The sequence below is a fragment of the Pleurodeles waltl genome, chromosome 5 (assembly GCF_031143425.1).
Source record: "Pleurodeles waltl isolate 20211129_DDA chromosome 5, aPleWal1.hap1.20221129, whole genome shotgun sequence".
In the NCBI taxonomy this organism is placed as follows: Eukaryota; Metazoa; Chordata; class Amphibia; order Caudata; family Salamandridae; genus Pleurodeles; species Pleurodeles waltl.
The window spans coordinates 432,153,184-432,441,541 of NC_090444.1; the positions used below are offsets into that span (position 1 = coordinate 432,153,184).

At 44.7% G+C, this 288,358-nt stretch overlaps 1 protein-coding gene across 3 annotated transcripts; it reads left to right on the forward strand.

The window, feature by feature from the left end:
• Positions 1 to 74,184: 74,184 nt before the first annotated feature.
• B3GNT2 (UDP-GlcNAc:betaGal beta-1,3-N-acetylglucosaminyltransferase 2) lies at positions 74,185 to 198,524 on the forward strand. Of its 3 annotated transcripts, none has more exons than XM_069234206.1 (4): positions 74,185 to 74,530; positions 157,354 to 157,459; positions 194,139 to 194,382; positions 195,392 to 198,524. In XM_069234206.1, the coding sequence occupies exon 4, from the start codon at positions 195,401 to 195,403 to the stop codon at positions 196,592 to 196,594; it is 1,194 nt and encodes a 397-aa protein (XP_069090307.1). In that variant the 5' UTR covers positions 74,185 to 74,530; positions 157,354 to 157,459; positions 194,139 to 194,382; positions 195,392 to 195,400; the 3' UTR covers positions 196,595 to 198,524. The 3 variants fall into 3 exon arrangements, with proteins under 3 accessions (XP_069090307.1, XP_069090309.1, XP_069090308.1); XM_069234207.1 differs by lacking the exon at positions 74,185 to 74,530 and adding an exon at positions 74,724 to 74,826; XM_069234208.1 differs by lacking the exon at positions 157,354 to 157,459 and having other exon boundaries at positions 74,343 to 74,530.
• The last annotated feature ends 89,834 nt before the right edge of the window (positions 198,525 to 288,358 follow it).

Genomic DNA, 288,358 nt, shown 5'->3' on the forward strand with positions numbered 1-288,358 from the left:
TTGCACCTGAAATGTGTTCCTCTGGGCCCTGTGTACCTATATCAGGTATTGTAGATCACAGTTTGCCACACTCATTATCTTAGAATTGCCAAGTTGGATGATCTGTGGTTATACAACCAAACTGACACTGTCCGCTAATTAAAACATGGTTTAGCAAATGTCCTACTTCTGCAATCTTGATGAGTTATGTCTCTATTTGTAAGCACCTTGGGAATGGCGGCACTCACAGGAATGCTGGCCTGCTGATCTTAGCATACCACCATGTCTGTGATAGCCTTCATACTGAGAAGTTAACAATTGTACATATGCTGCACTAGATCAGCAGGGGTGTACCAAATGTAAACTAGCAAACTATTTTGTCACTTTAAATGTATGATGGAAGCAGTCAGTGGTCCCTTGCACAACATCATGCAAATAAATAATTTGTGACCTGGCATTCACAAAGTTCAGGGATCCCATGATGACCCATTAACTTTAGAAAATTGTTTGGCTATAAAGTGACACAGATGGCAAATGCACCAGCTCTATACCAGCAATTGTGCCCAAGGCAAAAATATTGTTGGGCCATGCTACTCAATGATAGGATTTCTACGCCTACTCTGAAAAGCCACGAGATTAACCTGTTTAGTGCTACTGCAATCTGGTAGAATCCGGGCACAATTACATTTGGCCATGTGAAAGATTATCTGTCCAGACGTAAATACACATAAACAATTAACTTAGGGCCAGATGTTCTTTTTTTATGTATAGCATTTGCTTCATTTGTTTACGCCACAGCTATGGAAAGTAGCACAAAATATTTAGATATTATCAAGTGTGCATTACTTTGGCATCCATAATTAATTTAAATGCTGCACAAACCAAGTTGAAATATTGTACGTATGGCCATGAATACTGTTCAGACATGGTATAAAAAATTTGAGGGCTACATTGGTTCCTTGCATTAGCTTGTGAAATACATCTCATTCCTGGTACACTCACAGGCCCTGAATAATACTTTTGTTTGTGCCGAATTACCATCATCTATTGACTTCAGAGATGCACTAATTTACAAGATAAAGTTGTCTTTTGTAAGTTTGTGCAGCATTTGCGTAAAGAAATGACGGTAATGCATAGCAAAAATTGTATAAATCAGGGCCAATGTTTGTTCAACTTGCATTCCACATGTCTACAAACATTGCATGCAGCATGTCACAAAATCTGCTACTGTCACTACAGAGCATTTTACTGTACACATTAGTCTAATTTTTACTCACCAACAGGGCCACCAATCACCACACCCAGGTGGTCCAGCAGGTCCTGTTCTCGGGCCACCAGGTCAGCCCAGCGATGTTTCAGTTGGTGGTCGTTGCGCTGGCTGTTGAACAGTCTTCTTAGGTGGAACCCCACCTTTGCCCACCTGAGCCTCCAAGCCTCGGTGTAATACCCCTGTATCACCCTGCCACCAGCCTCCACTAGCAGGGGGAGGAAGTGGCACACCAGCCATATAAAAGACCCCAGATTCTCCTCACCCATTCTCCACAGACATGGCCTTCCCAACATCTAAAAAAAAATAAGGATAGGAAAGGATACAGTGGGAAATACAGGGAAAGGAGGTATGGAAAGGAAACTTAAAGAACCCACAAACAGCCCAACAACACCCCAACTAACAATACCCATTAACACAATCCCAACAGTACAAAGACAAACATAATTAAAAAAAATGACAAAAACACACTTACACTGATTTACACAGACACTTACAAAAACACCAGATGACAATGGAAATAGCACACAGGAGACAAACGCACAATATTCACAGACACAACTCTATACACAGCTACACAGTCTAGAAGAATCACAGACTACAAAGTGAAAGTGAAAGTACACCCATTGTACCATTTCTATAAACAGGATATCCTATTACATCACTTCCTGTCTCAAATGCCGTGCGTTTTTATTATAATGCATGAAATTTTATGACGCTTACGGGCTTTGCGTCAATATTTTTTTACGCATATGCTTACAAATTCCCCCGCATTCAAGGATCAATACATTTTTAAGGGATAATCGATTTCATGGGGTGCCGTGTTGGAATTAACGCTAGGGACCAATCGATGTATTATGGGTGTGAGCGTCATTTTTTAACGCACATGCATCATATTTTGACGCATATGCATCTTTTTTTACGCTTTTGCGTAAAATAATCTGTTTATAACTGTGTTTGTGTCATTTTTCTTTTTTTAACATACATGAAGGCTATAACTATACAAAGATAGGATGTTATGACCTGCTGTGTGTGTTCTTGTGTTTGGGCACATGTGGCAGACCACACTACTGCGGACCATAATACTCATGTTGTTGTGCCGGATTAGCTCTCTTAACTGATGCAAAAGCAACACAAACTTTTGGAATAAAATTGAAATTTCCTAGTTTGAGCAGGTATTGCATCAATAGAGGATAGCAAGGCTATGCAACTAAACAAATAGACTCATGGCCTGTGTGTTTTTGTCTGTGAATTGGCTATTTCAATTATTGTTGTGCCTCTGTGTGAACGTCACAAGAAGTGTTTTGCATAATGTGCATGTATGAATGTGTTGTAATTGTGGATAACCATCAGATGCCATTCATTGAGGTACATCAGTCATGATATGTGTTTGTTATATCAGTTGCGTCTTATGCTGTGTGAACTTCCCTGACTTTGGGGACAAAACATCTCCCATGACAAACTATACACAGGATATATAGAGGACGGTTGATAATGTCAATGTCAGAAATGTAACCCATCACATGTAATGAAATGTTGGATACCACTTCATGGTCACTTGTGTGTATACTACCCATGAGTCAGGCATTTGAACATGCTAGGTAGGTACAGTGTTTGTGACACAGAGTCTCAAATCCAATCCAAAAATGTTTTGGTACACCACAGTTTGAGTCAGGTACATGACCTATGTTTCTCCTGTGGCTGTGGAGGACCAGCAGACCATGTTGCATGTGTTCACATATTTCCAGTGGTTCATTGCACAAAGGTGTCCAGTTCAAGTGTGTGGCCATGTGTACCCTGTGTCAGTACTGATCTCCATGTTGTCATAGTTACGTGCAGGTCTAGTCATGAGTCTATGGAGCCATACCCTCAATTAACAGAGTATCCTTCAAAGCAGATTTGACCTAAGGCCAAAGATCAACTAATGGCACACATGGTGATAGTCCAGCTATGGCACTGCAGAACTATAATAAGGCTGACGACAGGGCATTCTTGGTGTGCACAAAAACTTTGTGGATGAGTAATAGGTAACAGGCAGCTTTCATCACAACATGTGTACACAGGGTGGTCTTGAAATTTCCCACTGCAACAGGGAACATCAGTGCCTCTGTGCTAATTCATCTCACAGTGAGTCACCATGCAAGCACCATCAAGAGGTGGCGGCAGAAGTGATTCTGTGGGTGGACTGTCAGGGCACAAACATGTTTTGTCCTCACATACACATTGGTAAGCCTTGTTTGTTGTGCGGGAGGCACCGTACCGAATCCATGCATACAGCCATAGCACACTATCACTGTTTGGCAAAAATGAATACATGCAAAACCAGACAAGGGATGGGGGCTGGATTAGGCCATTTGAATACATGTCCCAGAACTGATTACAATGAGTAACATGATTAAAATATACTTTCTATTTGAGGATTCATTGTAGACCAACCACACACAATACCCCATGAGGCAGACAGGGCATGGAAAGCAACTATGAGACAAATGTAGCCACAGGGAACCTCTATGTTTAACGCAAAGACTGGAACCAGTCTGGCTAACAGGATGCAGGCTCTGTCAGGAACAAACATGAACAAGGCAAATACACAGTGAGCAGACTCTGAATGGGACAGCCAGGAACAACACTGTGGGAACTAAAAACAGTTTGTGCTGTGGTCTGCAACGTTACACAATCCCACTAGGGCTCTGGTACACAAGTGATTTGTACGCCAATGCACAACATGGAAATTCTGAAAATGGCAGCTTCTAAGCAGTTCCAGGCAGCAGCAAGGGCAGGGCAGGTTCAAATGGCTGGTCTGCATGGTAGTGCTCACAGGTGTGTGCAGCCTCAGTCTCTCACAAGTCCTGGAGCTGAAAATCAAGTTCACAGGGCCAAGTGAACCTTTCACATGGGAAGCAATGTACAGCTGATTACAGGTCTTACCGACTACCAGGCAGTGCATTATTTGACCTGAAGTCCATGCAGACTGATGAACTATGACTATGGCATGCCATCCTGAAGTGGGAAGCACACAGGAGTCAGAATGGGAGTCTGGGTGTGTGTAGCTGAAGAATCTCAGGGTACAGATGGTACATTTACAGGGGCCCCTAGAGAAGGGTGAGGAGAGACTTAAAACATGGCAGTAGCAGGACTTATTACCTGGGATGGACTGCGCAGGACATGTTTTGTGAGCAATGCTTGTCATACCTGGGGCACTCATGCTATCAATTTTCATCTGAGATGGACTCGTCACACATGCTCCTTGCAGAGAATGCTGATGTCACACTTACTGCTGTCAAGGGTCTGGTCATACATTCCTGTTACCAATGCAATAGCACATCCACTGCCTCATGTATGAGACACTTTCTTTCCTTACGATTGATGGTGTCTTAGTTGTGTGTCATTTGCTGCAATGGTCCATGTTGGTAACATGGATGTGTCTCATAGCTGTGATCCTCTGATATTGCCCTTCACATGTGAAATAGACAGGATATATGCCATTGACACTGTGTGTGATGTTGGCTTTACATTCATACCCATAAAATGTGATGTGGCTTTTTCAGTATCCGAATCTGTATTTCTGCAATGCTCCATGAGGCTAAACTCTGATTATGATTCCTAGGTATCATGTGATGAATAAAAAATTACCCATAGCATGATTGAGTGATGAAGTTAGGTGTTTAATGACATATGATAACAAAGTGGTGATGGTGACAATAGTTAGAAGAAGTTTAGTATGATGTGCTGTCTGCGACGCAATCCTGCAGCAGTGTTTGGATGTTCTGCCTCATTTTTATGAACAGCATCCTCCTCTTCCTCCTCTTCAGGCATTTGTGGGTCTGGTTCACAGAGGGGAATGTCCCTCCTTACACAAATGTTATGCAGGATGGCACAAGTCTAAATGATCTTGCAGACCATTTCAGGTGAATATAGGAGGCTGCCTCTGGTGATGTCCAGGCACCTGAATCTGGACTTCAGGATGCCAAAAGTCCTCTCAACTATCGTGTGTGTCCTACGATGTGCCTCATCATAGGCACTCTCAGCTGCTGTGCTTGGGTTGGCAAATGGGGTCATGATCCATGGCTGGATCCCATAACCCTGATCAGCTGAAAGAGAAAATGAGGGTAAATATTTGGTTGTTGGTTGCAACTTGATTATCACTTTGCATGGCAGTTGTTATCTTGTGTCGTCTGTGACTCATCTGTGTTTGTGGTATTGTGTGGGATCCTAGGCTTCTAAGATGTTCTTTCTGCATTGGGTTGTTTAACTATCAAAACTGGTGTTTGGCTGATTGGCCTGATATCAGTGGTATATTTTGAAACTTGTAGTTCAGTGTGCATCTCCCATGCATTATGTAATGTGAAAGAAGTGTCTGTGTGCCTTCACTGGATGTGACAAGATACTTCCACACACAATCAATTCCACTGTGGTGGTAACATGGTTGCACTATATGGGCTGAACATCCCATCAAATTTGACATATGTAATTGCATGTGAAATGCAACAGTGAGGCCCTATGATTTGGCTGGTGACAATGTACAACACATCTCCATAAGTTGGCAGCACTGAAGTGTTCACAATTGACAATGCACAATTATCTCATGTGTGACAAGTTCTATGCAAACCTATTTTTGTGCCCTCACTGAGTTGCCTCATGTGCGAACATGTACCTACACTACTGAATTTGTTCCAGGTAAGCTGGCTAACTTGGTTGTGGGGGTGAAGGTTTTAATGTCAGAAGGTCCATGTTCCTGTACATCTGTTATGTATATGGGGAATCGTCTCAATCCGTATGTGTAGCAGTGTGCACTTTGCATTAGTGTCACATCCACATGTTTTCATAGCACAGTCTGCTTCCTTATTGCTAGTGGGCAATGTCACCCCAGGAGTGATGTGAGATGTTGGTACTGCCTCAATGATTCCATGTCACCTTCATTAGAGGCGGCATCATCATGCTATGTGTCTCATGGTGTTTAACCTGCAGCAAAACACATTACACACCCCTTACACAGTACGTATTGCTTGGAAGGGTGTGTGATTCAGTGTTACTGATGTGATATTGGAAGATTCATCTTCAAAGTTGTACTGCCAGTTAAGGCCATTGTCACTGTGTGGTTTTAAATTGGTCCCTTGTGGCTCTGGAGTGGCATCTCTTGTTATTTGCATCGGTCATTTGTCCATAGGTGTGTATCCCATTGGGTCAGGATATCAAACATGACCACCAGTGTCACAACCTCAGTGTCTTCCTGGCCACGAGCCAATGTAGTGGTATATGTGTTGTGTGTCCCACAGGGTTGCTGTGCTGTGTGTATATAACTAGGTTTCTGTACTTACCAACAAGTAGACCATTGCCATATCGTCCATTCTGGAAGTGCTGATTGATGGTGCAGTGGCGGAAGATGAATGAATCATGTACACTCCTAGGATACTTTACAACGATGTTGGTGATCAATCCACGGTGATCCACAATGGACTGCACATTGATGGAGTGTGTTTGCTTCCTGTTGCGGTATAGATGCTCAGTTGTATCAGGTGGCATAATCCGTACATGTGTGCAGTCAATGGCACCAAGCATGTGTGGGAAGCCATTGATTTGATAGAACCCCTGTTTGGTCTCCTGCTGCTTCTGCTGTGTGTTAGGGAAGCTGATGTGGCGGGGTGTGAGGGAGATGATGGCATCAAGTACCTTGGGAAGGAAGGCAGAGAATGAGGGCTGTGAGATCCTGGAAACCAGGGCACCAGTGGTTTGAAAAGAGCCACTTGCTAACATGTGCAGGACAGCTAGCAGCTTGGTCTCTGGTGGAATGATGTGGGGTGTCTGCAAGCTGGGTGCCAACTGTGGCTCAGTGTGGCGCAGCAGCTGCTCTATGGCTTGCCACTTTAGTCTGTACCTCTGGATGATGTCATGTTCTTGAGGCCCTGAAGAGTTGTCCGGGTCCTGAATGTCCTCTCCTGCCTTCTGCGTTGCCTTTGGGGTCCCTGTTGGTGTGGTGGGAGCTGCTGCTGTCGCTCTTGTGCTCTGCGTCTTCGTGCATGCTGGATAAATAGCCCCTCCATGTCTTCCTTTTTGAGCTCTGATGTTGCTTGTGTGAGTTTTCCTTAAGAACTGGTGTGTTTGCCCCATTTTAACGCCTGCCCTGACCTAGGCATTAAATTTTGGTGCAAATCAGGATTTGCACCATTTTCCGGCTCCGCCTCCCAGTCGTACGCCATTTTGCACGGCTGGATAAATATGGCGCACGGGTGTTTAAGTCATTTTTTGGACGGGAACGCCACCTTGCATCTCATTGACGCAAGGCGGTTTCACACATCCAGAAAATGATGCACACTGGGATATTTTGACGTTAGACAGGTCTAGCGTCAAAGTATAAATATGGTGTTAGCTTTGAGCTGAATTTGACGCTAATACGGCGCAAAGGGAGTATAAATATGGGCCCAGGTCCTAACTATAACTACCTAGTGGCGACTGCCACCAGGTACTATACCCCAGCTTGCACTCTGACTCATATATATATATATATATATATATATATATATATATATATATATATATGTGTGTGTGCATGTGTGGGTGTGTATATATATATATATATACATATATATATATATATATATATATATATATATATATATATATATATATATATATATATATATATATGTATATTATAAGGTTCAAGAAAGAAAAAGAAAAATGTTAATACAAATGTTTTAAATATGTCCCTTTCTTAGGGAGAGTACTAAAAAGTACAGGTGTAAGCCAGCAGCTACTAATTAGATGGCTGGCTGGCAACAAATGTGTCACAATTTAATTGTAAAATGAAGTTAAACTTGTGCCACCCCACTTCATAACTGTGAAACCCCCAAAATAAACAACTCATAAAAGTGAAAGTACCATCAAGTATCCAATTCTCCAATCTGGACTTAAATGTTCTGTGTATACTGTAGACTAAATAATTCAGTCAGAGCTCGTTCTGCCACCGTGAAGCCGCCTACTCCATGCTTGACGTTGGAGTGTGAAGGGTGAACTATGTGAGCACACTGACGCAAGCACATTAACGGTGCCCAGAGAAGGTTTCATGTGTTGAGAAATAAGCCTGACAGTCACATCATATATTGTGCACTGACAGTCTCATCATATATTGTGCACTCCACACGAAAAAGGCCCACAGCAGTTGTGCAGATCAGTGACATAGCATGGCGCACCTTGAGTTTTGGATTTACCTTTGAGGTTTGCTGGGCAGTCTGCCACCCAGTAGCAGTGTATCCCAGGTATTAGTCCTGGGGCAAAGGGATGAGCCCCCAGCTGTTCAGCGCAGAAGTGTCCAGACTAGGTCTAGTGCGGCTTGCACTTCAGATAGAGCTCTGCTGTTGCTCTCTGCATGGGACACAGGATTCGATGTGCAAAATGGGCTAAAACTGCCCTGCAGTCTCCTGTTATCCCCGTTGGTGTTGCTGCAGCATTTCAACAGTCTCCTTTTTGGGATGGGAGTGGACAGAAGAAGCAGCTTCTCTGCCCATTCAGATTTAGACGCTGACGGAAGCACACTCGCCCCAGCTCGCACCCGGACTCATGCAGCAAGTCGCATGAGAACCACAGAGGTGTGGCAGAGGTCCTGCACAGGAGGAGTGAGAGGCTTATATGGCTTGTTAGTGCTGAGCCTGATTTGGGTTGTTAGAAGAGGCATCCCACATATGGTAGGTGCTGTGTCGCATGATAGTGTTGCATGATAGAGACCCAGTGGGCTTGGAAGCAGTCAGTTTAGAGACTGGCGTGGCTCGTGCTGCGGAATTTCACCACCTTCTCTATCCTGCCCCTTGTTAAGCCTTGCCTTCTCAAAGACACGCCCTTTGTGATTGTAGCAAGCAAAAATATTGAGATCTGGGAAAGTAATCTCAGCTAGATTATGTTATAAAACAAAATCAGACCCCTTAAAGAACAAATCGAATAATATAGAGGCGTTAAAGGGTTATCTAAAAAAAAAAGTTTTTCTTTAAACTTTCTGAAATTGTTAACATTCCATCAGTGGAAAGCATCAATTTAATAGTCACCAATGGTTCATTGAATGAAGCTACTCAAAGCTTGTTTTTTTTTAACCCTCAGAGATGAGTCTCCTGGAAGCAGTATTTTCCAAATATCTGGTGATCGATTATAGGTCCCCAGATATATCTCATTCCTCCCCTACTAACCTTTAAAGATCGCCTGATTTGAAACTGAATGCCTCCTTTCACTGACTTGGGAATTACGTTCAATATCCTGAATCACTGCATTGTTTAGAAAGGATCTTGTCTTCCTTTTGAATTTTCTAGAGAAACTGTCAGTTCACATCACACTTGACATACTATCCATAAGCCTTAAAGAATTTTCATTAAAAGTCCCAATGGGTGGGAATAAAGATGGAGTACGCATAAAAGAGTCTGTGGGAGTTGGTATCCAGTTTGGCTGTCCCTGGTCAAAGCTGTGCATTCTGGATTGTAATAAAGACTTTAGAGACACTGAACTGGATTCTTTCTGCTTAGAGGAAGTTTTCATGCACCCGGACTCACAACAGCCTGGGATTAGTAAATTCACTTATGATAGTCATCCAGTTTTCAATAAAAATTGAAAGGGTAAACAATCCAATTCTCATAGCTTTCCAGTGACTTTAAAAAGTGAAGAAAAATGAAAATCAAAGCGGAAAAATGTAGATTAAAGAAAAAGGGAGTAAAAAAGATAAGTTTGCATCTGACATAACAATTCCTGATCATTCTTTAGAACCTTCCACTGGTTGCTGACCAACTCCATCAGTGATTCTTTCAATTCATATGGAGTCTTTCAGTCCTCATCAGACTATGTCAGAGTCTGGAGGAATTGTGGGTCACAAGTGCAATCGCTACAACCAGCTAAAGTTAGTGCTGATACAAACCCCCCTGAGTCCTCCTTGAATCTGAAGGCACAAGTTTATTACCCAAATTCGGACTACCGGTCTTTGAGTAATCAATCTGTCCTACGTTTACCCCACTCAAAAGTGGAAATGAATGTAGTAACTCTTGATTGTATTGTATTATATGATACTGATATTGGTTGTTTAAATCGTTCTCTGCTGCTGAGGTTTTTTAACAGACTTAGAACGACTGGGAATGGTGAGAAGTGAGGATATGGCACTAGTGCAGCAACTGTTGTCTGCTTTCAAGAAAAGAGCTAGAGTCATTTTTAATTCAAATGTAATTGTTAATTTGATTCTATTAAATGGGTATTTCTTTTTAGTAGGGGTATAGATATGTTTCCTTACATTCCTGCATGATCCTTGTTACACCCTTCCATTTAGAAAGATAATTGTGACTGTATGCCCCTTGAGGTCTCTAAAGTAAATGGAGAGGATTTGGAGAGTAATGCAAAATTAAGTGTTATCAAGGTCTGAACGGGAAGAAGATCCATTACCTATTTAGGGCAAGATAAATCTGCCTTAAGGATTACCTAAGAAGATGATATTTCTAGATCAGGTTGGTTAGCAGGGCCACTTAATTCCAAAGAAAAACTAACTCACTTACATTTTTGCTGAGGTTTTAATGAGGGTATGACAATCCTTTCCTAGAGCTTAGCTAGCTGTTCTTCCAAGTCCCAAATTTTTTGCGTTTTGAATTCCTTGAAAGCAGACATAATATGTATTCAGGAGACCTGGTGTACTGTGATTTTGGAATCTGATAATTACTATGTGCTTAGTTGGCAAGCGAAAAAAAGTCTAGCAAGGGTCACACGACTGGAGGGATTGCTGTTCTATTGAATATGGATGGCATTTGGACATATAAATCTTTTTGCCATTCTTCGAACAGTATGTAGTTTTAATTGGCCTGGAAAGCTGAGTCATGTTAAGATATCTCTCCTTCTCGCTAATATTTATATCCCACTAGGCCTGGAAAAGGACCCTCTTACTAAATCTTTGTTTGATTTTATGGGTCAGGTAGCTTAAATAGAACAATAAAATAATATAATCATAGTGGAGGAATGCAACGCTATGGTTTCCAACCATGCTGTAGACCTCTGTTCAGATACGGCTAGTGAATGGGATCTAAGTATCCCTAGTTCCATTTTTCCTGAGCTTTTTAAAATGAACAAAAGAGGGAAACTTTTGTTAGCACTATGTAGGCATATTAGGGCCATTAACATAAATGGGAGACTGGAAAAGAACATCCCCGCTCATTTCACCTATCCTTGACCAAAACGCAGCTCAATAATTTACTACATTTTTACTTCATTAACTACTTTTGGAATATTGCTTTATTATCTATGTTTAGATTGCTGTCTGATTTGGAAATCTTAGACATTTTGTTAAATGACCATAAGATGCTTCCATTCGCCATCTATATGAGCCCGGAAGTTGTTATGCTGTGGAGGATGAAGGCAGAGAAGGTTCATTTTGGCATTTCCCAATGGTAAAGTACATTGGAACCACGTAACAAATGGAAATTAAATGCAGCTTTGATTAATGCCTTAACTGATCGGATGGTTCATGGAGGGATTTTGTTTCATCAATTAGAAGATGATATGGCCAGGTTTAGTAAAGAGCGAATTGCCAGCTGCCACCCTCCCCCATTTGGAAATAACTCGACTGATGATAGTAGAGAGTGCCATTAAAATAAATTGATTAACATACTTCAAAGGGTTACATTTTTGCACTTCTCGTATGAAAGAAGGAATTTACTTTTTTTTAAAGGAGGCAGGCTTGCTGGAAAATCAGTAGAAGAAAACAATAGGCCGATGAGATCAGGATTGACTTCCATGAGGCAGCAATATATAAGGATTTTAGACTCTTCTGGAGAATTATTGCAATTGCTAGCAGGAGTGGCATAAAACCAAGTATTTGTACGATCACTCGTAATGAGTGGACTACATATTTTTCTAATTTTTATGCTGCTAACTCCTCAGATGTAATGTCCTTTTCTCCTGTTAATTCCTCTTTTACTGATGGAATAGATTTATACTGCCCAACTGAAATTCACATTAGTGACATTATACATAGCGCCAGAGCTTCGGGTGCTAGAGTGTCTGACCAAAAACCTATTACAATCATAAAGTTGGAAGAACATCTATGGTCAAGATATTAAGCCCCTTTGTTTAAACTTTGTTTGTTAAGTGGCACCCTTCCATCTTCTTGGAGGGGCAGTATTTCCACAACGTAAGAAGGGCCCTGTTAAACAGCCCTGTAATTATAGGCATATAACTCCTCAATTCTGTCATGAAAAAATAGTTGCCAAGAGTGCTCTCCACCGTTTACAAAGTTGGGCAGAAAATAATATTATTATTCTGTTGGAACAAGCTGGCTTCAGATCATGTAGTTCAATACTCAATAATATCACTGCCCTTCGGGTGATTTTAGAGAAATATGCCTAGTTTCAGGGTATGGCTGTCTAAGCAGCCTTTATTAATTTTTCAAAAGCTTTTGACTGTGTATACCGACCTACCTTGTGAAGTAAGCTTTGCGCCCCAAGTATCCCACACCCTATGCTTAGTTATAATAGCATTAGATTCCTCTTAATGTAATCAAGTCCTGCTTTGGGGGGTTGTGGGCTTTTCTGAAACATTTTGACATAAAGTGGCTTTAAGCAGGGTTGTTAGTTAGCCCCCTGATTTTTCTTCACATATTTATGATTTGCTCAATTTTTTAAAGAAAACAGGAGAAGTTGCTCCAAAGCTGGGCCCTTGACACATAGCTTCACTTTTATATGCGGATGATATTGTGATTTTAGGTCTCACTCTAAAGGACCTGCAAAATCATCTAGACATTTTAAGAAAATTCACATCCATTACTTGAAAATCAATACACAAGAAAGCCTGATTTAGAGTTTGGTGGACAGGTTACTCCATCAAAAAAGTGGGGGATATCCCATCTGCTGTATTACAAATCAATTATAACCTATGGCGATCATAATACGGAAGATGGGATATCCGTCACATTTGCAAACTATAATCTGCCAAACTATAAATCGGGTCCTATGTGCTTTATGTAAGCAGTTTGTGCAGAATTTGTAACGTTTTACTTACCTGCCCTACTCTATACTTCAAACCAATGTTTTTTAAACCTTGTTTTTGAAACATGGGTTACATACAACTTAAAAGACAACTTGTTTCTTATTTGACCTTGTTACTAAAATGATGTGTTTTAAAATGTTTAACTATTTTGAAAGTTTTTTAATATGTACTTATTTTATCTAATTGTATATTTTTAAGTGGATCTCATTGTAAATCTGAATCTTAATAAATAAATTTGAATCTTGATGAAGTGACTTACCCGCAAAACTCCACCATGCCCGAGTGGACTATAATGAACATCTGTTACACTGCCAATATTGAAGCATTTTGACTTAACCTCAAATGAAGAAGGAAACAAACATTTCCTCAATGACAGTAGTGACACACTCCTTAATGAAGAGCCATCATTAAAAAGAAACATGGATCTTCCAGCACATTGCGAAATATTAAGTTCAAATCAAGGAAACGGATGAAAGGAGTTTCTTGATCAAGTTTATTGCATAGAAGAAAAGACACCAACTGAGAGGGAAACTTCCACTTCTCAAGCCACCACACAACTTAACTTACTGTTCATATCCCCTCTGGCATTCTATGCCTAGCATTCATTAAGTACCGAGGTGAATACACTGTGTATGGATATTCACGAGTATATTAATTTGAGGGTCTTGAATACATTATAAATTAAAGGTATAAACATATGTGTAGAAATTACATTTTTGTGTACTCCAACTTTTGTTTGTAGCTAAAGAATAAATACAGTTATACTAATTTACTGTCATCGAGTGGAGTGTCGTTAGGTGGAGAGTGGTACAGTAGTGTGTTGTAAAGTGTACTGTTGCAGAGTATAGTGTTGTGGAGTAGAGTGGAATGTAGTAGAGTGAAATTTAGTACAGTGGAGTGGCATAGAAACGAGTACTGTACAGTGGAGTGCGGCATAGTGGAGTGGCGTATAGTGGAGTGGTATATAGTGGAATAGCGTATAATGGAGTGTTGCAGAGTGGAATGGCCTACAGTGAAGTGGCATACAGTAGAATAGCGTACAGTTGAGTGGCAAAGAGTGGAGTGAAATAGAGTGTAGTGTGGTAGAGTGTAATAGGGTACAGTGGAGCAGCATAGAGTGCAGTGGCGTAGAGTGGAGTGGTGTACATTGAAGTGACTCAGTACAGTACAGTTCAGTGTAGTGCCTTACAGTACAATAGCATAGAGTGGAGTAGCACAGAGTGGAGTGGCATATACTGGAGTGGCATAGAGTAGAATAGAATAGAGTGTAGTGGCAAGAGTGGAGTTGTGCACAGTGGAATAGTGTAGAGTGGAGAAGCATAGATTAGACCAGCGTAGAGTGCAGTGGTGTGGACTGTAGTGGCAGAGAGTGGAGTGACATAAAGGAAAGTGGCACAGAGTGGAGTGGCGAAATTGGAGCTGTATACAGTGGAATAGTCTAGAGTGGATTTGCATACAGTACAGTGGTGTAGAGAGCTGTGGCGTACAGTGGAATGTGTTAGAGTGGAGTGGGGTACATTGGAATAGCATAGAGTGGATGGGCATAAACTGAAGTGTCGTACACTGGAGTGGCATACAGTGTAATTGTGTGCACTGGAGTGGGGTAGAATGGAGTGGCATAAAGTAAACTGGAGTAGAGTGTTATGTTATGTTATGAAAATTTATAGAGTGCATAGCTACTTGAAGGCCTCCCAGCACTATACAGAAAAACCTTTGAATATACGGCTTTGGGACACAAACTAAAATAACCAAGTTTTTAATAGCCGCCGGAATGACAGTTCATGGCTAATTTGACGTAGATTCAGTGGTAAAGAATTCCACAGTCTAGCTCCAAGAGACGATATTGATCTTCCTCCCCAGTTGGCCTTTTTTACTGGGGCAATGACAGCTAGGGCCGTGGAGGATGATCTAAGATGTCTGGTAGGTTTGTAAAAAGAAGCCGGGGTTTGCAATATTGGTGGACCTTTGTCATATAGCGCTCTATGAATGTAACATAAAGATTTCAAATTATACCCGTTGCTCCAAAGGAAGCCAGTGCAACATTGATAAAGCTGATCTGGCTGATTCATGCCTGGGTAGATTGAAGAGAAGGTGGGCAGCAGTGTTCAGCACCACCCGCAATTTCTTCATAAAATATTTTGGTGCACCAAGAAACAGGGCGTTACCATAATCCAGCCGAAAGATTATTAAGGCCTGTATGATGAGCCTCTTTGCAATGAAAATAACTATTTTGAAAATCTTTCTAAGAAGTCTGAGTATGCCAAAACAGGAGGAGGATATTTTTTTTGCTTGATGATCCAGGGTCACACATGGATCAAACCATACTCCCAGACTCTTAATGCTTTCTTTGGGCAATGGAAGATCTTCTAATGGTTATAAGACTGGGGAGATTAAGGCCCTAATTCTAACCTTGGCGGACGGCCTCGCCCTAATTCTAACCTTGGCGGACGGCGGAGGCCGTCCGCCAAGGTACCGCCGTCAGAACACCGCACCGCGGTCGAAAGACCGCTGCGGTGATTCTGACATTTGCCCTGGGCTGGCGGGCGGCCGCCAAAAGGCCGCCCGCCAGCCCAGGGCAAATCAACCTTCCCACTAGGATGCCGGCTCAGAATTGAGCCGGCGGAGTGGGAAGGTGCGACGGGTGCAGTTGCACCCGTCGCGTATTTCAGTGTCTGCTAGGCAGACACTGAAATACTTTGTGGGGCCCTCTTACGGGGGCCCCTGCCATGCCCATGCCATTGGCATGGGCACGGCAGGGGCCCCCAGGGGCCCCGCGGCACCCCCTACCGCCATCCTGTTCCTGCCGGGCGAACCGCCAGGAACAGGATGGCGGTAGGGGGTGTCAGAATCCCCCATGGCGGCGCAGCAAGCTGCGCCGCCATGGGGGATTCTAAGGGCAGCGGTAAACCGGCGGGAGACCGCCAGTTTACCCTTTCTGGCCACGGCTGAACCGCCGCGGTCAGAATGCCCTGCGGGGCACCGCCGGCCTGTTGGCGGTGCTCCCGCCGACCCTGGCCCCGGCAGTCTTAGACCGCCGGGGTCAGAATGACCCCCTAAGTTTGGTTTTTCATGGTGACCCAGAAACATAACCTCTGTCTTGTCTCCGTTCAACTTAAGTCTACAGCTGGACCTCCGAGCCGAGAATTGGTTGAGTTCTGATCAGTAGAAAAAGATACCTGTAGTGTCATCTGCATATGACACAATAGAGAGTCCATAGGGCTCCACTACTTTTGCCATGGGGACCATACAGATATTAAATAACGTTGGGCTCAAAGAAAAGCCCTGAGGCACCCCTCACTTACTCTTAAAACAGCTTGAATAAAAGGAACGGTCCAAAACTTGAAATGATCTTGCTTCCAAGAATGAGGCAAACCAACTCAGGGCATTGCTTGAGACTCCACTTTCTCTCATTCTCTGGAGCAAAATATTGTGCTCCATCGTGTCAAAGGCGGCACTAAGATCGAGAAGCACGATTGCCGAAACCAAGCCCTGATCTACACATTTCCCAACTTCTTCAGTGACTGCGATTAATGCAGATTCCGTACTATGTAATAGTCTAAAGCCCATCTGAGATGGATGGAAAATTGTATTTTCCTCCAAAAACCTCGAAAGATGAGTCTTTAACCTGTTTTTCAAGTACTTTGGCAATGGCTGGCAGCATAGAGATTGGTCTATAGTTGCCAGGGATGAGTGGATCCAGGCTGGGCTTCTTAAGCAACGGCTTCATAATTGCATGTTTCCATTGTGGAGGAACGGTGCCGACTGATTTCCTAAGATTGAAGGCGGGCCGGATCCTGAGGAGACCCTGATTTAAGGGTGGTCAATAGTATAGAGACCGCTTCAGGAGAGAGGGGAGGAATATATGTAAACCTTTCTGCACCCTTGAAACACTCCTCATTTACCGCTTGGGGACTACGGGTATCTATTGGAAAAGTTGAATAGATCTCTGCAATTTTTTCCTGTAAAAAATCCAACTAAGTCATTACTATGTTTATGCAAGGCTTCTACAGTCTCTGTGTGTGCCTGAGGAGAGGTAAATTCTTTTAACAGGAGAAAGATTTCCTTCAGGGAGTTAGATCTCTGTTCGATTTTATCTGCATAATATGCACTCTGGGCTGCTTTAATTTCAGAATGAAACCTTCTGATAACCTTCCTATACTCATCTTTAGAGGAAGTCTCATAGGAGTTTCTCAATTTTCGCTCCAGCCGCCTACATTCCCTCCTTATTAGGCTAAGATGTTTGGAGAACCAGGAGGCACTTTTTTTCTTATGTCCACTCGTTCTTAACATGTATGGAAGGATTGTGTCTAAGCTTTTGCTAATCCAATTATTAAATGAGTCTAAAGATGTAGCCATATTCCCATTCAATGTCGGTTTTAAACTCTCTAAGATGTCAATCCATTCTTTAGTCTTAAGCATTTGCCAGCGCCTATAAGGTTGGATAATGCTTTGGGAGTGTGTTTCCAATACTGGAAGGGGAAGGGAGAGAGAGATTAGGTAATGATCAGACCAGGCTAAGGAGTTGGGGGGCAGGGGAGTTAAGTTGGCTGTATTGCTGAAAACTAAGTCAATGGTCTGACCCTTGATGTGTGTAGGCCCCTGATCAATTGTGTGAAATCTAAGGCCTCCATATCTAACAGAAGTCTTTTAGCAGCTGCATTCTCTAAATTCTCTGCATGAATATTAAAATCTCCAAGAATTGTGAAATTTGGCTTGTTACAAATTGAGTCTGCCACTTGCTCTGTAAAAGCTTGAAGAAAATGCAATGAAGAGCCACGAAGGCGATACACTAAGGCCCCGGAGAAACTATATTGAGAATTTAAAGAGAAGGAAAAATACATACTCTCACAATTTAATAACTTAAGTGGATGGGTGGTGACCTTAACTGAATCCTTGACAATAATGGCAATACCCTCTCCTTTTCTGTCATGCCTTATGATTGAGTACTTATTAGGTAAAGCCAGGGAAATATCAGGAGCTGAGTCCTCGTGGAGCCATGTTTCCATTAGGAACAGGGCTGTAAGTGTCAATTCATTAAGTAGAAGATTGATATCCAGTTTGTGGGCAGCTAAAGATCTACAATTTACCAGGAGAAACAAGCTATGCAGCGCTTTATGTGATACAGGTATGTTCTGTATTAGAGGTTGGGGGGGTCTATCACCTCTATTATAGGGCCAGGTAACTTCCCTGGCAAACGTTTGTTCATTACCTTTGGCTCCTATATTAAATCTAAGAGAATAGAGAAATCCAGCATCATATGTAAGCCTACCTATGCTAAGATGACCATAGTTGCTGGCCCCTGGGCCCGATCTGGCACGGACGGGCACAGACCTGCTTGCCTTTGGTGCGCCTGTTGCACACATCCGCTGCGCGGCCGCAGCATTGAAGGTCTTTAAGTCCTCAGATAACAGGAGGATGAGACGGCTAGGCAGCTGACCTCCTCAAGATGGCGTCCGTAAGTGTGCTTCTGAAGAGGTCGGAAAATGGCTGCCATCTCAGTACACCGAGACCGGCAGGCACAATCCTTCCACAGAGTGTAAAAGGGCCTCATTTAAAACACTGATCAGTCTAGTTATGAAAGTTGTAATCCCAACAGAGTAAAAACAAATAAAAACACTGTTCCTTAAATTTAAAACACCATCGGCCTCTGAACACGGACCATGGTTTGTAAAATCAATAACCCTCCCCCAAATAGTAAACAGAGTGCCAAAAAACTAATATAGACTGTTGAAAACTAAATAAATGAAAAGGCTGTCACCTGCAGCTGCAAATTCAAAGATGGAAGTGGAAGTGGAATAGTGTAAAGTAGAGTGGCATGCAGTGCAATAGTGTATAGTTGAGTGGCATAGACTGGAGTGAGGGACAGAGTAGTGGTAAACAGCGTAGACTGGAGTGGTGTAGAGTGGAGTGAAGTACAGTGTGGTGGCATAGAAGTGAGTATTGTAGAGTGGAATACTGTAGAGTGGAGTGTTGTAGAGTGGAGTGTGGTAGAGTGTAGTGGCATACAGTGTAATAACGTACTGTAGAGTGGTAGAGAGAGTGGAGTGGCTTATATTGGAATAGCATAAAGTGGAGTGCATAGAGTGGAGTGACATACAGTGGAGTAGCATACAGTGGAGTGGTGCAAGATGGAATATCATTGAATGTTACTGCCGTACAGTGTAGTGACATAGAGTGGAGTGGCATATAGTGGAATACAGTGCAGTAGAGTGGCTTAGAGTGGAGTGCGTAAAGTGGAATAGAGTAGAATGTAGTAGGGTAGAGTGGATTGGCATAGAGTGGAGTGGCGTAGAGTGGAGTGATGTACAGTGTAATTGTATACAGTTGATTGTCGTAAAGTGCAGTGGCGGATAGTGGAGTGGTCAGGGGTGTAGCTTGGTTAGTGAGATTGGAGATGTGTGAGCTTCAGATTTCCTGGCATTCACACTGGCATATAATGTTAAAATACATTATAGGACAATCAGGGAGCATGAGAGGGGCTGAAGAGACAATGGAAAGAGAAAGAAACATAGATTGGTAAGAGTACTAAATGAAACAAACACAATGGGGGTCATTCTGACTTTGGCGGGCGGAGGACGCCGCCTGCCAAAGTAACCCCGTCGAAAGACCGCTCCGTGGTCTTCATTTCGACTTTCCCGCTGGGCCGGCGGGCGACCTCCAAAAGGGCGCCCGCCGGCCCAGCGGGAAAGACCCTGCAACAATGAAGCCGGCTCCGAATGGAGCCGGCGGAGTTGCAGGGCTGCGACGGGTGCAGTTGCACCCGTCGCGATTTTCACTGTCTGCAAAGCAGACAGTGAAAATCTTTATGGGGCCCTGTTAGAGGGCCCCTGCACTGCCCATGCCAGTGGCATGGGCAGTGCAGGGGCCCCCAGGGGCCCCACGACACCCGTTCCCGCCATCCTGTTTCTGGTGGTGTAAACCGCCAGAAACAGGCTGGCGGGAAGGGGGTCGGAATCCCCATGGCGGCGCTGGAAGCAGCGCCGCCATGGAGGATTCTCCGGGCCAGGGGAAATCCGGCGGGAAACCGCCGGATCCCCTTTTCTGACCGCGGCTTTACCGCCGCGGTCAGAATGGCCCTGGAAGCACCGCCAGCCTGTTGGCGGTGCTTCCGTGTCCCTCCACCATGGCGGTCCATGACTGCCAGGGTTGGAATGAGGGCCAATGTTTTGTAAAATAATCAACGTTTTTAGGGTTTTTAAAACGGGGATGAGAGTGTGTGTGTGTGTTTTTGTCAGTGTGTTCATGCAAAAATCCCAGGTGATATCCAACAGACACCTCACCACACTGACTGAAAGCACCTGTACCCAACTATTCATCAGAAAATACATTAATGAGGGGGGTGTAATACCCCAAACACCCCTCGCCCCAAAGCTATGCCCCCGGTGATGGTGTACAGTGCAGTGGTGTACACTGGAGTGGCAGAGAGTGGAGTGGTATAGATTGCAGTGTCATTGAGTTGAGTGGCATAAAGGGGAGTAGGGTAGAGTAGAGTGGCATAAAGTGGAATGGCATACAGTGGAGTGGTGTACAGTGGAATAGTGTATATTAGAGTGATGTACAGTGAAGTGCCGTGCAGTAGATTGGCACAGTGTGGAATAGCACTGAGAGGAGTGTTGTACAGTGGAATTGCACACAGTGAAATAGTCTAGAGTGTATTGGCAGATAGTGTAGTAGTGTACAGTGGCGTTGTGTAGACTGGAGTGTCGCACAGTTCAGCAGCATACAGTGGAATAGTGTACAATGAAGTGGTCTACAGTGCAGTGGCTTTCACTGGAGTGTGTTAGAGTGGAGTAGCGTACAGTGGAATAGCATATAGTAGAATGGAGTTGAGTGCCATAGAATGGAATGGCGTAGAGTGGAGTGGAGTGGTGTAAAGTGCAGTGGCAGACAGCAGAGTGTGTTAGAGTTGAGCAGCGTAGAGTGGATTGGCATATACTGAAGTGGCATACAGTTGAATAGCATACACTGGAGTGGGGAAGAGTGGAGTGGCATAGAGTGGAAAGGCATAGAGTGTAATAGTGCAGAGTAGCTGTGGCATACACTGGAGTAGCGTAGACTGGAATGGCATTTAGTGGCGTGGCGTAGAGTGGAGTGATGTAGAGTGGAGTGTTGTAGAGTGGAATACTGTAGACAGGAGTGTTGTAGAGTAGAGCACAGTAGAGTGTAGTGGACTGGAGTGGCACCTAGTGAAGTAGCATACAGTGGATTGATGAGTAGAGTAACGATGAGTATTACTGGCGTACAGTGTAGGGGGGCCTCAAGTGATTCCAGGGAGGGCACCAAGCTCTGGCAAAAATAAGCATTATACAGATAATAGTGCTTTGTTTTAAACAGAAATATATTATTGCATTTTTAAAAAGCTAACAGTACTTAGCTCCAATGTTTAAATAAGTCTAGACATATTTAAACATTGACATCTTGATAAAAAAAAAATGAAAAATTCTGAGGGGGGTTCCAATGATTTTTATTTTTCAACTGGGGGGGCGCCACATTAAAAAGTTTGAAAAACACTGGTGTAGAGTGCAGTACAGAATAGTGGAAGGGCGTAGAGTAGAGTGGTGCAGATTCTAGTGCGTAGAGTGCAGTGATGTATACTGTAATAGGGTACAATGGATTGTCGTAGAGTGGAATGGAGTGGAGTATAGTACAGTGGCCTACAATGGAGTGGTTTACAGAGGAATAACGTACAAAGCAGTGATGTACACTGAAGTGGTGTACAGTGGAGTGGCAAAGTGTGGAACAGCACAGATAGCAGTGTTCTAGAGTGGAGTTGCATACAGAAGAATAGAATAGAGTAGAGTAGCGTAGAGTGGAAGAGCATACTGTGTTTTGGAGTACACTGGAGTGTCAGAAAATTGAGTGTTTTGTATCTTCACTAAAAGTCATAATAAGTCTAGTCTCATCATTGTCATCCAACTTTTGTTTAGGAGTATTGTCAAATAAGATTTCAGTTCTGAGCGTGCTATTTTTCATTTTAGTTTCTTTTTTTTGGCAAATTCATAATTACCGGCTTGCTCGTACCGGTTTAGCACCACCCCTCTCGGGCCACATGAGTTCATTTCGAGCATTTGGAGTTCTGTCTATTATAATGAACTCCGTGGCCGGCCGCCAGAAAACATATGCTGCAACTATATCGAGTCTTCATTTGAAGCGTTAGCACTGTTTCTGACTCGCCGTTAACTTGGATTCCACTGTGTTTTCTTATTTTTTTTTATTCCTTGCTGTTGTTTATATAACAACATCCTCGACGCCGAGCTTCAGTATACTTTACGGCCGCATCCGACTTCTGCTTTGTTACACTTGGATTTCCCTGGGGCTAATTTTCTTCGGAGTCGCATTCCAGCCACGGCTGTACGTGGAGGAGTGCAAAACGGGACATGAGTATAAAGACCCGTTTTCTTCATCGTTTTGGAGTAGTCCCCTTTCTGTCTGATTGTTGATTTACACATCGAGGAATGCAGACCGTGAATTTATACTAGTGTACATTTCACTGATGTCGGATGGACTCAGATGGACTTACATATAATTTTGAGGTATGTGATCTTCCTCGCTCCTTTTTTTCTATATAATTTTGGAATCAACAAACGGTGGCTTTTCCTTCCTTTTTCTCTTTTTTGCATTACATATTAAGAGCTCTGCCACAATCTATATCTGATCCTTAATGCAGCGACACTAACATTAATAGTTTTCTGGCTTACTTAGGCAAGGGGAACTAGGAACTTTCCTAGGGGATTTATGGTATTTGTGTTCTCCATTTTTTGATCTTACTCATTGCAGTGATTTTGTGCAATGGATGACGATATAGAAAACGAGAGGCGGTTGGCAGCACAAACATTATTTTCTAAAGACACTATCAGGAAGAGTTCCTATGCACATTGTCAGGAAAGCAACAAATGATTTAAATGCTATGCTAAAGAAATTGGAGAAATTGAGCAAAGCTGAAATATCAAAATGGTGGGATGCCACTTCTTTGCAAAATTACGTTGATCAACAGATGGTCCCAAGGGGCCTACGTATTTTTATTACACCATCGTATGAGACACCCAATCCAGAGATGCTAAAGGAATGGGCAGAAAATTCAGCTTCAAGTTCCAGGCACATGCTTCAGATACTTATAAAATATGCGTGGCAGGACCGGAAAATTCTACTAGGGGATATCAAGAGACTAAAAGATGATTTGGTCTTACGCTCTGAAAAAGAAATGATATCAAAATTTATGGAGTCAATGAATATTAGACTGAAGAAATATGAGGAAGAAATCAAAATTAAAAAACAACAAAAATTACATAGAGACATAGGGGACTATGAAAGCGGAAGAATTTTGACTTTTAATAGGAAATATGATCATCTATACAAATCATCCCTTGCTTGTTCCCCTATGGAGGAGAAACAATCTTCCTCGGAAACCGATGTGGAAAGTATAAAGGATTCTGATACCCCCAGTTCCACTGAGAGTGAGAAATCTATCGAAGAAGTCACTAACAAACCAGTAACTTTTTTAGACGAGTATCGCCTGCTGCGACGCGGCAGGCAAGTATCCAAGAACCAGCACGGACCAAGTCCCAACTACAAAGGCAGGACATCAGGCCGAAGAGGAAGACGGGGCGGAATCAGAAGAGGAGAGAGAGAGTCAGAAATCGTAACAAGACCAAATTTCGATATGGGGCAAGTGGGAAAAACAACAAGAAGCTTCAACTTACAAACATAATGGATGAAGTTATGGTAAATAAAACTATTGTAAACTTATCTAACTTTGTGTTATCTGACAGCGATAAATCCACTCTATGTTTAGGTCTCTCTTTCTGCCCTACAGAACGTTTCAATTATGCTCAGACAAGGATTGACTTTTTTTAATTTATTAGAAAATTGAAACTGAGAAAATGGTTCAAACAAAAGAACTCGCCTGATGTGGGGGGTGGTGGCCCCCGTACGGATGCCTCTTATGATGTATTGAATATTAGTGATGTGGACTCTTTGATTGCATTGTATGAATTGGAAAATAATGTTGTAGAATCTAGTATAACTAGGAATGTCTATCAAATCCTTGATGATTTAAATATTACATATGATCTATCTGTCCCTACTGGGTTCAAGCCAAAATCTACATTTTTCCCTATCATGAACGATGATAATATGTATTTGTGTGTATGTTGTTGTGGGTTAGGGTGGGGGTGTTGCGTGTGTGTGTAACTCTCTTTTCCCTCCCCCCGCCCCTGTGTCGTAGGTGCAGTACTCACCGTGGTGGTCGCCGCCGTCAGTCGTGCTCCTGGTAGAGGAGCAGGAAGACAATGGCAGGTAGAATTTGGAGTTCCAGCTCCATGGCGTCCTGGTTCCTCGTGGGGTGTGTGGAGGTGAGCGTTTTCCCTTCCAAGTCCTGTTTCCACAGTGTTTTTGTTTGCGTTGAATCCACCCCGGAAAAGGTGGTGGATTGGCCTCTCATAATGGTGTGGGCGGTACATTGTCTTCCGCCTGTCTGTTGGCGGTGACCGCCATGCTGTTTGTTTGTACCGCCATGGCGGTCGGAGTGTTAAAGTGGCTGTCTATGTTGGCGGTTTCCGCCATGGTCGTGATTCCATTTTTTTTCCGCCGGCCTGTTGGTGGTCTTACACCCGCTTTACCACCAACCGCCAGGGTTGTAATGAGGGCCATACTGTGCACAGAGTCCAGGTTTTCCCCAGAGGCTTGACAGAGGCTAAGGTAGATAATACTAATGCTCTCTTTTGTGGTAGTGTGGTCGAGCAGTTAGGCTTATCAGAGGGTAGTGAAAAGCATTTGTTGTACACACACACAGACAATAAAAGAAGCACATACCCAATGACTTAACTCCAGACCAACGGTTTTTATATAGCAAAACTATATTTTCTTTATTTATTTCTGAAACCACAAGATTCAAGTTGCAGGTAAGTACATTAATAAATATGTATTTCACATATGAATCATTATTACTTTGTTTGGAATTGGTAAGTTATTCAGTTTAAGAATAAACGGCAATTATCTGTTTTAAAAGTTGACACTGCAATTTTCAGAAACAGTTCCTGGGGGGGAAGAAAAGTTAGTACGATTTACAGGTGAGTACTTGGCTTACAGTTCCAGTCTCCGGCAGTTAGGATGTCCACCAGCAACACGGGGTCGGCCAGGTGCAGAGTGCAAAGTTGAGGCAAATTTAACATGGGCTCCTATGGAGACTGGGGGCACTGCTTTCAGATCTGCTGGCAGGTAAGTACTCGCATTTTCAGAGGACAAACCTGGGGGTTTAGAGGAGTACCGGGGGCACAAGTAGATACCAAACACACACCCTCAGCGGCACAGGGGAGGCCGGGTGCAGGGTGCAAACAGAGCATTGGGCTCCCAATGCTTTTCCATGAGAGGATCCGGGGGTCACTTAGATGCTGCAGGCTGGGTCCAGGGGGTCGGTTCAGGAAAACCACAGGCTGGACATGTAGGAGGTCTGACTGCTGAACATTGCTGCACTGGTGGTCGGGTTCTCCAAGGCCTGGGGGCTGCAGGTGCAGTGTACCTTTAGCCGTCGGATATCTTCGTCCAGAGCTTTTGCGGTCAGAGGAGTCCTCTGGATTCATACTGCAGGCATTGTTGTGGGTGGTAGGAGAGGGCAACCCAGGGTGGGCACTTGCTTGGAATCGCTTGGGGACACTCTCTAGCCGGATGGGCCACCTGGACATAGGCTGTGGGCGTCGGGCGTAGAGTGGTCAGGACTCACGGATCTGGGGAGGCTCTGGAGTCCTTTGGTGTAGTTTCTTTTTGGACAGGGCAGCTGTCCTCTGGAGTTCTTGGTCCTTTGTGATGCAAGGCAGATCTCTGGAGTTTGGCTGCGGTCGCTGGTCCTGCAGGATGCGTCACTGTTCTTGTGCATGTTCTTTGAAGCAGAAGACAGGCCAGTAGGCTGGGGCCAAGTCAGTTTTCGTCTCCCTTCTTCTCTGCTGGGGTTTCAGCTTAGCAGTCCTTCTTTCTTGTCAGGTCACCAGGAATCTGATGAGTTGGGTTCAGGGGAACCATTAAATACTGGATTTAGGGGTGTTACAGGGGTCAAAGGATAGTAGCCAATGGCTACTGTCCCTGAGGGTGGCCACATCGTTTTTGTATCCACTCCCTTGGGGGGGGGCACAAACCTAACCCTTTTGGTCCCTGTCCTCCAAACTAAGATGGAGGATTCTGCAGGGAGGGGGTCACCTCAGCTCTGGACAGCTTGGGGGTAGTCCTAGCTGGGGTGGTCACTCCTCCCTGTTTTCCAAACTTTTCCCACCGGACTTGCCGCCAAAAGTGGGGCTTTGTCCGGGGGGAAGGCAACTCTGCTAGCTGGAGTGCCGTGGGGCACTGTAACAAGAGGCTGGAGCCTCTGAGGCTCACCACCAGGTGTTACAGTTCCTACAGGGGGGAGGTGTGAAGCACCTCCTACCAGGACAGTCTTGGTTTCTAGCCACAGAGAGCACAAAGGCTCTCACCCCATGTGGTCAGAAACTCGCCTGGAAGTGGCAGGCTGGCACAGACCAGTCAGTCCTGCACTAGCAGTTTGGCTAACATACAGGGGGCATCTCTAAGATGCCCCCTGGGTACATTTTTCAATAAATCTCACACTGTCATCAGTGTGGGTTTGTTGTGCTGAGAAGTTTGATATCAAACTTCCCAGTATTTAGTGAAGCCATTATGGAGCTGTGGAGTTTGTAATGACAACCTCCCAGACCATATACTCAATATGGTTACACAGGACTTACAATGTCTAAGAATGGACTAAGACACTCTATGGGCATATTGCTCATGCAGCTAAGCCCTCACCTGTGGTACAGTGCACCCTGCCTTAGGGCTGTAAGGCCTGCTAGAGGGGTGACTTTCCTATGTCATAGGCATTGGTTTGTGGGCATGGTACCCTGAGTGGGATGCCATGTCGACTTTGCTTTTTTGCGCCACACCAGCACACACAAGCTGCAAAGGCAGTGTACATGTGCTTGGTGAGGGGTCACCCAGGGTGGCATAATACATGCTGCAGCCCTTGGGGACTTTCCTTGGCCACAGGGTCCTTGTTACCATGGGTACCTTTTAAACGGGGCTTAACTGTGGGTCATGGGTGTGCCAATTGTGGAAAAAAAGTACAGATTTTGGGAAAGAACACTGGTGCTGGGGCCTGGTTAGCAGGATGCCAGCACACTCTCAATCAAAGTTGGCATCAATATTATGAAAAAAGTGGGGGGGCAACCATGCCAACAAGGGTACTTTCCCACACAACACCCCTCAACAAAAGAGGATGAGATAAACATTTCCCAAGAGAGTCTTCATTATCTAAGTGGAAGAACCTGGAAAGTCCATCTGCATTGGCATGGGCAGTCCCAGGTCTGTGTTTCACTGAAAAGTCCATTCCCTGTAGGGATATGGACCACCTCAAAAGTTTAGGGTTCACACCTTTCATTTGCATCAGCCATCTGAGAGGTCTGTGGTCAGTCTGAACAATAAAGTGAGTACCAAACAATTTTGGTCCCATTTTTTTCAGGGACCAAACCACAGCAAAGGCCTCCCCTTCAATGGCACTCCAATGCTGCTCCCTGGGGAGTAACCTCCTGCTAATGAAAGCAACAGGCTGGTCAAGGCCTTCATCATTGGTTTGGGACAGGACTGCCCCTATCCCATGTTCAGAGGCATCTGTCTGCACAATGAACTGCCTAGAATAATCTGGAGCTTTGAGAACTGGTGCTGAGCACATAGCTCCTTCAGGGTGTCAAGGGCCTTTTGACAGTCAAGAGTCCAGTTTAACTTTTGGGGCAATTTCTTTGAGGTCAGTTCTGGGAGGGGGGGTCACAATGGAACCATACCCCTTCACAAATCTCCTGTAGTAACTGGTCAAGCCCAGAAATGCCCTGACTTGAATCTAGGTCTTTGGAGCTCTTCCCAGTCCAAAATTGTCTGGGTCTTGGGTTGTAACGGTTGCACTTGCCCTCCACCTACAAGGTGGCCCAAGGATACAACTGTGCCCTGCCCTATTTGGCACTTTGATGATTTAATAGTGAGGCCTGCTGTTTTCAAGGCCTACAAAACCTTCCCCAGATGGATCAGGCGATCCTGCCATGTGGAGCTAAATCCAGCAATATCAACTAGATGTGCTGCACTAAAGGACTCCAAGCTAGCAGGGACTTGATTCTACAACCTTCGGAAGATGGCAGGGGCATTCTTTAGGCCAAAGGGCATAACCTAAAACTGATAATGCACATCAGCTGTAGAGAACGCTGTCTTTTCTGTTGCTCCGGGCGCCATCCTAATTTGCCAGTACCCTGCAGTTAAGTCAAAGGTACTTAAGAATTTGCCCACACCCAATTTGTCAATCAGTTCATCTGCTCTGGGTATAGGGTGTGCATCGGTCTGAGTGACAGAGTTGAGACCTCTATAGTCCACAAAGAACCTCATCTCTTTCTTGCCATTCTTTGTATGAGGTTTGGGGACTAAGATCACTTGGCTAGCCGGGGACTGTCAGAGTGCTCAATTACCCCTAACTCCAGCATCTTGTGGACTTCCACTTTGATGCTTTCTTGGACTTTGCCAGACTGTCTGTATATTTTTGTTTTGACAGATAAACTGTCTCCTGTGGTCACATCATGGGTACACAGGTGTGTCTGTCCTGGGGTCAAAGAGAAGAGCCCAGCATATGCTGTAGGACTTGCCTGCAGTCAGCTTGCTGTTGGGCAGAGAGGGTGTCTGAATAGACAACTCCATCCATCCACTGGCCCACCCTTAGGGTCAGTTGAGAGGAGGTCAGGAGAGGTTCACTCTCTGCTTCCTGATCCTCATCAGTAACCATCAGCATGGCGATATCTGCCCTATCATTATAGTTTCAGGTGGTTAACATGGACCACTCTCTTGGGTGTCCTGCTAGTGCCCAGTTCCACCAAGTAGGTGGCCTCACTCTTTTTCTCCAGGATTGGGTAAGGGGCACTCCATCTGTCGTGACCTGCCCTGGGATCCACAGGCTCCAGAACCAATACTTTCTGCCCTGGCTGGAATTTTACCAGTGCAGCCTTTTGGTCATACCACAACTTCTGGAGCTGTTGGCTGGCCACAAGGTTTTTGGATGCCTTTTCCATGTACTCAGTCATCCTTGAGTGGAGGCAAAGCACATAGTCCATCACACCTTGTTTAGGCTCATGGCAGGGCCTCTCCCAGCCTTCTTTTACAAGTGCTAGTGGTCCCCTTACAGGGTGGCCAAACAGAAGTTCAAAGGGGGAAACCCTACTCCCTTCTGAGGCGCCTCTCTGTAAGCGATGAGCAGGCATGACAGGAGGACATCCCATCTCCTTTTGAGTTTTTCAGGTAGCCCTATTTATGCCCTTCAATGTCTTGTTAAATCTCTCAACAAGTCCATTGGTTTGTGAATGGTATGGTGTGGTGAATTTGTAAGTCACCCCACACTCATTACACATGTGTTTCAGATAACCTGACATGAAGTTTGTACCTCTGTCAGAAACCACCTCCTTAGGAAACCCCACTCTGGTAAACATACCAATCAGGGCCTTGGCTACTGCAGGAGCTGTAGTAGACCTAAGGGGAATTGCTTCAGGTTGTCTGGTAGCATGATCCACTACTACCAGTATGTATTGATTCCCGGAGGCTGTGGGTGTCTCAAGTGGACCTACTATGTCCACACCAACCATTTCAAAGGGAACCTCCGCCACATGGAGTGGAATGAGGGGGTCTTTGGGTAGCCAACTGCCTTACCACTGGCTTGGCAGGTGTCACAGGAGCTACAAAACCCCTTCACCTTCTGCGATATATTGGGCAAAGAGAAGTGGTTGGCAAGCCTACTCCATGTTTTTGTTTGTCCCATATGCCCAGCTACGGGGATGTCATGGGCCAAAGTTAGAATAAACTCCCTAAACAGCTGAGGCACTACCACTTTCCTGGTTGCACAGGGTTTAGGGTCTCTGGCCTCAGTTTAAAGGAGTCCATCTTCCCAATAGACCCTGGGGGAGTCACTGACATCTCCCGTCTCCTGTGAAGCAGCTTGCTGCCTCAGGCCTCTGAGAGTGGGACAAGTCTTTTGTCCCTGGCACAGCTGTTCCCTTGAGGGTCCCCCTGGGCCCAAGAGTGCTACCTGGTAAGGTTCCAGCTCCATGGGTTCAGTTCCCTCAGGGGGTAAGATATCTTCCTGGGAAGAGAGGTCTTGTTTCTTGTGATGTTCAAAGGCTGGTCCCCCATTCCTCTTGCTTTTTCTCTTGGAAGGTTGGGCCATTATTCCAGGCTCAAATACTTCTTTTTCACCCTGTGCTCTTGTTTTCACACACACCAGTTCAGGGATTCCCAGCATGGCTGCATGGGTTTTGAGCTCTACCTCAGCACAAGCTGAAGACTCCAAATGATTCCCTTGCAAGCATTGCACTGGGATTGCAGAAGAGACCACTACCTGTTTCAGGCCAGTAACCCCTCCCCATTCTCAAGTCACCATGGCCATGGGATGGACCTTAGTTACATTGTCAGCATTGGTGACTGGATAAGTTTGTCCAGCCAAATACTGTCCTGGTGAAACCAGTTTCTCTATCACCATAGTGACCCTGGCACCGCTATTCCACAGATCTTCTACTTTGTCCCATTAATTAAGAGCTGCTGCCTGTATATTTGCATGTTAGGCGGCCAGGTAGCAAGTGTGGCTATATCCACCCCACCCTCAAAGACTAAAGTAGCTTCAGTGTGCAACCTGATTTTCTCTGGGCACTCTGTTGATCCCACCTGGAGACTGGCTATACTAATACCAACTGGAGCAGTGCTAGGGGATTCTGTTTGGGACAGGCCAAGTCTCATGTTTGGTGTCCATGCTGTTTACAGGTATGACACCAGGCCTTCTTGGGATCAAAGTTTTTACCCTTGTACCCACTTGTGGACTGTGAAGAGGCTCGGGGCCCACCGTCCTGTGCAGGTTTTTGGGGCCCTTGTAAAGACTCTTTGTTTTTGTCCTTAGGTATCTCACCACCCTACCCCTGGGGAGGCTTTGTGACCCCTTCCTTTTGGTCACCCCTTGTAGAAGTCTTGATCATCCTAGTCTTGACCCAATGGTCTGCCTTCTTTCCCAATTCTTGGAGAGAAATTGGACCTAGGTGTACCAGATGCTGATGCAGCTTTTCATTGAAGCAGTTACTTAAAAGATGTTCTTTCATAAACAAATTATAAAGCCCATCATAGTCATGCACTACACTGCCAGTTATCCAACCATCTAGTTTTTTCACTGAGTAGTCTACAAAATCAACCTAGGACTGGCTCGAGGTTTTGTGAGCCCCCCAAACCTAATTCTATACTCCTCAGTGGTGAATCAAAAGCCCTCAGTGAGGGTAGCCTTCATTGGGTCACAGGATTCAGCATCTGCACCAATGAGTGTGAGGAGTCTATCCCACACTTCCCAAAACAGTTTGGGAAACAGTTCCCAAAGGAGAGCTCCCCAGTGAGATCTGTTTAGCTTTCTGGTTGCACAAGCTTTCTCAAATGCTGTGAACCATTTGGTGATATCATCACCTTCTTCAATTTTTGAGACAACCCCTTTAAGGATTTGTATGATATCAGTATTCTCTCTGACCTTATTTATGTTGTTTACACCATCAATGGGTGCTAAGCCCATTTCTGCTCTCTCCCTTTCTATAGCTAAGAGTTGTTGCTTCAAAGCTAATCTTTTGGCCATCCTTGTTAAAAAAGAGGCCCTCTTCATTGAGGCTGCCCTCTATGTTCCCAGAGGAGCTGTACTCCCCTGTGGAAGATCCAGATCCTGAGAGTACTACCTCTAGGGAGATCAGGGTCCCAAGGTCCCCATCTCCAGTTAGGTGAGGAGGGGGAAGGGCATCCTCCTCCTCTTCAACATCTTCCCTGTCGGAGGGGAGGTCTTCCTCCTCAGCAGGGTGGTCCCTGGTGTGATCTGCCAAGAGCTCTTGGAGCTTGACCTTGGTAGAGTTGGAACCTGTTCTAATCTTTTTCAGCTTGCAGAGGGATCTCAACTCTCCCATCCCTAGATGGAGGTTGACTTCCACAACCATTTTCTCTGAGCTGCTCATTATGTTAATAAAGTTGGGGATTTCTTTCAGAAACTAAAACCTACTTCTAGTAACTAACCCATAACTTAAAATAACTTAAATCTAAAAATAAATGCTAAAGGGACTTAACCAAGGCCCTAGCAGGACTTTTAAAAAATTAGAAAAAATTGACAAATTCAAAAAACAGTTTCTAAAGACTAGCTGGGGTGCACTGGGGCACTGTAACAAGAGGCTGGAGCCTTTAAGGCGTTTCAGGTGTTACAGTTACTGCAGGGGGCTGAGAAGCACCTCCACCCAGGACAGACTTTGTTTCTGACCACAGAGAGCACAAAGGCTCTCATCCCATGTGGTCAGAAACTTATCTGGAAGTGGCAGGCTGGCACAGACCGGTCAGACCTGCACAAGCAGTTAGGCTAACATACAGGGGGTATCTCTAAGATGCCCTCTGGTTTGCATTTTTCAATACATCCCACACTGGCATCAGTGTGGGTTTATTGTGCTGAGAAGTTTGATACCAAACTTTCCAGTATTCAGTGAACCCATTATGGAGCTGTGGAGTTCGTAATGACAACCTCCCAGACCACATTCTCAATATGGCTGCACTGCACCTACAATGTCTAAGAATGGACTTAGACACTGTAGGGGGATATTGCTCATGCAGCTATGCCCTCACCTCCCTGCCTTAGGGCTGTAAGGCCTGCTAGATGGGCGACTTACATATGTCATAGGCAGTGGTTTGTGGGCATGGCACCCTCAGAGGGGTGCCATGTCGACTTTGCTTTTTTCTTCCCTCCAGCACACACAAAGCTGCAAAGGCAGTTTGCATGTGCTTGGTGAAGGGTCCCCCAGGGTGGCATACCTTGGTATCTCATCCGCATAGCAGTTTCCATCAGTTAAAAAATCCCATCCATTCTTGTGTGCTGCACATTTTACCACAGCTACCTCGGCAGCCACCTGCAAATCATTGAGTAGGTTCATTACACAATTTTAATTCCTGACAGCTGTCCAAAATGATAGCCCATACTAAACCCATACCGACTGTCAGTATAAATGGTAATTCTCAAATGCTTTGGGACACAGTGTGCTCTAGTAAAAGCGATCAATTCAGTCACCTGAGCGGAGGTTACATTGCACAAATAGGAAGTTTCCACAACACATTCTAAGATACAAATAGCATAAGCTGTTCTCAGAATTCCTCGACCATCTCTTAAACAAGAACTGTCCATAAACAAGGTTAGAATTTGGCCCTTCCAGAGGGACGTCTTGAATATTGGGCCTTCGCTTGTTTCTGTCATATCAAGACAGTCATAGCCAACCTCATCATCACATTCATCAGACAAAGGCAAACATGTGACAATATTGAGGGTATGATACCTCTTTAGTGTCATGGTTTCTGCCACTGACATGACCTGCTCATACCTGGTGAGTATGCTAGTTGTCATGTGCTGTGTTCGAGTACATGTTAACAAAATCTCAGCTGAGTGAGGGACCAACAGTGAGTATATCATCACTCTGCCCTCACACTGCTGAATGCAGCCACCACCTTAAGGCATCAAGGCAACGCTGTAGCTACCATATTAAGCACAGCAGAAAGGCAAGCGACAGGTCATCTTGCTACCCTCTGTCTCAAAAGACAGTTTCACCCTTCATGCTCATAACAATAAAGAAACTCTTTTCCACAATCAGGCATTTCGAAAGCCAGAGTGAGACAGAGACTTTCTCTCAGCTCGAGGAAGTCACTCATGCATTTGTTGTCCCCGGGTAGCAGATCAGACACATCTTTTTGTGTAAGCCTCTGTAGGGACTTTGCCACTAGGGATAAGTTGCGGATCCACTGACAACAGTAACCCACCATGCTCAGAAACATTCTGACTTCTCTCTGTTTGGGGGTTCTTTTTCAAGATTGTAGAGATTCTCCACTGGGACACTTTCTTAGCTCTCTACTCAATGGCATGTCCCAGATACAGCACCTCCCTCTGAAAGTACTGCAATTTGGTAGGGGACACCTTGTGACTGTTATTTGCTAAGTGGTTCAACAATGCAAATGTGTCTTGCCTGCATGCCTCTTGGGTTGTTAACTCCACAAGCAGGTCATCGATGTAGTGGACCAAGGTCGAGTTGCACGGCGGCTGCAGTCTTTTGATTTTTTGATAGGGTCTGATTAAAGCTTGAGGAGCTTTCTGTATAACCCTGGTGAATAGAAAAGAATGTTTGACACAGGTCAATGACAGAGAATCATACAGCGTTACAAAGGGTATTTTGAAGAGTATCACAGCAGAATTTGGTACCACAGGACAAAATGGGAGTACAATCTGATTGACGTTTATCAAATCGTGAATAATCCTTCACTTTGTATTCAGTTTCTGCAAACCCATCACAGGTGAGTTGCAGGAACTTCCTGTAGGGGATTCTCTGAATTCCGTTTGATTGTTATCCTCACAGGTTCAATGTCTTTGATTAGACCAATGTTTTTGCCAGTAAAATTCCGGACTTCCTCTTTCCGAGTCTCTTAAATTGAGGGGTAAGTCTTCTCTTGTCAAGACAGGGAACAACTCAATGGTTGTCTCTTGGGTCCTCACTTTAAAATCTGCATCTTCATTGTGCGTCTGTAGCTTGACACCATCCAGTGTGCAATGATTATACAGCTGAAGTTGCAGAGTAGAAGCCTGCCCAATAGATTGGCTGGACTTGAATCACATATTACAAACTGATGGCCGTCTTAAAACTGTCATATTTTCACAGGGGCTTTAGCTGAAACTGGAATTGTTTTTGTTTTTTGTTTTTTTAGAAATACCTTCTAATTGAACTTGTTTGCCCGAGTGGGGTAGGTTTGTGACTTCAACTCTTCTGACAATAGAGTGAGTAGGTCCAGTAGCAATCAGGAATGTTACGGAGTTGCCATTCACATTTCCATCTACATATGACCCACTCTGGTCTACCTATAGAACTGCACCAAGCATGCAATCCTCAGCTCCTCACAGGCACCGAAACCTGGCCTTCAGGAGGCCAAAGATCCTCTCTATAATTCTTCTTGTTCGCCCATGTGCCTGATTGTAATGTTCCTCTGCCCTTGTACTGGGATTCCTCACAGGGGTCAGTAGCCATGAGAGGTTAGGGTAACCAGAGTCACCTGCAAATTTCGAGGGACAACTGTTAGCCACACTAACACTTAGGGCCCACACCATACCCATACAACAACACATACTGGGTGGGAACCAGGGCTCACCTCTTAGCCACACCCTGTGCCTCTGGAGTCGAGCCATCACATTTGGGATGCTGCTAATCCTCAGGATAAAGGCATCATGCACAGACCCAGGATATTTTGCATTGACATGGGAGATGTACTGGTCCGCCAGGCACACCATCTGCACATTTATGGAGTGAAAGCTCTTTCGATTTCTGAACACCTGTTGATTTCGCCGGGGGGGGACAAATTCAATATGTGTTCCATCAATTGCCCCAATAATGTTGGGGATATGTCCCATTACATAGAAATCAGCTTTCACTGTGGCCAAATCGTCCACCTGGGGGAAAACGATGTAGCTGCACATGTGTTTAATCAGGGCTGACAGCACTCTGGTCAGCACTATTGGGAACATTAGCTGTGACATTCCTGCTGCCAAGCCCACTGTCACTTGAAAAGAACCAGTTGCCAAGCAATGGAGCACAGATAGGACTTGCACAAGAGGGGGGATCTCGGTGGGGTGACAGATAGCAGAGATTAAGTCAGTCTCTAATTGGGCACACAGCTCTGTGATTGTGGCCCTGTCCAATCTACAGGTGAGGATATTGTGCCTGTCCTCCATTGTTACCAAGTCCACCAGGGGCCTGTACACAGGCGTATGTCTCCATCTCCTATTCATCTGCAGCGGTTGCAATCTTTGGGGCAAAATGGTGAGCAGCTGATCATTATCTCTTAATTCCAAACACTACAGTTCAATGCATGTTGTGATTGTAACGTTATTTTGTTGGAGATGTCCAAATGGTGCATTTGTGTACTGTGAAGCAGTTAGGATGCATGGCCTGCCCCCTCATGAAATGGCTCCATCTGTCCTACACGGAGGGACAGGTGGAAGTGAGGTAATTCCGCTGACGTTGTGCGCCGTTGGGTGAGGCGGTTGAAAACCATTGTGCTACTCCTCATTGAATAACATTGAGCCCTATCGGGTACAGTGGCCAATGGTGATGTACTCCTGCGGTGACGGTATGCCATTCAAAAGAAGGGTATACGGCGTGCCATCGCCAAGGAAGTGCGGACCCTGGGGTTCTACGGCAGGCGGAGCACCCACTGTCGGAAACGGTGGGAGGACCTGAGATGCTGGGCACAGAAGACCGTGGAGGCCCAGCTGGGGATGGCCTCTCAACAAGGAAGGGGTGCCCGTTGAACCCTGACCCCCCCGATGGTCTGCATAATGGTGGTGGCCTATCCAGAGCTGGATGGGTGCTTGGGGGCATCACAGCAGCCACAAGGGGGTGAGTGCAGTGCCCCAATATACAACTTGCGCATGGTGGGGTGGGATCCGGGTGGGGGTTGTGGCCCTGTGGGTGCCCCTACGCCAGGCCTGGTATTGCAGGGTTGGTCCCATGGTGGGCAGGGATCTGATGTGAAAGTACTCCAACCAAGCTAGTAGGCATCCACTACTGGGCAGGAGTCTGTGGGTCTCAGGTATGCTGCAATTGGCGTTAGGTGTCCCTATCCATGGGCTGGTGACTAGCATTGTGACTGGTAGTGCATTGCCTAGTGCGTAGGGCTGTTCCCTGTGTGTGAGTGTGTCGTGTACGCCAACGGTGGTGTTGTTGGTGCCACTGACCAAGTATATCCTTTGTGTCTCCCCCCCCCCCTTTTTGTTTTGTCACCCTGTCCTTAAGTGCATTAGCATCATCTGGCGGAGGAGCAGAGGCACCGGTGACGGAGGGAGCTGTATCCCACAAGACCCAGGATGCCGAATCCACCGAAGGTGAGGGCACCAGTGGGATGGAGGGTGAGGGGAGCACCACGGTGGAGACTGGAGGGGACAGATCGGACACGGATTCCTCCTCCAATGGAAGCTCCCTGGTGGTGGCGGACACCTCTATTCCCACCCCAGCTACAGGTACAGCCACCACCCCCGTACCAGTACCGCCCTCCCAGCAGCCCCTCAGCGAGTTTCCCATGATCACTCACCCAGGAGGCTGGGCATCTCCTTCGCCCCAGGCACCTCAGGCCCTGCCCCAGTTAGCCCTGCTGCCCTGAGTGAGGAGGCTATTGACCTCCTGCGATCCATCTCTGTTGGCCAGTCAACCATTGTAAATACCATCCAGGGGCTGGCAGCCCAAATGCAACAGACAAATGCATTCCTGGAGGGCATTCACACTGGCATGGCGACCCAACATAGATCAATCCAGGCTCTGGCCTCCTCTCTGACGGCAGCCATTGTCCCTGTTTCTAGCTTCCCCCTCCAACTTCCTCTACCCAATCCCATTCCCCTCAACTCCAACCTATCCCAAGCACACAGTCAGACCAGCATGCACCCAGGACAACACACAAGAGTGGACATGGCAAACACAAGCACCACACTTCAACACACAGGAACTCACACAGACACCATCCAGAAGCAGACATACCAACATCCACTGCCTCCACTGTGGCCCCCTCCTCCTCCTCGTCCACCTCCCTCCTAGTTGTGTCTCCACTCACACCTGCATACACTACATTCTCATCCACTACCACCATCACCAGCATACCTAACAGTACACGCCCCTCACTGGAAGTCACCACCCCCACATCCATGCACACATCCCCTGTGTCCTCTCCCACTGTGTATGTGCCCCCTCCTCCCAAAGTACACAAATGCAAGCACTTAGACACCCAACAGCATCCACCTCACAACAGCATCCAGCCCATGCACCTGCACCCAAACACTGCAGACTGACACCTCCTACAACCACTCCCTCTTCCTCCACTCCCAAACCTTCTCCCTCTTCCCACCCCAATGTCCCTAAGAAGCTTTTCCTCTCCACCGTTGACCTCTTCCCTACCCCTCCCCCCGTCCCTCACATCAGGCCAGGGCCGTCAAAACCCAGGCAAGCACCTCAGCCACCAAGTCCAAGGACACAGTAATGTCCACAGCTACTCCAGGTGGGAGAGGATCCTGGGCACCAGGCAGCCACAGTGAAAGGGTGCCTGCACCATGTGCTGCAAGGAAGGGCAAGGAGGCACCCCAGCTGCTAAAAGGAAGGGTAAGGAGGCACCCCCAGCTGCTGAAAGGGCAAGGAGGCCCCCCAGCTGCTGCAAGGAAGGGCAAGGTGGCACCCCCAGCTGCTGAAAGGAAGGGCAAGAAGGCACACCCAGCTGCTAAAAGGAAGGGCAAGGAGCAATCCCCGGCTGCTGAAAGGAAGGGCAAGGGGCCTGCACAAGCAGGCAGAAAGGACAAGAGGCCTGGTGCTGGGACTCAGTCGGAGCCCACACCACCAACCATGGTGGTTCAGCTGTCTGAGGCTGCAGAGGAAGAGCTGGAGCCTCCCCCCACCACTGCCAGCACTGCCACCAGCACCGCCTCCTGCACCGCCACCAGCACAACTTCCAGCAGCAGCAGCCCCAGTGGGCAGCCGTCCGAGGCTGCAGGGGAAGGGCTGGAGCCTCCCCCACCACTGCCAGCACCTCCAACAGCACCGCAACCTGCACCGCCACCAGCACCACTGCCAGCAGCCCCAGTGGGCAGCCGTCCGAGGCTGAAGGGGAAGGGCTGGAGCCTCCTCCCACCACTGCCAGCACCGCCACCAGAACCACTGCCAGCAGCAGCAGCAGCCCCAGTGGGCAGCCGTCCGAGGCTGCAGGGGAAGGGCTGGTGCCTCCCCCCACCACTGCCAGCACCGCCACCAGCACCACTGCCAGCAGCAGCAGCAGCCCCAGTGGGCAGCCGTCCGAGGCTGCAGGGGAAGGGCTGGAGCCTCCCCCCACCACTGCCAGCACCGCCACCAGCACCACTGCCAGCAGCAGCCCCAGTGGGCAGCTGTCTGAGGCTGCAGGGGAAGGGCTGGAGCCTCCCCCCACCACTGCCAGCACTGCCACCAGCGCTGCAAAATGCACCGCCACCAGCACTGTCACCAGCACCACTTCCAGCAGCAGCAGCCCCAGTGGGCAGCCGTCTGAGGCTGCAGGGGAAGGGCTGGAGCCTCCCCCCACCACTGCCAGGACCACCACCAGCACCGCCACCAGCACCACTTCCAGCAGCAGCAGTAGCAGCCACAGTGGGCAGCCGCCCGAGGCTGCAGGAGAAGGGCTGGAGCCTCCACCCACCACTGCCACCACCGCCACCAGCACCGCAACATGCACCGCCACCAGCACCGCCACCAGCACCGCCACCAGCACCACTGCCAGCAGCAGCAGCCCCAGTGGGCAGCCGTCCGAGGCTGCAGGGGAAGGGCTGGAGCCTCCCCCACCACTGCCAACACTGCCACCAGCAACACCACTACCACCACTCAGCAGCCGTAACCGCCTGCGGACAGTGTGCAGCCCTGCCTCCATGGGCTGTTGTGTGGCCTGGCTCCAGCAAATCCTTTGGGTCTGACACCCAGGTGAGAGACTGTGACCTTGCACTCCCCAAGATCTGCATCACTGGGCACAATACCCCCTCCGGAACCAGTGGAGAAGCCATCCACTCACCCCATCCTCCACAGGATGAAGCTCACTGGGCACATTGCCCACTCCAGAACCAGTGGAGAAGTCATCCACTCAACCCATCCTCCACAGGATGAAGCTCACTGGGCACAATGCCCCCTTCAGAACCAGTGAAAGAAGCCATCCACTTGAGAGACTGTGGCCTTGCACTCCCCAGGACCAAGCAGTGGGCAAATCACCCACTTGAGAGACTGTGACCTTGCACTCCCCAGGACCAAGCAGTGGGCAAATCACTCACTTGAGAGACTGTGGCCTTGCACTCCCCAGGACCAAGCAGTGGGCAAACCACCCACTTGAAATACTGTGGCCTTGCACTCACCAGGACCAAGCACAGGGCATGTTGCCCCCTCCAGGACCAGTGGTGTTGTACCATCTTCTGGCTGAGGTGCCCCCCCCCCATTCCCTGTCCCCCTGCGCTGCCTGTCTATTTTCGACCTGATGCCCCTGCAGTGTTCTCTCCGTGTTGATGCAGGAGTAAGGTGGGGCCTTGGACTATGTGATGTGGCCCTGTGGCCCACGGACATTGAGGACTGGGCAGTGTCCCAACATTTGTAAACATGTATATACTTTTTGATTTGGATGCACATATTTATACTATTTTATCTCATTACACTCACATTAATCAATTCCTCTTGTCCTTGCATTATTCCTGAGGGGTACGGGGTGTATATGTAATGTTATTGCATCTGGTTATGTGTATGGTGTTGGGGGTGGGGGTGTTGCGTGTGTGTGACACTCTTTTTTTCCTCCCCCCTCCCCTGTGTGCTAGGTGTCAGTACTCACCGTGGTCGTCTTCGCCGGCGTTGGTGTTCATAATGGAGCAGAAGGTAGAGGATCATGGGGAACACATGCAACTCAGGCTCCATGGCGGCGTGGTTGTTCCCTGAGTCTCCACAGGTGAGTCCTTTGATTTCTGAAATGTGTTTCCGCCAGGCTTTTGATGTCGTTGGTACCGCCCTGGAAAAGGTGGCGGATTGGTGTGTCATAATACAGTGGGCTAAACATTGTCTTCCACCTTGCTGTAGGCGGTTACCGCCGTGGTGCCTGTTGGTTTCACCCTGGCGGTCCGTGTGTTAAAGTGGCTGTCTGTCTGAGCGGTTTCCGCTGTGATCATAATTTCATATTTATTACCGCCAGCCTGTTGGCGGTATTACCGCTGCTTTATCACCAACCGCCAGGGTCGTAATGAGGGCCTTAATTATGAATATATTATTTCCATCCTTTCCTCTGGGAGTCATCACACAACACCCATAATTCCCTTCAAAGCCTCACTTTTACATAACAGCTTTTGACTTTTGCAGCTTACATCTCAACTCCTTCAAATCACCTAATTCGCCACAAATCTGACTTTGGAAATCTTCAAGCTCTCTCTTCTGTTTCTTTTCCTCTGAGCTGCTTTCCTCCATTGCAATTTGACCCACCTTCTGCAATTTAATTCCCTTTTTGAAAAGGAATAAGCATATAACAGAAATTACAATGTTTAGTTAAAGAGTCAGTATGGTTCCTAACAATCCACTGCCAATAATGCTAAGCCATTTATTAGCTGCCTATCATCCTTTCCCTATTGGTCCCCATGCACCTGTCTCTTCCAGATCCTTCAAATCTTTAGAACCCTTGAAATATTAGCAGCAAACATTAATTTCACTGTTCTTGTTAGGCCCATACCTGCAGCACTGCTGAATGCATAACGTGCAGCAGACTTTGCCCCTTTTTTCAAGTAGATGGGAAGGTAGTTGCCCAAGAGTCTAACCCCTTCAGGTGAGAGAAAAAGGCATTATCTCTAAAAGAAGCGTGAAAGGCATCTGAGTGTATGTCTGTACTGCATTAGCAGAAGGTGCCAGCATGAAAAGCCTCTGAAAGGCAATGTCAAAGAAAGATTTGTCAAGTGAGTGGAGAAAGTAAACGGAGTGTTAAAGGCCTCTGAGTGCATGTCTACATTGCATTCGTTTAAAAGCATAATTTAATCCATTGCTGCACCTACACATGATTCCCACAAAGGGAACCAATCAGGTTAATGTGCCTTCTGATAAAGTAGTCTTGTTAATTCCGCAAGCTGGAATCCACTGAAATCTCTACTAAGCGTATTCCAGCTCCAGTACTGGCACGCAAAAAGATACTTTCCTTCCAAACCATCCTCTTCCCAGCAGCTTGTTAGTGGATATTTCAAGGATTGCGCAAAGAAACATTCACATAAGAAAATTTCAAGAAAACTACATTTTCCAAGACTGCTGGTACAGCTTCTCTCCTGAAATGAAAAAACAAGATACATAGCATGGAACACAGATTTAACGATGGCCATCTTAATGTGAGGTTTATGTTAAGCATAGCCAGGTAAAACATGAGAGTGCACATTAAATACATTTGTATTTTGCAAGTTAATATAGAAATATGCAAAAGTGTTGAAAACATTTAATTACAAATACATTTCTTAGAGTTGTAAAGTAGTCCCTCACGTAAGTCAATGTCAGCAGTCAAGCAAAAGCAGACACCCAAACAGCCAATAGAATTTTGTGAGACAGTTTTACTCCACTGGGCTATGCCAAAATGTGAAAGACAACGCCTCAAGCCAACAAACCTGTCTAAGAAAGGGAATTGCTGAAAGGGGTGGGTCCTACCCTCATTCTATGTACATGTCACTGATAGGTTGTAGAGGAACAATTTCAGGAGATCATCGATTTAACCCATTTTGGTTGCCAGACAATGGGGGAAAGTCGTTGTGAGACGCACTCGCAACCTGGGCAGTACCCGTACCTGATATACTTTGCTGGTGTAGCAGGAACACATTTGTGCATTTTTTAAACAAGTGGCGGCAGCCAGGGCACGAGATTCTGTTCACGTCATTTGGAGGAGAGGACGGTTGACAGCGGTTCGAGGCATTTCACCAAAAAGCTTCTTGGGACTGGTGTGATGTCTTCACACCTAGCATCAACAATGTGGTTGCCATTTTGGATTGCTTCCGGATAGGAGGAAGAAGCGGATGCGACACTTCCAATTTGACTAGCGCATTGACAGTGATGCGCACACCCAAGTCATTACAGTTTACTTCTATTTGTGCATTCACAGTGATGCACACACCTAGGTAGAAGTGACGGGTGCATTCACTGTGATGCATACACCTAAGTAGGAATGAAACAGTGAAGTGTATTTTTATTATATTCTAAGTTGTTCATTTACCTAGTAACTGCATATATTCTGTTATGTGGAAAGTTTTGCTATTTTATATAAATAATTAAGCATTATTATGTTGAGCGTCCTACCACCCCCCATGTTTCTGTCAGCATCTGGGGAGCCTCCTATGGACTGGGAAGCTTGGGAAGTAGTGTTTTTGCTCATGTAGACGTTTTGGAAGGTGATAATTGTGGGCCTGGAAGACAATTGTCTCTGTCTACCGGTCTTACTCAGTACTGGTGACTGGAATGTTTATCAGTGTGCTTCAAAACAAATGTACTTAAGATATGGAAAAACATCAAATGTGATTAGTGTGAGAGAAGGCCTCTTTTTGCATGGTTAGTCCCCCATTTTTTGCCTGATGTTGATGTGTCCTAGAAGTTGTAGTGCCCAGGGCCCCTGCTAGCCAGGTTCCCTGGGCCAGACCTCTTTCCCTAAATCTGATATGATGCTTTGCACAATTGGATTCACTCTTAAATATCACTGTAAGCCCCTAGCAAATGGGTACACCTGTACCCAGGGCATGGGATATGAGGGGTAGGCCCCTAAGGGCAGCAGCCCTAGCCCTGAACTCAGATGCACCCAGCACTGCCATTGCAGGCTCAGTGTTCTGGGCCAAACCTAAAAATACAAATTTGACATGGCACACTCCCTGTGTACCCTGTCCACCCTACACTGCATATGTTATGGGTAAGTCACCCCTCTAGCAGGCCTTCCAGCCCTGAGGCAGGGTGCACCAGAATATATGTGAGGGCATAGCTGCATGAGCAATATGCCCCCACTATGTCCTTGCCAAACGTGGGACATAGTGAGTAAAAAGAGCAGCCATTTTAAGTACATGTGCTGGACACTGGTCAAACACGAGTTCCCCAGCTACATGATGGCCACTCTGCATCCTGGGTTGTTTGGTATCAGACAACTCAGGATGATAAATCCAAACTGGTACCAGTATTGGATTTATCCCTAAATGTAACCAGGGGTCACCTTAGAGGTGCCCCTGCAAAAGCTAACCTAACTGGCATGGTTGCTTATTGGTTCCATCCAGCATGCCACCTCCAGACAGCCAATATACAAACCTTGGGGGAGAGCCCTGTCTCTCTCGTTTGTAAGACAATGCCCTTTCTGGGTGGAGGAGCTAACACCCCCTCCCTCAGGAATGCGCATTCCCCTGGAAGTGAGCTTCAAAAGGCTACTGCCCTTGAAACTTGAGCCCCAGGCCTGCTGCTAGCAGCAGATGGGCTCCCCCTTTTCAACCCCCACTTTTGGCTAGAGCAAAGGCGGGAAACCACGCAAAGGGTAGGAGGAGGGGTCTCACTGAGCATGCACCACCCCTAGGGGCTTGCAGGTGAAGTGGACCATCCATTTCATTTTCCTCCATGTTAGATGGCAAGAGAATAGCAATGAAGTTTAAGGTAGTGACCCTTCCTGAAGGAAGTGGTCACTGTAGTGCCTGCAGCCACCCAAGGATAAGTGTCCCACTGGACACTACCAGGTTCTCCCTAAAATGCTCACTAAATTCAGTATTTAGTGGGCTTCCCTAGACCAAGAAATCAGATTCATCAGGAAGAAAAGAAGACAGTACCAAAGAACCCAATAGCACGAGAATAGAGGACCTGCTGCACCAGAAAAGGCTCCAAGACCCCGGCTTGCTGCACCAGAGTCCCGACAATCGCCGCTGCGGAGGAGCTGACCACTGGACCACCCTCAAAAGACTCAGAGGACCTTCTGGCTTCACAAATAGCCCAAAATCCCCCTCTTGAGTGGAGTCACCACTCAAGAAGCACAAAAAACAGCAAGAACCAGCAAGCCGATGAGGGCCACTTCACCGACCGGCCAATAGCTCTGCAAGTGAAAGTTGCAGCTGGACCCTACAACACACCAACAGCAGCCCAGATGAGATCTACAAGTGTGCCACCTTTGGTGACACTGCAACCTCCCGTGGCTGAGTTGTGTCAATACCCCAGGTATTGGTCAGTGCACATCGGACTACAGCAAAAGCAGCTCTCCGAGAGCCGCTACTGAACCAGGAGGAAGCCCCAGTCAAGGGACTTCAGGAACACCCTGGATCTCCCACCAGAGCACCCTTGTTGTCCTGCAAGGCTCCAGGAAGAAGACTTATCTCCATCTCCAAAGGGTTCCATTGCGCTCAGCCTCCAAGACCTCCAATTCACCCTGCATCTGGCTGCCCTGAGCCTTGCATCACAGAACCAGCTGTATGCCATGGGTCCCTAACCCCTTGTGACCTCAACAGCTCAAGGGGACCCTGAAACATCACTATTAATTCTGCAAACCAGCCTCTTTTCCAGGTGGCCCCTCCGAGTGGCCCTGTGCCTGTGCCAAGAGACTTTCCAGCTCTGCTCCCACTGGAACCGGGAGCCGCCTAAAGCTCTCCAGCTGGCATCCTGTGCCCACCAACCTCATTGATCATCCTGCAAAAGAAGAGACTGGTAACTCAACTGTGTGATTTTAGATGCATTTTTCCAGGTAGCCTTCCATTGATTCCTATGGTGCGTAATCACGCACAGAAAGACTAACTTTATTAAAACTTTGAAAAAGTCATAACTCAAAAATTACTCAATGTAGCTTAACCATTTTGGTCTTAAAAAGTATATAAAAATCTGAAGTATTTTTATAAATTCTGGTCTTGAGTTATTCATTGAGTGTGTGTGGTGCGTGATTGATATTGTGAGTACAACAAATGCTTAGCACATCTCCTTGATTAGCATAACTGCTCGACCATATACCTCAAACATTGGAGCATTAGGTGATCTAATTTTTACCTCTGGAAACCAATGTGTCGTTGCCTGGACCCCATGCACAGTGTGCCTAGCTTTGCACACTAAAAAGAGGGCCAGTCTCCTACATTTGGTGTAGCGGTGGGATAAAGACTGTGCATTTGCTGATACCACATTGTCAATTGTGTGAACACATAAATAACTCTCTAAATTGTCTTTAGATAATTATTTTTGATTTTTTAATTGACTAAGGGCCTCATTACAGCTCTGGCGGTTGGTGAAAAAGTGGTGGTAATACCGCCAACAGGCTGGTGGTAGCTACCGCCAAATTATGACCATGACGGTGAGAACTCAGATAGACAGCCACTTCACCACACCGACCGCCAGGGTGGAAACAACAGCCACCACGGCGGTAGCCGCCTACAGCCAGGCTGAAGTCAATGTTCTGCCCACCGTATTAAGACACCGGAAACTGCTGTCTTTTCCGGGGCGGTAGCAACGACATCTAAACCCTGGCGGAAACACTGCACAGAAGGTAAAGGACTCACCTTTGGAGACACAGGGAAGAACCACGCCGCCATGGAGCCCGAGATGCATGTCTTCCCAATTATTTTTTTACGTCCTGCTCCATCACAAACACCAATGACGGCGAAGACGACGACAACGGTGAGTACAGCCGCCTAGCACACAGGGGAGGGGGGAGGAAAAAGAGAGTGACACACCCACGCCCAACACCATACACACAATCAGCTGCAATAATAAAACATACTTACCCTCTATGCCCCTGATGAATAATGCAAGGACAACAGGAATGTACAAAAGTGAATGTAATAAGATCAACACAGTATAAATAAGAAATATGCAATGTAACGGATATATACAATTGTACAATTCTAGGGACACTGCCCAGTCCTCATTGTGTGTGGGCCACAGGGCTACAGGCCAAAGTCCAAGGCCCCACTTGTCACCTGCATTAACACGGAGAGAACACTGCAGGGGCATCAGTTGGAAAATAAGCAGGCACCTCAGGGGGATGGGGAACGGGGGGGCACCTCAGCCAGCAGATGAAAGAAGGCCACTGGTTCTGGAGGGGGCAACATGCCCTGTGCTTGGTCCTAGGGAGTGCAAGGCCACAGTCTCTCAAGTGGGTGACTTGCCCACATGCTCTGGAGTGGGTAACATGCCCTGTGCTTGGTCCTGGGGTGTTCAAGGCCACAGTCTCTCAAGTGGGTGACTTCCCCACTGGTTCTGTAGGGGGCACTGTGCCCTGTGCTCTTGATCCTGGGGAGGATGAGCTTGGTGGGTGTCTTACCCACTGGTTCTGGAGGGGGCATCCTGCCCTGTGCTCTTGATCCTGGGGAGGCTGGGGTTGGTGGGTGTCTTACCCACTGGTTCTGGATGGGGCATCGTGCCCTGTGCTCTTGATCCTCGGGAGGCAGGGGTTGGTGGGTGTCTTACCCACTGTTTCTGCAGGGGACATCGTGCCCTGTGCTCTTGAGCCTGGGGAGTGCAAGGTCACAGTCTCTCAGGTGGGTGTCATACCCACTTGATTTGCAGGGGACAGGCGGCACAGCAGCCCATGGCGCAGGACTATATACCGTCCACCGGTGGTGACGGCTGCTCAGTGGTGGTAGTGGTGGTGCTGCAGCCGCTGATGGGGGGAGGCTCCAGCCCATCCCCTGCAGCCTCGGATGGCTGCCCACTGGTGGTTGTGGTGGTGGTGCTGCTACTGCTGGTGGAGGGAGGCTCCAACCCATCCCCTGCAGCCTCGGGTGGCTGCCCACTAGTAGTGGTGGTGCTTCTGCTGCTGGTAGGGGGGGCTCCAGCCCATCCCCTGCAGCCTTGGACGGCTGCACAACCATCATTGGTGGTGAGGTCTGAGTCCCTGCACCAGGCCCCTTGGCCTTCCTGCCTGCTGGTGCTGGCTCCTTACCCTTCCTGGCAGCAGCTGGGGCTGGCTCCTTGCCCTTCCTGGCTGCATCTGAGACTGGCTCCTTGCCCTTCCTGGCGGCAGCTGGGGCTGGCTCCTTGCCCTTCCTGGCAGCAGCTGGGGCTGGCTCCTTGCCCTTTCTGGCAGCATCTGGGGATGGCTTCGTGGTCCTCCGGGCCGCAGCTGGGGCAGGCACCCTTTCCTTGATGCTGGCAGGTGCAGGCTCCTTCAACCTCTGGACATGTGCCCTAGATCCTTTCCCACCATGAGTGGGTGTGGAGACTACTGCGCCCGTGGACTGGTTGGCTGAGGTGCTTGCCTGGCTTTTTGCCACCCTGGCCAGACATGAAGGACGGGGGGGGGAGGAGTAGGGAAAAGGTCAATGGTGGAGAGGGGAAAGGAAAAACTTATTAGAGACATTGTGGTGGGAAGAGGGAGAAGGGTTGGGAGTGGAGGAAGAGGGAGTGGTTGTAGGAGGTGTCTGTCTGCTGAGTTTGGGTGCATGGGCTGGATGCTGTTGTGAGGTGGATGGCTGTTGGGTGTCTGAGTGCTTGCGTTTGTGTACCTTGGGGGGTGACAGACACAGTGGGAGAGGACACAAGGGACGTGTGCATGGCTGTTGTGGAGGTGTCTGCCAGTGAGGTGTGTGTTCTACTATGTGTGGTGGTCATGCTGGTAGTGGATGAGGATGTAGTACATGCAGGTGTGAGTATAGACAGAACTGGGAGGGAGGGAGGTGGAGGAGGAGGGGGAGACAGCAGAAATTGTGGATGTTGGTGTGTCTGCATCTGGATGTTGTTTGTGTGAGTGCCTGTGGGATGATGTGTGGTGCTTGTGTTTGCCTGAACCACTCTTGTGTTTTGTCTTATGTGCATGCTTGTCTGCCTGTGTGCTTGGGATAGGTTGAGATTGAGGAGATTGGGATTGGGAAGAGGAATGTTGGAGGGGGGAGGTGGACACAGCGACAATGGCTGCCATCAGAGAGGAGGCCAGAGCCTGGATTGATCTCTGTTGGACCGCCAATCCAGTGTGAATGCCCTCCAGGAATGCATTAGTCTGTTGCAGCTGGGCTGCCAGCCCCTGGATGCATTCACAATGGTTGACTGCCCTCCAGAGATGGATCTCAGGAGGTCAATAGCCTCTTCACTCAGGGCAGCAGGGCTGACTGGGGCACAGCCTGAGGTGCCTGGGGCGAAGGAGATGCCCACCCTCCTGGGTAAGCGGGCACGTGCAACTCGATGAGGGGCTGCTGGGAGGGTGGTGCTGGTACGGGGGTGGCGGATGTACCTGTAGCTGGGGTGGTCACAGAGGTGTCCGCCATCACCAGGGAGCTTCCATAGGAGGAGGTATCTGTGTTGGAACTGTCCCCTCCAGTCTCTGCTGTGGTGCTCCCCTTGCCCTCCGTCCCACTGGTGCCCCCACGGTCAGTGGACTCTCCCTCCTGTGTCCTGTGGGATTAAGCTCCCTCTGTCGCCGGTGCCTCTGCTCCTCTGCCAGATGATGCTAATGTACATAAGAACAGGGTGACAAAACAAAAAGTGGGGGAGACAAAGGATACACTGGATCAATAGCTGCACCAACACCACCGTTGGTGTACACACCTCTCCCACACACAGGGAACAGGCCTACGCACTATGCATTGCACTACCAGTTATATTGCTAGCCACCAAGGCATGGTAAGGGGCACACACAGCTAAATCCAGCACACCTAGGACCCACGCAGGCCTGACCAGTAGTGGATGCCTATGAGCTAGGTAGTAGGATTATCACTTCAGAACCCTGGCCACCATGGGACCTACTCTGCAATGTCAGGCCTGGACTAGGAGCATGCACTGACACACATCCCCCACCCGGATACCACCCTACCATGCGTATGTTGTAATGATGGGAACTGTACTTACGCCCTTGTGGCTGCTGTGATGCCCTCAAGCGCCCATCGAGCTCAGGATAGGCCACTGCCAGTATGCGGGCCATCAGTGGGGTCAGGGTTCGACGGGCACCCCTTCCTCGTGGGGAGGTCATCCCGAGCCAGTCCTCCGCCGTTTTAGCCGTGCCCAGCATCTCAGGTCCTCCCACCGTTTCCGACAGTGGGTGCTCCGCCTGCCGTAGACCCCCAGGGTCCGCACCTCCTTGGCGATGGCACGCCAAATACCCTTTTGATGGGCGCTGACCTGCAGAGGAAATACACACAGGAAAATGGTATCAGTCAGACAGTCCTGCCTATTACGCTTTTGGCCCACCATAACCCTACACATCACCATTTACACACACATGGCCCAGCACACAACCTGTACGCCACCTAGGGGACTTCCACCAACCCCTCCCCTACACGAGGCCTTCACACACCACTCCATGCATTCATGCCACATGCATCGTGCCCACAGTGTATTCACCTGTTGGTCTGGAGGCCCATACAGCAGTCCGTACTGGGGTAGGACTCCATCCACTAGTCGCTCCAACTCCGCTGAGGTGAAGGCAGGGGCCCTTTCCCCAGTCACACGGGCCATAGTAGATTCCAGGCACAGGTCACAACAGCACATGCAATGTATTTCCTCTCCTGTTGAAGGTCAGGTAGCAGGTGAGTAATCAGATAGAAAATGGCGGTCACGTCCGCGGTGGTGCATACCGTCACCGCCGGCGTACACCACCATTGGCCACTGTAACCCATAGGACCTAATGTTAACCAATGAGGATTTGCATGGTGGTTCCCAACCGCCTCCCGCAACAGCGCACAACGTCAGCAGAATTACCTCACTTCCACCTGTCCCTCCGCACAGGACAGGTGGATGCCATTTCAGGGGGGAGAGCAGGCCCTCGATAATAACTGCATCACAGTTAAAATTTGGACATACAGGACAAATTCCACTTGCCCATTACAAACTAACATCATGCATTGTACTGTTGTGGCTCCAATGTTCAGTTTGTGACCAGCTCCTCACTCTTTTGTCCCTTAGACTGCTACCGCTATGGATGAATAGGAGATGGAGACAGACCCCTGGTGGACTCGGCAACAACGATGGACCGGCACATTATCCTCACCTATAGACTTGACAGGGCCACAATCACAGAGCTGTGTGCAAATTGGAGCCTGACCTGATATCTGCTATCCATCACCCCACTGGGATCCCCCCTCTTGTGCAAGTCCTATCTGTGCTCCATTTCCTGGCAACTGGTTCTTTCCAAGTGACAGTGGGCTTGGCAGCAGGAATGTCACAGCCAATGTTCTCAATAGTGCTGACCAGAGTTTTGTCTGCCCTGATTAAACACATGTGCAGCTACATTGTTTTCCCCCAAATGGAGGATTTGGCCACAGTGAAGGCTGACTTCTATGCAATGGGACATATCCCCAACATAATTGGGGCGATTGATGGAACTCATATTGCATTTGTCCCCCGCTCGCCAGAATGAACAGGTGTTCAGAAATTAAAAGAGTTTCCACTCCATGAATGTCCAGATGGTGTGTTTGGTGGACTAGTACATCTCCCATGTCAATTCTACGTATCCAGGGTCTGTGCATGATGTCTTTAACCTGAGGAATAGCAGCATCCCAAATGTGATGGCCAACTACAGAGGCACAGGGTGTGGCTAATAGGTGAGCCTTGGTTCCCACCCAGTATATGTTGGTGTATGGGTATGGTGTGGACCATCTGGATAGTGTGTGGCTAACAGTTGTCCCTCGATATTTGCAGGTGACTCAGGTTACCCCAACCTATCATGGCTACTGACCCCTGTGAGGAATGCCAGGACAAGGGCAGAAGAACGTTACAATGAGGCACATGGGCCAACCAAAAGTATAATCAAAATAACCTTTGGCTTCCTGAAGGCCAGGTTCAGGTGCCTCCATGTAACAGATGGATCCCTGTGCTACTCCCCCAGAAGGTCTGCCAGATAATCGTGGCATGCTGCATGTTGCACAACCTTGCCTTGAGACACCATGTGCCTTTTCTGCAGGTGGAGGAGGCTGGAGATGCCCGTATGGCAGCAGTGGACCCTGTGGACAGTGAGGATGAGGAGGCAGAGGATGAGGACAACAGAACAGCAGTGATACGACAATGCTTCCAATGACACACAGGTAAGACAGTGTTACTTCACATTTCATTGTCATTCTTTAGATTATCTCTGGCACTGGCATGCTGTTATTTTCCACTTCTATGCCTATTTACTGTACCTTTTGGCAATTAATTTTGCATATGTTGGTGCCCCACTATCACTCCTGGTGATCACTGCAGGAAACTACAGGTCTTTCCTATGTGAACAATTACTGTACAGTTGAATTGCAATGTTTGAACCTGGTTAAACAAATACATACTTTACAAATGTAACATACTCCATACTTGTAGTTTTTTCAAAGGGTGTTTATTGAAGTGCTAGGTAAAAGAGCGCCAAGTGCATTGTGATGGGGTAATGATGGTGGAAAGTCCAGGGTATTGTTCCAGTCTATTTGTAGCACAGGTGCATTGTCCAAGGGGACATAGGAAGGGGAGCAATGGCAGTTCAAGGTGGACAGGGTGAATGAGTGGGACACAAGGGTGACAATCAGGGCAGTCTCATTTCCTGGCGGGGGTCTTGGCAATGGTCTCTAGCTTCTGCTTGGATCGCAGGGAACGTTTGCGGGTTGTTCACCTTCTGCAGGGTGAGGGCTGCTGGTGGCCTGTGGGTCCTGTGGCGGGGCCTCCTGTCCACTAGCAGCAGCGGAAGGCAGTTCAGATGTCTGGCTAGTGCCAGGGACTCACTGTTGTGAGACTGCCTCCCTCATAATGTTGGCCATGTCTGCCAGCACCCCTGCAATGGAGACCAGGGTGGTGTTGATGGCCTGCAAGTCCTCCCTGATCCCCTGGTACTGTCCCCCCTGCAGCCGCCTGTTCTCCTGCACATTGTCCAGGATCTGGCCTATCGTGTTCTGGGAATGTTGGTAGGCTCCCAGGATCTCGGTGAGTGCCTCCTGAAGAGTCGGTTCCCTGGGCCTGTCCTCCCCCGGCGCACAGCAGTCCTCCCAGTTTCCCTTTTGTCCTGTGCCTCTGTCCCCTGAACCATGTGCCCACTGCCACTGACTCCAGGTCCCTGATTGTCACTGGGTATGAGGTGTGGCCTGGGGTCCCTGTAGAGGTGGACACACTGCTGATTGACGTGTCCTGGGGACAGAGGTATGGGTATGCTGGGTAGGTGCTGTAGTGGTTTTCCCAGATGGGGGAGGCTCTGTGGTTGTCTGGGACTGGGCCTGGGTAACCGACTGTCCAGAGGTCCCTGATGGGCCAGTTTGGTCATCCAGATCGAGGCGACCAGAGTTGCTGTCACCACTGTGGGCCTTTTCAGTTGGGATGTAAATTATGTGTTATTGTTTCTGTCTGTGACATATTGTGCATGTTGGTTGCCCTCTTTGGTTGTATTTGCCATGGCAGCTTTAACTTGTGTAAGTTGGTATGTGGTGGGCTAGCTGATTCTCTCTAGTGTGCATGCTTTGGTGATAGGTGTCCATGCATGGCTGTGAGCGATGTACATGCATTGGTGGTGCATGCAGGGCTTGCCATTGGGATGGGTGGGATGTGATGGTGGGGTGTGTGGGAGGTGGTGGAGTGATGGGAGTGAGGGTGAGGGTGGGGGTATGTGATGTCATGCAGGTAGGGGAGTGATAGTAGTATTGAGTTGACTTACCAGAGTCCAGTCCTCCTCCTTCTCCTGCCAGGCACTCAGGATGCATGACTGCCAAGACTTGCTCCTCCCATGTTGTTAGTTGTGTGGGAGGAGGCGGGGGTTCACCGCCAGTCCTCTGTACTGCAAGCAGGTGTCTTGCAGCTATGGAACGCACCTTCCCCGTATGTCGTTCCACCTCTTCCTGATGTCGGCCCTTGTTCTGGGGTGCTGCCCCACGGCATTGACCCTGTCCACGATCCTCCGCCACAACTCCATCTTCCTAGCAATGGATATCTGCTGTACCTGTGCTCCAAATAGCTGTGGCTCCACCCTGATGATTACCTCCACCATGAACCTTAGCTCCTCCTCTGAGAATTTGGGGTGTCTTTGTGGTGCCATGGGTGTTGTGTGAGTTGTGTAGGTGAGGGTGTATAGGGTGATGTGTTGGGGTGTGTGATGTGGGGTGCGTGGGTGGTGTATAGATGTTGGTAGTGTGTGGCTCTAGTTTTGTCTGTGGTCGTTGTGTCTGCCTCCTGCCAATGGTTTGTAGTCGTAAGGGGTTGTGAGTACTGTGGGTGTGTGTTTTTATATTAGTGTGAGTGTGTGGGTGTGGTGTGTGTATGTGTGTCAGGTGTGTGTAGTTTAAATTGTCCAATGTGGTGTTGTTTTGTTTGAGTGTGTGTATTTTGAGCGCAGCGGTATGTACCTCCAATGGTTTACCGCCATTGAATGGCCACCGTGGTGATTCATGGGTCATAATGTGATGGGCGTAGGTCTGTTGGCGTAATGGTGTGGGTTTTGATACCACCAGTTTATCACTGACCTTCGGACTGGCGGACTTGTGTCTGTGGCTGAATAGTGACGGATTGGTGTGTGTGTGCCATAATATGGGGAACAGATATGTGCCACGGCGGTGGTATGTTGCCGGCAGTCAGCTTGGCGTTAAGTGGGATTTACCGCCAATGTCATAATGAGGGCCTAAATGTTTACAAATCTTTTTAAATAATTGTTAGGGCGCTGGTTAGGTCCCTATAACTCTATAGAAAGTTTAAACGTCCTTGCTTTAGTTGGTTATCCAAAAAGGGGAATTCTAAAAAGATAAAAAAAAATCAGAACTAGAGTCCAGATCCCAAGAACTCAACCTAGGCCCTTGTGAGGCATATAGCTTTGACCATTTAAGGAAACTCTGCAAGCTGTACAAGATTCATACTGGTAAAAGTCCCCAAAACAGAGAGAATGTAGGTTTCTGGTGGGTCAGCATGAAAGAGATAATCCCCCAGGTGAGAGATACATCTGTGGTGGATGAAGATTCTGTAGAGAATGGGGATGAGGGTAGCTCCTGTTCTCTCAGAAGCTCTAGAGCAACTACAGACACACACCTGGATCTTGCCAGGCTGACCAAAAGACTGGCTTTAGAGAGTCAGCTTTTGTAGATAGAGAAACAAAGAAAAGAGTTGGGGTTGGCACCCATCATCTGGTGGCAGCATTCAAGTGTTGAAGAAGAAATCCTTTAACATTAAACTCCCAAAAGGAGTTGTCCCTCCCTTCACTGAAGGGGATGATATAGTGAAATGGTTTTCTGCCTTTGAAAGAGCCTGTATTAACTGGGAAATTGAGAAGAAACACTGGGGCACACTTATGTGGGAGTTATTCTCAGGAAAGTGCAGGGGTAGGCTCCTGGCTCTGAATGAGGCACACTCTAAATCATATCACCTCAAGCAGAGTACCCTTATTGACTCCTTTGGATTTACAACGGAAGAGTACAGGATAAAGTTCAGGGAGGCTCGGAAATCCCGTAGCCAGACCTGGGTTGACTTTGTGGACTATTCAGTAAAAATGCTGGGTGGCTGGTTAGCTGGGAACAAGGTACAAGATTATGATGGGCTGTATAATGTATTTATGAAAAAGCATCTGTTGAGTAATTGTTCCAATGATAGGCTACGTCAACATCTGGTAGAACTGTGCCCACTTCCCCCTCAAGAGTTGGGGAGGAAGGCAGACCATTGGGTCAAGACAAGGATGACTAAATCTACCACTGGTGGGGGAGACCAAAAGAAAGAGGCCAAAAAGCCCCCCCCGAGGGAAAGATGGGAGCCAGGGTAAAAACCATAAAGAGTCTTCTCAAGGCCCCCAAAAATCTACACAGGAGGGTGGGCCCAGAGACTACTCACAGTCCTGGTGTGGGTACAAAGGGAAACACTTTGACCCCAGCAAGGCTTGGTGCTGAGATTGCAGAACCAAAGGGCCCTAAACTGAAAACTCTAGCTGTAAGAACAAAAAGAATGCCTCTAGTCAACCTGGGGTCAGAGCTGTGGCCTGACCATGTCAATGTCCCCACAGAGGCAACACTAGTCACAGAGGGTAGGGTAGATTTATCCTGTGCCGCCTGGCCAAGTAACATGAAAAAAATAAAGGTAGCGCCTGGTGATTAATGGGGAGAACACAGAAGCCTTGAGGGATACAGGGGCTAATGTCACTATGGTATCTTAGCACCTGGTCCCCTCAACTCAGTTCCTGGTAGAGAGGTCTTATCCTTTCACCAGTGCTGACAATGAGACCAAGTTCCACCCCATGGCTATGGTAAAATTGGAATGGGGAGGAGTAGCAGGGCAGAAAGAAGTGGTTGTGTCCTCATCTATCCCTGTAGATTGCCTGCTTGGAAATGACCTGGAGCATTCCCCCTGGGCTGAGGTAGAGCTAAAGACACATGCAGAAATGCTATGGATCCCTGAGTGGGCATGTGTCAAGACTAGGGCACAGAGCAAACTTCAGAGGGAAAAGGGAGAGCTGGATCCTGAAATAGTGGATGGACCAGCTTCCCAAGAGAAATGGCAGCAAGACTGAGGGATCTGCTTCCAAACATAACCCAAGATAGGACCCCTCTTCTCAGGAGGAGGAGTCACCCACCTTGGGGGAACTGAGCCAGAAGAGCTTGGGCCTTACCGCCCAGAGCTCCTGGGCCCAGGGGGGCCCTCCAGGGAAGCTCTGTGCCAGGGACAAAGAGAATGTCCCACTCTTGAAGGCCTGAGACAGCAAACTGCTCAGGAGGAGCTAGGAAATGTCAGTGGTACCCACAGGGCCTGCTGGGAGGAAGGGCTCCTGTACACTGAGACCAGAGACCTCAAGCCTGGTGCAACCAGGAGGGTGGTAGTGCCACAGAAGTTCAAAGACTTCCTTCTCACTTTAGCCCATGACATCCCCCTAGCAGGGCATCTGGGCCAGAATAAGACTTGGAGTAGGTTGGTTAACCACTTTTACTGGCCAGATATATATCAAAAAGTGAAGGACTTTTATCATTCATGTCCCTCCTGCCAAGCCAGTGGGAAGGCAGATGGGCACTTAAAGGCCCCCTTAATGTTACTATCTGTGGTTGGGATACCCTTTGAAAGGGTAGAGGTTGACATTGTTGGTCCCCTTGACCCTCCAACAGCATCAGGACATATATATATATATTTCTTAGTGGTAGTGGATCATGCCACTAGGTATCCTGAGGCTATTCCCCTCAGGACAATAACTGCACCTGCAGTTGCAAAGACCCTCTTGGGTATCTATGCCAGGGTTGGGCTCCCTAAGGAGGTAGTATCAGACAGAGTGTCAAACTTCATGTCTGCTACCCCATACTCTCCACAAACCAATGGGCTGGTGGAAAGGTTCAACCAGACCCTAAAAGGCATGATTGGAGGACTCCCTGAAAACTCAGAAGGAGATGGGATGTCCTACTTCCTTGCCTGCTATTTGCCTATAGGGAAGAGCCACAAAAGGGAGTAGGTTTTTCTCCATTTGAACTTTTGTTTGGGCACCCTCTAAGGGGACCACTACGTTTTGTAAGAGAAGGTTGGGTGAGACCTCTCAAAGAGCCCAAACAGGGCATTGTGAACTATGTACTAGGCCTACATTCTAGGATGGCTGAGTACATGGAGAAAGCCAACAAAAATCTTTAGGCCAGCCAAGAGCTTCAAAAGCTTTGGTATGACCACAAAGCTGCTATGGTGGAGTTCCAACCAGGGCAGAAAGCTTGGGTGTTAGAGCCTGTGAGGGACCTCCAAGACAAATGGTCTGGTCCCTATCCCATTCTTGAAAAGAAAGGGGAGGTCACTTATCTAGTGGACCTAGGCAGTTGCAAGAACCCCAAAAGAATCATACATGTCAACCTCCTAAAACCCTTTTATGATAGAGCTGATGTGACCATGCTTGTGGTTACAGATGAGGGACAGGAGGATGAGAGTGAGCCTCTCTCTGATCTCCTCTCCAGCAACCCCCAAGATGGTTCTGTAGATGGAGTGGTCTTGTCAGATACCTTCTCATAACAACAGCAGACTGATTACAGGCAAGTCCTCAACCAGTATGCTGAGTTCTTTTCTCTGACTCTCAAGAAGACAAACTGGTGTACCCATGATGTGGACACTGGTGTCAGCCTGCCTGTCAAGAACAAAATGTATAGACAGGCTGACCATGTCAGAGGAAGCATAGAAGCTGAAGTGGAGAAAATTTTGGATTTCGGTGTCATTGAATCCTAAGAGAGCCCCTGGGCTAGCCTAGTAGCCTTAGTCCCTAAACCTCACTCCAAGGGTGACAAGAAAGAAATTAGGTTTTGTGTGGACTACAGGGGCCTCAACTCAGTAACCAAAACGGATGCACACCCAATCCTAAAAGCTGATTAGCAGATTAGGGGCAGCCAAGTATATGATTTAACATCAGGGTACTGGCAGATTGGTTTTACCCCAGGAGCAAAAGAGAGGTCAGCATTTTCTACTTCCGGTGGGCATTATCAGTTCACTGTTATGCCCTTTGGACTAAAGAATGCACCTGCCACCTTCCAGAGATTGGTGAACCAAGTCCTTACTGGACTGGAACCTTTTAGTGCAGCTTACTTAGATGACATATCTGTATATAATTCCACCTGGCAGGATCACCTTATCCACCATGGAAAGGTACTTGAGGCTCTGCAAAAGGCAGGCCTCACTATCAAGGCAAGTAAGTGTCAGATAGGGCAAGGAAAAGTTGTGTACTTGGGCCACCTGCTGGGTGGAGGCCAAGTGCAACCTTTCCAACTAAAAGATTCAGACTTTTCTGGCTTGGGGATCTCCCACAACCCAGACACAAGTCAGGGCCTTCCTTGGTTTAACTGGATATTGTAGGAGGTTTGTGAAGGATTATGGCACCACAGATGCCCCCACACAGAGCTTACCTCCAAGAAGGTGCCCAGAAAAATCAACTTGACAGTGAGTTGTGAAAAGGCCTTTGACACTCTGAAGGAAGCTATGTGCTCTGCTCCAGTTCTACAAGCACCAGACTACTCCAGGGAATTCATAGTACAAACAGATGCTTCAGAAATGGGAATAGGGGCGGTCCTTTCCCAAAGGAATGATGATGGACATGACCAGCCTGTTGCTTTTATTAGCAAAAGGCTACTCTCTAAGGAACACAAATTGAGTGCCATAGAGAGGGAAGCCTTTCTGTGGTTTGGTCCCTGAAGAAGTTGAGGCCGATACTTGTTTGGCTCTCATTTCACTGTTCAAACTGACCACAGGCCTCTCAGATGGCTACAACAAATGAAAGGTGAGAACCCCAAACTGCTTAGGTGGTCCATTTCCCTACAGGGGATGGTCATTAAAGTAGGACACAGACCTGGGACTGCCCAGGTCAATGCAAATGGCCTCTCCAGGTTCTTCCACTTAGAAGATGAAGACTCACTAGGGAAAGGGTAGTCTCATCCTCTTTCATTTGCAGGGGTAGTGTGAAAGGAGGCCTCTTTTTGCATGGTTAGACCCCACTTTTTGCCTGATGTTGATGTGTCCTAGAGGTTGTAGTGCCCAGGACCCCTGCTAACCAGGTTCCTTGTACCAGAGCTCTTTCCCTAAATCTGTTATGATGCTTGGCACAATTGGATTCACTCTTAAATATCACTGTAAGTCCCTAGTAAATGGGTACACCTGTACCCAGGGCATGGAATATTAGGGGTAGGCCCCTGAGGGCAGCAGCACTGATTGTACCACCCTGTAGGGCCCTGCACCCAGATGCGCCCAGCACTGCCATTGCAGGCTGAGTGTCCTGGGGCAAACCTAAAAAGACAATTTGGACATGACACACTCCCTGTGTGCCCTGTCCACCCTATACTGTATATGTTATGGGTACGTTACCCCTCTAGCAGGCCTTCCAGCCCATACTATATGTGAGGGTATAGCTGCATGAGCAATATACCCCCACTGTGTCCTTGCCAAACCTGGGACATAGTGAGTGAACAGAGCAGCCATTTTAAGTGCATGTGGTGGACACTTGCAAAAACACAAATTCCCCAGCCATATGATGGCCACACTGCACCCTGGGTTATTTGGTATCAAACAACTCAGGATGATAAATCCAAACTGGTACCAGTATTGGATGTATCCCTAAATGTACCCAGGGGTCACCTTAGAGGTGCCCCCTGCAAAAGCTAACCTAACTGGTATGGTTGCTGACTGGTTCCATCCAGCATGCCACCTCCAGACAGCCGATATACAAACCTTGAGGGAGAGCCCTATCTCTCTGGTTTGTAAGACAATGCTCTTCCTGTGCATTCCCCTAGCGGTGAGCTTCAAAGGGCTACTGCCCTTGAAACTCAAGACCCCACGACTGCTGCTAGAATCGGATGGCTTCCACCTTTGTCAACCCCCACTTTTAGCAGTAGCAAAGGCAGGAAACCACACAAAGGGTAGGAGGAGGGGTCTCACTGAGCATGCACCACACATAGGGGCTTGCAGGTAAAGTGGACCCTCCATTTCATTTACCTCCATTCTGAATGGCAGAAAAATAGGCAATGATGTTTAGGGTAGTGACCCTTCTGACAGGAAGTGGTCACTGTAGTGGGTGTAGCCACCCAAGGGTAAGTGTCCCATTGGACACTACCAGGTTCCGCCTAAAGCCCCCACTAAATTCAATATTTAGTGGGATCCCCCTAGACCAAGAAATCACATTCATCAGGAAGAAAAGAAGACAGCACCAAAGGACCTGACAGCACGAGAACAGAGGACCTGCTGCAGCAGAAGAGGCTCCAAGACCCCTGCTTGCTGCACCAGAGTCCCGACAATCACCGCTGCAGAGGAGCTGACCACTGGACCAACCTCAAAAGACTCAGAGGACCTCCAGGCTTCACAAATAGCCCCAAATCTCCCTCCTGGGTGGAGGCACCACTCAAGAAGCAAGACAAACTAGCAAGAACCAGCAAACCGGTGAGGGTCACTTCACTGACTGGCCAATAGCTCCACAATCAGAAGTCGCAGCCAGACCCGATGACACACCAACAACAACCCAGATGAGAGCTACAATGCACCCTCTAATGGTGAGTTGTGCCAATACCCCAGTTACTGGTCAGTGTACATCGGACTACAGCAAAAACAGCTCTCCCAGAGCCACAACTGAACCAGGAGGAAGCCCCAGTCGAGAGAGATCAGGAACAATCTGGACCCCCAACCAGAGCACCCTTGTTGTCCTGCAGGGCCCCTGGAAGAAGACTTACCTTCAGCTCCAAAGGGTTTCATTGTGCACAGCCTCCAAGACCTCCACCTCACCATGCAGCCGGCCGCCCTGAGCCCTGCATCGTGGAACCAGCTGTGTGCCATGGGTCCCTAACCCCTTGGGACCTCAACTTGCGACATCACTTTTAATTCTGCAAACCAGCCCCTTTTCCAGGTGGCCCCTTCAAGTGGCCATATGCCTGTGCCAAGAGACTTTCCAGCTCTGCTCCCGCCGGAACATGGAGCCACCTGAAGCTCTCCAACTGGCACCGTGTGTCCACCAACCTCATCGACCATCCTGCAAAAGAAAAGACTGGCAACTCAACTGTGTGATTTTATATGCCTTTTTACAGGTGGCCTTCCATTGATTCCTATGGTGCTTAATTATGCACAGAAAGACTAACTTTATTAAAACTTTGAAAGATCATAACTCAAAAATAACTTAACGTATCTTTACCATTTGGTCTTAAGAAGTATATAAAAATTGTTTTTTTTTAATAAATTCTGGTCTCGAGTTATTCAGTGAGTGTGTGTGGTGCATGACTGATATTGTGTGTACAACAAATTCTTAGCACATCTCCTGGATTAGCCTAACTGCTCGACCAGCTACCTCAAAAATTGGAGCATTAGGTGATCTGATTTTAGCTCTGGAAACCAAAGTGTGGTTGCCTGGACTCCCTGCACAGTGTGCCTAGCTTTGCACACTACATAGAGGGCCAGCCTCCTGCAATTAAGAAGAGATTTAAATTTTGCTCCAGGAAACAAAATGTCAATAAACCTATTGAAGAATAGTTTCAAAGATACAGTCACTTCCTTCAACTTGTGATTCTGAGCACACTGATTATGAGCAAGTATTAAAAGATCAGATTATGATGAAAACCAATAGTAAGAATGTTCAGGAGAGGTTGTGGGCTAGTGCTGATATGTCACTTAATGAGGCCATTGAGATTGTCAAAGCAATAGAACATTCAAGAAAATGTGTCCAAGAGATAAAGGGTTTACCCAGGGGTGAGATTCATGTTGTTACGTAGCATAATGAAAAATTAATTACAACTATATTAAAAAAGCAAGAGGTCAGGAAACCCTCACTAGCATGCTATAGATGTGGGAATCCCTCACTTTTAAGTAATTTTAAAGGTTGCCCTGACATGGATAAAGTATGCTCTAAATGCAATAAAAAAGGGCATTACAGTAGAGTGTGGAGATCCAATGTAGTAAGCACTATATAAATATAAATACAATTACAATTACAATTACAATTTATGGAAAACAACTATGTAAATGTATGTGAGGACCAGTTAGCAGAAATTGAGAAAGTGACACAAGATCCAAATACTGTGTTGAACGTAGGGGATGGATCAGTCAAAAGAAAGTTTCGGTCCTGCTATATTTCTGTTCTAGTTGATTCCTGTTCTTGGTACACTATTATTGAGCAGGGGATTATGGATGAATTATGGCCTAATATATGTTTACTGCCACTAGATGATGCTCCTATGGGATATACAGGACATAAAATTGAATTGGCAGAACACATTTGGGGGAAAGTTTGATTTTTGGGGATGCAGTACTAGAGGAAAAGTATATGTAGCATGAAAAGGATGCTCATTATTGGGATGGCCTTGTCAAGTTGAAATGGGCATTAGACTGGATACTGAGTTAAAATCAGTTGTCTGTGTAGTGGATGAATAGAAGGGCAGTGCTTGTGGGAATTCAACATGAGTGAATGAGTTTATATCACAATTGGAAAAAGTATAATGGGGTTTTCAATTAAAAATTAGGTGAATATAAAGGTTTTAAACATTGTATAGTATTGAAGAGTGGTGTGATACATGTAGGGCATAAGGTCAGAAATTTACTGTTTGCTTATAGGGAAAAACTTAAAATGATACTAAAGGATTTATGAGAAAAGGGTATAATTGTGCCTGTAGAATCATCACCTTGGGTGTCCCCTATTGTTATTTCAGTAAAATCATCTGGGGAATTGGGGGTCTGCATTGACGTATGCAGTATCAATAATGCCATTTGGGGGGATTACCATCCCCTGCTAAATCTACATGAAATGGTTTCAACCCTAGTGGGTGCCAAGGCCTTTTCTACCCTGGACTTATCTAGTGCATACCAAAAGGTCAAGCTTGAGGATGAAGCAAAAATGCTAACATCATTCATTGCACCACAAGGAGTATTCCATTATTGTAGGATGCCTTTTGGTCTAGCCAGCATTGCCTTCGTTTTCCAGCATTTAATGAAAGAAACACTGGAGGGAGAACCTGGGACAATTGCCTTCAAGGATGATATTTTGGTATGAGTGCAACATTGAAGAACATGAAAAAAACCTGGATGGAGTCCTGCAGGTACTGCCAGATAAAGGATTAACCTCAAAATGAACAAATGTGAAGCTCGAGAAGATGAAGTAGAGTATTTGGGACATCTCATAAGTAGGTCAGGTAAAACATAGTCATGTTAAAAGTATTTTGAAAGTGCCTATACCTGACAGCAAAGAGCAATTGATTGCCTTTTTAGGATGAATTGAGTTTTAAGCAAAGTTCTTTCAAACCTATGCTGAGAAGGTCAAGCCTTTTAGGGAGTTGTTGAAGAAGAATGCAAAATTTGAGTGGAATGGAGCAAGGAAAGGTGCCTTCAATGAGATGAAAGAATTAATTTGCAATGCACTTTGTCTTAAACTGTATGTTGAGGGATAGGAATGTACATTAGCTATGGATGCAAGTAATTGTGGTTTAGGGCAGTCCTCATGCAGAGAGAAAATGGAAGAGAATGGATAGTTTTCTATGCTTCAAGAATGCACTGTGGAGCTGAGCGTGATTACTCTGTAATAGAGAGGGAACTTCTTGCCTGTGTGTGGGGTTTGGAACACTACAAAATGTTTTTGTGGAGACTAATTTTGTTATGAGAACAGATCATTAACTATTGAGGCACATGTTGTTTCCTGGTGGAGGACGTGTAATGACTGCTAGACTGGACAGACTGGCATCCAGATTACAACAGTTTCAATACAGAATTGAATATGTTGCAGGGAAAACAATATTCATGCAGATTGAATGTCAAGATTACCAATGTCAGCTGAAAATCTGGTTGATGAATTGGATGAAGAACATGAGTATTTGCAGTTGCTGATGTGAATTGGACAGTTATAGACAACACTACTGTTATATCTTAATTCAATGTTATACTTACCAAATTATATGTATTTAGTTTCATGAAGGCATAGTCTGTAGATAAGTATGGTTATCTGGTTATTAATATCATTGACATCAAACTGTATTAGGTACTGATAAGATTCAGTTCATAATGGTATGATCCGCCTTCCCCTACTGGGAGATTAAAGATGGAATGGTCTGTAGGTGGTTGGGATCGGGAGTGCATGATAGAATGTTGGAGTGGTGAGAGAAGGTGATGAAGGAGGAGAAGGAAGGCACAGAGTGGAGAAAAAGCAATAAAGTCTGAATTTGAAGTAAAGAAGTTTGGAGAGGACTTTATAATACTGGCGACGAGGAGTGCGTAAGGGGGCACATTCTTCTTCACCCCTTTTCAGGTTGGTGACACTCCACCTATCCTGTGTCCTTCTATTTGACTCTGGAATAAGTATTCTACATAACAAACAACTCGAAGATTTAAATACTCTTTCAAGTATTCGAGTTAAATATACTTTCATTATTGACTGTAAACATGCGTACAGAAGGTCCTGTCATCTGACTGAAAAACAAAGTGTAATCCGCACTGCAATGTTTTGAAGCGGCAAATGCTTACAAAGGAAAAATATGGAGTAATAAGCTAAGCGCGTTCAGGGTGTGTTTATTGTCAGGAATTGAAGCTGTGGTTCTGGTAATTGATGTCAGCGTATGCAGAACCAAGGTTGTGAAAAGAAGCAGCACCGCGGCAATTAGCGAAGGAATTCTGTCAGCCAAAATTGTTCGTCAGCCAAAGTGAACGGCATTCAGATTCCAAGCGTGTTCAGAAGGTGTTTGTTTTCTCTATTTGTTTTCTAGTGTTTCATATCGGCTTACACAGAGCCAAAGTAAACGGCATTCGCGGGTGACATTGTGAAACAAAATTGTTCGTCAGCCAAAGCGAACGGCATCCAGATTCCGAGCGTGTTATTGTCAGGATTTGAAGCCGTGATTCATATCAGCGAACGTAGAACCGCAGTAAACGGAATTGTGAGTGAAATATAGAACCGAAGTATCACCGCGTCAATTAGCAAGGAAACGCTGTCACTCAAAGCAAAATTTTTTGGCAGCCAAAGCGAACGGCATTCAGATGTTATATTCGTGTGTCTTCAGAATTCTCTTCAAGCGACGGAGCTTCTGTTTATGTGAAGCCTGACTGGAATTCCATTAGAACTTGGAATCAAGTTCTGTCAACGGCAAAGGTCAAACTTAGTTCAACAACACAGTGACTAAACAACAGGCTAACATTCTGTTCTGTTAAGGAAAATATTAAATTGAATTCTTCGAATTACATTCAATTACAGGCGTGTACTTCAAAACGCTAATTGAACACCGCTGACAGGCACAGCATTTAAAGAAGCACACATTTGCCTGTTAAGCAATTACGCTGACAGGCACAGCTTATTAACAAATTGGACATATTTTGAATAGTTTTCTCTTCTCTATAAGCATGGATACCGATAATAATAATCTTAGATAGGTTATTCAGTACACTTTTTTCCTCAGACATTTCTGTTCGAATTAAAGGAGAATGTTTGCACATACAAAACATATGTATTGATCTACTGTAATCCGCTTATTGGTATTCTTAGGTATAAGTCTAATTTAGTTCTTGTCAAGGGGTAGTTATTAGAATATTATCTGTAAATTTGTAATAACCAGAACAATGGCAGCAGCGGGGATGTCACAACCAGTCCCATTCTTGAATGAGATGGGGGAACCAAATGTACCTTGGAAAGATTGGTTAAAAAATTTTGAGTCTTACTTAATTGCAATTGGAGGGGATAAATTCAATCCTATTAGGAATCAACATATTTTGCTTCATAATCTAGGAACTCATGGGAGGAAAATATATGAATCCCTCCCTGATCCAATCTTTCCTGAGGGACAAGCCCAGGATGAATATGTAACTACATACTCTAAATTAGAAAAGCAATTTGGAGATAGAATCAATGTAGTTTTAGAAAGACATAACTTTTTTTCCCGATGCCAAGGCAAGCAGGAGAGTGTAATAAACTATATTGCGGCTTTAAGAGGGTTGAGTACGTTATGCGAGTTCGGAGAATTGAATGATTCTCTAATTAGGGATCAGTTAGTCCGTTGTACTAATAACATTAAAATACAAGAAAAGCTTCTGCAGAAGCAACCAGGGTTGGTAGAAGCAGTTGAATTAGCCAAATCAATTGAACATACAGCTATTTGTCTACAGGAAATTAATTCCACTTCCTCTGAAACACAGGTAAATGAAATAGTGGAGGAAGTAAAAGAGGAGAAAATTCTAAAAATTAAGGGTAACGAGAAACAAAACAAAAGGTATAATGGTAACAAAACAAATTTCACTTGTTATCGCTGTGGCAGCAGCAATCACCTTGCCAATTCCACAGCCTGCCAAGCTAGATCAGCAATTTGCAGGAAATGCAATCGTAGGGGTCACTTTGCAAGGGTATGTAAAGATAGTTCCAAGAATGGGGATAACAAAAAATCTGAAGAACCACCGCAATTAATTAAAAAAATTATTCTACAGGTTTACAGTGAGGATAAAATCAACACCCAATACCCTGTGTGTACAATCGCAATTGATAAAGAGAACATCAGAATGTACGCTGACTCATGTTCCCCATTCACCATAATAGATGCAAGGAACTTTCACAAAATTCAAAAGAATGGTATAATTGAACTACAGAATCCAGATATAAGTCCAAAAGGTTACAACAGAGATCCAATAATCTTGAAAGGCATGTTTAAAGGCATCATTTCCTTTAAGGAGAGATCCACGGTTGGGAAAGTATATGTGGTAGAGGAAGGGTCCAATCTATTAGCTTGGCAACATCAAAAAGAACTGGGGATAACACTAGATCCTAACAATTCTGAACAAGTTCTGTGTATTGATAATTCTAATTTGGGAGAAGCTTTCGTTCAAGAATTCCCAGATATTTTTTGTGAGCGGTTAGGATTACTGAAAAACTTCCAGCATAAAATCAAACTCAAACCAAAAAATAAGCCCACTGTGCATAAAACCAGACCTATTCCACACCTGCTGAAGCAATTAGTCAAAGAAGAATTAGAAAAACTAGAGTCACAAGGAATTATTCAACCCATCGAATGCTCCGAATGGTTGGCCCCCATTGTGGTGGCCAAGAAAAATAACAAAAATGAAATTAGAATTTGCGTGGATTTAAGAGACCTAAACAAGAATATCTGGGTTGAGAGGCATCCTCTTCCAAGAATACACGAAATTCTGAGCACTATGGGGGAAGCTTCATACTTTTCGGTGTTAGATCTCTCGAGTGCATACCATCAAGTGGAACTGCACCCGGAGTCTAAATGGCTTACAGCATTCACCACTCCATTTGGATCCTACATGTTCAATAGAATGCCTTTCGGGCTGGCATCAGCTGCAGCGGTTTTCCAAAAAATTATGCAGAACATTCTGGGCAAGGTGTCCAACACTCTGTACTTCCAAGATGATGTACTTATATACGGAGCAACTGAAATAGAGCATGACAAAATACTTAGGATTGTCCTAGGAAAATTAAAAGCAGCAGGACTCACACTAAAGAAAGAAAAGTGTAGGCTGAAGGTAAATTCGGTAGAATACTTGGGGCATGTTATATCAAAAGATGGCTTTAAACCCAAAGTTTCTCTTGTTGATGCAGTAGTGAATGCCAGTGCACCAAAAACAAAGATGAGCTAAAATCCTTCCTGGGCCTTGCCGAATTTATGGCAAAATATGTAAAAAATTTCTCAGCGGTCTCTGCGAGTCTTAGAGAGCTGTTGAAAAACAAAGCTCCTTATGATTGGAAGGAAGTCCAGGACGAAGCGTTTAAGAATATCAAGTCAGCCATTGTGAATGCCCCATATTTGTGCAATTTTGACCACCGTAGGAAAACCTTCCTTACAACCGATGCCAGCAAGTTAGGTTTGGGTGCCACCTTATCGCAAATTATTGATGGAGAGGAAAGAATAGTAGCGTTTGCGTCGAGGACTTTGAGCAAGGCTGAGGCTAATTATTCGGTTATCGAAAGGGAGACTCGCGCATGCTTCTGGGCAGTGAAACATTTTAAATTTTTACTGTGGGGCACTCAATTCATATTACGCACTGACCATAAGCCATTGGTATATGTATTTTCTACTAAGGGGTTTAATAGTAGCACACCCCGGATAGCTAGGTGGATTCTAGCCTTAAGAAACTTCTGTTTTACAGTGGAATATTTTCCAGGGTATAAGAACTGTGCAGCTGATTTTCTCTCGAGAAGCCCAATTGACTGTATCGAAAACTTTGACACCATAGAACACCCTATTTTAGCAGTTGACGTACCATCCATTAGTGATGAGGAGTGGAAATCTGCATATCAACAAAATGATTCATTAGCTCTTTTGAGGGTGAAGGCAAGAGAGGGGTGGCCTAAGATGAAAAAAGACTTAGAAGACATCATCAAAGACTATTGGGAGGTAAGATTGGAAATTAATGAAAAAGACAACTATATTCTCAGGAATTACAAAATAATACCGCCTCAGAATCTCAGACAAAAAATAATAAAACTTGCTCACGAGGGTCATTTAGGGAGAAGTCTTACGAAGGCCCGAGTAAGAGAAAGATTTTGGTTTCCCAATATGGATTCCTCAATTGAGAATGAAGTTAAAGAATGCACCTTTTGTGCGCTAAGTGACAAGTCCAAGATCACACGCAAGACACCAATTTCCCCAGTACAGGTTCCTGACAAGCCATGGACTAAGTTAGCGTTAGACATCATTGGGCCCCTTAATTATACTGGTCTGCCTACGAAATTTGTGATTGTACTTATAGACTATCAATCGCACTGGATCACAACCAAATTAGTTAACATAATTACTACCGAATCAGTCATCAACTTCCTGAAAAATGTGTTTAGCATAGAAGGAATTCCAGAATTTCTTATAACGGATAATGGGGTCCAATTAACTTCGAGCCCAATTAAACAGTTTTTGGATTCTATTGGGGTAAAACATTACACCACAGCCTTATATTGTCCTAGAGCCAATGGCTTAGCAGAACGAGCTAATAGAATGATAAAGGAGTGTATCCAGTTAGCAAGTATTAACAGGTTGAACATTGAGAATGCCATTAGAGAAATTCTATGGGCCTATCACACCACTCCTAACTCTATAACGAATATATCACCTTTCTCAGCATTACGAGGCAGGGTACCATGTACCAAATTCTTTCCCGCATGGTTTGGGGGGGGAAGACAATGCAAAAATACATCTCCAGGGGCTAAAACAAAAGTAGCAATGTACCAGGAAAAGTATAGAGAAAGGTATAATGCCAAATTCGGTGTTAAAAAACAATGCTGGAGGGTGGGAGATGATGTGATGATCAGGAAACCAGCAGGTTACTCGAGAAAGGGGTTGAGAGAGTTGAAATTCATGGGACCATATTGCATTTCAAAAGTAAAAAAGAATGTTGTTATTTTAGAAAATGGACAGTGCTGGAGCATGGACAGAGTTGCAAAATATGTACCAATCACTGCTAAGGCTGCAGACAAAGTTCCAACTTGGAAGGAACCATCGCGGTTAAAGATCCGGGACAACGTACAGAGATCTCCCAGTAGTCGAGTGACCAAACCGCCTGCATGGAGTAAGGATTATGTAAGATAGTCCAGCAATCACATGAAACACATCTGAATTCCTGGAACTATCACAATTTTGATTTAATTGACTCCTTTTTAGTGTAAATTCTTCCCCTTCTAGTTTTGGTTATTTTATTGTGAGGGGAAGATGTGTTATATCTTAATTCAATGTTATACTTACCAAATTATGGCCCTCATTCTGACCCTGGCGGTCTTTTCGCAAGACCGCCGAGTTACCGCCGCGGTGAAGACCGCCGACCGCGGCGGTATGCCTCTGTGCGCATTCTGACCGCTGGGAGCGTTCCGCCGGAAAACCGCCAGCAGCCACACTGGCGGTCGGCGGGAAAGTGGAGACTGGTCAACCTCCACCGCCACGCCAGCAGAACACCGCCCACAGAATTACGACCCACATTTCTGTGTGGCGGTCTTCTGTTGGTGGTCTTCTGTTGGCGGTCACCTCCCCATGGCTCCCGTCGCCTCCCGGAGGACCAACGCACAAGGTAAGTTGATTGTCCGTGAGGGGAGGGGGTGGGGGGGTGTTGTGTGATGTGGGCGTGCATGGGGGTGTGCGTGTGAGTGTGTAGAGGGGGTGTGTGAGTGCGTGTATGCGGGCGGGGGGTGCTGCTGTGTCTATGGGTAATGTGTGCTGTTCGGCAGGTGCGCATGTCTGCATGTATGTGTGCGGGTATGTGTCCCCGTTGTGTATGTGTGTGTAGGAGGTGTGTGCATGTCGGGGTGCATGTATGTGCATGTCGGGCTGGGGGTGGGGAGGGGGTTCGTACCACCTCTGGGGGGTGGCAGGGGGGTGGAGGGTGTGGGGGGAGGACTCGGGTGGGTAGTGGGGGGTGGGGGAGACCCCTATCAGTGCCAGGGAAGGAATTCCCTGGCCCCGATAGTGCTTACCGCCATGGTTCGCACGGCGGTTCCCGCCCGCAAGAAACCGCGGCGGTAGGCAGGGTCATAATACCCTTGGCGGTCTTGGGACGACCGCCGGGCCGGAGTGCGCAAACTCCAGCCCGGCGGTCATGACCGCCGTGGCGGTCGGAGTGGAGAAGTGGCGGTCGGTCGCGGCGGGGACCGCCGCGGTCAGAATGCCATTTTTAATACCGCCGGTCTGTTCGCGGTCCGACCGCCGTCTCTCCGCCGACCGCCAGGGTCAGAATGAGGGCCTATATGTATTTAGTTTCATGAAGGCATAGTCTGTAGATAAGTATGGTTATCTGGTTATTAATATCATTGACATCAAACTGTATTAGGTACTGATAAGATTCAGTTCATAATGGTATGATCCGCCTTCCCCTACTGGGAGATTAAAGATGGAATGGTCTGTAGGTGGTTGGGATCGGGAGTGCATGATAGAATGTTGGAGTGGTGAGAGAAGGTGATGAAGGAGGAGAAGGAAGGCACAGAGTGGAGAAGAAGCAATAAAGTCTGAATTTGAAGTAAAGAAGTTTGGAGTGGACTTTATAATAACTACCATTCTTGAATCTGAATGGGGTGATGAAATGAGGAAAGACTCAAAGATGAAGTTACTCACTGAATTTCTGGTAAGTGGCTGGCCTGAGGAATGTGAGTTTCCAGGAGAGTTAAAAGGATTCTTCTAGGTACATGTGGAGTTAGGTGTGGAAAATTGAATAATTATGAGCGGTGACAAGTCCATTCCTCTTTTTGGTCTCATGAAGAAATGTATTGATTGTGCATATGAAGGTCATTTGGGAATACCTAGTACTAGGAGATGTATCAGAGATCATTTTTGGTAGCCTGGAATTGATGTCATGATTGATCAACAGGTAAGATCATGCAGTGACTGTGCATTTAGTGATAAGTCAGCCAAACCACTCATTCCTGATTTGTTTCCAAGTGAATTTCCCGCAAGACCATGGATGAAATTGGGCACAGACATCATTGGTCCTTTTGCCGTCTTACCTAAGCATGAGGCGTATGGGATGGTTCTCACAGATTACTTCTCAAAGTGGCCAGAAGTCAATGGTTAAGGAGGTTACATCAGAGAGTGTTGTAGAATTATTCAATGAGTTGTTTTGCTGAGCGGGAATGCCACAAGAAATAGTTTCAGACAATGGTCTACAAAGTACCAGCAATTATGCTCAAAATTATTTGTCTAAATGTGATGTCATTCATAGGAGGATCTCTGAATCACATTCAGAATCCTATGACCGAATGGAGATATTTAACAGAGTAGTAAATGAGGCTATTTAATTATCTGTTAAGGGAGGGTTAAGTCAGAGAAAGGTGTAGCAAGCAGTGCTCTTAGCATACAGAACCACCCCCAATTCTGAGACTGACACCCATTTTGAATTTTTGAGAGGGTGCAAACCAAGTACTTGTCTTGTACCATGGTGGTTGAAAAACAAGAAGACTCATGATACCGAAGTAGATTTCAAAATAATAAGCAGGGTGGTGGAGGACTATAAGCACAAAATGAAAGTTGGGATGGATATGAGAAAGGTAATTTGCAGCAAAGTGAATGTGAATGTGGGTGACTTCGTTTCTCTTAAAAAAAAACACAACAATAAGCAAGGGATAAGTCTGCTGGTCAGATCTGGTGAATGTTGAAGAAATGTTTAGAAATGCAGTGTGGTGGATCAGTGCGGATTCTTAATCGTTTTTCCCTATTTAAAGGGACAATAGAGGAAGGGGGAAGGCAAGGGGAGGATGAAGTGGAACAGTGGAGAAAGTAAAAATAATGCTTTTTCCGATGTACCAAACATGGCACATAGATTTGGAAACAGTGATGGAGTAACACCATCCATGGGTGCACCAATTAATCCATTTCTCTCTGGAAGATCTGATTTTAATAGTGTATGTACAAGTAGCAGAGAATGTAGGGTTCAAGGAATATGTTCAGTAATTTCTCATAATTCCTTGTCTGCATTTGGCGAATAGCCGCTAGAACTATTTTTCATTGTGAATTTATTGTTTTAATTTTTGGGGGGGAGGTGTGTTACATATGTTGTTATTTGAACTGTTGGGAGTTGTATATGTAACACATTACATGTTGCTGTTTGAACAGATGTGGGGCTGGTTATTGTCATATGAATTATGTGTGTGCGAGCAAGAGAATGTCCTGAGGGCATAAACAGCGGGAATAGAACTTTGAACAGATTCATGAACTGGGAACGGCACTTGTAGCATTTTAACTGAGGAATAAACAATTGGACCATCTACCTTGTGGACTCGTTCTTGCTGTGTGGCCAGCGGCGGCTTCTCCACTATGGCAGAACAGCATCACCCCTCACGCCCCACTAGCAGCAGTAGCTGCACATTGAAAAATAAAACAATAGTAAACAATGTTTATTAGTGTTTTATTTTTCAAGGGACCGGGCCATGGGGGATGACAGTGCACATGTGTGTTTGGCTGGCCGTCTCAGGACGGCCAAACACACATGCGCACTGAGCTCTCTCCAACCTGAGCTGTGTTGCCGGGTTAGAGACAGCAGGCACAGGTTCCCAATCTGCCTGGGAGTGCAAAGCCAGGGCACTCAGGCCAATTCTAATTCTGCTACCAGCATAAGAGCAGCATTAGGATTGGCCGCAGAGCAGGCTAGGAGCTTGTGCCTTCAGTGGAGCCTGAAGATTGGCGCTGCAGCGATGTGGCTGGTAAGTTTCTTTTTTTTGTTTTTGTGTTGTTTTCCTCGTCCCGCCATCTTGCCCCGACACCAGCCGCAACTGTGTGTGGCCCTTTATCCTCTTAACAGAAAAAGTCTTCTTCTTCAGCATGGCAGAATCTAATCCTTTTATAAGACTTTAATTAAAGAATTTCATACATTCACTAAATAAGTACATAGTTAACTGGCTTTTCACCAACAAGAAGCAAGCAAAAAGAAGTATTTATTACAGAATACATTTGGCGAGTCTCTCACTGATCTGTTGGCTTGAACTTGGGCGTTCACAGAGCCTGCACATGCAACACGACTGGTTACATAGTATGTTGTCCCGTCTGAGAGAGTTAGATTGTCCTTTGAAAACTACATTTCGTTCACAGCAGCTGGGAAAGCCTTGGGCTTTTTGTAGCAAAGCCTAAAATCCCTTATTACAGCCAAACGATAGCAGCAGTAACGGTCACGCAGTATGCAAAGGCTTCGCATTCAAGACAGACGACAGAACAAAGTTGTTCTAAGTCAGTGAAAGTATGATTTCCTTACATTATGCACCACAATTTGGAAAACAAATCCCACACACTTTGCGGCTATATAATAATATGTTTGAAAGTGTGGCTATATTTTAATAGGTTACAAAACTGTTAGCTTCTGCGCCTCGTTATTACCAGAGTGTGATTATTCTATCATTATTCTTTGTTTCATTTCTTAACATAAATCCCATCGTGATCGCTGCGACTAATAGAATTTTATTTCACTAAGCCCAGGGCCGGTACCCTAGTGCAGTTTTCAACTTTTTTGTTTAATTCACTGCACAGTGATAAGGAACTGAACATCCAGGGCTGCCCTGGGAAACTATGACATCATGTCTGCTCGGCAGACTGTCAGCTCATCCCCAGCTCTGTTTTTAACTCCAGGGTAAGTCACAATGTGAGCCTTACGCACTCCGGCAGAAAAGTGTTTACTCGAGACGCTTCCGGGCAGGCGCACGTGACACAGTCTCTTTGGGTGTGTTTTGAAATAGAAAAAAAATGCGCCGGGTAGGCTTGGCTGAACCTCGGAGCTGCAGAAGCCGGAGCGGCGGCCAGGGAGTGACAGCGGAGCCGGGAGAGGTGGAAGACGCCGCGACATGGACAGCACATAACTCCCAGGAGGAGCCGCTGCACCGTCACCCTGTGGCATGGCGAGGGGACTCGGTTTTTGGGGGAAAGGAGGCGCCCGGAGATTTGTTTCCCCACTGAAGACACGAGGACAGGTAATTGTGAAATACGGCGGCTGCCTCGGCCCCGCTCGGGCTGGTGAGATAAGGGAGCCCGGCCCCGTGATCAAGACCCGGCGGTCTCCGCTCAGGCTCCCGGTGGGCGCGCACCCTCCCGCCTCCACGCAGCCCCCTTCCCTCCCCATCAGTAACAGAAGTGGAAGTGAGAGTGGGCTCTGCGGAAATGTGACAAGCGGGGACGGGAAGTGCCGGCAGATGGCTGGGGCGCGGGTGAGGCTGCCCGGGTGTGGGAACGCCAAGTATGGAGGTGCGGGCTGGCTGCCTTCCCGGAGGTGAGTCTAAAGAAGAGGGTCTCGCACGGCGGGGGTCGCGTCCCGAGCAACAAAGTTAACCGGTGCGTAGGTCTGCTTTGGTCCGGGGCGGGCTGCCGAATTAAAGGAGCCGGGTGTGCGCGAGGTGGCTGAGGCGCCAGTAGTGTTCACTCCCTTTTTTGGTCTGTAGGGTGGTGTTATCTAATACTCTTTGCCGCAAGTTTCCGGATGATTCCATGTCATTTGGGGGCACCGCCTTCACATCATGCGCTCCTTCCATTTACAAAAACACTTTCTCCAGGTGTGTTAACCTTATTGTTTAATTGATATAAATTCATACTACAACTCCGGGAATGCCCCCGTTTGTTGGAAGCAAGACCATGGGTGAAAATGGTGCTTGGTGGCATGGCATCCTTAACTCGCGGTGACTTTGCCTGATTTGTGAGTATTTAATTTGGTCCTCTTAAGCCCCACTTTTGCATTCTGGACATTTTTCACATATAAACTCGGTACAACAAGTACCAGAGGCAAAGGAAAAAAAAGGGGGCTGAGTCAGCTACCTGGGACAACGTGATATGTTTCCACGTACATTACACACGCTCTCGCTCCGGATGTCTGTATGTAGCGCTTAAAAACAGCATGTGGTGAACTGTATTGCGTGCTATTATCTAGTGCAGTGATACTCATAGTACCCGGGGGCGCATGCGGCCCTCCTGACCTTTACATTCGGCCCAGCAGCACTGGGCTGCTCTTAGCTAGACTCGTCACCAACATTAAAAACATGTAAATAAACAGACAAGCATTTATTTAAGGTGATTTGAAGGTTAAGAGGAGATAAGAGAGGGGTTCTGTACAATGAAACATCAGAAACACCTTCATTTTTACAGACGCATTTGAAGCAAAAATGTAAAAGCATGATGTCTGCTCAAAATTCAAAAAGTGTATTTCATTCACACGCAGAAACTTCACCTTAGTTCACCAGATTATATCAGTGCATTGAAGAAATATATTTTTTCAAAGTGCTAATTTTCTAACCAGAATTTAGAAACATTCACTCCCCCATCTCCCACCCCGACAACAATGCCTTTGGTGAGCTAAGAGGCAAGTCAGCTATGTGCACTCTTTTGGTGGCCTAGGTTTCAATTATACAAAAACATTATGGTTTATAAAATCAAACACAAAAAGGTTTTGTGCAACACATATCCTAAAGTCATGCGAGGTCCTCATATGTGATAATGAACAAAAAGGAGAGAAAGTGAAATAAAACATTTGCTTAGGATCACACAGTTTGGTTAAGTGAAGAAGCCGTAATTATTCCCAAGTTTATGGTTTCACGTTGCGCTATTCAGACACTAGAAGTATAGATTTGCGTCCCTTACACCCACTTTACTACCAACCCCCGACTGCCACCCTGCTGCCATCAGTGCGGCCCTCGGTCACATCAAAGACCAAACTATGCGCCCCCCTGAAAATGTTTGCGAGTACCCATGATCTAGTGGTTCTGAGGCACAGTGATCTGGGGGCAGCGTTTGCTTGGGATCAGGAGGATCGAAGCCCTTGGTTTCACAGTTGGCTGTTGTGATGCTTGTCGGAGCGCCCTGCTGGCAAGTGTAGGGTGACGTCCTTCGTGTACTACAGGCGCAACTCTGGGTGAATGGGTTTTAGGAACTGGTAAGCTCTATTGGGGTAACAATATTGGAGTAACAATAGTCTCTTACGAACACATTGATCTAGTTTTATTCCCAAAAAGGGTGTTTATCGTTTTGACCTGTTACGAAATTTCGTCGTGCCCCACCTCGTCTTAAGGATGCTCGCACGCTCGTCAGCAGCGGTCGAGATGCCCCTCCGAGGGCTGCACTGAAACGGCGGTCGCACGCTAGCAAGAATTTGGGTCATGTTTTACTTGTGCAAACGTTCAGTCCTATTCAGCGAGTTCTGATTCTGGTTTCCTTACTGGTAGCCCCCCCCCCCCCCCCCAAGGTTCAGTGCCATTTCTCTCTTTCAGCATCACGTTTGTGTCTTAAATGCATTGGATCTTGTCACGCTAACCCTAAAAAGAAAGAACGAGGCTTATACTGATGCTTGTTACACAGCAGCAACATTTCTCAGTAAAAAAAAAGAGAGCAAGGTTTTGTGAAAAGTTAGACCTTCATGTTACTATGGTTGATGCCCTCCCACCATTTCATCCTTCCGAGGTTGAATAACGTTGCCGTGTGTTCATTTTGATAATTTGTAAAAACGAAGAGATAAACATTTTTATGTAAAACCACCGAATGGTTTTTCTTATTAAGTGGAAACAGTTAAGGTATTTTGTACACGCACTTTCACTGTACAATCACAAAGTAGATAAAAAGGTTGCACCCGCCTGCAGCAGACACGTTAACCTATTGAGTCACCAGTCTAGCCGGCGAGCAGCCAGGAAGACGGGGACAGTGCTGCTGTTCCCCGATTGCCGTAGCGAGTCTGAGCGCTTGGAAGGGAGGTGTGTTAAGAGGAGGACGCCGGCCCCCTACCTGTGGACAGTCATTTTTTGAATCTGAAGTAAAATCTATTTTGAAGGAGCTGAGGACCTAATGTTCTACGTCGGAGGTATTAACAGCTTTTCGGTAACATTGGAACTAAACGTTTGCATATGTTAGCTGTAAAGCGCCCTCTGCTGGTGGCGCGTCTGAGCTGCGGCTGCTTCCCCCGCCTGTACCTTTCCACGAGAGGTCATGCAGGTGCAGTCACACGGCACATTTCTGCTGCTGTGCTGGTGGGGTGAGGGCGTCGCACGGGGTGGCATGTTCTCCTCAGCCGTGGGGCGGCTTCTAAGGGCTTCTCTCCTCCCCTTTATGTCGGAGTTAGCTTTAGTGTTGGGTTCTGTCTGGGGCGGGCTCGGCCAGCGCCAGCATGTGCTTTCTTGGTAATGTTTTATGTGGCCTGACATCTGTCAGACCACGTGAAACCCGAGATAGAGGGCTGGGCGCTAACCCTCCGTGTCATGACTGTGGGGGGCGGGGTGGGACTCAGCTGGTCTAGGCCTCTGTCCTGGGAGAAGCAGGCCCTGACGGAAGCCGCTTTAAGAACATGCCAGTTAGCTGAATGTTTGCATAAATACAGTGTTCATATAACGCACCCAAAATAGCCCGAGTCTGTTTCGGCTCCCTGGTAGCCCCTTTCTTTGCCGGCCGGTCCCTGCTTCCCTCCCTATCATCCTGTGCCTGGTAGTTCGGCAGAGGGGTGCGTGTGCTCGGTAGGAGGGTGTAGTGTGCCGACATGTCTTGCTTTTGTACCTTGCACAGAACTCCTGCAGCGCGAGGGCTCGCGCTCCCCTGCAGGCCCAGTGTTGCCATGGCAAGGATTCTTGTAAAAAAACATTGCATTCAGTCACCGTTCCGGAGTTTTACTGATTTCAGACTGGCTCATTTCAGTGCTTCTACTGCGAGGCGACGCTTGTGGGGTTATACATTGTAGACTGTTTATAATCTTTCTGTTTGGATATCTAGATTCTGTTCATAACCGTAATTAATCCGTTAGGTACTTGTAGTTGACTTTGTGGGCGCTTCATAAAAACCTATGTTTAGAATTATTTTACGATTGCACCTGCATGCTCTGAAGCAGTTTTCAGCAACAGCTAGCGCCACATGAGAAACTTTTATTTTGACAGTTCCGTACCAGTGTTGTCAGTTAAACGGTGAGGCAACTTAGAAAAAAACAAGAGGCTGTGCCTTACAGTTCAGGAGGCGATTGTGGAACATTGTGAACTGTTCAGATTGTTTGATCCTTGGCAGAACATGTACTCTCCCCTCACCCTTTCACGTGATGACATTAGAAACACGTGAAACTGGCTAATGAGCAGTACTAAGGACCGAATACGTATGTGCCTGGGTGTCTTTTTATTACATCTGAAGTTTGTTCCTGTTTATAATTTATATAATATTATGTTGTATCTCCAGACGTGTTTGAGATCGGAAAGTCTCTATGGCTGGGGTGGGAGTTAAGTAGGACTGATACCAGTGGGGGTTGGTTCGAAGTTTAAAGTCTTATTGTAACTTGAGAATTTCAGGTCTTTTTAGGTTTTGTTCTGCAGTTACTGTTGCATTCTCGTCTAGCATCACGGAAGGTTCCAAAGTGTGAACAAAGGGAGGGAGGGTAGGAGAAGGAAGGAATCATGGGACATTGCTTACAGCAATTATATATAAATAAAACCAGGGAGATACCGTTCTGTTTAGTGTGAGAGTACCCATGGGCAGTTGTTTAATGGTACACTCCGCAGGCCTCTTCCTCTCCTACCACTTAGCCACAGTGCTTTTTTTTATTTTTAGATCTTTCCATCATGTGCACCACAACCAGTGCTTAATTTGTAAACAAATTGCTGCAATTAAATGTGGGAACATGGAATACTGACGCCGCGTAATCCTAAAGCCGCGTAATCCTAAAGCCATCTCGTGCCTCTTCAATCCATTTACAGCCACTCCCTGCCCTTTGAGCTCACCCTTGAAGCTTTCTCCCTTTGTGACGCTGTTTCGTTTTTTCTCTTCCTCCGTCCGCAGTAAATACTTGAGGCAGAAATACCGGCACCGGCAACAACAATAATAAATTAAGTACTGACCACACCACTAGGTGCGCTGTCATAACATGCAGTTTACACTGTATACAGACTCCTCTTTAGTGTGGCTGCTCCTGGTGTGCTCTGAGCCAGTTTTTAGAAAGTATTAGGGCATGCAAATTAATCCAAAAAATTAATACTCTAGCAGGTGAAAATACAGCCAGACTTCTGGCAACCAAGTCTGTGTAGTGAGAATACCTAAGCAATGCAATCCAAATTAGGAACACTGGTTCAGAAGAGACCCTTGTAGAGAAGAGTTATGTATTCAGTTAGCTAATTATTCATAAATATATAAATATTCAACCAATGAAGCATCTATCGTTTTCTATATTTCCATCCTTTCAAGGCAGATTTGGGGATACTTTACATTTTCAATGGGGCTGTACAAGGAATTTTGCAACTATAGTCGAAGGACCTATCGCAACACTTCCCAAACCTATCCACCTAGCAACTTCTGCTGCTGGGAGGGCTGATCCGGTATGCTGGTGCTCCCTGCTGGAGCTCCCCTGGCACCACCTTGTCTTACCTTGCCCTCAGTCTGAGTTGGCATGTCATTAGTTGGCTTAAGGGATGTTAAAAATGCACATTGGATATAGCTGTATCTACTTGACGGAAATTTAGGGTCAATGGTGTCACCATCACATGACAAGACATTATATTCCCAGGATCTAGAACATGCCTTGCTGCATATTCGGCTTGTGGTGTTGAGCCTAAGGAAAGATGTGAAAGCTATTCCTAGATCACCCATCCGCCATCTGTAAAGACTAATGCTCCTTATTGCTGACCAGAGTCCCTGTTCTTAACTCTAACCCACCCCTCTTGTTTACTAAGGCAGCTATTCATGATTCCTTTCTGCCGCAGCTATCTCTGTGATATTTGACTATCATTACATAGATACAGGAAGATTATAATTAGGGCTCCATGTTTTATGGTATTTATTTTTTCGACATTACTGCCTGTGTTTATCCATATTCTGTTTGCTCTTTTTTTCTGTATTTGTACATGTTTATTCTGTATTTACTGTATAAATGAAGCTGAAATTGATATTTTCCCACATTTATTTAACTAATAAATGTATACTGGCACTTGAATGTCTAAAAAGGTTTCACCAGTGTACAGTGTAATATCATTATCTGAAAACACTTGCATTGTAGAATAGCATAAATAACTGCTGAGCTGCACTTATTACGCTTACTTAGGAAATCTATTGTCTTTATTTCTCTCCCCACCTCTCAAACTGTGCCACTACTGACCTGGCATTCATGACTGACAGTAGAGAAAATCATCCAAAGAGGCCTATTTTCCTGTATTTAAAAACAAATACAGACAGGAAGATATCTAGGTTTTCTGTCTGTATTTATCGGTAAAAATCAGTAAAAACTGGGAGCCCTAATTATAATTAATTCCTGAACTTCAGACAAGGCCTGAAGACCTGCGTGTTTCGATCTGCAAGTGGCCTGGTTTCTGCAGGCTTACTGCCTGCCTTCCGCTAGGCTTTTCTTGCCAGTCATAAGTATGAATTGGGTACTGAGGTAACTGCATAATCGTTTTTCAAAAACATAATATAAACATCATCAGTCAGTAAGGCTGCAGAGCCTGTTAACTTTAATTGTGACTGCATGAATATTAATACAGTACGGTGGGCAAAAAATCTTAATTTCCTTTTCTTATTAATTCTTGGGGGGGGCGGCAATCATTAAACTTATTTAAAAAGGGAGTGGGAGTACCCCAACAAATTATAGGCCAGTTAGCCTTTAGCTGTCTCTGAGAAGATCTTCTCCAAAATATTGCTCTCTGACCTCGAGGAGTGGGTGTCTGGTTATAATTGTTAATCCAGAGAACAAAGGGGCTTTCCAGCAGGCTTTCCAACCGGTCATTCCACAACTGATCATTGCTTTGCTTTAAGGTTAATTGTGATGTTGCTTTAAGGTTTGCTTTAAGGTTAATTGTGATATTGTTGATAGAGGTTATGGAGAAAATTCCAGTCTTGAGACATAATGTTGTCTAGGTTGCGATATGTTAGATTGCGGCATTTCATATATATCTATAAGAAATTTGGATAATGCTGATGTGCTATGACGGGTAATTTTATAGACTGTATATTGAGGTTTATGGCTTTATGGACAATGGTGTCAATAAACATATTTTACTTCTACTTACCAGTCCCACTGTAGACATTTCCCACACTTCTAATCCTCTGTTTTTATTGAATTACCAATACAATTCTGGTTTCATCTTCGTTCTCAGCTCCTCGCTTTTGCTGCAGCATCCGTTGTCGTGTCGATGCTGTGTTTACATTCTCCCACAGTATGGTGGCGCTAGTGGTCTGAGCACTCTACAGAATCTTCAGTCAAATGAACTGAACAATAAGACCCCCTTTCCCTCAAAGAAATGTCAGGAAAGGCCCTTTACTTTTTTGTGTCTCTTTCCCTGTGTTCTTTCATTTTGTTTGGAGATCAGAAGTAACTCGGGTAGCTTATCGGAGGCAACAGTGCAAACCCCTGGATGCCAGCTCCCTTTATTGACTTCTGTTGAATCATTAACATGGCCAGCAGTGCACGTGTCGTGGCGCCTCTTCCGTCAGGGCCTTTGCTTATCAAGGAGCTGCCGTGCGCACCTCTGGAAGTGACCGAGGAATGGAGACCGGAGCAACACAGCATCGATCTTCTAGGAGCTCAAACCTCTCTTCTTATCAGCTACACCGCTGCTTAATTTGAGCCAGGGGTTGCGTCCCACTGGCACTCATTTTTGGAGGGGGCAGCGCTTATTTTTCCTAAACAGACTTTGTCCCAGAACAAGAGACAAAAACACACAAGTGGGAAAGGAGGAGGACTAGAAAGAGGGGAAAACAAGCCAAAAGGAGAGAGCAGCGGTGAAAAAGAACCTTTAAGTGTGAGATAAAGGGGCAGGTATTGAGTGAGTGAAAAAGGCACGCAGCTGAATCAAGACTACACAGCCCCTGATATTCTAGCATCGACCACAGGCTTCTGACCTAAACTTTGGGCTCCGGCACTTATTTTACAAATTAAGCACTGCCCTGCACCTGGAGGGACGGAACGATGAGTTTGGGAGATGATATGTACAAAAATTACAAACACTGCCAGGTGAAAACTGCGACAGGACAGAAAAGGCTGCTCCGTACCTAGAAGCATGTAACACCATAGGGCACCCACAAGTCCAAGGACATGTAAAAAAAAAATCATCCGTCGACCACAACCTCTGTGGAGAATATACAGGCAAAACAAGATACTAATGCCCTCTCCAGGGTACGTTTTATTTGTTTCCCCTGTAGATAAGTGCCAAAGAAAGTTGCTATCTGCTGAACTTTGACATTGCTCGATTTTTTTGAGAGGCCAGCAGAGAAATAATATATTTACCCTACCAGCTGTAGAGACTGTTTAACTTCCAATAAACCGCCGTAAGCAAAAGATAGTCGACTATATTTGTATTTTTACCTCTTGTTATTCCAGTTGTTTGCACTTGGTTTCTCCCACGAGGGCTCCTACTTGCCTCGTTGCTCCGACGGCATTTTACAACTCCCTACTTCTCAGCTTGAAAATATTTTTTTCATCGCAACCCCCAGGGTGCCATCATGTCTGGGTAAAAAAATGAGCGAGTTGTCAGTCGGTGAATTCCAAGTGCGCACTATCCATTTTTTGAGAGCTAAAATCTCACTGTGCTTCTCAATGCACTACAATGCTCCAAATATTTTATGACATTTTCGTTTTTTTTAGTAATCTGAAAAATGAAGCTCTGGTCTTCCAGGAGCTGTTTGCAGCAATGAGTGCTGCACCGTAGCGCATTGAAGCCCAATCACTGTTTCCCATTCAGTTGTCAGAAAGCTGCTGTTGCCACCGGGCTATCTTCTTTCCTCAAGGCCCCGGTTTTGAATGCTACTTTGATGCTGGAAAGACAGAACATGTGACTAAGCAGTCCTGTGCCCCTCTTATATAGTAGGGACTTAAAGCGCAGACTCCCAAACAGAAAGCACTTTGACTTACGTATGCTTGCAGACAAGACGTGTTTGCTGAGAAACAGAGTTGGATGAAATGGCCCAGTGCCCGGAGCAGATGTGCCCAGGTTCAGAGTTGTGGGCTAGCCTTCCAGAGGAGTGGCACTTGACCTAAGATAACCGCTTCAAATCACAGTAATGCCACAGACGGCACAAGAGCGTCTCTACAAGGAAAACCACGACCGCGGGGATGCGCTTAACAAGTAGAGAACAAAGTGTGATGTGTCCATATGTAGCTGCCTAGAGGGCACCGAAGGTGAGGCTCGCGCTGGTGGTAAACGACGTATCAATTGTACTACTTTGAATCCAAGATATGGAGGGGTGTTTATAATTGTGCAGTGAGACTGTTACCTGGGGGGCGGAGGGGACGTGAGAGCGTTTCAAGATGCCTGGAGGACGTAGAGGGAGGGGGGACTTTCTGCAAGGTTAAGGAGGAGTAGTTTGAGACTAGTGAGGATGTCGTAAATCAGTTTGAGGACTGTAGTGTTTGAGTGTATTTGCTAAGCGCAAGGTGTATTAAGGATGGATCTTCTGCCTGTAACTGAGGAAGGTGGAGATATGCAGGTGACCGTTAAAGTGGACGCCGAAGATCCTGACTGTTGGCTTTCCTCTGGCGCGAATGAGGTGGCAAAGTTAATGTTTGACCTCTCTGGTTAATGAAATGCAGATCATTCATGTCTTTTTGTTGTGTTTCGACTAAAGCAGCGAGGAGTAATCCATTTACTGCTAGGGTTGGGGACATGGGTGATGTACTGGTAGAAACGGGCTAAAGAGGAGGAGCAAGAACATATGAGCGTCTTTAGACAATGAGCGGTGAAATGAAGCAGATGTCCCCGGGGTCTCTGCTGGAAGCAGCAGATGGGAGTGGGTGCGGAGCAGAGCTTTGGGGCCCCCTGCAGGTAGAACTGCAGGAGTGCAGCAGGAGGAGCGTTAGCATAGCCACTGGTAGGACTGGTCCGATGGGGAGGAGGCAACCCAGGAGACTGCACGGATTTCTAGAGTTGAGATTGTTGCTAGGACTTATTAATAACATTAACTTCAAGCAGCATGCTGTATCTGTGCCTTATGGAAGCCCCCGAACAAGGCCAGACCTGTCTATCGAGGAGCTTAGCAGAAGCACCAGCTTTTCAGACCATCCTTGTAGCCAGCTAAGGAATGACTTCCTGCCGCTTAAGCAGGAGACAATTCCCGCATTAAAGGCATAGCTCACAAAATCTGCAGCCGCCCAACTCCCCGGCATTTGCAATCGTTTATCTGAACCATCTACAGTGAGAGATCCCATAGTGCTCTGGGTTATCCTGAAGGTACCATGAAATCTTTCCAGCCAGATATTTCAATGCAGAGCTATGTTGGCATTTCTGAATGAAAGTGAACACCTTGAAAGTCACCGTGGCCTTCTGTGTAAGACACTATGGGCCATATGTACCAAAGCATTTTCCCATTGGCACATAATGGGCAAAACCCTTTGGTACATCTGGCCCTATAAGAAAGTTTAATGGACACTAGAAAAGGCCATGAACATGGCAGAAAACTGTTGTGGTGCAGGATGGTGAGGTTCGGCACATGAGCAATTCCTATTTCTGTGGTGCACACTTGACAAAAAGAATGACTGCAGGAGATTGTATAGATTGCTATTAAAGACTAGATCTTAAGATAAGAGAAGAATTCTTAAATCCTGACCAAGAAGCCTAATTAAAGTTACTGTTAAAGCCCAGCTTCCAATTATTTTAATTTTTTATTAGATTTCAATCCATGGGAAACAATCTAAAAAATGTGTGTCAAGTATGTTGGAAGCCTATGCACAAATGAGGATTAAGCTGGCAAGATTCAGACCTGGGCAGTCAGTTACGGATGTGTGTCTTTTCATTAAATATGTGGCCCTGTGCTCTGAAGATTAGGACATAGCATTCTGATATTTCATGGTCATCTCTGATGCTTTTATGGTACAACCTAAAAGGCTGGAGTTCAACAAGAATCTTTTGATGGTTTGATGGAATGCCATACAGATACTTGACCCAGGCAAAACAATACAGTGAATGCTATGGTGATCAGGAGTGGTACTAGACCAAAAGCTTCAAAGCAGGGGAGTGTATTTGTATCCTTGATAAATTAGTTTGCTACCACTGGCTTTTTTGTGTGGAATTAAAAACTAGCTGATGGAACAGTTAATTTTTCGGAACTCCCAAGTGATCCTAACTTTGTTTTGCATAAATTATGTGGGACTGTAAGCTTGTGAGTGTTTGGTGTTGATATACATGTCTATACATATATCTACACAGGAATGTATTGTGATATACTGTTTATTACTATGGGGCAGGGGCCATGATGATAAAATCACACGCATTGGTAACATGCAGTTTTTTTACCATTGCTGAGGGAGTGGAGGGACAACATGGCTTACTCTGCGCTCCGCCACTCATTGTGCTGCCACACTCAACAGTATTAATAAATAGCATATTGCACTGTGCATTTGCATATATATGTTATACAGCACAGAGTGCAGTATGCTGTTTATTATTATATGGTATATGCTATACTATATAAGGAGATACTTAGAGCTGCGCTTGAGTCAAAGTTGATAACACCGAGCACTTCGAGAAAGATGGTGGAGGGGAAGGCTTTGAAGACTGTGTCAAGGGATGCTTTGCTTCACAGGAGTGTGGTGATATTAGGACTAGAAGCCTATTTGCTCACTTAATGAGTGGGTAATTTTGCCAAAGGGACCAGGCAGATGAAGGCTGTCTTTCGGAGTGGCGTTCGGAATGAGTATGTCGGTTGCAAACGTTGTCAGTTGGAGGGGCATAAGAGCCCAGAGTTTGGTTAAAGTACCTGCAATCTCTTTTATTTGTTGCGGATAAGCGTGAGTAAAGCGCATCAGTGTTTGAGCCAGAGGGGCATGGTGTGCGACTGAAGTGGTTGCAGTCCTGGGGAAGGGCTTGGGGCATGAGTAAAGTGGTTTAGTCATTAAGAAGGACGGTAGGTGTTGTGGAATCCCAGCACTGGACACAGGTCTCAGTTGGGATTATATTGTACTGGGTAGTGGGTGAAAGCAGAAGTCCTGGATAGATGCTGGTGCTGAGGGATCAGGAATTCAAAGGCTTGTAGAAGACAGCTGTGTGATGTGACTGAATGAGACATGAGTAAGGGATGGTATAGTGCGGTGGGAATGAGAGACTGCAAGGGGGGTAGCAGGATCCACAGGAGGTTGGTGAGTGGGGAGATGGTGAGGAAGCATAGCCGTCTGTGTAAACTTCAACTATCTTTGGAGCTTGGTCACAGTGGTTGGCAAGAAGCAGGGCAGGAGGGGGCATGTAAATTGTGGCAAATGGGAGAATGTGTTGGTTGAGAGCAACTTTTTATAAATGGCAGGACAGTGGGGAAAATATTAATTGGTGGGGCTGAAGGGCCTGTGGTGCACAGTATAGGATTTATGGCTGATGATTTGGGACGGGTGTGGAGAAGATAGACGTGTTGGGAGCACAAGGGTGCCCAGGCGTGCTTTAGTCTTGCTGCATCCCAGCTGCACAGCAGCAGACGCCCACAGTAACTCCTGGACTTGTAGATTGGAGGCCTCCGGTGGTGGCCACTGCAGTCTTGAACGTGGAGCTGTTCTATGTGTGACTAGCATTACTTGGAATGGGAGCGGTAGTATGATTTCATGGTCTTAGCAGTGATGTAGTGCTTATATTGTTGCCAAATATGTGCTAGTCCTTTGATGGGTGTGCAGAGGCAGCAGGCGCTTAACAAGCTGATGTCTTGCTGTGACTTCCTTTCTTCCTGGGTTCACCCCATCCTAAGAGGAATACAAGGTTCCTCTTGGCAGAAGGGATGTTTCAAGCTGTCTAGACCGACCTAAGATAATTCTGTTTCTTTCTGTTGAGGAAAGGAAATTCCTTGGCAAAAAAATATAGTTTGCCCTCTATTCAAACGATGCAAGTTGCAGTCACATTGTAAATCGACTGAAGAATGTTGTGTCTCAGGCTGCTCCCTGTGAGTGGCTGTGGTTCTGCAAACCATGAAAGTTTGCATTGAGGCCATCTGAAAGAATACTGCTTATACAACATTACCTGCAGACCGATACCTCATGTCTCGCCTAGTGTATGGTGCATATGATGACGCATGGAGAGATGTTATTTCATTACTATAACTTGAAGCATGAGTTTTGTTGAAGCGCTGTGCGTACCTAGCAAGTCAGTCTCACCACTGTTCTGATTCGAGATGTGATGGTTACATTTTCAGTATTACTATTTTTTTGGTGCAGTTCCACAAACCCCCACCCCCTCGTCCTTTTGTTATTAATTGCCAGTTTGCTGTATCCATATAACCTTTTCCTTCAGGCCTTAATTTTACATTCCCATCCCTACTTGCGGGTTCACGGTACACGACACAGTGCAAAAATAAATAATGAAAAAAATGGAAAGCTATCGAGGAGCAATACATCTTCAAATTAAGTGATGGTCAGGCTCAAGGAAGGAGTCTGGTATCCAGCAGTGGGGAGAGACATAAGCCACAAGTGGGAGTAAACCGTGCCTGCCATTAACCAAGCCCATGTGATGCCCATCACTTTCACTCGTTCGTGGGCTTGCCTTTCAAAATCACTTGATGTGATTGGTAATTGCTTTACCTTTGTTCTGCCTTGAGACTGTTTTTGTCACACCTTGCAGACTGCTCCTGTTACATGGATTATTGCACTATTGCCGATATACTTCAGCATTGGCAAACTCATTTTGTTTTTGTCTCTCCCCTTCGCGCTGCATGGCGGCCATGGCCCCCACAGTGCGAACAGGCACAACAGCATAAACTCAATCAGCGGTATTGAAGCGCTGGTCATATTGTTCAATTACCTAATCAGTCATGTCTTGTGGCTTTCCCCTTAAAAGTCTTTAAATTGGTAAATGCTTTGCATTAAACAGAAATCCTCAAAGCGAAGGAGGCTCTCCTGGCACAGCAGGAGAGACAATACTACAATATTCACTGCACTCTGGGAAACTCAACCCATAATACTTTGCAAGCATTCTTTTTCACAACATTGTTGCCCATTACTCACCCTGTGGTGGTCCTAGGACAATGGGACCACCACCAAAACGTTCAGCATAACACGCTTTTTCTGTCAAGGTCATCATTGGGTCCCCACACTAGGTTAGTGGAGACCCCAAAATAATAACCCCTCCCACCATTCAGTATCTTTTTTTAAGCATTCTCATGGCTGGAACTTTTGTTTTCCAGCTGGGAATAGTTTTGTTTGAAAGACCTTGTTTGTAGTAATATTGCTATAGGCCTGCTACCCCTTGATAATATGTAATGCACTATGCTGTCTAGTGGCTACATATATGGTTACTCTGCCATTTTCTTTTTGTATTATTGCCATTTTCGTTTTGTGTGGTCATGACATCTCATGGCTAACTAAATAGTTACATGACCATGTTTCGTACAAATGCTATTTTTATTGTGGTGTCCTCTAGGAGCTGTTCTAAGCATTACAATCATATCAACATATTAAAATATTTGTGGCATGGAAACTTGCCCCATAATGCTTTGCAGGGCATTAATTTTACAAAACATTTTTGCTCATAACTCAGCCTGTGATGGTCCTAGGACAATGGAACCACCTTTAAAACATTGACCACAATGTGCTCTTTCTGTCAACATCATCTCTGGGTCCCCACACTGTTAGTTGGTGCTCCAAAATAACTCCTCCCACCATTCAATGTCTTAAGTTTTCTCATGGCAGGAACTTTTGCTTTAGAGCTAGGAGACGTTTTGTTTTCAAGACCTTGTTTGTAATATCATTGCAGTAGGCCTGCTAGCCCTAAAAACACCCTCTGGGGGCTAAGTATATGTTTACACTACATTACCTTCTCTTGTTGTTTTCATGGGGTTATGCCCTCCTGGGGCCAACAATATGGTTACATGACCATGTTTTTTACAAATTATATTTTTGTTATGGTGCCCTTTAGGGGCCATTTTGAGCATTACAGTCTAATGCCAAGAGTTTATTTTGGATAAAGGTTTAAATGATAATTGTATTTTTTTTAAAGAATCTCTCCTTATTACAATTATGACCGTAACTCTGACCAATTTAACATCCTTATTACACTATGGCTGTTTGAATACTGTTGAAATGTTTGGGTGATCCTTCTAGTTTATTTCTCCTCTGTGGCTGTCTTGTCTTTTTTTGGGGGGGAATTGTGTTAGCCAGTCAGCAACTCTGGTGGGTTGGTGAAAGTGGTATTCTATTGGAATTAGCATGGCAGATTTAAATTAGGATGTTAAATAGTAACATTTAATTTTTTTGCTGCAGATGAAGAAGGTATTTGGAAGTGCTTCATGTGCAGGGCCACTGGAATTATATGGCAGGAAAAGATGAAATTATGAGGCAGGGTTGACCAAATTATGTGTCAAGAAAAGTCCAATTATGAATTTAGAATGCCAATAGCTCTAACTCAAGCAAATGAGAGACCTATTTCATTGTAAATGCTTGTTTTTCTAAGCTTTTTACTGTGGTGTCCTATGTTCTCAAGCTGGGCACTATGCTGGAAAAGCAATACCGAAGATTTTAGATTAGATCAAGCTGCTGCTCCCTGCTTATTTTTTTGCTGAGAGTTTATGGCTACAAAGAGGCAGTATGACTTTTTTTCTGCAAGGGTTTTGTGGGTTTTTTCCATTCAGTTGGTACAGCCACCTAAGTGTTGCATTGGTCATTACCACTGTATTCTGTCAATATTTTGATTTTCGGACTCACCCTTGAAATAAACAAAATACATGTTTACAAAATAGTGGTTCTGATGTTTTAACAAATAACATACTCTATAACTGAAAATTTTGCATAATAACAAGGACAACCACCAGGATAGCTGCTGGAGGTGTTTGGTCGCTTATTTGATGCACCGGAAGGATGACTGTGTCAATCAAATTTAATTTTCTGTACCCTGCCTTCATGCAGAGAGAGCGTCCAGTGTTCATTAGAGGTGGGCGAGCCAGAGCCAGCAAATGAACCGAGAGAGGCATAGGGCCCAGCTCGGATGTAAGAACGCATGCATGAGCCGAGCCCGGGAGATGTCTGCCATGTAAATCATGATTTTCACATGTAGTTCCGATATTTTAAATACAGCCTGGCAGGAGCCATTGTGCAGTAGAAATCTCTGCCCCATATGCTGTGGCCTTCCAGGCCAGGAGAAGGCTTCCCTTGTTTTTGTAGGCCGGACCATGGCGTTATGTATGCATACACAGCAAGTGTAGGAGATCCCCGATTAGTGTTTTGTTTTGAACCATATGGTGGTATCTCATATTCTATAATTTGTGTAAGATATTTACTGCTCACCATTAGTCTGTCAACATTAACCTTTACATGCTTTTAGGTCTGGTCTATGGACTTCTTTAGCCAAGTCGCCATCCTCTTGTCATCATATAAAACAAAAAAGGACTTTGCTGTGTACATCCATATTTATAGTCTCTTCTTTCATAGATCTGTTGAGGTCTGTCACCTTTTGCTTCCGTCCACCACAGCATACAGCACTGGCCAATGGGTCAGCCCTCTTCAGCCTTTGGCTATCCTACACTGGGACTAACTGTTTTTTTTTTCTTTCACATTCACAACCACCTAAAAAGGTGTTTACCTTGAAGCGAGGCTTGCGGGCCAATGCTTTATTTTTCTGATCCTTACTTTTTCTTTGTTTTTTTTAAGCTCTCGTGAGTTTAAACTGTCTTCAGGTTTCATTGCTTCAAAGCCAGTAGTACATTTTTTTTGTGCCAGTAGGAATAATAATTTCCAGTTAAATGCATAAAAAAACAAAAAAGGTCCAAGGACACGTGCTTGCCTTGAAGCGCTTGCAGTATTGTATTAAAATGAAACGTGAGGTTAGTATGTTTATTAAATGACACTTTAGTTGCACGCATAAGGTTTCCTTGTTTAGGAATGCATGGTGTTTCTTTTCCTTTTGCAGCATGTGAATGCTGTAGGGGAAAAAAAATCACACCAGCTCGCCGAGGCCATACTTATTGGCTTTGCCAGTTGCTGTTTCTTCCTTTTTCAAACTGTTTTTGTTTAGTATTGGGCGCCCATCTACAAAAAGAGTTATACATAACAAGGTGGCTCCTCCTAGACTTATTCATGAGTGGTAACCTAGAGGGGGTTGGTGTAGAGTGTTTGTTGGGTAAAAAGCATCCAAATTCTTGAGCCTGCATGTGTCTTGAGCCTGCATGTGTCTTGGGCCTGCTTGTGTGGTCCCTCAAACTTAGGGTCTGTTGACCTCGTGTCTGTTTAGGAATGTTGATATTTGAGGCTAAAGGAGTCAAATTGTGTAGCTTGGCTCCGTAGAGAAGGAGTATACGTTTAGGGTACTTACTGTCTTGCTTATGTATGAATTTAAAAAACTTAGTCGTACGGTAACTAAGGAATTCTGGCTCCGTCTTGTTAGTTTGAAATGAGGTTCTATATGAGTAACTTTAATTTATGCGAGGTAATATGTTCTTTAAGTAAAAAACAGGACAACAAAGGGGCAAACTGTATCTCTAGGAGCTAGGTTAATGACATGTATATACAAGTATAGTGTTCCTTTCAGGTTAATAGAGGGAGCCTCAAGAAGTGCCGTTCAAAATCCACAGTAGCAATCAGTGCAACACAAATCACTGATTTTTGCTAAATTATATTGTAAGTCGCAACCATAGATTATTAGACAGTTCAGAAATAAAGTGATCCTGGTGCGGATGCAGTGCAAGTGACAAGAGTAAGCAAGAGATAGCAGACTGGGGCGTGCAAAGAGTCAGAGTCACAACCAAATCAAAATCCAGGCATACGGCAGTTCAAGGTGAGTTCATGGCCAACAACAAATAAATGACCGAAACTAGAAAGTGTTGACGTTTCGATCCCAATATCCGATGTAATTGGGTGGGGAGGGAGGGTGTTCCTCAGGACAAAGACGCGGGTCGCTAACGGTGTGGGTGTAAAGGCGCCATTAATCACACGGACTACGTAGTCTGTCCCCAGCAGTGCTCGGATGAGTTCCTGGTGTGTACTTGTACACATTCGAGGTTCGGACTCAAACAGGACCTTTTTATTGGTGCATAATTAATGGTGCCAGTTGGGTTGTTACCTTCTTATTTGTCCGGAGGAAGTTCCCAGTCTAATCATATACTGAGGTCGAAACATCAGCACTTTCTAGTTTGTCGTTCGTTATCGTTGGACGTTCACTGATCCCGGACTGCAACACCTCTGGATTTTGATGTGATTGTATTCCCGTGACTATTTGTATAGAATTGGCTGTGCACTTTATCCTTTGTTCACCATTGTCACTAAGACTGCATCTGCACGAGAAGCCCCTTATTTCAGAACTGTCTACCAGTTTATGGTTGTTACCTACAAAACAATTTACCAAAAATCAGTGGCTTGTGTTCCATTAGTTGCTATCTGGCATTTTGTCATGCACTTCTCGAGGTTCCCTCTCCTCATGAAGTTACCTCAGTGAATCCAAACAGAATATTGTCAGAATATTGTACTTGTATAAACAGACAAGAGTGAACCAGGGGTGGGTCTTGGATGTTGATATGGTGACCATTGTCTTTTTATTTTTCCCGTTTCCGGCGTATAACCTGCTGCTTAAACAAAACTTAACCTAGTAAAGGCTAGAACAAACTTGTAATCATTGACTACTGCCTTAGTAGAAGTCATGTCATCATAAAAAGTAGACCGGTTAGGCCTGTGCAATATGTTTGCTTGACACGAGGTTCACTCAGGATTTGAGGCAAACAGATGTCTGGCCTTTCCGCTGTTTATGCACCCCCACAGTGTGAACAAGGCCACCAAAGGGAAGGTTTACTTCAGGGTGTCCCATTCGGTTTGGCTTCTGTTTGTTGTTGTTCTTGATCAGTGAGCATGCATCAAGACACTTAAATCTTCTTTCCGATTGAGATGCAGAAGCAGTTGCATGGTTCAGTCTGCAGTTAAAATTGTCAACTGAGATCTGATGTAGAGTGTACAAGGCAATACTTTGCAGTTGCTCCCAGAGGATGAAACCTTCTACCTCTCTCAGTGTTTATCTTGTATTTGTTGTCTTTTGTTCACTCTTTTAACCCTCTTGGATGCAAGCTCTATTGACTACACCGAACTTACGTCACATCTTGTCTTGTAAAATCAGAAAAGTTAAATAAACATGCCGGTTATGGCGTGCAAATGCATATTCTGATGGTACTACGAGGTGTTACAAATGTATCCTCGATCCTAATGTATCCCAGAGGTGACACTTTCCAGGTGGGTTTGGGACTCTGCTACATGTGCCTAAATTGCTTCATGATGTAGTTTCTTCAAGGGACTGTAAAACGCCACACGTTGGACCACCACTCTAGCAAGCAACTGCAATAACATGTTTCAAAGAACTTGCACTTTGCGTAGAGCCACATGGGCACCGGAGTAATTTACATATACCAGTTGTATTCCTAAAACAAAATTAAAGTAATAATAGAACCTGTGCATATGGAAATGGGTACACCTGTCTTTTCAGGTGTGTTTTCAGACCTTTCTTGAAGGTAGCATTGTTCACATTAAATGTGACTTCTCCAGGAAGTGAGTCGAGATTCACGGCTGGGGCATGTGAAGATGTTTGTTAATTTTTGAAACTTTGGTCTTAAGTCTCGTCTGACGACAGGGCATGTGCTGTCGCTGCGAGGGGTATTGTTTACTATAAAGTGGCTTGGAACCTGTCCATTGCTTACTACTTATTGGTTTCATTGTCACTCTCCTTTGCTGCCTCCCAGTTGGCCAGCGCATGCTGGCTTCACTTCCTCTTCTTTTGTGGCGCATGGGCCAGCTACTGATTGATGTATCTTGAGTAGTGTTCTTGTGCTGTCCATCCACTGCTAGTGGTGTGATTCAGGCACGGTTTTCTTTATTTGCTTAGCTTCCCACCCATTATCAGTGTTTTCTTCCCCTCCGTTTTCAGTGTTGCTTCTCTCCCCCTCTCCCATGCTCTCTGTTGCTTCCTCTCCTCCCACCTTGTGCTTCTGTTGCTTCTCCCTCCTCCCATCCTGCGCTCATGTTGCTTCTTCCCTTCCCACCCCCCTGTTCTAATGTTGCATCTTCCCCCTTAAACAATGAGCTCCTGTTGCTTCTTCTATCCCCTGTGCTTCTGTTGCTTCTTCCTCCTCCCATCTCCATGGTCCTGTTAATTCTTCCCTTTTACATCCCTATGCACCTGGCATAACCAGACAAAGGCACTATGTGGTCAGTGCTGGTTGTGTCATAACATATTTTTTTTAATTCTTTTATTTATTTATTTTTATTACTGTCCTGTTTCTCCTTGTTTGTCTTGAGCACTCACACCCACCAGAAGAAAAGGACGTGCTATGATGAGGCCTGCACTGCCTGGGTCATTTTGCTTTTTTTTAACGTTGCTTTTAGCCATGCAGCTGAGCCATGCTGCTGTACAACATGTCTAAAAGACATTGGTGATGCCAGTAGCTCTTCCATGGGGAGACCTATTGGCTTTGCCAATGCTTGTTTAGATTTCCCAGAGGAGGCTTTGTTTGCCTCCAGGCCTCTGTCCTCCCCATTCTGTGGAGTATTTCTCTGATAGGTGGAAGTCCCAGGTGTGTGTGTGATGGAGGTTATTTTCAAACATATCCTCGTGGGAGAAGCCAGTGGTGGTCTCTCTGAATAGGACTGATGTGCTCTGATTGTTTTGTATTTTTGGCAAGGCTCCTGGCCGCTTGGATAAGGGCTGTGAGAGGTGTTAGGGTGAGTTAGGGGAGGCATGCTAACATCATTGCTGTTGTCGAGTATAATAGCGTGTAAAAGCAACTCTTATCTCTCACTCACTCCTTTCTTTTACAATGGTAAGCACAGTAGGAGCACCGGCCTTCACACATGACACCAAAACTCTTTCTGAGTAGGCCACACTATATAAACACTTCCAAATGACTGCAGTGGGGTAGTGTGCTACCCATTAGTAGTGCATCAGGACCTCATCGGGCATAGAAAGTACTGTGATCTAATTAAAATAATAGTGGGTGAAAAACCCACTTGGGCGTTGTCAGACAGTGGAACATTCGAGAACCGTGTTCCCCAAACGGTTTGTAGCGAAAGTCCGAGCAATAAATTAAGCTTCCTTTAAATTCTTTGTTTCTCTTTCATGTTTGGTCCTTCAAGGACAGAGGTCAGTTGACAGACTACAAGTCTCCTGACAAACCGCTGTTTATGGGAGTGGTGCTTGCTTTTCTTTGTCCAGCTGCACAGCGAGAGGAGTTCTTAAAGTGAATCACGTGACATTCTTGCTGAGGTACAGGAAAGTGTTTTTTCCCCTTTTTTGCGGCACACAACAAAATGTAGATATCTGTAAATTAATTGTGTTCATTCAGCAGTTAGGAAAAACAAAAGTGAAACACTTTTATTTAATTCTGGAGAGTGCCAGAAACAGTGATTTTCAAAAGGAACAAAACAAATCAAGACAATTGACTCGGTGATGTACAAATGATAAATATTCACAGAAACTCTATTTCCATATATTATGATTTGTGCACTGCACAGTTTTATCAGTAAAATAGTATGTTTGTGCAAAAACAGTTGTCACTTCATTAGAACATGTGCAGTCTGTAAATGACCGTGCGCTACTACGCAATGTTTTAGTTACATTGAAAATTCGCCCCTCCCCATGTCCATTAAAGTTACGTTTGTCCGAGTCATAGTTTTAAAAAATCACTGTTCTAGAACTAGTTTATTGCAAACGAGGCAGGATTCAATAAAAAGAACCGGTTATCCCCCCCCCCAGACCCCCCTTTAACATTACCCTAAGGAGAACACCTCTTTAACTTTTTGTGTGTGCAATCATTTTTATTCAGGTTAAAATGTACGAGTTTCTGTGGAGTAGGTCTCTGTACACATCTTCATTTTATTATTAGCTGGGTGTTGCTTCCTTTCCATTGAACACGAAGGCATGTCAAGTTCTTAACTGCCCAGGTTCCACCCCACTGAAACTCCAACATGTTTTGGAAGCAGAAGCAGAAGGGGTGGGGGTTGGTTAGTTGGGGGGGGAGGTTTGAGGGGAGGGAATTAAATTAAAAATAATAAATAAAAAAAAACACACTTAACTTGCCGCCGCACGCCGTTCCTCCAGCTCCTCGTATGCAGGCACAGGCTCCTAGCCTGCCATGCGCCAATCCTGACTACTTAGAGCAGCGTTAGGATTGGCTGGGAGCACCCAGGCAGACTGGGAGCCTGTGCAGGCTCTCTCAGGCTGGAGAGAGCCCTGTGTGCACGTGTGTTTGGCTGGCCTGAGACGGCCAGCCAAACACACATTCGCTCTGAGTGGGGGGCTGTGCATGCCCCCTCATTGCTTGTCACCACTGTGGCCCCACCCCTTCCCAAAAAACAATAATAAACACAGTTTATCATAATTTTTTGGGAAAAGGTTTGCTGATGCTGGTGAGGGAAACAAGGCTCCTCTGCCCTTATGGAGGAGCCACCCGTGTGCGGAAAGCATTAGTTATGTTCCTCCCATTGCACAGATTTTAACCGGACTCAGCGTTAGCAATGAAAAGATTGTCTCAATCTAACTGTCTCTGAACCAGCTAGAAGATTAGTTCATATTGGAGTGTTTAAGACCTACATCAGCAAGTATGAATCAGCAATTAAAAACAGAGATAATGCACGATTGTTGGTGGTGTAATACAGGAGCACATTGGTAGATCTTGATTTTTTATTTTTATTTTAATAAGTATGTTAAATTTGTAGCAGAGTGCTGCTGTATGCTGTAGTATTGTAGTTCAGATCCTGGTAGTGGTAGCCTAGTTTACTTGGACTCTAACTTATTAAATAATATAATCAGGGCCAATGGCGGCATGCAGGAGTGGGGGGCAAAATAATGCAGCACGGTTGACTGAAGTCTGTGGCAAGAAAAGGCAAATCATGCGGCATAATGTTGAACATTTTGTTAGCACACTACTTCACTATGTTATCATTACTACTGCACATGATAACACTTTCTGGGCAAATATTTCAATTCATTAGTACCAGTATAACAACCAAACACAGAAATAAGCAATTGAAAGATGACCTTTGCCAAGGGTCTTCAACTGCGCATCAACAGGTATTGCCACCTTTTTGGTAACTTTTGATCCATGTGAGCTAGAAACAGAAGTTGTTTTTGTTAAAACCTACAGATTATGTGGTAGATGGTGGATTATGTAGAAAATGTGGCGGATCAATAATTTTGCTTAAAAAGCAGCAGCCGCAAAAACACATAGTTTCAATGGCACTGAATATAATAAAAGTTCTGTTTGGGTGCCTGTTACGTCAGTGCAGTCTGGTTTCTCCTATACATGTCAATGCAGGATGTCAGTCCTGCTAGAAAACAGAGTGGACGGATGTCAAGAGATTGCGGTTGTCAACTTGGTACAGGGAAGAGCAGTATCTGAGCTTTCGGATAGGACGGTGGATATCCAGCACGAGGCATAATGGAGATATGGTGTCCTTTGTTTATCGCTATTCGCAGCTGCGAGGCAATGATGGCAATGTATGCTATGCGAAGGAAGTAAGCAGTGGTCGCAAATGAGACCCCTTCTCTGCCTTCATGGGGTTTTCAATGCATTCATGTTTTATTTATTGTAGGATTTCTTTTGTCGCCGTGTTTCGTGGTTTCACCTGGTCCAACTGCGTGAGGTAATTTCTTGCGAAGTTTTTCAGCGAGGGGTTCAAAGATTATATGACATCAGTTAGTGTAATGCCCCTCTTGGTTATGGTGAAATGAGGCTGCTGCAGAACACTGGAATAAATTAGTTCTCAGCTTTAAAAATAAATTGCCTTCCAGTTCTTTTTTTTATTTATTTTTTAATATAACTTAGTTTGCTTTGTATTTCTGTAGTGGATGGTACCACCAGTACAGCAAAAAAAAAAATCAACTCTTATTTTATATTTAATATTTGCAAACTGTTTCATCAGTGTAATGTTACTAAGGGCTTATTGAGTGCATACCTAGCACAGCCGGTGATAACACTCAAAGTGATTCCTTTCCTGTTCTCACAGCTCATGATATGAGAGGCCCTCCGCCACTCTCTGAATGATAGTAGTACAAAAACTTTGCAACTTGCTGTCTTGCCTAATAAAGTACTACCCACTCACTGCTGCTCCTGCAAGACTACCCAAGCCACAGCGTGAAGGTAGACCAGCCACTGGGAGGGGGTTAGTAGGCTTTGGAACAAGGAATGGAAACGTATTAAGATTACCAGTATTGAATCAGGACGGGACCTCCTAATGAATTTCTTCCTCTGAAATTTATTTTTCCCCGTACGTGCGCTAGCAGTAGGTGCCCAAGCTGTAGGTAAAACAAAACAATGCCAACAGGGAAGATATTCATAGGATTTGGGCGCTCACAGTAAGTCCAATCAAGTAATAGTCCAATAAGTTTATGGTATGGTGCTCATGACAAGAGGATCTCCCTTAGTCCTCCCATGTTTCAAGGCAAACACACAGAAAAAGGACAGGTGTCAGAGCACACATGATATTCCTAATTAGGAGTTATTGATGTATCCAGTCTTCTTAGTCAATCAATCACCGACTCATGTTCATCTCAGAGTCCAGATTTTATTCTCAATGTGTGGAACTCTCCATAAGTATAGTACAGTACAGCCAACACGTGTTTCATCCCATGAGAAGTTAATCTCTTAAGGACTTCATCAGGGCTTAATTAGAATTAGTCAGTTTAGTAGCGAAATATCCAACAAGGCCATTGAGTAACCTTAAGTTCTATGTTGCATCCAAAATAAAGTTGCACCGAGGTAAATTCCAAATCAATCTTCTGTGATAGATTAACAACTTATATGTGGGGAACCGAAACGGAGATGCGGCTCATTGTGACTGGGACGTAGCGGGATGTATTTTGACTCCGTTTCGGTTCCCCACATATAAGTTGTTAATCTATCACAGAAGATTGATTTGGAATTTACCTCGGTGCAACTTTATTTTGGATGCAACATAGAACTTAAGGTTACTCAATGGCCTTGTTGGATATTCCGCTACTAAACTGACTAATTCTCATTAAGCCCTGATGAAGTCCTTAAGAGATTAACTTCTCATGGGATGAAACACGTGTTGGCTGTACTGTACTGTACTATACTTATGGAGAGTTCCACACATTGAGAATAAAATCTGGACTCTGAGATGAACATGAGTCGGTGATTGATTGACTAAGAAGACTGGATACATCAATAACTCCTAATTAGGAATATCATGTGTGCTCTGACACCTGTTCTTTTTGTGCCCAAGCTGTAGGTGCCCAAGCTGTATGAGCCAGCTTTGATAGGTGCGTGACATGTGCAAACTTGGAATTGCAAATCGCACAACAGTGCATTCACCAAACCATCAGGCAAGTAAAAAGCCCTATTCAAGACCCTATCCTCTAAACTCAGCCCACAGCTCTTCCCCCACCTTGTGACTGAAAGTAGCAGATTTGGAAACTGGTTACCAAGTAGTAGCCCTGAAATAGCACCCGGGAAGCAGCCAGGATCTCCCGCGAAAAGCTACTTTAAATCACACTAGCGAGCCCTGCCAGATTGAGAATATACCTTGTAGACCTTGGATCTAATTCACCTCCACCGATATTAGGATTCCTGGTATTCTGGCCTACCACCATGAGAAATGCCTAGTCATCTCGGCGGATAGAGCTCTGTATCATTGGAGTCTGAGAACACTACAAATTCATGCATCAGAGGGCTAATCGTCTGCAGGGAGTCCTTCTTGAAGTGATTTGTGTGCAGGAACACATTGTCACACCCTCAAGTCGATGATGAACCCAAATCACCCTAAAGTCCTCTGTATCGTTTAAGTTCTGGAGTAAGACTCTGAGCCATGTTGTTCCAGCAGAGTCACTAAATGTTGGTATTATCAGCAGCAGGTCATGAGTGCCCCCTGAGTCAGAGCTTCTCCTAAATGTGAGCAGTGCTGCAGGTGGTCCTCAGCGTAATCTTTCCATCTGGTCTCTTGATAGGACCATCAACAACTGAGCTATCAACAGCTGCTAGTGAGCCAGATGCCTTCAGGCTGCAATCCTGGCTTAGAGTGATGCACAGTGACCTTGTGAAACCTTCCACTCAATACTGAGTCAACGATTACAGGGCCTCTAACTCCATGCAACTCGGGCACAGAGCTCACCAAAAATGTTGTGCTGCTTTCTTTGCAGTGAAGGTTTGGAGGTGGTCACTGCATGAATCCCACAGAATCTTCTCAGGTAAACTTTGAAAAATGAGAAACCCGCACTCCTCGTTGAAACCCAGCCATGTTGCTTGACTGCATGCATTGCATGGAAACCTGTGGACGTTGTCATTGGCTTTCACCGCCTGCGGCCGGTCGGGACACGTGCCAGGTGGCATTAAGCTTGTGCTTATCACCTGCTATCTCTACAGAAGCTGCTACTGCATCACGCGCAGCCTCTGACTTCACACAGCAGGTGAGTCATTACGGGAGGCCGGTCCCTGCAGCCCAGTGGTAAGTAGAATGCTCACCCTTTAAAGAACAAATCTGAGCAAGTGGACGCTTCAGAGAGGATGCATGGGCTTACATTTCCAATCACTGAACAAGCATAAAGCAGCGGGGGGAGGGGTTGGGTGGGGGGTGCGCGTGCGCAGTTGTTCCTACCCTACCTGCCTTTATGACTAGAATATTTCCTAATAATTTTATTTTGTGATCTACGTGAAGAGTTGGTTGGACATTGTTGAGAATCATAATTTATTGTAGCATTTATATGGTGCTTCAGACTCCTACGTGTGGCACAAAGTACATTTTCATACTTTTACCATGCTGCACTGTGGCAGAGTGCCTGGTTGGCAGTGGTGTATTTGTTGTGATTCTTTATGTGACTTATTTTATTTTCCTGCATGAGTGTCCAGAGAGGTGGTCTTGCCCCGGGGTGTAGCGCCTAGTAGTGTCACGGAGGACGAGAGCAAAGGCAGATAGATGCACAAGTTAAAACTGTAATTAGGACTAAAACATTCAGGCAGCTGCACAGCACCGGCCTAGCCAGAAGGAGGCAATGGGTTTAAGGAAAAACAAATGAAATGTTTCTCGGATGTCTGATGCAACATGCTGCTGTAGTTCTTGTTTCACTTCAGTTGCTGTTACCCCCTGAATATCTGATAGACTATGGATACTTTTAGTCTCGCTCACCAAAGCCACTTTCCTTTCCCTGCTATAGTTCTAAATGGCACCCAGTAGTGGCCTGCCCTTTTAGGTTGCTTTGTGGGCTGTGTGGTGGCGCTGCAGTACTAAGCATTAATTTGGGGACCACTGATAAAACACTGTTTCACCAGCAAAAAACAAAAAACAAAGCAGCACCAGGAGGGAAACTAGCCGAGGCAAAGCCAATGGGCCTGGGTTTAATGCAGACACTATTGACCCACTCGATCAAGACACAGGGAAAAGAACCACCAAGGGTGGATAGAGAGGGCTAAGGTTGTAAAGTAGTCCATGCGAGCACGGAGGGGATGCAGAAGAATACATCCTGACAGCCAAAAGCATTAGGTGGGATATGGGTAGAGACAAGTTGGGATTGACAGTCACGAGCCAGTGGCTGAAATAGACTGACTAAGAAAGCCAGTAGTTGAAAGGGCAGGCCCAAGGTCCACTCCGTATATTGTTAGCCATAAGTCTGTTTGATAGCTGCACTGCCAGTGCCCAAACGTAACAAGCATTTGCAAATGCAATCTGTCTTGCGTTTGCTCGAGTTAGACCTGTTGGGGATTTAATTCTTAACTGGACTTTTCTTGCCACATAAATTGACAATGAAAAGAAAAACAGTTGACGTAAGCGAGCCGATTTAAAGCGCCATGGTCACCATGAGAGTGATAGCGAAGGAGAGACACAAAAGGAAAAAGAAGTTTGCTCGCAGTCCAACGTATCGGCATACATGCAATTATCCATGTAGCAGGGTTGGTGTCCAAGGCAGTAACAAAACCGCCCCAAGGAGGGACAAAAATAAAGCATTTACGAATGATAACAAAGGATATTTGAAAGGCAAGCTCATGAACGAGTGATAGTAAAGGGTGTGCGGTGGGCGTGGTTAAAAGCCCACAGATAGATTACAGCGGGTCAAACCGCTTGCGCTTTCGGCCTAAAAGTGACACTTGATGAAACGCATACAGAGTATGATTGCGATTAAACTATGATAACCGAAATGTAATGTTGAGAATCGATTGAGTTTGTAAAGTGTGCTTAATAATTTCAACCTCTTGAACCCCACTGGTATGTTGAGAAACACAAAATTGAGGGGAAATGAAATTTGAGTCTGACAACAAGAGATCCGATAATAGCTTTGAAGAAAACAAAAACTCAGAAAGACTTCAAGCTTGGTCAGAGTGATGCCGCTCAGTAGTCAAAAATTTAATCCACATTCTGGCCATTTTGTTGTGCCTTGGCTACCTTCCTTCTGTAATCAGACCTATTAGTGTGGCTGCATTAAGAGCTTGTGCCTTAAAATGTGCCCCAAAAATGCTGTAGTTATAGAACGTCTGATGCCATTACTCGTATGCCATAAAATGTATCTTTCACGTTCTCAAAATGCAGAATAGAGTGCCCTCTTCCCCGTCCACCCCTCTGTTAAACAGGAGTGAGTACTCACGCCTACGTGGAAATGCACTCCTGGCAACTCCAAGGCAGCCATAACCCCGCCCTTTCCTGCAGCACAGCATGTCACTCAGTGGCAGTAGGTATGATTCGCTTGTACTGCTCTGATGAGCCTGGCACACTAGAGATCTAAATCCAAAACATTTTTTACAAAAAAATCAAATCGATTACTTAAGTTCTCTCCATGCGCCTAGCAGCAGCTGTCTTCACAGCACTCCAAGCACGAGTAAACCCAGTTTCTCCTTTGTCCAGAAGCTTACAGTCCTCCTCGGTACTCCATAGAGCTGCAGTCAGCCTGCAATTTAGGCAGATTGACAGAGAACACTTTATGATTGCAGTCTGCTCCAAGTATAGTGCTAAAAAGAATGTAATCTTAAATCCAATATTACTATAGGTTTCCTTGTTGAGGCTGTATGGAACCCTGCTTTAATCCACCTCACCCAACCAGGAGTCGGTGGTCACCTACAGACTGTCATAATCAGGAGCTGTTTGTGAGGCTTAGTTGGGGCGGGACGGCACGTGCAGGGATGTGGAATTGACATCTTGTTTGGGGTCAAGGGCAACAAGTTTTTATGTTTACTTTGTCCTTGGGACAAGTAGGCCCAACCCCCTGCAGCACAAACCCTTTGGCTGCCTGTTTACAGAGAGTGGAACTCTCTGCAGTTGAGGTAATGTGTTTCCAAAAGATAATGCTGTTCGAACTTGTATTTATGGTTCATTATTTGAAAGCCTTCATTATTAGGGTGAGTGCTGTAAATAAATGTTTTAAGGTCACACTTCACTAATGACGTTGATTCCAGTACAAAAAAAAAATAACTGTATACACATGTTTGAAAAGTTTAGGCTATGAGGCTAAATATAATGCTCCCAGAATGCTCTCTGATTAGATGCAAATGAAGTGTCATTTAGTAAAATGTGTTGATGCATGCTAGTATTTCCCAAAAATATTTCTAATGGAAAATCAGTGTAACCATTTTCAACACGATTATGGGAAGCATGAAAATAAACAAACACTGACAAAGCCAACTAATCTGACATATTTTTATAAGTCTTTTAGTTTCATCAGTGCGTGTCTTGTTTTGACATGGCTTTTGTAACACTTTATTGCTGTGGGAGCTACCAGGCCCTCAACATTGTAACAAACACTGGCAAAACCCCCCCAAAAAGTTTTTGAACTCTAAAAGCACACGTTGCCACCAGCAGCATAACAAAGGCCCCGCAGCCGCCCTCCAGGGGGCCCCTTCAGCACAGCACCTGCCCAGAGTGAGTCTGGAGAGGGGGCTCCTCCATGTTCTTTGCAAAGGGGCACCCTCCAGTTTCGTTACGTCACTGATTGCCACTGTAGTTCCTGACACTGAACAAAACTACTTTGTGTGGCAATATGCTCCTTGTGGAAGAGCCAAATGCGATCATTCACAGTAAAGCCAGCCGAAAGAGAGAGAAATAGAAGTTTAATAAAAACAAAATGTCTTTGTTAACTCCAGACCTAATTAGGGACCAAGACCCACATGTAGGTAGCTTTTTGCATGTCGCAAACAGCGACTTTCGCTGTTTGCGACGTGCAAAAAGCACATTGCGATGCACAAACCCAGTTTTGCTATTCGGTAACCTGGTTACCGAATCGCAAAACGGGTTTGCGACTCGCAATTAATAAGGGGTGTTCCCTTCCTAATTGCGACTCGCATTGCAATGTAGGATTGTTTTGTGACCGCGAACGCGGGCGCAAGCCAATCGCAGTTTGCACCCATTTCAAATGGGTGCTAACACTTTCGCAAAAGGGAAGGGATCCCCATGGGACCCCTTCCCCATTGTGAATGTCACTGTAAACATTTTTTCAGAGCAGGCAGTGGTCCTGCGGACCACTGCCTGCTCTGAAAAATAGAAACGAAAACATTTCATTTTTCGTTTTTGTTATGCATCTCGTTTTCCTTTAAGGAAAACGTGCTGCATTTAAAAAAATAAAAAAAAATCTGCTTTATTGAAAAGCAGTCACAGACATGGTGGTCTGCTGTGTCCAGCAGGAAACCATCCCTGTGAGGGCCGCCATTCGCGAGGGGGTTGCAAATTGCGACCCTCCTCATGATTATTCATGAGGTGGGCATTTGTGAAGCCCCTGCGAAGCCCTTGCGAATCACAGATGGTGTCAGGGACACCATCCTACATTCGGATTTGCGACTCGCAATTTGCAGGTCGCAAATCTGAACCTACCTACATGTGGCCCCAAATTCTTAAAGAAAGTCACAAAAGTGCACCCATGGTATATGTCCTACCCCTATAAAATATTTGTGAACTGTATTTTAGCATGGGTAAATACGATGTGTAGATTTGCTCATGTAAAAATCTATTGAGCATTTGCAAGTTCATTTTCCCTCCAGCCACTTTCTTCCCAACCCTGGAAGAAGTTCTAATTCTGCCATTGTCAGGAGTAAATGTCCAACCTTTCTTATTATGGGAAAATATTAGAGAGAAGCTGGTAAAAATCTTTAAAACATGCAGGTTAGTAGGTTTGCAGACTCAAAGGCATTCCAGCCCTGGAACTATTGCTTACTGCTTCCTCCAGCCCCACTATGCAGATCTGCAGAAAGGTGGCAAAATAAGGAAATTGCTACAGTAGGGATTGAAACTGCAAGTATTCAAGCCATACTATCGTAGTAGCCCTGGCATAATCAGAGAGGCTATTATCAGAGCACTTACATAATGAGATTGCTGCCATAATTTGTCGCCACACTACATGGCACCAAAGGGACAAGTAGATCTTTTTACAGGACAAGTAGATTTGAGAAGCAACCTGTCCCCTGGACAAGTAGATATTTTAATAAATTCCACACCCCTGACGTGGTTGGGGGGGCTACAGGGTGGTGCCGGGGGTGAATTAACAAAAATGAAAAACAAAAATCACTTACCTGCTTCGCCGCTGCTGCCGCTCTTTTCCTGCACTACAGGCATAGGCTCTGAGCCTGTCCTGCAACCAATCCAAGCGCTGCTGACAGCAGCATTCGGATTGGCTGGGAGTGAAAAGCCAGGGCTCTCCCAGGCAGACTGGGAGCCCAGGCTTGCTCTCTTCAGCCCTGCAACTGTGTTGCTGGGCTGGAGAGAGCCCAGTGCGCATGTGTGTTTGGCCGGCCCCAGACGCCCTAGGCCAAACATACATGCGCACTAAGGGTAATTGCTGAGCACTCCCCCCTCGTTCCCATCATAAGTTGTGGCCCTGCCCTTTTACTACAAAACGATTATAAACTTAGTTTATTATTTTTTTGTAGTAAAAGTTTTGCTGATGCTGGCGGGGGTGGGTGGGGTGTGGGGGGCGATGCTCCTCCGCCATAGCGGAGGAGCCACGCCTGGTCATATTTGTGAAACGACCCTTGTTCTACAACCCCCTTTTGTGCCTTTGAATCGGAAGGAACTCGGCAGAAGCAGCCATCTGCACCCAAGGCCTCGTTAGGCGCCTTTCTGTGTTGTTGCTGTTCCATGTCGACTTCATGGTCTGCCTTATGCAACCTGTTTATCATCCCCAGAGAGACTGTGCTGTCACCCGGTGCGCTGAGAAGACACAGGCCAAGCTGCCCGGCTTTCTGCCAGACACAGGGCACATCAGTGTTTGAGTAATGCGGTTATAATAGAGAAGCCCTGATTTCATAACGCAGAACTCTTTCCAGGCACATTGTGTTAGCCATGTGCTGTTTTTGTTGTTTTTTTCCCCCCCAATTATTGAACCCGAAAAGCACACTACGACAACGTGCCCAGTACTTTTCTACTTAGTGGTTATTTAATGTTTAATTTCATACTGTGCTTTTCATTGACGCTCACTGTAAGTTCCATTTCAGACTGAATTAGTGTTTTACGTTTATATTCTGGGGCACGTCTGTTGCAGGCCGCTCTGTGTTCCTTATTTCCAAAGGTGTGGTGTTTTCACGCGGTAGACCCCGCTCTCTGTCGCTGTGGACGCCAAAGGGCTCTTGAAAGGTGTCCTTGAGTGCTCAGAGGACATTGACTAACAGTACTTTGGCAACAGCTTCTTGCTTGAAAAGTGGACACGGCCCATCGTGCTCTGTCCTGCCGGCAGCACCGTACCCTTCCAGCATTTTGGGGGGAGGATGAGATGCAGGTTTTGCAACAACCACGCCGGCATATAGTGTTAAAATACATTATAGAATAAGCAGGGCGCGTGAGAGGGGCTAAAGGTGCAGTGGAAAGGGAGGTCTGAGCGGATTGGTAGGGGTGCTAAGTGAGAGAAAACACTATTTTGTGAAATAACGCTTTTGGAGAGGTTTAAAACTGAGGTGCACGGGGAAGGTGCATGCGTGTTTGTCTGTGTTTAGGTCAAAATTATTGGTGAAATCAGACAGAAACCTCACACCAGCCTGAAAGACTCTGCACCCATCTTTTTATAAGAACGTACATTTATTAGGGGGGTTTAACACCACAGCCCCCCAACGGAAGCTACGCCCCTGAACAGGAGTTTTTTTTTTTTGATGGACTACACGTTTTCTCGAGGCTCCTTAGTTTATCGAAATGCCAATATATCAGAAGCTCATTGATTTTATGATCTTTAAATACTTGATCAAACAGCAGACCTACGTTGGGTAAAATATAAAAGATGTATTTAGATGGGCGTAGATGATGGAAGTGGAAACCTTCCTCAGCTGCTAGTGCCCCTGGGCTGCTGTTGGGATAGTTCTTCTGAAAGCAGAGGTCAAAAGTTAAAATTCTCTTATCCTTTTGCTGTCACAACCAGAGTGCCGTTTCCATCACACGTTCTGTGGCTATTTTAGAATTTCGCCTACTATATTGATCTGTTTCTCAGCCACAAATTAGAACAGTTGCTCTAAGAAGTCGATTTTGCTCTGAACATTTTATGACTACCCTTCAATAAAGAGGTTGGATGGCGCGCAGTTAATAAAACAAGTGGAAAAAACATAATTGTGCAACAATGTAACTGCAGCAATACACCCACGCCCCCTAGCGTATGCAGTGCCCTTTTGATGCACATGGTCTGGATCTCTTACCCTCCGTCCGTGATCGCATGATTCTGTTGCCATGTGGCACCCGAAAGAACGTGTCCTAAGAGCTGTCACATACTCATGCTGCCCTAAATAGCGTGCCACGCTCCTACCAATCTGGTAGTAACCCGTGAAAGAGTGGGTTAGGCCTGCCCCATGCCACAGTTCCCCTGCATGCAGTTATAGTGGGGAGGATTAACTGAAAGCCACAGACCACTTTTCCACCCAGCTGAAAGAGAGCGTTGCGTGAACAGGAATCTATTGCTTGTTTGGAAACGGCACAAGGCCTCCCTCTTAGGAATGTCCCCTTCCTCCATATACTCATGCATGCGTGTAGCACCTTAACCTTCTGGTATGCACGTCTTTACAGTGCCAACATTCTCAGACCTTGCACCAGTTACTAAACAGGCCAGATTTTAACTCCTTAAATCTACTCAGCAAAATGGGTTTGGGGACACTACTTATTTGCCAAGGTGCCACTCCCCAACTATGCCCTTACTGCCAAATAGGCTCAGGTTTCAAAGGTGCTTCCCAGAAGGTGGGAACTTCACTTATTTCTGCAAAGCTTACAGAAGTATTCACCTGGACAACGTTGCCCCAGTGAAGGGGATTTGGGCTGTGTGATATTTTGTACTTGCCTGCTAGGGTTTTGAACTCTTTTAAGCAGCTACCCAGTCATTGCAGACTCAGTCAGTCTTTGTTTCAGCTGTAAGCCTTAAAACATAAAACAGAATTCACGTTATACAGAAATGATAAAAATAGGATTAAAGTACACCTCAAAGGACAATCTACACCATAATTAATAATAATAAATGAAGCTTGGATCTATATAGGGTTGGCAAACACTATTTCTACTCAAACGAATAAGAGTTCAACAAACTGCATCTATGTACGTAGGCAAATTACACGTATTTAATTCTACTAAAACTGGCATCAGCTATTACTCAGCACAGTTTTCTCCAGCCAGCTTTATATTACACAGTTCCACAGATGACTCGGAGGATACGTATTCAACTTTTATAAAAGCGACAGCATGCAGGTGGATATAAAGTACAGATCACATCCTATCGAAGCTCGTGTAAAAATACTGGCATCCACAGTATGACCACACAGTGTCTGCGCTATAAATCTGTAGCAGAATAAAAAATTATTTCTTTGACTGTCCTAAGCTAGAAGGCTAGGACAGCCCACTAGGCATATATTACCTGCAATAACACATTTTGTGCAAAAAAAGCAAAAGGTGCAAAATATTGGTCCTCCCTCCCCACCCCCAGTCATGTGTTCACTTCCTCTCTGGAGCCTTGCTCGCCTAGCGAGATATTCTGTAGTAGGGAAGATCACAAATCTAAACCTAATATGTATTGTGTGTAGTTCAGTTCAGATTGCATCTGGTCCAGGTATGTCTTCCCAGTGGCAGCTGCCAGCTGTGGAGAGGGGTGGGGTGACCAAATGGGTGTGGGGTGTATGCGCTACATAAAGTTAACTACATTCATGGAGACGTGCATTACATTATCGTTTTAAAGGTAAATGTTTCACTTTAAAACGGTAACGTAATTAAGGCATGTCGGTGATTAGGGCATATATACAGGTACAGACAAAATATATTTTAATAAAAGGAAAGACACTTGCCTTGCCTTCCTGTACATCCTCGCTCCGGTCCTGGAGTACTTCTCTCCTATAATCAAATCCCCTAATCAATGTTGGAGCTGCTCTCATAGAATGGGAGCAGCTTCAGGATTGGATGAAGTGGGGTCCCTCAATGCTCCAAAGGGCACTGGAGGCCTGTGCTTGCTTTCAACCCAGCTGTCTAAGACAGCTGGGTTGGGAGATTTAAAATGTGCATGTCTGGCTGGCCATCCCAAGACAGCTGGGTTGGGAGATTTCAAGTGTGCATGTCTGGCTGGCCATCCCAAGACTGCTGGGTTGGGAGATTTCAAGTGTGCATGTCTGGCTGGCCATTGCAAGACTGCTGGGTTGGGAGATTTAAAATGTGCATGTCTGGCTGGCCATTGCAAGACTGCTGGGTTGGGAGATTTAAAATGTGCATGTCTGGCTGGCCATCGCAAGACTGCTGGGCTGGGAGATTTAAAATGTGCATGTCTGGCTGGCCATCGCAAGACTGCTGGGCTGGGAGATTTAAAGTGTGCATGTCCAGCTGGCCATCACAAGACTGCTGGGTTGGGAGATTTAAAATGTGCATGTCTGGCTGGCCATCGCAAGACAGCTGGGTTGGGAGATTTCAAGTGTGCATGTCTGGCTGGCCATCGCAAGACAGCTGGGTTGGGAGATTTCAAGTGTGCATGTCCGGCTGGCTGTAACAAGACAACTGGCTAAAAAGACATGCTCTTTAAACTAAGTGCCCAGCCCACCACTCCTCTCTACTGCTGCCACTCAGCAACAGCCCACCCCGTCCTGACACGCAACTTGGGACGGAGTTACTGAAAAATAAAATGGTAATAGTGTTTGCTACCATTTTATTTTTCATCTGTTGCATTTTAGTTAGTGGGTCGACTCTCCTCTGCTCTAACGCAGGAGCCACCCCTCGTCTTCGGCACTGGGCCTGCTCTACTGTCAGGGTAGTTCCCCTAAATACTACCTCGTCTTATTGTGGCACACTTGGGTTCCCACATAAACTTGGAAATAATATTCTTTCAGAAGTTCTAAGGAGCCGCACCCAACTTTACTTTGATCGACCCATAAAGCCTCACCCCCCCCGAGTTACAGCTCATTTAATAGGCTCTGCACGTGTGCAAGCCAGTTACCGCGTCCCAAACCGCCACATCTATAGGCATCATCCAGTAAATACAAATATACTGCAGCTTTTGGATTCGTTGCCAGCCTGATTCAATTCAGCCATTGCACTTTCTACGCTTTTGGGTCACTGTGTCAAGGAAAGACTCAAATCTTCTTTAGTGAACGTAAAGAAAATATGGTGCAGAGGACTGTATTGTGTGTGTAGTTTAAAACGCATTTGTATTTTTAAGTGAAGTAAATGAGTTTCTCCTCATATGCTCTTTGAATTGCTGTGGAAATCTCAGTTTAGGCTGCAGCATGAAAAAAAAAAATATTAATTGCAGCGCTCGGTGGTTAGGCCATCTTGCGGTGTATCTTAATGGTGGTTGAGAGTGGTCATCCAGAGAGATGGATCACGGTTACCTCTTTGTGTTTTCCTGCGATAGCCTTGACACTGGGGATGAGTGACTTATTTTTCTTGAAAAAAAAAAAATAGCTAATCAAAATAAGAACCATGGCAGATGCATTTAAAAGGCAATGCGTTTTTCTGCTTCAAACCGGTGCAGTGAGAGATTCGCCAGCATCAGTTGTATGTAACACAAGCGAGGATTGGTTCACTTTCGTAGTCTCGTCATAACCTACAAATCCCTCTGCTCCTGGACATTGCCTGCTTCACAGTGTGCAGATTAACCTGAGATTATTCTCCTTTTTACAATTCCTTGGAAATAGATGTAAAAAAAATTGTCAATCGGCTTGTTTGAACTCGCAACTTTCCTTTTAGGATAGCTGTCCAATGCCTTTCCGTTTTTTTAACTCCCAATGAATATCTGCTTCTGTTTCTTCATAAATGTGTGACAGGATTTTGCTCTGGAAGTTGTGTATTTCTTAGGAACTTTCCAGTCCATTGAAATGAATCACATTTTGAAGAGACCCCAGTAGCTGTGGGACTGCATCCTCATTGTTGCGGCCTCTGTTTACAAAAAAAAAAAAAGAGCACGTGTTGGCGTGTCAAGAGAAGTTTTACATAAAAAACAAGCATTGAGATATAGCAAATAGGTCTCACATTTGTGAGAGCTATTGTCTTCGCCAATGACTTTTATCCATGTTGCTAAAAGTTGGGGGGGGGTGCTATGACTCGGTCCGTGCTGGCCGCATCATAGCACTTTTTTTCTTGTGGTGAGGGGGCAACATGAACGGGAGGGAGGGTGGTATCTAACAGTAAACACAGACAACTTGTGGGAGGAAACCATCAACACAGACAATGGGAGGGTGAAAAAAAGCACTTGTCACAGCCAGCGCTGGCTGCATCGCAGTGCTTTTTTTTTTTTTTTTTTTTCTTCCTTCTGGCGGGTAGGGGATTGCAGCCCTAATCAGGACCCGGAGGCCTCCATGTGACCCCCACTCCCCCCCAGAAATATACAATGCGACAACTATTAAACGTTGGAAGAGTTTTATTCAAACATCAAGCATCTCATAACTTTTCAAGCATATACATTTTTCACATCTTCATCTATACGTCATGAGCATCTTTGTGACCATAAATCAAATTCTGACAGGATCCCTTCCTGTCCTGAACCACCATTGGACCACACAGGTGACCCATCTATCACCTGTATCCCTAGGAGGGGCGGTTACCCTGCCTACAACACTGTACCTTGTCCTCATGCTTCGGGTTCCGCCCCCTCCTCCAAACACCAATCAGACTCGGGGTGTAATGGGGCTGCCAAGGGCTGGAGCCCCATGTTCCCCCCAGCGATCTGAGCTCCCTTACCCCTTGATCTGGTGTGTACATCCGTTGGTTGGCTCAGAACTTCAGGATCCTATCCCAGGTGTCCTCCCGGGAGCCCCACCTTGGGGACCCCCCCTGTTGCTTCTAGTCACATATCAATTTCCGCCACGAGGGCGACCAGGGCCCAAAAGGTCCTTCGCCCTCACCACCATAGAACAAACCACGCGCAAAAGCCCACATGTCGTAAATGAATTGATCGGTCCCTGTATCAGATAGGTGCACCTGGTCCTGGTGGAACATGTGTGAGCCCTTTAATAGTTTGTGGGGGATGTTCCATAGCCGTCCTGGGCCCGGGCAAAGTTTTGCCATCTCGGCGTTCAGCCGTCGTACCGAAACGGTGATAGTCCTTGACTTGATCCCAGCACCCCATTTACAACGTGGCACCATGTGGGACCATGCAATCGCAGCATTTGGAAATTGCTTTGCCAATTTAGTAATCTCTAAAAATACTGTTTCTCTTAGCGTCTTGCGGCCCAACCGCACCAAGTCGTTGCCTCCTATGTGAATAATGACAAGATCCGGGGACTGCAGCCCCGCGCATCCCTTCGCCTCATTGACCAAATGTTGTAGCTGAGTGACGCCCGCACCGCCAATTCCACACCAGCGGAACGCCACACCTTGAACCATCGCCGGATTCGACCCACGGAGCTGTTGCACCCGGTACGCCGCCCGACGAACAAATAAATGCCCCAGAACCCAAACTACACGTTGAGACATTGTACTGAAATGAAAAGAAAAGAGTGTGAGGCATTCATATACAAGCACAGTGCTACCTTTAGACCAATTCCGGCCTAATATACCGTTTGTAACACTCCGAAGACCACCGGCCGATGCCTTTCACTGTGGTGGCCCCCAATCCAGCGCCTGCCGCTAATGTGGCTGCCCCTATTCTAAAAGAAGGGAGGAGTAACCTGATTGTTCCACGCCTAAAGACCTCAAGGCCAACTTGAAGATCATCAAGAATTGGTAACGCGATAAGCAATCCCCGTTGAGGTGTAAGAACAAAGCGGACGAGCTAGCCCGAGGGCGGACCTGGAGGTAATTATTTGTAAGCAGTACTGGGCATAATGGTGAACCGGGTGCGGCCGTGAGTGAGATACGCGCCCCTTTCTGAAGCTGGTCCGTTTTTGATTTGCGCAAGACTATTGAAAGGAACCCAGCGCCGGACGTAATGTCGCCCCATTGTAGCCCCCCCGCATGGTCGCCCTTGGCTGCGCCCACCAATTCGCTGATTCGGAAGGCCCCGTAAAAGGCCACCGCGAAAGCCGCGGAGAATAAAGCAGCCTCTGCGGGGGACGAGGACATGCCTGGAAGTGCGCCCAGTATGTTCCCGAGCAGGGGTGCGGTAATGGGGCGCCTAGAATCCGCTTGAACACGAGCCACCCTGGCCCAACCTGTTAAGGCCCTATTTATAATAAATGTATTGAAGGGTGCCTCGAGTTGTCTGATCTTTGCGAAGAAACGTATCGCCGCCAAATAAGCCTTTGCGCACGATACTGGCCGCCCTTGGGTTTTTAGATGCGTCAGGAAAGCACAAACCGCGAATTCAGTGAATGGTTCAGAGATCTGCTGTGACTGTAAGAATCGCCTGTAATTATAAAAATCATTCTCGTAAGCTTTCTTAGTACGTGGTGCTAGAGATGTTGCTACTAAATCGGGGAAGGCGGGGCACCAATTCTCCACAGAGACTCTGGGAACTCCGACATCTTCTCCATCGCCTGGGGGTGATACCGCAAAAAATTCCTGCATTAATGAGCGAGACAGAGCGTCAGCAGCGTTGTTATGAACCCCTAGCACATGTTTAGCTCTGAAAGTAATGTTGTGTTGCAAGCATGTTAAGATCAGGTGCTTCAATAGGCGTAGGACCAGCGGGCATGAAGCCCCTTGGCGGTTAATGACTTCTACTACTGCCATGTTGTCAGACCAAAAGATTACCACCCTGTTTTTCAATATCTCCGCCCAGATATTTACCGCTACCACGATAGGGAATAACTCCAAGAAGGCTATGTTCTTGATCCATCCTTTGCTAACCCAATCTACGCGCCAATCAGCTCTGCACCACCGGGGGCCCAAAATTGCTCCAAAACCTACGCTACCAGCCGAATCGGTATACAAACCCAGTGTTGGGCTGGAGATTGCCTTTTTGGGCCAAATGACCGCACAATTGAAATTTTTCAGAAAAAACTCCCACAACCTTAGGTCTCCCCTAACCTCCACAGATAGCCGGGTGTGGTGATGTTTTTCAACCAGCCCGGACATTGAACGCGCGATAGATCTGGAAAAGGGGCAGGCCATGGGGATGATTCTCAATGCGAAATTTAGTTGGCCTACCAGCACCTGAAGCTGGTGTAGGGTAACTCTCTCCTGAGACAACATTACATGAATGGATTCCTTGAAAGCTAACAACTTCTCCTGAGGCAAGCGACACTCCCCGGCCACTGAATCAATTTCAATTCCCAGGAAAGTGATGCACGTAGTGGGACCGGCTGTCTTCTCGGGGGCCAAAGGAACCCCGAATTCCTCAAACATTGCGATCAACGCCTGGAGTGCCCACCCGCATTTGTCAGACCCAGGGGGACCCAAGATTAGGAAATCATCCAAATAATGAATGACATTGCGGTGACCAGTGCGAAGTGAGAAAGCCCATTGGAGAAAGGTGCTGAATTGTTCAAAATAGCTACATGATATACTACAACCCATGGGCATGCATTTATCATAGAAGTATTCCCCTTGGAACTGAAAACCCAAGAGATGATAATCATCAGGGTGGACTGGAAGAAGACGGAAAGCTGACTCAATGTCGGTCTTTGCTAGCAGGGCCCCTTGGCCCAATGCCCTTAACTTTACCAATGCGTTGTCGACTGATGCATATCGGACAGAGCAAAGCTGGGGATCAATGGCATCGTTAACCGATGACCCCCGTGGGGCAGACAAGTTGTGAATCAGCCTGAACTGCCCTGGTTCCCTCTTGGGCACTACTCCCAAAGGGGAGCACACAAAGCCGGATAAAGGTGGTCTTGCAAAGGGGCCCGCCAGCCTCCCCAGGGCCCGCTCCTTTGCCAGCTTCCTGGCCACCACGCAAGAGTTCTGTGACGCTGATACTAAGTTTTTACAGTGATTTACTGGTGTGACATTTGAGGCGGGAATCCTGAACCCGTAGGAAAACCCGTGAAAAAGTAACTTTGCGGCATCTAATGCAGGATAAGCCTGTAACCATGGGAGCAATGTGTTTCGTCTAATAGGAGAAGGCAGAGGGTGGTCAATTTGCTGGCTTACTTGAATCCCTGCCCCTCTCTTTAGACTTCTTGATACACTTAGTTTCCGGGTGGGAGGGGTGTCCGCAGAAGGAACAGTTATGCCTGAACTTACAAGACCCTGCGGGACGTGAACACCCGTTTCGGTTGAATGCCCAGCAAGAGCCCTTCCTCTCGCTATGGGCCTGAGTCCGAAAGGGCTGCCTCCCAGAAACCTTGTTGTTAACGCATTCCAGCCAGACTTCAACCTCAGTTTGATCCCAACCGATGGATGGATCCTCCACCCTAGCCCAGCGGAAGTCCCTGTCGTATTCTAACCAAGCATACCCCCCATAAGTGTACTGGGCCTTCAATATTTTATTTGCATAGTATATCAAAGAGGAGGCCAACTCCGGTTTTTTCTCCAACCAGACTGACATGAATACATTCAAACCCAATAACCAATTAGTGATGCTCTCTTCCACTCGGGGTTTCCTCTCCCCAAAGAATGAAGACTTGGGTTCTTTATCTTTAGGCTCAGCCTCCCTCCTTTTTGCCCTTATTAATGAAAAGATATCCACAAATTCCCCTTTCCAGATCTTCTCCTTAACCTCTGCAGCAACGTGTGCTGTCAGCTTACCTGGTCTGGATAGCACCGCATCTGATGTCCCTTCCTTTGTAGAGTTATCCTGAACCGGAACCTTGCTGGGCCCAGGCTGGACATTTTGAACTATGGGAGGTGATGCGACAACAGCGCCAGGTGTCAGGGTGACACTCTGGCTAAGCACAGATGCCTGTGGGTTCGTTGTATGTGCAGCTGATAGCGCATCCACTTGCCGCTTTAGCTCATTTAGTGTGTTCTGTAAAGAATCATCTGCCACCCACGGCGTTGTAGGAGGGGGCGAGTTAACAGGTGTTGTACTAATACTGGCTAACAACCTGGATGCTTCAAGCAATGTTTGCCTGGATGGGTCCTGTACCGGTGCAAGAAGCTCAGGAGCCTTAGAAGCAGGGGGGGTACAGGCAGTGCTGTAGGTACTGCTGCGGGCAAGGCTACTTCTGTTAAGGGGGCGGGAGGAGCCCCTGCCTGCGCCGCGGGTGCCAAAGAGGCCAAGGATTTGCGGATATCCGCCAAGACCCCTTCTAACCCTAGTACTGGTGTTGTGCCCTGGGACACGGGGGAAGGTGCAGCAACTGGTGCGGGAGGTTCTGGTAAGTCAATATGCACCGGTGGACTGGCTACTGCAGTAGGGGCAGCTATAGTGAGGGGCAGCGAGGGAGAGACTGGAGGCTGCGTTCCACCCCTCCTCGTGCGCTTGACTGGAGGAAAAGCTGCGCTTGGAGCTACGTGGGACCGCTTAGGGCGGCTGCTCCTAACCCCACCAGCATCACGAACGGGTGCCCCCATGACCTCACCTGCTTCCTCTCTGCCTTATTTTTCTAGGACCAATCTCAACAACTGTGATAGTTCTGGATCATTCCCACTTCTTTTTGGGGCGCACGCCTTCTTAGGAGCCATGATTGAATGTAAGATGCGAGGAACCCCCCCTAATCTGACAATGTCCAGAAAAACCTATCTATATCTATATATATATATATCTATCTATATATATATCTATCTATATATATATATATATATATATATATGTATATATATATATATATATATATATATATATATTATTTTATTTTTTTTGATGATCCTGCAACAAATGAATACAGACACAGTTAACTATTATAACAAGTAGCGCAAGTAAGACAGCTCAACCCAGCTAAGACCAGCCAGGCAATGAAGAGGAAACTGTATAACCCCCAGTTGCCCCCCAGTCTTAAATCAACATTACCTTCTTTGACCAACAACTAGGGCTTGTGGCGTTTACATTGACATTATGCAATAGTAGCAAAATATTCCCCAGCGAAGCAGCGAAACACAGTAATATCTCAAGAGTGAGATATCCCAAGCACGAGGCTAAATTCCTAAGGCAGACAGTGATGCTCCTCCAAAACAGGATATTATGAGTGGCAATAAACAATGCGGCAAAGGTAAAATTGAAATGTACAACAAATGGTTCCAAACATGTGTGGCATATCACAAATGCTAAAAGTATACAATTGGTTAAGCAACGTATCCGGAGTATCTGGTGCTTGAATACCTTCTACGCCCCCACGTGGTCCCCCCACTACAATGCCGCCCTGAAGCCGGGGAAAGCCTGCTCCCACTCAAAAAATGCGCCTCCTACGCGCTGCTGGGCCGCGAAATCAAGAAGAAGGACTTGCCTTCTTGGGGGGTGCTGTTAAATAGCCCCCCCACCAGTTCGCGGCTGCCAGAACCGGTCGGGGCCCAACGTGGACCCAACGTTCCTTCCTGGGGGAAGACTTCCGCCCGGCGATCCGCGCACCCTAGGTGCACACCAGAGGGGAGTGCAGGGGCCACGTAGCCCCCGGCTCCTAACGGGCCGCGCCCCCCCACTTTGGCGGGGGCGCTTTACCCAATGTGGAGGATGGGAAGGAAAAAGCAACATTGACAACGGGAAGGTGGGAGGCAAGAAGCAACACAGACAACGGAGGGGTTGGAGATGGGAGGGAAGAAGCATCACCGACAAGGGGGGAGTGGAGAAGAAGAAACTGGGATAAGGACAACAGAGACAAAGAAAATAATACCTCAATCACAGCGCAGGCTGCAGTAGGACTGTAAACAAAATGAAGCAATCATAATCTGGTCCATACCACACACAAAATAAGAATGGAAGGCAGCAAAATCTGGCCAATCAGGAGGCAAAAAATAAGAGTGACGGTGAAATCAATGAATGATGAGCAATGGGCAGGCTTGACCGAACAAGCCTTTTTTTTTTAAATAGAATTTCTCACAAGTGACCGCACATATGCGCTGTCTAAGGCGAAATCTACTCTGTGTAATATGCTATATAACTGTACAAAGTCAGTCATTCAGTCTTTATCACTGCCCCTTCTAACTGTTGCTCCTGGCCGACGCAGCTATGTTCTCAGCCCCACAAACTAACTAGAGGCCAACTTACTTCTGTCTCTGGACCATATGACAGCCAATAAAAGGGCAACTGAGAGATAGGGCAGGACCGTATACTTCTGATGGATACAACTACCTGTAGATTCCTCACCTTATGAATTCTCCCAATGCACCAGCATTCAGCAGAAATAGTCTTTCTTGCTCCTCACGTCGACGAGGACGTCACAATTGCATGGCTCCACACGCGACTCCATCTGACGTCATCGGAGCCTTAAGAAGTCCTTGCTGGCGTGCTGATGTCTGTTCCCATTTTTCCGTGCCTTCAACGCTAACGATTGTTTCCTACTTCTTGGTAGTTACTGTTTCGAGGGAATTGTTGTAGAGCGCTACAATGTCTCCACTGAAAAAAACGGATTTAAGCCTTGTAGTGAATGCGGGGGTCACATGTCGGTGACGGATCCGCATGAAAATTGCAGGTGATGCCTGAGCTCGGATCACGACGTGGAGGGGTGCAAGTCCTGCCAGCCTATAAACCCCAGGGCCTTGAAAGAGAGAGTGGGAATTGTCATCCCCTGGAAGTGAACTCGCAGCAGAGGCAGCTTTCTTACCACAGTGTGATAAGAAAGGCTGCTGAGTTTTTGGACTTACCACTACTGGCATCGGAGACTTAAACATTTTAACTGAGGTGCTGCATCCATCGGCTATGTCTTCTGAAACTCTCCTCCCTTTCAATGATGCCCTTACTGAGCCCATTTTAGAAATTTGGAGAAAGCCTGTTATGACACAGGTGTTTTTCAAGGCTGTGGCTAGGAGGTACAGAGTTGCTCCAGGGGATCCTCAGATCCTATCACAGCATCCAACGCCTCAGAGCTTGGTGGTGCAAGCCTCTTGTTCTGCGCGGTCGGCTCCTGGTTCGTTCCCTACGACTCCATCTGATAGGGAGTCCAAACAGATGGTGAAGACAGCTAAGAAGTGCTTCTCCTGAGGCAGTATGGCCTTAAAGTCTCTGAATGCTGCATGTGTGCTGGGGAGGTATCTATATGCCGTAATGGACACGGCAAGAGCAATTGTACCAAGTTTGCCTCAGGATGTGCAGGAGCATTTCAATGATTTCCTGCAGGGCAGTCCAGCGACAGCAAAGCAGGTCATTCAACCTGGTTTGGACACTGCAGACTCTGTTGCTAAGGCTATGGGCACTTCTGTAGCAACCAGAAGGCATGCGTGGCTCGGAGGTTCTGGTTTCTCCTCTGATGTACATGCTACGCTAATGGACCTTCTTTTTGATGGAGAGAAGCTGTTTGGGACTAAAGCGGACTCCGCATTGGAATGATTTAAAGAAAGCAGGGCTACTGCAAAATCTTTGGCTCTGCAAGCATCATCTTCTGCATCCTATAGGTCTTTTCGGAGACTTAAAGGATTTGGCTGTGGGTCCTCATTTCGTGGAAGGCTGCAATCCAACATCCAGCACCCTACCGACACTCTCTGCAGGATATCAATTTAGAAGTTTACTCAAAAGTCCAATCTCCTTTGTGAAATTACAACAAGCTTGTGTTTGTCTCAGAGTCCAGTTTTATTCATAGTATTCTATTGTCCTCCACAAGAACAGCCAACACGTGTTTCATCCTCTGAGAAGTTTCTCTCTTGAGGACTTCATCAGGGCTTCATTTCGATTGGATTGTGAAGTTGAGTAATTCTCAGTAACTAAGTGAAAAATCTTACTGCCATATATTCAGCCCAAACAATTCCTATAACGAGGTAGTCTCCGTCCGTATCTCTCGATTGGTATCTCAATTAAATTTAAGTTCGGGAAACAGCCGCGCGGTCCAATACACCCTGCAGCGTTTCCGTATCTTCAAACAGCATTGTATCAGATAATAGAATACTATGAATAAAACTGGACTCTAAGACAAACACAAGCTTGTTGTAATTTCACAAAGGAGATTGGACTTTTGAGTAAACTTCTAAATTGATATCATGAGTGCTCTGACATCTGTTTTTTTTTTGTTTTTGTTTTTTGCTGTTTTGTTTCCCTTGAGACATAAGGACTAAGGAAGATCCTCTTGTCAGGAGCACCGTGCCATGAACGGAATGTGTTTTGACTTTGATGGACGTTCTGTGAGCGCCCTAATCCTATGAATTTCTTCCTAACCGACACTGTTTGGACTCTCTGCAGGTCTTATAGGAGCTGTGGGAGCATTAGAATGCGAGGAGCCACCACGCAGCCTTCTGCTTCCGCTTCATCCTTTTCCTCTGGGGGAGCCAATCAAGGAAAGCAGCCCTTGTTTTCTCTCCATATTCCAGCATGTTTTACCCAAAAGGGGAAGGCTATTACATTTTTTCCACGAGTGGGAGCTAATTACATCGGACTCTTGGGTGCTGAGTATAGTGGGAGTAGGTTACGCCCTTCCTTTATCGTGAGTTTCCCCCTCTCTTGCCTCACTGTCATTCATTTTACATGGAAGAGCAACTCCTGTTGCTTCAGCAGGAGGTGCATGCCCTTATGTTAAAAGGTACAGTAGAGTTAGTTCCAGGGCAGGAAAAGGGTCAGGGACGTTATTCATGGTAGTTTCTGATTCCCAAGAAGGATGGTCGATTGAGACCTATCCTGGATCTAAAGATTTTGAATTGGTTCCTCAAACAGGAGAAGTTCAAAATGCTGACCCTAGCATAGGTGCTTCTTTTGTTGAACAAGGAAGACTGGATGGTGTCTATCGACTTACAGGATGCATATTTTCATATCCCTATTCTGAAGTCACACAGGAAGTATCTCCTGTTTGTGGTAGGGTCGCAACACTAACAGTTTCCGGCCCTTCCTTTTGGTCTTCCATTCGCACCTCGAGTTTTCACGAAGGTGATGGCAGTGGTGGCAGCGGACCTCAGAAGGAAAGGAATATCTGTATTCCTTTACCTGGACGATTGACTGATCAAAACTGGGTCCCCAGAGCTTGTGCTGCCTTACTTGCAGGTGACAACCCAGTTGTTGTTCAACCTGGGCTTTATGGTAAATGTGCCCAAATCTCACCTGGAGCCCTCTCAACACCTCCTGTTCATAGGGGAAGTTCTGGACACAACATTGAATCGGGCCTACCCTCCTCCTCAGAGGATTCAGGACATTCAGGCGTTGGTTTCAATGTTTCAGAATGGAGCGGTTGTTCCAGTCCTCAAGGTCTTACGTCTGCTCAGTCCGTTCACTTCCTGCATTCTGTGGATCACTCATGCACGTTGGCACACTAGGGCTCTCCAGTGGTGCCTACCCAAGCAGTGGTTTCAACACAAAGGGGATCTCGAGGAGTCGATAACTATTTCCAGAGACGCTGCAGTGGATCTACGATGTTGGGCTGTGGACGGCAACCTTTCCCAAGGAAGGCTGGTGTGTCTGCCACCTCCGGTGACCACAGTCATAATAGATGCTTCCACTCTAGGGAGGGGAGCTCATCCGGGGAACCTGGAGATCAAAAGCCATTGGTCTCCAGTGGAACAGATGTTTCACATCAGTCTGTTAGAATTGGGGGTGATACGTCTGGCTCTCACGGCCTTCCTCCCGTCCATTCGCGGTCAGTCAGTTCAAGTCTTGACAGACAACACTACTGCATGTGGTACATCAACAAGCAGGGAGGAGTCGGGTTTCACCTTCTCTGCAGGGAAGCTCTGCGGCTCTGGTCCTGGATGCAGGACCATCGGATTTGCATAGTAGCAAACCATCTGGACAGAGTTATCAACGTACGTGTGGACAGTCTCAGTCAGCACTTCTTGGCCGATCACGAGTGGCTTCTCCATCCGGAATTAGCTCTTCACGTTTCCGGATGTGGGGAGCGCCTCAGGTAGACCTGTTTGCCACTCAAGAGAACATGCACTACCTGTCGTTTGCAGCCTCTAGTATCCGGTGCAGGGGGTGTTTGGGGACGCATTTTAGCTGTCTTGGTGCGGCCAACTGCTTTACACTTTTCCTCCCATTCTCTTGATTCCTCGAGATCTGAGGGAGATTTGCTCGATCTGGCTCAAGTCATTTTAATAGCCTCGGATTGGCCAAGAAGGGTGTGGTACACAAACCTTCTTCAACTGTCACTGTGCCTTCCGCTCCGTCTCCCTCACAGGGTAGACCACCTCTTGCAGGGGCAGGTTCTACCCTCCCCACCTCCAGAGCCTGCACCTACATGCCTGGAGATTGAATGGGGCAATCTGAGTTCTTTTTCTCTCCCTCCAGAAGTGGTGGACGTTCTCTAATCGGCCAGCCGACATGCCACCAAGACTGTCTATGCTGGCAGATGAGCAAAATTTGTTACTTGGTGTGGAGAGAGAGACAAATTGATCCCTTAAAGGCCCATTTATCTGATATTTTGCTTTTTGCCCTTTCCTTGGCCCAGAAGGGTTGTGCAGCTGTGACAGTGAAAGGCTATTTGTCAGCACTGTTGGCCGTTTTTTGCCTTCCTGATCAGCCTTCCTTATTTAAGTTCCCTGTAGTTCTTAGGTTCCTTAAAGGCCTAACTAAAAAGTTTCCTCCCACTCCGTTTGTAATGCATCAGTGGGATTTGAATTTAGTTCTGACTTTTTTAATGGGTTCACTGTTTCAGCCTATGCATTCTTGCCCATTAAGACTTTTAGTTTTAAAAACAGTTTTCTTAACCGCTATCACGTCAGCTAGACGTGTGAGTGAGCTTCAGGCTCTTAGTGTGAAACCTCCTTTTACAACCTTTCACACTGAGAAGGTGGTTCTGAGAACCAGGGTGGCTTTCCTTCCTAAAGTAGTCACCCCATTTCATCTGGGACCATCTATGACACACTCTTCCTTTCACCCTCCTCCCCATCCATCAAAGGAGGAGGAAAGACTGCACCATTTGGATCCAAGAAGGGCTCTGAGTTTCTACATTTTTACATTGAGAGGACGAGATACTTCAGAATTGATGATCAACTCTTCATTGGATATGTGGGTAAAACGAAGGGCAAAGCCGTCCACAAGAGAATCATTTCAAGAGTGTTCATTCTTTGCATAAAGATTTGTTAGTCACTAGCAAAGAAGGTTCCTCCTAAAGGGATTAGGGCCCATTCCACCAGGGCTAAGTCTGCCACTTCGGCTTTAGCTAGAGGCGTACCAGTTGATATTTGTAAGGCAGCATCTTGGGCTTCTCTCCACACTTTTGCAAAGCATTATTGCTTAGACTCAGAAGTTAGGAGGGATGGCCATTTTGCCCAAGCTGTTTTGCAGGACTTCTTAGTTCTTAGGAGATTGGTGTGCCCTAGACTAGAGTGCAGCGGTGAGCAATAATGGCAAAGAGTGCATTGCCATAGAGTAGATTGGTATGTGGTAGAGTAGAGAGGCATAGCATTAAGTGGAGCAGAGTGCAGTGGCATTGAGCGGTGCAGAGTAGAGTTGTGCATTCACGGTGTGGTAGCACACTGCCATTACAGACAACACATTTTCAATTTAAATGACCATTATATTTGCTCAGACTTACAGTTTTACTAACAAACTATACAGCGGGCAGATGAAAATGTGTGGAAATTGGATCACCTAGTTTAATGATTCGTTTTGATCCCATTAAAGTATTTGTTATCAACATGCTTCAGAAATAAAAAATGTGCATCATTTGTGGGTTCATAATTCTGATATAGTTTGAAATACTTACACAGTTAATTTTAATGTTGCTGTGTGCTAGAAGAAATCTTTCCTACCCCCACTGTCCAGCAAGATTGTCACATAAATCCCCTCACTTTGAAGACTGAGAAAGAAGGCTAAACAAGCGCCCTTGGAATACAGAGCCTCGCATTTGACCTCATCTTTGAATGCACAGTAAATGTGACAAGATAAGAGCAAGATTTGCAGCCCTATTTATAGAAAGAGACCCCTTGGAAGGATTCTGTGATTAAGGTTTTGGCAAGGGAAGGACAGGACTCAAGCTGTCCACCCTAAAACAGATACAGCTAGCAAATGGAAAACAAGAAAATGTGAGTTACAAACCACAGAGCCAGTCATGCAACTGGCAGAATGCATTTCTAGGTCAACTTTCTGAATGCCCCCAAGATGTCTTTTAGCAAACCAGACAGTAGGCTGTGACCTAAAAAGATTGACAGGGCGGTCCAGATTATGCAGGACAGCTCCATTGTTTTCAGAAAATTTCTGTGAATTTAGCACATGACCAGGTTTTTTTAGAGAAGGTTCATTGTTCTCAAAAGGAGACTGGTTTTCCAGTGTCCCAGTGCAGGATTAGTTAGCAGCCTTTAGCAAAAATCAGTTTAGTTAAGGAAAATCGCACTGTATCTAAAACTAGCGTAGTTTTCTTTTAGGGCCTCTTCTGTGTTTTCTGCAATGGTGAGCGTAGTCTCTTTCAGTCTGTGCTCCTAGAACGGTGGAAAACTGTAGTCCTTATTCTGTGTTTGTGGAATGTCTCGGTTTTTAGTTGTAAAATTCTGGTAACCCTACATGCTTTATGCAGTGGCCAAACTATGACTTCGCCATATGTGGAAAAAAATGCGTTCTGCCTGACTAAATGATAATCTATTGATTACTTTGGATGGTCAAAATGCTGTCTGCTCTCTTGCATTGAAACCTGTCACCCACATACCTCTTTTTGCAGTTAGAACATTAACCCCAAGATTGATCTTACCAGTTTATTGCCCTTTCTAGGTAAAACGAAATAACTGTAGTGAGTCCTAAATTAACAGAAAAGTCAAATATGCCGTGCGAACCGAAGATGATCAGAACAACTGATAACAGCAACACCCTTCGCAGCTTCTTGAATATTTCAGAGTCTGGCGTGAGACCCAAGTCTTGCGTCGTCCTCGAGACAGGACAGAGGCAGAAGGCTTTTTGGCAAGTGGCATTTCGCGGAAACACGAAGGCCCTGGGCTTTATTTAAGTTTTAACCAGTTGATCGGTCTGTGGCGGTTGGCTGCCTAAAGTGGATGCAATATCAAATAAGGCAAGCCTTGGTGGAACGGTTAAGCATTTTTTAAACATTTTTTTATCGCAAGCATATGCCATTAAAAGAAAAGAGAACACGACGTACCTGTGGCCATGGTACGCTTGTAATAAAAATGTTACATGTAGAAATCAGTCACTGATGCTGCTATTTTCATGGTGACTTTTTCAAAATCCTTTCAGTTGTGCCATGCATTTTAACATTGTTTTTTATGAAGGCAAGAAGAATAAATCATCACCCAATCAATCAAAATGCAGGCAGCTTACAACGTCAGTGTCACTTAAACACTTCATATTAAGAATTTAAAAAGAGACATGAAAGAAATATAATCGAACTGGGCACCTGAAGTGCAAGCAAAATAAATAGAAATTTTTAGGTCTGGCTTGACAGTCCATCTGTTGCCACACCGTTTGATCAGTTTAAAAATAGAGCTTTCAGGATTTCAGAGTTGGTCTTTGGCCTTTCCCACATGTTGATAGCCAGGAGTATGTTTCGAGAAGCTATATACTTCCACACAAAGAGTGTTTGTTACACTCCTATTGGCTCCTGACTGGTGTTTCCTTCACCTGAATTGGCTACTGCATTAATGTAATGACATGGCTTCATTGTAAGAAAATCCTGGATAATGTGGCAAAACCTGATTGTGAACCTTGCAGACTATTCCTGGCCTGGGCAGTGTCTGTGCACTTTAGTGCTGGTGATGTATTATTGAATAAACAGTGCTCCACCCTGCCCTTCAGCCCCTCGTGGTACAGAGTGGCACCCCCACCTCTGTGCAGAGTGTGGTCCAAGCCAACAAGGCGCTCTGTGTTTAGCGCCTCTACCAGAAGGGCTTGTGTTGGGGATGAGCAGCAAGAAAGACAGATCCCTCTGTTGGTATTAATAGGTAGAGAGCAAATGAAAGAAAAACAAACTGGCCAAATTGTCTGCTAGTTCTCATCCACTACAGCAGATTTAAACAAGCATTTGCAATGCAGTAGGTCTAGCATTTGCTTGAGTTAGAGCTATTGGCGTTGTAAATTCATAACTGGACTTTTCTTGCCACATATATTGGTCAATACTGCCGCATAATTTGATCTTTTCTGCCACATAATTCCAGTGGCCCTGCATATAACTAAAGCCCTTCTATTTTCCTTCTTCCTCTATCTGCAGCAAAAAATGAAAATATTTCCATTTATCCTCCTAATTTAAATCTGCCATGTTTATGCCAATAGAATACCACTTTCACCACCCCACCATCAGAGTTGCTGGCTGGCTACCACAATTACCCCCCAAAATGTATTTTTCCTGTTCTTGCCAGACAGTGGCACCACCCTCCTGAGACACAAGCTATGGAAGAAAGCTACAGATCACTTCTTTTTTTGGTTTTCGTAAAAAAAAAAACGTGCGCCTGAATGTTTGCTTCTGAAAATCAAAAAAATATAAACACACTTTCACTGCCCACTAACATTATTGCGCCAGACACATTAGCTTCACTCATGTGGATTGGCAAAGAAAGTGCTTCCAGTGGACACCTGGGGCACCTGCCAGATTTTCACTGTCTTAGAGAGGAGGTAGGGTCGTGTGGGGTTGGCACATGGCCAGTTAAGTAGGCAGGGGTTAGAGTGTGAAAGTCCCTGGGCATAGCAGTAGACAGACGCTGGAGGTAGCGTATCCAGGGTGTGGGAGTATGTGCCTGTCACTGAAGAAAAGCCCACCTCCTCAGGTTTGAGGAGGTGATACAACAGGAAAGTGAACTTAACTCTACAAATCCGACAGAAGTGTATTAGAAACCTACTACACAGAAATTTCCAGCTCACCCTGTGTTCACCCTGTGAACTCTTTCTGGAAAGTGGATGTGCTGTATACCTGAATAGCAGAGTTTACGGAAAGAGAAGTAGTCGTGTGACAAGCATGACAAAGACATATGATGCAGAATGCAGTTTAAGTAAAGACAACTAATGCAGAATGGTACAAGAGGAAGAAGGTGTGGTGCAATGACTAGAGCTGCCAACTCTGGAACCGAGGACCAGGGTTCAAGTCACTGCGTCAGCTCAACATCACTTAATCTCCCTGTGTATCTAAAGAATGAATATATCTTTGTGTAATGTAGCTGGTACTCATTTAAAGCCTCCAATACCTTTGCAAAGTTAAAAAGGTAATTAACTTCACAAGTAATTAGGTAAACAAGTGATCCTCTCTCCTTGCTGTCAGCACCAGGATCGCAGGCAGGCACACTTTGTAAAGAAAATCCAAGCCAAGGAAGGGCGGGAGCCAGGCAGCTGAGAAAGGGTGCAGAGTCCAAAAAGACAAAATGTGACCAAGGTAACAGCCTGATTTATAGCCTTGTTTACAGTTAAGCTCGAAACTCTGAGCAAGAATGCTCTGCATATGAAAAGAGAAGCTTCCCTGGACATGAGCAGGAAACCAAGAAAAAAAATAAGTCCCCTTCTGTCCAGATAAACAGGACAAAGCGTAATTTATACAGTAGTTGGTCCCTACTCCCACACAGAAGGAGGAACCAAGAGAACTGACTGACCACTAGCAAGCAAGGATTTTTAAATGACACTTAAACTAACAAATGAAATAGCTGGAAGCCCACAGAAGAAGTATACTTAAAATATACAAGGGGCCGTACGCTTACGCTCTACCTAAAAAAAAAAAAATGCTCTTCCATTGCAGGAGGCAGCATCGTCCTTGGTGCTTTTCAGAGCCCTTCAACATACAGCCTCTCCACCCGCCACTTTCTGCAGCTCAACACAGGCTCTAGTGCAGTGGGAGTAGCTGGTGGTGTTGGGGCTGCGTGGGTGGGGTACGCAGAGATGGGCCTTGTCCCTGGCCCTGCTTATACCTCCACAAAAGGGGGACGGGGTAGTAAAGTGAGCCACTTGAGTGTGAGGCTCTTGAAAAAAACTAGGGCTGGATGGTCCGTGATGGGTATATTGTCTCTTCCCATCAGTTTCGTTTCCCTGTGTGCCTGCTTCACTAGCTTCCCTGGACTTTCTCTCCACCTTCCTATTTTCCCCTCTGCCTTCCACCATTGCCCTCCCTTCCCTGCCTCTCTGGAATCCTGCCTTCCTCTCCATGTGCCCCCCCTTTCTTGCTTCTCTCCCCTCTCTTCTCTCTACTTGCCTTCCCCTTCTTGTTGCCCTTCCCTCTCCTCCCTTCTCTCAACGTGCCTTCCCCTTCTTGTTTCCCTTCCCTCTCCTCCCTTCTCTCCACGTACCCTACCTTTCGTGTTTCTCTTCCCTCTCCTTCCCTTTCCTCCTCCCTTCTCTCCACGTGCCCACTCTTTCTTGTTTCCCTTCCCTCTCCTTCCTTCTCTCCACATGCTCACTCTTTCTTGCCTTCCTCCCTTCTCTCCCGTTGTCCTAATTAGTCAGTCCTCCTCCTGTACATGGCTGCCTGTGCACTTTGCACTCCATCTCTCACTGCTTTTCCGCCCCTCCCCCACCACCCTTTCTGCCCGCGCTGGCTCATTCCATACAATAACCCTTCTCTGCCTCCATCACCTGCCCAAACCATTTCCCAGTACTCCCTTCGTAATCCTTTCCTCTGTTTTTATTTACGCCTCTCCCCACCTTGCGCACCTCCGTCCCCTCTTGTCCTCTTTTGTCCATCCCTCATCTTTCATCCCCTGTCCTGCATGTGCACCCTGTCACCTCTCCTCGCCTTGCTCCACTCCCTCCCTATTGTAAACCTGCCTCCCTCTGCCTCTGGCCTCCACCCCGCGCCTCTCACCCCTCGGCAGGCTCCCCTCAGTGCTGCTCGGCAGATGCTGTGAGTGGTGGTGTGAGGTGAAGGCCTGAGGTTTGCAGTTTGTCTCTCTGAATGGCCGTAATGCACCCGGCGAGCAGTGCACAGGGATGTGCAGGTTGTGCTTTTCCTGCACACTGGGAGAGGGAGGAGAGAGTGCCAGGAGCCGCTGGGCACGGCAGATGTTTGGATGCCAGTCCATGCAGCACCACAATGGTTAAAGGCACTGAGTGATCGCTCACCTGTTGGATGCCAAAAACCCTGCCTCGTCCTGCTCAAGCACAGCTATTGCAGTGGACACTGCGCCTGCTCGGTGTGTTGGCCCCTTGCCTCGGAGGCTGATTGGGTCATCAGTCTCAGGATAAGATCTCTTGAGTGGCCCGTTCTTCTGCACAGACAGTAGGGCAGGGGAAAGCCATTCATATGCCAGTCGGACAGGATGTTTTTTCGCATGCTAATGCCGCTAAAAGTGCAGCAGAGCTTGAGTGAGGTCAGTAATATTTCCTGTCTTACGGAAGGACTACATTATCAGGATGGCCCTCTTGTTGGCTGTGCGAACACCTCACGACTGGTTAGTAGAGTTTCGAGTATGGAGGGGGTTAAGAGCAGACATCCAAGTCCACAGAGATACCTTATGAACCCCTGGGTCACCATGTTGGTTCCTTGGTAGAGAGGCCTTTTTCAACTGTGTATATGTGATAGGGTGCAAGATTCAGTATCACAAAATGTGTTGTTGCAATAAAGAACATAATGCCCAGACATTATTAAGAATGTATCAAAAGGCTCTGTCTACTCTTTGTATAATAAACAGTTTATATTCCTGGGAAGGAGGGTGCGGTGATGTTCAAAAATAAAAACAAGCATTGGCAGTGCCAATAAGTCATACTAATAACTGAAAATGCAAGCTGGACCTATTGGCTTTACCACCGCTAGTATAAAGATACTATACAAAAGTTAAGTCTAAAAAACTAACTTTAAAAGGGCGTTCTTGCTGAAGAGAATGGAGCTAGTTTTAAAACGACATGTACACAGGCTTTTTGCATACATTCAAAGCAAAGGAAGCCTATGGGTAAATGAACTCACCCATTGTCCTAAGCTGCTTATGATGTGGTGGGTGGAAGCAAAATGTGAATAACAGTTCAACGGACATTTAACTGGAGCCTTTTTAACAAAAGCCCCTCTATGTATGCATAGTACACATAAATTGTATGAAAAAACATTACCCTAGCGAGAAGTTCAGACCTAACAATGCAGATCTAGTGTGAGGCAAACACAACAGCAAATTACAAAATCAGCCATCTCTGGATATCCTGTAAGCCTTCAGTTTCACCCAGTTTGTCAGTTAATCTTTTTTTTCGATATCCAAATACTGATTTTACAGAGCAGGTATCATCCAATGCGACGGTCATCAATAGCAAGGCTTCCCTGGAATACATTAGTATAGAAAACAATAATTACAAACAACAGTCTCATCCTGACGGTAATCTGTGATAAACCCAGCATTTCTCTCATATTTTATCATGTTTCTGGTGACAACTGTGTGATTTTGAATATCAGTTTCTCTTAGTGAGCAAACCAATCACCTCCTTTGCGCCATAGTTGCAGCAAGATGGGGAGGGGGTGGTTGAAAAGTGTTTCCACAGGCGGGCAGTCTCTCTTTTGGCTACCCAAACAGGCCACCCCTATAAAGATCCTTTCAGAGTGTGCTCCCTCTATTCCTCCAGAAGACCCAGCAGTACCGCCCTGGGACCTAGGCCAATCAGGCGGCCCAGAACTGCAGATAGTTCATGATCTGCCCCATCCTAGATGGACCGCAACAACAGGCAGTCCCGTGCCACATGGTAGAAGTTCACAGTGGTGAAAGCGCAGAACGCACACAACGATTGTATTTATGGGTCCATTTGTCATATACGGTGTGGGGAGAGTTACAACAGGTGTAAGTAGTTGACCATGGCCATGTGCAGTTGAGGAGAGATCACTATCTCCCTGGGGGCCAAGCATGCCTCCCTCCAGTCATCATCGTCCAGTTTGCCCTCCCACCTCTGTCTCAAGAAGGAGAAGCCATCAAGAAGATTTGATAATCAAGGAGCGATAGATCAGAGACCGCTCCTTTACCCAAGCGCCCCATGAGGATTTTAGCTTCAAGTGGGCTGAATTCAGGGAGGTGGGTGTCCGAGAGGAGGTGGACCCGTAGGGCATGTCCTAATTGAAGGATGCAGAAGAACTGCATGTGGGACAGGGTGTACTGTTCTCTCAATCCCTGAAAGGACATCAAGGTCCCCCTGGCAGACAGCTCTCAAGTACATAATACCAATACGGTCCCACTGGGCAAAGCCTTCGAGGTTAGACACCTGTTGAAGCCAGGTGCCTCATCAGGCAGCAATCCCAGTGGATAAGGAGCAGTCCTGCCCTCCAAGATAGCACTGCTATGAGAGTGCACAACGGCAGTCACCTCAACAAACTTCTCAACAGTGCTACATTAAATTCATTTGAAAGTAAATGTTGAGAGAAAATATCCTTCCTGCAGAAACGATGGAGCAGTGAAGACCTGAAGGCTGCACCATAATTATTTCTCAGTGGAAACTGCATTAAAGCTTGCATTAAAGGTTTTTAGGCTGTCAGACCGAGCACTTAAAATTGAGACACATCTATTTTGTCAATATGCGAAGCACACCACTCATGCAACAAAACTCCAATACCTTGCAAGCACAATTCACTAAAAGTGAATACTTTGTGAGGAGTGCATCAGGTGGGAGTGGAGCTTCTCTCTAAAACAGATCTGTTGCTAACAGTATGCATAGTGGACTTCTAACCGTGCCTTTCCACCATTGGCTTTTTTTTTACCAGCGTCGTTCAGCCACTAGCTTGAGCCTTTTTCATTCATATCTTGGCTTGGACCAGTGGAGCATTCACTTCTCACCTAATGCTGATGGCTGTTTGGGTGTATCTTTGTGCCAGTGCTTGTACTGAACTGCATGAGGAACTACTTTACAACTGTAACCCTCTTCTTCTGTTCCTGATGCTTCTCTCTCAGGTGTTACCAACTTAATGTGCTAACTCCTACATTAGCACATTACACCCACACCTGCTGATTTTGCCAATGCTTCTTAGTCTAGAGGTCTCTTAAGTATAGACTTGAATAGTTCCACAACTCATTCATATTCTGCGTACCCACAGACGTTTTGAGAAATAATGGAGGAACAGCGAATCCAGTGAAGACCTCGCCTCATTCAGAGCTGCAACCACCGCCAACTGATGAAAAATCAAGAACACAAGGAAGGACACACTCCAGGAGTGCATCAACTCCTCTGCACACAACTCGGAGGAACTCTTCTCAGTCATCGAGTTCACCATTTCCCCACCGCCCCCCCCCCCACACCCCGTTCCAAAGCCACCAGCATCCCCCGTCAGAGGACCTCTGCAACAAACTCACCTTCTTTTTCCACCACAAGATCCAGGACCTCTAGAACCCGCCCAGACCATCCACGACCTGCCCACAGTCATTACAGAGGAAACAGTCAACATCATGAACAGAACCCACTCCGGAGCCCACTTGGACCCCTGCCAGCACCACATATACATCAGAGCCAGCGCATCCATCGCCCCCAAGCTTCGTAACACAATCAACTGCTTCATCAGCATGGGCACCTTCCCTGAGGACTGGAAACATGTCGAAATAGGCCCTCTCTTGGAAAAAAAACCTTTGGCTGACCCATCAGAACTAAAGAATTTCCGGCCCATCTCGCTGCTACCTTGCCCCGCCAAAGTACTAGAGAAAACAATCAACGCACATCTATGGAATTTCAGCGAGGCCAACAACTCCATGGACAGCTCCCCATCAGGCTTCCGCAGTAATCACAGCATGGAGACAGCACTCCTGGCAGCCACTGACGACATCGGATTACTCCTAGACCGCGGCCACACCACAGCACTCATACTCCTCGACCTCTCAGCAGCTTTTGACCAGGTCTCTCACAGCACTCTGCGCACCAGACTCCATGACATAGGAATCCGTGGAAGAGCCCTGGAATGAACCCACTTCTTACCCTCGGGGATGACGGAGACTCCCACCCTACACCTCCAGACCCACAGGAGTCAACTGCAGAGTCCCCAAGGACCCTCACTGAGTCCCACACTGTTCAATGTATACATGGCCCCTCTTGCTGCTATCATCATAAGCCAGGGTATGAACATCGTGTGATATGCCGATGCCGCAACTCATAATTTCCCCCACCGAAGACCCGGACACGGCCAAAAGGAACTTTCACGCAGGAATGGAAGTGGTCGCCACCTGGTGCTCATCATCTTCGGAAACGCCACCTCAGCTTGGGACGACTCTGGATGGCCCACATCCCTCAGCACCCCCCCCCCCCCTTCTCCCCTGCACCGACCGTGCACGCCCGCAACTTAGGAGTCATCCTCGACTCCTCCCTATCCATGACCCGCCAGATAAACTCTGTCACCTCCTCCTGCTGGCACATGCTCCGCAAACTCAGGAAGATCTTCAGATGGATCCCAGCAGACTGTTGGAGGACAGTCACCCACGCCTGAGCCACGAGCAAGCTAGGTTACGGCAACACCCTCTACTCCGGCACCTCAACTAGGAACATCAGAAAACTTAAACTCATCCAGAACGCCGCCACCAGACTCATCCTGGACCTCCCTCGCCAAGAACACATCTCCCAACACCTGAGGACCCTCCACTGGCTACTGGTCGAGAAGCAAATCACCTTCAAGCTTCTCACCCACACGTACAAGGCCATACACAATGCAGGACTAGCCTACCTGAACCACTGTGTCTCCTTCCACACCCCTGACAGACACACGTTGAAATGCTAGGTGTTTCTGTAGTGCAACGAACGAGCCTTCCCACCTACTATTGAATTTAACAGTGGGTTCCACTAGCTGCATCAGAGGTGATAAGGCCAGACATGGAGGCCACACCCAGTGTAAGACCAGGGGTGTGGGATGTTAGCTCCAAGAAAATACATGTATAAGTAATCCTACATGCTGTGGTTCCAAACCGGCAGAATGGGCCACCATTTCAACACAGCCACTTTGCTTTATTACGTGAAAGATGTCCAAATAGTAATCTGGCTTGGTCTGCTGACTTGAGTGGTGGATGCTAGGCAACATTTTCAGACACATCTATGACTGTGCAGTTTTCAGTAATATTCTTAAAGGAAAGGTTTACGATTGAGTGATATATCGCCAACCTAGGAGGAGTACACATGAAGATTCGTGTCGAGGACATGTGGGACCGCAAACTTTCTGGAAAATAGTGCTGCGCAAGGGATTAATTAGCAGCATGCAAACACGTTGAGGTGGTAACAGATAAACAGTGCTTAGCTAATTGCTGGGTAAGAATCATTTGTAGGTTTCATTAGGGAAACCTCATTCCCAAGAGAATTTGGCTTGCTTGTGGCCTAAATATAAGGCTGTTCTCCTAAAAGGTTACGGTGTTTAAAAAAAATAGTTTTTTTTTAAATCCCCTTCTTAACCAGATGCCCAGAGTGAAAAAAACACCATCATTTGCCAGGCACACTGAAGGAATTTAGTTGACTCCACAGCAAGTGCAACAAAGGATGGAAACTGTTACGTTTGCGGCCAGTTATTTGGTATTTTCATTATTTCTGCTGGGCACATTAAGGGATGGGATCGGCTCAGATACAGAGCCACATTTTTCTCTTATTGTTTTTCCGAACCCTTTTGAAAAATGTCCGGTGATTAAGAAAGCCAGTCACGGCCTCCTTTTGCGAGCTGTTTCTACAATAAGACGTGAAACCGTGTCATTCTTTTAAAGAGACACAACTCAATGTAAAGGAGATATGCAGTTGAAATGATTCAAATTTTGAGATACGTGCAGAACAAAAAGGCCGACTTCTGTTTGATCTGCTCCTTTTGAGTTATGGAAGTAATTAAACAGTTTTTCTTAGAATCTGGTTCGAGAGTCTGAAGTGTCCTATTGATGCTGAATTGCTTTTAACCTCTCCAACAATGTCTGTCAGAGCTTTGCATTGATGTTGAACTGGGACCATAAGCTTGGGTGATGAACCTCTGCATACTTATAAAGTCCTTTCATAGATCTTATACAGGTCTTCTGCCTTGTGTACGAGGTTCTTAACTTCTTTCACCTCTGAATTAAGCAATAGGTTTCCTGCAGTGGGTATTTGTTAAGCCCAAAGTCAGAGAAGTATGCAGTCTTTGTGAGGAGCCGGAAGACTACTTATTACTGCACCCTCAGTTATATTTGTATTTATTAAAATATGCGATTGCAGTTTTGCCATCGTCTTGCAAAAGGTCATTCAAAGATGGCTACGAAGAGAAAGCAGCAAAAGGCCAGCAGGCCCATTCGGTTCTTGTTGCTCCGCCCATTTTAGCGCAGCGAAAGCCTCGCTTAATCTTCAGCGATACCCACACTTTTCCATTAATTTTTAGCGTTTCAAGACTTTGAAATCTGATGCTTACCTTCCCTCAAAACCGCACTGCTTTACATATACCTTACTGTCAAACTTCAAATTTGTTTTTTTTTCTTCACCCTTTCAGATCTTGGAGGCCAGTCCCCTGCAGGCATGCTAAACGCTCATCACAAACACTGCCCAGCACTCACAACCCAACAGGTTCCTGCCCTGTTCTGCAGCTTGGATGACAAATCTAATGAAGGAGCGGTTAGATTGGTGTCACACCCGGCTGCTAGAAGCAGAGCTTAGTAAGCTTGTCCTTGAACAAACAGTTCCTCACACCAGAGACTTGCACAAAAGTTCTTAGGGGCAGGATTTGGTCAGCACATTTTGTTGCCGTGTTCAGATACACTCTTCCCTCTTTCTTCCAACTTCTCTCCCACCTTCTCTCCCACCTTCCATGGTGCCATCACAGGGAATTTGTGAGCATTGGTTAGTTTTTTTTTGGTAAAGCACAGCACTCATTCATCATTTCATCAACAAATAAAAAGAAAGCCATTCAATATGATGTATGTGCTGGGACACGGAGTGATGTCTTATTGATGGATAAAACCTGTTTCTGTTGCATGCCTGAAGATAAGCAGATCCTCCAACCTTCTGTTGCTATCCGTGAGGGAATTCCCAAGGTTTTCCTACAAGATGGGAGTGGGCGGCCCCACACCAGCTGTGGGGTCATCTTCGTTAAAGCATCCAGAGCGCAGACAGGAGCACAATTGTTTCCATTCAGATCGTTTTTGTATCTCATGATGACATGATTGTCCCGAGAAGGCTTATTTCATTGTGAAAAGTTACAACATTACCAACTGCAGCAGAGACGAAAGTTATGTTCACCGGTCCAGATAATGCTAAAAAGAAAATGTCAGGTCAGAAAGCCACTTTTCAAAATGTGCATTTTATGTCGGAGTTACTGTTGGCCTTACTGAAGGACAAATGTCAAATTGAAAATGCATGGAGGGTTTCTTGGCTGTTCTACGATGTGAATAGTTCCACACCCTCGAATCGTTCATCTTTACGAGACTCTTCTTGGTTCTGTATCACAAACTAACGTGGCAGAAGCAAACAGTGCCTTTGGGGTTCGCAGTTTAGACTAAATGATTATAAAAACAATATTCAAGTGCTTGATTATTTCCAGATTCAGCCCACATTATATTAGGATCCGTACCGCTCAGATATTGTCAAAACCTCTTGTAAGATATTTTTATATCAGAATGCGTTTGCGCCAGTGGCGTAAAGCAGGAGGTTGGGACAGGGAGGTTGATCACCCCAAGCCCCACAAATGCCCCTTGTATGAGTAGTTTTGGAACATGTGACTCTTTCCTCTTTTGAAGGGGGAGCAGTATTTGCTACTTGTGTGCTTCCCTCCACTCTAGATCTAACTGCAGTTTGTTGCAGTGGGATGGTGCACCATTTTGGCCTGCAGTAGGTTTGCAGATGGATGAGGCTGTGCATTGTTGGGGCCTGCAGTAGGTTTGCAGACTGATCACGCTGTGCGTCTTTGGGGCCTGCTGTAAGTTTACTGACTGGTAAAGGTGTGTGTCATGTCTTGCAGTAATTGCAGGCTGATTAGGATGTGCATCTCTGGTGCCCGCAGTAGGTTTTCAGTCTGATTAGGCTGTGCGTCATCGTCGCCTGCAGTAGGTTTGCAGACTGAGGCTGTGCGTCGTTATGGCTTGCAGTAGATTTGGAAACTGAGGATGTGCGTCTCTGGTGCTTGCAGTAGGTTTGCACAATGGTGAGGCTGTGTTTCATTGGGGCCTGCAGTAGGTTTGCAGGCTGACGAGGCTGTGTCTCATTGGGGCATGCAGTAGGTTTGCAGACCAACAAGGCTGCATCTCATTGGGGTCTGCAGTAGGTTTGAAGACTAACGAGGCTGTGTCATTGGGGCCTGAAGTAGCCCTGCAGACTGATGAGGTTGTGCGCCATTGGAACGTGCAGTAGGAGTGCAGACCAACGAGGCTGTGCGTCGTTGGAGCCTGTAGTAGGATTGCAGACTGACGAGACTGTGTGTCGTTGGAGCCTGCAATAGGATTGCAGACTGACGAGGCTGTGCGTCATTGGAGCCTGCAGTAGGATTGCAGAATGAGGCTGTGTGTCATTGGGGGGCCTGCAGTAGGATTGCAGACTGACGAGGCTGTGCATCGTTGGAGCCTGCAGTAGGTTTTCAGACTGACGAGGCTGTGTGTCGTTGGGGCCTCTGGGGTGTGGAATTTAATAAAATATCTACTTGTCCATGGGACAAGTTGCTTCTTAAATCTACTTGTCCTGTTCAAAATCGACTTGTCCCTTTAGCGCCAAGTGATGTGGTGACAAATTATGGCAGCAATCTCATCATGTAAGAGCTGATAATAGCCTCTCTGATAATGGCAGAGCAAATACTATAGTAGGACTTGCATTATAGCAATTACCAGCCCTACTATAGCAATTTCCTTATTTTCCCACCTTTCCACAGATCTACATACTGGGGCTGGAGGAAGCAGTTAGTAATAGTTCTGGGGTTGGAATGCCTTTGAGTCTGTGTAAACCTACTAACGTGCATGTTTTAAGCATTCTCACCAGCTCTTCTCTACTCTTTTCCCATACTGTGAAAGATTGGAAATTTACTCCTGACAAGGGCAGAAGTAGAAATTCTTCCAGGGTTGGGAAAAAAGTGGTTGGGGAGAAAGTGAACTTGTAAACGCCCAATAGATTTTTAACATGAGAAAATCTACACATGCATATTTGCTCATGCTAAAATACAATTCACAAATATTTTCTAGGAATACGATTTCCTTGTCTACTTTTGCAAACTCCTGTGAATTAATGAAAGCCACTAGTGCAAAGACATGTACTACGGGTGCACTTTTGTGAATTTTTTTTAATTGGTCCCCTAATTAGGTCTGGCGTTAAGCAAGACATTTTGTTTTTATTAAATTTCTATCTCTTTCCATTTATCGCCTGGCTTTATTGTGAGTGATAGCGTTTTGCTCTTCCACAAGGAGCATATTTGTACACAAAGTAGTTTCTCCTATGACCGGAACTACTGTGGCAAAGTGGATTTTTTTTTTTTTTTTTTAGATAAAAAAACTTTTTTTGCTTTTTGCCAGTATTTGTTACAGTGGTGAGGGCCTGGCAGCTTCCACACCAATAAAGTGTTTACAAAAGCCATGTCAAAACAAGACACTCATTGACAAAACCAAAAGACTGACATCCAATATTTGATTGGTTGGCTTTGCTAGTGCTTGTTTATTTTCTTGTTTCCCCATTGTCTTGTTGAAAATGGTTACACTGATTTCCCATTCTGAATTTATATTTTTTAATGCTAGCATGCGTCAACTCATTTTATGTAATGATGCTTCAACTAAATAATACCTAGAAATTCACAATAATTTAGCAAAACATTTTTTTCCTGAACACTTTATTTTGAAAGCAAAGGATCATAAATCTTGCTTAGAAGCTTCTCCAAACATCTGCATTTAATTAGAGAGCATTCTGGGAGCATTATACATAGCCCCATATTGTTAATTGTTAAACTTTTCAAACACCGTACTCCTTTTTATTTTTATTTTTTTACTGGAATCACTGTCAGTAGTACAGTGTGACCTTATGTTTATTTAGAGCGCTCACCCTAACAATAAACGTTTTGCATTAATGAACAATAAATATAAGTTCGAACAGCATCAACATGTGGACACAAACATTACCTCAACTGCAGACAGTTCCCTTCCCTGTACTTGTCCCAAACACAAAATAAACATGAAACCTTGTTTTCCTTGTCCCCAAACAGTATGTCCTGGGGGGTTATAGGAATTCCACATCCCTGGGTCTGCAGTACTTTTGCATAATGAGGCAACTGTGCGTCATGTGGGCCTGCAGTAGGCTTGCAGACTGACGAGGCAGTGTGTCTCTGGGGTCTGCAGAAGGTTTGCAGAGTGGCCAGGCTGTGTTTCTCTGGGGCCTTCAGTAGGATTGCAGGCTGACGAGGTGTGTGTCTTAGGGGCCTGTCGTCAGTTTGCAGTCTGATGAGGCTGTGCATTTATAACATGTCTGTTTATTCAGTACATTTTCGCAATTATAGTGCGCCTCTGCTCCAGCGCTAGTTTTTATGGACTTGCTTTTAAGCAGTTCGCATTAAAAGCCTAAAAACTCGAGTCAGTGGGGACTAATTGCAGTATAGGGCACTGGGAAGGTAATCCGTTAGTGTTACGTTCTCTCCTTCTGCTGAATTGTAGATCGCTAACTCCAGAAGTCAGTGCTTGTTTCATGTGTTTGGGTCTCTAACCTGCAAAGTTCCTGGTTTAAAGTAGGGTCGGCTGTACACTACCTGCTAGTAACTTGCGCCCTCGATGAGCACGTGCAATCGGCAACGTAATCTTTTTTTTGTTCTCACTTTGGAGGCCCACTGAGTGTGACTCCCCCTAAATGGGCCGCCCCCTAAATGGGCCGCCCCATGGTTTAAGACTATCTGAAATGGCCGTTTGCGTCGTTTTGGTTGCCTGTACTGCAGTCTCCCCCGTCGGTGCTACACGGCGGGCCCTGGGCGAGCTCGCGGCTCCCATCCTCTGGTTCATTTCTGGGGTTGCAATCAAGAGCGACAGAGACGCGGTGATTTGTTTTCCATGATGTCTGCAGAACTAACCGGAGTTCACAGGTGTTTCAAAGAGCGTTGCATAAATGTTACAAGAGGAGTCGCAGCCACATGATGTTTTTCGATAGCAATAACCGAGCCAGTAATTCCTAGGTTTGAAAGAGCAGTTTTCTCATGTTACCGCTTGAGACGCGGGTTTGTGTTCCTTGTAGGACAGCTCATTTTTTGGCCCTCTGTAGGGGCCCCTGGCGCGTTGAACAGTTCGAGCAGCCGGTGTGGTGGGACTCTGATTCTCCAGCTGTTTGTTGCTAAGGACTCACAACCCTGTGCCATCGCATGACGCTAGACCTGCATGACATAGAGTTTCCAAATGGGTTACTTTACAAGAAAAGCCATCGTTGTGACTTGCTCAGGTTTGCGATCTTATTTTTGTTATTATGCCGCAATGAGGGCGTAGATGCCATGATTTAAAATTACACACACCTGACATTTTGGTATAAAATATACTGCTAAATAAATTAATGACACACTGCGCCCTTTGTATGTTGATATATATTTATATAAACTTGACCCTGTCCTCCCGTCTGTAGATTATTTATAGTGCAGTCTGTCCTCTTTCCTTTTCTTTCTCGGTATATAAATACATTAATTTATTGGAGTCTGCCTCTATAGCGACGCGCCCTATCTTCAAGCCGTGGCTACACAGCGTTTGCAGCTTGTTCAGAAATCTGTCCCATTCCTCTTCAAAATTTATCATGGAGAGGAGAACGTCCATGTTCTAGTTCGGTGGTGGGGTTTTACGTGAGTTTTTTTGTATGTATTTATTTTTCAATACAAACTACAGCACCTGTTTTAAAGGTCTGGCAATTCGTCAATCCTGTGCTGCTAAGCCTAAAATAGACAGTATAGGCCTCATTTTATATACTGAACCCCTTGACAGCTACTCTCTTGAGAACCAATTACCCTCTTTGGTAGGAAAAAGCACTCCCCTTGTGTCCTGTGCTTTTTCAGCATGCAGCGGAGGATTGACGAAATAATTTCATCAGCATAGTTCTGGGGTTCTGAGAATTGGGGATTGGAGAGCGGTAACCGTGCTAATGTACAGTGCGACATGCAAAATTTACACAGCCGATGAAGGTTGTGGTAGCCGTGCTAATGCAGAGCCTGACATAAAAATGCACACCATCGGTGGAGGTTGTGGTAACCCTGCTAATGTAGTCTGGCGTACAAAATGCACATCACTTGTGGAGGTTGTAGTAACCATGCTGAACCAGAGTGCGGCATGCATAGTTTACACAGCTCGTGGTAACCGTGCGAATGTAGAGTGTGACATGCACAATTAAAACAGCCGGTGACAGTTGTGGTAGCCGTGCTAATGCTGTCTTACATACAAAATGCACATCACTTGTGGAGGTTGGAGTAACCATGCTGAACCAGAGTGCGGCATGCATAGTTTACACGGCTTGTGGTAACCGTGCGAATGTAGAGTGCAATGTGCACAATTTACACACATCCTGTTAAGGTTGTGGTAACCGTGCGAATGCAGAGTGTGATGTGGTCAATTTACACAGCCTTAGAGGGTTGTGGTAGCCATGTTAATTCAGAGTTTGACGTACAACTTTTACACCACCCGTTGAGGTGTTTGTAGGCATTCTAATGCAGGGATAGGCTGCACACTTTACACAGTCTGGAAGTTGTGGAAACCATTCCAATGCAGAGTCTGCCATGCATGCTTTACATGGTTCGTGGAGTTTGTTGCAACCATGGTAATGCAGAGTTTGACTTGCAACACCTGTGGAGCTTGTGGTAACATTGCTAATGCGCAGCTTGGCTTTGGCACTTTACAGTCTGTGTGGATCGTTAGGTACGGCGCGTGCATTCACATTGTCTTGAAATTCAACGTTGTGACAACGTTGTGATATGTAAACCCACCCTAAAAAAAGATTGTTTTTTTCACTTCAATTTTGCATTCATTGTTTTGTGTTACAGACGTTGCCACGTGTCAAACAGTTTCAAACAAATATAGGGCCTGACATGCGAAAATGGTTTGTGTGTGTGTGTGTGTGTGAGAGAGAGAGAGAGAGAGAGAGACCAGGTGCTCAAGAATAGGCAGCAAATGAAAATCTACTCCGTATCCAGGGCTAAATATAACCCACTAAATTTCCACCTACTTATCTTCCAAGGTACTCAGTTGTGTCCATTGCTGAGAAGTGGTTCATGCGTTTTGGTACCACAGAGGATGTCCATTGTGGATGGCAGGTGTCTGTCTCTCTATTCCAAAGCTAGAGATGGAATGTTGCTGCCGAGTACTGTTGTGGGCCAAGAAGAAGTTGAAAGATAGTCCAGCGAGCATTGGTGAGCCAAAAAAATGATCTGGGAAAAGAACATAGAAGCCTAGATACTTTGTCCACTACCATGGCACATCCTGGTAGACTCCGGGCCATGCTGGGTTTGGGAGCAGTAGTTACTCAGAGGCACATAGGTTTCAGAAGCAGCAAAAGAAATAGAACAAGGACGCTGGCAGCAGTGTGAAGGCAATAATGTAAGGCTTCTTAGAAGAGGTTTCGGACTAGCCACAAAAATTATATCTATCTTGTTTAAGGAGAAAATATAAAATAATTAGCACTGCTGAAGAGTGAAAATCAGGACATTTTGATGCTAAATCTCTTCGATAGGTACCCAGTTAGTGGAGGGTTTTCAAGAATACCTTGTTGTTCTTACAGGCTCCAAATAAACTGCAGAAAAAGAGCTGATTTCTTTCATATAACTCTATATAAAGCAATGCATAATTCCGTGGGTCAGGACTGCCTGAAATCGGAAGTCTTCCTTGAGTAACATTCTCCTTTATAGATTTTGACCAGGAATCCGATTCAAATCACAGAACATCAGAACTCCCCGGAGGAACCCTAAGATGGTCCTTGAATCGTTCCAAAACTGTGAAAAATGTTCTAACTCAGTCAAATAAAAATAAGGCACAGAAGAAAATAAATCATGTGGAATAGGCAATAGAAGTTAATGTAGTGGAGGGAGAGGAAAACTATCTCTGGTACGAAAAATTGAATAATCTTGTTCAGAAAAGAATGAGTTGGCAACTTTAGAGAGGAAAACTGAAAAGAGATTCAAATGGGTGCAAAAATAAGAAAAATTAATACTGCAAAATAAAAAAATCCTGCAGTGGAGAATAAACTGATAAAATCCTAAGGCTGGAAAAATCATGGAAAAAGGAACCAAGAGGAAAGAAAGGTAAAAAAGTGAATGAGGTCCAAGATTGATGCTTTTCTGTGTGTTGCATGTCTTATTTCCTAGTATAATGTATGTTTCTTCAACCTGCCTAACTTCTGGTGTTTGGTAATTGAAGTTTGAGCGATGTTTATGTTGCCACCCAAATCAGACCAGAACATTTCTCAATGTTTGTTTTGTGGTAAATATTTTGCCTGTGCAGCTTGGCAGAACCAGTTGAGGTTTTAGAAGGGCAGTTACATACATGGGCGTGTATTTCATCTCTTGATATAATAATTTAGTTTCCTCAAATAAAATGACCACACAGGTGTTTTGTTTCTGTATTTATTGACTTGTGTGGCATAACCTTTGTCCCACCGCACACCACCAGGCTCTTTCATACTTCATGCTGGCATTTTTTGACTTGTGTACCATAATGTCATACCACACACCACAAGGCTCTTTAATGCTTCTTACTTGTCAATAGTGACTTGTGTGGCATAACCTTTGTCATACCACACACCATGTTCCTCTTTGATGCGTATTTACTAGTATTACTAATTTATTTTGCTGGTTTACCTTGTTACTTTCCTGTTGGCCTGCCCCAAAACATGCTGAGTATATTCTTTTGAATTTCATAACGTGTATTTCAGCACAAAGTTCCTGCAGGCCTTCGCTCAACTAATTGCATTTCCATCCATACGTTTTCTTGACAAATTATTGTGTAATTCATATATGGAGCCCACTGGTGGAAAATTGGCTGAGTCTTGGTGAGCGGTCGCATTTCACGAGAGTACTCTCCAGCGAACAGTTTTTGGTACCTATTTTGTCCTGACCTCCCATGAAGCCTTTGTATTAAGAAGTTACACTGCCATTTTCTTCCAGGTGTATTAACCTGAATAACATGTGAAAGTATGAGTGCAGTACGTGACCGTGTGTGCCCTAAGCTGGCTTTTTATCACACTTAAAGTAGGGGGCATGCATGGGACTAGTTGAGTAATGTTACCAGTGGCATCTTTCTCCTGCATTGATGCTAAAGTGCATCACCTAAGAGATCCATTCAGTGTTGAGAAAAGGAACGTTCTCTCTCTGACGCCGCATAAAAATCTCAACACCCAAGCTGACATCATCACACAAAGGAACATTCTAGAATGTATTTTGTTGGTGAATGTTAGTGATGCAAGACTGGGTAACGAGCTGTTTGCTTTTCTTCTTAGGATGATACCTTCAAAATGTTATAACCTAGAGAAAAGGCACCACCTTCTCCCTCCCGATATGTGGATATTGTGCCGGTGAAGGTGTGATGCAAAGAGCAACCAGGGAGTTCTAGACACCAGTCCAGCACTGGGTTGGTTTAAACTTTACTATTACCATTTATCTTTATTATTGTACTTTTCGTTGTAACTTTTCCTCACCAAGTTTACATCATTAGGTGGCCATCCATTGGACTAGTCATGGTTCAGAGATTTGAATAGCCAATCAAAGTAAATTGGGTCAAGACGATACGGAAACAGCAACTCCCAGTTTGAGTAATTCTGCAGACGAGTTTAGCAGAAAAGTATTTTTTTTCACTAAGTTTCCAAAATGCCAAAAACACAAAACAAGAGGGGTGGTTATGATAGTCCAAGTGGACATAGTTTTAAAGCGGAATGGCCTGTACGGAAAGGCCTGTACGGAAAATCAACATTTTTTTTCCCCAGTGATAACTTAAAGCAAAAACTGGGTATATGAGATTGGTCAACGATGTAATAACACAATAAACTGCTATGGTGATAAACATAGTGGCATAAAATTGATGTGAGTTTTTCATGAATACAAATGTGATTGTGGATAGACCATTGAAGCTAGGCATGCATAATGCCAAAATAAATATTTATGTTGACCTGGTTGTGAGGGAATGGACATTATGGTGGTAGTGGGAGACACGAGTCCCACGAGAAGGCTGTTGCGGTAGTCTAGCTTTCTCATGAGTCATGAGCAGTGTGATAATGATTATTTTTCCAGGGGAGAATGTTTAAAGTGTATTTTGTTCTTATCTAGAGGAACTGATCGTGTGCTAGTCAGAGGATATAAAGGAGTTCAGCCTTAGAGGAAGTTGAAAAGCAACTGAATATTTTTCGCAACAAGTGCAAAAACAAGCATTTGCAATGCACTAGGGTCTCGCATTTGTCTGAGTTACAGCTATTACCAACTCCCAACCGGATTTTTCTTGCCACATTGAAAGAAAAAAACAGTGCGATCGCTCTGCTACAGTTCACTCGTAATAAAACCTATTGACGAAAGTGCAATTATGTACGTAACCGGCAAAAGTGAAGTTAACTAAGTAACAGGGTCGATATTATGCAAAGCGCTCGACTTCTGCCAAGCGAGATCGGGCACCGAAAATAAAGAAAAAGTAGTCCACAAACCTGACGGGAAACAGCGAGCCACGCATGTTTTCAGTACTTGGTCGCTGCGCTCGAGGAGGATTAACTACCGGAAAAGGCATGACGTATGCGTGCCTTCCACTAATGAAAGCAAGCAGATTTTAACAGGCAAGCCCACGAACCAATGAAAGACACTGACGTGACGTGGATGTGGCTCCGAGCCCTTTTCTATCTCCTAAAGCGTCTCCCAAGCGAGGCGCATGCGACGCAGGCTCGACCCTAACAAGGTTGAATGTATGCAGTAAGATTAATGAGGTTGGCATAAGGATGGCTGGAGAAGGTAAGAAAGGGCAGGACTTCAGTTTTGAGATGCTATTTAAGAGGAAGTACATGGGCATTCAGTGCTGATAATCAGGTAACTGGAGCTTATGAGGATGGCTGGAGAAGGTAAGAAAGGGCAGGACTTCAGTTTTGAGATGCTATTTAAGAGGAAGTACATGGGCATTCAGTGCTGATAATCAGGTAACTGGAGCTTATGAATGAGGAGTCCGTACATTTTGTCCCTCAAATAAAATGGTTTTTTTCAGGTACATAGAATGCTAGCGTTTCCCCAAGATGCTGTGGGCCCTGGGGTGTGATGATACAAATGGTCTTGAAGATAATCCCCTGACATACTGGAGGCCAGTGAAGCGATCATCTCAGCATGCATGTTTGAGTCCTATGATGATAGCCTAAAGGACAAGTGAACACTTGTTTTTTTTGTTTGTTTTTTTAATTCCTGAAGGAAATTCAGCAGGTAATTTTGCAAACCTGTATAATGCATTTTGACATTTTTTTGGCCTTGCTCAACACTGTGATATTCTTCCATTGCTCATTTTAATGTAAGTGTTTTTTTTTTTTCTTTCACCAATTTACACTAACTTCTTCCATTTAGCTCTTTGTGATGCCTTTAACAATGCTGTTGCATTCACTGTAGAATACCTCTTTGTAAATGCATTTGCAAACGCGGAATGTTTACTTAGTTAACCTTTGTATAAACTATTTTATCTACTTCTGCAACTCACTCTGGTTTTTTATTTTTCACTCTGCGCCCTTTAGCAGTTCAAGTCAAACAAAGTTCAGCATAATGAATGTTAGTTTACAGCTGTCCTTGGCTTTTCTACACACCCTATAGTACACCTATATCCTACATGTCCAATAGTTTTCTCCTGCCCCATCACCGCTGTTTGTACAGTGCTATGTGTCTGTAGAAGTATCAATAATCACCCTTGTAAACGTGAATATTTAATTGTCTATGATTTAAGGTAAGTTATGGATACTGTCTAGGTCAGTTGTTTCCTGCGTACTTCCAGGAGGGCCAAATCCACACTAGTATTTCAGGATAACTGCTGACCATATAAATGCTCCTGACTGCTCCCCTGCCTTCCGTCAGCGGTGGGAAGCCTGGGTGGGAGAACTAGATGACGATGACTGGCATGAGGCCCAGATGGCACAAGGGAACTAACTATCTCTACCGGATTGAGAATTGTTCACCTCAACTATCTACACACAGCCTACTTGCCCCCCATCCCCCACCAAGCCTTACACTGCCGGGAACACATCACACGCCAGCTGCGCTAGATGCTCACTAGTCGAGGCTGACTTTCTTCCAAATGGATTGGGCCTGCCCTGCAGTCACCTTCTTTTGAGAGGGAATTGGGTGGAGCTGTCCAAAGTTCTAGGCCGCATAATGGAACTCACTGCCAGGGTGGCATTGCTGAGATTGCTGGAAGATTTCGGGGGACAGAGATTGGAACGAGCATTTGTGGGAGTGAGAACATTAGTGGCCAAGGGAGACCTCGCCCACAAGTGGAAACTGCCAAATCCCCCTTTATTAACATTATGGAGAAGAGGGGTGGACTGGTGCGCTCTTGGATCAACCAATCCACGAAGCGAGAGGATGTCCACAGAAGCACAACAAGATCTGGAGCAAGTGGTGAGAGTACTACGGAATGGGTGGGGGACCGTAATACTATGAGTGCTGATCAACTGCTACTTACTATATTATACTTTGAGGTGAAAGAAATTGACTGTGTATTGAGTGTGAAAATCTATCAAATTTGGTTATTCAAAAAAAATGACAATGAATTCCATTGAAATGCACAACACATAAATATATATTTTGCAGATGTATTGAATAGGATGACCACCTTACTCCATCAATATAGACACTGTTTCTAGTCCTGGGTTATTCATTTATCAGGTTTGTTGGTCTAATTCAGTCAGTGGAATGCAAACTAGCATTACAATGCCCATAATGCATGAAGTTATCACAGAAAAATGCCTAGGATTAGAAACCTGGTCTGTATGTCATAGAGTGAGGTGATCACTCTAAGCGTGAATTTTTGGTGTGTCCCGAACCATTTAATCTATTGGACATCCCTGGTGTAAGAAAAACATGTGAACTTAATCATGTGTAGGTACTTTTTGACTGAAGAGAACCTACCATTCAGGTATTTGAGCTTGTGTGCTCTCAGTTTTATTTTTATGGCCAAGAGATGTGATTTTGATGCCAATACATTCGGTAGGTGGGAACCTTAAATGTGAAGTAGCATTTGCCAACTGCATTAAACCATGTTCTAGGAATGTGGAATATTTGTATGTTGCTCAGGCAATCTGTGTCGCCTGCCATTATGGCTTAATTTTATTGCTTGGGTAATCTGGTGCCGCTGTGGATGGGTTTGTCGTAGAAAGAAAGTGTCTTGAAGGTAATTCTTTTGTTCCTGCATAGCAGTGGTAAGTAACTAGGGTGGAGGTGAGAGGGTGCCACGGTTTCTGCTCATTGGCTGAAGTAGCTCATTAAGTCCTTCACTTAATGAGGAGAGATTGTGTATTTCAGCAAGGCCAGATAGTTTGCATGGTCAGGTTGTGAGATGACCGTGATCCCTTCGACTGTTGTTTGTTTTTTTTTTGTTTTTTTCTTGAAGTGTAGAGAGGATCTGCTGCTGAAGGAGGTGATTGGGATGCACTCATTAATCTTATCTCAAGTGACCTTTAATATTCTAGCTTTGAGGCCTGGTATGAAGGTGTCTTAGAATGGGCGGTTGTGTGTAAGTGGAGCAGAGGGGCAGCGTTTCATCTAGTTTTTCCTTACTAAAGGTGTTCTCCCGCTTCATACTCTGCACATTCAGCTACGTCGACCCATGGTGAGTCTGCGTTCGAGATACGCATTTGTTTTTTAGAACATTGACAGCTTGCAAGACTTGATGCTGGGTAAACCTATAGCAGCCATTTTAGTATGTTCCATTGCTGTCTTTTTGATTGGTGTGATTTTGTAATGAAGTTGTCACTTTCACAAAAGTTAACCCAACTGTTCTCCGAAATGATAAAAGGGCAAGCCAGCTCCTGTGAAAGTCAGATCTTAGCTTGAAACCAAATGGTTTTGATGCAGAACTTAAAAGCACAATCTCAGTTGAGAAGTTGGAGGTGGCTATTACTTTGTAGTCCACTCACAGTAGGAGGAAGCAAGTGTTTAAAGGTACTTGATTTATGAGAGGGTACTCTTCTACTGTAGTTTGTGCAAAAGAGATTAACAGGCCTGAATTTTGCAGTATCCATGCCCAAAAACCTAATAGTCAATCAGTACATGATAAACAAATATTCCTATCTCGACCTCATTCACCCTTGTGCCAATTTAAAGTAACACTATATCATTTGCCCTCAATGTAAAAACTAGTAAGAACCACTGATGTCCTGTAAGAGCTCAGTGTGAGAGTAGGGCGGAACCAGAGAGTCTCTAGGTTATCTGGAACCGCCATATGCTAACAGCCACATATTACCTCTTCCATTCTCACCCGTCCCTAAGTGAGTCTTTTTCAATCGCTTTCAAGCAGGATTGAAATTGCCACAATCCCAGCAGTCATGGAGAAAGTACAATATTTCCACCTGACTGTTCGATTACCTCATTACTTAAGAAGATGCGTTCTGCCACCTTCTGTATAAAAACAAAGCACTTAGCTTTGTAACTTGCCTGAAACTTCACAGGATGATACACTGCAGCAGTGTGCTTCGTGGCATACAATTTAATTTAGTAAAATGGCAATATCTTGACTGCCAAGATAAATCTCCTTTTTCTGGTAAACCCCCTCCCCCAAGAGGATGCATTCCGACTAACCATTTATACCTGCACTGGGCCGTCCCACGCAACCCCTCTGTTCTTCATCATTAAGGACCATAGGGGCAAATCTACCAATATGCGATGGCCTTGACTTGATGTGGAGTGATTATTTTTACACACAAGTAACTGATTCATCTCTTTCAGTCCCACCCCAAAGTAGTCCTACTTGAATCAGCATGTTACTCCCATGATTAATGGCTACCTTTGTCTGCAACTTCTCTACAGACTTTACAACGCAGCACTGAAATTCCATCAACTTCTCCAAACTGTTCCACTCATGTTCACTCCAGAGTGATTCAGACTCCTCAGTCTGGCTAAGAATTTCCAGCTCCACCTCTCCTGCTCCGACAGCATTTCAGACGCCTGCATTCTTTACCACCATGCTGCATGGAAAGCAGTGGTGGACCTTTCTCGCCGTGTGCACCCCTGGTCCTCTTGTGGAACACCTTCAGGAGCCTCTCTCTGAATCAGACATTCGAGGAGCAGACGGCCTCGGCTGCAAGGACCCTGCTTCGTCTGTATTATCTGAATGCGTGCCCGAATGGATGCTGGTGACTAGTCTCTGCAGGGCACCTGGTCGAGGCCCTGGTAGTTTGTAATCTGGCTGCGCCCTCTATGTTCACATCGCCCATTTCCTCTTCTTCCCTGTCTTATGTTGTGTCATAAAGTAGTTTGTCCAGGATAAAAGCATTTTATCGACAACAGCAGCGGTGTCGGAAGTGTTTCTCGGCGGGATGGGCGGTGGTTCTCGGGTTCCGCCCAAGTCACATTGGAAAGAATGACAAACCAGTTTTCGGCAGGCGACATGCACCTGGATATAATTTTTGCAACATTGATGCTGGCTGCCACTGTGTCCATTCAGTGAGATTCGAGGAAATGTGCGCCCGTTTTAACTGGGTGCAAATCTGTTGCATCACTTTTGTTTTCAGTTGACTATTGGATGCCGATGTCATGCCTAGCCAAGTGAAGGTATCTAATGCAGTCGATCAAAGAATGGTTGCTCACGTTACTGTCTGTTACCGCCACCTTTGTGTTCATTTTGACTGGGACTACACTCCAGCTTGGGGGCGAGGAGGTGTTCCGGTCTGTCTGGTGTGTTGGTCGAAGGAGGGGTTCCGCATTCAAGCTTTAAAAGGAAAAGTAATGTGCAGACAGCGAGTGTGGGCGGCGTGTCTGGGAAGGCTTCGTTATAGCTTGTGAAACTTATGCTGAAAGCCCTGGGGCTGCGGAGACGCGTCGCATTTTGGCTCGCTTGGCGACTATTCAGTCCGGCCTCATCCGTCGTTTCCTTGTGTTCCCCATTTCCTGTAACACGGAATCCTTTCCGTGTTTACAGGTACTGCCATGCCCCCTTCCTCGTTACATTCCCTGCACAACCAAGAGTGTCACCTGACCTCGCCGACAGGGGCGTTTTTTCACCTCCTCAGTATTTACCCGCCCTCTCGGGGGAAGCCTGTTCTTGGGGCGGTCTGAGTCTGGGAACCCCTAAGCATCCCGAATGAGTACTTATCTCAATAGCCCCGCAAAGGAGGGTAGGGTGTAAGAAAAGTAACGAGGAGTTTACAAGAGGTAATGAGGATTACCTCGGGTAATCCAAACATTGTAACTTGGTACACGTGCTTCCAGTAAAAAAACGGAAGTGATTTCATTTCCATTACTGTTCTTTGCATAAGAAGTGAACATATTAGTTTTAAACAAAACACAGACTCGAAACATTTTTTCACTAAAACACAGAGCCGTACTTGTTAGCTTTGTGAACACCTGTTTTGCTCCCGATTGAGTCGTTGCTAACTTTACACTATGAAGTGAGCTTGTCCCCTTTGACGGGGTTTACAAGCCTCGTTTTAGCATTTCGTAAGTAAAACTGATCATTCTTCAAATTTACCTGACAGTTGTGTTCTTGTTATTCATTTTAGGATTTCTGCAAACATGAATACGGCTGGTAAGGCCGAATGACAGGATGGTCAGCATATGTGCTACAATGTTTTATCCAAAGACCTCGAGTTTTTAGGATTAAAGCCTCCTAATTCTTCAATTTTGCCACGCGTTTGGGTCTGATCTCAAGACCACTTTAGCTGTGTCTCCAGCATCCTGTAACAAATAAAATAATATAAAAATAATAACATATAGAGGGGATTTGGGTATGCCCTCTTTATCAGTTAGTCATGTCAACTGTAATTTACCTACTTCTTCACACACCACAGCATATTGCATTGGGCAGTTTGGTCAGCCCACTTCAGCCTTTGGTTTTCTAGCACAGGCAGTACCAGCATTTTGCCGGATCACAAGTGCATAGACTTGGAAAAAAGTGTGCTTCAGTATCAGTACTGATGGACCAATACTTGACTTTGCCAATGTTTTTTTCTTTATCTTTACCTTAAAAAAATTTTTTTAAATCATTTTATATGTTATAACCGTGTCTTCAGGTTTCAGTTATTCAAAGATGCCAGTACCATTTTTTGTGCTATGATAATCGTATATTCTTTTGGCGTGCATTAAAACAAAACATGTTTTCTCTAATTCTAGTAAATACACCTATCTGCACCCAGGAAGCACCCATACCGACAAATTAAAATAATATGTGATTGTTATTTAGTTTTTAGATGTAAATGTTTTATTGCAAGCATGTAGACACCATGTTTAGCCACCGTGTTTTTTTTTTATTTATTTTTTTCATTCTGTGGCATGTGCCTACAACAAACTAATGTAAATATGCATCTTTCACTCTAGTTTGCCAAAGCCAAACCTAATGGCTTACCAATGCTCATTTACTTTCTAGTTTATTGCTAAGCGGCAGGTGTGTTATACGCTAGGTATCCTAATTAGTATGAGCATGTATTGGCAACACTAGCCTCCGTTCTGGTGGGCCACAGTCACGTGTTTGTTCTTAATCTTTTTCAAGCAGAGTCCACGATGGTGCATTTAGGGGCCCTAACAGGTGTAAGATTATTTGCCGTCTGACATTTGTACATTTTATTGTGGCCTTAGGAGTATTACCAAATTGTCTCCCTGACTTTGAGGATAATCTGTTGCTCTCTTGTAAGTGCATTTGTTAATTTATTCGATTGGAGGCTACTTTGTTGGTTTTAAGTGCTCTGACCAATGTTAGGGTAGCTCCTAATTACTCATGGGTTTGATTGCTATTGACGGTTGTAATAGCTTCTCCCTGAAGGTGGCTAGATATGTTTTGCCAAGGGTAGCCTACTCTGACTCTTAACTACCAGTTTATAAAGTTGTGTCTGCAAATCTGAACATAGCTATTGGTATGTTAAAGCTTTTTCTAGGTCTTCTGTACTTGTGCACATTTACACACCTTGATGGGTTGAACAAGATTCCGTTAGTGGGGCATTATCGTATGGAACAGGACTTCAGATTTAATTGCTGTGTTGAAGGAGTTGTAGCTGACTGCATACATGGGTGTGGGACAAACTGATTAAGATCAATTGGCCTAGCAATGCGTATAGACCAGTGTATTATCTATGAGGATATAGAAATCACATTTGTGCAATATTGGTCTCGGGGGAGGGAGGGGGGTACTGCCAAGTAGAAATATTGAGCATTGTACATGGCCTATAACTAGCAATCCCAGTACGAAGGCTCTAAGTCATTGCTGATGAATTCCTCTAAACCCATCCATCCATCGACCTATTGTATTCACCAACAAATTTGCACCGTATAAGCCTTTGTATTTTGAGGTGTACTGTTTACCATTCGTTCATGTAAACAATGCATCAATGGTGTCACAATTTCAAGTGACCGTGAGTTCTCAAATTTGTTACAGAAATGACACCGATCAAATTCAAAATCTTGTATACATTTATGTTCCAGTCTCTTTATTGAATCCATAGGCGCCTTATGATCCTTAAACCCACGCTTCTCGACATCAGTATAAATCATGTTTTCTTGATATCAGTACAGCCAATAAAAGTCACGTTTTCTTGCTCAACACAGCCAACATGTGTTTCAGCGCTATGGGGGTTTCGCCTCCGACTTCAACAGGGCAGAAAACGTTTGAAATGTTATCCTTTCAACCACATCACATCCAGTCTTACAACCCGTTAATTCCAATTCATATATCACATATTGTACTGGGAAAAGCTTCCCAGCAGAGCAGTGTAGCGAGCCGACAGGAGAGTGCACCTTCCACGTGTGTATCCGAGTACACGCACGGAAGGCGCACTCTCCTGTCTGTTTGGTAAACTGCTTTCAAGACAGGAACTACTTACCCTTGGGTGGAATAATAATTTGTGCACCTCAGGATATGCTTTGCACAATGCACTCACAAGCGAGAACATTAATTGCCTAAGAGCAAAGTTATGCTCAGAGTCCAGTAAGTTGGTATACGTTTTACCATGAAACGTGATGGATAATCATTTGTGCTGGAATAAAGGCTAGGTGTTTCACTGCTGTCACTGTCATTCATCAAACATTTCCTCACATCCACTGTTCATCCACACGTTCATCCAGCAACACTCTCTGACTAATTGAACCAGAACACGCGCTTAAATGAAGGGAACCCTTGCAGGCAAGAGTGCTCAAGGCCGAGTTGGAACACTGAAACACTTAGATCACTGAACTTTGTCTCCCTTATACTATTGGCCAGTACGAATAGGTTTCCACACCCAGTTCCTAGAAGAGGCACATACTCCTCACCTGACAAACCAGAATCTCTTCAAGATCCTGATCACGAGCAGCTTATCACCCTTTTGAATATGGATGTGAACATATTTGCTTAACTGCTGTTAGAAAATCTTACTGGTTGGGCAGATAACAAAAATATCCTCCTGGTGGTTCAACTTGGATCTAGGAAATGAGGTTCTGCTACAGAGAATATATTGGCTTTGCTGTTAGTCTAATAGTGTGTTAATAGGGGAACTATGAACATTTATATATGCTATGTTGATTACTCTGCGGCTCCTGACAAGGATGACAGAACCTTGTTTATGAAAACTCCTTAAAGGGGACTGATCCCTCTTTGGTGGATCGTTTACTAGAACTACTCAAAGATGCTTGAGTGGGAACCAGTAATGCTAAATCGGGGTAATTTGTCAGGGTGCTCACTTTTACTGGTCTTAACCAAGGATGCGTGCTAGCCCTGATGATGTTCTGCCTATATACGCAGGTATAACGGATGAGCTTACTTGATGATAATTACCCACCAAAAGCATGGTCTTTGCCAAATATATATCTAATGCATGAATACATTATACTGGTGGATAAAGCGCTGCTGGGTTCCAAAAAATAGTGAATGCACTCAACACATGCAATAAAACTATCGTTTGAAGGTGAATATTGACAGAGCCTCGGTAATATATTTTGATGGAAAAAAAGGCAGTTTTTCTTGGCAAATAAGTGTTCCTTCAGGAGTGAGGCATTCAATCTTGCCCTAATTCAGGTGTTAGCGTGCATCCTTTGCTAAAATTGAAGCAGCCAAACTTGCTTTTTAAAGTAATCATAATCTTATAGTTTGAAAATGTTTTTGCAAACTGTACTGTACAGCCCATTCGTTAAGCCACTGACGACTGTATTGAAAGCAAAAAAGCAGATGATTTTTTTACGGCAGCCTCTGCAGAAACTGTTGCCCACTAACCTACTTGATGTCTTTTAGATCAGCATTGGTAGGTGCATTAGGTATTCTTTACTTTGCTAAAATTTGGCAGCTCTGCAATGAGTGAGTTATTACATTTGGAATGGGGTTAAGTAACTCAACCAATACCAGCCAAAATGACAAATCCTGAACAGTATCTAATATTAGATCTTATGGTGAAAATTAAATTGTTCTTTTTTTTAGACTCTAGTGAATTTCGCACTACTGGGGCAGCCCTACATATTTATTTGTTTTCAGGGCACCTCAAAAGGATTCTTTTGACGTATTGTCAAATATGTTATATTATTAGATGTCAAATTGTTTAGCAGCATCAGATGTTTATGAGGGTTTTGCTAACTTTAAAAGGACATCTGCATTGTATAACGATAAAACGTAACTTTGGCAAATAGCCTAATAAATTACTATATTCTTTGGCAGTACTGGCATGGAGAAAGTGTAAACATGAATAAAATATTGTGAAACCACTTTTTAAAGAGAATCTTTTTCTTTCAAATTAAAACATTTCATCTGCATAGAAATAGATCGGCGTGCAATTTGTTGAATATTCGCGGTGGTGTCATATCGCAGCGCATTGCTTTTATTTTATTTCGTATTAGGCCAGCAAACACTAACTTTATATTAAAAAAATTGCTGTGTGCCGGTTTTAAAAAACACTATTTTAAAAGAAGAAACAAACAAGCATCGACAAAGCCAATCGGTTCGGCATTTAAAAGTTATGTGCAACTTCTGGCTTTGCAAATGCTTTTTTTTTTTTTTGTAAATGCTGTTCCATGATGGGGAAGGAAAAGGGTAGTAGTGGAGGGTGGAGTCTTAGTAAATCAGTGCTCCTGAACGATGGGGCAGCAGCAGTGGATGGGGTTAAAAATGAAGAAGCCATTGGAATAGCTGTGGGGTGAAGGGACGAGCAACAAGGAGAGCGGAGGTAGAGTCAGGGAACAGCTTACAAGTGAGGGAGCAAGAAAACACATGCACTCCATTGATTGGTAGAATAAGAAGAAAGTAGCTCCCTGAATGCATGCAGTGGAAGGATGCACATCGTTCATTCAGGAAACCGTAATGAAGACATTATCCAGTGGGAGGACAAACCAAGAATAGAGAAAAAAAAAACATTGAATAAGCAGCATGGAAATGAGATAGACAAAGCCATCCAATCAAGAGCAAGGGTCTGACTCAGTGTCCATTTTAGGTGTATATATTAATTATATTTCACACAATAGCTCTTTTACAACGGACCTCTAAAGACGAGAGCATTAAAAAAACATGCTCATTCTTACGATACTGTATTGATGAGGTTGTCATTGGCTCAATATAATGAATGGTTTTATTAAATGGTAAAATAAATACATTCAGCACTGGTGATCTGAGGCGGTTGCTCCTGCAGTTACCTGAGTGGTACTTACCAATTGAGGAAAGAAGAGTTTTTGTTAAAATGTGGGTTAAAGGGTTATCTCTTACATGTAAAACAGTTTTGAAGGTCTCATGGTGGCTTGTTAATGCACTATTTACCTTTTTTTATAGATTGATTTTACGTTGTCTCAGACGGTAACACCTGATGTTTCTTCTCTTTTGCATATCCTACAGGTCTGACCTAGTACTAGTCCTCGGGGAACTGTATACTCATTCTTCAGTGAAGGTGGAGAACCTCCAGAATTCTGGTTCTTTAGTTGCAGTGTAGCCTGATGCAGTGGTGAGTCAAAATACAGTTGTAATCATAATTTTGATAAAATGAGACCCAAACTAGTTTAGGCCATGGAGCCACTTTAAGTGCAGGATTATTTTTTTGTTGATAAAATAGTGAACCTTTGAGTTCCTATCACTTGCTTTTCAGTTTCTTTTTTTTTTTTTTTTTTTTTTTTTTTTTAAGGATGATGGGGTCCAGAAAAAAGTATGAATGTCTTTCCTTTTGCACATCCCTAAATTGAACAAAGGGCAAACTGATGTTACTATTGCAACACTGTATATTCATTTTGTTCCCTCTGCTGTTGCCGTGTTGGTTGCACGTTGGCAGCCTCCAAGTGCTACCATGCCCTAGATCTGCTTCTATAGGGCTCAGTTACATTTTAGCTGTGTGTACATAATAATGTCACACACTCTAATTACTTTTGACTTCTTTCCGTGGCTGAAGAAAATCTGAAGGTGCTTCTGTGCTGAGTAGTGCATTTGTTTTGCCATGTATTCCAATCACATTTATCAAATTTTGGAGCCATGTTTGCGAGCCACGCGAAAGAACACGTTTCCCAATACTTTCCTGGCTTTCCTTTTTAGGTCGAAGCCAACCAGACAGCACAGCTATCTGGTTGTTAAAGACTTCTTTGGGACATTCTGGAAGCTGACCAAACTGCTAATTTCTTACCATTGGCTTTGTGGTTTGTACCTCACATAAGCTTGCTTTCTGTTTCCTGATTTTATTTGTTTAGGCTGTAAAGCATGTTTTCCCCCTCCTAAGTAGCATAGTCTGTTTGCCAACTCATACTAGCCCCGTGCATTCTTCCACAAGTACTTGCTTTCTGTAAACAGGCCTTTAATTTTTGTTCTTATCTTCTCACATTTGCTGTGTATTCAAAAGACAGAGGTCAAATTGCAGGATCTGTCTTCCATGGAGCTTGGTATTTACTTTTATTCCTCGGACTTTAAAGTGAGAGGATTTATGTGACAATCTGAGGTGTGAAAGGCAAGGCTTTCCTCGCACACAACAAAACTGAAATGTCTGTAAATGCACTGTGCACATTTCAGAATAAATCATAATTAGAAAAGCACAAAAGAACACATTTGTATTTTGTATTTCTTAAGTGTGGAATGAAACGCATATTTTAAAACAAACAATACACTGGGTGATGCTGTTTCCCCACTATTGTTTGTGCACTGTATAGTTTTATCAGTAAAACTGTATGTCTGTGCCAGTGTAATTGTCATTTCAATTGAAAATGTGTTGCCTGTAATGGGTAGTCCACCTGTAATGGTACACCATGCATACTCCACTTTATGCCACTCCAAGACTCTATACTCCATGAAATGCCCCTATACTCTATGCCACACTACTGTGCACCGCGCCACTCTACTCTGACGCTTTACTCTGCTCGACGCCACTCTACTCTGACACTTTACTCCACTCTATGCTACTCTACTCCATGCCTATGCCACTCTACACTGAAACTACTTCACCTTATGCTTTTCCCCTGCACAAAACTAACATTTAGCCATGCTAAACAGCAGCCACACTGGTGTACAACATGGCCAAATCACATTGTCAAAGCCAGTAGCTTTTGCCTAGGTGAGATCTATTGGCTTTGCCAATGCTTAGTTTAGTTTTTGGGGTGAGACAAGATTGGTTAAAAAAAAAAAAAGTACTTGCTTGGAATTAAGTTGTTGGGGGCCTCTATTCTGGCTCAGTTGAGTTACGAGCAAAGGAGTCAGAGAATGCTGATCTACGAAAATGCCCTGAGGCCTGAAGTAGCATCTCACGCTATTGGCATCAATGACCTCACCAGATGTGGGATCATACAACCTGTTACGTGATAATCTCCAGAAGAGGGATCCTGTGACCTGAAGATCTCCCAGGAACACTCATTAAGGAAGTAACCCAATTTTAATGATTTCAACATTAACAAAATCGTTTCTAATGCAGGTACATCTGTTTTAGTTACTGTACATAGATTTCTTACAGTGCAGCTATGGTATGCCAGGGGTGTAGCAATGGTGTAACTAGAAGCAGTATCATGTGGCTAAATACAACCTCCTCTGCACAAGTAAAGCCTCAAAGACCCATGCAAAGCACTCGTACACACAGGCACAAGCACCATAAGCCAAATCGATACTTCAGCTGCTCAGACTCTGCCGTTGCATATCCCTGGGGGCTGCCCCAAATGCCTTAGTACTGCCTCAGATGTGTAGGTACATCCATTATTTTTTAGATGCATTTAAGGCATTGCATGCCCTGGTTCACAAGCACACACCCAATGCAGCTTCAGAAGTACGCATATATCCCTAAATTCTCATGTAGCATCACATTCCTGCTGAAGCCTTGTACTATGATATAGATTAAGATGCCCTGTTCAGCCACACAAAGCTCTTGCCAGAGCACCTCCCCCATACTTGCTCTCTTGTACCTGTGGAATTACTTAAGTGTAAGGGAACCAAAGAGGGCCCATTGTTGACAGAAGGAAATAGCCCTGTGGCCATGGAGAAATGGACCCTACTCCACGCTCTCTGCCGAGGAGGTGTGAGGGTCCCAAGTGGGAAGGATATGCCCAGATGTGGGTCCTGTGCTTGCTATGCCACCAGGTTCAAGCTAGTCTGGCTGATGAAGGGTGATACCCTGAAACCGGTCACAGGATGCTTGTTTCTGGTCCAGGGAAGACCTGGCCTGGCAGTTCAGGCTGGACTGTTCCCATGGGGAGCAGGTTCAAGACTGATTTGCATATGGCTGGGTCCAAACTGGAATGGCATGGCAAGCAAAAAAAACTGATGGATTAAATCCAGATCTGTGACTGGGGGTGAATGTTTGATTTGCTCTGCATTCTGTCCATCAACTGTTTTAGCCTTCTCATGAAAAAGCACATGGTGCTTTGACCACACCAACATAGGACAAGAATCTTAACTTTTCTCCCTAGTCTAACTCCTCAGAAGAAGTTCTTGCTGTGTCACTAAAGTAATTGTAGCCGTCAAACAGCCTCCGATGTCCTTTTGAGAAGCTAATACAGATGGTGAAATGTGGGAACTAGAGAAAGTAACCATGATGGGTGAGATCTCAGTTTTGTTTTTGCTTCTGGAGTTTCAATACTTGATAGTCAGAGGATCTGATGAAGCTGCTTTGGCTAATGAGGGTCAAGGCAGAGGTATTGGCCTTGTTTCTGACAAGACAGGCGACGAGTGTGGAGAAGTGGAAACTACACCCAGCCATCTTACCTAGCACTACATAACGCATCATATATTCGGGAGAAAACGAGAACTATTCCTGCTAGGGGAATGGTTTTTGCTAGAGAGGGACAACTATACTACAGTTTATTTAACCACATACTAGGTATAACTTCGATTGGGGGATAATCAATGCCTTAAGGTGCAGTGAGGCCGTTATGTTCTCTCAAGTAGCTGTTAATAAACACGTCTATTGGTGGAAATATTTATTTGATACTTTTTCTAGGATAGTTTGCCAGTTACTGTCCTCTTCCTCCTCCTCCAATGGGTGCCCTCCCCGGGGCTTCCCCCGATACACTTGATGTCTCAGGCAGTATTGCTTCTGAAATAAACTGAGCTGGCGGCAGGATAGATGATTCTGAATCAGCGGGTGCTGAAGACTGATACAGGGTTGAGTCAGACAATATCTGTCCATCAGCATCAGCTGCCAGATATTGCATTGCAAGCCAAAAAACCCAGACACGATTCAAGCACATAGCTACCGGTTGAGAGGAACTCTGGTATGGACCGGAAATACTCCTGTAGCCTCTTCCATTCTGCAGGTCCACTCAGGATCACACGGTGCCCCTTCTTAAGAGGACATTGAATCCCTGAAGGATGCAAGCCTGCCTTTGTGAGCTCCCACCCCAATCTGGAGTCCCAGTGTGACGCCAGTGTTCACCTGGCAATGGAAACATATCTGAGTTAAGCACACTTCCCTTTTTGCGAGCAACAGGTTTCTCCATTTCTGTAATAGTGGCCTTCCCTGAGCACGGCTCATCACATCATGGTTTAGACAAGTGTTGCAGCAGAACCTGTGGGACGCTTTGTCAGCTATGGGTGTTCGCCAACGTTGTCCCTACTCCTCCCTGGTAATAGACCTTAACTCAGTTGCATCTTTCTTCCTGAATTCCATTCATCCGCTTCTGACAATCTCTGTGTCCCCTCAGCCTTCTTGAAACTGGAGGGGTAGAAAAGATCATGGCTTTATCTCTGACATTTGATCCCAGGATTGGCCACACCGGAGCCCCTTCGCCCCCATCAGGATTAAAGGCAGAGGCAATTTTATTTGACATGGATGCTCTGAAGTAACCTATCGGCATGTCCATTCATGACTCCTGAACTGTTTTTAAATTGAGGATTGGGCGTTCACACCCAACACTGCCCCGCCTGCGACAGTGACTTGGCAACTGAAACGCTCCTCAGCCAGAGACCCTAAACCTCATGTTCGTGCGACAGCACTAAGGGGCCTGCAGGCTGCACCAGGTGTGCTTAGCTGGGTAGATAGAGTATACTGCTGGGTCTGGAAGGTGCTGACTACCCGGCCTCTCTCTGACTGAGGAAATTGCATGAGTGCCCAGGAGTGAGCTGGTCCACCCCAACAAGCTGCTCGATCAGACCTGGGCCGTCTGTTGATTTAATTTCATCACACTAGTGGTTGTTGTGGTTTTCCGTCATGGTCCAGCTGTTGGTGCTAAATTCGGTCTGTGTCTTGTCTCGAGGAACATGTGGCTCTCTTGCATCTCCCAAGAAACTGAATTTCCCACTTTCCAAGTTCTGTTAGTTGACCAAACTGAAGCTGATGCACATGATATGCATTAAGCACGTGCTTTCCTCACTGGCACGGTCTGTGGAATTATTTATGGTTTTATCCTTGCACCAGCAGGTGCCTAAGTCGGTATCAAGTAGTGCCCACTGGCACGGACTGCATTGCTTCAGTGGCCTACATCCATTCGGAACTGATGCATCATCCAGTTACGCTGAAATCCTGCATCAAAGTGTTATCAGCCTACAGATAGCATCGCACGGCTTGCGTTATTTTAGATAGCAATGGAGGTTTTTTTCACACTTACAACATGGTATGCCTCTGAAGCGGTTCAGAATCAATGTTGTCAATGAAGAATCCTCTTTCCTCCTACCTGAAGTCTGAGCACTCCTATTACACAAAAATGTTGAATGCATGCTTTCCTGAGATAAAGCCACCAAGGTTTGCCCATTGCCTACTAATGTTGTACATCCCTCGCCGCCATCAAATAGATGGAGTTTTCTTAGACAATTGCATACAGTCACTAACAGAACACGTGACAGAAACTGAAATAGTTGGCCCTTTGCAAATATACAGAGTTCTCATGAGAAAGGCACCAATGATATCCAGAAAAGGTACAAGAATAGACGCTGAGTTCACTATTTGCGAATCGTCGCCTAGAGCTCCCCAGCATAAAAGTGCATCTAAATACATCAGAAGCAGCACACCTGTATGCTGATGGTTAACTTGGGCACGAAAAATGGCATTAGAGAGCACGGTAATCTTAAGAACACTTGTGAGCAGTCTCTCCATTGGCAGTCATTGCAGTTGTCAGGCATTACATGTAGCTGGAATTCAGGGGATCAGTAGAGAAGCATTATCTTTGTATTGCAACAATGGACTGTGACCCAAATACAACTCTTCCATGTATATATTGAACCAACAGTGGCAAATAGACCCAGGGTACTCACCCGCTTTCCCATGTCCCGTAGACCTGCAGCATCCTCCTCAGGCTTTTCCCTTCTTGGGACTTTCCATTCTTCAATGATAGATTCTGGACCAACTTGTGGAAATGCGTACTCAGTCCTCGAGAGAGACTGATCCATCCTGAAATTGTAAGATGCCCCTAGTATTGTGGCAAAGCGAGACTGGGTATTTTCAACTCATGTTCAACTCCTACGGTTTGGGCTTAGATGTAAAGTTTTCCCCGGTTTCTTTGCTTCTGTAATTTAATATACTGGTAATAAAGATCTGGCATGGTAATTTCTGTAGTTGTACTGCCCTTTCATACTCCACGCTGTATAAGGAGTGGCTTTTTCAATCCAATTCTTTCTGGAAAAAAATCCAGTCTTTGATGCTTACATAACTGTGTCTCCACCCTCAATATCTCCGTTTGCAGGCTTGCATGATTTTTTGGATCAGCAGGACCAGTTCTGTTTATTCAGATGTGGGTTATATTGTGTGGTGGTATGTTTGTTTAGATGGGGATTCCTAAAATTGCAAATATTCTCTTTTAAATTTACATTTCCAGCACCTGTGCTTCTAGGGTGTGTATACTTATGAGACGTACTGTGGTTCACTTCATGGTAGATGCTCAGCGGCACTACCTTCATGAAGCTCCTTCCAGAGATTACTTTCAGCCGAATTACACAAAATGATAGTTATGAAAAGGTCGGGTGATAGAGCTGATTTTTACTGTAGAGATTGGTTTTCATGAATGTTGTCCTCCTTGTTCTAGGCTTGCGCAACTACAGTAAATCAAGTTGAACTTGATGCTTCATACAGTCGGTAAAGGCCTTTAAGCAATATTTTTCTACCACCTTGACAGATAATTTCTAGCTGAATTTGTCCAGGGGACCTTACAAGGCAATCCATCTAGGGCAGGGGTATACGACCTTTTCTGTAATAAGAGATAATTATAATTAATGAAAATCATCCTGAGTTACTAATCGTATTAGTTTTGTAATCGTGACCGCGTTAGACAAAGATTACTTGAGGGCTCACCACATGCAGAATTACTAGCAGTGATCACCTCAGTTCATCTGGCGGGGCTGCCAGCAGTAATGTAAAACTGTCTTGTCAATTTCGAATGCATCTGCAAGAGTAATACATAACAGCTGCAATGTCCTTGCACCAAGCTAATGGTATTACTAATGTCTCCCCATGCCTCATGATTTTATCACTCACATAACATGTTTAAATAGATTTTGGGAATTCGACCATTTTTCTCCAAACATCAGCTTGTGATTTGGGAAACTACACTCATTTTCGTCTCCAATACAAAGACTCGATTATATTAGTTCATCCAAGTAACTACTTAAAAGGATCTGGAGAGTTAGCAGTAGCCTACAAGCTATGCATGAAAGAAGCCTGGTCTATGGTGATCATCCTACCGGAATGGCAAATTAAGCCATTGCGGAAACATTACATGGCACCAGACGCAATATACGTCTTACTGGATGGTCCAAAATAGCCGATGCTGAAGCAAGCCTGCCTCACACCAAGGACCTAGAATAGTCTACCTTTAGGCCTACTTCTGACAACTAAGCCTCTTAACTATCCAGAATTCCCCCAAGTCCCAAAGTCTCATCTTTCGTCTCAACCAGTAACTCACTTTCTCCCTCCACCATACATTTGAACTCTGACATGTGTTGTCTTTATTCTTAATTGATATCTCTCCATTGTTCCTTCTATGTGAAGTGCTCTGAAGCCCGTACATGTAGGTCTGCCCTACAGTAAAAATCAAGAATGAATACTTTCCATTTATACCAAAGAAGATATGACTTAGGTCCTTGGTGTGGGGTTCTCTCTTTCTAATGTTCACTGCACATACTTCCCATTGATCCTCTGTGACCATAAAGATGTTTTCTTGTGTGTTAACTAGTTTGTGGTTATTCATAAGTCCTTTAAGGATGGGTTGACCTACCTTTGTTCCTGTGCCAAAGTGGGTGGCTTTTTCTTAATGAATTGATTTTTGACACCGGCAGACTGTGTTTGGTATCCTGCTTGTCTTTCCGTGTCAGGTTCTTTTTTGTTGATTGGTGGCTTCTTCTAAGCTTCGTTCGTCCGGGAAAAAAAAAATGCAATTATCGATTTCATCTAATTTGTATGAGTTTCTGTTTAGTGCCTACTAGTAGAACAGTAACTTGTGCTTCTTTCAATACATGGGCAAAATTAGGCCACTCCGGCTTGTCAGTTCTGTGGTGGAGGGCGGAGGTTTTCCCCCTAAGGCCTTCCTCATAGTTTCGACAGACACCTATGTTTTTTGGTTCTCTCTCTAGGTCGGTGTATTCTATTACACCCACTCATGTGGCGCAGTTTCTCAGGAGTCGCAGCACTACCTCATCATGGTCTCATCACGTGCTTTAAGTTGAAGTTTAAAAACACTCAGCCTACCGTTTATGCTCGGGCTCCATGATAACTTGAGTTTCTAAATAGTTGCATAAATTATTGGAAGTAGTTTTTATAAATGTGCACTCTTTGTGACACATTTACAAAGGCGGAAGTTTAACTGCAAGGCACTGAATCGCACGATTGCCCAAAAAAAGTGCCAATGTCTCGGTTTCGAAAGCCTTGGTAGTAGGAATGTGGGCCTAGTTTAACGACTCTAACTTGTATTTGGTCTTGCGTAATTATTCCTTTTTAATCTTTACATGAACAGTGCTGGTACAAACTCCAGTTTTTTGTGGCATGCCGCATACATCCCACGTTACTTAAGATTGTGTATGGATTTACTGATTTCCACTACTACATTAATGCCTTTTTTATCAAGCAAGACGTCTAACCAGGAGGGGGTTTGCACCTGGATCTGCAGTAAGCAAGTTTCAAGCATCGCCAAATGATCTCCCTTAAAACATTTATTTCACCCCTTAGTGGATGCCCGGTGAAAAGAAAAAAAATGATAGTGAGGTCAGAAGATCCAACCAGTTACCTTAGTGCACAGGGGTCCAACAAAGATAAAAATGCAGTAAACAGACTGAAGTTCCCATGGTCCTCGGGTACGTGGTAACAGGAATCGAGGGGGGGGGAGGGGGTATTTAGCCCTCTTGACCCCTCGTCCCCTTATTAACTCCCTGATTTTTGAGTGAGGGAGGAGTGCAGGCCGGGGCACCAGGGTCCTTTGTTTCTATTTTGACTGCAGTTAGACTAAGGTCCCCCTGCTCAGCAGCAGCCAATGTCAGACAGCGCCCCCAAGGGTCAAGCGTGCAATAATTCATACAGGTGGGATTGCATGACACCATTCAGAGCCGATCTTCCGCAATTAAAGAGAGCATTCATGGAACCTAGTACACAGCAGTTTTTCACCGTTTGAGAAACGACACAACTCCCAAAATATATTTAATTGAATCAAAAAATAACTCTGGGAACGTCTTTTGTTTTAGTTGACACTAACTGGAAAACAGACCTCTGTTATTTTTATTTTGAGTAAATGGAATATAGAAAATGACAACTCAACCTAAGATATCCTTTGAATATAGAAAAATCTGGAGAATTATTCCCATGTTTGTGCTTCTACCCTGTGCTTTTACGCCCATCTAACACGAAAGCTTCTATTAAAGAAATGAAAGTTGGAGAACATTGAAAAAACTCATGTTAAATGTATATTTGTTACAGAAATACGCACTTATTTAAACACATTTTGAAAATTCGTTTTTTTCCGCAATTACTGTGCGTTTTAGAGGGGTGGAGTATGAACTGGGAAGCAAATCGAAAACAAAGTATTCATTCAGTCTTTGAATCAGTCATTCTGTACATTTACAGGAGGGTCCTTACTTGTGAGAAAGATAGAGAGATGGTGGGTTCACCTACAAAATACCTTGGAGGTGTTGATTGATAGAACATAAAATATTGCTGTTCTGCACTTCAGAATTGTGAGTGTAGGCTGAAATCTCGCTTACACATTCAATCAAAATGTGTTATCATGAGAAAACTAGTTTGTCCGTCTGTGCCGTTGTCGGCCTCAACCATTATTCGTGCTTCAAGGATTTCAGTTCGTAATCACTATATTAGAACACGCGATTATTCACACCGAGGCAATGTAAATCTCCCTGGACCGTCCAAAGTTATTCCAGTCCCGGTGAGAATAGTTTTTTTACTCAGTCCTTTCTTTATTTTCTTTCCCTTCTGATGCTTGGACTTGCGTGTTTTTCCAATAGAAATGTACAACTACAGATTCGACAGTGCTAAAAAATACATAACTAGGTGAGCTACTCCGGTCTGGCAGGGGACATCCTCAAAGCTGTAAGATTTCTGCTACCTATGCCTGCAAGGATGTCTGTCTCCTCCCAGTGATTATCAGTCCACTCAAACTTACAAATCTGTGCTCTAGGTCTGACAATGTGAAAAGCTTTCTGCAGCTGTAGCAGTGGTGGCTGAACGTGGGGCGGGGGGTGAACGAGGGGTTGGGCTCTTTTCTCCCCGCAAGAACACTTGAGAAAAGAAAGTTGACTATGATGCTTTAGAAAGGAAGGTGGCCATTGACTCGCAGAGACTCGGCACTCTCCCTGCAGTTGCCCACACACATTTGTGTTAGCGCATCTGACCTTATTTGGTTAATTTATAAGGGGCGCGTTTGTAGGTCAGTGGACCTTTTGACTGTGCTTCGAGTAGTTGCCACCATGCGACCCCATACCAATACGAATCATTAGCACTAACAATCAATAACATCAGTAATCACTAGGAGTCAGTAATTTCCACACAGCATGACCTCTTGGCCATGAATAACCTCACCTTTATGTAAAAGTTAGAATGTTTTTTCCCCTATATTAACAATGTTAATGTCATGTAATTTAGTCTCAAAATCAAATGGTAAGCATACAGAAATAATACTGGCTGATCAAATCTCCTAAAGAAGCTCAGTTTAATCAAGGCTTGTACCACTAAACATTTTAATGTTACAGTACAAATCAACACCAAGAATAACTGCGCAAAAGAAATGGCATACATTTAGAGTCAGCAAAGAAAATATATCAATTGTTATTACATGTAGCAATCATCATCAGTGAGTAACCTAACTAACCTTCAGATTAGAATAGCAAGTTTGGACTTCATGCAAAACAATTTAGTCAACACAAATTGGGAAAAACATCTAACTATGGCTCTATCAAAATTAGCGGTTGGTACCTAGGGACAAAAGCAAATAGACATAACAATCAGTAACCTCGTCTTATACCTTTCTTCAGTATGGTTCAGCAAGCTTTGATATACTTCGTCAATTGGACATCAGTACGGCAGGGCATCGAAATTCAGCATTAAAGTTCAGGAAAAGCAAAGTCTCTGCATGCAGTTCTGAAAAGAATAATCTGAAAGTAGCCCTCTCTTCTCTGTGCTGTCTGACTAAGTTAGATTTCCTAAAAGTACTTCTCTGTGCAGTCTGACTAAGTTAGATTTCCTAAAACTACTTCCCACATTGCTATTGGTCAAAGAATCGTATGTTTACATTTAGTCCAATGAAAATAGAACCCGAATCTAAATTTACTAGTACACCGTTCACATGTCGATGATTGGCTCCTCTTCTCCTGTTCTGTCGTTGGGCTTGTCAGGTATCAATATTGTATCAGCTCGTACTCCAGTCAGTGCATCCATTGTCTACTCCTGGGAAGGTCGCCTTTATACACACACTACGTTATACATTGTATCCCTATCTAGTACAACATATTCTAGCAAGCAGTTCTCATGAGAGAATTCCAGCTACAAGCATTTGGTCAATACAGTGGAAATCACAATTTAATTCTCTAGCCATCTTATAAGTCACCTAAGCAATGCAGCTCAACATGAGGCCGTGCAAGTAGGCCCAAGAACTCGCTAAATTAAGGCCTACGATTAATAAAGCAGGTACATAATACATAACCCTTAATATGACATACTACCACATTAATCAAAACATGAGCTCTACATTTTACAGTAATAAGCTGTTAATAAGTGCACTTCATGAATATTTGTGGCCACTCAAGTAGGCGCAATTTCAAATGCGTGCATTTTTTCTCTATGATAACTCATTTTCTATGCAAATACAACACCCAGAACACATGAATATTCATTAGTAAAATTCAGCGTTCACTCAGCCTGCACTCACACAAACACTACACAATCCAGTCTGCATGCACACACAGACACCAGGCTGCAGCAGCTCTAAACACTCTCTGCCCCCCACCCACTCAAAGCCCTGCAGTGGATTGAGGAGGGGATGTTGTTGCACGGATGCCAAGCAAAGGACCCTCCTGAGAAGCACCAGTTGGGGGATAGAACGAACATGTTGTGTCCTCTGTCTTTACAACCCGTTCTGGGCCCAAGGGACCAGGAGTCAGAACAGCGACTGCTGCTACAACCAGTATGTCTTCAAATGTAGCCACCTCTAAATACTCCTTGGGCCCAGAACGGGCGGTAAAGACAGAAAATGGATTCCCTAAAAGTGACATATGGAAGAGTGTGGAGTTCATGCATACCCTCTTAAAAATGAAGAAACTAAACAGTAGGAGAGAGACAGGGAGCACAGGAGGATAAGATGAGCTCCTTGGAGAGAAACCCTTTGCAACAACCAGATTTGCACAGCTTTTCAGCCATGAATGTTGTAATGTGGGATCTCTGACATGGACCAAGGGGGACAGTGCCCCTTCCTTTCTATAAAACCGGAAGTGAACAGTATTACACACTGGTGTCAAGGGTAGGTGAGGCTTTGGGCCGGTCAACCACAGCGCCTGGATGTTGCCTTGGGTTCCTGGTGCACCAGTATTCACACACCTGGAGGCAAAAGGATTAAGGCAACTAACCCCTTGCATCTGAAATGTACAAGCACTGTGCATCGTGCTGCTCAGCAAAAACAGTACAAAGCCTGAGTGCGGGCTGGCAGTGCAGCCCAGCGCACTTACCTGGCCGAGGCAAGCATCCTCACTTTTTGTTTGTTTTAGTTTGAGCTGGACAGCCACAGAAGCCACATTATGTCTGGTTGGGGTAGGGGCCGTCTTAGAGTGATATGATCTGTGATGCATTTGCATACCCCATCATTAGAAGTGCTAAAAGCGTCACTTTGTAATGATGCATTCTAATAGGAAGCAGCAGAGGAAATGCGGAGGACTGCAGTGCATGCGTAGGTGGAGTACAGTAGCACTTATATACTAAGGCGCAGATCCATTAATTACAGTCACAGTGCCGCTCAGCGTTGTTCTGCAATGTGCAGTAATGTATCAGTACTGAGGACAAGGCATAGGACACACCCTCTGCGCAGTGTCTGTGCTACAGCTGAAGTTTGTACCCTGCCGGCTCTGGTGGTGGGCAAAATGCACACGGGGACCTGCGGTTGCAGAGGCAAAGGGGCGATGTATCCTGCCACCCTCTGTGCATGGCTGTACGTGGGTTCTATGTGAGCGGCCTAGTCTGTTAGGCGTCAGCATAAACCATGCTTTGGGGCAGGGTAGCGAGCACAAGGGCCTAACATTTGGCCACACCCCCTTTCACCAAGAGCCTGCTCTGCTTAGCTAAAGACTGACCCCAGCAGTGCTCATAACCTCACATGTGATGCCATTGATGACATCATGAATTACATCATCAGTGACCACATTGATGATATTATCGTTGAGCCATTAAAATTAGTAGCCATACAGGGTTAAACTACCCTTCATTAAGATGCAAATCTAAATGAATAATTGTTTAGTGAGTGAACATGTGACTCACAGTACACAATCTCTGACTTTCAACCAGACGGGGAGAGTATGTGGCCTGGTGTGAGACTCCGCATCGGCTCAACATCCTGTGATTCTGGTCAAATTGCTTAATCTCCCAGTGCCTGCAAATGTCCTTGTGTAATGTAATTGGTGAGCATTTGAAGTGCTTCCGTACGTTCGGGTCGACCTTGTAGTCTATAAAAACTTTTTTTTAAAAATGTTATGCAGAAAAGCGATACAATACTTACACCAACTTTCAGCAACGTGCTGAAATAATATCCGAAAACAAAAACAGCTGCTCTCCAGGGCTAGAAGCACACACTCTGGGCAGTGGAGACGGCGCAAAAAAATCTTCTCTTCTGCTCTCTTCACAACCTCGGGTAGGGAGATGAATTGCGCGACTCTGATAAGAACAGAAGCATGAGCAATCACTGTAAGGCTTAAAAAACAGAAAGCCGTACAGTGATTGGCCATGCTCTGTGGTAATCCCACCCCCACACTTCCTTCTGAGCGCTCAGTAGTAGAGACAGATGGGCCTGAACTCGCTCACCGCTTTAAGAGCAACCAATCCGTGTCTTGCACTCATGCTGTTTTTACTAGTGAACAGAATGAGAGCAAAGCAAGGATAGGTGTAAGCAGGTGTACCCAGCGCTCCAAAGGAGTCTCTGGCAGCTGTGTTGTTTAACCCGGTCTCCTTAGCAGCGCATGTTTAGGAAGTCTAAAGTACGTATATCTGGTTGGCCACAGTATCAGGCCTGTCCAGCCCGACATGCGCACCAGGCTTTAGCTGCTGACTGCCAGTCAGCAGGATTGGCTACACCCTGCCCTACCCAGACTGACACATGAAAATCACAACGGCATGCCTCAGTAAGTAATCTATGGCAGTTTGGCACTTTCAGCAGTGAGCAATGCAGGCGGGGGCAACGGGGTGGTGGGCCAACACCCCCACCCTCAAATGAAGAAACTGCCTCTGGCCTATAGTCAACCTCAAAAATTGCCTGCCAGAGTGGTGTGTGATGAATTGCAAGTCAGACAGGGAACTCAATTAGTGTTGTCAATGCTACAGGTCTTCAGCGACATGAATCACTCCCCCTAGTGCGTTCTCATTTCTAAAAGGCATTTTCTCAGTTGTAAAAGGCATAGCTACCACTGTTGGCACAACCCTCAGTTTCTTTGTCACTGTTAACTTCTATACTATGCAATTTTTCAATCTTTCACATATTAATAAGGTCTTCAAGGATTCTGTAGTAAGGCCACTGGCAATTTGGGTTTGGTCAGTACTGGAATCTCGAGCCTTTCCTTATTCTCCTAGAACTTAAGTGCCTCCTGTGACCGTGTCTTGGCATTCTTAGATCTAGATGTGACCATCTACACCAGATGCTCGCCACTGTTGCACATTTGGCTCGGACTTACGAAGGATTGTATGGACATATAGAAGGCGCTGCACAGTTTTGTGATGGGCCTATTTGCTTTTTTTTTTAAATAGTAAGTACATTGACGCAGTGCTTTGTGCCAAGCAAAACCTTTGTACAGAAACCTCATTGTGTTTCTCTTCCAAGAAATGGTCAATACTGTAGAATGATGGTTTTTTTTTGTCCAGCTTGAAAACACACCTGTCGCCCGACAATTATGTAAGTATCACCAGGAAAAGGGTCTTTGTCTCTGCCCACATGTTGGGGGCCACGAGTACATGTTGTGATTGAGCAGAAGTTTTGTACTTCCATAAAAAAAAGTGCTTGCCCTCCCTGCAGCTGTGATAATTCTGTTTATCCAGCTGCCTTAGCTTGACCTTTTAGGGGCGCACACACCTGCCATTGCAGTTCTATTAAATTGTCTTAGATAACGAGTTAAGTTATGGCATTTCTCTGTTGGCAGCACAAGTGGAAGGAGGGCAGTTATTAAAGTACATGTACTTTTACGTCTGGTTTGACAGTGCATTCTTAATTAGACATATTGGCATTGCCAGTGCTTGTTCTATTTTGAAATAAATACGTTTGACGTTTCAAACGCGAAATGTACACTTTTTCATGAACACTTATTTTCATTTTAGGTGTGGGGGGTGCATCTGTACTTTGCCATGTTACATAACTTGGTGAAATACCTCATGCCACGCTTTTCGGCCTGTCCCTTCTGTGTAAACGATGCACACCTGACAAGCCTGTTCTACTTTTGCGGTTTCCTTGTAGGGTGTGGCTGGAAAATTGGCAGCACTTGTTAAGTCTGCAGGTCAAAGACAATATTTATGTACCATCTGTGGTGTCACAAGTGGGGAGGAAAGTTTATCTTGTACACAGTACATGTGCGAAACTACAAGGCAAAAGTGAAACCTGCTCATGGTTGAATTGCATCACAGGGACTCCTGGCGATCTCCCAAATGGAATGTAAAGATGATGATTGCGATAGCGAAAAACACCTTAACTTGTTCAACAAATACAAGGAAGGCCCCGGAGCTGTAAATGCCTAGCGTTTAGCTCTTTGCAGAAAGAGGTGCTGTGTGTGAGCTTGTGAGAAAGACAAGACAAAGGAACTGTGAATTAAGCTCCACAAGAAGTTCTGTTGTAAGAATCCTAGTGTGCTGCAGAACGCGCTATTCACCCCTCTCAATTCACACATGAAGAGAAATTAAAAACGAGTATTGTGCTATCAGGAGTATGCACAAATATAGTTTGTATGTGTTACCACGCTAAAGCCAGACCCCTTTGTTTTGACAGCACTAGGTGCTGACTGACCCGACTGACCATGTTTTTCTGTAAAATTTCACTGCTGTGGCCTTTGCTGTTACTTGTGCATTGTGAGTAAATAAAACTTACGCTGTTGTTACACATGCTGTATATGTGATCTGTCTGTTGCACCAAAAAATCAAAAAGCAAGGGTTGCTTTTGTGTAACATGTTTTTGAAAGAAATGAATGTGTGTTGATGTGATGTACTTTGGAGATGCACCGTAGCCCCTAATAATTTGCAGCGCAAGCACTCGTAGAAGGCAGAATGATAAACCAAAAAGTCAATACTATGAGGTGAGAGAAATACTCTTTTTGGGTGCAGCTAAAACCCATTTGATGTACTTGTTAAAGAAATACTAATATGTGGTCTGAAAAGGCACTGTGCTGTCAAGCCCAAACTTAAAAACAAAATGTGACCACTATATAAAACAAGCGGTTGAAATGCAGTCAGTATCGCATTTGCTCCCATTAGAGCTATTGGCGTTGTAAATTCCTAACTGGATTTTTCGTGCCACATAAGTTGAAATTGAAAAGTAAAACATGAGTTGACAAAAACAAGCCAATTCAAAGTGCCATGGCTGCCATGAGCATAAGCGCTAAGGAGAAACACAAAAGGAAAAAGAAGTTCGCTCACAGTCAAACATATGGTCAATCATGCAATTATCCATGTTACAGGGTCAGTTTGCAAGGCAGTAACAATACCTCCCCAACGAGGGACAAATGTAAAGCATTTACCAATGATGATAAAGGAATTTTGAAAGGCAAGCCTACGAACGAGTGAAAGTGATGGGCTTGAGGTGGGCAAAGTTGAAAGCTCACAATACTTACAACAGGTCAAAGCGCTTGTGCGCTCGACCTAAAAAATTGTATAAAATTAGTAGTAGCAAACCTTTTCGACCTGAAAAAAAATTGATTGTTCTCTAGACCTCTTCCCGCCATTTACTAACTTGGATATCTACACAGCTCAGTGGTACATTCATTTGCTAAACCTATTGGTTTAACTCAAAGCATATCAGTTAAAAATGTATTATAACTGACCAAAGAACCTGAATATTTACCTATGAAAAGTTCAGCACCAGGAAACCCTCCATAACATAACACACATCAGTGAAGTACAAGCCTGGTATTTGCAAAAGCATGGATACTTCTGTTCGCGAGCATAAGGTGCTAAAAAGAACTCCACTGGCACAGCCGGACCAAAATCTCGCTCCTCAACTTACCATTCTGGAACCTCGTGCGAGATAAATTTCTGCCACATGGCGACTGGTGGAAATTGGCCAGAGCTCTGCATTACAAGAGTAACCTGGAGTCACCAGATTATGGAGAGGGAATGGAATATTACACCCACCTCTAGTTATTAAGCACTGAACCAAGTAAATGATTTGGTGTAAAGTTTTTGAGAGGCTGAAGTCCATTTCAAAGCACTTATACAAAACCAGATACTGTTTTCTCCTGTGAGAATGTACTTCTCCATGGCCACTTGTGGCAACACATCATTTTTAACATTTCCATGATATTTTAGGTCTTGTGTTAGTGAAGATACTTTTACTTTACTAAAAGTATCTGCATAATATACTTACTTGCAGGAGACTTCATCCAACCCTATGGATCCATTAACTTTTCTTATTCACATTTGTCTTCTGCCTACTATAGTACACTACAGTGGGTCAACCCACTTCAGCCATCTGCTAACTTCACTGTGAATGACAAAATTCTTCCCTTTTACAAGGAGCTTATCCACATAAAAAGTAGTTATTTTCAGTGTCAGCAATTATTATGGCCACGAGTGCTTTTGAGGCCAAAGACATATTTTTCTTTTAACCAATGTGTTTTTTTTTTTATTCAAGGGGGCAAGTCAGCTTCTCCAACAATAAAGTGTTGCTAAAATCATGACAAAACACGTATCGACAAAGGAAAGAGGAAGGCAGCCAACACCATAGCTCTTTCCTTTGCCAGCTCTTGTTTTAACTTGAGTAGCACCCATAACCAATGACAAGCAGATTTTCCAAGTACAAAAGCTGTGTGTCAGAGTTGTACTTGCCTCGGCACTGCATACAGACTATGCCTGGATGAAATTTAAAATCCACTATTTAATATGTGTAATTTAAGAAATTTCATGTTATGCATGTAATACAGAAGTCCCCATAGTTCGCCACTCTGCATAATTGTGCACCATTCGCAGTAAAAAGTTACTGGAAACTCGTTAGTCATGTTAAAAAATTGTACCTCAAACTCACAGGAATGAGAATAGCAGTTTCTGGTGCTTTGCAATTTTACACTTTTTTTTTTGTTTGTTTTTATTTTAGTTTTTAACACAAAATGTGGCTTCTTATTAAACTGCTGCAAGTGCACATTTCATGCCAAAATATAGTGTGGAATGGCCGATTCGGCCAAAATTTGATGTAAGTAAGCAAATTACAAGAATTTCTCACAGCACCAATGAAAACTCAGTTGTTCTGAGTTAATAGTAGCTAAACTGTGCACACTTAGAGTGGATGAAATCACATTTTTTCCAGCAGCATGCATGGCACACTCCTCGATAACAACAAGAGCAATATTTTTTAATCTCCTTTTGGTGCCTCTGTATGGCTAATGTTTAGCTCTTTACACCTATGCTTCCTGGCTGAAATAGCAAAGCATTGTCTTTTACTGGAGGTCTAGAACCAAGTACGTGAGTGGTTGTCTTGTGATTAATTGAACTTTGGATGCAGTTGGTATAGGAATACTAGTGCAAGTTTTTACAGATTCCATATTTTGTAGATTTAATAAAATATAAATATCCTGAGGTCAACTAGACCTGCATTTTTAGGTCGAGCATAAGCGTACAACCTCTTGTATACTTTAGTATACTTCTTCTCGTGGGCTTAAAGCCATTTCATTTGTTGGTTTTAGTGTCCTTTAAAAATCCATGCTTCTAAGTGCTTGTTTTTGCTATTTGTCCCTCCTTTTTCTGTGTTGTTCACTCCTACGGGAGCAGAGCCGCATTACTTGCACCCTTCCACTTGTCTCATTTTGGCAAATGGATAAGGGACTACTTTTCCCTTTATGAAAGAGCACTCCACACGAGCACTTGATGTTTTCAGTTGCTCTGAGCTCTGACTGCAGTTTCTGTAAACAGTGCTGCAAATCTTGTGGCACTTGTGTCCCTCTTCATTTAGCACTTCATTTTGCTTGTCTCCACTCCGCCTCCTGCTTGTTTTTTTTTAATTTGAGGCTACCAGGCAGCTAAAGCTGTTTTCCAGTAGTTCTTTGAGCTCTTACCGTTCCGTTTTGTGAACACATACCACTGCCGAGAGCCACCCGGCCTGCCCTTGCATCACTTTCACGCCACCTCCTGCCACTCGTTCCTCTCTCCTGTTGCTCCAGAGCACTGCTGCTCCCCACCCTGTGCTGCCACAGACTGCCCCTGGTTGACTATGTGGATGGAATCTAACCTAGCTACAAATATTGCCTATCTGACATGGCCTGGCGGTCCCCAAGTCTGTGTTTCCATTTGTTTAGGGATTTTTGGTCTGCTGGCGAGTTATTCTCTGCAGTACTGTGGCCCTCACTGTTCTTCGTGCCACATTACTTTTCCTCGAACGCCCTCTTGTGGCCACCACAGTGAATGTCGCCTTTAAAATATAACGCATAGAAATGACAGTCCCACACTAGAAGGAGCAGTTTGGAGCGTGATAAGCCAGACTAGGTGCTGTTGCACTGTGTGGGTATGTGGTGGATGGAAGGAGCCCAGACTGTACGTTTTACACACACTGCAAGCTAGAATGGGCAAGGTCTTCGTTAATATGTTTTAGCGTGGCATTCCTTGCTTTACACAGATGGGTGGCTAGTGATATTAAGTGCAGACTATTATTTAGATGTTGCTTCCACTTTTGATATTCACACATACAAGGAGGATTGGTTTGCCAGTGACTGCTGTACGTTCTGTTGCACGTGTTTAATCCTTGAGCGGGCAACTAATGCATTTGAAGTGTTATGCATAATGTACTGCTCTCACATTGCTCTTTTAAACTATTAAATGATCCCAATCTCTAGGGACACAGCACCCAGGATAATGTGCTGCATTGCTAAACACTCATAAGGACCCAAAGGCAAGACCTAATGGCTATGCAAATGCTTGTTTTCTAGTTGTTTTTGCCTAAGTAATAGGAACTGGAACCAAGAGGCTTTTTTATTTGTGATATCTTTTAATTGCCAAGGCGATGGGCTCAAATGAAGACTTATAGAGAAGTCAATCAAATGTTAAGATTTACCCTTGTGGCATAGACTCTTAAGAGTGAACATGCGTGCAACTGAAAATAGCTGTGAGTCAACTTAATTGTTTGTTTTGTAGAAGACACATCCTCACTCCCTAGATTAAGGGCACGGTGATTAATCCTTTTCAACCTCCAAAATGGGTATTGACAAAGCCAATATGTCTTACATTAGCTGCTAGGTTTTTGGTGTTTCCAAAACTTGTTTTATTTTGTCTTGGCTTGTTTAAAATTGAGCTGTCAGGTCCTCACTGATATTTAAAAATAAAAATAAAAAAACCCTAAAAGAAAAAAAACTTGTTTTGGTCTCAAGAAGCACATGTTGCCTTGATAGCCCCTGGCACTGAGGAAACTAATTTTCAGATGTTCTCATTATTATGAAGAAGCACAATTCCACCTCTCGCAGTGAATTAAGCCAATGGCTGAAGTGGGGCTGACCAAATGCCCCTTGCTGTAGTGGTGCGTGGAAGAAACATGAATGGCACAAAAATGGACCAATGGATAAGGATGGCAGGTTTGAAGGTCCTGTATGTAGGTATGTTACATATACATTTTTAGTAAGATAAAAAGGTCTTGGCTAGCACCTGAGCTAAACACGTCCACTTTACTGGATGTATTGATCCAAAGTAAAATAGTTTTGTCGAATGTTCTGAACTTTCTTTTTGGTGGGTTCCTTTGTAGCCAGTGCACCCAAGTCATAATGTTGACGTCAGTTTTACCAGTGCTAACTAGTGACGGAGGAGGTTGCAGGATGTCGACACTTCCTCCAGTAACCTGTTTCCTCAGTGCAGTAGGTCTTACAACAGGGCCGTAGCCAAGATGGGGAGCTAGCAGGGCTCGGCACTCCCATTTCTATGCTGACGGTTTGCACCCTCTAAATATGCGTGAAAACAGTCAGGTTAGACTGAGCTTTTAAAGACCTGCTGAGTCCCCACCTGCTCGGTTCTTGAGAATAAGTGTGAGTTTATGAAATGTAGACAGGCATTTTGAAAACCATTGTATTTTGTTGCCATTTTATACTGTTTTTCTCTATATCCCTTGTGAGGCCTAACATGCTTTTCGATGTGGTATGGTAGCATTATTTATATATTGCTTCAATTGTTATGCAAGGTCATGAAGCACACCAATTTGATTCTGGTTCCTGGGTATCTTTCTGGTTAAAATGGCGGTATCTGAAGTTTAGATTTGTGAGAAATGAAGTCCTATTGGGGAAGTACTGGTACTATCCCTTTAAAGGGTTGTTAGTCTAACAGAGAAGTTATGCTCATATCCTTAAAAGTTATAGCAGTCCTTCTGAGCAGTGCTACCTTTCTGACATTCAAAAGTAGCCCTCTTGAGCAGCATTGTTGGCATCTATGAAAAATACAGCAGACCTGCTTAGAAATGCTAGTTCCAAAATGATTACGTGTTGGTTTCCTCGGGTACTGTTCACTCATCACTCGTATGATTTCAAGAAGCACTCTGTGCTAGTAACCCCCGGCACTTTCTCCCATGATTGTGTGTTTCCTGAGTGGATTGTTTTTCATTTCCAGCACTTGTCGAAGTCCTTTGCTCCATGTACTCCGTGTTGGCTCATCGTGTGCAAAGGCTGGGCATCTGTCCGCTGGGCACCGTTGCTTTGCTACGAGTAGAGGAGGAACCCTTCATACAGTGGGTGACTAGGCATTCTTTGACATTTCAAACCCGCTTCCGGGCACCGAACCGGTCTAAGGGTAAGTGCCATGGACGCGGCCAGTGACTGCGCAGCATCCAGTTCGAGTAAAACCAGGACATTCAGCCACGTCCCGGGGGTATGAATCTCTGGATCAGGGACAGGGTTGGCAAGCTTCTGCTGCCGCTCAGGGAAATGGAGACAGTCACTGTTCCTGAATCCGTGGAGTCCGCCCAGCTCCCTCAAAATGACTGCTCCCACTGCCTGGCCTCCTGCCAGACTTTTTGACACTTATGAAATTGAACTTTTAAAACAATTTGGGCAGTTGCATTATTTTTACATCTTCGGAAACACATTTTTATGTTAATATTACGGCAGCAGTGTCCCCCAAAATACTTATTTTTGACAACGACCTGTCTGAGCATCAAACACAAAAATCCAGACGTTGCTGCTAATTGGCGTACAGACCTGTATAACTCGCGGAGAGCGTCAGACACCCACAGTTGATTTTAGGTGTGTGTTTATTTTTAATCGCGCACTTGCTTCAGGGCGGGCAGCGGAACCGTGATGAGGCCGTTTGGGCTCATATTTCTGAAATACCTACAGGAGTGATGATCAGTTAAGGAAAAATGTAAACACTGCGTTCTTCTACTGTCAGGGCATTGATTTACAGACCGTCACGGGACAGTCAAAGTAGTAGTGAGTAGCAAATGCCTAAAGCACGTGAGAGCCCTCACAGAAGTCACAAGGCTATAGGCCGTTCTCTTGTTGTTCAAAGGACCCATTTTCGGAATTTCCTGAATGATTCACTTTAGCCGGGAACCGCGAGATGTGATGTGGCGCTCACTGGCCTGGGTTGTGTCCGTTAAGACCTGACCTCCTTCTCGAGGCATTAACAAGCCGCAGCAGCCTGGATAACGCTGACAAGCTCTTTCCTTCTAAAAAAAAATAAAAAAATAAAAAATACTGTTACACATTCTCCATTCTGTAATATTTTATGTTGTGTGGGTTATATATTTTTAAGTGGTATACTAATGTTTTATGTTACATGCTGTTATCGTACTTGAGATATATCATCTCAAAGGTTAGTTAAGCATTTTATTGTCATTAGTGTGGCCTCGGGATTTTGTCACAGTCTGGGGTAGTGTTTCTGTTTTAACAGCCTTTTTACTTTTGCTTGATTGTGTTGTTGGTTTTCGTGTGTAACACACGTACATTACACAGGGCTTCAAGTGGGCCGGGTCCTGCTGGTGCTGAACGCCGACGGGTCTTTTTTAGGCTCTACATTATTGCCCTCACCCTCGAGAATTTAAAAAAATAAATAAATCTTAACTCTGCAGCAGTAACTCCCTTCACCGCATTTGATGTCACTTCAAATAGACTCGTTATAGTTCTTTCACAGTGTCATCATTTCAGAACTGAAACATGTTTAATATTTTATACCCCAAAGCAATTGTTGTTGCTTATTTATCATATGCAACCAACAACCATTGACAAAGCCAATAGCTCTGGCTTGTTGTAAGTGTGATGTTATGTGCTGTACTATATATCTTGATGCATTGTCAGAAAGAAGCAGCAATATACCAGTAGGTTAGCACACCATGCTAAACACAGATTTTTAGCTTAGGTGTTTTTAAGCCATGTCCTTAATTAAATCGGACAGGCCCCTTTGAGAGACCCTCCAAGTTTTTCATCCCACTTAAAGCTCTGACATTACCCACGAAGCTGGGCAACATTTCATTTCAGCATCTTATTCATTTATGTACACCTTGAGTGCTATACAAAATATGAAGTGCCAACAATTAATTAGCTAGGTAGCACAAAATGTAACAATTGTGGTGCTCTGCGTGGATACTAGGGGCTTCATTACGAGTTTGGTGGGTGGCAGAGGCTGCCCGCCCAACTCGCGTATCCGGATGCCCATCAGTTATGTATTCCGCCTGCTGGCCCTATTATGAGTAATAGAGCCAGCGGCAATGTTGAGGTGCATTGGGTGAAACAGCACCCGTCACGCTTTTCACTGCCTGTAAATCAAGCAGTAAAAAGCGTGACGGGGCTGCCCATGGGGGGGGGGCCTGCACTGCGCAGGCCCCCGGCACCCTGTCTCCGCCAGCCTTTGCATAGCAGTGGAACCAGCATGTAAAAGCTTGCTGACATGGGAGTTGTAATCTCCAGGGCAGCGCTGCCCTTGCGGGTTCAGACCACATTTATGCTGGCCGATGGCCTGGCGGTGCCGGCAGTCCGACTGTATCACCACGGTGGTGATGTGGAGGCCGGACCGCCCGGTCTGACCGTCACCGCAATGAGGGCCTCAGCCTTTTGACTGCGAAGGGACTAGATGCAACTGTGTACGCATGCAGTGTCATCTTAAAGATTTTGGAGCCCCTGGCCTTTTCATAATTTGCGGGCCTCTGTAAGTGATTCATTTTTAGGTCAAGCGCGCAAGCGCGCTGGCCTGTTGTAAGTATTGTAGGCTTTTAACCACTCCCACCGCAAGCCCATCACTTTCATTTGTTCCTGGGCTTGCCTTTCAAAAATCACTTGATGTCATTGGTAAATGCTTTTCGTTTGTCCCGCCTTGAGGCTTTGTCACTCATTGCAGACCGCCCCTGTTACGTGGATTATTGCATGATATATTACAGCCTCGGGAACTATTTTTTTTTTTTTCTTTCTCTTTTGTCTATCCCCTTCGTGCTGCATGGTGGCCATGGCGCTCATAGCGCGAACAGGCACAACAGTGTGAACTCGATCTGCGGTATTGGAGCACTGATCACATTGTTCACAGTTAACTAATCAGAGTCATCTCTTGTGGCTCTCCCCTTACAACACTTGAAATTGGTAAAAGCTTGACATAAAACAGAAATCCTCAAAGTGAAAGCAGTTCTCCTCCCACAGCGGGAGAGCAGATACTACAATATTCACTGCACTCTGGAAACTTGCCCCATAAAGCTTTGCTGGGCATTACTTTTACAAAACATTTTTGCTCATAACTCAGCCTGTGGTGGTCCTAGGTCAATTCAACCACCACCAAAATGTTCAGCACTTTTTCTTTCTAGGTCATATCTGAGTCCCCACACTAGGTTAGCGGGGACCCCAACATAACCCCTCTCACCATTCACTGCCTTTATAAGTTCTCATGGCAGGGACTTTTGTTTTACAGCTGGGAATAGCTTGTCTTTTAAGGCTCTTTAGGGGCTAAATATATAGTTAAACTGCGCTATTTATTACCATTTTTTTGGCGTGGTTATGCTCTCTAGGGGCCAACTATATAGTTACATGACCATGTTTCTTACAGAGGCTATTTTCATTGTGGTGTCCTTTATGGGCTGTTCTAAGCATTACAATCATGTCAACATACTAAAATATTCATGGCATGGAAACTTGCCTGATAATGCTTTGCAGGGCATTACTTTTACAAAACGTTTTTGCTCATAACCCAGCCTATGGTGGTCCTAGAACAATGGGACCGCCCTTAAAACATTCACCAGGACATGCTCTTTGTTTACATCATCCCCGGGTCACCACACTATATTAGTGGGGACTCCAAAATAATACCCCCTACTACCATTCATGATCTTTTTTAAGCTCTCTCACCGCTGGAATTTTTGTTTGACAGCTAGGAGAAGTTATGTTTTATGGAATTGTTTGTAATATCATTGTAATAGTCCTGCAAAGCTTTGAAAATGTGTATTGGACTACACCGTCTAGGAGCTACATATATGGTTACACTGCATTATTTTCTCCCATATTTTTTTCATGTGGTTATGCTCTCTAAGGGCTGATTGTATGCATGTCCATGTTTTTTTCCAAATGCTGTTTTTATTGTGGTGTCCTGTAGGGGCTGTTCTGAGCATTGCAGTCAAAATACTAGAATATTTGCAGCACAAAAACTCGCCCCATTATGCTTTGCAGAGCATTACTTTTACAAAACACTTAGCCTGTGGTGGTCCTCGGATATTGGGACCACCTTCAAAATGCGCTTTCTGTCTACATCATCTCTGGGTTCCTAATCTAGGTTTTTGGGGACCCCAAAATAATAATCCATCCCACCATTCAGTGTCTTTTAAGCTTCCTCATGACTAGAACTTTTATTTTATACCTGGGAGAAGTTTTGTTCTAAAGGCTTTGTTTGTAATATCATTGCAGTAGGCCTGCTAGCCCTAAAAACGCACTATATGGGCTAAGTATATGGTTACACTGCATTACTTTTTCCTGTTTGTTTAATGGGGTTATGCCCTCTAGGGGCTAACCGTATGGTTACATGACCATGTTTCTTACAAATGATATTTTTGTTATGGTGCCCTCTAGGGGCTGTTTAGAGTATTACAGTCTAATGCCAAAAGATTATTTCTGATAAAGGTTTATATGATAATTGTGTAATTGTTTTAATAATCTCTCCTTATTACAATTATGATCATGATTCAGGCCAATTTAACATCCTTATTACACTGACTGCCTGAACACTCTTGATATGTTTGAGTGATCCTTCTAGTTTATTTCTCCTCTACGTTTGCCTTGTGTCTATTTTTGGGGAATTGTGTTAGCCAGCAACTCTGATGATGGGGTGGTGAAAGTGGAATTCTATTGGAATTAGCATGGCAGATTTAAATTAGGATGCTAAATGGCAACATTTTCATTTTTTGCTGCAGAGAGAGAAAAAGGTAAATGTAAGTGCTTTCGTTATATGCAGGGCCACTGGAATTATATGGCACGAAAAGACAAAATTATGAGGCAGGATTGACCAATTTATGTGGCAAGAAAAGTCCAGTTATGAATTTACAATGCCAATAGCTCTAACTCAAGCAAATGCAAGACCTATTGCATTACAAATGCTTGTTATTTTATCAGCCTGTGTCTTGTTAACTCAAGGCCCCATGAAGCCTAAACATTCTAAATTATTTGTTAAAGTTTGGCAGGGTCAGACAAAACAGTTGAAATGTTTTGATTTAGACCCCCAAAATGTTTACGATGGCACGGAGTAGAGAGATTCTTTGGTAGAGATGGTCAGACAGTGAGGTCTAGAGAGGAAGTTGAATACACAAGATTGTCCTGATAGTTAAATGGAGAGAAGGAAAGTTCATGTTACTAGGGAGCCCTTTATTAAGTGAGGGCCCTGGGCAACTGGCCACCTTGCTCATGCCCTAAAATGTCCCTCTAAGCGTGTGTGGAAGAATGTGAGATGACAGACTGGATAGGGTGCCCATCCTAGGAGAACATTTTGAACAGCTGATAGTTTGCTTGTCCACAAACGTGACAGATCTTCCATATCTAGTGTAAACAATGCACATATGTGCGTTGTGGTTTTTCTGTTTTGCTATTAAGACATTAATATCCAGTGGTCAGTCAGCTGGTGTCGGGTCCTGTAATCATGCATGGGCCTTGGTTTTCGGCAGCAGAATCTGTGGAGTTGAGTAGAACAGAATTTGGGAATATTGAGTTCTAGTGGGCCAACTGACGACATTGTATGGAGAGCATGGGAGCCATGGGCCACATGTAGCCAGCTGGCTGAATAAGAGGCCCCAGCATGTGCCCTCCAAACCAGGACCAAACTGATCATTTGCCCTCCATCCGAAAACTTGTCTGACCCCGCACAATTGTAATTTGTGCTGTCAACTACAGAAACTGCTACACCATTGTTGCAGTCATACTCTGATGTGCGCCAGATAATGGGATGTATTGCATTATACATCAGTTGTGAGAATGCTAATAGGAATAATGTAGGAAAAAACAGCACCAAATGACCTTTATTGGTTGTATGGAATGCATGAATAGAAAAAGGTGAGGTAGTGGTGTGTGGTGAGTGAGACACATTCATTGATACAACCTAAACATAATTTCATTACATATTTAGAATATATATATGTGCACTTGTGACTCTAAAACCCAAAATGCTTAGTAAGTGGATATCCATACTTATTATTTATCTGACTCTGCATAGCTAATATGTAATTGAAGGATTGAGGTCCATTTTTGAGGTTTTTAAGGGTGTTTTGAAAGTTGGGAAAGAGGTGGTGGCTGCAGGCCCATGTGGAGCGAGTCCAGTGATAGGGGACCCGTAGGACAATAATCAATAATCAGATACAGCACAAGATTGTTTGGGGTGGCCATGAGGCTTGAGATTTGGGTATTGCAGTGTGTGGCTGGAATTTAAGCTAGATACGCTTGGAACAAATGTTGTTGGTCAGTACCATGGATTGCTTTTGAAGGTCAGTTTGAGTCACTTGTACACTGTTCAAGGGGTTAGCTGGCAAACAACCAAATGGTGCATTGATCTCTGCTTGGAGGTACTCCTAGAGAGTGTGGCGGTGCAAAGTCCAGAACCTCACCAGGAAAAATACTTGTTATTGGGGGAAACAGAGTTAGGGGCTGTTACTGTTTTTGTTTAGTCTCTATTTTTGCATTCATTAGTTTTGTAATCTATAATTTCTTATGCTGCCACAGCTGCATTGTATGGACTTGCAAGAATCATGCAATTATGAAAAATGTTAGCCCAATTTGACACACCTCTACAATACTGGAGTTGAGGGAAAACCATGAATATTCAAATTAGATCTATAGCCCAAGCATATCAGTATTGTCCAAACTACAGGGAAATAAGTGGATAGCATTGAAATACTAATATTGAGTAAACCAGCACTGGCAAAGCCAATAGGAGTGGCTTTAATGTGGTAACAGTTAACACTGTAAATACAGGTATGCACAATTGGTATTTGCATGCATTAGCACATTTAATGTTAGAGATTTTGCCAATTTCTCTTCAGGGTATTGAAAATGTTCCCCACAATGCAGATGGTAAGGAAGCACATTTGCTCTCCCCCCATTCCACTTTTGTTGGTTTTGTATCTTGTTCTACAAAATGCCTGTGGCTTCGACACTTACCCGCAGGTTGAATTGAATTCACCTTTACAGGCCCACAAATAACAAAGTGCTCCTTTTATGTTGGGAGTATGCAGAGGGACTTGGCTCTACACTTCAAAGCCATTCACTTTGGAATCTTTGTTCCCAATCACTGAAGATTTACCTTAGACCCTTATAGCAATTTAGTTCAAGCCATGAACTCTACTAGGAGTTGCCAGATTGCATAAGTCAGCCCCCAGGTGAAACACCTTTCCTGACACAGCATCCTACTCGAAAGAGCCTTACAGTTCAGGCATCTGAGTGCAAACTCAGTCCAAATATTTTCCCACTGCTCTCCTTGGCAGGGAATCAAAGAAGATAGACATCCTTAAATACAATGTTGGGTTGTTACCCAAGCCTTCTAAGACATGGCAGGTGAGACTCTGCCAGCCATACCAAATGACTTAAGCAGTTCTTTTGCACAGACAAAGGACGGCTAGGTTTGCAGTCCAGTTTAAATACAACTAATTGTGTTGCATGGTTTATGGTCACCAATGTATTCTTCAGACACCACACTTGTATGTGTGCCATTGGATTTTCCAGGAACGTCCAGGATTCACTTATGGACATGTCTGTTGATGGGGCTCAATTGTATGGGCGAATGGAGTAATTCAAAGTTAGCAGAGCTTTGTCCCAATGCCAGAGTTGCTTTAGCTCCCAACTCCCCCAATCCTACCAAGAGTATAGGAAGCTTGATGCTATTCAAGGCACCTTGGCTATCATCAGAGGCAGCCCTTGCAAACTGCGGCAGAGCTGAAAGCGCGATTCAGCAGGCAGAGGTCAAGGCAGAGGCACTTGCAATGGAATCTGTACAGGATCACCCCTTGGCCATTGAACAACAGGGGAGGTAAGGTGGTAAGCCATACAAGCATAAAAAAAAAACCCTGTTACACTGAGCCCACAGAGGAAGACAGATCCTGGGAGGCTATACATGAATCAGGCCCTCGAGAAATTGTCTCTATGGTACTTGTGTAGGAGGGCAGCTCTCGAGCCCTTCCACGTCAGGAACCTTAATTTTCACAGCAGAATACATCGCAAGAGGGGTCTGTGATACATTAAATAGCTCAAACATCCTGTGTCTCCTATCCTCTAAAAACATTTTCATTACCAAATCCTACAGCCAAGCACTTAAAAATAATTCAAAAACCTCACCTGGATTACTCCTTAATAAACCAGCAGTAACTGTGTGGAAGAACACTGACGATGTTAAAATAAAATTTAAAAAAATAATAATAAATAAAACATTCTGAATGCTCATTAATGACCCAGTGATGGAAAAGTATCCCCACGTGCTAACACAAGAACAAAACGCAAACTAAATCCCAGCAGATCTAGAAGCATACTGAGAGGCACAAAGCAAGTATTGACCCATTCATGAGATAGAAAAATAACTATGTGATTGTTCTTTACATCAAAATGTTATGCCTTCGCCAGTAAGAATCCTCTTCGGGCCTTAACACTGTGGGTGTCCTGGATGAGCTGGTCTCGCCCTCAGCAACGGTTGCCCGGTGCCGAGGACGAGACCAGCTCGTCAAATATTTGTATTCCATTTCTGCCTCCCCTGGGGGCAGAAACCACTAGACACCAGGGATTATTTCTTATATTCACACTTTCGCATAAGGGGAGCGGCCCCTTGGGCAAGGGCCACTCCCCAGAGGGGGCAAATAATTTTTAGGCCATTTCTGCCCCCCTCCCCCCCTAATATAATTAGGCCTATCTGCCCCCGGGGGGGGGAGGCAGAAAACCACTAGACACCTGGGCTAATTTTTTTTTGTTTATTTTAATTTTTTTATGTTTGGGGAGCGACCCCTTAGGCAAGGATTGCTCCCGGGGGCCAAATTATTTTTAGGCCATTTCTGCCCCCTGGCGGGGGGGGGCGCAGAAACCACAAGACACCAGGATTTTTAAATATTTTTTTTATACTAACGCATAAGGGAAGTGGCCTCTTTGGCAAGGGCCACTCCGTGTGGGGGGGGGGGGGGATATTTTTAGGCCTTTTCTGTCCCCTGGAGGCAGATCTGCTTAATATAATTAGGCGGATCTGTCCCCAGGGGGGGCAGAAACCTCTAGACACCAGGGATTTATATTGTTTTTATTTACTTTGTTTTTATGTATGGGGAGCGACCCATTAGACGAGGGTCGCTCCCCTGGGGGGCAAATTGTATTTAGGCCATGGGGCAGATCGGCCTATTTTTGTTAGGCAAATCTGCCCCCCAAAGGGGACAGAAACCTCTAGATACCATGGATTGGTGTGTGTGTGTGTGTGTGTGTGTGTTTTGTTTGGAGGAGCAGCCCCTTGGGCAAGGGTCATTCCCCATGGGGGCCCATTACTGTTGGCCATAACTGCCCCCCTTGGGGGCAGATTGGCCTATTTTTGGAAGGCCTATCTGCCCCCAAGGGGGGCAGAAAGCCCACCAGAGACCAGGGAAGATTTTTTTTTTCAAAATACAGCCACCCCAAATAAATGGGGCCAAAGTTGTTCTACCCACCAGTGAATAGATTGGGCAATTACCCCCTATCCACACCCTGGGGGGACAGAAAGTCTACTAGTTGCCAGGGAATAAAAAAAAATAAAAGAAAATAGTGGGGTGGTGGCTACCAACCAGTATGGGCCTGGTTATGCCCCCACCCGAACTCAAGGGGCTAACAGTGTTTCAGCTCTCCCCCACACACTAAAACATCTTATCCCATGGCAAGCAAGGGGGCATTTGATTATTTTTGTTTTTTGTTTTACATTCGGGCCATGAGAGCTTGGTAACACTCAAAATCGTCCCACTTGGAACGGTGAGGGCTGCTCTTCTTCTTTCTTTTTTTTTTTTTTCTTTTTTTTTACTGTGGGACGCTGCCATGTAGAAAAATCCACAAGACCTAGACACATCTGAAAACTAAACATCTAGTTGATTCCAGGGTGGGGTGCTTCACATGCACTCCGCACCATTTCCTTACCCACAGTGCCCTGCAAACCTGCAACTTTTTCCCACATTTTTGTGATGGAACCTTCCGGAATCTGCAGGAATCCACTAAATTCCTACCACCCATCATTTTCGCATCTATTTCGATAAAAAGTCTGCTGCACCTATCAGCCTAAAAATGTTTTTCTTCAAACTGCCCTTTTGGACCCACTTTGGTCCCCCCTCAATTTTGACATGTTTTTGGCTCTTCCCTGTCACAAGCACTTGGCCCACCTACACAAGTGAGGTATCATTTTTACCAGGAGACTGAGGGGAACATTAGGTGGTAGGAAATTTGTGCCGGTGCGGTGATCCCACACAGAAATGTTTTTTTGCTACATTTAGCTACATTTGAGGTTTGCTGAGAATTCTGGGTAAGAAAACATCGGGGGATCCATGCAAGTCACACCTCCCTGGACTCCCTCGGGTGTCTAGTTTTCAGAAATGTCTGCGTTTGGTAGGTTTCCCTAGTTGGCTGCTGAGCTCAGGAACAAAAACGCAGGTGCCCCCTGCTAAAACAGGTAGTTTTGTAGTTGATAATTTTGATGTGTCCAGATAGTGTTTTGGGGCATTTCCTGTTGCAAGCACAAGGCCTACCCACACAAGTGAGGTACCATTGTTATCGGGAGACTTGGGGGAACGCTGGGTGGAAGGAAATATGTTGCTCCTCTCAGATTCCAGAACTTTCTGTCACCAAAATGTGAGGAAAAAGTTTTGTTTTTTAGCCACATTTTGAGGTTTGCAAAGGATTCTGGGTAACAGAACTTGGTGAGAGACCCACAAGTCACCACATTTTGGATTCCCCTATGTCTCTAGTTTTCAGAAATGCACAGGTTTGGTAGGTTTCACTAGGTGCTGGCTGAGCTAGAGGCCAAAATCCACAGGTAGGCACTTTGTAAAAAACACCTCTGTTTTCTTTGGGGAAAATGTGATGTGTCCACGTTGTGTTTTGGGGCATTTCCTGTCGCGGGCGCTAGGCTTACCCACACAAATGAATTACCATTTTTATTTGGAGACTTGGGGGAACATAGAATAGCAAAACAAGTGCTATTGGCCCTTGTCTTTATCTTAATTTTTTCCTTCCAAATATAAGACAATGTGTAAAAAAGAGGTCTATTTGAGAAATGCCCTGTAATTCACATGCTAGTATGGGCACCCCAGAATTCAGAGATGTGCAAATAACCACTGCTCCTCAACCCCTTATCTTGTGCCCATTTTGGAAATACAAAGGTTTTCTTGATACCTATTTTTCACTCTTTATATTTCGGCAAATTAATTGCTGTATATCCGGTAGAGAATGAAAACCCACTGCAAGGTGCACCTCATTTATTGGCTCTGGGTACCTAGGGTTCTTGATGAACTTACAAGTCCTATATATCCCCGCAAACAGAAGAATCCAGCAGACGTAACGGTATAGTGCTGTCAAAAATCTGACATTGCAGGAAAATGTTAGAGTAAAACGTAGAGAAAAATTGCTGTTTTTTCACCTCAATTTCAATATTTTTGTATTTCAGTTGTTATTTTATGTAGGAAACCCTTGTAGGATCTACACAAATTACCCATTGCAGAATTCAGAATTTTGTCTACTTCTCAGAAATGTTTAGGTTTCTGGGATCCAGCATTGGTTTCACACCCATTTCTGTCACTGACTGGAAGGAGCATGAAAGCACAACAAATCGTAAAAATGGGGTAGGTCCCAGTAAAATGCCAAAATTGTGTTTAAAAATTGGGTTTTCTGATTCAAGTCAGCCTGCTCCTGAAAGCTGGGAGGATGGTGATTTTAGCACCGCAAACCCTTTGTTGATGCCATTTTCAGGGAATAAAACACAAGCCTTCTTCTGCAGCACTTTTTTCCCATAAAAAAAAAAAAAAGAAAATCTTCACTGTATTTTGGCTAATTTCTTGGTCTCCTTCAGGGGACCCCACAAAGTCTGGATACCTCTAAAATCCCTAGGATGCTGTAAAAAAAAGGACGCCAATTTGGTGTGGGTAGCTTATGTGGACAAAAAGTTATGAGGGCCTAAGCACACCCTGCCCCAAACAGACAAAAAAAAGCCTGGCACCTGAGGGGGAAAAGGCCTGGCAGCGAAGGGTTAAAGCTCACTCTACCAGGGTAAACGATGCAACTACGGCAGTCGCTCAGGTGTCCCTGTTTTGGACGTTGTCGAATAGCCACATTGGCATCTGCCATTCTTTCACCAGACACTACTGTATTGATTCTCCTGTCCACAAGGAGGGTACATTTGCCCACTATGTTCTGCAGGAACGCTGGTGTTACATCCATTGATCAGATCCACCTACTTGGAGGGGAATTGCTTTGGTTTTCAGTTCAGAAGGTGAGGAATATGTGGTTTCAAGTATCCATCAGAAGAATAAGGGACTTCCCTTCGGTAATGCTCTTTCTGGTCGATAGTGTAACCACAGATTACTCACTGCCAGCCCCTCTGCTGGTTTTGTGGTGTGTACATTTAGACATCAATAAGATCCCAAGTTCGATTTTATACATAGTTAATGTTTCCAATCTCTCTGCCACACACTGTATCTGAGGACCTAAAAAAAAGACCACCAAACAAATTGTCATCACTAGGCAGGGGTGGCATCTATATGTGGCTCCATATTTTCATGTGTGGAGATGGTAGTAAGACACAACAGAGGCCAGTGGCACCATGTTCCAGTGCCCAAGGGCTATTATAAGAGTTTCAGGATCCAGTTTGGCCTAAGGGATTTTTACAAGGTGAGAAATCTGTGGTTAGAAAACGTGTTCACCAGAAAGAGCATTTACAACAGTAGGTAACATATTATTTGCGAGCATGCAGCAGTTCATTGCAAAGTCTTATATTTATTAAGTGATACCTTTTTGCAGTTCTGTACAGTACTCTAACACCTTCTTGGACCTAGTGTGTGCTATTTAGAATTGTACAATTAAATAAAATAATGTTGTATTATGGAATTGTGGGTCCCTGACCCCCAGGTATTCTGTTGTGCCCAAAGTTTCCCACAGTTTTACCAATTTCTAAGAGTTGTATCCTTGGACCCAAGCTTGTAGTCCAGTCGTGATAGTGTAAACATTATCCTGCCTATTTCCAAAACGTTTTTTACTTTCACCATTTTTCTGCAGTTTGTAGAAAATAGAGCTCCTTCCTATCCCCTCTCACAGTTGCAAGTAATTACCCCAGTTATCTTGCAGATAAGCTCACCATCCCTGGTGGTTCTCGTCACACTTGTAGTTAGGACGCCATTTGAGTGCAGACCTAGAAGTGTTAAAAAAAAAAAAAAAAAAAAGGAAAACTTGACAGCAGGCTTTTCCATCTCTTCACTCGGCATCCGGAACAACATTCATGTGTTAATTAGGACTATTCCAGTGCTGCTTCAATTTAGGAAAGGGATGAAAACACTGCTCTTAAAAAAACACTACATTGCTATCCATTAATAGTGCACAAACCAGCTAGCTACATCTCCTATCACTTGATGACTTTACGCTGGACTTTGACCATGTGCAGCTCACCACTGCCTTTTCGCAAGGTTTGCACTATTGAAATACCACATGCATCTGTCAAATGCTTTTATGGGGGTTGCAAAGCATAAACCTACATTAAATGTCATGATCCTTAGTCCCTCTGGTCAGCAGAATACTTTTAAGAATTCTATATAAGGCCACTGGGACCTCTGATCTTCCAAATTTGAAACTACTTTGCTGTCTCTGCAACCTCCTTGACCATGATGTCGTCCTCCAAAACCTCTTGCTAGTCTTCTGTGGCTCTCCACAACTTGATCCACGTCACCCTGCCATTGGAGTCTATATTGGCTTTCCGGGTCACAAAGCTATTCAGAGATCTTCCAAATGCCGTGAGAAGGAGCATTAGATTGACGATGTCCTTTATCACATCTTTCACTGCCATTGACTCCTTTAACAAAAATCAACTTGATGTGGGTCCTCAGCATTTCATGTATAGAGCCTGATTCACAGAGGCAAGTTCTGCCATCTAATGAGTTTAAGGCTAAAACGTCTTGCTTGCCACCTATTGACAAAACGAACCCTAGCAAGCAAAAATAGATTTACTGTTGAAGTTTTCTGCAGAGAAATTTGCAGTAGTAACTCCCACATAGGGCGTGGGAAAAGGCATGATTAACCTTGTAAGTTTGTGACTGCCAACAAACTCGAACATTTCCCCCCTCTCAGTAGTTTCTCTTGCAGGAGGGGAATGGAAATTGATCACCATCGTATTCGGTGGCAGATATGGGCGTTAGGGCTTTCTCCAAGGTAAACATCTTCCTCACGGATATTTAAAAATGAGGGTGAGTGGAAATGAGCTTTTGCACAGTGACTTCATTCCTTCTGAGTAATTGTACACTCTGTCTAAAGAATTATGCAGAGGAGAAATGGGAGACCAGGGAACATGTCAGCACATTCCCAATAGTATGCTTGACAATCTGTGCCTGGCGCAGCTTTCTAAATAGTTGTATATCTGTACTGTTACAGGTGCGGATTTACTATTTTTGTGAATTCGGCCCTGAAGGTTCGTGTCCTGAATCCTCTAGAACTTTTCAAATGGCAGATATTCTGCACCTTGCTTCTGGTATCGGCAGAAAATAATGGAAATATTTTGGACTGGAGGGATGGCTTTTATTTCCATTGATTTGTTTCTGCTGTTTTTCGCTACAAGTTTTAAATTATCTTATGTTCCCAGTTGTTATTGGGCCACTCGTAAACAAAACCATAGTGGTCCAGCAAACACCATTGCTGCACATAAGCTGTAATAAACATTCCTCTGGGATAACAATTGAACTGAATAACTGTTTTTTACATCTTTTTAGGGATCCGAGGAAGTCGGAATGGAAGAGGAGGCACACGTACGTGACATGTGGGTTTTGTTAATGCAGAGTTCAGATTACCAGCCTCTCCTGCCATCCTTTGTTCTGCTGTACCTCAAGGACCAGTTCTGCTGCCCAACTGGAATTACTTTGAACTGAGGCAGAGGTGGTGTGAGGATCTTTGTAAGGGGCGTGAGAGGGTTGTGCAGTGTGCACCACTCTCTCCTGTAGTTACTGGTTCGTAAAGGTAAGGATTATTGATCCAAAGATCTATGCCGTATGTGACCACCTTCTTCGATTCTTGTACCAAATATCACTGATTTGAATGGTTATAGGATCAACATGGTTCGAAATGTTTGAGTACCCTTACTCACGGTGTGCAGATTGAATCATTTCAATTTTTGTTTACTATATAACTGGTTTGTTTACTGGTTGAAAAACGTTTCATAACTACACCAATTAAGAAACAGTCCCCCCCTCTTCAATTTTCTGTAATATGGATACTGCTTGTAATACAGGATCAACTCTATAGCTGTCTCTGGTGTATGTTTCTAACCCATAAGATTGTGACTGCATCTACCCTTTACCAAAACATGTACAAAAAAAATCAAATAATCTATGGAACAATTTAACTTTATTTTAGTGTTCCTATTAATTTAGCAGTGCAACAGGCACGGAGTAATAGTAAAAAGGTATCACCTATTACTTGTTGATCTGGTTTTATTTGAAACCATTTGGAGATCAAAATATCAATGCAACATTATAAAATGAAACAATTGTGATAAAAGCATTAATATCTAAAAAAAAAAAAAAGTGTAATGTTTCAAGAATCAAACGTGTTAAAAGAAATGGAGCTATTTTTGCAGCATGTGCGTTTCAAACTTTCCATTTTACACGTGTATTTTTTTATTTTTTTATGCAAGAATTAACTCCCTCTTTTAGCTTATTCTTAAATGTATTTTGGCCACTTTTGAGACTGGGGCATTGTAAATTCTTTGACAACTAGTGTAAGTTGAAAAAAGAAATCGCACCATACTCACTCTTGCTCCTTACAGTGTGGTAAAAACTATTATTTTTCCCTTTCCTCATTAAACGTGATTAATACTGTTTTATCTCATTGCCACATTTTTGCAGAATGTTGTTCAGGCCTCTGGCATTGTGAACACAGCAAATATTTACATTTTGCTGAAGGATTATATATGAAATTGGTAATTATACTATTGATTTGTAGCATTACTTTTGTTGTTTTTCTGCAGGCATGAGAAATGAGTGTTGGACGCAGGAGGTTAAAATTGCTGGGAATTCTGATGATGGTAAATTTCTTCATCTATTTAATTGTGGAAGTCTCAAAAAGTGACAGTCAAGATAAACATGCAAAAGGTCAAATTATAATACCACGTGGCAAGTTCTGGAAGAAACCTACTCCAAGCAAAGCCTACTGGAATAAAGAACAACGCAAACTTGACAAGTTGTATAATCCTATTTTGGCATTGTTGGCCAACATGACTGTAGAAGAAAATCTAGCTCTGAATGCAAGCCTTCTGAATTCATGTGATGCAGATTCAGCAGTCCAATCCGAAGTGAAGGATTTTGAGAATTTGCCAGATAGATTTAAAGACTTCTTATTATACATGAGGTGCAAGAACTATTCACTGCTCATTGATCAACCCAAGAAGTGTAACAATAAACCATTTCTTCTGTTGGCGATCAAATCGCTTACACCACATTTTGACCGGAGACAGGCTATTAGAGAATCATGGGGCAAAGAAATAAATGTTGAGGATTTAACTGTGGTAAGGGTCTTCTTGTTGGGGGAAACACCTGCCGAGGATTACTTTCCTGACCTCTCCGACATAGTGAAGCATGAGAGTGAAACACATAAAGACATTCTTCTTTGGAATTACAGAGACACATTCTTCAATTTGACATTGAAGGAGGTTTTGTTTCTGAAGTGGGTCTCCAATTCCTGTGCTGATGTCCAGTTTATTTTTAAAGGTGATGATGATGTTTTTGTGAATACCCATCAGATCCTGGATTACTTGAAGAGCTTACCTGCAGACAAAGTTGAAGATGTATTTATTGGTGATGTAATAAAAGAAGCTGGACCTCACAGAGACAAAAAATTGAAGTACTACATCCCAGAAAGTATATATGAAGGTTCCTACCCTCCCTATGCTGGGGGAGGTGGTTTTTTGTATTCTGGTAAGCTGGGGTTGAGACTGTATAATGTAACGGACCAGATCCTCCTTTATCCAATAGATGATGTGTATACAGGAATGTGCCTTCAGAAACTTGGGCTTGCCCCAGAAAAGCACAAAGGTTTCAAAACATTTGACATTGAAGAGAAACAGAAAAATAACATCTGTTCGTACACAAACTTAATGTTGGTGCACAGCAGGAATCCACAAGAGATGATTAAGATCTGGTCTCAGTTGCAAGATCCACATTTGAACTGTTAAGGTGCAACAGAAAGATTTACATTTGTTTGCACTTCAAATGTTTGTGACTGTGTAATTAGCCTCCTTTGTATAGACCATTCCTTTAAAAAAACGTTTTTCTACATGTCTAGTTACTTGGTCCAATCACTGAAATGCCCCTTATATTTGTTGTTGTCGTTGTTAATATGAACTTAACTTCAGATCATTAATTAGCAAGCCAGTGAAATGTGTACCTTCCTCACCAGATCATGTGTGATGTTATTCTCCAACCTTAAGGTGTGTCATGCTTTGTTAGCACTGCAGCCTGCACTGACATTTGTAGCTTCACTAGTGGCCTTTATTCTTGTTTACTTACCATGGTTAAAATCTCCTAAACACTTTAGTGCATGGAGATAGGCTTCCCTTACACCATATACTAAAGATGTGGTAATTCACGCTAGAACCTTTGACTAAAGTAGGTCGTATTAAGTAAACAGAGAAAGTAGAACTTTAATTCCAGTGCAACTTATCTTTGACAAAACATTTTACTTTTGGGATTCTAGTTTTTACCTACATGCTGGAAGAATTCTACAAAGGAAGACAGTATTTTTGCAACTGAAGATTGTATAAAGCCTAATTGGCGCTGCAAACCAAGAGTGCCTGTGTTAAAAATCTGCACAGCTTGGTTTAAAAGCTACTGTAGACTTTAGCATCTGAAGACTCTCTAAAATGATTTCAAATGTGTTGTGTGCAATATAGTACTTTCAGTGTCAAATATTTCTACAGTTTTATTTTTCTAATTAAGTCCATTTTTATTACACTATCAACATGCTCTCCTTTTCTTGTACAACGTGAATGTGCACACTTCAGTTTAGAGATAACCTCTAAAGGGAGAGCATCTCAGTTTTTTTTTTGTTTTTTTTTTTTGTTCCTAATCCTCGCTTTGCACTTTTGTTGTCGATTCACCTTACAGAGAGTAATCCAATTAAGGACGAAAATGAAAGAACATAGTGAAATAACAGTTAGGAATTTTCAAAAAAACGTGTTGAAATGAAGAAAAGTTGTTGGATAAGATATGTGCAGCATTTCTTTGAAGTGATTGGCATGTGGCCAAATGTTTGTGCATATCTTGTGTTATTACTTCATAATGTTTTATAGAGCGCTGACTGGCAGCTTAAATGTGCTCATTTAAACGGTTGTCACTTATAATAATTTTGCGTTATTCCCCGATGCTGGATCATTGCAACCTCCGTACCATCATGTTTATATTGTTAAAATATGTTTTAAGCGAATGATGTATGAAATCATTCTCAGATGCTTGCTAAGTCATGAATGCTCTTGTGTTGAAGAGTAGTGGGTCCATTAAGCTATAGCTCCCTCAGTTTAAGGGGCTCTGATGTCTCATATTAGGCATATTCTATCCTTGGTGTGCCTAAACGTAAGGGACTTTTATAAAATCTGTGCATGTGTTTTTCTTCTTCCCAGTGAACTGCTACTGCCGAATTCTCAACTGCTTATGAGTAACCTATACCAAAAATGTTTAAGATGGAGAGAAGTAAAACTCCACTGAAACATCCCAAAATGACCTTTTAGTCAGTGAGCAATTCAGTTGCATGGCATTCAGGAACTTTGCAACACATTTTCTGAAGTGTTTCTAGATTGTTTTTCTTTATGAAGGGTATTGTTCCTAGCTCCCTTTCGAAATGTGAATTTGTTTAATCTTTTTCTTTTCTAGCATAGTTCTTCCTCTGGTTATGTTTTTTTTTTTAAACAAATAGCTGGTCCCTATCTGTTCCTCTAGAAATGCCTGTTTTTATTTATTACTGAGATTTAAGACCAAAACGTTATATCATATGGGTAACTTTGTAATGGTGCACATTGTTAATATATTTAAATTTAAGCATGATATTTTAAATCTTATGTAATTCAGATTGTACAATATTAAATAAAGCAACCTGCAGTTATTTTTGAATTCAGAAACATCTCAGAATTACTAGCCGTGGCTGTGTATTAGATTATTGCTGTTCTATGTGGTTCTTTTATCAAATGCTTACTTTTCTGTTGAGAGCCTAGTGAGAGCAAATCATCTGAACATTATATAAATACAGTTAAATATTAAGCAGAAAATGAATGAGTTAGAGGATGATGCTGGGCAGGTTAAAGTAATCCATACGAGTAAAAAAACATAGGATCCAAACCAAAACACTTTGAATCTGTATATGTAGTTAGAATTTGTAAATCTGATTTAGGAGTTGTGGAATTTCCAGACCTTCACTTCTATTTACTGCTGTGTAAATGTTGCCACGTCAGTGAAATTTACTGCAGCAGCAAGTTTGGTAAAATTGTGAGAAAACTGGTATTGCCAAAGACATGCGTTGAGGGATATTGGAAAACCACTTATGTAAGTTTGTAGTTGTTTTCAAACCTTCCCATTGGCTCTTCCCACGTTACCTACACACGAACCTTAGGCCTGAAAAAAGGTTAGAGCACCTTTTCCAAATGTGTTGAAGCAGTTCAACAAACACCCCAGTTTTTCCACTGGTGTATGGGAAGGCATCTCTCTGCTTGAATGTTTTTCAATCTAGAAGAAAAAATCAAGGGAAATACATAGGGGGTCATTCCGACCCTGGCGGTAAAAAACGCCAGGGCCGCGAATGACGGAAGCACTGCCAACAGGCTGGCGGTGCTTCCTGGCCCATTCCGCGGTCAGAAAACCGGGTCCGGCGGTTTCCCGCTGGATTTTCCCCGGCTGGGCGAATCCGCCAGGGCAGCGCTGCAAGCAGCGCTGCCCTGGGGATTCTGACCCCCTTCCTGCCAGCCTGTTTCTGGCGGTTTTCACCACCAGGAACAGGCTGGCGGGAACGGGTGTCCTGGGGGCCCCTGCACTGCCCATGCCACTGGCATGGGCAGTGCAGGGGCCCCCTAACAGGGCCCCAGCATGCTTTTCACTGTCTGCATAGCAGACAGTGAAAAGCGCGACGGGTGCAACTGCACCCGTCGCACACCTGCAATACCGCCGGCTCCATTCGGAGCCGGCTTCTGTGTTGCAGGCCACCTTCCCGCTGGGCCAGCGGGCGCTAACATAGGTAGGAATGCCGCCAGCGGTCTTTTGACCGCGTGGCGGCTGTTTGGCGGTTCCCGCCTGGCGGCCGGCGACCGCCGCCCGCCAGAGTAGGAATGAGGGCCATAATGTTCAGATGCTTGTTTCTGTCGAACTTATTATTGCGAAATGTAAACATTATGCACGAATAAGAGACGGAAGTAGAAGTATGCCTGGAAATATTATATGTATGAAATTCTGTGAATCTCAGCAAAAGAGAAAATCTATGCAAACCAGAGAGAGAAATCTGAGGGGTGTACATTCCCTTATTTTTATGAATTGGGTTGAAGGGTTTTGGGGAGGGAGACGTCACTAAAGCGAAATTAGATTTACTTTGTTTTCATACTGTAGAGCTAGTGAGAGCAAAGGATCCTTCAATCTCCTGGACCCTCTTTGCTGGGGTCGGCCCCCACATTAAACAAAGGGCCTGCATATCCATGTTTTTCTCTCCTTTCAGCCCCTTTACGACTTTCATGATGAACAAGAGTTAATATTTTTCAAACTCCAATAACACACTGGGCTGTGTACTCATAAAGTTATTTTGGATGAGTATCTAGGGCCTTCTTAACCAGTCTAATTTGAATGTGCGTGTTAATGTCTATGGAGGAAAAAAAATGGTATTAATATTTGCTAATTTTGAGAGTAATGATTGACTTAGTTGCAAGTCTTTGATCTCTTTCTGGTTTCTTTCTTTGATGGCACAGGCGATCACAAAATTATTTGAATGCCGAGGTGAGAGAAAGCTACAAGGACACAATATTTATTACATTGATAAGACCCGTGATGGTAAGTGATTGAAGGCAGATGTCGAAGATACCTTAGTTGTCCTGGAAAAGGTGCACATTTTTGAGGGAGCAGTGTGTGCCCAACCTTACTGAAGTCCACCCGTTCTGAACACCGAAAGTGGCAAAGCCATGAGCGAGAACTCACGTACAGTCCTGGGCACAGATGAATTTATGTATTTATATTTAGTTAAGTGATTTATAAAAGTGCTACGTGTCACTTGGGCCACTTCAGAATGCTGGAAATGGAAAGAATGAAAACGTGAATGTTGTAACAGCATTCCATATTCCAGACGGATACGTAGGGTGTACCTAAACCTGATATTTGTATGCGGCTTCTAAGATGATGACCTGTATGAAAAGTTTATTTTCAAGAGTTTACCAAACTGTGAAGATGAGACATTCCAATGCAGAGTTGAGGCCGGAGGCTGCTGTAGTGTTTGGGACCCTGACCTTCTGAAAATCTATTACATTGTTGGAACAGATGTGTGAAGAGCATTGTAGGTTCCTGGCTAGAGTGTAATGTAAAACCTGTTTCAGGTAGCCAAGACTCTTGCCCCAGTATAATCTGTGTAAGATGCACAATATTTTGAATAGAATCAATTCACCAAGAAGCCAGGTGAAAGTTTTCAGGACTTTTTTGATAAATGGTCATGGCATTCACGTTGTGTGTTTTTTTTGTTGTTGTTTTTTTTTGCATTCTCTGCAGCCTGTGAAGATCAGCGGGATTTTGAAAGGGAGTTGTATGAAAGGTGAAGCTGACTAAAGTATAGGTGAGGAAGGTTTGCTTGATTAAAAGAGGAACCAAAGTTAAATATTACTACCAAGCTGCACATGAGACTGGTATCAGTGATTGCGGTAAGAAGAAAATCTAGAAGAAAAAATCAAGGGAAATACATAGGGGGTCATTCCGACCCTGGCGGTAAAAAACGCCAGGGCCGCGAATGACGGAAGCACTGCCAACAGGCTGGCGGTGCTTCCTGGCCCATTCCGCGGTCAGAAAACCGGGTCCGGCGGTTTCCCGCTGGATTTTCCCCGGCTGGGCGAATCCGCCAGGGCAGCGCTGCAAGCAGCGCTGCCCTGGGGATTCTGACCCCCTTCCTGCCAGCCTGTTTCTGGCGGTTTTCACCACCAGGAACAGGCTGGCGGGAACGGGTGTCCTGGGGGCCCCTGCACTGCCCATGCCACTGGCATGGGCAGTGCAGGGGCCCCCTAACAGGGCCCCAGCATGCTTTTCACTGTCTGCATAGCAGACAGTGAAAAGCGCGACGGGTGCAACTGCACCCGTCGCACACCTGCAATACCGCCGGCTCCATTCGGAGCCGGCTTCTGTGTTGCAGGCCACCTTCCCGCTGGGCCAGCGGGCGCTAACATAGGTAGGAATGCCGCCAGCGGTCTTTTGACCGCGTGGCGGCTGTTTGGCGGTTCCCGCCTGGCGGCCGGCGACCGCCGCCCGCCAGAGTAGGAATGAGGGCCATAATGTTCAGATGCTTGTTTCTGTCGAACTTATTATTGCGAAATGTAAACATTATGCACGAATAAGAGACGGAAGTAGAAGTATGCCTGGAAATATTATATGTATGAAATTCTGTGAATCTCAGCAAAAGAGAAAATCTATGCAAACCAGAGAGAGAAATCTGAGGGGTGTACATTCCCTTATTTTTATGAATTGGGTTGAAGGGTTTTGGGGAGGGAGACGTCACTAAAGCGAAATTAGATTTACTTTGTTTTCATACTGTAGAGCTAGTGAGAGCAAAGGATCCTTCAATCTCCTGGACCCTCTTTGCTGGGGTCGGCCCCCACATTAAACAAAGGGCCTGCATATCCATGTTTTTCTCTCCTTTCAGCCCCTTTACGACTTTCATGATGAACAAGAGTTAATATTTTTCAAACTCCAATAACACACTGGGCTGTGTACTCAAAGTTATTTTGGATGAGTATCTAGGGCCTTCTTAACCAGTCTAATTTGAATGTGCGTGTTAATGTCTATGGAGGAAAAAAAATGGTATTAATATTTGCTAATTTTGAGAGTAATGATTGACTTAGTTGCAAGTCTTTGATCTCTTTCTGGTTTCTTTCTTTGATGGCACAGGCGATCACAAAATTATTTGAATGCCGAGGTGAGAGAAAGCTACAAGGACACAATATTTATTACATTGATAAGACCCGTGATGGTAAGTGATTGAAGGCAGATGTCGAAGATACCTTAGTTGTCCTGGAAAAGGTGCACATTTTTGAGGGAGCAGTGTGTGCCCAACCTTACTGAAGTCCACCCGTTCTGAACACCGAAAGTGGCAAAGCCATGAGCGAGAACTCACGTACAGTCCTGGGCACAGATGAATTTATGTATTTATATTTAGTTAAGTGATTTATAAAAGTGCTACGTGTCACTTGGGCCACTTCAGAATGCTGGAAATGGAAAGAATGAAAACGTGAATGTTGTAACAGCATTCCATATTCCAGACGGATACGTAGGGTGTACCTAAACCTGATATTTGTATGCGGCTTCTAAGATGATGACCTGTATGAAAAGTTTATTTTCAAGAGTTTACCAAACTGTGAAGATGAGACATTCCAATGCAGAGTTGAGGCCGGAGGCTGCTGTAGTGTTTGGGACCCTGACCTTCTGAAAATCTATTACATTGTTGGAACAGATGTGTGAAGAGCATTGTAGGTTCCTGGCTAGAGTGTAATGTAAAACCTGTTTCAGGTAGCCAAGACTCTTGCCCCAGTATAATCTGTGTAAGATGCACAATATTTTGAATAGAATCAATTCACCAAGAAGCCAGGTGAAAGTTTTCAGGACTTTTTTGATAAATGGTCATGGCATTCACGTTGTGTGTTTTTTTTGTTGTTGTTTTTTTTTGCATTCTCTGCAGCCTGTGAAGATCAGCGGGATTTTGAAAGGGAGTTGTATGAAAGGTGAAGCTGACTAAAGTATAGGTGAGGAAGGTTTGCTTGATTAAAAGAGGAACCAAAGTTAAATATTACTACCAAGCTGCACATGAGACTGGTATCAGTGATTGCGGTAACACCTCATGCCAGGTAAAAAGGAGAAGGTTTAGTAGAGTCCATAAGAAGAATTTTGATTGTTGCCCATTAATGCAAAACCAGCTGAGCTGTATCCCACACTGGATATATTTCAGTTTGTCAGCTGGTGACACGTCATGTCCTATTTGCAATTTAGAGTCTGTTGTTCACAATGGTGTCCACTTTGATTGGCTCCAAGTTAAATGCTGAAAGGGGCACAGTAGGAGTTCAGTAGGATTGGGGACAGGGCTGATCTGGCATTTGGGAATGGCTTGTTAGAGGAAGGGGTCCAGTTTTACTTGCTGGTTTCAAACAACAAAAAAGGGGAGAACCAAGTCAGGTTCATTCCCTCTCAGCCAGCAAAGAATGCAAAGCATTTGAGGAGCATGATGGTGACAATGTTTGGGAGAGATTTAGCAAAGTAAGAATCCTTACATGTCCTTGCTCTGGAGCACAAAGGAGCTCCTTTGATATCGACCAAAGTGGTTTCGTTGCTACAGTGGAGCCTCTAACCTAACCGAAAGTGGGCAGGAGGTTGTTGTTCTCCAGGTGAGTTTAGGATTGCATGTGCATTCTAATTCCTTAGTGTATAGATGGCTAGACATGGGCCTACAGGTTGACAAAATGTTATCATTAGAATATTTTTTTTCTACAGGGAATGCTTATTGCATGTTTTAAGGTTGTCTGAGGCTTCACTTGTGGATGCCAATGTGTTGATGACGTTTATAATCAGGGTGACCATTGCTAACAGACCAAGGATAAGTGCCTTAGCATTGTGGGCGTTTACAAGAATGCTAGCGAATGATAACCGCTTTTGGATGTTTTCTTTCTGTACCTTAGAAAATGTGTGAGTGTTGACTGCTTTGCTTTCTGTTGCTGTGGTAGCATACAGGAGAAACTGGCAGTGTAACGTTTGCTCTGAATATGCTGACCTTACTGATAAAAAGGGCAATAGATTTTCAGTGCTTGTCTTTAAATAGAATAGGAGGGATCTGTTGGTTTTGCATCCATTAGATCATCCTAAATGTTGAAAGCTTTGCTGGAGGTGTTTTCTGCATTTGGGATCCACATCCGACACAAAGCTGCTTCTTATCTCTGATGATGGCATACTTGGACCTCTGAGCATAGTTCACTGGTGCATTTGCACTTTATTGTTTGTTTTAGGGAGTAGCCTTACATATTGCAAAGGGGGCAATTGTTCATGGAGTGACAGTACTTGTATATATGTATATTTTATTTGTGATGGGTCTATAAGGACAGTAAAGGCTTCCATAAAAGAGATGGAGTTGATATTCTTCTAAGACTGGTGAAAAGCTGCATGTCTGTTTAATTTTAAACCCAAGTCCTTCCTTTCTCAAGCACTAATTTCTGGCCAGCCCAGGGGAAGGAGAGCTAATGAAACATTTGGAGATATGGAATAGTTGAGTAGATGAGATCGATGGTATGGCGGCCCTAATATGTTTTGACTGATCCACCAATTGGGTGAATCCCAATTGGTGGATCGTCATCTCCCTTTTTAACAGGGAGATGACGTTCTCCTGTGAAGGTAGTTGTCTGGGTGATAGTTTAAAAAAAATATATATTTTTATTGTTTTTTATTTTTGTTTCATAAACATACATATTAAAACAATGAAACAGTAAGGCCAAGGAGTACAGTCAGTGATCTTAGAAGCAATACACATTCTTTGTCATGGCTTCTGGAGGGGTTTACACCTAACTCAGTATCCCTCAGGACAGTAAATATGCAGTTAACTAATCTCCTAGCCAGGATGTGTCCCCATGGGGAGGGCGGCTAAGCACCTATGTTGCAGTATCCTCCACTACATCAAGTCCATTGTGCTCTCGGCACCAGCCCCATTCTTTGTAAAATGTCTGGGTGCATCCCCTACTGCACTAAACTACTTTTTCAGCGGCCATGTAGCAATCCATCCCTCGCTGCTATTCTTGTTTCGTGGGTTTGTCTATGGTGCCCCAGTGTCTGGCCACATCTCTCTTATCCACCACCAGGGCAAGATAGCAGAATATATGTTTGGCACGTGGCATGTCGACTTCAATTGGAATCCCTAGCAAAATGAACCATGGGTCAATAAGTATTATGGTTCCTAATATGTGTAAGAGTTCGGTGATGATGGTTTCCCAGTATGATCGTATGCGGACATATTCCCAAATTGTGTAGATGAATGTTCCGGTTACCTCCTTGCAGCGCACTCAGTGCAGTGTTGGAGCCCGGCCCATTTAGTGCAGTCTGTAATGGTCATAGTAGACCCTACTTAGTATTTCATATTTGATCAAATGGAGCCGTGACTTAATGGCTACTTCTCTTGGTGCATTAAGGCAGCCTCCCAGTCTGTCTTCTATGATGCCGAGATCTCAGTGCCATTTTTCCCTTAATGGGCCTATGATATCTGGCATATTGTTGTTAATCGTGCTGTATGTGACGGACATCGTTCCCTGTCCTAACTCCTCCATGAGGATACGTCCCTCTAGCAGGGCGTATTCTGGCATGTCCTCCCCCTGCAATCCCTCTGCCCACAAAGCATGTTTTCAGGCGCGCATAGCGGACAAACTGTGTGCGGTGAAGGTGATTTTCTGATTGCATGGATGTGAACAGCATCAGCTCTCCGTGTTGTAGGATATCAACTACTTTGGAAATGCCTGCCTGTAGTGTCCCAGCACTTGAGCTGTGTGGTCTATCTAAGCCAGTTGCCTTCCCAGAGGGGCGTCTCTCAGGTGACTTTACTGTGCCATCCCATAGCTTTTGTGGCTTTGTGCCAGGCCTCCAGAGTTACCCTACTGGCGGGCAAGAGAGACTGTGTCTCTGTACCCCCTTACAGGTAGTGTAGGTGCATTGTCGGCAAGAATTGGGCCCTCTCTAAACAATATGTGGGGTGGTTTTGTGGTGCATGGACCCATTCTTTAATAACAAATAAATTAGATGCCCAGTAATATCATGTGATGTCTGGGAGTGCCAGACCTCCGTTGTAGGGGTTACGTTGTGGTGTGATTAGGGACACTCTCTGGTGCTGTCCATCCCATAGTAGAGTGCATAGGACTTCATTTATTTTGACAAAAAGGGGGTGGGGGGGCGGAACAGGGTGGTATGTGATTTGGACTACATAGAGGAATTTTTGGAGTGGGATCTTTTATATATCTGATCTTCCCATCAGGGTCAAGGGTAGAGTTCTCCACCTGTCTGTGTCGTTCTTGAAGTCCTTAAGAACTCGCCTGGCATTGTGGTGCATGCATAACTCGGACGAGGTTGTGAGGAATATCCCTAAGTACCTGAACCATCTGACACCATCCATAGTCCAAGTTGAAACATGAGCAGGTCAGTCAGGGCTGATCGGGTGTATAGTAACGACTTGTTATAGTTTATTTTATACCCTGAGTATGTGCTGTATTCCCCTAGCGTCTGAAGGAGAGTTGGGACGGTGTGTTCTGGGTTGGTGTTGAAGAGCAGCATGTCATCCGCGTACATTGAGATTTTTTCATCCACGTCACCTGTCTCCGAAACATGGAAGCCTGCAATTCCCGGGTTGTTTCTTATGGTGCAGGCCAAGGGCTCTAGCACTAAGGCGAACAAGATGGGGGGGAAAAGGCGCAGGCTGGGTGGTAGATTTAAACTATTACAGCTTGTGGATTTACCTAAAGAAGTAGAATTTCCCATAGGAGACCACTCTGAATAAGGATAAGCTACTCCTATGCCTATGATAGTTTGGCTAGGATCGAGATGATAATTATAAGGTCAAGTATCTGTTAGCTAGGTTTCCTTAAGGACCATGAGATGAGGGGAAAGATTGTTGATGCCATTATTAATGTGGTAAAATAGGGATGAAAACATCCTACGAAATTGCATACTTCTTAGTCCGTACTGTAATTTTTCTTGCCAGGATGTGACATTCAAGCACTTTTAAATGCGGACTACTGTCTATGTAACTGATGCAGACTTCAACAGAGAGTATCGATTTTTATCTTTGTGACTATAAGCCTGCTGAGCTCTTGTAGTCTGTAGTTAGAGCCTTTTGCAGCACTGACTTCTGCATAGCTGTGTGACTGAGTGCACCATGTCATGTGCAGTGGAGATTGCATCAGTTATTTTTAGCGTTTTTGGTGCAAGAGAATGGCATTCAGTTCAAAGGGTGCTGAGCACCTCTTGTTGCATTGACCTGTGTATGGATACTGGTACTGAACTTTAAGTAGTTCATCTTCACCATCATTCAAGTTAAAGGGCAACATAAGGGGTGGACTTAACTAGTGGCCCAGATTCGGCTGTATCAATCAATCAATCAAATTTCTTAAGCATGCTACTCATACCGGTAAGGTCTCAAGGTGCTGTTGGGGGGGCGAGGGGTGTTACTGCTCAAAGAGCCAAGTTTTGAGAGACTTTCTGAAAAGTAAGGAGGTGTTGGGTCTTGCTTAGGTTGGTGGGGAGGGAGTTCCAGGTTTTAGCGGCAGGTGGAGAAGGAGCTGCTGCCAGAGGTGGTGCGTTGGATGCAGGGGACTGTTGCGAGGTCGGCAGAGCCGAGCTGGTGGATTGGGATCTGGAAGTTGATTCGTTTGTTGAGGTAGGCCGGTCCGGTGTTGTGGAGGGCTTTGTGCGCGTGGATTAGGATTTTGAAGATGATCCTTTTGTTGATGGGCAGCCAGTGTAGGGATCTGAGGTGGGCGGAGATGTGCTTGTGGCAAGGGAGGTTGAGGATGAGACGTGCGGCGGCGTTCTCGATGCACTGGAGTTTTCTCTGAAGCTTGTCTGTGGTCCCTGCGTAGAGGGCGTTGCCGTAGTCCAGTCTACTGCTGATGAGGGTGTGGGTGACCGTTCTGGTTTCCATTGGAATCCATTCGAAGGTCTTGCATAGCATGCGGGGAGGGTGTTGAAGCATGAGGACAATATGGCGTTGATTTGCTGAGTCATGGAGAGAGACGAGTCGAGTATGATGCCGTGATTGCGTGGGTGGTGGGTGTCGGGGATGGTCCTTGGGTGGTAGGCCGCCAAGAGTCGTTCCATGCTGTCTTGTTGGGTTTGAAGATGATGATTTCGGTTTTTCCCGAGTTCAGTTTGAGGTGGCTTGCTGTCATCCAGCTAGCGATGGCGAGGAGTCCAGCGTGTAGGTTGTTCTTGGCGGTAGATGGGTTTCTCGTGAGGGAGAGGATGAGCTGGGTGTCGTCGGCGTATGAAATGATGTTGAGGCCGTGGGGGCGGACGATGCTGGGGAGTGGAGCCATGTAGATATTGAAGAGGGTGGGGCTGAGTGAGGATCCTTGGGGGACCCCACAAATGGTCTTGGTGGCCTTGGACCGGAATGGAGGGAGGCAAACTCTTTGGGTTCTTTCAGAAAGGAAGGAGGTGAACCAGTCCACGGCTTTGTGGCGAATTCCGGCATCAAAAGGCGTGTACGAAGGGTTTGGTGGCATACGGTGTTGAATGTTGCGGAGGGGTCTAGAAGGATGAGGGCGACGGTTTCACACTTGTCCATTCTGGCCCTAATGTCTGTGCAGGCGACGAGGGCGGTCTCCGTGCTGTGGTTTTTGCGGAATCCAGACTGAGAGATGTCGAGTATGTTGTTGTCCTCCAGGAAGCGGGACAGTTGATTGTTTACTATCTTCTCTATGACCTTCGCAGGGAAGGGGAGTTTGTGAGGTCTTTGGGGTCTGCTTTGGATTTTTTGAGCAGGGCGTTGACTTCGGCGTGTTTCCAAATATCTAAGAAGGTTGCGGTCTCGAAGGAACTGTTGATGACGGCCCGGAGCTGGGAGCGATGATTTGGCTAGCCTTGTTGAAGACGTGGCGGGAGCAGGGGTCTGTTGGGGAGCCTGAGTTGGTGGAGCTCATGGTTTTGCTGGTTTCTTCATCATTGGTGGGGGTCCAGGTGTTCAATAAGATGGTGCGGCAGGGTGCTGCGTCGGTGGTGGTGGTGGGTGGCGATGATATGAAGCTTTTGTGTATGTCTGCGATCTTGCGGTGGAAGTAGCTGGAGAGGGAGTCGCAGAGGTCTTGAGAGTGCGGAGGGTCGATGGTGCAGGATTTGGGTTTGGTGAGTTCTTTAATGATGGTGAAAAGTTCCTTGCTGTTGTGTGCGTTGTTGTCTATGCATTCTTTGTAGAAGGAACGTTTGTTGGAGGTGTTTGCGCATGGCTGATTTGAGGGTGGAGAAGTTGTTCGCTGTTGGTTATTTGTTGCCAGGCTTTCTCAATTTTCCAGCATTCTCGTTTGGAAGTCTTAAGTTCTGTGGTGAACCAGGGAGCTGTCTTGTTGTTTTTTTTGAGAGGGGCCAGGGAGTTAGCGCATATGTCGAGCCATCATGTGAGGTTGAGGGCGGTGGCGTTGGGTTCCTTGGTAATGGGTGGTGGAGCTTGGGCGAGGTTGGAGATCAGTTGTTCCTTGGAGATCTTGTTCTATTTGTGGTAAGGGATAGGATGTTGGTGGTGGTGGGTGGTGGTCTTCAGGAAGGAGAAGTGGACGCAGTGGTGGTCAGTCAGTGGAGTTCGGTGGTGTGAGTGAAGACGATGTGGTTGCTAGAGGAGAGAATGGCATCAAGCGTGTGACAGGCTGAGTGGGTGGGTGAGGAGACCAGTTGCTCAGGCCGAGGTTTGCGCAGTTGTCCAGCAGGGCAGTGGAGTTGCAGTTGTTAGTGTTGTCTAGGTGGAAGTTTAGGTCACTGAGGAGTAGGTAGTCTGTGGAGGCGAGGGCTTGGGAGCTGATGGCGATGGTGTTACAGAATGGGGGGGCGGGGTCTTGGTGTCTGTAGACGAGGGTTCCTCTCAAGTTGGTGTTGGCGTTGAGGTGTATCTGAAAGTGTAGGTGCTCTGCGGCGTCCAGGGTGTCGTTGGTGTTGGTGGAAATCCTGATGGAATCTCTGTGTATTATGGCGATTCCTCCTCCTGGTTTATTGATACGGTCTCTTCGCATGATTTGATATCCCTCCGGGATGGCTATGGCAATGTCGGGTTCCGATGAGGGGTACATCCATGTTTCAGTGAGGAAGGCGATGTCTGGAAAGGTTGTTGTGAGTAGGTCCAAAGCTCGATGGCGTGCTTGTGGACAGAGCGGGTGTTGAGGAGGATGGAGCTGAGGTGATTGGGGTGTTTGGTGTTGTTTCGGTGCTTGTTGGTGTGAGTACAGGAGAAGTGGCATGAGTGACATGTGAAAGGTCTGTGGGTGTGTCTGGGGTCAGCTTAGGTGCAGGCGGTGTGTCGGCCGGGATTGTGAGCAAGGAGCTCTGTGCAGGAGTAAAGGCGCTTGGGGACGCAGGCGGTGCGTGGACCAGGGGGACGGGTGATGGGCGCGGACGGGCTTGCCGCTGGTGCGCCTCTGGCGCGCCATCGGCCACTATTAAGAAGGGGAGGTGTGAGGGAGTGTAGTGTGGTCAGTTTTATGTATCCTTTGCGCGTTAGCTTCAGGCATTAGGCCTTTGTGCACTTTGCCCTGGATGTATTTTATTCCTTTGCTCGCAGCTTAGAGCCTCTGTGCACTTTGCTCTAAATGCTTTTTATTCAGCTTCGTACTGTTATTTTTCAAATAGCCAGTTCTACGGTCTTGTTTTATTTTTTATATCACACTGTTTAGCCTACTTCAGCACTGGAGTTCTCAATAACACATTCTTGTTCACTCTGTGCTTCAGTCAAGGATACAGTCTGGTACATTGCCGATAGACGTGGTAGGAGTTTAGTCTTTGGCATTCTTGCGTAGGGACATTTTGTGATCACACTGACATGTTATTTATAAAAACACTTCCTTGTCCCAATAGATGCAAGAGGGAGATTCCGACCAGGGAACCACAACTAGACGCTGACTGCCTCGTTGCAGATGCTGAAACAGATCACAGGCCTTTGCTCAGGTATGAGAGTTGATGGCTTCCCAGGGAATCTAAAAGGCAAGTTAGGAGCTTAACATGAGAGAGTAGAATTTATTAACACCATGATAGCGTTATTCTTATGTTTCACTCTCCTCATGACTATTTCAATCCTACTGTGTTGTATGGTTCTGGTTATTGCGGCTCACGCCTTAATATCTAAAATGCAGTCATTTTTATTAAAACAATCTATAAAACTCAAACTGCCTTTGTCATTTGTATATGAGATCATACTGTAAATGAGAGAGCTGGTTTGGATCTGAGTGACCACGTCTTCCCTGAGAAGTTCCAAAGATGTCATGCGCTCGGCTTCCCAATCATCTCTTCCCCTTGGGAGAAATGAGGCACTGCTAGTTAGCCGGAGCAAAACCGGATTTGGGGTGACAGGGGTACTTCCGAGTGGGTAAGACTTAGTCCCCCACACCAGGAACAACCCTGCTACCTAGAAATCCAGTAGTCTCATTTAGGATAATGAGAGCCCATGCGACATGGCGCCGCCAACGATTGGTCTGGCTCTAATTTTCGGGTCCGGCTGACTCTCTCGGTCTCATATATATATTGACTCCTCAGTTCTGTTAACGGAGACGTCCGTGGAGCTGAGGATTTCCGCCACCACATTATAGGTACGTCCTATTGTTTTGTGGTTGGTTGTTCAAGCTTGAACTTTGAAAGGAAAGCCCCGATATTGGTGTGCCTTCTCTGACCTAGTGCTGTTTTTTAAAAAAATGGCGAATCCTAATGTAGTGAATGTAGCGCTTAATATGCGACAACCGCTCACAGGACATCTGATAGCACATGGTCTGACGAACCAGGGGGGTCCGGTCACGTTTGTGGTGGACGCCCATGCAGCTTATAGAACAGAGCTTTTTTTATTCTTGGGTCGTATTTCCAGCAGTTGATGGGGGTACAAACACTTTTCATTATTACACTATTGCGAATGTCCCTGGACAATACAAGGCATATGCATACTTAGAAATACCTTTATCTTATCAAGAACACTACAATTGGCTTGATGGCGCCCTCCCACACACAGTAGCACAAGTTAGGTTAGGTCCACTGAGTAATGATGGTCCTACCTGGCCTTTATTAGCTACATATACACCATATCCTGCGGTTGCTAACTTGGCGGTGGCTGAAGTTCGTCGTTTATATCTAGACTTTGCATTACAAACTGGACCAGTCTTCTGTATGTAGTAGCTGACATTAAATACTAACGCAGCGCGTGCTGCTCCGGCGCAACCACATGCGGTGGTTCCGGGTATCAATCAGGCCACTGTACACTCAGTTATGGGTACAGTACCGGCTAAACGAGAGGAAACTCCATTTTGGCTGGCGCAAAAAATTAATACGCTGGAAGCAGTATTTCCCTATACGGGACCTCAGGATAAACAGAGAATATTGACGATGTGTTTCCCTTATGGAATGGTTCCTACTGTGGATCATTGTAATACCTGGGGCACGGTGTTTGCCCCGCTCTACACTACAGCACACGGTACACCAACATTGGCTAATCTACTGGAAGTGCTAAAATAAATTCAAGATGAATATGGGGCTGCCCCAGCCTTAGATTTAGGGATGCAGCTGATGGGCAATTTTGCTGCAGTTTCTTCTATTATTTTGAGTAATCTCAAAGGAGAGGCAGTACCACTAGCGGTGCATATGCGTCTTCGAGACGTCCCGCAACTTAATCAAGAGCGGGAGCTGCCGAGAATAATAGCAGAGACATATTTGAGTATCGGTCGTGATAGCCTAGGGGCTAGACCGCAAAAACCACAGTTACAGGGTAAGAGTAGTAAGGATACTACTAAACAACAGCAACCTGAGGGTACTAAAAAGCGCTGGGAGAAAAAACAGCAAACACCTAAAAAAGAAAGGGGAGAATCTCCGCGACCAGAGACCCCGCAGACTAGTTATAATCTCAGGAATAGGGATAATTTGAAGACGCCTGATAGATATCAATATACTGATACACGCCAATCTCGTTCCTTTCAGGACTCATCGGAAAAGAGAAATGAGAGAGGTGGGCGATCAGAGCGGAGAACAGAGTACGTGAAACCGAGACAGGAATCACAACGCTCAACGGAGGTTTCTGTCAAGAAAGAAGAGAAACCGATCCAACAAAAACAACAATTTAAAAAGAAGAAAGTGGCGGCAATCTCAGTTAGACATGCCGCACAAGAAGAGAGTTCTCTTGAAGAACAAGACGTGGGCGTTAGCACTGTTAGACAGCGCGGCAGAGGTCACAATAGTTCGCCGGAATCTTCTAGAGCATCTGGAGTTGAAAGCAACTGATGACTTCATACAAGTCGAAACAGCAGATATGCGTGTCTCTGATTCCGATAGAGTTTATACAGTAACTTTACAATTAGAAGGGGACATTGAGCGCACTATAAATGCCATCTTTTGGGACCGTGTGGTCAAATTGTATGACATTCTGCTGGCCGAACAGGATTGGCCCCCAGCCTTTGTTCGTGACTGTCCAGTTGGGGAGGAGGTTATTACACCTTCATTCTCACCACTTGTTCCGGGAGAACTAGCAGAGTCCTATAGTAAAACGTGGGCTCTGGCACAGGCACCCGCCTTATATAGAAATCATGTGGGGTGGGATAGGGATTCACCTTATCATGTAATTCCAATAACCTCAGCCGCAACCACAATATCCTATAAAATTTGAAGCAAGGGCATCGGTAAGGAAAATGCGTACACAATTGGAGTACCAGGGCGTAATTGCACCCTGTGTCTCGCCGATGAATAATCCCTTATTTCCTGTAGCTAAACCGGACCATTCTTATAGGATAGTGGTGGATTACAGACATTTAAATGGACATACACACACATATGGAATACAAAATTCACACAGCGCAGCGCTCATGAATAATATTGTGCGTAAGAAATACAAAACAACTTTAGGTATCTCGAATGGATTCTTCTGCCAGAATATAGCGCCCGAAAGTAGGGACTATACGAGCTTTAGTGCGTTTGGCTCTCAGAAAAAGTTTTGTCGTTTGCCCCAGGGGTATAAGAATAGCCCAGGACTATTTTCGGCTCGTGTAACTGAAATTCTGCACGAGTTGGACCCTGAAGCTTTGTCATTTGTTGATGATATATATCTGACAGACGATGAGTTACTGCAACATTTAAGGTGGGTAGCGCATTGTTGTGGGATTTGCTGAAATTGACTACAAATTTAATTTAAAAAAATCAAAAATTGCCTTCCTCAGCGTCATTTTCCTGGGATACGAGTTGTCGAATGAGGGCAAGAGTTTAGCGCCACACTTTTTGGAAAAATGTGCACAGTTGCAACCTCCTAATACGATTCTGAAACTCCAGTCGTTGTTGGGGTTTCTAAATTTTGGCAGAACTTACATTCCTGATTACGCTACACGTATAAAACCATTATACGAGTTGATTCGCCCAAATTTCTCGAGTAGATTTTGAACGAATGAACATACACATATTCTTCGCGATTTGCAAACTGATCTCTTAGCAGTAAAGCATTTACACACTCGGGACAATAAAACGCATCTGGTCATCAGGGTTATACCTGGGGCCGTTGGGTTTACATATGTCACCTTTAATGAGGGTGAGACAGTCCCGATAGCATACAAGTCCCACTTGTACTCTTCTGCAGAACAACGTTTTGCACAGACTGAGAAAATTCTCACTGCTGTACAGATGGCTGTGATTAAAGAACGACCTCTTCCCCAGGGTCAACGCATCGTAGTCGTTTCCCCGATTCCAGCCTTAGAGGCTGTTAGAAAAGCGAGTGTTCCTAATTCGAAAGCTTTACACCCGCGATGGATACAATGGGCAACGTCTTTGACAGCCACTGATGTAGATTACATATTTGACCCTAAACTGCAGACTCAAGAATTTCTTCAATATGAAATGGAGTACCCAGTTCCCGCTAGCACATTGCCTATTGACCAATATCAGGTGGTCATGTATACCGATGGCTCTGCGCAACCAGCGGTTGGTACTAAACAACAGTATTCTGCTGCATGTGCGGTGGTGAGCGGCTATATGGAGGGGGAAGAGTTTTGCCCCCAACATACTTATACACAGACCTTGGGAGACTGTACGGCACAGTTGGCTGAGCTGAAAGCTCTGTTGTTAGCCTTGGAACATGCAGATCCGGCAGTATTTACATTACTGGTTTGTGATTCCTATTACTGTGTTCAGTCTTTCAATGAATATTTACATTACTGGAGGTTGAATGGGTTCAGAGATTCCAAAGGTAACACCATTAAACACAATTTGCTGTGGGGGAAGGTTGCGGATCTGAAGGAAACGCTTCGTAAAGTCCATGTTGTGCATACACTTGGACACCAGCGCGTTGGAATACACGTTGCTGAGAATACTTTGGCTGATGAAGCCGCAAAATCGGCGGTGGCAGTTGCCACTGTGGCCGCAGTAACTCGCTCGAGTTCCAAACCAGACACGGAGATTTTAGCTGCCATAAAGGCTACGGCTGATGGCACGCCATTTCCTAAAGGATTCCCTTCTAAATATAGTTACTGCATGGGTGGTATGCTGAACGCTGTGGTTAAGATCCCAGGCGTTGGTGTACTTGAAATGCCCAATAAAATTGAACGACCTCAATTAATTACTGCAGCACATGAGGGGGCGGCATCTGCACATGCAGGCGTGGCTGCCACCATTTCACTCTTACAGGCTCGTTATTGGTGGCCTGGTCTCTATAAGGAGACAAAGCAGTATGTCCTTTGTTGTGATATCTGCCAACAAATTAAAGTTTCCACGGCTAGACGCCCGCAGCAGACGCCCCTTCTGATATCAAATAAACCTTTACAGTGTGTGTACTTGGATCATTGTGGTCCGCTGTCACCAGATAGTGCATACAAATATATATTGGTTGCTGTAGATTCGTGCTCCAGATTTGTGTGGGTCTGGCCACAGCGCTCGGCTGACGCTCGAACTATTATTAAAGATTTGCGCATCTTTGTCGATACATATGCAGTTGCTGCTTTTCATTCGGACCAGGGCCCTGCTTTTGCCTCCGAGGCATTCAGGGATACCATGGCTTCGTTGGGGGTCCAGCTCCAGTTCTCGTCTCCATCTCATCCCGAGGGAAATTCTGTCGTGGAGCGTTTAAATCGCGATTTAAAGCAATCCTTAACGGCCAGAGTTATAGGTACTGGTCGTAGTTGGCTAGCCCACCTGTATGGAGTACAGCGAGCACTTAATAACTTGCCTAGAAGGTCCCTGGGGGGTCGTACTTCATATGAGTGCCTGTTTGGAATACGAATGTATGTTCCTGATTTAGATAGTCCTGATGTGGAGACGGCAGATACGCCCTTTGACATAAATGATTGTGTCACTGTTTTACAGGATTTACAACAATTCCGTGAAGATAACTCTTCTGCCAGTGCTGCCTCCACATGAATTAAGGATGAACCAGTAACGCCAACTGGTTGGATTCCCAGAATTGGGGATCTTGTGCATGAAAAGTTCGCAGTGAAAAAAGAATTTGGCCCTTCCTATCGAGTGCCAGTCCCTGTGCTAGGGATCCACGGCACAATAACTGTGATTTTGCCACCGCTGCAAGGGGCCAAAGGAAATCGCTTTGTTTCCATTGACAATGTCAAGTTACAACATGTGGCAGATTTTGCACAGCAGACCAAGAGGGACGCTCAGTAGTTCCAGAATCCCTCTCACTACTGGGGACGAAGTTCCGCTGCAGGTGATTTGCACCAACGCTATTTCCTCTCCGAGCTTGGGGAGGGTGGAAGCTGATCTTGCGATTGTTCCACTAACGGCGAATAATTTGGAATCTTTTGATCAAGTTGCTGTGAGTACTACTGATGATACTGAAAGTATAGTCTACAGCGTACCAAGGCGGGAGCCACAATCTGCTCCTTTGTTTACGGTTGCACCTTTTGCGAGAACTGCCTCCGGCTGCTTCAACACCACTGATGATACTGTGTCGGACTCCTCGTCCTCTTCAACATCAGCCCGGGGTCCACGTAAGATGCTGTGTTGGCTCAAACATACATATTTTGTTGTTCTGTGGAACTATCTGTGGCTTTTCATGGCTGTGATGACTTTTTTTTCTGTGGCTGGGGTTTGTTGTTACTTTTTTTTCTAGTGATACATGGTCATTCTCTTCCTGAACGATCTGATATTAAGCACGTGGAGAAGATGTTGAAACCGCATTTTTCATCACTTATGGTTAGAAGAGACTTGTCCTTTGTGAACATTTCTGCTGTACCGATTCCAGATGGGATTGTGTGGGTCCCACTGAAATAATTCAAATACCGTATGTTCTCAAATTGTCAATGAATGATATTGTTTTACCAGGCATTGTATCTGATGATTGGGATGTAAAGACAGTAGATTCTATGCTGACTGAATTGCAATATTATACTGTCTATGAAAATGAAAATGCTTACCAATTTAGAGATAATTATGGTGACATGTTTTGCTACAATTATTATGGACACCACTTTATTCATAAAGCTAGTAGCCCTAAATCAATATTTGAGTATTTGCAATGGGAACATTGCCCGACTCCTCCACAGGGGAGTTCTAACACTTATTCTGATAAATTTGCATATTTTTCTGGGCATAATCAACAGAGTGCTAAGTCTTACTATTTTAAGGTTACTCCGCATACTAATAAGATACTAAATTACTGTATTCAAATTTGTTTGTATCCAAACTTTCAGTTGAGGGGTCAAATGCGGGGTAGGGACACATTGTTTAGGGCATGTATTATTCCTGTCCAAATGATTTTCTTAAATGACACTGTACAACAGACTAGCTGTTTGGGCTTAGCAACAATGAGAGACTTGAATTTGCCTAGCATACCTGTCCCTTCCAAATTGAAAAATTGGCAGCAATATGTTAATGCCACGTTTAGTGAGCTTACAGACTGGGTCCAGAATGGTATGTTTAACACTTCATTGACACGTCCGGGCGGGTGGTTATTGTGGCCCATAGACACTAATGGGTGTCATCTATGTTTTGTCACCTCTTCGGGGGGGTTCAGGACTAGTAGGGCAGACCCTCGCTACATATCACCAGAACATGCTGATATAATTACTACATATAGTGTGGGGAATCTTTGTCAACAATGGTTGAAGTCATCCATGCTGGATGCAGTTAAGTCACATCTCACGTTACTGTCTAATAATACTGACTTGCAAGATTTTTTGTCAGGTCCAAGAGTACCCCGGAAGAGACGTTTTTTGTATGAGGTGTACAATGAGATTTGGAAACTTTCACAACAAGAGGCGGCGGCCCGGTTAAGGCAGATATATCAGGAGAATTTAAAACAAGCATTGTCTGTTGTGGATAATGGAATGCATACCCTATCCGACCGTGTATATACAATTGATAACATTGTTTCCTCTGCTATAGACATTATTAAATCCGATATGTCTTTTTTATATCATGGGCAGAGTCAAACGCGGTCCATCATGCAGTTGGTTTGGACTCTACAGACATTAAAGGCAGGTCATGTTCCGTGGCAGCACATCCGAGCCAGGGAGATATTTTTTTCCTTTAATTTGACACGTCAACAACAGCTAATGGCTAAAAAGGAGGCGACGTATGTTATGTTAAATATTGAAAAGTTGGAGAAGTTGCCTTTTACTGTGGCTGAGATTCCGTCAGCTGAGTGGTTGATTCACGGGGTTATCAATTTGCCTATCTCCACTCTGCAATTCACTTCTTGTTTGAAGCATATTCCGGTGGGTAGATATGAGAAGTTGGGAGACAGTTACATACATGAGGTGTGGGAGCTTCACTTTTTATACAGATGTCTTAATGGTATGAGGGAGGTTTTTCTTAGCGGTAGCGAATGCAAAACTTCTGTCAGCCATTCAATGGTTTGTAAGCAGCTGTCTTTGCATGGGGCGTGTAATGCTTCGGTTACGAACTTGGCTTGCTATCTTAAGGGAGTTCCAGTCCCAGTAATTAATAACACTTTCCAGGTGCTTTCAAACGGCAGCTACTTCCTTCTTAACAGTGAAGCCTGTTGTGGCATGCGTGCCGGAATAGTTTACGTAGTCGTTGTCACCAAGGCCGTTACGTGCTGCGGGAATATGTTGTTTCCCCCCACTCAATTTAGGGAGGTAGCAGACATCTGGCCTCACATTGCTACTTCCAAGGTGAATTTCTACAAGTTGAGTCGACTAAAGGCTCTATTATTTCAAAAGCATGTGGCCCTTACATCTGCACGCGAGACCTACGCACTTCAGGTGGCGAGGTCATCAGCAGACATACAGTCCCTATTAAATACTAACTTTCCGAGCCACTTTGGTGAACTCGTGGGACGTATATATTTAATGCGTCCAGCATTGCTGGAATTGCAAATTTTTTCAAAGCCGTCGGTGTTGGTTTTGCTCATACCTTCTCTTCCATATTCGGTTTGATACCTTCGGCTATTGATTCTATTTTCGGAAGCATTTTTGGGGGATTTCCGATTACTTTGGCTTTGTTGGCTGGTGTTTTGCTGTTGCTGTTGTTCTTCTGCAATGGCTGTCCCACCGCAACGAGATCCCATATTGGCGCTCCCGTCAGCGCAGCTGTGTCGTGAACGCATGATGCAGCGTTTTGGAGCAACACTCCTAGGACAATTGGAGTGTGACTGGTCTCTGTCATTCCGACCAGTTTTGGATTGTGTGCAGCCCGTGTTTCGGTGCCTTTGGTGCTCGTTTGAACATGCACTGGCTCTCTGTCTCTCACTACAGCGCCCCCCGGTGGTTGATACTAATCTGTTGATGTTCCCGATTAGGGCTCATTCCCAGACTTGTGCACTGCGGTTGCGTTTGCTTCGTGAGGCAGTTTATGAGATTCCCTTCCTGGAGGAAGATGGTATTGTCTCATTCATAGGCCCTGCACGGGGTGCCGCCCTGGATAGTTCTGGGGCTTTGGAAAACACCTGCTCCATGATAGTTTTTGGCGTGGATTTTCCAGTGTTGACATCTGTCGAACTGGAGGATCTCCTGCTTTCCGTGGCTTCCGTCTAAGAATTGGATTTTTTGTAATTGACATTGTATCGAATTTGGCTTTACCGTCACATGCTTACCAATTTAAATTTGTTTTCTGCTTTGATGTCCTCTGGACTTGTCGAAATATATTTGGTATATTTTTTGTATCTGGGGCATATTTTTATATTATTAGAACCACTTGCTACCGACAAGGGGAGGGTGTAGTGTGGTCAGTTTTATGTATTCTTTGCGCGTTAGCTTCAGGCGTTAGACCTTTGTGCGCTTTGCCCTGGATGTATTTTATTCCTTTGCTCGCAGCTTAGAGCCTCTGTGCACTTTGCTCTAAATTCTTTTTATTCAGCTTCGTACTGTTATTTTTCAAATAGCCAGTTCTACGGTCTTGTTTTATTTTTTTATATCACACTGTTTAACGTACTTCAGCACTGGAGTTCTCAATAACACATTCTTGTTCACTCTGTGCTTCAGTCAAGGATACAGTCTGGTACATTGCCGATAGACGTGATAGGAGTTTAGTCTTTGGCATTCTTGCGTAGGGACATTTTGTGATCACACTGACATGTTAGTTATAAAAACACTTCCTTGTCCCAATACTTGCAAGAGGGAGATTCCCACCAGGTAACCACAACTAGACGCTGACTGCCTCGTTGCAGATGCTGTACCAGATCACAGGCCTTTGCTCCGGTATGAGGGTTGATGGCTTCCCAGGGAATCTAAAGGCAAGTTAGGAGCTTAACATGCTGTGCTCGAAATAGAACTAACTGAGAGAGAGTAGAATTTATTAACACCATGATAGCGTTATTCTTATGTTTCACTCTCCTCGTGACTATTTCAATCCTACTATGTTGTATGGTTCTGGTTATTGCGGCTCATGCCTTAATATCTAAAATGCAGTTGTTTTATTAAAACAATCTATAAAACTCAAACTGCCTTTGTCATTTGTATATGAGATCATACTGTAAATGAGAGAGCTGGTTTGGATCTGAGTGACCACGACTTCCCTGAGAAGTTCCAAAGATGTCATGAGCTCGGCTGCCCAATCATCTCTTCCCCTTGGGAGAAATGAGGCACTGCTAGTTAGCCGGAGCAAAACCGGATTTGGGGTGACAGGGGTACTTCTGAGTGGGTAAGACTTAGTCTCCCACACCAGGAACAACCCTACTACCTAGAAATCCAGTAGTCTCATTTAGGATAATGAGAGCCCACGCGACAGGAGGAGCAGCTGGGAGGGGGGAGGCGGGAGGGAGTGGCGAATGGGAGCATGAGGGGGGCAGGGACGTAGGGGATGCAGCGGCAGGGACGAGGAAAACCAGCAAGAGACGGAAAGTACAAACCAGGCAGAAAAAAACGGCAGAAAAGCGGAGCAACAGGAATGGGCAAATAAAATTACAAAAGTATGGGGAAACAGAGTGCAAAACAACTGAATACAAAACAGATTACAAAAATACAGTAAATGCAAGATACGCCTACCACTAGGCACCAGGGATGAGGCGCAGGCGGGTGCCTGTGGGTGGTGGAGGGCCTCGAACACATCACAACAGCAGGGGCAGGGTCTGGGTCACGAGGCAGGATGGTGGAGCTGTCTGCCGAGTGTACTCCTGGCCTTAAGGCAGGTCAGGGGGTCATATATTTCCTCAGTCTTGAAAAGGTTATCACTGCACTAGGAACCTTCTGAAAGACATTGGCAAACACTTTGGTGAATCTGCTATTTACACAGCATTTATTTGGAGCATCTTAGAACTGTAAACAGGAATTTGGAAATAAGTGCCTTAAAGAAAAAAAAGTAGGACAGCCAGTCTTCACCATGAATTGTGCCTGTGTATTGTATCAAGGTTATTCTTTAAATGCTTCAAGAAGAAGAAGCCTATCAGATAACCCAGAAATAGGAGAATGCCCTGCATTGTGGGTTATCTCCCCCCCACAGTGTGTAGGGGTTGCAACTACTGAAAGTTTAGAAACAAAAGTGGGAGGGTGGTGACAACTGTGGGGGGGGAAGGTGGAACAACAGGTCAGGTCTAATTGGGGGAGGAAGGTATGAGGCATTTCGTGTGTAGGTGGCAGCCAAGTTAACCTGGATATATCATTGGCTTGGGTTTTGTGACCATTGCAGGTTTTGGATAGTAGTGTTGTGTGAAGATGCTGCTGTGGGCCATGTTGTGATGGTTCTGTTGCTAATTATAGGCACCAGAAGACAACTTCAGTGGAGGGAGCCAGGAACAAAACTATTGCAAAATGGCAGCAATCCATTCGGTGCTCTGCATGATCTTTGCTTTAGCAGGAAATATTTCCTGGTGCAGCCAAATGCAGTGCTTGACAACTTTGCAATGTTGAATTTCAGGAGGCTTTGCAACCACACACAACCTCTTGAGCCACAGAGGTGTGGAATCATTCAGTTTAAACACAGTTTGAAACAATCAATGCCAAAACCGATTGGATTGACCTTGCAATGTGGTGCAGTGGTTTTTTATTGCAAGTATAGGGTTAAAAAAAAAAAGGCATGCCATCTCCTAAACATTAAGGCCATATGCTTGCAATAATAAACATGAATGTGAAAAGAGTAATTGTACGTAATGTAATAGTACAAATGGTGGGGTCTTCCTAGCAGGCACAAATCCTTCAGGTTTAATGCACATCACTGGAAAATATGATTCTTATTGGTACAAGAAAAGGTTATATAAACCTTTAACTGCTTGTTCTGCTTTGCTTTAAACGAAGAGGAAACAATGCTAAGGAATGCAGCACTCTTTGTTTGAGTAATGAATTTATTAAGGCATCAAATTAAAACACGAAAATATGATAATTTAACTTGAATGCAGTAAAACATGTGTAGATGCCAAAATACTCACAGCGGGTAAACAATAATAGACAGAAAATGTGCAGTACATCCACAATGATATAGTCAGGTCTCACGCGTTGTGAATCGAACTCCAGGCTGATGAAGTCAGGTGCGCCGGCGTGGATGGCGTTGGGGCTGCGGTGTAAAGCAGGACGATGCGACTTGCGGGGCCCACAGGTCACGTGCAGGCAGCGGCTTGATAACATTGTTTCCTCTGCTATAGACATCGCGTCCGTGAGACCGGGACTGTGGTGTGAAGCGGGGCGGTGCGATGTGCAGTGTCCACAGGTCACGGTGCAGGCAGCATTGGCATCGTCATTGCTGTCATCGATAGGCCCAAGTCAGCGGAGCGGGACAGGACGGTGCTTCGTGACCCTCACGAGCGGTGTCCACAGGCCACGGTGCAGGCAGGATGCCTGTTGATGACACAGGAGTCGATGGTGCTGGCGCCGGTGTCATCAGGAGCTTCATTGTTGGGGATGCTCAGGCTGCGGTGTGAGCAGGCGATGCCAGAGTGTGGGGCCCACAGGTCACGGTGCGAGCAGCGGCTCAGTGAAGTCCTCCGATGACTGCATCGGGGAGACCAGGGCCGTGGGGCAAAGTGACTCCGTGTGGCGTCGGCAGGTCACGGTGCAGGCCAGCGGCGTCCTTGGCGGCATCACAGTGGTTTCTCCTCTTGAACAGCACAAAAAACACAGTTCCCAGTGTTGCAGGTCGAGGAAACTGAAGTCTTTGGTGTCCCTGAGACTTCCAACAGGAGGCACACAGCAAAGTTCACCCTTTGCACTCTTTTCAGGCAGAAGCAGCAACTGCAGGTCAGTCCAGCAAAGCAACACAGCAAAGGGACAGTACTCGTTCTTCAGCTCTTCTCCTGGGCAGAGGTACCCCTTGCAAAGCAAAGTCTCAAGTGTTTGCAAGATCCTTCCTTGGCCAGGCCAGGCCCCAGACGCACACCAGGGGGTCGGTGACGGCATTATGTGAGGGCAGGCACAGTCCTTTAAGGTTTGGACGGCCACTCCTCCCTTCTCTCTAGCTCAGATGGCTCATCAGGATATGCAGGCTACACCCCCACCCCCTTTTGTGTCACTATCTAGAGAGGTGCAAAACAGCCCAACTGTCAACCTGACCCAGACAGACAATCCACAAACAGGCAGAGTCACAGAATGGTATAAGCAAGAAAATGGCTACTTTCTAAAAGTAGCATTTTCAAATACACAATTTAAAAACCAACTTCACTAAAAGATGCATTTTTAAATTGTGAGTTCAGAGACCCTAAACTCCAAATTTTTCTCTGCTCTCAAAGGGAATCTACGTTTTTAAGGACATTTAAAGGCAGCCGCCATGTTAACCTATGAGAGAGATAGGCCTTGCACAGTGAAAACTGAATTTGGAAGTATTTCACTGTTAGGACATATAAAACACACTAGTATATGTCCTACCTTAAACATGCACTGCACCCTGCCCCTGGGGCTACCTAGGGCATACCTTAGGGGTACCCGACATGTAGTAGAAAGGAAGGTTTAGGCCTGGCAAGTGGGTACACTTGCCAAGTCGAATTGGCAGTTTAAAACTGCACACACAGAAACTGCAGTGGCAGGTCTGAGCCATGTTTACAGGGCTACTAATGTGGATGGCACAACCAGTGCTGCAGGCCCACTAGTGGCATTTGAATCACAGGCCCTGGGCACCTCTAGTGCACTTTTCTAGGGACTTACCAGTAAATCAGATATGCCAATCATAGATAAACCAATCAACAGTACACTTTACACAGAGAGCATATGCACTTTAGCACTGGTTAGCAATGGTAAAGTGCCCAGAGTCTTAAAGCCAACAAAAACAGGTAAGAAAAAATAGGAGGAAGGAGGCAAAAAGACTGGGGATGACTGTGTAAAAAGGGCCATTTCCAACACTCCCCTTTGTTTTCCTCAGTCAACCAGTCAGTATTCAAATCTTCCTTCTCCTTCCCCGTGGGGCACACACATTTCTCCCTCTTTTCATTCCTCCTGCATCTGTGACTTGCCCTGGTTCACTTAGTTATTCTGCTTATTCACCTCTTGGCTACCCTCTTTTCGGTCCAGTCCTCTCTTGCGATACATCTCCCACAGACTCTTGGAATCTAGCCCATCTCTCTGTTGACACCATCCTTCAACAATGCCATAAACATATATCTCCTCTGCTATTGTCTGTGCGACTTGCGGACCTTAAGACTCTCTCAGGTTTCATCCAGTCTCCAAGGTCTCCTAACTCACAAACTGCCTCCAGCACATCCTTTAAGGCAGTGGTCGGCAAACTCATTAGTCAACAGAGCCAAATATCAACAGTACAACGATTTAAATTTCTTTTGAGAGCCACAATTTTAAACTTCAACTTTATAGGTAGGTACATTGTTATTAACTTAATTAGGGTACTCCTAAGCTGGCCTATGCTAAAAACGTCCTTAATCTGATTGAGATACATTAGCTGAGGTCGACCCCTTCCAACTCTCCCATCCACACTCTTCTTGTATACTTGTTTCATCTATCTGCTTTCATTCATCCTCTATGTATGTCCAAACCATCTCAACGTACCTTTCTCAATCCTTGACACTACATCTTCTTTTACTCCACAACGCGCCCTAAAATTAACTTAATAAACTTTGCTTAAAGTTTTAAGACTTAAACTATAGGTGCATTGAATAAAACTTGATAGCATACTTAATAACAATATTATTTATTGATAAAATGAAATTGTAAGGTATCCATAAAATTAAATCATGACAATGACTGACAAACACCAATGTGAACAATGGCCTTGCATCTCCTTGGAAAGTTTGGGTAAGTCAGGTTTGTGTGTTGTTGTTTTTAATTTTAGGCACGATTCCAGGTTCTCATCAATAAGACGACTTCTCAATTTACTCTTGATAAGATTCATGCTTGAAAATTGTTTGCATGAATATGTAGACCAGAATAAGGAAAGAACACCAAAAGCTAGTTTTTTCTGCTGATTATATGAGTCAGGAATACTATTCTAGGTGTTAAAAATCAACATATCTTCCTTCTCCAGGTCTTTCAAAGCAGACCACTTGTGCTGTGAACTAAGTTCACATTTGTTTTTCTCCAATATTTCTATATCAGCACAAAGACGTTCAAATTTCGAGCTCCACAATTCTTTGTTTTTTAAATCCAGCAATTGCATTTCAAAGTTGCCAATGTCAATATTAAAGGGAGAAAAAGTTTATTCTGTTACAGTAGCATTAACAGGTTTTTTAACAAAGGCTAACATCACTTTGCTGTTTCTGAATTCCTGAAACCTGTTGAGGAAAGCTTCCATCATATTTAAAAGTGTTGTTTTGAAATAGCAAATGTCAATATCAGAATTACTTTCTTGGAGATGTTTCAACAGGCTTGGAAAGTGAATCAAAGTTTCTCTTTCAATATCTTGAGCAAAAAGAGATAATTTGTTTTCGAATGAAATAACTTCTAACATCGAAAAAATTGTGTTTCCTTTCCTCTGTAGTTTACGATTAAGCTGATTTAGATGAGACGTAATGTCTACCATGAAAATATTTTTTGGGATCCACTGATCGTTCGTTAGTTCTGGATAGTGAACACCCTTCTCAAGGAGAAATGCTTTAATTTCTGTTAATAAGGAAGCAAAACGTTTTCTCTTGATAGCCAACGTACCTTGTTATGCAACAGAAGATCTGCGTACTCACTCTCCATTTCAACTAAAATTTCTTTGAACTGGAGATGATTAAGAACTTTAGCTATAATGGAGTTGATAATCTTAATTGCAAATTCCATAACTTTGCAAATTTCTTCTGGAAATGTCTGCGCACAAAGCCCTTCTTGATGAATGATACAATGGTAAGTAATTATCTTGTGATTAATTTTTTCTTTCAAAATAGCAACAAACCCCTTTCTTACGCCGGTCATACTTTTCGCCCCGTCTGTTGAAATTGAGACAATTTTATCAAGTGGAATATGATGTTTTTCAATGCACTCAATTACAGCATTTGCTATATCCTCTCCACATGTTTGACCTTTGAGTGGCAATAATCCTAAAAGTTCTTCTTTAGGACCTGTAGATGAACTAAATCGTACAAAAAGCGAAACTTGCGCTGTATCATTTATGTCACAAGACTCGTAAACTGCTTTTGATAAAGCTGAAACCAGTTTAAGATCTTCGACTTGCTGGTTGGTTATATTCGAAGACATTTTGACTGTTCTATTTTTCACTGTTTTAGCAGACAATTGTAACTCTTTAATTTTTTTTTAGAATATCTGTTTTGTTCTTAAAATCCCGAAATAGCTCTTTGGATGCATTTATAAAATAACTTTTTATGTATTCGCCATCTGTATATGGTTTTCCTCTCTTAGCAATCTCTTGACTAACCACAAAACTTGCAATATTAACATTGTTGGAAGATTGCATTCAGTAATTAAATACAGAACTTAATTTTTCTTCACTCTTCTGAAGTTCCTCAACTGCTTTCTTCCTTGCATCACCAAGAGGATATTTAGTACGAAATGACACGTGTTTAGTTGTAAAGTGTGTCTCCAAATTTGATTTCTTGTTATGCGCCAATTTTTCCAGACAAATAAGACAGGTCCGAAGGCCATTTAAGTTTTGAATCAACGTGAAAGTCTCGGTCCATTCAACTTTAAATTCACATTTTTCATCTTCCGTTTTTCTTTGCTTCTTCTTTGTAGCCATGTCAAACAGGGCACCTAAAAAAAAAAATCATTTTATAATAATAAAGCCACCAACAAAAAATAATTACAATTCTTAAATTGATGACAAAAATACCTGTAGGATTTTCAGCTGGTTGGAAAAATACAGGTAACTTTATGCTTTGAGTAGGTACTTTTCTCACCCGCACGTGATTTGTGGACGCGACTAGCACTAACCACTGTCCTACCATTACAGACCTCTTTAATCCATTTACAGCCACTCCCTGCTTCTTCACCTCACTTTTGCGCAGCTTTCTCCCTTTATGGCGCTTCTTCGTTTTTCTCCTCCGTCTTTCCCATATGTGTCTTTTGCTCACAGTAAATGCTTGAGGCAGGAAAAAAGTGCAGGCCCTAAAAAAAAAAAAAAAAGTACTGGTGCGGCCCTGCACCAGAAACCACTGATTCAAATTAAGCACTGCAGCCCGGTATCTCGAGATGGAATTCACCTTCGAGTTAGGCCCCACAGAATGGGTAATAACTGTGCAACTACAAGCACGGAATTAGTTTACAGTAAGCTAATTCCATGCTAGAAGGATGTAGGTTGAGGACAGGAAGCGAGGCAGCTAAATCCTCGATGTGAGTACATTAAATGGAGTTTCCAGCTGGTATAAACGAGGAGACCTAAGAAGCGCCAATCCTCATTATTTCACCAAATCAAGTCCTCTACCTCTGCATCCGTTCTCTTGTACCCTAAAAATGGAAACCCTTGAAGTGGTCCACTTCACATACTGTGCCCTGTTATAACATCCATTATGAGTACATCTGTGTCGTCGTCATATAAACTACAACACATGAACATCGAACATAATTAAGAAACAATTTATTATGTTCAATGGTCATGTGTTGTTTATATGAAACCTTAATAATGAGTAAAACAAACCTCTAAATCTTACTAACAGCATTCCAGTATTAGCAGATACTGCATAGGCTAGTACTCACAGCTGTAGCAGCGGAGAGGCGCTGCTCACTATGCTGTTAACGCGCAGTACGTTCCGCCTCTGGTATCTTGAGCAGGTGCGTAGACTGCGGGTGCCACTGACACAGTAGGCAGTAGCCTCGGGATCTGATGGAGGTGCTGCTAGATCACAATCTCTGTCCTATCCGCATCTCACCCACCGTAGTGCCGCTCTTCAAGCCTGATGAGACTGCGCTGCCGCTCACTTTCCGTACAGTTTATGTCATCCGCGCAGGCATCCTGTGCTGGGCAGCTCCAAGTTTCGATGAAACGTCCACTTGTTTGGCTTCAACTGTGAAGAGCGGCGATGTGCGGCTGACAGGGAAAGAGAGAAGGCGCACTGCTCTGATGTGGATTCACTGACGGTACCGTAGGGTGCCGCCAGGGGGCGGTATTTGATAAACCCGAGGCAGAAGCACCTGCCTTTTGTAAAGGGAAAATCATTGGTGACGGCCACATCCCTGTGCTATTTTTGCATGGAATGCGAGACCTGCAGAAAAGTTTGTGCACGTAACAAAATTGTAGGAACTTAAAATCTGCACCATTGCACATTTTGCCCAGGAAAGGTTGTCTCTGCAAGAACATATATTTCTTCTTCATATGCAGATATTACTTTTAAATCATACATTACCATTACAGATATGCCTAGAGAGCACTGTACGTGCGCGCCCGCATGTGGGTGGAAGAGCCACACTCAAGGGGCCAAAGAGCTGCATGTGGCTCGCGAGCCGCGGTTTGCCGACCAGTGCTTTAAGGGATTACCTACCTGTCTGATTGATTAATAGGGTCATTATCACATGTTTGTAGGCTGTAGGAGCAAATCGAATTATCTTGTTTCGCACTGACACAGAAAGTGGTCTGTCTAACAGATCGTGAGCATCACCCAGAAAAATAGCAGCTTTCATTCCCTCCTCCTTTTGTGGCCATTCTGGCTCTGTAGGGTAGTTATGGTTACACCCTATGACTGCTAGCTATAATAGGGTGATCTGCTGTTTACCCTTATAACCCCTAAACTAAGTGGGATCAGTGCTAAGTATGCAAAACCTAGGAGCATCTCCTACATCTAGCATTACTCCAGAGGCTCCTGTGTCAAATAATCACACCATCCATGTAAGTAATGTTTCCCCAAGATCTCTGCTTAAATCTGTCTATGATGTAATTTACTTCTGGTTTATAATCCTCTAAAGAGTCCATAGCAGCCTCCCAACAGGCTATTGAGGTCCATGCTGCAACTTCCGTTTGTGTATGGGCTGCGCATGATTCATATTCTGTTTGTCTGCCTTGCCCTGAGCACCACTATTTTTTACAAAGCTCCTCACCAGAATCGGAAAAATCTATGGAATCCCAAATATTTGCATCCCAAGTGTCAGGATTCCAGTCTAGTCCAGCTTTCGCAATGGCTAAATGAACCACCTTCTTATTAACTCTCCCTCTGCGTTTCTTGTACTTATACTGTGCCACGGGCACAGCGGCGCATTCAACCACAGTCTGATAAGTGTCAACTTTATCTTGTAACAGTTTATTCTGACAAGACAGCATGGTCAAGTTATTCCTAGCTTCAACTAGCTGCCTCTCTCATTGCTGATTTTCTTGTGTAACTGAACACATTTCTCATGCATTTTTCTATAAGCAGATAACAGGACCCAGCCCTGTCTGCCTAAGATAGACAAATCACGTCCCTTCTCTACTGGCACTTTTTGCAAACAAGTTATTACTTTTGTTGGTTCAGCATCCAAAAGACATTCACCCCAATTTTCACATAACCCAGCACTAAGTGCCCATTCATTCGCAAGAGCATTAAAGGGTACTTTGGCCCACCCTGGTATGTCATTTGGCACCTGAGAAATTGCCTTTGACTTTTAGTCAAAAATTTACATGTTTTAAAACTTTTACTTCGTATCCTGCAAACAACTATGCCAAATTGTTCTGCTTTGCATTAAACTAAGAAAAGACAATGCCTAGGAATGCATCTTAGTTCGAGTAATACATTTATTAAGGCACTTCCCAGATATCAAATGAAAGCACACGAAAATATAAACATGAGCATTTAACTTGAATGCAGTAAAACGTGGAGATGCCAAAGTACTTGCAGCAATTAAACAATGGCAGACAGAAGATGTGCAATACATTCACAATGAATATAGACAGTGAAAAAAATAAAAATATATATACATATACACACACACACACACACACACACACACACACACACACTCTCTCTCTCTCTCTCTCTCTCTCTCTCTCTCTCTCTCTCTCTCTCTCTCTCTCTCTCTCTCTCTCTCTCTCTCTCGATAATTGAGAATTAAAATGCATCACCGTGGGGGTTGAATTCTTCATCCTTGCCAACATCAAGCCAAGTGGACGAATGAGTCAGGAGGTCTACCCAACATTGGACTCTGAAATGCGTCTGCGTTCAGGCGAGCTCCGTCTACCTCAGTGGCAAGTTTCCCCCACCTAATATACCTTAAACTCAAGAGGAAGATTATGGCAATCTCCCCCTCCCTTCGGGTGTGAAATTCAAGTGCTGGCTGCACTCGGTCTTCATCAAAAACATGCAAAAGAACTGGCCGTGCCCCATTGCACTTTCCAGATACAAAGGAGCTGTACATTTGCTTGATGAAAACATTCCCAGGCTGAGATTCTTATCACGTCTACCTTTCAGATCCCCCATGTTATGATCCTGCATGGTGTAACCCTGAGCTCATGAGAAAAAGCGCAAACACGTTCTGTGTGGAAAAAAACCTCAGTGTGGAAAAACCCTGTGCCACCGCTGTGATGGCACCTGAAGCTAAGCACAAAAATTGAGTCAGTGGTCTAATACAGATAGCATTACACTACTGTAATCTGAAAACAGCTATATTCAAAGGGAGAAACAAATGCTTAAAATGGGAAGGAAATGGATTGGCAAAGTGAGGCATTAGCCCACTGGACCTGGCACTTAAGTGCTGTTCCTTTAAGGCTGAAGTGAAAATGTTAGCAGGCAGAGTGGTATGACTCACAAGGCAAGAGAACCTGTGCCCTATTCTTTGGGCTGTGATGGACTCCATGTATGTATTTCTTTTTCTTTTACATATGCGGCTGGTGAGAAAACGAAAGCTGCCTTTATGCCACACCTAAAGAGGTGGGCTACAAGTGGTAGACTGGTGGATGGGAAGTTTTTAATAGCCTAATGGTCTGATGAGTTGGAGTTCTCGCAGATGGAGCCAGTTCTAAAAGGTTGATGTTCTGATTAAAAACAAGTAAACTGATTTTCAAAATAAATATCAGTTATTTGCGGTTTTCAGTAAAGTCTACTATAAGGGAACTATAGTGAAGTAATAGAAGCAGAAGAGGAACTGGTTAGCAGAACGTGGGTGAGGGATATCAGAATCATTAAAAGCGGCGAACAGGTACATTGGTTTGGCAAAGAAAGTAGTGACAAAATAGCAGAACATCAAATTTATGTTTCAAAGTCATCTTCTATTCATATTTTCATATGTTCAACTTGGTATCCACATATTAACTATTCACTCGTGTCTATTTCCAGGCACTCAATAATAAATCTCAATTGAGTCCCCTCTGGAACTTAGTTTTAAACTGGATTATAAGCTGTGATTCCAGGCGTCTCAATTTGATTTCTCGATCTCCCCCTCTCTCACTACAATCAATGTTGGCAATTCCAAAGAATTTCATATTTGTCCATTTTGCACCCTCATGTACCATCAAATGTTTAGCCATAGCACATGTCATATCCTTATTTTGTACAGCTCTTATGTGTTCCAGAATACGTTTCTTTAGTGGGAAAATCGCGTTTCCCACATAACGTGAACCAAGGAAACATTCTATTATGTACACCACATGAATTGTGTTGCAGGTAATCCTCTTGTTAATCACCAATTTGTTGCCACGATGATCTGAAAATTATTTCAGATTGATCCCTATACGGCACGCTTTACATTTCCCGCAACTTACAAACCCAGTTGTCTGAGCTGTTAGCCAATTCGGCGATTTCTTCATTTGAAAATTGCTTTTTACTAATCGATCTTGTAGAGATGGCACCTTTTTGTATGTTACCATTGGTCTGTCTCTAGTCATTTTCCCAACATCTGGATCTTTCTTTAACACATCCCAGTATTTATTCAAAATATTTAAGATTAAATGAATCTCTTTGCTATACATCATTACCAATCTGATATTTTGTCCATCCTTTGTTGTATCAATCATTGGTTTGTTTAATATTTCTTCCCTGGCCCGAGATCTTGCTTTTTATTCTCCAGATCTGATATCTTTGTATTTATATTTTCTCTGAATAAATCTCTATCTTGTTTCAATTAACTTTTTCTCCATTTCTTGTTCAGTAGAGCAATTTCGTTTGATCCTAATAAATTCACCATATGGTATGCTCCTCTTTTTATTGATATTGGATGGAAACTGTCTCCATGTAGTATGCTGTTTGTTGATGTTGCCTTTCGAAACAGAGTGGTCTCAATTTTATTATTCTCTATTTATACTTGAACATCCAAAAACTGGATACATTTTATGCTCAAATTGTAAGTAATCCATCTTAAAACTAAGATCGCGAGGGGACTCAATGGAGATGAGGAACTCCACTATCATTTATAATTGAGTGCCTGGAAATAGACATGAGTGAACAATTAATATGTGGATACCAAGTTGAACATATGAAAATATGAATAGACTATGACTAATGATTTTGAAGAATAGTTAACACTTCTTTCATTTTGGGATCCATGCTAGCCTTATTGATTATCATATAATATGTAGACCCCTCTCATTCTTTCTTTTTTAATTTGTATATGAATTAGTTTTCAATAATATTTTCTTTGAATGCTCCTAGATTTTGGTTGGTTTACATGCACCTTTAAAATAGTTTTATTGGGAAGTATATTTGTTTTGTTTGGATATATGGTTTTATAGGTCACTACATGTCCCATAATGCACTATACATGTTAGAGATGAGAGACTATAAATAACAAACATAGAAGAAAGACCTATGTACTGTGAACAAGACCGAGAGGTCGAAACGCGACGGTGGTGATGGTTGGCGATGCACATATTTGATTAAATAGCAAAGAAAACTTTCCTGAAGTGCAGCGTCATAACTGGTTACAGTTTTGATTTACAATTAATTGGGATGAAGGGTCCGTTCCCCACGCTGGCACCAGCATAATATGCGTGCCACAATGAGGACCACTTGTTGCAATTTTATATATATATATATGCATATATATATATATATATATATATATATATATATATATATATATATTATTATTTTTTTACTGAAAAAATGAAAGGTTACAGGGATGTTTATAGTTACCCGTACAAAACCATAGAAATTCAGCTTTTAGTGTTTTCAAGTAACTGTAACTTGCGCCATCACCATGCAGTTTTCTTATCAATAATTTTATTGCAAATGTTGCAGTGATAATATCAAAGATGCTATAGAAGATGTCGTAGATGATCTAATATGTGGAGTAAATAGCTGTGTATGGTGAGGCGCGAGTTATAGTTACCTGAAATAATGCTATAACTGCTTAATTTCTATGGTATTTTACAAGTAAATTCAGAACCTAACAGTAACGTTCCTGTAACCTATGGGTTTTTTTTTAAGTGAATTTCTCTGTTTTTTTTAATGTGAATTAATTTTAATTATATGTTAATCCAACCACTGTCACGCGCAGCCTGGGCTGCGGCCGGGCCCTGTAGCCAAGCCCTAATAACTCCCAACCCTGCGCTGCTCACGGCCATTGGCCATATGCAGTGGGGTTAGCCTCAGGGCTGGGCTCAGTCTGTGGCTCTGCGAGTGAGTGCATGAGTGTCTGAGAGGGTGTGTGAGTGGGCGCATGAGTCTCTGAGTAAATGTATGAGTGAATGAATTTGTGTATGAATACGTCTGAATGTTTTTTTTTTATATGTTTTTTTTTATGTGTATGTCCTCGAATCTTCAGAAATATTGCGCATGGTGAAAAAGAAATTAAAAATTTTAACCCATAATCTGACACCCCTATATCACATCCCTGGTGTCAGGTTACCCCCACCCTGGCCCCTTATGTCACGTTTAATTTTATTTCTCAGTCCCAGGGACTGTGTCCCGTTACTCAAAATGGCAACCACAACTTTCTGGTTGGATTGCAGACAGCCAATCACAGCATTCGTGTTGTCGCATGCATTTGCGAATTTGCCGCAATAATCACGAAAATGTTGGGATGGATTTGGGCCCTAGATATACAAATGTATTTGCCCTTTAATATCTCAAAAACTACTGAGCAGATTTACACCAAAAAAGTGGAAGCACAATCTGTGTACCGAAAGCTATCTCTCTGCCGAATTTGGTGTAATTCCATCCAGTGGTTGGGGCTGTAGCAGTGTGTAAAGGTCCTGTGGGAATTAATATGGGAAATTAAACTTTTTTCACCACCCCTTTTTCTCTGCCTCCGCTTGATGGATCACCCCGAAACTTTCTGTGCACATCAACTATTACTGGCACACTTATTTGGGAAATCTTTTTGAAGATTCGTCAAATAGTGCCAAAGATGTAGGCAAGTCAAAAAACACTTTTTTCTATGGAAACATGGTCCGAACTATAACTGCCTACTAGTGACCGCAAGTAGGTCATATATATATATATGGGTATAGATATATATAGATAGTTAGATATATGGATATATCTATCTTCCAAGACTTCTTTCAATTAACCCTGAAAACGCAGTAGGGTGAAGAACATTCCAAAGCCATTTCACAACATTTTGTTTACGTGCTGGCCAGCATGGCCCAACATTTCTGTTCAGGTGCACGAGAAGGGTGCATTTGTTTTAAACCACAATTTGTCTCAACGCAATTTGTTTTAGGGAGCAGGTAGAAACTCTGGGTGGAGTTTGCGACTAAAGTTGGATAGGAATTTGCTAAGAATAATTCCGACTCAAAATACTTATGGCCTCACAAATCACAGTTGAGAGAAACAGCAAAGTCAACACTCATGTAGAGCTAGAATAGTCAAGCAAGTATATCTGTTGGCTCCAGGCTCTCAAGTCTATACCTCAATAACATTTATGACCGTGGATAGGGAGCAACACATTTCTAAGATCAATTTCTTTATGGTTCAGCGCCTACAAACAGGCTGTTCTAATTGCTAGGACCCCTAAATGCTCTCCTATGGGCTTTTTATTAGAAAAGCTGGCAAGGGTAACATTTATGGACTGTATAAGTGAATGTTTAAGCTATTTCGTTGCAGCAATGCTTAGCTGGGAACAAGGGGGACTGTAAAAAACAAACACCTCAAGCAGTATCATTTGTCTGTTCCCTACTTGGTTACAACAGGGCGGATTACTTTGACCAGGTGCCCCTAACAAAGTCAATGGCTGAGGGATCAGATGCTAAAGAAATAGCCAAAAGAGAGGTTGAGGAGAAAAGAACAAGGACTACTCTCACCTTGTCACTATCTACTTACGTTGAGGAAACCATAATGACCAACAGACCTTTCTTCCTGCCTTTCTGAAGGACCTAGGTAATTGAGGGAGCTGGTGGGACATTAAGCCTATGTCCGAAGGCTGTAGATCCAATGGCTCTTTTGTCTGAGCTGTTACTAAGCTGGTTTTGTCTTCCCTGCATTCTTTTGATGTTTAGGGACTGGAGAGTGTGGGAGTTCTTCCCTGCATTCTTTTGATGTTTAGGGACTGGAGAGTGTGGGAGTTCTCCTGGGCCATTTGTAGGCTGATTATGTTTCTTGGCTAGCAGGGACTTTCATTTCCTCCCAAGCCTGGCTGCTTCTTGAAACTTTTTTTTTTTTCCTTTGAAATAACATTGTAAGTGCCATCTCATGAAAGAGTACAGCTTGTAGGGTCCTAACTTTGGAGCCTAAGGTCGTATGCTGGGCAGGTGAGCTGTTAATCTACTAGTTCTGTCCTTGTGTTCAGTTAACTTGGCATCTTATTCACCAATTACATTTCTGGAGGTTGAACAGTCTGCGGTTTCTCTCAGATTTGCCCCATTTCCTCGTTTGCGAGAACTTTCTATGTAAGCCTCGTTGCTCACCAGCGATATTTCTTTAGTCTGTGCCATGGGTGCTCTCTTGGGAACGTAAGACTTGCAGTTTGACTGCGGAGTCTGAGGTGTTGGACTGGGGTACCTCCTATACAGTTTGCAGAAGCACAGCCATGCAGCAGATGCACTTAGCACACATGGGCCTGCTGTGGCAAACCTGCTAAGGTTTCTGCATTTAGCTTTGGGCTGACTGTTGTTCATGGATTCACCTTGTCAAAGATAGCGCGCAGTCATGACACTAGCTAAAGCATCCTCAGCAGTGCTTTCCAAATGCAGACACAACTATTACAAAAGTCGCAGGTTCCTGACTACCTCACGCAAGCTAAGAGGGTGCTTAAATCGTGGAGGGGGGGATTAGTATAATTGTGCTCTGTGAACTGCCGTTTCCTAGTCAGGGTGAGTGGTGGTAGTGTACTAGGAAGGCCTTCCATTATGTTTTTCCGAACGACTTGTTTCCTGCAAGATATCAGAATGCACAATCACTTTTCTCTGTGCTTATAGGCACGCATATGCAAATGCTAAATTATCAAACATCCCAAGTAGAGACCTACACTTCTGATGTAACTCCCACTGCTTATGTGGGATACTAATTTCGTGTTGAAATACAGCAGCAAATGCCAGTTTTGCATTTAATGTAATTTTGCATAATTTTTCTGCCATAGCTTGTAATTACGCAAAAGCTAAATTTCTCACACCACTTGATATATGGCATCAAGGAAGAAAAGTACAGAGTCGCTCAAGGCTCCACTCTTTTACCAACCTTATTTATCAACTGTGGCTAACCTGTCTAGCTTTGATTAGATCCTGTGGCTATTGTACGCTATTCTATGTAAACAACACGTGACTAATTTTTAGACAGGACAATCAAGCCTCTACTTTCACTGCTCATTTTGGCCTTTAACAGGAATCAAATTATGAATGAGCTTCCACTCCCTAAAGTTGAGTTCTTTGCTAGAATGCTGCAGTTAGGGAAATCTGTGGAGTCAAAAAATGTAGTCATGTTTGTGAAGCTTTGAAATCACGTTATTGGCTTCCGGATAAAGAGTTCATTCAGTTCAAGGCCCTCTGTATTGCCCTTATAGCCTTTAATGGAAGAAGATATTTCCAAGATCCTGTGCCCTTAGAGACCTCCTCACACCGACTGCTCTGACAAAAAGTGCTTGTTGTACACAGAAAATGAGGTGGTTATTTTCCGGTGGGCACAGTTTTAGATAATGGACCCAGCCTGACTAATTTTTCATGCAACACAGCTTCTAAATTTGCTGTGCTGAGATGTGCAGCAGGGAAAACAGCACAGACCCTCACCTACTAAAACTGGCCTACTGCTACTCTCACCTCCTACACAAGCACTCCGCAAGGCTGCCGTGTGCCATGCAGAGCTTCTCTTCATGGTGCTGAGATGAGTGAGTGCTGCCTTCCGTATAATTTGTACTGGAAGCATGCCCTTGCAGTACAAAGTCCTATATGTAGGCAAACTCAGTTTCCTACTTAAAGGATGTGTGCTGGGCACTACAATGTGTTGTTTTTTTTTTTTTGGGGGGGGGGGAGAAATTAACACACTTCTTCTGGTTTGCGCTTGTGTCAAGTAGATGGTAGTTTTAGATACAAAGCCAGGTCTATCTACTTTAGTAGATTAGGCTTTGTGTCAATACAAATTCGTTTTTGCTGTAATTTGCCTAGTAATGTCCCTTGACACAAAGTGGTATTTTCAGCACAGAGCTTTAATGAATATGGTCCCAGGGCATGGGAATCTGCATCTAACTTTCTTTGAAACTTCGCTCACAGAAAGACAGTTGAATTTTCTGGAGAAAAACATTTTACCCTTCTGCTCATAGTTTTGCTGGTGACTGATCTCTTTCCAATCGTTTTAAAAATGTTTTTACTCAGTTTTCATACAAAGGACAAACCATAACTCTCATAAAAAAAAAAATCCCCCTTCCCACCTACCACTGGCGACACAACCCCACCCACCACTCTCTTACAGACAGGTCCCTGCATTAAATTTATCAATCGGAATCCATGAATAATCCTTTTAATCTCCCCCCACATGGCCTACATGCATGTTTGGACCGCATCCTTTGCCCCTCCTCCTTGCTAGAAAAATTTAAGCAGGTGACCTATCTGGGTAAAACGCTTTCAGACCATCATCCTCTTGAAATGGAGATGACATGGGGTAGGTTCCCAACCCCAATCCTGACATGGTGCATGCAACCACTACTCCTAGAGAACACAGTCTTCAGGGATACCTTGGCCACTGCTATAGAACATACTTTGCTGATAATGAGGGCACAGCATCCACATCTCTAGTAGAATGGGAACGATTTAAGGTAGTGATCAGAGGAGTGTCCATAACCACAACTACAGGTGCCATTCAATCAGTTCTGCATGATCTATGACTCACTGACACACAACTGGGGCTACTTGAACAGTAGACAGTACATGATCCCACATGCTTGGATGTCTTACAATAAGTCAGACTCCAACACGCTCAGCTGTTAGAGCATCTGAGGGTTATAGATCATGAAACATACTTGCAGAGACTACACTCAAAAGGTGACAGAGCAGGTTGATCACTTGTCCGTAGGATAAGATCATCATTATCTCCCATGCCAATCTATATCCTTAATAACACCTTCCAACTCCCATTGGACTACACAGTTAGGGATTACAGAGGCTTTCCATACATACTACACTAGGCTATATGAAGTGTGCCCCCTCAGTTCTCCGCAGATGTGGACGTTTTCCTGTGTGACATGAGGCTTCTGCAGGTCTCGGCTATGAATCGCAGGGAACTGGGCACCCCGCAGTTACTAGGCAAAAGACACCAAGCCATTGGAGACATGCCACCCAACAAGACACTGAGAATAGATGGATTATCAATTGAATTTTATTCTATGTTTGCCTCCTGATTGGTCCCACGCCTGGAGAAACTTTACAAAGCTTCCCTGGACGATGGCTCACTGCCACCCACTACTTGCCAGGCCCTGGTCAAATCCTTACTCAAACCTGGGTGGGCACAAGAAGACCTCTCTTCTTAGAGGCCACTCTCCCTTCTTACTACAGAGTATAAAATACTGAGTAAAGTCTTGGTGCGTCGATTGCTCCCCCTGCTCCCTGACCTTATTTATGTTGATCAATGCGGTTTTGTCCCACACAGATATTATACCAGGTGATGGAAATAGCACAGGAACACTACCCAAATGCAGGCTGCCTCTCATTAGACCTCCAACAGGCATTTGATTCCTTGGGGTGGGACTATATGCTCTCGACACTGCACAAATTCTATATTCCTCCTACCTTTATTAAGTGGGTTACACTCCTTTATACTAATGCCACAGCTAGAGCCAAAACTGGGACACACATCCTTACTATATCCTATCTCCTGAGGGACCTGTCAAGGCTGCCGATTGTCACCCATCTTGTTAGTCTCAGCAATGAAATACCTGGTGCAGAGCTCCAGCAGAAATCTGCAGAATGGAGCATCCCACGTGGGACCCAGACCCATGCGGTTTTGTTATATGCTGATAGTGTACACTCCGGACCTGGGCACGGAGCTTAAACCCATCACCACCATACTTTGTCCCTTCAACGCCTTATCTGGAATCCAAGTCAACCATTCCAAATCACATGCATTTTCATTCCAAGACATTATGCCTCGGGACACGGTGTCCCTCGACATGCAGACCATACCAGTTGCACATCACACATTTCGCTATTTGGACATTCAGGTGTACAAATCACCTACTGATCTGTTCGATGGGATCCTACACAAGGCCACACTGCCATTATGATCCCAAGTGAAATTCTGGGTCACATTGCCCGTGCCACTGGCAGGCCACCTGACATTGTCCACAATGGTAATGCTGCCCAAACTATTGTTTGTAAGTTTACTGATTATTGTCCCTGGGGCCATTTTCAAGCCACTGATCTCTTAAATACTTGACCTAATTTTGGGGTCCGGGTGACAGCATATTAGTTTATCAAAATTACAGCTACCACCACAGTAGGGTGGAATGGGAGCGCCAGACTTTATGGTCTACTGCCTGGCTGGCTAGTTACAATGTCTGTCTTATTGGCTGGCTGGGATTCACCTACAAGAAATTGCTTATTCACACCACATGCTAAAATCAGACAAGTTACACAAATTGCTGCTACTGGGAGAGGTACGTCCCCCGGGGCTCCCCTTACTGCTTAACAACGCCATACCATACTGGAGGAGCGCTCTCCGTTTTACGAATTCCCCTGAAAACTATGCCCTAATATCCCTCTGCATGGCCTGCTCACCCTGGTAGGCACACTCACATCTACCAAACTACTACCATGGAAGAACAAAGGGATCACCACAATAGGATACTTGTTCAGTCACGGGACACTGATGACTTATCAGGACTTTACGCAGCAGCACGGGCTCCTTGGTCTCCTCTTTCCCACCGATGCCAATGCACTACGTTATGTTCGCCTACATTGGTCACCAACGGGCTCTCAACTTGATACACATACACTAATTCAGGCTGTTCATGCAATGGGCACTGGCAGATATCTGGTAAAGTGGCTGTATAAGGGGCTACGTGGCCACTTATACACTTCATTAATCCCATTAAGAACACAATGGGAAAGTGACCTAAATTACGCTCATAATGAAAAGCAATGGTGTTTTCCTATAAGATACCCTAGCATGATACCTAGGAATACACGTTTTAAATGTATCCAGTTCTCACTACTATATAGGGCATACTTAACACCTTTGAAATGCCATAGGATATTTCCTACAGCTTCACCATCCTGCCCTAGATGCCAGGCTGACAGCATTGACTTAATGCATATGTTATGTTCATGCCCCACATTACAGACCTGTTGGTGAGACATCAGGGACTCACTCATGACACTCACAGGACACACACACACTGGGATATCGCTGAACACTGCCCAGACCTCCAAGACTGAGGCATGCTTTGTGGATTTAGCACTTATTTTTGCCAAACAGCAGTCACTGGAAATCCCCTACCGTATCTACAATGGTGAGGTGGGTAGAGGAGGTCTGATGCTGGGGTTCAGCAGAATGCTATGCATTATGTGGGGAGGAATACCATGGGTTGCGTAAGCAACCCATAGCAATGGTGAGGGATGTCCTACTGGAACAATTTAAATCCCACGAAGAGGATGCTGCCCAACCTCAACACACATAATAGTGCTTACACCCTAATGTCCCCGCCTTTAAGCATTCCCCCTGCTACCTTCACTGCTTGTATGTTAACCCTTCTGTGTGTGTGTTCTCACTCACTCACTATGCTGTGTCCTGATTCTTAAACACGCATTGGCTCAGTATTGCAAATGATGTGGCATTAGGGTGGGTTGCTAGTTGGTTTTGTAGTTTAACTCTATGGCTTCCTTCCCTTCCTAACTTTTGAACCATGTATGCCACAACTATTCTCTGTAACCTGTATTGTTGCCCACCGGGCATACATGCCTAATGCTCATTCATACATATGTTTGACTGCAGTCACCCCAATGGCCTGTACCACACTGTGTGGCAATGATCATTGCAGCTCTCTTTTGTTTGTGATTATCAAAATGAAATAAAATAAGTAAAAAAATAAAAAAAATAGGGTGGCCTTGCCTCATACAGTCAGCAGGTGGCATCTCCACTGGCTCACATCTCGTTTGTATTCCCCCCCCTGGATCTTCCCAAGATTATGGGAACAAAAAAGGGTATTGTCCCGTGTGACATATAAACCTAAGGAGCAAAATCCTTTCTCTTCCCACAGAATGGGGTAAGTCCAACCCTCCCTAAGGGCTCATCCCGCTAGGAGGTAGAAAGGACTTGGTCCACTTTATTTGGTGGCCCGAATAGCACCCAAACACTTAGAAGATTTCCAGGTTCCTGTTGTTTGAGTCCTCTGGGTCCGCTACGTACAGGAAGACATCCTCTGCATAAAGTGACACTACGTCCTCCCACTGCTGGTCCCACCACAGTCCCCTCAGCAAGCAACTTTCCTAATCTAGCTGGCCACTGGCTCTATTGCAATTACAAATAGGAGAGGGGGCAGTCATGTTGGGTTCCACTTCCCAAGGGGAATTCCAAAAGTGTCCCATTGACCCGTACCCGGGCCCTAGATTTGCTAAAAAGCAAGTGTACCCAGTCCCGGAAGGAGGGACTGAATCCCATCCGCTCTAGTATCGCCTATAGATAATGTCACTCCACAGAGTCAAACGCCTTCTCTGCATCCAGAGCCAACAGTGCTGCCAGCTCTGCTAGTTCTCCCTCCTGCGCCAAAAAAACAAACAGGCATCTGAGGTTGTGCCTGGTGGCCCTTTAGAACATGAAACAGAATGATCTTGTGTTGCTACCTGATGTATGACCCTCATCAAGTGGTTTGCCAACATCTTCACTAAAACTTCACTTGCACATTTAGGAGCGAAGTTGGGCCGTAGGAGGAGCACTAGGCATGAGGACGCCTGTTCTTATGGATGAGGACCACTGTTGCCTGCCGTAGGACTGCTGGCAGCTCCCCCTTTTGTTTGGGCTCATAAAACATTGCGTGTAATGGCTTCACTACCTACCTTCTGACACATCTAAAGAATTGGGAGGGAAACGGTTGGCTGAGACAAAGCCTCTGCAAGTACATCCTCCTGGGTTTCTGCCTAAGGAGCTCTACCCTCTCCCACAATCCCCCACCAGTCCTGGCCGGGGGAGTTCAGCCAAAAAGTCACCCACTGCTGAGGTGTCCAGACGGGCATAGAGAAGTCCTAGGTAATCTGTAAAGGCCTGTGCTATCTCAGCCGCTGATTTTTCCTCTTGAATGGCAGGAATAAACACCATCAGCACTCACCTCTGTCCTTCCTCCAGCCTAGCAAGCCATGCCAGCAACTTCCATGCTTTGTTCCTCACCTTGTGTAATTCACGCTGTTTTGCACAAAATAGCACATGGCTTATTGGTGCATAAGGCAGCCATATTGCTCCTGCTTCATGTCCATATCAGTCGCTAAGCTCAGGTTGGGTTGGGTCACAAATTGGGATTCCCACTCCACCAACTGCTCCTTCAGCTCAAGTCCTCACTTCTCCCACTCCCATTTCTGCCCTGCCACATCCACTATCAATTGGTCCATTACCACCATTTTGTAGTCTTCCCACACAGTGGTGGAGTATGCAGGCCCTCATTATGAATTTGTACCGCCATCTGACCGCCAGTGCAGCCAGAACACCACCGGACCTATTACAGGTTTCCCACTGGGCGGCGGGCAGAAACAGCGTTTCCGTCCTCCAGACCAGCGGGAAACAGGGCCTTAACATTGATGCCGGCTTGATTTTTTTTTTTTTAAGATCTCTTTTATTGCTTTATAATTGCATGAAACGCATACAAAAACAAAATAACTTCCCATCATTTTGTAACTGCCCCTCCCCCTCCCTCTCCCCTTTCACACTTCCCATCAATTATACAGAGGTATTTGTTCGGTTCACAAATGAATCACTTATTTGGTCTCTTGTACGATCTTCAACAGGAATGTCTTGATCAACTATACATGATCTGATTCTGGTAAATCTGCCTCTGCATCAGAGTTAGAAGTGTCAGGTGTTCTAAAATTGTCCAGTATCATGTTCCAGTGCTGAGCATTGTCTCTAGTTCCTAGGCCCCTGAGTGTTTCCCTTAGTAATACTGTCCCTTCCGTTTCCGCCCACTTGATTGATGCATTTCTCCAGCGATTTATCTGTGGTCCCTCGGATCTTTCCAGTGTGAAGTTATTTCTCTCCTTGCAAGTATCAAAGCCAGGTCTATGAATCTGTTTGTGATTTTATGCTTGCTGGGGCGAGGGAAATCTCCCAAAACCGCCACCATGGCTGATCGGGATAATGTTCTGCCCGTGCAAGTGGAGAGTGCTTCAAATATCCCCATCCAGTAGTCCCCAATTAGTGGGCAACTCCAGAGCATGTGCAGCAACCCTGCTGCTAGTACTGCACATCGGGGGCAGCTGGCATTTTCTACACCATAAATCTTCGATATCATATAGGGGGTTAAGTAAGCTCTGTGATAAACATATATGTTTATTAATTTAAACCTGGCATTTCTGGAAACTGTATATATGTGTGTGGTTATTCTGGTCCACTGTGTGTCATCTATTGTAACATCCAGTTCCCCCTGCCATTTGGTCTTAAGTTTATTTAAGGGAAGACATATGCTGGTTAGTAGAGATGTATATATCCCTGATATCAACTTCCCTTGGTCTCCTATAGTGCATATTTGGTCACAGGTGTTATGTCTGGGGGGCTCTTCTAGTCCTGTACTCCATTGTCTACGAAGAGTCCTAGCAATTGCGTTAAAGGTTAGGAACAGCCCTGGTGGTATCTGGAACCTTTCCTGCAGTTCTGCATAAGTGCACAGTTTCCCGTTATTATATAGAGCCTCTATGGTGTCGATCTGAAGTGCCATGAATTGGGTGATACCCCTTATTACATGATTTCCTGTGATGGTTCCTATACAGATCAGGGGGGCCTCTGGTGAGTACAGTGTTCTGGTGTGTGTTCGTTTTAGGTATTGTTCCCAGCAGTGACGTGATGCTTCCCATTCTATCGGAAGTGTTTTATTCTGTTTCTTGGGGTTTAGTAGAATGCCCAGAATTCTATCACGGGGGAAGTGGAGAGGGGTTCTCAGTGCTTCCCCCACTGGGGGTGCTCTGATGAATCGCGCCAGCCATTGGAGTTGGCTCGCCCAATAGTATAATTCAAAGTCAGGAACAGCCAAATCACCCTCTGCTGTTGTTCTCTGGAGGGTGCGCAATGCTATCCTTTGTCTGTTGGTTCCCCATATAAATCCTGTAATCAAGGACGAAATTGTTTTAAATACCACCCTCGGTATAATGAGTGGGATGGTTGCAAAATAATATAACATTTTAGGTAATACTATCATCTTAATCAGTGCAACTCTCCCAGTAACCGCTAGCGGGAGTGTCTGCCAGAATATCATGCTGTTTTTGATACTCCTAATCGTGCTCTGAATGTTCCCTTCTAGCAAAATCCTCAGCGGAGTGAGAGATATTGACCCCTAAATATTTGAATGTGGACGGGGACCACGGAAGACCCCGATTGTCCATTGGTTCTTCGATACCCCTAGCAGCTGGAAAAATGGACGACTTCCCCCAGTTTATCCGGAGTCCAGAGGCAGCTCCAAAGTTGTCTAACATTGTCATTGCTCCTGGTAGATCGGTCTCTGCGTTCCGGAGGAAGAGTAACATGTCATCCGCATAGAGAGCAATATGATGCGTCCAAGCATTGATTGTAATGCCTTCGTAGAACCTCTTGGACCTAGCTGATTGGGCGAGAGGTTCAACTGCCAATGCAAAAAGCAAAGGTGAAAGCAGGCATCCCTGTCTTGTACCCCTACCTATGGCAAAGGAAGGGGATATTGTACGGCCAGTGCGTACTCTTGCTGTGGGGGTTGTGTAGAGAAGCCTCGTCCATTTGACAAACCCTTCTCCTAGTCCTAGCTGCAGCATCACTCGTTCTAGGTATTCCCATCGTAGGCTATCAAAAGCCTTCTCGACATCTATCAAGATGATTACTGCTCTATTTGCGTCAGAGAGTAGGGCATAAAGGAGTGAGCTCAATCGACGGATATTTTGGGCAGCGCTTCTCTTTGGGATGAATCCCGATTGGTCCTGATGGATTAATGAGGACATACATGGTAGAAGTCTATTAGCTAGTACCCTGCTTAGTATTTTATAATCTAAGTTCAACATTGATAGTGGGCGGTATGATCGAACTTCTGTGGGGGGTTTGGTTTCAGAAGGGGAATCATTATTGCCTCTGTAGTGGAAGGAGGCAAGCTGTTGTTATTCCATGCCTCTGCATATAAGATGCTGAGCTGGGAGGTTAATGAGTCCTGATATGTAAGGTAGAACTCCAGAGGGAGACCATCTGCTCCCGGTACCTTGCCCCTTGCCATACTCTGGATTGCAGTCTTTATTTCTGTAAGTGATATGGGAGTCGCCAGGGCTATTCCATCTTCCCCTTTCAATGCCGGGAGGTTGAGGTTCCCCAGATCTTGTAATTGAGCGTCGCTGAGTACTTCGGAGGGAGGCGCATACAGCTCTGAGTAATATTTAAGAAAGGTGGTATTGATCTCCTTCTGTCCATATACTTTTATACCCGGGGTGGTCTCTAACTCCACCACTATGGTTTGAAGTTGGGGCGGTTTGGCCAGCCATGCCAGTAGGGCGCCTGCTCTGTCGCCCTCTGTATGTTGCTTCTGCAAGAATTGTTTGTAATCGAAACATGACAATCTAGTGTTAGTTTCTATTATTCTAGCCCTTGTCTCTTCTAGTTGTGTTGAGAGGTCGGGTTGTGATGGGTGCTTATGTTCGAGTTCCCTAAGGGAGTTCTCGAGATCGGTTAGTTCTGTCTCTAGCACCTTCCGTACTCCCACAGTAGTGCTAATACAATATCCCCTGATCACTGTTTTAAAGGATTCCCATTTGACAGATCTGGACGAGGCAGTTCCAGCATTGTTCTCAAAGAATTCCGTAATCTGCCTGCCCAGTTGGGTTCTAAAAGCTTCGTCTTCAAGTGACTCTGCTCTCAGGCGCCAAGTGGGAATCAAAGGTCTTTCGCCGCACCAGGCCAAAGAGATCAATAAGGGATTATGATCTGAGATGGTGCAGCCAAGATACTCGACCTTCGCCACCACAGATTGCACCTCTGGAGATGCCAAAACGGTGTCCAGTCGTACATGCAGGTCGTGAACTGCTGAATAGAAAGAGTATTCTCTATTGGGGGGATTAAGTTTGCGCCAACAATCCGTTAATTGCCAGTGTTTTTACCACTGCTGGAAGTGCAGTGCTGTTTTATGAGTTACGGATTGTGACAATGGTGGGTGCGATCTATCCATTGCGGTATCCACTACACAATTAAAGTCTCCTCCTATTAATGTAATGCTAGTGAGAAGTGTGCTCATGATCAGTGATAATCTGTCTAGGAATTTTCCCTGTTCGTGATTTGGGGCGTATAGTCCCGCAAGAGTTACCTCTCTCCCGTCCAATCTCCCAGATATCACTACGTATCTCCCCTCTGTGCCGATCAAGGTATGAAGAACCTGTAATGGAACGCCTGGTCTGATCCATATCAACACTCCCCTCGCAAATGCTGAGTGGTTAGTGGCGAATATTTGTCCCCTCCAGCGCTTTTTCAAGGCCTTGATCTCCTGCTCCAACAAGTGAGTTTCTTGTAAGATAGCTATGTGCACTCCCCTTCGTTTAAGAAAGCTGTGAACCTTGTACCTCTTGGACATGTTATTTAGGTCCCTGACATTCCATGTGATTATCTTGTATTCTGTGGTCATAGTTTAGGGAGGGGTGTGGAGGCGGTCCGCTAACACCGCTCTATTACTACTACTGGACAAACCTTTTGAGTTTTGTAATCTAAGGTGTGAACCGTTTGGGCTGCGAGATAAATGTGCCTGATAAACCCTGAAGACAACACAACCAAAATCAAACCCCCTTTGTAACTTCCTCTCCCCAGGACCGGTACCTACAACTCTCCCCGTCCAAACCATTACAACTATTGTAATCCTAATTATCAACCTATTGGAGGGAGGCGTGCCAGAGACCAAGAGGCAGCGTCCCGGACTCTCCCCCAGCCCCGATTATGTGTAATGTGCCGGTTAAGAAATGACATCTAGGTTCCTATAGCTCTATATTTATGGTTGGGTCCTATCAATGTCACTAAACAGATTGAGGTTCCCCCACAATTGTCCGCTCACTTGCCAACTTGTTCTTTTAGCGAGGTCAGATAATCTCGTCCGCCGTTCCTGGGGTGATCAAAGGCAAGCCGACGAGAGTGTCCTGGGAGGATATTGAGGACTGTTCGCAGTTTGAGTCAACGTCTGATGTAGCATCTGGGGTCCGGCGTGTGTGGAAGTATCCCCCGCTTAATGCTGCTGCTGTTTCCACCGCATCACGCATCTCCTGTTGTGATTGACGTTTCGATGGAGCCGCTTCTGTGGTCTTTTTCCGGGATCTGCTACGTTTCTTCCCGGGGTTTCGGAATGTCCGGTCGCGGGTTGCTCTGCAGTGGATGTTCAGCGATTCAAGCCATTCCATCGCCAGCTGAGGTGTGAGAAAAAAATGGGTTCTGTTATCGTATTCCACTCGGAGTTTTGCCGGAAAGAGCATGGCATATTTTATACCATGCTCACGCATGGCTCGTTTTACTGCAATGTAGGATGCCCTTTGCGCCTGTGTTTCTCTCATAAAGTCTGGGAATATCATAACCTTTTGGCCATCCATTTGAATCTCTCCTAGCCGGCGGGATTGTGACAGTACATAGTCTCTAACTTTGTGGTGGAGTAATCTAGCGATTATTGGCCGTGGCCTGACTCCTGGTGGGGGTGGTCCGCCAGGGATCCTGTGGGCACGTTCCACCGCAAAGAATGGTGAGAAGCCCTCTGATGTTATCGTGTCTCTGAGCCACTGTTCTAGGAATACTTCTATATTAGCTGCGGAGGCCTCCGCTCCCTCCGGAACCCCCACCAATCTGATGTTGTTCCGTCGGGCTCGGTTTTCTGCATTCTCCGCCCTTGCCTCCAATGTTTTCAGCCGGGTGGTCAGGTCTTTAATTTCTGAGGATGAGCCTTTGTGCGCCGCTAACACTCCTGTCAACGTGGTCTCGTGCAAACCCACCGTTTCCTTTAATTTACGGTGGTCGTCTCGCAAAAGGGAAAGATCTGTGGTGAGGTTATCGATTTTACGTTCAAGCGCTTCCCGGGAATCTTTAATGGCCAGCAGCACAGTGTCCAGAGTTGTTTCTTGTTGTTCGTGCCCCGTTTGCGATTCTCTGGCGGGCGTTGGGGGTGGATTCTCAGTGTGCGAGGAGTCCCGCGCTGGTGATTTGTCTTGTTTTTTTGGTTTTACCATTGTAACAGGTCTCAGACGCTTCTCTTCACTTTTTGAGATCTTAGGTTGCTATTATGGCAGTATCTAAGCTTTGGGCCTGGATTGTTGCACGAGGGCACTGCCCTACACTGTATTCGCTGATGTTCCGTACTGTTGCTCTCATCGTTAGTGGCAAAAGTGTCTGAGTCCTTTGCGCTCTTCAGTGGATCGAGGGCCACGGCTGTAGCTGGTTTCCTGCTCCGTCGCGGCCGCCATTTTATGTCGCGACAGCCGCAAACTTGTCGGGGGTTTTTTTTTTTTGGGGCGATCTCTGCCCCAAAGTGGAGCGCTGCAGTTCCTATTTTTGCTGTATATTCTCCGATCACTTCTCTACAATTTTTAAGACCTCCGGTCGTTATTATGGCAGGATTTAAGCTTCGGGCCTGGATTGTGGTCTGAGGGCGCCACCTTACCCGCATTCGCTGATGTTCCGCTTCGTAATGTTGTTCTCGCCGTTGGTGGTGAAGGTGTCTGAGCCCCTTGTGTTCCTCAATGGATGGCGTGAGGGTCCCCACCTCCACGAGACCCTCGTGTCCTCACAACCGAGGGCCGCGGCCGCAGCGAGCTCTCTGTTCTGTCGCGGCTGCCATTTTGGGTTGCGGCAGCCGCAAAGTTTTCGGGGGGAGCTTTCCGGGTGATCTCTGCTCCAGGGTGGGGCGCCGCGGTTCCTACTTGTGCTGTATATTCTCCAATCGTTTCTCTTCAATCCCCAAGACCTCCGGTCGTCACTATGGCAGGATTTAAACTTCGGCCTGGATTGTGGCCCAAAGGCCCCGCGCTATGCCGCTTTCGCTGATGTTCCGCTTCATACTGTTGCTCTCGCCGTTTGTGGCGAAGGTGTCTGAGCCCCTCGTACCCTCCAACGAATGATGTGGGGGCCCTCACCTCCACGGGACCTTCGTATCTTCTCAGCCGCGGGCTGCGGCTGCAGCGGGTTCACTGCTCTGTTACGGCCGCCATTTTGGTAAACTCTGCCCCAAAATGTATCGCCTCGGTCTCTACTCGTGCTGTATATTCTCCGATCACTTCTCTTCAACTTTTAAGACCTCCGGTCGTTATTATGGCAGGATTTAAGCTTCGGGCCTGGATTGTGGTCCGAGAGCGCCGCTCTACGCGTGCAGCTCCATTGGTCCCAGGCCACGCCCCCCATTGATGCCGGCTTGATTATGCAATGTGGCAGTGCTGCGGGTTCAGCAGCACCCGCTGCACTTTCCACTGCCCGTAATTCGGGTAGTGGAAAGAACAACAGGGCTGTCCATGAGGGCTCTTGCACTGCCTATGCCAAGTGCATGAGCAGTTCAGGGGCCCACAGGGGGCCCGATGCCCCCATTTTCCCAGCCTTTGCATGGCCCCCATTTTGCCAGCCTTTCCACAAAAAAGGCTTGTGATTGGGTAGTCGTAATCCCCAGGGCGGCGCTGCATGCAGTGCCACCCTGCCGAATTACAACCGCCGAGACCGCCAGGCTGCCGACTGGCAGCAACCTGGCGGTGTCAGCGGTTGGAAAGACCGCCAGACTCGAGATGAGGGCCAATGTCTTTATTTTCTGCAAAGTACAGTTTGGTTGCATCTTATACTAACATCTGGAGGAGAAATCTATCAAGATCAAGGTATCCAGTGACCAACCTATTAGCCTAAAAGGGTGTGACTGAGTAAGGAACATCCGAAGGGGGAGTGGTCCGCTATTTCCTTTGGCAGGTACCCAAGATCGTGGCAATGACTCAGGTATCCCACCAGAACCACAAAACAGTCATGTCTGGATAGAGGTGCCATCTCATTGGTAGAGTATGAATACTGTAGCTCCTGTGAATAGATAGCTCTCTTTGGGTCAGCCATCCTCATCCTAGCCATAAACATCCCCAACCTATTGTCAGCCAAGTGGCATGACATAAACCTCACCACTCTATCGAGCTCACTCTGCAGTGTGAGTTTAGAACCCCCTCCAATCGCCACCAAAACATTGCCAGCCCATCCATATGTATGCCTGGCAGAAAGTACCAAGAAGGGATTCACACCTAAGACCACTGCCCAGCAGCCCTGGGGGTCCTTGAATGTGCCCAGCACATGGAATGGAACTGGCTCCCCGAATCATGATGCACGTACCATGTGCTCCTCTAGAAAAGCCTATGTGTGCTAGCACTGTATACTTAAAATATTTCCCAACTAAACAAGTGGGTCTCCTGCAGGAGTAGAACATCTGAAGCATGGTGTATAGTGACTTTCTAAGCCACCCCTCTCTTGATTTTATTGCCCAGCCTATCCGTAACAGAAAGGTCAATGAGGTATCTCCTTTGCCCTGCAACTTATATATAGAATGACTATGTAATGCTCAGGTCCGCCTGCTGTATGTGTCTACCTGATGAGTGTGCCATACCCCACACTTCCCACCAGCCTCCAAACTAGCCCCTCAACTAACGCAGTGGACTTCCAACTACCTGCCACACAAATGCTCACAATGCTTTTTGGCCCTCCCCAACACAGTTTGTAATCCTCTATAACATATAAAAAAGTACTTATGTGGTGGGAGGGTGGCCGTCCTTGTGCAGGCCAGTGTCACCATTTCTCAGAGGTGGCTGCCCCTGTCTGCTTGCATTCAAGGCCCCACTACTGCGCCGTACAGTTCTCCACTTAAGGTGAAAGGCTAGAGCAGGTTGTCTGCAGCTATTGGGTTGACCACTGGTGGGCCTGACTCCTCCGTTTCCCCACTGTTCAGACCCCCACTTGATTCAGAGGAACCCCTCTGGAGGGCTGCCTACTTGTGATCCGATACCCACAGGCTCCCCTCCTTGACATCCCACATCACTTGAGCTCTATTTGCACAGGCCTGATCCTTTGTTAGAGTCGCAGTCCTGTGCTGGTGTTTTCTGCAGTGGGGTATTTAGAGTGTGTCTCCCCGGCTGGGGAGCTCCACGCTCTGGCCCAGGTGGTGGATGGCTCTGCTCCTTCATCCAATCTCATACCACCTTTGATTTCCTTAATATGAAAAAAGCAAAATGAACTACAAATTCAAAAATGAATTGGAGCCAGATAGCAGTAAGCCAGAGGCATGACAACTGGCACACCGGGGCAGATCTCGCCAATATTATGCACTTTACATTACGTGTCTATCTTTTATGGTTCCTGACTTATGGTGTAAAAGGTTTCGCACACTTTGATTTCCTCACTGCTAAAAGCAAAACGAACTATAAATTAAAAAATTAATTTAAGTCACTTAGCAATGAGCCAGAAGCATAAAAATTGTTATGCTAGGGTGGGCTGATCACACCAAGATCATGGACTTATTATGTCTCCATCTATTACGATTCACAACATGTTATAAAAGAAATTAGGTACTTTGACTTCTTCGCTACTAATCAAAATGAACTATAAATTCAAAAATTTGTTTGAGCCACTTAGCAATAAGCCAGAACATTGGCAGACTGTGTCTCTTTTACGGTTCCTGATTTATGATGTAAAAGGTGTTCTGTACTTTGATTTGCTCGCAGATAAAAAGATAAACGAACTATAAATTAAAAAATTAATTTGAGCACTTTTAGAGGAATGAAAATTGGCACACTAGCACAGACTGATCTCACCAATATTCCGCACTTAAAAGAATGTCTCTATCTATTACGGTTCCTGACTTATGATGTAGGCGGTACAGCGTACTTTGATTTCCTCTCTGCTAAATAACAGAATGAACTGTAGATTCAAAAATCTATTCAATCCAATGAGATGAGCTATGAACCAAAACCTTGAAATTTGGCACACTATGGTGGACTGACCTCACCAATATTATACAGTTTAAATTATGCCCCTAGCTGTGATGTTTCCCGAACTATGAGGTAAAATATTCTGTGTTCATTAAAGATTTTGCAGTGAAAAGCGCATGGAATTAGCTGACTTAATAGAAACTTATATTGTAGGGAAACATTTCCTTTTGGAATATCTTGAACATTGTAGACTCCTAACCTGCAGTACGGATTGCCACTGTATGCAGGGGGTCAAACTTATGTGAATTCAAGCCAGAAACCACATTGCTTGTCCTACATATATGCATGGCCTTCATCTTATAAATTAAAAATATTGCTACCTTGAATCCAGTAGAGTACAGTCCTTAAGAAACAATTGACCATTAGCAATAGCAGTGGAATTTCTGGTGTGTTGTTCTATATGTGGTAGGAGCATAAGAGGACATCAAGTATCTATTAAACGTCATTTATAAATCTTCCAAATGACAGCAGTGTGTGTATTTGGAATATTTCAATTGACACCTAAAATTATGGCTTAATGTTTGTAACCTAAAACACTGACAATGCTTAAGACAATCTCATTTATTTTCCAGAAACATGTGTATCCCCCTTGTTTGCAGAATTTGCTTAAAAAGTAAATTCTCCCTTGCTGCTCACTTGATGAGAAGATGCATGAAGAGCTGCTCCTCAGAGGTTATAGAGACAGCTGTGACGGAAGCTAACAAATCTGTTAGCTTACATCTTCATCATGGAAGGGTGTTCCAATAAGAGAATCTTCAGGAACTCTTTGATGAAACTAACAGAAGAAACTTAATCACTCTGCTCGAGTCAAGTGTATGCTTTGACGGGAAGCCTGAAAAGTCACTTTCATTGTAAGAAAAATATACATTTTGAGACATAATAATTAAATGTAAGCTGAAAGTTACATATATATTTTCAGAAATACTTGTTATTCTCTCTGTGATTATATATTGTTTTATGCTCACAACAATCTCAAAATCAAACTACGCTTTTACCTCATGTTGTTGGATTTTTCTATGCATCCCCTTACTATCTGTCACAAGAAAACATTGTGATATAACTTACATTGTTCCTCAGTTCAAGTTTTAAATATTGCATATTTCTAACTTTCAGACTTTACCTACCAAGTGAAGCAGAACCTGAAGAAAAACTCCAAGGAGAACAAGAGAAAATGCAAAATGATGACCTTCATGAAATGTGAGTTACACTGCTATTTTAACTTTTATCGAACAGTTTACAAGGGGGAGGAGCCAAGATAGCGGCGGAGTAGGAACACCGTTACAGAGCTGTGCCGTCAACCACAGGCCGGGAGCAGCTAGAGCCGCATATAACACCCCCCTCCTAGCGCTGTGCCGTTGGAAGTCCTGAGGACGCTGGAGCATCTGTTTAGAGCTGAGGAAAGCAAGAACTGAAGGTGGTCGGGAAACCACAGAAAAAATGGCAGCCGCATGACCTTACGACGGAAGACGCGGTCGGAGCTACCTGAGGTTGGTGTCGGCCAGGTGTGGAGCTGAAAGGCAGCCCAAGTAACATAGAGAGGAAGCATATCACGCTCCCCCCGGCCCAGTGTGGTCGTAGCGCCTGGCAAATGGGATGAGGACTGGTGCCTGAGGACTGATGCAGCAATGGGGTTGTGCCGTGGGCGGATGTGAGAGGGGCGGCAACCACCCCTCCCAAGATGGAGGCCCGGAGCCTGAAGTGACTGAATGAGCAGCCCTGGGGCTGGAGGAGAGACAGGTGGGCCCAGGGAAGAGGCGCTTGGACTACAGTGCAGTAAAGAAGAAGCTGTCGGAGGCAGACCTGATGAGTGTGGTGGTGAGCAAGAGCGCAGTCGCTGAGCCAGGAGGCGCATGTGAGGGCCAAGGAGCGACTCGAGGCAGCGGGAGATCACTCCAGGGACCCTCCTTGTGGAAGAGGAACTGGACTGCTGATGCTTTGTAGTAGGACTGGAAGCCCCCAATGGCACATTGTTACTACCGTGGGTGCACACCTGGCACTCCAGACACAGGAGCTGGCACCCCTGCCCGCTATGCAGTGAGGACCACCCAGGGAGAGTTGGTAGCCTCGGGGTGGGGTTTCGAGTGTGCAGGGCCTGAGGACTGGAAGAAACACACCCCTGGAAGGCAGATGAGTGGAGCATAACAAGGGGGAGCAAATCCTGAACACGGCGGCTGCAGAGTGGAGTGACCCTCGCTGGTGGCTGCAAGCTTGTGGGCTGACAAAGAGCATGGGGGGCTGGTGGTGTAGGAACAGGGGCCCGCGACATCACTCTGGACAATCTGTGTGAGGGTCACATGGACTTTTGCTGCATTGGGAGCATCCCATCATCTGAACGACATGGCATCACAATGACGTAGCAAGAAGGAGGGTACCCTGAAAGAGCTTTTTGCAAAAACCCCAGCCAAAAACAGGATGGCAGTGGGTCAAGCAGTGGTGAACCGCAGGAGGAAGACAATGCCCCGATAATTAAATCTTTCCTAGAGCAATTATTTAGGGGGCTTCGAGAGGACCTTGTTACCCCTAGGCAGGAGATTGCCCCTGAGGTTAAGGAACTTCAAAGCGATGTTGCGGAGCTGGGGCAGCGAGTCAACACGATGGAGCGCACACATGATGCACAAGAGGAAGAAATGGAGCACTACAGGAAATACATTCTTACCCTCTTAGATAGTATTGTGAACTGCAATACAGACTTGAAGATCTAGAGAATAGGTCACAGTGCTCCAACATCCGCATTAGTGGGGTACCAACACAGGCGACGCCGGGGTCCCTGGAGGACTTTGTGATCCGCCTGTTTTGACATGTTGCACCAGCACTTAAAGATCAAGAGATAATATTGGACCACACACATAGGACTGGTCGCCCATCCCAGACTCCAGGCCAAGTACAGGACATACTCACGTGCCTCCATTATTACAACCAGAGAGAACCAATATTAGCAGCGGTGCACGATCTGAACACAATTGACTTTGAAGGCCACAAGATATATTTGTATCAGGATCTTTTCTCGTTGACATTACAGCGCCATTGCGCTCTTTGAACTGTCATGGACATGCTCCAAGAGAGAGGAATTCGCTATAAGTGGGGGACACCCCTTCCGTCTCCAGTTTGTTTGGCATACTGAGACGCATATTCTCCACACGTTGGAGGACGTGGAATCTCTCCCAGACATGAACTTGGGACAGAGTGGACCTCCCTCGGAGGACCAGAACCGAGCCTCGCGGCCATCCGCATTGGGCCGTAGGTGTGCAGCTCGACAACAAGAGGGGAAAGCCCACAAACCGTCTAAGGAGAGGGCAGACATGATCCACAGCTTATGGCACAAAGAGAGAGTATCAGAGGCAGAAGCAGATCATTAGCACCTGGTAGAGATGGGCACACCGGAAGGGGGATTGACGCATGAGGTCACCCCTCCGTCACCTCCATAGAGGAGCTGCCTGGACATGAGCAACTAGATGGTGGTAAGCTTTTTACGGCGGCTGAATGCAGGAGAGCAGACAAGAGAGACAGTGGAGCTCCCAACATGTACGGTGACAGTGGGAACAACCTGGTATACTACGGTGTACCCCCACAATATACCTTGTGTGGTTCCCAGGCGGGGAGCTGGTTCAGTTTATGGTTATCTATTTGTTCTATTTGTTTTCATGTGGACTATACCTGCGACACCTTACTTTTTGGTGTTACCTGCTGCGCCGCTAGTAGCTGAGTTGCTGGATTCAAGGCCAATCAGTCTAAATCTTCCATTCCCAACTTCACTGTGCCGGAGACTGAAGTGGAGGCACTCAAACCCATCCTGCCTTTTATGTGGGCCAACCAAGCAGTGCAATACTTAGGCTTACAAGTTCATAATTATGCCTTCTTGTTGAGTGAGGTTTGTGGGGCTTTGGCCAACTGGAGAGGCTATGGTCTCTCCTGGCTGGGCAGAGGGGCAGCTACAAAGATGACGTTCTTGCCCAAAGCACTGTTCATTATGCAAACTCTGCCATTACAAAACCCACCCAAGGTACTTGATACTATACAGAGGCTGATATGGGAATTCATCTGGGCTGGGAAAAAAAGGCAAGAATGGTGCAGGTGCAGGCCTACTTGCCACAGTCGGATGGAGGGCTGGGAGTCCCTCATTTGGTTAGTTACTACCATGTTGCCCAACTGCGCTACCTGGTGAAATGGTCCCGTACGAGCATTGCAAAACATTGGTGCTTTATTGACCAAGCAGTGGCAGGGCAACATATTTAGAAGGTTCCCTGGCTCCCATGGGCACATCGCCCCCAGGGGTATATATCTCTCCCATCCTACGTGCTACAATGGATGTCTGGGACAAGGTGCAGATGCGTAAGGGTCTGTCCTCCCCCATATATCCGCAAATGCCGATTATCAGCAATCCAGATTTCCCTCCAGCACTTACTAGGTCCTCGTTCAGGATCTGGCAGGACTACAACTGTAAAAGAATTGGGGATCTTTTTGATGCTCAAGGCATTATGGAATTTACCCAGCTCCAATTGGCTTATGGCCTCCCACAGCCAGTACACTGGCAATATCTGGCAATCGGCATTGGGTGTCCTTGGCAACAATTTGACCGCATGCGAGTAGGCCCCTCCTTCCCTTTGAGAAGTGGTTATTAACACGCAGGAATGATACGAGGTTTATCTCTGACATTTAAGGCTTTTTATTCACACCACCGCTCCTCTCTCAGACACCTGCGAAGCATAGATTGGAAGCCGAATGTGGCTGTTCCTTCACAGATAGGAATGGCGAGATGTGCTACATTGCGCATGAGTAACAGCCCGCAATATGAACATCAAAGAATTAAAATAGCATACTACTGGTACTTTACACTGGCAAGGGTCACCGGAAGGCAGAGGGGCACCACCGATCGGTGTTGGCAACAATGTGGACAACTTGGAACACTAACACGTATTTTGTGCCACTGCCCCCAAATAGCCTCCTACTGGGACAGCATCCTGAACACCATTGATGGGGTCTATGATACAACAATACCACGCTTTCCTAGTTACATCCTATGAGGGCTCCCAAATCCGCAGACATACCCTCTAAAGGCCCCGAAAGGTAGAGCCATCACGCTGGCAATCTGAGCAGCTAAACAGCTTCTTTTACGATTCCGAGGTGATCCCCACTTACATGGACTGGCTACATGCGCTATGGGACATACCGGGAATGGAGAAACTAATGGCGGTGGCTACCGGATCCCTGCCCTCCTTTGTAAACAAAACATGAGGTCCCTGTGTGTCCTATCTTTTTTGACAAAGTTAGGGAGCTGATGTGTGCACATTATTTACATGCCCTATGCTTGACCAGTTCAGACATATGCCCGACTGAAACAGCAGATGCTGGGTTTGCCCATGCGGGTGGGTGGTTGACTAGCAGGCTCTGCAGCAATCATTTGTGGGTGCTGGTGCTATCTGTCTGGCTTCCCCTGTTTCCCCTACTTCCTTTTATTAACATGTTCTTGCTATCAACCGGCCAGTGGTTGTAGGTGGAACAGTTGTACAACCTTTTATATACATTTTTCAATAAAGAGATTTTAATCCTAAACAGTTAACAAACTTAATTCTTAATATACCATAGCTACAGAAGACACCTGGTGAATGTCTCATGATACGGCAGGCAGCAAAGAAGGATTTTATCAGTGTAATGCAAAAAGTGACCAATAACAGCGAAATAAGTATTCAGGAGCACTTGCAAGTTTTATATTATTTGAAAGCAATTTTACTCCTGAAATGTTTACAAAAGCCAATTGTTATCAGACGTTTTCTAGTAAGTATGTGCATTACCTGTTTATTTTAAATTTGAAAGGTGTATTTATTGGAGCTGTTCAAAGATGTTCATGTTAAATAATACCTTATTTTCACAGGTTGAAGAATGGTTGGAAAGAATCCATGAGACTGATGATGGTATGACATTTGCCATTGTAAGAGTTACAGGAAAGAAGCCAGGGCATAAGCGAGAAACACAATTTGCTTTAAATGATATAGAAGGAAATTAAAGGACCTTTTTATAATGGAAAACCCTCAAATAAGAGCTTTGTTGAAACTTATCAGCTGAACAACAATCAATTGACTTGACAGCAAGTTATAAAAACGTGAAACTGTTTTTCTAAACATACACCTATTTAAACTTTTGAGAATGTTATTGTTGTTTGAATCTTTTAGATGGTAGGGTATCTCTATACATTGACTGAATGTGGTTTTTTACTTCATCTCTGAATTCACAGTATTTTCGACAAATTGCCATTGTATGTTACACTATTACATTTGAATACATAAAATGGATATTAATTCAAAACTCCAACTTTGTTTTAGGGGTTTCACATACATTTTACAATGCTACGTCCCAGGATGGTGAAGAGCAGGGAGGCACTGATGGAGAGCAGCTCAGTAAAAGGTTACTTTTTTTGGTTCATCTGAAGGAAGTTTACATTTTAATATGAATTATAATATGAATTTGCTTACCTAGTATGCATTCCAGAGCCAGATTCAGTGCATTTGTTCTCTTGCTAACAACATAACGTGGAAGGTTGTTTGGGGAAATTATTTTTCTATTGTGCACAACACATTTACTTGCTGTTCTGGAACTAACTGCTTCTACCCTTATTTACATTTTTTTTTAAATACCTATAAGGGTAGTAACAGCTGTAGTTATTGAATGAAGGAGTTAACCATATGTGCCATAATAACAGAGGCTCATTGAGACATACAAATTTAAATTACCAAGTCAATTTAAAATCTTCATTTTTCTTACAAATACAGATTAGCAAATTTGAAGAGTAATGAAGTGGTGGAAATCTTCGAGGATGCTGCAGTTACAAATGTATATGACCAAGAGAAAAGCATTGTCTTGCAGTATATAAAACAATCTAGTGGCATTGCAAACTGACTGTGTGAAATTTTAGCTTCTTGCTTAGCATTTATGTCCTGAAGAAACTGGCCCATTACAACTTTGAGTAAGCATATAAAGTTTCAAAGATACAATTTAAATTTGACAAGATATTTCACAGAGCATTCTAACACATTTGTATTTTATTTCAGTTCTAGTGAAAATAAAGTTACCGGTATCTCCCATGCCCAAGTTATGGAAACACTGGAACAGTATGTTTAGATATATAGTACAACATTATAACCAATTTATGCTGGTTTTTTTCACACAAAAAAAGACTTTATTACAAAAGTGTATTTTAAATGTATATCTGTATTTTACAGGACTAATTGCCACACAAAATGAAATCAAAATTACAGCAGCAGCTTGCCCTTAACATAAAATGGATTATGCATCAGCTCATAAAAGAATGCTGGATGAGTTTCCTGTGACTCTGAATGGGCATCCACCGAAAAAGAAGGTCCGTATTGCACTGGTCGGGGAGCATGCACGGTACTGCTATCACAGTTGGAGAAACATACAACAAACATTGAGAAAGGAAGAAGTGCAGAGTAAGTGTCACTATTAAATGAAATCTTATAAACAGGGCGCAGGTATGGTGGAGAATCATATATTGTTATAAAACACTAAAGTACTGCCTTTTTTTTATCAGCAGAGCACTTTACAAGACGACATCCGACAGAATACCAAATCGGCCATTTCTGCAAGAATATGCAATGGGAAAAGAACCCTTCTAGGAGTACAAGATATCATTGAGAGTTAGATTCCTACAGCAAGCACAAAATGGGACATAAGCGATAAAGAAATATCATCTTTGGATTGTCAGTCATGGAGAAGGCTTCAGGCCACAAAGAATGCCATAAAGGGGAAGAAAGACACCTGTACACGAGTCTTCAAGAAAAAGAGGTTGGAATGGTTATGGTAATAACTGCAGAGGAAGGGAACTAATGATGCAAGAAACACAACAAGAAGAGATGTGATATATATTCTTCTTCGAGGAACCCTTGGGTAACAAATGGAGCTGTAGATACAAAAACACAGCCTTGTTTGTGTCACCCAAATAAGGAAATAATAGGGCAGTTAATAAATCATTCAATGTAATACTACTAATATTTGGCAGTATTCAGAGTGTAATCATTTTTACTGCATTGAGAGAAATTAATGTTGAAGAAGAGCCGTTGTTTGATTACAGAGTTTCAAGGAAAATGTTTAAGGGAGAAGGAGCAGACTTATTTTGGTTAAATACATGAGCAAGAAAAGATTAGAAAGCTCAGATCTGATTCATTGAAGGGGTGTTTAACCTTTTCAGGGTGACCATCATTAAATCAGTTTGTTCCTTTCAGACAACATCAAGAGCTCCCAGATCTCTGATTGAGCCCACCCAGAAGAATATTTCTGGGTGAGATGTCCAATGATGAAGCATGTCGCAATGTAAATGTGGAGGAGGGCCCCTTTATAGCCCGTAAGGACTGTCCCATGCAGGTTAGGCAGTTGTCTGACCTATTGCTATCTTATCTAGGTCTGCTTGTATTTGGGCTACCCCATCCCAGAAAATATTGCCTGATTGTATGAATCCTTATAACAGTTTGTGAGTCGCTGTGGACATCAGAACATATTATTCAGCATTTTCCTTGGCTGGCGGTAAACAAAACTTCATATAGTACAAAAGGTACATATACACCTTCAAATATTCAGATCCAAGCTTTCTAGCAAGTATATTTAGGTATTTTGTACTCAACATGTGAGCCTCAAATCCAGTCATAGCTACTTAACATTTTAGTAAAACCAGTCATAAACTATTTCACAGTTCACATAACACAGTGTGTATTTCATTGTCTGATGAGAAGCAGTGTTTCATCAGTGACTACATAAGCACTGTGACGTTTACACTATACAGACAATGTAATTTATTTTCTCCTTTTTTTTTTTTTTAGACATCTTCTTGCTGAGGATTCTCCAGGTCCTGTAATGTAGTAGGAGTATTAGTAAATGCATATTACAAATGGTATACATTTGATGTGAACATTTATTTTCTGAGACTAACAAACAACGCAGGAGCCAGGCCAGTCCTGGTTTGGGTATGGAGGGGTGTCAAAACTAAAGTTGAGAATTATCTGTTGAATACTTGCACAGTTTACAGATGTGTGTTCCTTCAAAGAAAATCAATCAAGTCTCAATATGATTAAAAGTTGTTTTTCAAATTAAATATACTCATAGATGCCAAACAAAACATTTACAAATCTGTGTGCAAACTGCTGTACTTTACCCAGTATGCACACTTTTGTAATAATTCTAGTTTGGCAATTGTCTTAGATCAATTTGAAGTGACACCTGCCCTTTGTGTGCTCTGTTTGATAGGAAATATTAGCATGTTAGATGAAATTCGTTCATAATGGTTTATAACAGGGAACATAACATGTTTGAGTTTCCCAATCTATTTCAAATATCTCTACACTTGATTTAAGATCAAATTAATTATTTGGTATATTTGTTAAGTTTCCATTAAGCTCTGATATGAACATAGACTGTGCGTGGCATAAACACAGTATGGCATCTTAAAACAATGTGTAAAGAATAAAAAGATGTTCAGCTCGTTCTTTTCACAGTTCATTTAGCGTATGTGTTTTTTGCTTAGATTACATTCTTTCCATGAAAATCACACACCTCCTTTCTGAAATACAGTTTGAAATGTAATTCCTTCTTTCCTCTTCACTAGTAGCAGAGTCCACTGTATTATTGGTGACACACATATGAGTTAATTTGTCTACCATCTGTTGGTGATGTTATTTCTATCGTGAACATCCAATTCTGGAGCAAATATTAAACTTTGAGTACATGGTTAATTCATTTAAAATGAAAAATGTTGATGTCTTCATGGGAAATGTTCTAAATGTTCTGCAATTTAAAGAAAAAATAGGCATTGCTTTGTAAAAGGTATACTTAGGTAAAAGTCATTTTAACTGAAACAATAATCTCTTATTCATTGTTTTTTCCTTTCTTAAGAGTTGCTATTTGATTTGCCATTTGTCATGCATTTGGCTTCTTGAAAACCAAGCAGTGCACTTTGTTCTTTTTGGTTTGGTAGATTTCCTGTAGATGTTCCTGAGAACCCTTTTGGCAATTTATGGGTGCCTGTGGACATAAGAACCTCATATTATGCCTCAGATGGCCTAGCATTAGCAACGGGTAGGCACTTGTTTTAGTAATAATGGAGATCACAATAGGGGCTTCAGAGAGTCTGGCAAACCAATGGATTTTAGAAGCCCATCATAGGCGGGTTTAATAGGAGGACGCTCAAAGTCAGTAGATGATATACAGGCCTGGGGATGCATTTTGGGGACTGCTGGAGCTCCACTAGGGTCTGGCTGGAGCCTCAGAGTAATCCAGGAGCACTCTATGTAGAAAGATCTCAATGATATGGAGGGAATTTCCGAGTCTGGACACTACTTCTTGGACAGGGGTGGTTGAATTGCAGAGGTTTTGCTGTCTCACCAATAGACCTTTGTGCTCCAGGGAAGCTGTGACATGACTGTCAGATTTCTGGGATTCTCACTTGGGTATGGAGGGGTGTCAAAACTAAAGATAATAATTATCTTTTGGGTACCTGCCCTGCTTACAGGTGTGCGACCCTTTAAAACAAAACAATTAAGACTCAATATGATTTTTAAAAAGTGTTAATTTTAAAACAGATATACAATTTAGTATGCTAATACATGAGGTCTACAATTTTAGCAAGATAATTTAAGATCAATGACCTTTGGGGTACCAGCAATAGCCACAGCTTGGTTAACTGTCAAAGGGAATCAATTGAGACTCAATATGGGTAAATAAACTTTACTATTAATGATTCATATCAAAAACATCTAGTAAGCAAACTCCTGTACATTATGCAGTGTGCACATTTTTGTAACAATAAATTATTGCATGCAAATTGTCCTTGATCAATTAGGCCCTCAGTGCGTGCTGGTTTATAGGAAGTATTCACATGTAAGATGTCATTCTTTCATAATGGATTATAATACAACAAAGAAAATAACATGTTTGAGTTTCCACATATGTCTCTAGAATTGCGTTAAGTTTAAATTACTTCTTTCATACATGAATTCATCGTCCTTGAGTTTCCATTAATGGGTGATATGACAATGGACTGTTTGTGGCATCTACGCAGTATGGTATCTTACAGCAATTTGTAAAGAATAATAAGCCATTCAACTCCTTCTTTTCACAGTTCATTTAGCATCTTTGCTTCTTCCTCAGTTGATATTATCTCTCCATAAAAATCATACACCTCCTTTCTGAGATATACAATTTGAAATTTCATTCCTACTTTCCTCTTCACTAGTAGCAGAGTCCACTATACTGTTGGTGACACACACAATTTAATTTGTCTACCATCTGTTGGTGACAATATTTCTAATGCGGGTGCCCCACTGGACCTCAGGACCCATTATTATTCCTCATATGACAGCAGTAGTGTTGTGGGCCCATTTCAAGTCCCCAGGCATCTGGTTTACTCATATTTGTAACATTTTGAGTTGTTCAGGTTCAAGGGGACAAAGTCACTTCTTCTACCCAAGGCTATGGAGCTCAGTCGGGTAAGATTTCAGGTTTGTCCCTTGTCTACAGGTAAAAAGACCTTCATATGGTCCAAAAGGTGCATAAAACCCTTCAAAATATCAGATCTGAGCTTTCTGGCAAGCGTATGTAGGTCAAAGGTACTCAAAAGATGAGGCTGATATCCAGTCTAAGCTATTTGAAAAATTTGCAAAACCAGTCAAATTGTTTTATTTTTTACAGCTTTTGCTAATTTTCAGTACCAACCCTGATGACATTCTTTGGGTCCCCATGGACATCAGGACCCAGATGACATAGCAGTAGTGTCTAGGGCCCATATGTAGCCTTCAGGCATCAGTTTTAGTAATATTTGTGAAGCTTTGAGTTGTTCAGGTTGAAGGGGACAACATCACTTCTTCTACCCAAGGGTATGGAGCTCCGAGTCAGGTAAGATTTCAGGTTTTACTCATTGCTAGAGGTGGGAAAAAAGTTCATTTAGTTCTAAAGGTACATAACCCACTTCAAAGTATCAGATCTAAGCTTACTAACAAGTGTATTTAGGTTCAATGTACTCAGAAAGTGAGTCTGATATCTGGTCGGAGCTATTTGAAAAATGAGCAAAACCAATCAAAAATATGTTTTTGACAGCTTTTGCTAATTTTCAGTATCAACCCTCATGACAGTTTGTGGGTCCCTGTGGACATTAGGACCTCATATGACATAGCAGTAGTATGTAGAGCCCTTTTCTAGCCTCTAGGCATCTGATTTAATCATATTTGTGACACTGAGTTGTTAAAGTTCAAGGGGACAAAGTTGCCTTTTCTACTCGAGATCATGGAACTCCGAGTCGGGCACACTTTCAGCCTGACTCCAGTCTACGAAAGTCAAAAATGTATGTATGTTTTTCATTTTAAAAACTATATAGGTGCCATTGCAGTGTCCTGAGTGCCCCCAAAGTGAATTTAGCACTTTTGATGTATTCCTGAACCCAAAAAATCAACTAAGTCCCAATACATTTTAAGTGTGTGAAAGTGCTCATATCACAAAAAAACTAAAATATGGACAAAAATGGGAACAAAAAACATGTTATTGTGGCATATTAGCACGGTAAACAAAACAAATGGTTGCTTTTACCTATAAAGTGAACATTTTAATTCTCAAGTTCAGGGAGACAAAGTCACTTTTAGCATCTGAGGTCACGGAACTCAGTTGTGTAGAATTTCAGCCTGATCCTGTCAAGTATTTTATGAATGTTTTTTTCATTTAAAAACTACATATGTTCAATTGCATTGTCCCTATTACTATATAAGTGCAATTACAGTGTCCTGAGTAACTCCAAAATGAATTTTCAGCACTTTTAAATCCCTGAACCTGAAAGACAAACTAAGTTGCAGTCCATCGTTGGTGCATAGAAGTGTTCCCAAACACTCCAAAATGATCTGAAATACAAAGGTACTACTGTGGCTTAATAACATGCTAAACGCATAATAAATGAAACACAAGCAGAAGTTATACAAATCAATTTGACATTTTAAATTTTCAAGTTCAGGGGGACAAAGTCACTTTTGCGTCCAACCTCATGGAACTCTGAGTTGGGTAAACCTTCAACCCGTCCCCCAATAGAAGTCAACATTTAAAAAAAAAAAATTCTCATTTAAAACTATATAGGTGTGATTGCAGTGTTTTGATTACCTCTCAAAATAATGTTCAGCACATTTGGAGCATCCCTGATCAAACAAATAATCAAAATCTCTGTTCATCACCTTTGCTTCAAAGTACTCTAAAGCACTCAACAATGGACAAAAATGAGAAAAAGCTTGTTTCTGTGGCTTAATAACAATCTTAACAAAATGTACATCTCCAAATAATTTTAAATCCCTTTAAAATATTTTAACTTTTTTGCGCATCACTGGTGAGATGAGTCAAGTTTGCAAAGCATCACTAATGATGCATCAGCATTACTGGTGATGAAAATGTATTATTGGTGATGCATGTGAGAAGCTCTCAAGTCTCTACCTCCCTAATCTTTATGACCGTGGATAAGGAGCAAGGCATTTCTAAGATCAATTGCTCTGAGGATCAGTTCCTACAAGCAGGCTATTTTAATTGCTAGAACCCTAAATGCCCTCCTTGGCTTTTTAATTATTAGCAAAGCTGACAAAGATAACATTTATGGACTCTATAAGTGAATGTTTAAGCTGTAAATAAAGTTCCTATTTCCTTGCAGCATTGCCTAACTGGAAACAGCACAAGGGAGACCATAAAAAAACAGTACCCCATACAGTATAATCTGCATAATTCCCTACACGGTTACAACAGGGCTGATTATTTTGACCAGCTGCCTCTCGCAAAGTCTAATAGCTTTATGATCTATGGCTGCAATAATTCAAATTCATTATGTATGCTTAGTTACTAAAAATCATTGCATAAAATACATAAATGCAATTTATCATTAGAGCAACAATAAAAAGTCCTTAAAGTCTTGTGTGATGATATACTTGTTAGCGCAGGTGGAGTATATCAATACATGTAAGGTGTATAAGTTACTATAAAATTCATCTGGGATGCATAATTAAAAATAATCACATTACAGGGAAAATCTAGTAGTTTAACGCTGTGGGGGTGAGATTTGTCATCTGGATTTCTTGATGCAATTTTTTGTGACGTGTCAGGAATTTAATCCTTGTGTTTCCCCTGTCAAAACATGCAATTACTGCTTGCTGGTATGTTCGCACTCATGTTTTTTCAAACTGCAGTGTAAAAAATGCCAACGCTTGTTTAGTAATGCTGGATAGATCCATGTAATGTGTGTGATGGTTTCGGCGGCTTTGTTACAGCCTTTAAAGGATTTATTATTTCCAGTTACAAGCAATTCTGATAACAAGTCTAGTACTGGAAAGTCTCCCAAATTGAGAGACATTTTGTTTTTTTTTTTCATGTGGGAAGACTAACTGGATTTTAGGTATGTCTGTTGTGCAATGGTTTTATAGAAGTGCATGATGATCCATGAGTACGCTTGCTTTGAAAAGCCATTTTTGTCTTTCAATAGGGATAGATCACTCACACTTTTATTTACATGTATCTTGAAGGCGTGTTAAGCCCTTGGGAGCTCCCACAGCGTAAATTATCCAGGGAAGACCGTAGGTAGTCTGTGTGAGGGCAGTGTCCTATGTTGTTAGACAATTCTTTCCATAGCCTATGGCTGCAATATATAAGGCTTGGATCTTTGGGTACAATTCTTGGTTGTTGTAGAATGTTCTATTTTGAAGTCCCTTCCCTTGTCTGACTGCTTTCAAGTGGCTTTGAGGACTGAAATTGTCCACAAACCCGCCACACAAAGAGCCAGAATGACCTCTGAAATGCAGTAGCAAAAACACATGTTGATATCAAACTGTATTGTTGATGAGTTAAAGAAAAATATTATGTGGAAGGGAATTGTACTGCTATCCTTGGAGCGTGACATTCAGTAAGCAGGAAAACTAGGTATGAAAGGCTTCCTTATAGGAGAGGCTGAAGACTACCTTTCCTTAAATTTCAAACCATCCTTGATGAAGAAACAAGTTAGGATCTGGGCGGCAATGAAGACGTTAAGCTATCCATCTGGGGCAAAACGTTTGAAATACTACACCTCTTGCTGACCCATAGAAATGCCTCCTGATTGTGATGAGATGTACAGATCATTATTTTGAAAACTGCTGAACAAGATGGAAACAAAATGCAAGACATCTTTGTAGAGGTGCCTTTGTTGCGCACCTACTTACCAGTAACAGTCAATACACTGATTCCTGTTATTCCTTTTCCCAATTGTTGTCCAGAAGGGGTAACTTACCATTCAGAAGCAGGCACCTTGTTTCCTCCTTAACTGGTTCAATGAGGGGAAAATAACAATAACTGCATTACATTTTTAATTTATTTTTTTGTTCTTTTCCTTGGAGAAAGTATGACACTAGGCACCATTGAGCAAAGGCATATCTTTGTACTATAGTATTTGTAAACATCATTAATTCATAAATTCCAAGGAAGGAACGCATGACTGCCAAGCAAGAGTAGAACATACTGAAATTAAGTTTACCAAAAAGTAATTTGGCATTATGCATTTGTGCCTCTTTATATTCACAGTCCTCATCTATAAGGATATATATCGACCCGCTTATGAAGGATTCGATTATAGATAAGCCACACATGAAGCATTATCAAAGTATTTTAATAACCACTATTTGTAAAGTCACAGCAGAGCATCACAGAGGACAGCAACATCAAAGGAGGCCATAGGAGAGTTAACTCTTACATGCTCATACTCCTGTTTGAGCATCCTTGTATTGGGGAAGGGGGGGGGCACAACTTGAGTCTGTGCATAAACCAAAGAGATTACCTTTGAAATCTCCATACCCAACGTAGCAGTAGATGGTTTCAATCATAATTAGAACAAAGTAATGACAATTGAATCAGGGATATGAAAATAATGCGCAATCAAGGAGGACCTTCATAATTCTATTGATATACATGGGATGTAGAGGAGAGCCTCCAAAATGGGATGATTCATAAATTAGAAGGAATGACACTCCTTGATCAGCTGTAAATCTTAAAGGACCTCCTTTAATGGTTTGAATGGACCAGGCTATAGTACTGTGGATAATGTGCTAGACCCAGGACAAAGCCCTAAAGCATAAAGTTGAGACCAAGATAGAATCACAGGTTGGAAGCATTTTATTCATGGTCTAACCATGGAGAAGGGCTTACACTGTGAAGTATAGCATGTTAAGGTTCGAAGTCAGTGTGGCTCACCAAAGGCAAAGGCTATTTCTCAAGACATCACCCTCGATAGTGGTTCAAACTCAAATCAAATGCTAAAAAGGCAAGAAAGGAGAATGAGAAAAGAGCAAGGACTCCTATCACCTCATCACTATCTAGTTACAACAGACCTTTATTCCTGCCTTTCTAGAGGACCTAGGTAACTGAGGGAGCTGGTGGGACACAAAGCCTATGTACCAAGGCTGTAGATTCACAGCTAGTACAGGCTCTTTTGTCTGGGATCTTACCAGTTTTGTCTTCTTGCATTCTTTCAATCTTTGCTGGCTGTAGAGTGTGGGATTTCTGTTGGGCCATTTGTAGGCTGATTGTTGTGTTTTTTGGCTAGTTGGGACTTTCCTCCCAAGCCAGGCTGCTCCTTGAAATTAGTTTTTAATTTATGTTGTAAATGCCATCTTGTGAAAGGGTACAGCTTGTAGGGCAGCTGCAGAGCTGAAGGTCCTGTGCTGAAACTGCAGCTCGTGCAGGCTGTCTTGCCTGGGCTGTTAATCTACCAGTTCTGTCATTTATGCCCTCAGTTACCTTGGCAGCTTATTCACCAATTTTATTTCTGGAGGCTGAACTGTATTAGTGTCACTTGGGACCATTTGCTCTGTTTCCCAGTTAGCAAGGACTTTCGACCAAAGCCTGGTTGCTCACCAGCAATATTTATTTAGTCTGTGCCATGGGTGCTTTCTTAGGAGGGAATATGATTTTTGCAGTTTAATTGCAGTGTCTGAGGTTTTCTGTCAAACAGGAGGGGACCATACAGAGGTTGCAAATGCGCAGCCACGCAGCAGATGCACCTGGCAGGTTTTCCACAGCAAGCACATCTGTGCTTAGTTTTGTGCGCTTAGCTGTGGGCTGGCTGTTTTTCATGGAATCATCTTGTCCAAGATAGGATGGAGTATTGACTGAGAAGAGACACCATGAGAAGTGGTGGGCTGTGTGAAATCCCATGTCGGGCTACTGTAAACCACTACACACAAGATTACTAGTCTAGGTACAGTTAGAGAGGTGAACAGTCATGACACTAGCTAAAGAACCTTCAGCAGTGGTTTCCAAGTATAGACAGATATATCACAAAGGCCACAAGGTCCTGGTACACAACCTCAGAAAGCGCTTAAACTAGGGGGACAGAACTGCCGTTGTGAACCACCTCATACATTCTCAGAAAGTTCTTAAATTGTTGAGGGGGGGTGGCGTAAGTGTGCCTTTTTGTGAATGTGTTGTTCCTTACAGAAATGTGACTGCAGGACAGTCCTTCACTGGATCCATCTACGGCAATATCATAATGTTTCAAAATACTCTGCCACAATAGATGTACAAGCTGGAGAGGAGTAGTGGCTGTAGTGCACTAGGAAGGCCTGCTTTGTGGCTGTGTATAAGCATTTCATGATTTATTTCTTTTGAGTGGCTTGTATGTTCCTGCAAGATAGTTGAGAGCAAGATCAGATTTTACCTTTCTTAGAGACACACTTGTGCCAATGCTAAATTATCAAACTTCCCAAACAGAGACATACAATTATAATCCCATCATTTTTTTCTAAACTTAAATGTTTTTAACTTCTTACTTGAAAGCATCATAATGAATTTGAAACCCTTCAGCTTCATTACAAAAGTGAGAAACATCTATGGCAGTTTCCTTCATAATTATGACTTTGTGAAGCCACCTTCTCAGTTGCGCTCTAAAGTCTCCCAAATGCTTGCTTAAGGTTAATGAAGGAGAAGGATGCAGGAATATATACAATACTGCACTTTACACAGTTGCCCAAGCTCTGCTGCTGCTTAATGACCTGTAAGTAAATGGGTAAATGGAAAAGTGGCTGGATTGGTTTACTTCTTGAAAGGTAGATATCAATCTTCAGGCCTCTGCCTCCGAAATCAGTAGCCAAGGTGAAATTTCTGTTACCCAGGCGTAAACTGAGGTAATTTCGGTAAGTTTGCGTTATGTTTTTTTACACAAAAATCCTGAAGTTATACTTTTAGGCCATGTTGCATAATTATGCACCATGTGCTGCAAAACATTCATGGGAGCATACGGAAACATGAACAACCAGGCACAAGTCGCTGCTATTTGCGGGGCCTATGTTTTCTGAGCATTTGTTTTATAGATAGAGGTATCCTTACACTCAAAATTAACATAACGGCACATTGTGCATTGAATTATAACAACAAATGCCGGTTTTGCATTTCATGTAATTTTGCATACTTTTTGCATAATGATGAACAAGCAAATTTCACACATCACTAGATATGTGGCAGCATGGAATAAAGTACTGAGTCCCTCAAGGCTCCCCACTTTTAAGAATCTTATTTAACAACAGTGTCTAACCTGCCTAGCTTTCAGTAGATCCTGTGGCTATGGTACTCTATTCTGTAGAAACACACAACGTATTATTAGACAGGACAATCAGCTTTCACTGCTCATTTTGGCCCTTATTTAACAGTAATCAAATACTGGATGAGTGTCCAAGCCCTAAAGTTGAGTTCTTTTTTAAGCTTCAAGGGGCCCAGAATGCTGCAGTTAAAGATATCTGCGGAGTCAGAAAATGTTATCATGTTTCTGAAGCTTGGAAATCACCTCAAAAGCTTCCGGATAAAGAGTTCATTCAGCTCAAGATCTCTCTGCATTGCCTATATAGCCTCTTACGGATGAAGAAATTTGACGGTACCAAGATCCTATACCCCTGGAGACCTCCTCACATGTGACGCTCTGACAAAAATTGCTTGTTAAACACACAGAAAATTAGGTGATTGTGCCCCGGTGGGCATGCTTTAGGCATGCAGGCTGAGGTTTACTAATTTTTCATGCAATATAGGATCCAAATTAGCTGTGCCGAGTTGTGCCAGAGGGAAACACAGCTTACCACTGTACCAACTAAAACTGGCCTACTGCTGATCTCATCCCCTGCACTGGCACTCAAGAGGTCTGCCTTGAGCCATGCAGAGCTTCACACCATAGTGCTGCAGAGGTGAGTGTGTGCTGCCTTCCATGTAATTTATTCTTACAGTACAGTACAAATTCCTATACGTAGACAAACTCAGAAGTATCCTACCCATAGAATGCGTGCTGTGTGAGAAAGTAACACATTTTCTCTTTGTTTGCGCTTGTGTCAAGTAGGTGCTAGATTTAGATAAAAAGCCAGGTCTGGGTACCTTAGTAAAGTGGGCTTTGCATCCAAACGAATGGGTTTTTGCTGTGAAGTGCCTAGTAATGCTCATTGATGTAAAGCTGTATGTGTGTGGAGGTGAGGGCACCTTTCAATGCAAAACCCTTTTTGTGCTATAGAGTGCATGGCTTGTGCCACTTTGTGTTAGTGCAAAGCCTTAATAAAAAAGGGTCCAGTCTCTGGGAATCTGAATCTCACCTCCTTTGGAAATTCACTCATAGGAAGACAACTCAATCTTGTGGGGAAAATTGCTGTTCTGATCGTAGTTACACAGGTGGTTGATCTCTTTCCAAACTTCTTGTTTCCTTCTCTGGTTCATTTTTGTTTTTTCCCTCTCTTTGTATGTTTCTTTAAAACTGTATCTGGTAGCACTCAGAAGCCTCGTGGTGGTAGTGCTCTGTAGAAATAAACTCCATAGTTCTGCAGCCCTGAAAAAACAAAGCATTCTCATACAAGCCAAATACATTTGAGAATGGAATAGGTCAACTATTTACATGTAGTCAAAACTACCTTCTTTGGTGAAAGCTACAGGGAATTGGGGGTGGGGGACAAAATGCTTAGCTGGATTCCCTCAACTTTAGGAAGGTAGCAGGAATTCGGTGAGTTGAGGCCAAATTCTCTCAAAAGCAATGTAAACATATGCATATTTCTGGCCATATTAGAATACAGCTTTTATCTCAGAAATTGAGGGCCTGATTCATAAAGGTAACAGAGTTTTGAACAAGTTTACTACTTTCACTATTCACAAACTGCAGTTTTGCACGAACTTAAACATTTGTAGTAAGTCCATAAGTACACAGGGCCAACTACTGGTACTGCAACATCCTTCTGTAGAAAATAATAGAGGTAGGGACTTACTACAAACGTGTAAATTACAACAAAAGTGTAAGTTACTACAAAACTGCAGTTTGTGAATGGCACTTTTATGACGTTATTGAACTTCCAAATTTACAACAGAGTTCAGTGTGTGTATCAAGCCCTTAATTTTTAAAGTACACTTATATTGTACTGATGTCTTATTCCAAGATGTGCAGGCCTTCTCCTCTGCAAGAGCCTTAGCCTTGCTTTAACTTAGACACTCAGGGGGTCATAATGACTTTTGCGGACGGTTTACACCATCTGCTGAAGTCCCGATTGGCAGATCGCGGCCAGTGCGCCCACCTCCCCGCAGGCCCCATTATGAGTTTCCCACTGGGTCAGCAGGCGGAAACAGAGTTTCTGCCCGCTGACCCAGAGGGAAATGGCTTACAACATTGTCTCCAGCTCGTAATCGAGCCAGCAGCATTGCTGTAGTACGTAGGGTGCACCAGCATAGCAGACAGTGAACTTTGCAACAGGGCTGGACAGGGAGGTCCCTGCACAGTCCATGCCAAATGCATAGGCAGTGCAGGGGCCCCTTGGGGTACCCTGCACCCCGTCTCTGCCAGCCTTTACATGGCGGTGCTACCACCATGTAACCGCTTGCGGAGAGGGGGCTTGTAATCCCCAGGGTGGATTAGGCATGCCAGCCCGTCGGGACCGCCAGGGTCGTAAATGGGGCCCTCAGAAATGAGAAAATTAGAATCCTATTGAATAAGCCTTTGCTGTGCATCTTTTATTCAAGGGCCTTTCAACAGTTTTTTCTTGAGAGTCAGGGGCACCACTCTTAGCTCTCTTTATCTGCAGTTTCAGTCTTAACCATGGGACTTTTTCCTTGCCTATATGAAGAAAATGTGTAAAAGTAATGTGATATCTCGACTTGTTATGCTTAATAACTTTGTAATGGCAAAGCTGCATTTGTTTGTTTCACAATTACCATCTCCTTTGCTTTTGGAAATAAATATGTTCCAGTCTTCGAGTAGGGTGAGAAAGTGATTTATTAAATTTCAGTTGGGGATTTCTTGAGCTGCCTGCACATCCTCATCACCACATATCTTCAGGTTGTCGGAAGTAAGAAACAAGAACTAAAGGGAACTGATTTTGCCTCTGGAGAGCTTCCTGGTGTCAGAAAGTACTCAGTTTCCTGGTAGTTGTTGATGTTAGTGGATCATATGGTTTGATCCCAGTACATGATGCACCTAAGGTTTCAAAAACATGCTGTCCCAGTGGACAGTGAGGAAGCTGAAGACCATTGGCACGCTGTATTTGAGGCCAATGCCAAGGACATACTGACTTCTTCAAGAATACTGACTGTTTCTCTGAGTAATGATGAGCCGAGAGGAACATGATTCTGGTCTCTAATCAGATGGGTTTCTAGCCCAGGATGGGTATGGAAACTGCCTTGGTCCCAGTACTGAATAATATCAGATTAAGATTTATTTGAGGGTATCCTACAAGCATTATTCACTTATAGGTCTGCCGAGATGATTGATCATGCATTTTACTCCACTGTCATCAGAGGTTGGCATCCATGAAGCAGCTCATTTCCAGCTTTTCTCTTTTCTGACTTGGAGGATTCAAATGTGAGCTCTTTCAATTGAGTCTGTAGGGTGTTTATTGCGAAGAATAATAGTCTTTGTATCTAAGATAACTTCCTTGGAATCCCACCCCCCATGGATCAGCAATGCGGCTAGGCTTTACAGGGGAAGGTAAGACCCAAATGTGTACATTACTTACACCCTCAATTCATAGTATTGAGTACATGAATAATTTTCTAAACGAGGGAAAAGCAGATTCATAGCTAAGCTCTTGATTTTGTAAATGGCTTTCATTGGTAGCAAAAATGTGAAAAGCATTGGCTAAACAAGCTAATTTGCAAATGCTTGCATCTGAGGAGCTGGAGTACAACCAGTCTACAACTCAGAGACTGGCACATATGGTAGGCTAAGTTAGCATAAGCCAGAAAATTGCTGCAGGAAGTTACAGTTATACTAAAGTAGGGACTTGACCTGGTCTAGAAATGTCTGTACTAAACCAATGATCTTGTTACTTTCAAATAGGTTTCCGTACAGGAGAATCGCTACACTCAGGGTAACGCCGAGACAAAGCATCGGCCAGGATATTTTGAGAACCAGGGATGTATGCGATGTAAAAATAATATTGACTAAAAAAGAAAGCCCATCGAGTCTGACGGCTATTCTGACACTGAAAGTTTCTCAAGCATTGTAAGTTTTGGTGATCTGTCCGGGCTTCAAAGGGTTCTTTCGAGCCCATCAGGAAGTGTCTCCATTCCGTGCACGCGGTTTTCAAGGCGAGTAACTCTCGTTCTAACACTGAATAGTTCCGCTCTGAATCGGATAAGATGTGTGAAAGGTAGAATACAGGGTGCTCTAACTCATCATCGTCTTGTTTCTATAGTAAGGCAGCCCCTATGGCTCTTTCGGAGGTGTCTGCGACAACGATGAACTATTTGTTGGTGTCTGGGTGCCGTAAAATGGGAGCTTGAATGAAGGCTTTCTTTAATTCTTGAAAAGCTAACTCTGCGTCTTGTGTCCAACAAAAACCCTTCCTTAGATTGTCTTTTTTAAGGGTTTGAGTAATGTAACTGGTTCTCTGGGCAAAGTCCACTATAAATTGTCGATAGAAATTGGCCAATCCCAAAAAACACAGAGTTTCTTTGATGGAAGAGGGGGACGGCCAATCCAGTATAGCTTGAACTTTATCTGAATCCATGGCAACCCCAGTTTGGTTAATGCAATATCCCAAATATTTTACCTCTGTTCGATCAAACTCGCATTTTTCTGGTTTACAGAATAAATGGTGTTGTCTGAGTCTCTCTAGAACTTGGAGAACATGTTTAGTGTGTTGTTCTGGGTGCACAGAGAATATTAAAATGTCATCTAGATAAACAACCACTGTTTGCTGTAGAAGATCGGAAAAAATAGAGTCCATGAATCTTTGAAAAATGGAGGCGGCATTGGTGAGCCCAAATGGCATTACTCGGTATTCATAGTGACCGAAAGGTGTTCTGAAGGCGGTCTTCCACTCATCCCCTTCCTTTATCCTTAGAAGATGGTATGCTCCTCTAAGATCCAACTTGGTGAATTTCTTTGCCCCTCTGACAGCTTCTAAGATGTCCTTAATAAGAGGTAGCGGATACCGATCCTTCATAGTGATTTTGTTTAATCCTCTAAAATCAATACAGGGACGCAAGTATTTCGTCTTCTTAGGCACAAAGAAGAGAGGAGCCCCTGCAGGTGAAGAGGAGGGAGCAATCAATCCACTCTGTATGTTCTCCTCTAGGTATTCCTTAAGGATCTGCTTCTCAGGTTCTGTTAGAGAGTACATTCGCCCAAAAGGAACCACAGCATCTGGCTCCAAAGGAATGGCGCAATCGTATTCTCTATGGTGTGGCAGTTCAGGTCTTTCAGGTTTCTGGAATACATCGGCATATTCTTGATAATGTCTTGGTACTCCCTGTAGGACGTTGATAGAATATCCCATCTTAGGGAGTGCTGTTAAGAGACTCTTTGGGGACCAATAGTCTCCTGCTAAGTAGCAGTGGTGTTGGCAGAAGTGAGAGGATAAAGAAATGGTTCTTGTTTCCCAGTTAATGTAAGGGTTATGCCGAGTGAGCCATGGAATTCCCAGGATCATAACGTGATGTGGTGAAGAAATTAAATCAAAAGAAAGGTTTTCTTGATGTTTCCCGAATTGGAGACATAAGGTAGGGGTGGTATACTGTACTGGTCCTGAGGCCAAGAGTGATCCATCCACCGTGTGGACCTGTTCTGGTATTTCCTTAGGTATTTGCAAAATCTGTCTTTCCCTGGCCCATGCTTCATCTAGGTAGATACCACTGGCTCCACAGTCCAACAAAGCCAGAGCTCTTTCTTCCCGGCCATCAGTTAAGTGGAGGATAACGGGTAAAAGGAAAACAGCAGTTCCTTCCTCCCTTGAGGAACAAATGGAAGGTATTTCGCAATATCCCGTCCTCACCCTTCTCACTGAGGACGGGAATTGGGTTTCCCAAAGGCTTGGCTGGACGGACAGGACATGTGTGAATTAGATGACCAGCCGCACCACAATACAGTACAGACAAAGTCCCTTCCTTCGTCTGTTTTCTCGTTCACTAGATGATAATGGCCCTCGAGTCGTATCGATTTGCATAGGCTCTTCCTCGGTAGCACCCTTAGTTTCAGGACGAACCTCTTCGGCATGATGAGGAAGGGTGCGGGACGTCACCGAATGTGATGGTAAGCGACTCTTCTTTCTCTCCATTCTTCGCTCATTTAACTGATATTCTATCGTCAAGGTCTGATCCATCAACCCCTTAAGATTCTCTATTCTGGCAGAGTGCACCAGTTCGTCCTTAATGTCCTCTCTGAGACCCCTGCGAAACAGGGTCACCAAGGTACGTTCCACCCAGGACGTCTCTGCTGCCAATTGTCTGAAACGAGTGATGTATTGTAATACGTCCTGATTTCCTTGTTTAATATCGCAGAGAGCTTCTTCTGCTGAAGACTCGAGTCCAGGGAGCTCAAACATCTGCTTAAAGGTAGTGACAAAGCTGGAATAATTAGACAAGCTAGGGTCGTTGCTTGTCACTAAAGGAGTTGCCCATGCTAAGGCTGGGCCAGATAGGGCGCTAATCAAATACCCCACCTTGGTCTTGTCTTGCATAAATTGTGAGGGGCGGAATGTGAAATAGACCGTCAAGGCATCCAGGAATTCTCTTAATTTGTTAGGATCCCCGGAGAAACGAGGTGTAGTGGCGGAGACCGTCGGAACATCAGTGGTTCTAGAGGCGAAGGCTTGTCGGTAGACAGTGTTCTTGAGCCGGTTGTTGTATAGTCAGGAGCAGGGTTTGGCTTGTTGGTTCTGTACTCATCACTGGATTCTCCATGGTTCCGGACTGCAACTGGAGTTTTGGGCGTTGCAATCTGTCACGATTCACCCTGGGCTTACCGTTGAGGTTGGAGAGAGGTGGTGAGCGGCCCCGGTTCCTGCAGGTCCTGCTTTGGCCGAGGTAGGGGCGACCCCTTCCGGTAGCCACGGTGCTGTTTGACAATAGTAAGCCACTACAGTCCGTGCCCTCCAGAAGGAGTCCCAGAGGAAAAAACCCAAAAGGGTAAAAAACCTCCAACAGGAGCTCCCTGAAACAGAAAGAGGACACAAGGACGTTAGGACTGAAGATTCTGGAATTCAGGAATACTGGAGACGGAAGACAGATCAAGAACAACTGGCTCCACAAGAGGAAACCAGCCAGAGCATGACTACCACCACAGGAGTGATGCAACGCAATGAGAAAGAAGCTAGATTCCCCTTATGTACCCCTAGACAGGAAGTGGAAAACAGGAAGTAGTAATACCACCATCTTGAATTGGGGAAGAGATCATAACTAAGAATAGAGAACATGCGCCTGAAAAAGAGAAACAATGCATGCAGGGAAGAGAGGAAGTGAACAGCATGCTGGGAAGGGGAAAAGCATGCATAAAAGATAATCATGTGCAGGCATCCGGCTTTTGCTTGTGTGACCGGTAAGTGGTGTAAAGGAGGGGGGTACCGGGAATCCCAATGCGCTATTTTATCTTAACGCGCCAAGCGCGGCAAGGACCGTGACCCGATTCGGGTTCTCCGGTCCTGCCGCGTCTGCCCAGGAATCTGCGGCCGGAGAAAAGGGGCGCAGCGAGTGCCGCGACCCTTGAATCGAGCCGCAGCTTCCCCCGCGGCCCGCCTGCGGGCCGCCGCGGACTCCGAGTGTTGCGCGGCGGCAACCCGTGCTTGAGGCGCGACAATAACAGTCTCAGGAGTATGAGCATCTTGGTTATTGCCACTCCCCCCAATGGTGACAGTGGTAGGGAGCCCCAAAAGGGGAGGGAGCCGGGGACAGAATGAAGGGAACAGCCTAGGTTCCCATTGTGTAAGGCCTCGACTGAGTGGTGGATTCGTATGCCGAGGTATTTAATTGAGTCGAGACACCATGGCAAGCTGTACCCTGGAAGTGTGTCCCTAAGTGGCCTAGGAATCTGGGACAGGGGGAACAGACACGATTTGGACCAATTTACCTGCAGGCCTGACAGCCACCCAAAGGTACCTAGGACATGCATTAGCGGGGGTATAGATAGCTCACCATCTCTGAGATAGATCAATGTATGATCCGCATATAGCAATATTACATGAAAGGTGTTAGACTCCTGAATGCTCTAGAGCCCAGCAAGCTCTCTCAGGTGACAGTCCAGGGGTTCCATTGCCAGTGCGAAAATCATAGGTGAACAGGGGCAGCCCTGACTGGTGCCCCTGGATACTGGAAAGCTCTCAGATATGATAGGACGCGTCCTCACTCTAGCTGTCGGTTTGGTGTATAAGAGACAAAGCCATTTAAGGACGCCCTGGCCGAATCCCATGTGGCTTAATGTTGCAAACAAGAATTCCCAACTTAGCATATCAAATGCTTTTTCAGTATCTAAGGAGACCGCAACCCGATTATATGCCAGCGGGAGAGTGTTGTGCAGGGTGTGTAAGAATTGCCTTATGTTCAGAAAAGTGCTATGCCCTGGTATGAATCCGGATTGATCTGTGTGTACTAATGATGTGACCAGTTGAAGAAGCCTGTTCGCCAGAATCTTGCCCAGTATCTTGCAATCGATGTTAAGGAGTGACAGCGGTCTATATGAGTGTACATCTGTGGAGTCACGACCCGGTTTTAGTAGGACTATAATCAATGCTTCCCGTTGCAAGCTTGTAAGTTCACCGCGTGACCATGCCTCCTCGTACACTGTTGGCAAGTGTTGAATAAGGGTCGCCGAACACATGGCTGTGCATATTTTCTCCAGCTGAACAGGTTCATCTAATTCTGCAATTTGTAGGGGGACTAGTCGGGCACAGTGACCTAATCCAAAAACGCAACCAATGAGAGTGAGTCAGTCTCCTGAGGTGACTGGTATAATGTACTGTAGTAATCACAAAAGGCGGTGTTAATAGAGTCTTGTAATGTGGCCTCCGAGCCACCTCGCTTTCAGATACCACCTATGGGAGTATGCTTCCTGTCATCCGTGACAAGTCACGCCAATAGCCTCCCTGACTGATTGCCACCACATGTAATTTAGCAATGTGAAACTTATGGTCATGTTTACAGAGGTGTAATTCCACCTCATGATAAGATGTACAGAGACTGCAGAGCCGGTCAGGTGCAGTCGCTCGTTAGCGACCTCGAACTCTAATGCACGGAGGTCCCGTTCCAAGGAGCTTAGTTCAGCATGTAATGTGTGTTTTATCCCCCTCCCATATCTCCGAGAGGCAATGCCCTCTCACCACCATCTTGTCAGCATCCCACTCCATTGCCCGGAGTGTGGTAGATCCAGTGTTGTGCTCCCAATATTGTGTAAGGTATTTAAATAGTTCCTCCTGGAAGGGAGTATCTGAAAGGGCGTCTAATTGAAGACACCATGTGGGTATACATAGGCATGGTTTGCCCTATTGTAGAGTGAGTAGTGAATGGCAATGGTTGTAGAGGTTGCGGGCCATGTATTCCAAATGTATAATTATGTGTCCCAATTGTGTGTTGCCAAGACAGATAAATCAATCCTGGTGTGAAAGTTATGTACAGGGGAATAAAAGGAGTACTCTCTTGTGAGTGGGTGTCTTACACGCCATAGGTCATGTAATCCTCTATTTCTGGCCCAAGTTCGTAAGCTTTGAGACAGGCCGCTATTCTGTGCAGAGTGCATTGGGGGAAAGGAGCAATCTAGATTCACATCAAACACACAGTTAAAGTCCCCACCCCACAGACAAAGGGCCAGTGTGCCCCGGGATAGCGCAGGAAATACCGTATAAAAAAAATCCACATGTGCTCTATTAGGAGAGTAAAGATCCACCAGTGCTACTCGTGACCCATCCAGGTTGCTCTCCAGAATAACAAAATTATCTCCAGTGTCATTCCTAGGGAGATATACTGTGTACGCTACCCCTGGCACTATTCATATTAGCAACCGTCTGGCAAACGCAGATGACGAAGTGCCCACTACCTGACCATTCCACTTAGTTTGAAGTTTCCGAAGCTCGCTATCCATCATATGAGTTTCCTGCAATATGGAGAAGTGCACCCAATGGCATCTGAGAAATGAATGAATACGATGTTTCTTAGCCAGCATTGCCATCCCGTGCACATTCCATGTTAGAATATTATAGCATGGTACAGTCACGTCAGAGTGTGCCTGCATATTGAGGGAGTATGTAATGAAGAGGCCTGTCCTGAGTCGAGTGTCTAAAGGATCGGTAACTTACCCTTCCAGCATACTGACTGATAGCTTGTCTGAACCTCCCTGATGTTAAAATGACATCACCAAAGTCCAACCACCCCCAGCTTGCATGCAAATACAAAAGCAACAGTTTTAACATCATAACTACAAACAACAGACCCTGTAATGGGTGACAGAAAGGTGCCCATCCAGTTGCACCAGGTGCACAACTGGTGCAAACTAAACAGAAGGTAAGGGTTTGGACAGTCCATGTTGCAACCATTAGGCGTGGGGCGTGCATATAGCAAGTTCTGACATTCTAGGGCGCAATAAGCCCCAATAATCAAGCCCTCATCCTATCCAAACGTGAAAATAGTGAGATTGTGTTCAAGCAAGACCTCTGGGGTGTGGATACAAATGGGTCGGTGAGCCTAACAGAATGTTCCATCATAGCACCTGTCGTATGCCAGGTGACGTGGAGATACCAGAGCAGTCCGCACTGAGCTTGTATTCCAGTGCCGCAGCAACCTGCCACCTCCACTTCACCCCCCCCCCCCCTCCCTGGAGCCTTCAAGGTAAAATCACCCAATAGGATCCACCAGTCAGGTGTTCACCAAGATACTAGTCCTGCCAGTTTTAACAGCTAGAGATCATCAGCCTGACACTGGGTTGTCCGGGCCCTTAGTCAAATCCATCAATGCGGTATGGGAACTATCTGCTTCTGAGCCAGAGTCTAGCCCTCTGGTGTCCTGTAACACTGCAAAAGCATTTGTAGAGTATTGAGTGGTTTCACTCTGTACTTTGGCTCTCTCTTCCGATGGTTGACTTTTGGTAGGTTTGGACTGCAGATGATCCCAGTGCTGACACCAAGTACAGGGGGGTCAGCCACTCACTGGGGTCCACATCTCCGGTTGAGGGATGAGTGATGCCCTTGGCATGCACCCATGTGCAGGCACCCTCTGGTGTGGGAAAAATATGGACCTTCTCACCATCCACCACGCGGAGCCTGGCTGGAAACATCAGGGCATATGTACAGTTCTGCTCCCAGAGCTGTTGTTTGACCTTGTGTATGTAGCCTGCTGACGCTGTACCTCCGCCGTGAAGTCTGGGTATGCTGTGATGTTTGCACTCTCATGCTGCCATGCGCTGTGTGTCTGACATTTTTTGCAAGATCACGTCTCAGTCACAATAGTGAAGTAAACAAGCAATTGATGGGCGAGGTGGAGCTCCTGGCGATGTCAGTCTTCATGGTATTCTATGAGCTCTTTCAATTGAGAAGAATTTGGGAATCTGCCCATTGAGGACTGTGGGGGTCATTCCGACCCCGGCGGGCGGGCGCGTGCGCCGCCCGCCGGGCGGAAACCGCCAGAAGACCGCCCGCCCAGCGGGAAAGCCCCAGCAACGATGAAGCCGGCTCCGAATGGAGCCGGCGGAGTTGCTGGTGTGCGACGGGTGCAGTGGCACCCGTCGCGATTTTCAGTGTCTGCTTTGCAGACACTGAAAATCTGAATGGGGCCCTGTTAGGGGCCCCACGACACCCGTTCCCGCCAGCCTCTTCCTGGCGGTGTAAACCGCCAGGAAGAGGCTGGCGGGAAGGGGGTCGGAATCCCCATGGCGGCGCTGCTTGCAGCGCCGGCGTGGAGGATTCCCTGGGGCAGGGGAAAACCGGCGGGAAACCGCCGGTTCCCCTTTTCTGACCGCGGCTTTACCGCCGCGGTCAGAATTGCCCCAGAAGCACCGCCAGCCTGTTGGTGGTGCTTCCTCCGTCCCCGGCGGTCCATGACCACCAGGGTCGGAATGAGGCCCTGTGTCTTCTAGCCAGGTTTCAATGAAGAGCTACGTGTCCGTGCCCTCTGCTTTTTCAGGGAAGCCTAGGAAGCAGACATTGTGCCGCCGGGATCGGCCTTCCGCATCCTAAGCCAGGACCACCACCTCTATGCTAAGCTGCCTCATCTGTGTCTCCAGTTCCTGAACAGTGGGCCTCATGTCGCATAGAGAAGACTCTGTTGTCTCGACCCTTTCAGTCAGTCTGCGGTGGTCCTACCAGAGGAGATGCACATCTTGGGATACTGAGTCAACTTTGGCCTCAAATAAAGATTTAGTGTTATGAATGGCCTGCAACATTTTCTCAAATTGGGTGGAGTGAGTTTGAAGCATGGTCTCCAAGTGCTGCAGAGCAGTAGAGGAGTCACTGGTGTTGGCTGCTCTTGTGTGGTGTTTCGGGTGATCCAGTAGCGTGGATCTAGAAATTTTATTTTTCACCATCTTGCTTTCCCATGCTGACATTCTGGAGTGTGTGTAGGGCTCGGATTATGGACTTCCAGACATCAGGAGGCCATATAATTACTGTATAGCATTGACAACGCTCCTAGAGATCCAGTTAATGTATAAACCCACAAACCAAGGAGCCGATTAAGTCTGAAGCTTCAAGCGGTGGCTGACAAAGGTCTCAGCGGACTAATGGAATAGGCATCCGATGGGAAATGTGCACGTAAATAAAAATCCTTGTGCACCCTTGAGCATTCTTGAGTGCGTCTGGCTGTGTGGCCCTAGGCATTGACACGTACCGCCAGCTGCCCACTGAGTATTGGGCAACAATACTATATCCTGTGTGGGGAGGATATTAGGGTGTGCAGATCATTCATGGGCCTATACAGCCATGGCACACAGACCAATCCTGCCCCCCTTCCACACATGGGGCAAACACAGTGATTCCAATTTGTTGTTGATTACTCTCAGCGAGGGCATTGTTCTAATAAAGCTCTCTGCCATCCTTGTGCCAAGTTTAAACATTCTTGACCTTGTGCAGGTCTCTCTATAGTCCCTGGGCTACTCACGGTGACCCAGTGCTTCCCACTGCACTGCCTCGCAGGGCCTGCTAGTGCTGTGCACACATGAATCGACAGCTCTCCATGCAGGCCTACAGCCTCGTCCCGACTCTTAACACCTCAGCGAGGTGTGCAAATTCACCAACGCGCTTCCCATCCGTCCGCCGCTTCCTTCTCAATATACTCTGTCAATAGAGCCGTCCCTAGGTGCTAGCATATGCGTCTCACCTTCGGCTCCCAGGGGAAAGGCTACACCTGTAAGGATTTCAGGAGCACGCAGGTTCAGCTCTCTGAAAAGCCCCCGCCTCTCCAATGGGCTGCCCGTGGCCTTCCACAGTGACCGGGCTCTGCAGGACCCATCTCCTCACCCCTCCACAGCTGTGGAGGAAGTTTCACCCAGGCAGCTCCGCGGCTGCCTACTCATGGAGCCTTGGTGATGTTCAGCGGTTTCAGATGGCATAGGCTACCCCCCGCCGCCATGAGCGCGGGGGACAAGCTTTAGTGTAGGCTGCTCCCGCTCACCATCGCGGCTACTGCTGATAGTCCCCGGCCTCAGCGTCTCAGGCGACCATCAGCGGGTCACGATGGTTAGTGAGTACCCCAGCATCATTCAAAAGGCAGGTTGTGTGTCTTCTAGGGTCGGATGGGCACGATATTGTGGGATAATGTTGGGGCTGGTGCCGGAGCTGATTACAGAGCTTCCGTCATGGCCGCCATCTTGGCCACACCCCCCACCTACTATGCTTACTTTGTTTTATGGTTATCAAAGCTATGGTTCAAAGTGGGTGATATTTAAATTTTTGTTCTAATCCCTTGACTCGCTGTATTTGTTAAGTGAGGCAGATATTTATCCCACCCGTCATCATTGATCAACCCCCTCCCTGCCTATGGCATTTTGTCACTCATGACAGAAGAAGTGTAGTATGGTTCAACTCGTGACTGCAGTGTTGGCTGTACAATGTGCATCTGCTTCAGATAATGTGGCACTCACAAAGTTTTCAATGCATTGCGAACTGAACACACAAGGCGGCATGTTTATACTCTGTTTGCGCTGGAATTGCTTCTGTTTTTTTTATGCAATTCCGACGCAAAACTAACTCCATATTTATACTTTGGCGTTAGTCGCGTCTAGCGCCAAAGTCCATGGAGTTTGCGTAATTTTTTAGCGTGGACACCTACTTTGCGTTAATGAGATGCAAGGTAGGCGTTCCCGTCTAAAAAATTGACTCCGAGGCATGTGCGCCGTATTTACACTCCCGGGCAAAATTCACGCCCGGGAGTGGGCGGGTCAAAAAAAATGACGTACGGCCGCTTTTGCGCCGTTTTTTAGCGCCTGGACAAGGCAGGCGTTAAGGGACCTGTGGGCTCGGAAGGAGCCCAGAGGTGCCCTCCCATGCCCTCAGGGTGGAGGGACCCATCCCAGGGACATTAAGGTAAGTTCCGGTAAGTATTATTATTATTTTTTTTTGTGGCACAGAGGGGCCTAATTTGTGCCCCCCTACATGCCACTATGCCCAATGACCATGCCCAGGGGACAGAAGTCCCCTGGGCATGGCCATTGGGCAAGGGGGCATGACTCCTGTCTTTGCTAAGACAGGAGTCATTTCTATGGGGGTTGGGAGTCGAAAAAAATGGTGCAAATCGGGTTGAGGCGAAAAATTTGCCTCAGCCTGACTTGCCCCATTTTTTTACGCCCAAGCTCCATATCCCCCTACGCCGGCGCTGCCTGGTGTACGTCGTTTTTTTCCACGCACACCAGGCAGCGCCGGCGGCTAACGCCGGCTAACGTCATTGATTAAATACGGCGCCCGCATGGCGCTTCAGAATGGCGTTAGCCGGCGCTAATTTTTTTGACGCAAAACTGCGTTAGCGCAGTTTTGCGTCAAAAAGTATAAATATGGCCCAAGGTGTGTTTCCCTTCATCCACTCAGTGACATCTTAGTGCTTCAATCCTTAATTTTTTCCTAAGTTCTTCCATACCAGCCGACCAAAAAAATTGAAAAATCAATTCTTGGCATGTGCCACTTTTTGTGGCCATGTGAAGTGATTCCAAAATATATTTCATGGTTTCGCATAACTGATTTATTTTACACCTGTTCAGATGTTTCCCTTTAGACTTTTGTCTATTTCAGTTACTGAATAGGCCAAAGCCTAGGCACATGACAAATCAATGAGCAGTGACGCCCCTCTATGGTGTAACAAAAGCTTTGCCTACCCTCCTAATCCCTCTAACTTATCCTGCAGTAGAGTAAGTCAAGTTACCTTTCCTTACTGTCCAGCAAATGGATTTGTTGGAAATAATTTGTGGTGGTGGGCGAGGCCAATGAGTAAAGTGAGACTAAGTGCCTGATTTGATTTCAAGTTTGTCATAAGGGATACTCTGTGACAAACGTGCCAAATACAATCTATATAGCCCGTTCCTTTCCTTGTAATGCAGTGCATCGTTTTCCACACCGTCTTCTTATGGCAGACAGGATAATAATATCCATATTTCATACGTGACATGTGTGACATAGTATCTTATTTATTATTCATCTGCCTCTTTGGAGTAAGGGTAGAAAATGAAGGGCATTCAGAGAAGAGCAGGGCCATTGATATTAAATATAGGTACTTGTCAACTACAGCTGCCCCTGCTGCAGACAGTAGCAAAGTACCCGAAGCGCTGGCCAGCAGGCCTCCATTAATTTAGCACAACAACTTAAACTCCATAATGCACAATGCCCTAATCATAAATGAGCAGTAACCTATTTTTATTTTTCCACCCAAAATGTCTGTTCAGTTACTAGATAAGCCTTAAAAGAAAAAAAATCAAATCACTGTTTTTTTTTTATCTGGTTTTATTATGCCTTAATTATTTTCTGCCAGTCAGTGATTTTTATGTGAGGCATGTGCGTGTAAACAAATAAAATTGGCTTTGTGACTCTCCTAATCATAATCACATCAAATTCCAATGTCCTCAGGGGACCAGCAATGTAATGCTACTGTGCCATCCACTAATAATTTAAACAAGGGTTTGCATAAGGCATTGTTTACAATTTGTCTTTTTTCATTTTGTTTTTCTCGATATAGCTACTCCTACTGGTCCCACCACCCACCTGGCAGGAGATATCGGCCCGTCTGTGGCAGCAGAGGCTGGAGACCGTCCAGGCAGAATACCAGAAGCTGGTGATCCTAGAAGATGAAAAGGTGGAAATAGCTGTCTCTGACTTGGTCCCCATTTCACCACTCCAGCCCTAGCCTCCCCGCTATTACATCGCCGGCATCGCCACCAGCTGTCACGGGCCCTGACTGGAACTGCTGCTGCCCCATCCCGCTCTCACAGGGTTTTGCTGGAGCGCATCCTACAGTGGATGGACAGTATGGAGAGGCAGCTCGGGAGGATACAGCAGAGCCTGGACCAGTTCTGGACCCAAATAGACAATGCCCTCATCTGAGCCCTTTTTTTTTTTATGGTGAAAGGGGCTTGTTGTGGGTGGAGAGGGTGGGAAGGGAGTTGGGGCTGGTGTTTTTTTCACTTTGGACTT

Excerpts from the sequence above, each read along its gene's own strand:
- B3GNT2 (XM_069234206.1), top strand. The coding sequence starts at position 195,401 with ATGAGTGTTGGACGCAGGAGGTTAAAATTGCTGGGAATTCTGATGATG.